Source organism: Conger conger, chromosome 9, assembly GCF_963514075.1.
Source record: "Conger conger chromosome 9, fConCon1.1, whole genome shotgun sequence".
In the NCBI taxonomy this organism is placed as follows: domain Eukaryota; kingdom Metazoa; phylum Chordata; class Actinopteri; order Anguilliformes; family Congridae; genus Conger; species Conger conger.
In genome coordinates, this window is record NC_083768.1 from 36717180 (window position 1) to 36989104 (window position 271925).

Below are 271925 nucleotides of genomic sequence, written 5' to 3' on the forward strand. Positions count from 1 at the left end.
AGGAATATGAATATGAGTGTTAAATACATTTTTGAACATTTCTTTCAATGAACACCATGCACAAAGCAATTCAACTCAATTCAAGATCTTTGTCCAAAGTATAGGATAAAATTCTAAAAATATGGTAATAGCAATTGATATTGTTTTTGAGTGCCATCTCTTCTATTATGTAGTCTGAGAGATTTCAAATGTTAAGCAGATTCAGTGATGCACAAGAATGATGTACACAGCGATTTCTCCTTCCTGGCCAGGAAGGGCAGAAAACCACTCACAGGTCATTGACAAGAGGATCTATGTAATGATGATACGTTCTAAAAACTCTTCAATCGATGCCTGTATGTCCGGTTTAAATAAAATGGAAACATACACGTGGTGTGCATAGGTGGACGAAGTGAGGTTGGCCCAGTTGTTCCTGAGGTCTGATGCAAACAGAAATATCACGTATCGCCTGTCGTCTCCAGGGAGAGGCTATAATTGTCACTGCTCCACAAATGGAAACAGTCACGGAAAGGAATACTGCAAACAGACTTATCAGCTGCAGACCCTGCCTGTCCCTGGGTTCGAACCCGCGTCTGTGTGCCCTCTCACGCTCCTGTGGCAGTCAGGCGAAGGACCTACAGGTCTGCGCGTTGGGGTTTACAGGATTTGGTAAAGATTAAGGATGGGTCCCGTGGTTGTACTAGATAGTAGCATGTGCATAGCACTTTTATCACACTCAAAGCGCTTTACAGTGATGAGGAGGAACCCTCCTCAACCACCACCAATGTGCAGCACCCATCAGGGTGATGGGGCGGCATGTAGCGTAGGGGTTAAGGTAAATGACAGGGACCCACAAGGCTGGTGGATTGATCCCCGATCCCCGGACTGCGCAGCCATTGGGCCCTTGAGCAAGACCCTTAACCCTGCATTGCTCCAGGGGAGGATTGTCTCCTGCGTAGTCTAATCAACATTACGTCTGCCAAAATGCCATTAATGGAGTGGAACGGCAGCCATTTTGCGCCAGACCGCTCACCACACATCAGCTAGGGTGGAGAGGGAGTAAACAAACTTTTTTTGCCAATGAAATCAGTAGTTGGTAGCCAGTACACCACAGGTAGCTAATGATGAAACCAACCAAATAATATGAACAAGACTTCCGTCAGGCCTGACAGTGTACATGAGGATTTTCATGGGTTGCACGGTAGACACGATGGGGGGAGGAGAGATGGGGAGTATGAGGCTCTGGGTGTCCGACCTACTGCTCCAAGTGCGGGAGGTTCCCATTTAAATTGATGTAAAACACAGGTTTTCAAGGTTGGTGTAGAAAAGCTCTAGGCATGGCCCTGCCTCACAGCATGCCAGGTTGAATGCTGTAACACGTGGAATACAGTTTCCCATCTGTTCTGATCATACGTGCTCTTGTGGACAATACTGTGAAGGTCGAATTCAACAGGCAGCAAAATAACTGCATTCAGTTGTGAACCTCTGGTGCTCCGTAAATGAGCATTGACTTGACCATCATTTTCTCCGGTCATTTACCACCTGTTTTAGAGAGCGAGGGATTTATTATGTCAGTTAGCCTGAAGTTAGACTGGGGGAGTCGGATCTAGAATTTAGCAGACGCTATTTCCGAGTTAGTTCCGAGGTCTCCAATCCAAGTAACCAAAACCTAGACAGTTGACATATGCCTTCTTCCTATTGGACAACAGTTATTGGAGATAACATCCATCCATCCATCCAATATCTGAACCCGCTTATCCTGAACAGGGTCGCAGGGGGGCTGGAGCCTATCCCAGCATACATTGGGCGAAAGGCAGGAATACACCCTGGACAGGTCACCAGTCTATCGCAGGGCACACACACCATTCACTCACACACTCATACCTACGGGCAATTTAGACTCTCCAATCAGCCTAACATGCATGTCTTTGGACTGTGGGAGGAAACCGGAGTACCCGGAGGAAACCCACGCCAACACGGGGAGAACATGCAAACTCCAAACTCCGCACAGAGAGGCCCCGGCCGACGGGGATTCGAACCCAGGACCTCCTCCTTGCAGCAGTGCTACCCACTGCACCATCCGTGCCGCCTTGGAGATAACTTGGAGTAGATGTATTATTGAATGTTTTTTACTTTACTGTCTGTCTTAGCTATTTACAATGTCCTAGCCAAGGACTTCTCTCAACGTCTCTCTCAGTTTTGTTGATGTAGGGCAGATAAAGTGCTGCACTCCTCCCAAATGACACTATTGTGCCTCATAAGAGTCTCCAAAATGCCAGGTTGTTTCATAACTCATCCCGGTAAAAAGGTGAGAGCCACTTTCAGCACGGTTTCAAATGTGTCCATTAGATGATACAGTATTGATTCAAGTATTCAGAAAAGCTTCCTACAAATCAAGAGGTGGGAATCTAGCTCACGGCTTCGTGTCTAATCTCATCTAATTCTTCTCAGTTTCTCTCTCAGTGCTTAATGTTTTTCTCCTCCAGCAAATCTGTTAAAGAATGAGGTGCTTTACAGTGAAAAGCCGCTTTTCTAGGGGAAAAGGTCCCCATCTGCTGTACGCCGCTACAAAAGCCAATTCCCTTGCTAATAGGAAAGTACATTGCACTTGAGTTTCTGGAATGCTTCTAACAGAGGAAAACGATGGGCCTGGGGTGATCTGATGCAGGAGCACTTGTAGTGCACTTCTGGAACATTTTTAAAGTAGAAAGTCTGAAGTTTATAAGGACATATTTCTGAAAAGCCTAGAAATTGAAGCTCTTTTAAATCTGAATTGAATATTGGTGTACAGATTTCACAAAAAATGTGCATGCACCCTGTAAGTTCACGTTTTAACCAGTTTTAAGCAGTTTCTCAATAAGCATGAACACACATAATAAAGAATATTTGGTACTTCAGCAGCACAAAATCATGAAGTGTTTCTTCATATAAGTGTAAAAGAAGCATGTTTTATAGTGATATACAGTAGATGTCATTTCTATGTGCGTTACAATAAACATGACACCAAACTGACTTTAATGTACCCAATGCATCAATAAAACAATTAACCATGAGATTTAACATTTAAAAATTACCGTACAATAACTGCAGGAATCACCTTGTCTTGACCATTTCTGAATTAGGTACTGTACTTGGGCTGGGCTTATATAATGACTGTAAGGATCCCCTGGTCCTGTCCATCCCTGAGTTAGATACTGTACCTGGGTTGGGTTTATACAATAACTGTAACAATCCCCTCAAGCTCCCCTGCTGTTGCTGGGTTCCTCAGCCCTTCTCCCTCCTGTTGTCCCTCCTGTTTTTGCTGTGTTGGAGTTTATTGTTTGATTGGATTATTGTTTTTGTTAGTGTCCTTGTGCCTGCTTGTTTGTCAGTGATTTCAGGTTTCCACCCTTGTATATATGTTTCTCAGTTTCCTGATCTGACCTGTGGAGACTTTAAGCCCCCTGTGTTCCGCTGAGTTCCTACATTGCCCCTTGTTTTTTCTCCCTGTGTGTTTTGCTCTTTTGGGTTTTTGCTTCGGCATTAAAAATTCCTGTTTTCTTACCCCTCTACTGACTCTACTGGTTTGTTTGTGCTTGGGTCCACACCTTTGCTCTCACCCTTACAATAACAACATGTTTGCTGGCTGGACTCCTGATGATACTTCTTTTATCTTGAATAAATGCATCTACTAATAAATGGAACCATACACAATATGGATAATCTAATTTGAGAAACAGTATCGAATTGGATTATCAATTTAGGTTATCCAAATACCAGGTCTGCACAATGGCCTATAACACCTTTATTTAAGCTAAGAGGAGAACATTGGAGAAAAAATGAAAAAAATTATAGCAACTAGAAATGAACACTCTGTCATGGCTGAAAATTACAATCCACACTTAAATGTGATTTGCAATTAAAGTTTTTGGTCTACCTTAAACAATTTGTCTGGTTATGTAATTCATGTAATTATCTCTCCATGCCATTAAAATAACAGTAGAAGTGCCTTTTAACAAGTTGGTCTCACAAACAATGAATTACAAAAAGTGCAGCCCAAAGGTCCTGATTTACATTCATTGCAAATTCTCAGACAAGTTGGGTCACTTAAGAGTGACAAAAATAGCTCTTCCAGTGAATAATCTTCTGATAAACTTTTGTGCAATAAAAGAGGGAAATTCAGACAATGAGCAATTACATTTTCTAAAGTGGTTCACTTTCAGAGATGTATTTGAACTTCCAGTTTTTGCAAAATGCTAACTCCAAGAATCACAATTCTGTAAGTATACAGCACATACACTGTATATATGTATATCTGAAGTATGAGGTGCTTCTCCTTGTATGCGTTCCTCTTTTGGCACCAACTATGCTGATGGTGTGTATCGCCAGAACATTCCATGTTGGTCTCATCTGACCATAGCACTCTCTTCCAGGCATACGTTCAATGATGTGTAGCAAACTCCAGACGTGTGCTTTTGTTTATTGTGCTCAGAAAGGGCTGCCTTGCTCCACCCAAAGCATTTGCTAGTATGGAGACGGCATTTTCTGGTTCTTTTTGAGACTTGGTGGCCCCAAGATGCAACCAATCTCTTAAACTGTGATACTTGGGTTCTGTAGGGCCTCCCTCACTATCTTTCTCACTGTCCGTGGGGAAAATGTGCCCTTGTATCCTCTCCCTGGCAAGTTTGCAACCATTCCAAATGTTGTACTTTTTTTTATTTCTGCCCTTACAATTGGTATGTTTAACCACAGTTTATGTTTTTTTTTTGTGATGTAAATTACCATCTGTCTCTTCTGAATGGACAGTTCTTTGGCTTTTCCCATGCTGATGGATGGGATGCATGAGTGCTTCATTTTCATGCTGTAAGGTCCAGTTCTTAGCTGACAGGATCGGACCCTGACATGGTCTTCAGCTCATGAAGCCCATCCAATTGTGACCCCTTATGTGTTCAGAGATGCCCTTCTGCACTCCCCTGTTGTAAACAGCTGTTATGTGAACATTTGTGGTCTTTCTGTTAGCTTGACCTTTCTCATTAACAATGGGGATTTTTTTGTGCACTGGATGTTTTCTGTTTATTGCACCATTCTTTGTATACTCTAACTGCAATGTATGTGAAAATCCCAGTAGGATAGCTGTTTCTGGGATGCTGGAACTACCATCTGGCGCCAAGAATTATACCATGGCCAAAGTCACATGGATCATGCATCTCAATTGGCCATACTAATGTTTGGTCAAACAACAACTATTACCTCTTCACAATGTCTGTATGGTTTATGAGGTATATTGAGTTCAGCCACATGATCCGCACTTTGGAGGAGCAGGCTATTGTGTTATTGCTGGCAAAACTATTTACATTGGCTTTCACTCCTGTGTTCTGAGTGCATCACGTGGAATCTGTCACTGGACGGTAATGACCATTATAACAACCCATGGATACTTAGTTGTCCAATGGAAGTTCATAAATTCATGTTCGAAAACACTTAACTTTTCGGACTTTTAGTCTTGTATAAACACAGCACGGACACGTGGACAGTGCAGCGATTTGATTTGCTTAGAGGAAATCGATTAACCTTGCGCATGGAGAACGTGCTAAAGTTTCTTTGCAATCAGTAGGCTAATGCTAGTTCAAGTGCTGGTTTGCAAGTGAGCTTTTTGGCAACATATGAAGGTACTATTCGAGGACGTACTATAATTTGGACAACTGACTGGACTGACACTGAATTACGACTGAATATAAGTAATGTATCAAGAAAGATTCGGTTGGTAGGGGAAAAAAAATCGAAGAAACCCTACCAGAGATTTATTCCATTGTATTATTATTATTATTATTATTATTATTATTATTATTATTATAATTATATATTTTTTTAATAATATGCAAGAGCACCGCAGATGCAATGTAATTGATCACAGTCGTACGCAAAGGAGAAGTTTCCACCTGGGCTTTGCCAAAAAATTGTCGTCATCAATAAAACATCAAACAAGTACCCTAAGATACACAGGAAAAGCGGATTTTCTCAGGAGACCTTAGCGGTGAAAATACTGTGGTATGTATTGAATCGCTCCGTAATGTTAAAGCAGACGCTCAAGTGCATTACAGCTTGTAAGAAGAACCGCGGGATTTTTTTCTGCTTTTAGGTTTTGAGCAACCATGAACTCCTCGGCGGGAGCAAGTAATAACTACCGTGGATCAACGAAAGGAGATAAGGTACGGATGCTTATATTCTGTAATGCGACTAAAGTTTTAAAAAGTAAAATATTTATTTTAGTTTACTTATAGTTCCAATGATGCTTCGTTTAATTTAATTGTTACATTTGAGTTTCGTTGCGCAATATTATGAAGTAGGCAAGTGTTCGTAGTTCTGCAGTCCTCGAATAGGGTAGGCTAGAGCTGCAGCCACTGATAGCCGCCGATATTATTTTTCGTGTTTTATTGGTTATCAATAAATTGAATTTGGCTGCGTACAGTCGTCAGTCAGTAAATAGAAAGCTAGAGTGGACGTGTACGCATCTATAACTTTAGTATCATTTTGTAAATTAAATAAAGACTTGACAAGCTCCTAAAAATAGTAAACACCCAATTCTGTTTCGTTGTGTAGGCTTCATAGTGTTACTGATACAGTATTTGATTGATGTTTCCAGTGGGGATCCAGAAACTGACGGCGCAAATAAATGTTTATGGTCGGCATTTCCCTGAGAAGAAAAATGAGCCAGAGTGTGAGGTGTTGGTAGACTCATGTTACATACTCTCGTGATGTGTTTCCAGTTAGCTGCCTTTAGCTTAATTAAAGACATTGATACGTTCTGTTGCTGTGAACTGGCTGCCGGGTCGATAAGGGGAAAAAGAGCACGGTATAAGGTGTTGCCGGGATCTTTGCAGGGAAAGTCTTCCAACTGAACAACAGGACACATTTCGACTATTTCAGATATCAGTAGAAATCACTGTCACGATGTTCGTACAATGAAAAATATCAATTATTTGTTTATGATTAACTTTGACGACATGCCATGCCATTGATTGAATTATGCACAAGAAAAGTTTATTCTTCTCTGAAGTGCCACCCCACTCAAGAAGTGGGGTGGCAAATAGAGGAAATTAGTTGCGATGTAACTACGATGTAAGTTAAACCGAAATTTAGCAGTATTCACGCATTGTTTACTTAAAAGTGTTGGGAAGCTGTGCATACCTGGTAGTCTGCTGCTGTCCGAAGTCCTGAAGGCCTTACAAACTTTAGAAAATGACAGCTGCCATTGCGCGGGAGAAGCCCCCCCCCCCCCCCCCCCCCCGCACACAATAACATCTTTTCACAAAAATACATACGCACATTTTCATAACAGGACCAAAATAATACACCGCAGTCTGCCGTCGTCCCAAATTAATAAACATTTCATACCCATGAGCCCAGGGCTTAGACATATGGTAGTAATATCACTGGCAAGGTTGGGTCTATCAGACATTGTGACAGCCTCAGTGGAGTTTGGCATTACCCGTGTATCACAATATAAATGAGTCAGCACTGTTGAATTGCATTAATTAAATCAGATTAGAGAATGCACAGACGTGATTGCCCCTGCCTTTTTTCTGCTGTTGAGAAACAATGTGTGGATCAGGGGAGCATTGCGTACATTTCATAAAACGCAATTTCCCAATGGCAGCCCATTGTCGGGCATTAAATGACAATGATGTTTTTAGCCTTGGGTCCCTTCCACTCCAACTATTCGGTGTATAACTCTGATGAATCAGGACAAAATGTTCTCAGAAATCTTTCTAACTTTGATCTGATAAGTGAATCCCTTTTGATTGTGTTTTGCTTTGATGCCTGGCAGCTTTTTGCAAAAAGCCTGTTGTTTTGTTTCTCTTGTAAGCCATAGGATCTGCATTGAAAGCAGTGAATGGAATGGAAGCTGTAGTCTCTGTCAGGAAATACACATTCTTTATGATGTAAAAAAAAACCCAAATCAGAACTGTATTTTGTATTTTTACCAGTTTGGCTATTCTCTTCTGACCTTTCTCATTAACAATGCGTTTCTGTCTGCAGAACTGCTGCTCATTGGACGTTTTTGGTTATTTGCACCATTCTCTGCAAACTCTAGAGACTAGTGTGCGTGAAAATCCCAGGAGATCAGCAGCTTCTGAGATACTCAAACCACCCTGTCTGCCACCAACAATCATTCCATGGTCAAAGTCACTTAGATCACATTCATCCCCATTCAAATGGTTGATGTGAACACTGAAGATCCTGACCCGTTTCTGCATGATTTTTGCATTGCATTGCTGACACATGATTGGCTGATTAGATAACAGCATGAATAAGTTGGTGTACAGGTGTTCCTAATGAAGTGATCAGTGAGTGTATATCCTGCTCCTACACAGTGTCTGTTTTGAAGTGGCAGTCCACTCATATTTAGCGGTGGTGCTACCAGTTTTAAAATGTCAAAAAATCGCTGTGATGATGGAATCCAATAAGGTTCAATTCATCAGATCATATACTGCAGGACTGTACCTGATGCTTCCTTGAAGTGATGTATGTAATACATTACACACATTACGCTTACAGTTGATTAGACTAAGCAGGGTTAAGGGCGTTGCTCAAGGGCTGTGCGAATCTTATTGTGGCAACACTGGGGATCGAACCGCCGACCTTGCGGGTCCTAGTCATGTACCTTAACCACTACACTACAGGCTGCCGTATGTATCGAATGCAGGTTCACTGATCTCAGGTAGTTCAAGTTACATCAGCTAAACTGCCTCTTAAATTGGAGGCTTTAGTTCAAACTGGTCTGAGAGCACTTTTCGAACACTGACTTTGCAAATAATGAGTCCATCTGCCACCCAGTGTACAAAATCCCAGAGCTGCAGTTGTTTCATTTTGGTAAAATGGCTTGGAGGCAATTACATAATGCCTTCTTTTGATTGCTGGACACAAAGACAGAACCTTACAGTGTTTGGACACTTTTTAATAATTTCCCCATACGTAAGGTAGGAATTAACTGCACACCCCTGGCTCTCTATTCCTGCTTGCACCATGTTTATCCGGTATTGCTGCTCTGTTGTGTGTTTGTGGATGCCTTTTCCCGATCTTTATGTTGTTGTCAGATTTCCCATTTGCACAGTTACACACGGCTCATAAAAATAATTGCATGTGAAGAACAAAGTATTTCACAAATGACACTGTCACAATATTTTTCTGGAAACTTTAAACGTGTGTAAAAATAAACAGATAATGAAGTTGTACCATACTTGGATACTTGGTTTAAAGGACCGCAATAGAACAGAAGTGTGTTTTTACAAATAAGGTTTACTGCTGGATTTACTGGTGCTAAGTTAAGTTTCTTTAAAATATAAATATTTTACAATATTCAGTATGATTTTTGCTCTGTACCTTTTGAGCAGATTTTCTATTTTTTCATAGCTGTACAACAATACAACTCCATTACCCTGTTTGTATATTCTCTGTTTACATTTGGCAATATTTTGTTACTCTTCTTAAAACAATCTTCTGAGATCATGCATGTCAATGTCTACAACCATATTTTGAACATTTCTGACAAACAGCCCCACAGAAATCTCACTGTTGGTTGCAGTTGTGACCACTAGAGGGCCCCACACTGTAAGCTAAATTATGAATGTGATTCCTCTTTCATTTCTTATACATGCTGCAGTTAGGTACATGCTGCATTGTTCAAAGAAAATATATCCATATATAGATTTATACACAGTAATTACATTTGTATAAAGCAGTATTCCATATTCAGACTAATCTTTTAAGAAGTATCTTAGGTCTGAAGGAAATAAATTAAGCTTCATCTGTATAATTTCAAGATACGTGAATTTCTGGTTCCCAATATGGGGGTTGGGTTCTAGGTATTTCTGTACTGTGAGCTACAGAGGGGGCGGCACGGATGGTGCAGTGGGTAGCACTGCCGCCTCGCAGCAAGGAGGTCCTGGGTTTGAATCCCCGTCGGCCGGGGCCTCTCTGTGCGGAGTTTGCATGTTCTCCCCGTGTCTGCGTGGGTTTCCTCCGGGTACTCCGGTTTCCTCCCACAGTCCAAAGACATGCATGTTAGGCTGATTGGAGAGTCTAAATTGCCCATAGGTATGAGTGTGTGAGTGAATGGTGTGTGTGCCCTGAGATAGACTGGCGACCTGTCCAGGGTGTATTCCTGCCTTTCGCCCAATGTATGCTGGGATAGGCTCCAGCCCCCCTGCGACCCTGATCAGGATAAGCGGGTTCAGATAATGGATGGATGGATGGATGTATAATTTCTTTAGTGGATATCAGAATTCCACCAGACCATAAATGAAAAATTCTAGGCCCAGTATTAGCTTTGGTTTTATCTAACAGTGTAATTATTGGCTAAGTTATCTTGAATGGCAATGGAGTTCTTTCTGTTGAAGAGACATGGCTCCTAGTGTGCAATGTTAATGCTGACAAAATATACACTCAGTGAGCACTTTATTAGGTATTTGTATAGGTATAGACTATTGATCTTCTGCTACTGTAGCCTATCAACTTAAGAGGTTTGACGCATTGTGTGTTCCGAGATGCTCTTCTGCATACCACTGTTGTAATATGTGGTTATTTATGTTACTGTCACCTTCCTGTCAGCTTTGATCAGTCTGGCCATTCTCCTCTGATCCTTCACATTTTTGCCCACAGGACTGCTGCTCACTGGATGTTTTTTGTTTTTCGCACCATTCTCTGCAAACTCTAGAGACTGTTTAGTGTGAAAATCCGAAGATCAGCAGTGTCTGTGATACTCAAACCACCCTGTCTGCACGAACAATCATTCTATGGTCAAAGTCACTTAGATCACATTCTAACATTTCGTCTGAAAAAGAGCTGAACCTCTTGACCATGTCTGCATGCTTTTTTGCATTTAGTTGCTGCCACATGTTTGGCTGATGAAATATGCATTAACAAGCTGGTGTACAGGTCTACCTAATAAAGTGCTCACAGAGTGTACATTACTAATGTGCTGTGCTTGCTCATTTAATGCATCTGCTGGCTATTTCATACTGTTTAGGTCCTGAATTGATTGACAGCATAGTAGCAGCTTTCTGTACAGCAGTTATTTGGGACAAGCATGACTATTGTGAAATCAGGGCCAGAGGAAATATAACTGTAAGTGGAAAGATTGATTTTGATTGCATGGCACAGACAGGTGTTGTTGAGGAGTGTACTTGACATACTTATGAAGGCAATGGCATTGGTGAAGCACAATTTGTTTCCGTCCATGAGAGCTAAAGCTTTGAGAGTGTCAGGTGATGTGTTCATGCATAGAACTGTAATGTCATCATTGCTAATGGAATATCGGAAGTACAGTACACGCTCTGATAATTAGGTTGTGTTATTTTGCTTGATTTAATCATTTATCAAATGCATACATATATTTGGACACCATGTATGTGATTGGGGTGAAAAAAGAAAAAGAGAAAGAAAGAAAACGTAGCTAATTGGAGTATTGAACAGATGACAGGTGATGGACATGAAAAAGGAGACGTGAACTCACCGTGTTAGGTCACGATATTCCGAACAGTGCTTTATTCCGAACTTTCATGATGAATAAAAAATACTCAATGATTTTTCTGTGTGAAGTACAATTTCTTCAGTTTTCATAACTTGGTAGGAGTAACGTACACAATCTGTTTCAGCATACAGTGACAAGGTAATGGTGTTCCTCTGTGACAGTGTGGAGGGGAAGCTTTGCTAACGAGAGACTATTAACCAGGCTCTGCCATATAACGCAGTGTAAAACTGTATGAGTTGTGCTTCAGGTGCTGTTCGGAACATCGTGAATAGGTGTTCGGGACATCGAGCTAACATCTTCCGAACAGGGGAGTTCTGTAGTTATTTGTAGTTTTCTGTAGTGGAAGCAGCCTTTGTTCTGTTTGGAACACAGTGAGTCTGCATTCGATGTAAGTGTATGAGCCATTCAGTGTATTCAGTCCTTTCTGCTTCTTTCAGTAAAGCTCTCTCAGTGATGGGCAAAGACCACTGCACTCTGCCCAGAGTAAATAAACATAGACACCAGCAAGACCAACACAAACCACCGGAAATAAACATTGTATCAGAAAGGCAAGAAACTTTCTGTAAGACAGACAACAGTTTACTGTCAAGCAATTGGATTCAGCATTGATGTTTATACATTTATCAATAGAAAATCAATTAAGCATCTACTGTAGAAGAATTCACAAAACCAGAAGTATAGAATTTAAAGGAACAAGAGATTGTTTTTAGATATAATTTTTTTCAATATATGAGCAGAAAATGTTTATATTTTTGTATATAAAATATAAATATATATCACTGAAATATATATATTTTTTAAGTGCAACAACCAGTTGCCTTTGCACACATTACAGTTTGTCCCTGTGTTAAAGCACCCTCTGCTGGATGGAGCTGCAAATAGGCTCTGAAGCGAGAAACAGAGAGAATCTTGTTTTCAATTGGCTTTGGAAACATTATTAGTAACGGTGTTAATGCTGGCACCAATAGTCATTTTCATTTCAGCTCATCACAAAAAATGAATAATTTACTGTTTTAGCCTATGAATGTTGAAATGTTAAGAATGTATACATTTCTGGTATATTGTAAGATCATAAACTATCGTACCACACTGCAGAATAGAGACATAACCGGAATGCAAAGCTTAGACATAGTAACAGCAAAGACTATAAAAGATATTGATATATTGCAACTGGGTCATTTCCAAAAGAGTTTTGCCATCATTTTAAAATGGCACGATGGGGGAGGGGGTGTAAATTACTAACAGTGTCTGCTGAGGCAGATCCGATCACTGTATTCTCTGAATCATTGGATGCAGTGTATCCTGTACTGGAACAGGCTTTTGGAAGAGGCAGTGCAGTGCAGGAAGGAAGTGAACCTGAGGTTTGACTGGCTGGAAAACCAGTGAAGTAATGGGATGAGGAGGGGTTTGTCAGAAGAATGTGTATCAGTGTGTTGTGTGCGCGCTGTGGAGAGGAAGTCAGAGTAATATTGTGGGTGGATCAGAATTACAGATGTGATTGGGGGATGGGAGGCAGAGTGGTGAAGGCTGTCTAGTTTGCATATTGTTGTCTATCACGGTTCGGGCGCAAATCGCTGAGGGCCTTCTGAGTGCTACTAGTGAAGCAATTTTGCGACGTAGAGAAAACACGATCTGATACTAGATATCAGTTGGTGGATGAGTGCGCACATACATACTTGTCCACCAACTCAACTGTACAACTAAGGAGAATGATACAAGTAAAGAGGCACAGAGGTATTCCCTGAGTGATAATGTAAATTCACAAAGAAAAGACAGTTGGCCCTAAGGAGGAGCCATGCAGGACTTTTTTATTGACAGAGCAAAAACTGTAAATGAAGTTAAGGAATGGTTCTGAAATCACTTTGAACCCACACTTGTACAATTGAGAGTCTTCTTGGCAGAATTACACAATCAAAAAAATCAAAAAGCTTCATACAGAGCTTCTGTAATGCCCAACTGAATCAGGGAAGACAATGCAATGCTGGTCTGGAACCGCAGAGCTGACAATACTGGCACACTCCAGGAAAATATGCGCTTTTTTATTGACTAGCTAACTTTGAGTAGTGCAGCGAAGCAAAAGTAACAGTGATGATGTAAGAGACCGTATTGCCTCCATCCTCAAAGGGGTGGAATCAAGAAGTTTCTCAAAAGGCGCAGGAGAAAGAGAGCTGGAGCTTTTGCTCAAGGTTCTCACAGGAAATGCTCTATCTTTGCTTTTACCAGTGTAGTGAGCACACAAAAACAGAATGTTTCTCCCTCTGCAGTAACATTACAGTGCCAGGTGAAGGAAAAACGCCTTCTCCAGCGGAAGCTGAGGGCTGTAGCAGTCTCGTCCCTTGTATGAGTCGGGCCTACGGCCTTAATGGAGGGGCACAATCAGCTGTGTCCTGCTGGGGCGTGCGGGCTTAATCAGAGGGGGCTGCTCTGCTCGCTGCTGCAGCAGCGCTTTCTGGAGTGCTGGGTCTGGACCGCACGCTATACCTGTAATCAACAGCGAGAGATGCACTTCCCTTCCTGTTCTGTATTTAATTGAGAGGTTAGTAGTGCTAAACATACTGTGCCATAGGCAACAGTGTGATTATGGGCATGCATAACTTTCCAAAGGTGTATGATTTGTGTATGAGGGAGTCCAGCACATGATTATAAAATATAAAGGGAGAAATGTTTTAGATGAGTGGTTCCCAACACTTTGGAGATCTGTAGCTTTTCACTGCAACCCTAACAAAGCACAGCTCATTCAACAGCCAGAGACCTCATTGAGTTGCAAATTAGCAGAATCAAGTGTGCCAAATTAGGGGTGAAATTAAAACCTGCAGGACGGTAGATCTCCAGGAACTGGGTTGGGAACCACGGTTTTAGACAGAAAAACATGTGGAACATTGAGACGATGAAAGCACATCAGATCAGACGTGTATCAATCACTACACCTACTGTGTCATATCTTTTGAAGATTCGAACTCAAAGTGGATTACACTCCTCCATCCAGCTGACTAGTTGGAATAAGATGGCTTTGTGCCTGTAGATCATAACATATACAAAAAACAGCCACTCACAACATTCAATAAATGTGGCTTTCAATGTATCAGAATATCCAATTAAATGAAAACATTTTTATTCAATTGTATTCCTATAATGCTGATTTGCAGACACACAGCCGTAAACACGTTTTACAAATGGAGGAAAGAGCAGGACAGAACACCCCCGAAAAGAGCAAGTGGAGTAAAAATAAAGTCCCTGGTGGGAAGAGAAACAGTGGAGCAGTGGTGAGAAAAGGCTCCCTGTGGGAGGAAATCTTGAGAGGAATCAGACGGTAGAACGGGAGCCAATCCTCCGCTGGCAGAGCTCACTGTCTCAGCAGCCATACGGTGTTATTTTACCACCATCCACTACTGACACCCTCACCACTGGTCTGCAGGATTCACCCACAAATCGCTAGTCAGCGTTTTCCTTTTCCAACCTGTGTGTGTGTGTGTGTTTTCATCTACACACGTCTTTTCAGCATAATTAATGTCAGTGTATTGTAACAAAAATGTTTTCATGATAGAAGACAGGCCAAAATACTCACATATACAAATCACATGCGCTCAAAGACATCTGTAGATAAACAGTGGGCCAACCTAGTGAATTATTGAAAACCAGAACCAGAGCCAACACTGTACCTCATACAAATAAAGCGTGACATTTCAGAGCGATGTGAACCTGTTTCTTACACTCAATGCTGTATCACGGGCCTATGTTTTTTCAGTTATCATTTTATCATTTGTCTGAGGTATTCTAATGATATTTATTTGGTATTCACAGGGGTACATCAATTTAGTAAATATCTACAGCTCATACATGTTTTCTGGCTCTTGCAGTATTCAAAACACGATCAGGCAAATTATTTCTCTATTTTAAGTGTCAAAATCACAAGAAACACATGAAAATTGTTAGTGATGCAGAGAATGTCTCCACGTTGTGGACATTTCCATATGCTGATTTGAACAGAACGACAGAATGGTTTATATGACTTAATCTGTACCATTACAGTAAATTACAGTCATTTAGCAGACACTCTTATCCAGAGCGACATACAATAAAGTGCGTTGAAGACCCGAGAGGAAAGTACACTTCCGGGTCCTAGAGTGATCAATTAAATTTACAGCTTTCCCATATAAGTGTTTGTTGATTTCATAAGGACTGCATTGTTGTTACTGTATGTCCCCAACTGAGTAGCCATTGTGCTTGATGGGTCTAGGGGAACACTGTTAATCACAGATTCTCGATGTCTTCTCACAGGGACACCGTAGTACTCCTGCACACACTTAATAGAGCTCTGTATGTTAATGCGAGTTTAGCGTCTGTACTTGGCTCTTTTAATACCTCAAGCAGGTTGCAGTGCTGATAAATCGATGACTGTACTTAAAGACTGGGTGCTTTGCTGGATTGCAGAAAATAAAATCATCATTTAATTCAGCTCTAGAGTTGGCGAGGAATGAGGGTCTATGTGCTTTCAAATAATGTAGCTCTTCTGTCTGCAGTTATATTGGAAGTATTAAAGAAAGGCAAGGACTTAATCAATCTGAGGTCAGTTGCAAAACCAGCCATTTACTGAGAACATTTCTGAGTAAATGACAGCGAATACATTGTCTTCTTTTCCGGTCATTGCATCACCATTAGAACTCATTTGGTCTATATACACTTCCTGTATTGATAGTTAGCTATTGGGGTTGTCTAATTAGATTGCTTTACTATTGTATTTGTAATTGAGCAATCAGCTAATATTGATTGCGATCTGCAAATGGCAGGACCGGCTTTAATGGGATGCTCTCTCTTAGCGGTAATTGTTTTCAGATGAATAAAGAAATCTCCCTTCAGCCATTAATTGGTTTGTTTTGCTGTTGGCCAGGGGTCCGTGCTTTGAGGTAATTTTAGCTTTTGATCATAAAAGATTCTGAAGCTGAGCCTCCTGAGTCCTCTAATTCTCTCCTTCCTCTGATATGTGTCTGTTACCGTGTGTGTGTGTGTGTGTGTGTGTGTGTGTGTGTATTCCACGTATGCAGACCTATCTATGTATGCGTATGTGTTTGTGTATGTATGAATGTTGATGAGAATTTATTCATATCACACACAGCATGTTTGTATGTCAGTAAAATGCAAATGATGTACCCTAAAGGTAAAGATCTGTGGCAGTTGGTGAGCTAAATAAACCTCCCTTTAAACTGATCATTGGTCTCAACCCATTTTATCTTGATGAAGAAGTGTGCCAATGATCTGAATAAGCAATTGGCAGGTAAAGCGACAGCTTTGTTTCTTGCATCGCGTTAGGGAGATTAAACAATAAATTCAATTAAGAAAAATCTGTTTAATCATTAGGTATTCACAAACCAAAAACCTGCATCACTGTGTTAACTACTGTATTAGCTTTGAGCACATCCTGCAATAAAGGCTATCTGACAAAACTGTGCTTTTAGACTCTTTAACTTACACAATATCCACATTGCAGATCATTAGCCTTCAGTGTGGAAGACGTGAAGATCAAAGAGTCCATCCACAATTTTAGATACTGCTAATAAAATGTGCAGTTTTGTAATGCAAAAATACATCGCTAGCCTAAATAGACTAAATTCAGAAGAACTGGCTACATCTGATGATATTGAGTATTTCCTTAATTAATCTTTGTATTGACCATCAAGGAAAATCAAGTTTCACCAGAACTTTTCCACCCCATCTAATTAAACCGGTGCAGATGGCCTTGCTTTAAAACATACACATGCTGGGTGATTGATGGGTTATGTACATACAGTATGTGTATTAATACATGTTGTGGATTCATTTGAGAGCTGGAGGACAGAAGACTTGGTTGCCCTAGAAACCACCTATTGAGCGTGGATAAAAGCAGATAAAACATGTGGCATTTCCCACTAGTGGAAGATAAACATCATATTTCCCTTCATTTCTATGATTGCTTCTAACAGGGTATTAGCTCAAGGCCCCTGTGTTTTAATTATATCAGCTGGACACAGAACGCTTCCAACAGTATACTGCTTCACAGCAGAAAAAAACTAACAAAAAAAAACAAAACAAAAATGAATCCCGCTGTCTTGGGAGGTGTACTGTTATAGCACCAATCTCCCTGCCAGCAAAATCCATATTGTTTTCCTTTTTCCTTCTATGTGCCAATGCATGAAGGGATATTCCAGTATTTTTATCAACACTCACGCCACTCCTTTTAGACGGCAGAGGCTCTTAGCCCAAGAAACCATCAGATATATAAAACACAGTACTGTAAGTGCATGGTTAGTAACACTGGAGCGAATGCACCTCATGACCTTGGGCAGATATCCTACTAAAATGGCAAGTATGTACTCCCAATATGAAATATTAATGTTGAACATACTGTTTGCTGTCTTCCACAGTATTTGATCCAAATCCAATCTATCTTACCAGAAACACATATACAGAGCTCTCATTTTCCACATTCAAAGAGGAACATCATCATTTTATTGTTATGGAGCTATACTGGAGTCTTTACAGTTTGTTTTGAGGAATGGCATTGCTTTGATTTCTGCATTTCCCCACACTGATGAGATGTCTCAGTACATGCTATACATTCATAGTGCCTAAATGTCAAATGTCCTGACTCTAAATCAAGGGAGCTCAGGTTTAGCCTCTGAAGACCAAGCAACAGCACATTGTATGTTCCCTAATGAAACCATGATGGTGTTGTTTTCAGATTACATCCTTAAAATGAAAGTGTTAAAAGTTCCAGTGTAACTCTTAAACAGAAGCTGCTGAAAGTTCTAATGGAACTCTTAACCTGAAGCTGTTGAAAGTAGCAATGGGACCATTAAACTGAAGCTGTTGAAAGTTCTAATGGAACCCTAAAACTGAATCTGTTGAAAATTCTAATGGAACCCTAAAACTGAATCTGTTGAAACTTCTAATGGAACCCTTAGATTAAAGCTGTTGAAAGGTCTAATTGAACCCTTAAACTGAATCTGTTGAAAGTTCTAATGGAACCCTGAAATTGAAGCTGTTGCAAGGTCGACTGGAACCCTTAAATTAAAGCTGTTGAAAGGTCTAATTCAACCCTAAAACTGAATCTGTTGAAATTTTTAATTGAACCCTTAAATTCAAGACATTTCTTTCATACTTTTTGTGCCCGGAAAGAAGCCATGCTTGTTTGTATTTGTGTTCCGTACATATTTTCCCCTGTCTGTGATTATTTATTACTTTGGTTCCTTTTAAAAACTGAATACAATTCAAGAACATAATGTTTTTCATCAGCAGAAATAACTTTTAGCTGCCATTTGGAAAAGCATTATATTGATTCATATGATCTTGTTTACTGAAACCTTTTATGTGAGGCTGTGAAATATTACATAGCCAATAGTTTGCAAATTAAAATGCAAATTGCAAACTACAATGCAATCTTCGATGAGCAAATTTATTATGACAAATAGAAAATGAACAATAAATGACTGTTTCATTAACATATTGCGTGTTGTATGTGTAATTTGAATGAACCATCAATTCAAAAATGTACAGTATCATTATTACACATGGACCAATTAAAAAACATTTAGATAGGAGTGATTATCTCGTGTTTTGTGAGTTTCTGATAATTTAATAGCAGCAAGTGTGTGAATCTGTGTCTCAGAGGTTTTATACTATATTCTGTAAGTAGATGAGAGATCTCAACAATACATCTATGCAGGAAACAGTCACACTTCAATAATGAGGGTGCATGAAGTGAAAAGTAGCCAATGTGTGAAGGATTAGGGCTGCCCACACACTGCAGAACACTGGGCAGACACATGGGGCTTAAAGTATACACTCAGTGAACACTTTATTACGTATACCTGTACATCAGCTTGTTAATGCAAATATTTCATCAGCCAATCATGTGGCTGCAACTAAATGCATAGAAGCATGCAGACACCATGAGGTTAAGCTGTTTTTCAAACCAAATATCAGAATGGGGAAGAAATGTGATCTAAGTGACTTTGACCATGGACTGATTGTTGGGGCCAGACAGGATGGTTTGAGTATCTCAGAATGGGATTTGCTGGGATTTTTATGCATGTCTCTAGTGTTTGCTGAGAATTGTGCAAAAAACTAAAAACATCCAGTGAGCAGCAGTTCTGTGGGCAGAAATGTGTTGTTAATGAGAGAGGTCAGAGGAGAATGGCCAGACTGGTCAAAGCTGACAGGAAGGTGACAGTAATGCAAGTAACCGCACATTACAACAGTGGTTTGCAGAAGAGCATCTCTGAACACACTTAAACCTGCAAGTTTAAGTTTAAAACTTAACAATGAATGAAACAATTTGCACCTTGGAAATCCCTTCACCAGAATGTATGTTAACCAAATGCTCTCATACGTATAATCTTGGTGCACACTGTACTAGTGTCACTCACAGATATGCTCAACATGTACTGTAAAATGGGTGCCCAGGACTGGATACATATGGTCTATTGAATACATTGAATATTTACATAACCTCCTCTGTTTTATATTGTGTAATTTTATATGTGGCCAGGCCAGGTTTGCCTTTATTACTGCTTTGGAACAACATCTAAATCCTTATAGTCCTCTATTACTCCTGAGTCTTCTCCAAAAGGAGGCCATTTTAATATTTTCCCTCTCCAGAAGTACTCATATTTTAAATTATCTTCAGCCTACAAAACAGTACATTGGGCAAGGTTAGCTAATATGTTCTGTATTATTATCGACAACAGCAATGACAACAATACTTTGATGATGACGATAATGACGATGAATGATGGCCAAGCTACTTATTATGTGGTCACAGCCAAACATTCCTACTTTTAATCTTTGTAATCAAAATTTGAATATCTCCTCTGGGATAGGAAAGGCATCTTAAAAGGGTCATATATCATACACACGTTTATTGTGGCACCGGGCCTGCGGTACATCTTTGTAGCAGTGCACTCTGGGGTATGATTAATGGTTTCCTGTGGGAGGGGGTTGAATTAAAAGTCGCACCTCTCACACTACTTATGTTAATGTCCCTGACCCCAATCTTTCAGCCGTTTCATTATTGCATCGCAGGAGAATGAAATTGGTTTTGGTATACCTTCGATAAAGTACTGTACCGCGAAAGGATTAGCATTAATGACCATTACATTGTCCTTATTGGTTTAGGGTCGTTGGGCATAGTTTATTTCCATAAAACACAGCCGAGGGACGCCCCCCCGATTCGAAACTCACCTGCACACAAGGGCGTCTGCATTGATTAAGTTATCTCACTTTAGTTGGACACAGCCACTGAATGCGCCCGTTTTTTAAAATCCATGTAATGTCCACTGTAGCGCCATACCAACTCGCAAGGTTTATCAGTGAGGCGAAATGAATGCATCCATGGAAACGCCATGTGCATTGTCGAAACATTATTTATATTCTGAAAGCAGTGCATGCCCCAGATTTGAGAGTCTGATCGCAGTAATACATTTGGACGGAATCTCGCGTGGTCAGCGCAATAAATAAAATGAGCAATTGGTAGATAGATACGCGAGCGTTGTACGCGAATCATCCAATCTCTAGTCTTTCCACGTCTCCGACATCAAAATGTCAATCTTCCTAAATTTCTGCTAAATTACGTTTCATCTATTTCTGACTGATTTTATTGGACGCGTTAGAACAGGGGACACGCGTCTATTATCAACAGGATGTACTGAAAAACGCAAAAGATCAGCGGTCTATATTGGTTGCTTAACTATACAGGCACATCCAGGACTGGAGGGCGAACTGAGCGAAACCTTCGACAGGAGACTATACTTGCACGGAGACGGTCATCGGCATACTGAAATACTGGCAGCGGATTCTATGAAAAAGGGAAGCAATGAAAGAAAAAAAATTAATCGAAACTGCAAAAATGCAGGGGCACGTGATGGTAAGTGTAAAGTGATTCTTATTCAGGTTGTAATGTTTTCAGTTAATTCGGTGCGTGGACCATCCGGGAGACTGAATCTGTCCAAAGTGAATGTTCCACAGTTCTGTCCGCGATTAAGGAAATGGGCAAAAGAAAGAAAGAGACCGCTAACCGTTTTTTGTGACCAGGAAAGCTCGAGCTTCCAACCTATCAACAGTGATATTAAGATGTCAGTTAGCACAGGCAGATCGCTACGTTGTTTTAATATTTCAGTTTTATAAGATTGCAAAAATATTTTTATGAATTCTTTATTTTTAATTCATGAAGCTAAGTTTATTATGTTGTGCATATCCGATAGATAAAGCAGGCAGGGGTTAACTGTAAGTACATAACTGCAGTTTGAAGTATCTGACAGGTAGTAGCCTACCCACAGGAGCCTACATACAGTATGGGCAAGTGTAGGGTAATATTTGGCTTGTAGTTTCTTATGGCTGCCCTTGAAATTACATTGCAAATTAAATAAATGAAAAACGAGAAAACAAACGGACAAATAAATAAACATAGGTTGCAGTGAAGAAAGGCGTTATTTGTTATACCAATTTCAATACTTTATTTAAGGGAACTCAAATCAGCCAACGACTACAGCTTCATTTTTTATTAGTCTACACCCTGAAACGCAGCTCAAAGCAGTTTCGGTTCTGTCAATAGGCAAATTGTAGTTCATTTGCCCTGGGATAAACTTAGCCTACGTTCTGCATAATTCAATTTTCTATTGTACCAAATTAACGTACAGCAGCTAGCGTGACTGTGGTCTTATAATATTTCACAATTCAGACCTGAAGACTGTCAACGGGATAGCTTCAGTTTATATGTGAAATGTGTCACAGAAATCCTATTTGAGACCCCCCCCCCCCCCATATTTTCCCGATTCAACTGGCAGCTCACAGCACAACTCCCAGGAGTTCTCGAAACGAGGCATAAAAACGAATGGTTTATGGGGATTTTTTTGCGTTTCCATGCATTTTTAACATTACACTCAGTATTACCATTTATTTAATGCTTTTGTGGGATTTATAGTTTAATTCCAGCAAGCTGCTTTTTGTTTCATTTATTCCATTCCTAGTCCTTCGTGAGGAATAATATCCTAATGCATAATGCAAACAGATACAGAACTGATACGGAAGAGTCATATTTTACGAATGTAAAAAGTAGTCTATACACCAGAATATTGATAATATAATGATCTCAGCTTAACGTTTCTTCATAGAGAAATGGGTAAAGTTAATTCAACTCTACCGGTTTTTGTATGAGTCCAACTGGGACAAGTGTTGAATCGACTGATTTAACACTTAATATTTTACTGTGAAAGGATTGACAGCTTTTGTGTATAGTGTGTAATAAGTGCAAGTAGTCATATCTCTAGTGTCTCTGCTCAAAGACTAAACCAACTATTCATTAACGGTTCTAAGGATGCAGATATAATAGAACCCACAATTCTAATAGACATCTTGTCCTCTCTTGACATGCCATATTCCAACCCTTAGAAAGAAAATATACAGAAAAATGCTGAGTGTAGAATGAGCTCAGATAGCAGGACTGCTATCTGTAATAGAGTACATAATTTTCTTACTGTACTCAAATAAAATATGTCAAAGTGTATTTAACACACTGACCTGGCACCCCTCCTCTGTGAACCCTAGGTATGAATGTACAGTTATAACCCTGAGTTTTCACACAGTTATGAATAAAATATGCTTTGGCACAACCCTGCAGGGTTTCCACACTCAAGTCAAAGCCTCAAGCCAATGGAATATGACACGTTCACCAAAGAATCTAAAGGCTGTGACAGTTGCATGGGCATAGTGAAAGCTGACACCTTAAAGAATGCTCAGTTTGCCAAAAGCAAAAACCCCACAGGTCTTTGCAAAAGCATCAACAGTTTAGTTATTTTGACCGTAAAAGCTGGCACTGCTACTAAAAGCTAGTGTTGGCTGATGAGCAGTAAATTGGTAGGCAGAGAATATGCCTTAATTTGATCAGTATCCCAATGTAATGCTAAATGTAACGGTAATGTGTGTGTTTATCATCGTTCTGCAGGACTGTGTTCTTCATTAATGCTGATTTAAATGAGCAAGTGATGCCTTTTTGTCTCACTTAACCTGCCAGTTTTACCTGCTTGCTGTTCACACAAAACCATTAGAATGGAAAAAAATGTAATGCAGTGCTTATTGGCATAATTAAAGTTAGTAAACATGATGAGCTGAAAGGCACTGCAATAGAGCAACATCAAATGCAATAAAAATGAATTACCTGTGGGGGTGATCCTCATCTACTCTAAAATAGCAGGCTTGTTAAATGTGATAAACAAAATGAAAGCAGGTAATGGAGTATTGGGGGCTCAAAGGGGAATTCTCTCCCTCACCATTCTCCTCTCTGCTTCCCAGGATTTACTTTTTGGGTCATGTTGGCTGGATTGCCGCTGATTGCACACACGTCGTCGGATTGAAACCCCAATGGGAATTTTGTCCTTTATTTGCGCTAATCCCTAAAAACATGCATTTTGGAGCTGCTGGCTGGATCATCTGTTGAATTTATGTTACTTTTGGGGTCATATCAGTATCATCCGACAGTAGCTTAGCACTAATCTTCCGGTTTTGGCCGATAAAATAATATTATGGCCAATATGGCAATGCAGCGTGCATGCACTGGAGAGGCGGTGGATTTTATGTGCTGTTAATGCTGTTGTGAAGATTTCTTGCCCACTGTTATTATTTTTACTTCATTGTTTTTACCAACTAAACTCACAGGCAAAGTAACTCTCATGACCAATTCTCTCTGCTTATTAGCTGCTCTACTGGTCCCAGTTCCTGTAAAGAGAATTTGTAACAGTGTCTCTGTAGGCACTATGCAAATAGAGTTTCATTTAATTTTATGAATAATAATGTAATATAGTTGAGGGGGTGCCAAGTGATGCTTTAATTAGGGGTGCCAAACATGTTTGACACCCCTAATTAAAGCACTGATGTTTGCTGTAGTGATGCATGTACAGAGCCATGTACGCAAACTGATTTACACACAAACATGCACACACATGCATGCAGGCATACCTTCTTGGTAACATTGTTTTGTAAGAATAAACTTATTTACAGAATACAATGCACATATCGCTCTGTAACCTTATCATTTTTGGTGGCTCCCGGACACATACTGTGGTGGAAATTAATTTCCAAAATATATGTTTTTGGAAAATAAATGTTAACTGTATCACAATTTCTGTAGCATAGACGCATAGTAAGTCAGTATTAGAGATACTGTATGTAGCAGTGTTTATTTGTGTGTGTGTGTGTGTGTGTGTGTATGTATGTGTGTGTGTGTGTGTGTGTTTCCTCTGCTGCTTATCTGCCATTGTATTGTCAATGGTATATCATGACTCAAATCAAACTCTATATCGCCATCTTCATTTTTAGGATGAATAACTAAAATCTTGGGTCACTGCTAAGTTCAGAAACATATGTTCAGTGAGTCCCAGGCAGTCTCTGTGCTGTTAATGAAACACCCTGCTCTTGTAGTGTGTATGTGTGTGTGTTTATGTGTGTGTTTGTGTGTGTGTGCGTGTGTGTGGGAGGAGGTAGGCACTCATTGCCTGAGCCTGCAGGGCCGTTCTCTTCTGTTGTGCTGTTCAGACCCTCCGTCAATCTGCCAAGACTTACAGGGCCCAAACTGCCTCCACAGAGGAGGGCTACATTTCAGCACTGCACATTTACCTGGGTTAGCACGAGTTCAGCTCACTCCTTTTCACGCGTTTATTCAGACCTGTGGCATCGAGATACCCCATGTATGGTTGGTTTTTGAATCTGCACGTGCGATTCAATGAGATTTATAGTCCTGTTTGGCCTGGCTTGAAGATCAGGTGCATGTGCCTCTTTCACTACGTTAGGTCAGGAGAGAACTACTAAAGTCTAGTAAATTTTACAGGGGGGTTTGAGTGGATTCATCCAATAAACAAGTCTACAGTCTAGAGCCAGAGGGGAACCTCAACATTTTGAAGGTTGACCTTTTCGTTCTTCTTTTTTTAATGTGTGACTGAACGGTGCTTCTGTGCTACTTTATGCATGCTCTTTGATGCTTGGTGACATGTAGATAATTCTGAAGCCTTGCAGTATGTGTCAGAGCTTGAGAAAAAAAAGCATTTCTGTGTAGTCTATTTTTGTTTTCGGTTTCATTAGAGCTTTAAGGTCACCTTGGATTGAAGTCCTGATTAGCAAACTGTGCAAATTACGATTTCAGAAAATATGAGTAATCATGGAGAAATGTGTACAAACACTGGATGCAAAATGTCCCCTTCCTGTGCGTATGTAATTAATGCATTTTAATTCTGTGTCTTTCATATTTCTATGTGACTTTTCGTGCAGCTGCTCTCGAGCATGGAGTCAGCTGTCTTTATAAACAGCTTGCATCTTAAGCATCTGTTTCCAACATGCTTCAGTGGGTTGTGAGTGTTGATATTTACCACTCAAAAATACATACAGTATACCTTATAAAGGCAATGGCAAAAATCAATACGTGCAGCTATTTCATGCCATTCTCAAGTCTATGAAATGAACCTTGACTGTAAATATCTATCCGTAATGCCATGTTCTATTGATGCCTATTGGTAGTTTGTGTTTAATTTTTTATCGGAATGGGCTGTAGCATTCAATTTGTATTTCTTTCTCCACATTTGTACAGATACAAACATATTTTACCTCAGTTTAGGCCTGGCTACTTTTCATGGTGAATTTCTTCAGCTCTGTTCTTAATTCAAGAGTTTTTAGTAAAAAATAAAACAGTATGCCATCCATCTTTGCCTGATGATATTTTATTACTGCATTTGATCAAAAACTGCTCAAGAATTTAGTAATATATTACTATATCTACCACAGATATTTTACCAATAGTAGCTACTTTTATGTGTAATTACTCCAATGTAAAGAAGTGACCATACTAAATAGAAATACCCTTGATGCTCAGCAAGCAGGATTCATGCCAGAAAGTTTAATTCCACAATAGGAAGTTCACTTTTGCAAGGAGGAAGTCAAGGTGATGTATCACTCTTCTATTTAATATGTTTTTTTTTATCCTCCCTAAGGCAAGCCATTGCAAATGGTCTAACCCATGAATCAGTTTTTATTTGCTGTTACTCTGTTACTGACTACACAAACATTCTGTTGCTCACAAACTTATTGTCTCCAAGGTAACCAGCATGTGGCCTCACAAATACTGATCTAATGAAGTACCTTTTCCTCGTTCTTGCCGATACTGCTCATCTCTATGAGCTAAACATTTTCATTTGTCTGAGGTATTCAACTGAGAATTGAAAAAAGTATCTCTGGTAATTTCATAGCCTCATTTAGGCCCCCATGCAGTGTTAATTCACAAGAGGTGTATTAAAGGTACAATCGGTAATTTCGGACTAACGGTCAAGAGAGGGCAGCAACAAACATGCTCAAACCACAACACTGTTTATCCCACCCCTTCTCTGTGAACGCACTGACATTGAAACACCATTGGCTGTGGCAATTAGAACCAATTTTCAACCAAAGCACTTGAATTATTGTATTGCTATACAACGTTTTGTCAGAAGACCATTTACAATGGTCTTGTAAGAATGTTTTAACACACAAATCTTACCTATTGTACCTTTAAGTCAGTTGTTTATTTATATGAGCTTTTCATCAAAGTTAGGCCAGTAGCTTGTGTAACATTCGGTACGAGGCGTGGTCGGGTCAGTGAGGCCATGTAGGCATGAACACGCTCGAAGAAGCGCTTCACTTCCTGTAGTTAAATCCAGCATAAAAAGAAAACAGCAATATGACACCAAATGTAAAATAGATATGGCCCCTTTTCTTGTGAGTGACACTGTTGACTTCACCTTTTAAGTTCAGCAGGTATTTGGTGGTGTCAGCACCAACACATTTTGTGTCCTGTCGGTCCATATTTATGTTAGTGACTGACAGGCATTTAATAAGTCATTCTGGAGGAGGAAGGTTTTTGGCCCTGAAGGAGTCAGGTTGGGTGAAGTGTCAATGTGTCTGGAGGTGATGGAGTGCCCTGTGCCTCCAGCCAGCCACCCAGAGGGCTACAGGAGCACAGAGCGCCAGTGCACCAGCATCTCCAGATCATGTGCCTCCTCGACAGATGCTCACCCGAACTCCCCCATATGCTCGATGCGACAATTAGTCCTGCAGCCCTTAAAAAAAATCTAAAGAACTTCAAAAAACTTTTTGGGGTTTAAGATCCTACAGCTAAAATGAAGGAAAGCTGAGTCATCAATTTTTTTGTTTTTTAAATTTTTATTTAAGCTTTATTTTTCATAAGAACTTTCCAAGTGTGGCCGAAACTGTATCAGCTCATAGGTACTGCAAATACCTGTATAATAAGAACATTCAGTATACTATGGCTGAGTATAGTGAGGGGTCTCACCATACATATCTCATTTAGGGGTTATAGAGATTACTTTGCATATCACCATACAGAAATCTCAATTTGTGTCTTCATATGGGGGTCTTTATGAAATACATATTTTTTTGGGATACATTCTTATTCGTTTTTCAATACAGGAAAGAGATCATGACAAATGACAAAAGCAGGTTAAAAAATTATATAATACATATTCTGATAAAGAGTTCAGGATTCAAAACATATCATGATACAGGACTCATTCCAAAATACTTATGATAAAATGCTTGCAAAACAATGCATATTCCAATACAGAGGTCATGATAACATACATGGAGATGTGGATTATGAATAATGAAACAAAAACACAAGAAATATAATTGAAGTAAATATCACTCACTACAGCAGTTGAAAAAAGTAACTTTAAGAAGCCATTTACCAGTAAAGTACCACAAAAAGCTTTTCGAAATCCAATGATCTCACATTATATTAGAAACAAAGAAAGCATCGTTTGCTATTTCTCCTTTCACACACACACACACACACACACACACACACACACACACACACACACATACACAGTAGGTAAACAGTGCATTACTGTAGGCACATGCTGCGATGGAACATTCAATATATTTGATATTTTTAGTATAGACGGCCTTGTACAGTGTCAAGCAGGGAAAACAGAAATCAGAGCCTTAGCCTTGGCCACAAAACTCCCAGCGGTGTACTACTGTATATGACCACAAAGCGCTGCTGAAGCCAGCTGAAAATGTAGACATCACTCCAAGTCTTTCTTCTTTCCTTGCTCATAAATGTCAAACACTTTTTGATATGGTTCTGCCAGCTTGTCCGACACCTTTTCTCTTTCTTCCTGATTGCTTTGTTCAAGCCACAGTTTTACCTGGAAGCATGCTTGCGGTCAGTATAATATTTGTACTTTCTAAAGCTACTCGCTATATGTATATTTTATACAGTGAGCTCCATAATGTTTGGGACAAAGACATATGTATGTATGTTTTATTTGATTTGGTTCTGTACTCCACAATTTTCTTGCGGTGTAATTGCTGTTTGATGTGCATTTGTACATTTGCCACCAATTATTTGAACTGTGCCTCAGTAACAGTTACTGTTTGTCCTCACCATGCCGGTCATTTGTACTTCAGATTGGTCCGACCTTAAGTGGCTCAAATACCTGTGTATTTAATCTTCAACACAGGAAGGCACAGTGTACAGTGTAATACATTAACTTATCGTACCTTCAGGAGTAAAAGCTATGCTTAAAACGTGTTTAACACTGATTATGATTTCACATTTAATGATGTGTAAACGACTAGAAACAAAGGAGTGAACAGGTTTTACAGTTTCCAGCATACACAAAATAAACACAGATGTATCCTTACTTTGCCAGGCACTTGCCTCTTATTGCCAACGATAAAAAAATGATTAATTTTCTCTCACGTTTGATTGCATGTGGGGTTTAGCTTTGAGAAGACAGAACAAATGAAGCACTTATTATTTTCCCCCAGTGTAATTTTAACATTTGCCTTTTGCCTGCGTCCACAAAATTTGGATTCTCCGGGTAACCGGAGGTCATTTTAATGCTGGTCGGATGTGTGGCCGAGAGACTGAAACATCCCTGGAGTCATAAATCAGAATTCTGGATGGTTCTTTAATGACTGATAAATCTCATTGTCCCTTCTTAGCATACTTATGGCTGTCTGATGTGGAGTGTAACAAGACTTAAGCTGACCACACATCCCCTATGATATCTGCATTAAAGTGTTGGGAAAAAGCACCAGTACATACACTTGTGGGTTTCATCTCCACGGCTGACGTTATTTGGATAGCGATACATGCCTTTCACTCAATATCTGATCTCTGCGTTGTGCATATACCAGCCTTTCAGCTCACTCATGTACATACGTGTTCATACAAATGGTTCAGCACTTAGCCACAGATGAGCTGGGTGACACATTTGAACTGAAATGTTAGTTGCCGTAAACTGTGAATTGTCTATGAAATGCATAGACATTGTCCAACAATTGTTCTGTATTTTATCAGCGAAAAAAGAATCTATGGATTGAAAAGGAAGAGGGAGAGAGCGAGAGAGGGGAGAGAGAACAGGAGCGAGGAGAGAGCAAGAGAGAGAGGGGCCAAAGCAGTTTGAGAGAAAGCGCCCTGCTGTTGAAGAACTCTGGAGTCCAGCCAGTGTAGGACAGAGGACAGGACTGGATGGATGGTTTGATAAATTGGAATGAGCTGGTGAGGGTGACACAGTAGATGGTGAGGGGTAGCAGTGGACAGGGGAGGAGGTGGGGGGGATGGGGTGGTATATTTTTGGGAGACAGGGTAAATATTCACAGAGGACAAGGGGTGCGGAATTCTTCTTCTTGGGGGAAAATTCCTTTTTTATGCCACATACAAGCCTCAAATTCTCGAAATACTATTTATACATGTTCTGCACTCCTGTAAACAAAGCAGATGCCTTCTTAAAATATGCACAGCTGTTAATTATAATTCCCTCACTAATGGGAGATATGCTGAGACGATGCAGACTCCATGATGGATCCGATTCTGATTAACAACATTTTTAATTATCTGAAGGATAAAATGGCCAAAAATATTTCTATGATAGGCCACATTGGAATGGCTCTGGTGCACGGTATACCTTCAGTGGGACAGACGTGTAATAACAATAATAATAATAATAATAATACCAGTAAAACATTATCAAAAACATTTACAGAGAATTTTTAACTCTGAATAGAGCTCATTTACTTTTTTAAAGTTGATTTGTGAGTTTTGCCAAGTAGGTACTAAGGCATTCATTTTTGGTTCTTTTATGTTTACATGGTAGGTATTGTGGAGGATGTGTTACTGTGGAAATATTAAGTTATTTCTGAACGTACTTTCATGTCCTGTACATTTCTACCCTGCACAACATCCAAAGAATGGCACACACACAATACATAATAGCAGCCTATTGGGAACTATGAAAAACAGGTTTGTTACTCTCTGTAGAGCGCCATGCTATGTGTGTTTTACTGTAAAAAAGGAACGTCTGTTTAAGCTGCTGCATCATTCAAATGGAGACATCTTAAAACAGAAGTTATGCAGTCTGACTCAGGCTGTTGTGTGTACAAATATAAAGGCAGGACACAAAATGTAAATTCAAAGTCAAACAGAAGGAGGTGTGTGGCTTCAGTCCAGCATGCACAGTGTTCCCTGCCAGTGATTCTGCCGCTCACTGCGGCTGTGCTGGAGACTGAGGAGCCGGGTGTGGCCTAGCCGCCCTGGCTCTGAACACTGTACCGCTGAAGCCACAACAACAGAGTACACCGTAAGGAATTAGCAAACCATATTACATAATGTTATTAAAAATAAGAGGGGGGGGGGGGGGGGGTGCAGTGTACCGTTTCTTCCTATTAACTCTTTGTGTTTAAGGATTAATCCTTCACATTGTTCTGAATTCCCTGTGCAGGGCTTAGAGCCACGAGAGAAAAGCTGGAATTAGCACGGTTCTGTTAGCAAAGCAATCAGGGACTCATCCAGGAGAGAATGAAGCCATAAAAACCTTCAATGGGCCCGGAAGAAAATGCACTGACGGGCAAATGCAGAAATAAAAATTTGTGAGGGTTTGCCGATAAGACTTTATTATACACACACACAACTTTGTGTGGCGTGTCCGAGCGTGCTTCGTTCCAATCCTATGACTTTACAGCTGATGAATGGCTGTGTTTATAGTGCTACTCCTCCTCCTGTGTGTTGTTGTGGAAAGGCAGCCTTGCTTCAGAAGTTTCCAGAACGTTTCCAAAAAAATGTGCTGACTGAAAGGATATGTCCACAACACATATGGTCAGGTCCGGAATTATTGGCACCCTTGATGAATGTAATGAAGAAAAAGTGCTATACAAAATAACCAAAACAGATAATGTGCTATGTTTTATGCTCAAACATATGGTTTATACTGTATACTCTTATTCTACTACAATTTATTTTATTCTCATGCTCTATAGCAAACTTCAGGAGGCCTTTGAGAACTATAAGTAGATATAAATCGATTGATTTAAAACTACTTTAAAAAACTTGATTAACTCATCTACAGGACATCTGCTAGAAACTGCAGAGGGGAAAAAAATCATTTTAAACCTTAAGAACCAGGCAGGATGCCCCCTTTCCATTAAAATATATTTTGTGGTAAATCCGTTTTTTACCAGAAGCCTCTGTGCATAATAATATTTTCACCGCCTGTTGTATGGAAGAGGAACTGCACCTGATTGGACGATAACATAACCTCTTCATCCGGCAGAGTGCACACTTAAAAGTGATCTGTATCAGTGTTGTCTTAATTAAAGTACAGATATTACAGATGCTGCTTGGTCCCAGTACACTGAAAAAGGTTTTTTGTGCATTGATTAATATTTAAAAATTTCACGAGCACCTTGAAAAACTGGGAACCGGGGAATAACGGACGCGGACGCTTCTTAATCCTGGCACTTTTAACGCGCGCTCCTGATTATAAATGCATAAGGAAGAGAGATGCGGCTCGTTGATGTGAATTAGTCTCATGCTGTGCTAGTCTGGGAGTGTTTATCGTACAGGCTTTCGGTTTCACAAGACCTTCTATTATTCAAATCTGTGTTCAGCATTACTAAGGGGATAATTAAACTCCGCAAGTCTGCTAGATCAGCAACAAAATGCAATAAATGGCAGCTCGTTGTGTAGCAGGCTGTAAATAGTAAATAAATAGGGAAAGTGGAGCTTGAATATTTTTCTCTTAAGCAGAATGTGGACAGTCTGCCTCCTTTTGCGTTTCTTTTGTTTATTTGTTATTTAGACAGGACGGAAGCAGAGAGGGTGGCAGAGATGGAATAGCAAACTCAGAAAGTGCCATGGTGGGGGATTGAACCCCTAACAGCCATTACCTATGGATTCCATAATTATACCATTAGCCTTATCAGTAATTTTGGATAAAACAGTATCATTCAGCAACAGCGCTGAAAATTTACAGGGTGAGATTTCCCAGACGGAATGTCTATCACAGGTTGCCTATGATAGGATTAATTGTGTATTTAATTGGATTAAATGTATAATGTTAAATGTTGCGCATCGAGCAGAGATGTTATTGGTTCTTTATAATGTGCAAGTCTGTGTGTCAAAGCAAACCTGATGTTAAAACCAGGGTGGGAATTCTAATTAATAGGACTGGAGTATTCATGACATCACAAGCGTACTACATGATTCCAAATTGCTCCCAAACCTGTAGCGCTTGGTAGCTGGATTTGGTGTCTTCTCATGATGCTCATGGTATAACCTTATTTAAATTTGAAAACTTATGAGAGAATCAGTTATGGAGCTTGCAGTACATGGAGAAATGTTTCATGATAAAAGTTCACACCAACAAATAGTTATTGCTGTTGCAGTGTAATCAGTTGGTGAATGCTAATAGATTCTTATGAAAATGAGCTGTGTCTGCATTTGAATGATCTCTGTTGGAAAGACTCCGTAGGGAATTGAGAACTCACCACAGCATGTGGGAAATCAAACAGAGAAAAATACAGTGTGCTCCATAAGGCTTGGGACAAAGACATTTTTTATTGATTTGGCTATGTACTCCACAATTTTAGATTTATAATCAATTTGCATGTGATTAAAGAGCAGATTCTCTGCTTTTATTAATGGCTAGTTGTATATTCTCAGCTTTTATTAATATGTATTGTATATTCTGATGTCACCATTTAGAAATTACAACACTTTTATACATGGTCCCCCCATTTCCGGGTGCCATAATATTTGGGACCAATGGCTTCACAGATGTTTCTGATGTGTCAGATGTGTTCAATCGCATCTTTGTCCCAAGACTTCTGGAGCTCACTGTATGTGTAATACAAATGCTTGCAAAGCAAGGCATTTACACCAAGTGTATGGCATATATGAACAGATTTATTGGGAGAATTTGTTTGTGAAGTTTGGGAAGATATACACTGGGGAATGTGGAGTGAATGTATCCTGTGGTTTTAGCACCACTAAAAATATTCACAGGGTCATGGATGACTGCTCTGTTCCACAGAGGAGGTGAAACACATCCCCAAAACCTACCAACAAACGAAAGTGTGTTTTAAAAGCCCACGTTTGGCCTCCCCAGTGCTGTATGAGCCGTTTAAAATCATCTTTATAGAGTCTGATGGGAAAAGAGAAAAGCCAACTTTATGCCCCAGTCTTTATGAGGACCATGAATCTCCAAACCGGTTATTCCTGGATAATGTACAGTTACGAATTGTGATCCGTGAAATAACAGTGTGGGCCTTCTCTCCTTTAAATTCTCTGTGGTAAATTGCAGGACTTTGCTTATTACAATAATACAAGTGCAATATGCTGGCACATTTTATGTTTTTTCCCCCCGCTTCAGATTATTCCCCCATCCATATAGCACACAGGGATTTCTGATTTAACAATTTTATTTATTTATATTAGTCAAATCGATGTGTGCCTTTGGAACTACTCGAGCATCCATATCCAAATGAAAATCATTGACTCAGAAGTAGAGTGTCCAGTGCTCTATAATTTAAATTACGATGCCTTTGAATACTTTGCAATGTGACTGTTTTGTATTTACACCATAAAACTATTTAATACTGAAATATTTATAAGTATTTCATACAGAGAAAATGAACCAACTTATGATATAGTTTACAACATCTAATGCCATAATTACATGCTTGAAAGGCTGAATAAGGGAGATAGAGAGCTGTGAATGTTTTATACTGCAAAAGCATACAGTTGTTTTAATAAAAAGGCGGCCATCTTAAGCAGCCGTGGTTAAGGTGAGCACAGTGTGCTGGATGTGCCATCTGCATTGACGGCAGCAGTGGGCCTGTGCTCTGTAAAACACCCAGACATTTTAATGATTTGTTATGCCTTGCAGCAGGAAAGGGTCTAGCAGTTAAGCATTTATTCATCATGTAGACGCTTTGTAATTGATTGTGTCCCGTCTCATGCGTTGGGTTTAAGCTCTCCACAAATGTACGCCGTACATAAAAGTGCAATGTTCATATATCAGTCCTTTTACCAATATGACATCAGCCCGTTTCTGTGAAAGTACATGCTGGTATTATACTATGCCACCCAGCACTGTGTTATATGACTGCCAGATCCACCTCATGCAAATTCTTTAAGTCTTGATAGATGCATGACATAATCACAAAACATTTAATGGATTATAATATATTAAACCTTGAGCTATTCGTTAAAGTTATTATTTATTTATTTGGCTAATGCTTTTATTCAGACTGACTTACAGGGTAAAAGGCATTAGATGTTCACGGCAGGAGCAGTGGGAACCAAAAGATTATAGGCACAGAACTGGCAACAACACAATGATAATAAAATTATATTAGTGGTCTTAAGACCCAAGAATCCTAAATCATGCTAATGTTAGCAAGGAGTGTAGTGAAGATAAATAAGGGCTGTGCTGTTTTTATAGCATGAATTTGGTGATGAAGAATGAATTGCCAGAGCAATATTGCCTTGTGTTCTACCACACGCTCTGTGGAACAAACATATAACGTGCAAAAGCTGCTGTTTACACTCAATATTTCTGAGTTTGGATTCACAAGGTACCTGCAATGCATAGTAGTGGATATGGGACCTTCCTCTGTTGCTTCTCCAGGCTTGGGCTTATTGGTATTGAGTAAGTGCTCGTATCTGCTTTCCTGATACTTACTTCACAAAATATTTTCCCACTGCTGACTGAAAATGGCACAACACAACCTCGAATAACCGCAAAGATGCTGTAGTGGAAACAATAATGAAGTCAAAGCTAAGGGCAAAAAAGAAACAGGCACAGTTTCAAAGTTTAGTGTTACAAATGTGTGTAAACACCTTAATAAAACTGTTTTCTATGGGCTCATCAGCAGGTCTTCTGCAATGCACTTTCCTGGTTCTGTTCGAGTTCCCACTAAATGGGGTATAAATGCATGCTATATTACCTTGACAGTTAAGGTAGTGCCAAACTACTCCATGGGACTGCAATAAAATTAACAGAGTTTGGGAGTCATTATCTTGAATTAGGCTTTAATTATAAGGCTCAACAGTGCTGACGCGATAGGGAAAGTGTGATGGAAACTGCAATTATGGAAAGCGCTACAGTAAAATTAAACACAAGAGTTGGAGTAATCTGTGTATTAAATTCTGCCGGCCATTGTTAATGGTCAGCTGCCTGGAATGAGCTGTCGGTTTATTTTTCTCATCAAAACGACGATGTGGAGAAGGTTCTCTGACGGGGTGGAGAAACTGAAATGGGCTCGGTAGCCTCCTCGTTGCTTCTAATTTGAGGACGGCAGATAGGATTCATTTGTCAGAGAATGTGGACGTGCCGGGTTCACTCATTGCTGGAGCGATCCTGACTGGTGGAAACTAGATCAGACAATCTGCCCCGGCCTGCTGAGCCAGACTTTTAACTTCTGAATCAGTCAACGAGCTAGAGGGACTTTACCATCGTTCCATCTTCCAAGTTGAAGTTAACAACATACAAAAAAGTACAAGAAAAATGTCCTCCATTCGATGTCAAAACTCAGACATTGCACTTATTTAATTCATGCACATGCGCACAATTTCACCTCACGTCATATAATTCTTTAATTATGGTTTTATTAACATGTTTGAAGAGACTGCTTAGGTTTTCCCCGTGCTAGCGCTATCACACATGCTGCAAACCTGAATGAAACTGACCACTTTTAAAAGCTGCCGCTTACCCTGCGGCCTTGTTCTGCGGCAGAGAAGAAAAGATGTATGATCTCTCCACAAATCCATTTTTCCAGATGATCATAGCTGGCTGAAAGTAGCCACATGTCGCTGCACTCGCTCAGAACAAGCCACCGAAGCCATTGATTGGTTCCTTGGCTGCCTGCTTCCAGTGCTGTTAGCGAAATGTCTCGCTTGGCGCTGTATAATATAAATGTCATTGTATCTTTGAAGATATTCTGTACACCTGCTACAATCAAGACAGGTGAGCAGAGCTGGCTTGACCCAATATGCAGCATACAGTAAGCATCTGTGTAGGGCCCTTCTCCCCCCAGGGGTCCCCTGGGAGACCCCCAAAGGAACCGTGCATCCTGCTGAGGTACCCTCAAAGGCTGGGGCCAGCACTGCGTGTACAGCTATGTTCATAACCGTAGTACATTCTGAACATGGCCTGAGGGTTGAGATTATTTTTTTTTTTTGTGTGCTGCAGGAGAGGTGGGGGGCATATGTATTTTATAAGTCAGAAACGTGTATATCAGGCATCCATGAAAAGAGAGGTGTGGATGGCGGGCTGTGTTATCACATACCAGGGAAAGGAGGTGTGGATGGAGGGCTGTGTTATCACATAACAGGGAAAGGAGGTGAAGATGGAGGTTTGTGTGTTATCCCATAATGGAACGGGAGGTGTGGATGGAGGTCTGTGTGTTATCACATAACAGGGAAATAAGGTGTAGATGGAGGTCTGTGTGTTATCACATAATGGAAATAAGGTGTGGATAGAGGTCTGTGTGTTATCACATAACAGGGAAATAACGTGTGGATGGAGGTCTGTGTGTTGTTACATAACAGGGGAAAAGAGGTATAGATGGAGGTCTGTGTGCTATTACATAACAGGGGAAAGGAGGTATAGATGGAGGTTTGTGTGTTATTACATAACAGGGAAAGGAGGTATAGATGGAGGTCTGTGTGTTATTACATAACAGGGGAAAGGAGGTATAGATGGAGGTCTGTGTGTTATTACATAACAGGGAAAGGATGCATGCACGGCCTGGACATTTTGTTTAAAGGACTTACCCCAGAAAACTGTATAATGAATTTTCATTAAAACAAAATATGATCAAATTCTCCAAGCATGCCCTCCACATCAATATCCCGTTTCACCTGCACATGTTACAAAAGAAAACTACTTTTGGGGCAAGTTATTTATTTGAAATGCCTGATTAATCTAATCTGTTTTATGAAGAAGTACGTATCTACAGAGTATCTAGAGAGTGCACTGTAGACTGTGTAGCTACACAGTATGCAGATGGATTCTGAATGCAGTTTATATAACGAAGCACACAATACTATGCTAATTTGAAATAGAATCTCAAGGCAAAATTTAGTCAGATTTATGCTCTATTAAACATAAAAAAGTAGTGATTCATAATTTGGGTTCGCATTTTTAAGAAATTGCTCTTCCTACTAATGCCCACTTTGTAGTTTTCAGTTGAATTCTGTGGCTTCTGGGTCACTTTTAATTCAATTCCACCCTTTGTATATTGAGTCTGGCGATAGTCCTTAACCTTGTCAAATCAATTTATTTTAATTAAATGCATATTTTTGCCTTGCACAGTAAAACTACAATTGTGAAAATTATATGAACATGAAATTCTCTTTCTCTTTGAGATAAAATCACATGTCAAGAAGTTTTAACTGAACCCAGAGCATCAATTCATACTTGTTCTGTTCCCGCAAAGTTTCATATAACGCTAAAAGTTTGAGATTTTTAAAATGTGAATCCAATGATTCATTCTTGCGAACACAATTAGAGATGAAACCAGACGCATCTTCAATAGAATGTGTGCCCTAAAGACTGAGCTAAATGTCTGGACAGGGGGAGTTCATTATCTCTAAAGGTTATTCTTTGACTTCATTATTTGTAGCAGTAAAAATTTAGGATGTATCATCAATAATATTTTAGGTGCATTATATAATATGGGGTCTGCTCAAACCCAGAATGTCATGCAGAGTCAAACATAGCCTCCATGATAGTCTAAAGCCAGAAAGGTTATACTGTGGCATTCTTTTTTTATGCTGTTTTATGTAGCTTTTGACATGATTTGACAAAGCTATTGTGCCTTTGCAACTCTAACTTCATCAGAACAAACAAAGCTATGTTTCTGTATTGGTGTAAAGCAGAATGGTTTTAAAAGCTGAGCAGTGGATCATTTCTCTGTCCTAGTAAAACACCATTATGCTAGTTTGTCCAGGTAGGATTCCCCAGTTCACTTTCACAGCATACTGTATGTGATGGATGTCCTTGTCATTTATCAGATAGAAGTTATTTCAATCGGATACAGAATGAATTTAACAATATCCACCACTGGAGCACAAGTTATGAGATAAGTCCTTCTGCCGAGGAATTGCCGGGAGCCATCTCCAAACCCGCACAAACGCCACGGTAAAACGGCGGATGACTCGGTGAATAATTCAATTAAAGGAATCTGAAACACTGAACTGTGTGATACGTTTCAGTGCTGGAACTTAGTCACGCACCCACAATTCATTTGGTGGCTGAGCGGAGGCTACTGTGTGCTTTTTATTGTGTGAAGGTAATGCATTCTGCTAGATCCTCCTTTACTGAACCGAGCTCCAAGATAATTCTGGGTGTAATTTAAAAGAGCGGTAATGGGAAAAACTTGTTGCTTCTATTGAAAGCGGCTCGTCTTTTAATGAAACCTAATCTTTGCAAAGCCATTATTCTGCCGGGCTGTAGCCCCTCTTCGCTCTGCTGCAGCCTCCCGCTTTGCCGATCCCCGGATCTTTCCCGGTTTGTTCCGTAGATTGGTTATCCGGGTGGAGCGTGCGGATCCAGGACGCATGTGCAGATGCCACATAAATAAAACACAACCGCAAATTGTGCCAACGGTGTGTCCTCGTAGGAACAGATATAATTTACAACACACCAGGCATGCAGAATAAATATTGCCCCAGCTAAATCACTAGCCAACTGAGGAGCTGATTGAATTGATCCATTCAATCACATATAGGCTCACACACAAACACACACATGTACACAAACGCACACCCTCACACACAGATGCACAATTTTACTCTTATCTATGAAAGAATGCGTTCACAAGCACTCATTTATGACAGTATGTGGATACATGTTCACAGACACAATAACACAGACGAAGATAGCACACACACACAGAAAGATACGGGTGCACACAAGCACATGCCTCTCTGAGGATTCTATGATTTAGTGTGAGTTGCAGGCGGACACACACACACACATACACACACATACACAGAGATGAACAAGCCAATACTGCACATGTACAAGCACCCACCGCACACTCCCATGCACACACACACACACACACACACACACACACACACCCACAGATGAACAAGCCCACACTTCACATGTACATGCATCCACCACGCTCCCATGCACACACACACACACACGCATGGATACGCACTCATATGCAGGTGCAGATGCATACAGCAGACGCACACACACACACACACACACACACGTGCATGTTTCTCTGAGGTGTGCCTCCTCATGAACTTGTGGCGCGCTAGTCTCGCTACAGTGTACTGGAGGTGTTGAGCCTCCGGCATCCTCTGGGAGGAAGCTATAAAAGAGGAGGAGAGGGAGGAGAGATAGCGCAGTTTAAAGGCTCCCGCTCGGACCCACCGCGTTATCCGGGGGAGGGGGACACGCGTGTGGCCGTTCGATTGATTCCCGTCAGATCATGTGGCCGAGCAGCGTTGGTGGGACTGTCACAGCGAGTGGCTGCGCCCGTTAGAGGACTTGTGCCAGACTTTTCCTGCTCAACTTGAGGCTGAAGTCCGTGCGTGCGTATCGGAGCCCGAACAGCTCAGACGATGTCCGTTCTAATCGCCAGCCAGCTGAAGATCGACACCACCACCTCTTCCAGAACGGTAAGGCTCTCATTTAGATGCAGTTTCTGCAGCCTGCCCTGTCCTCATCCCGATTAAAGTGGCTTTTCCGTTTGCTGCAGTACGAGCGAAAGAAGAACAAAAGCCCTTTACGCTGCAGATAAACAGATTTTTTTTCCCCTGAAATGCAGTTTGTGTCTCTTATGTCAGAACATAACAGTGTATTCCATCTTGAACAAACAGGTGTTATTTTGATAATTGTTTTGTCCATAATACAGGAATGACAACAAGCAGACACCTAAAACAATTTGCACTTCAAATTGAAATCGAATTCACTGTTTCAGGTATCTGCATGTAGATAACTGAAATTGACATAAACAGTGTAGGGTCTGTCAGTAACAGGGTGCAGGGCTGAAATTCTGGACAATTCTACTGAAAATACGCTTAGTGATCCTGTTTACATCTCAGAAAAAAATCTCTGGCTCTGCAATAGACTCCTTATTTTAAGCCTTGAGTTTGAGACGTTAAACTTGGACACAACTGTCACTTAAGTGCTTATGCTTTTTCATGTATAAATGCATACAAGCAGTGGTATTTCATGGGCACATTAGTGCTTTATAGTTTCATTTCATCCCAGTGGAGTCTTCTTTACATAATGTGATAATGTGACTCAGAAACATGAGATTGATTTTTGAGATTGAGAGCATTACATTCGATTCAGAAAATGAATGTCATTTTGACCACACTATCTTAGCTGCACGCTTTCATTATTTTTATGTCAGCAGTGCAACAGATGCATTAAATGGGAAAAAGGTTTTAGGATTTTAAATGTTTTCCGTTTTGGCGTAGTCAGAACCCTGTTCATGTACGAAAGGCATCAGGTCAGATAAGATGTGCGGAGTGTAGGAGTTGCTGAACGGTTATGAAACGGGAGTTGAGCAGAACTAGCTTTCCGTGAACAAGCTGAATAACTCCGCATGCCAGCAAATTTCTAACTCTGGACTGATGACTGGTCACCATTCCCCTTTGTAAATTTCAGTTTTTTGTATTGTCCAAATCTGGTCAACACAGTCATGTTTGCAATGCGGCAATGTACTCCGCGAATTTGTAAACATGTCTGTTGTCTGAAGTGCATGTAGCCAGTCGCCGTTCCCTTCCTCTCTGCGGTCCACCTGGCTGAACTGCAGCCACCGCGAGGCAGAAGGGCTCCAGGTGCCTGTATGACCGTGCGCTGTGTGTCTAGAGCAGGGCTACCCAACCCTGTACCTGGAGATCTACCATCCTGTAGGCTTTCACTCAAACCCTAGCAAAGCACTCTGTATTTAACAGCTAGACATCTCGTTGAGCTGCTAATTAGTAGAACGAGGCGTGCCAAATTAAGGCTGAAATGAAATCCAACAGGAGCGGTAGATATACAGGAACGGAGCATCCCAGGTCTACAGTATTTAATGTGAGATTAAGTGAGGGGACATGGTCCCTCTGTGGGCAGTACTATGGTCGATAGAGCACAGTCCTGCAGAAGACCTGACCATAGTGGCCACTGATATGGCCAGGATTTGATTCTGGATGGTCAGGAACATCACTGAACCAGTAGCTGCCTTTAGCACCCCCAGGAGAAGCAATTTACACAAATGGGTGGCTTCTGTAATAGAGTGTGGACCAGCGAATGGTCAAGCTGAAAGGGACATGCCCTGCGGGTATGTGGCAGACAGTGTTAGACTGGAGTTCAGGGTTTGTATGTGTTTAAATGGAGAAGCTTGTAATGCCTTCTGCGTGCATCCGTGAGACAAAGTTCTGAATTGCCAGCTAGTGCTACCTCATAGCCATCCCCCCTCTGAAATCTGGCATGGGTGATGCTCTACAACCACACGGTAAAATTCTCTCTATCAAATCAAGTCTTAGTACACATGTTCCCAAATGGACTTGTGTACTCTGTTAGAGTTGAATTAACACTGGACATTTTACTATGCAGGTAGACCCCCCTCACACACCCAAAGGCATAAGTGTTATTTCAGTCTGGGGCACTGTAGGCTCAAATGCTCTAGCAGCAATAAAGCAATAAAAACTGGCCCTGGATTCAGCATGCAAGACTGCACAGTCGAACAAGTATAAACCGCAGCCCTCTTGAAAAGCAATATTCCCAATCAGTCTCGACGAGTCTACTGTACATTCTCCCTTCAACACTTGAAGTTCAAGGCCACCTGGTCCCTCAGCCCAATCTTTCTTATTTGTGGTAACCGTTTCTACTATATGCCTTGCAGCTTGGAACTTTGTGTGATTTGCATTTATAAGATTTAAAAATCAATATTTAAAGGTACAATAGGTAAGATTTTTGTGTTACAAGACCATTGTAAACCCCTTCCTATTATTGAAAAAGGCTCACTGACACACCCTCTGTCTGTGTTCATGGTCCTTACATTCGGGTTTCAAAATATGCAGTTGACTGCCCGACTCTCTGTACCAAAACATTGTATCAATGTACAATATTTCAAGCCCATTGGTTGAAAATTGCCACAGCCAATGCCATTTCAACATCAGCGTATTTACAGAGAAGGGGGAAGGAGGGGATAAACGGTGTTGTGGCTTGAAGGTGTCCATTGCTGTCCTGTTGTTCCTTTAAGTCATTTTCTTATTATTATATTTGTTTTTGGTCAATTTTTCTGTCTGTGAGAATGCCCTTACTTCTGTCCATACGGAGCATATCCACCCACCACGTCTTACAGAAGGCTGTGCGGATTCTCCTCTGGTGAATAGATTCTCCATTTAGATTCTCCCTCTCTCATATAGTTCCCTCTCTATTTTCACATTCTCTCTCTATGAATAATAATGCTCTATCGACATGAGTGCAAATGACAATATTGGCGAAACAATTGACAGTGAAAAAAGGCACAATACAAACAGTTAATAGAGGCCATACTAAATATTGAAAAATGACACATGGAAAGGAAACACTGGCAACTTACTTACTGTATCTCTCTCTCTTTCCCTCTCCCTCTCTCTCCTTGCCAAACTCATATAAACTTTATATTTATTCTCTGTTCAAAAACTGTTTACTTATTTCCATTACTTTTCCTCAACACTCCTCTTTCTCTATCACTTTATTTTCCCTGCATCCTTGTTTTTTCATAATTCATCCCTTCTTTCCAACTTGCCTCTCTGTCACAACTGCATTCCTCATATACAGTGAGCTCCATCTTGGGACAGACATATATTTTCTAGATTTCACTCTGTACTCCAGAATTGTACTCCAAAAGTATTTGCATGGCTAAAGTGCAGATTTCAATTTTATTAGAGATTATTACTTTATACATTTTGGTTTCACCATGTAGGAATTACACCACTCTGTATACATAGTCCCCCCCTTACAGGGCTTCCTTTGTGCCAGTATAACCAAGCTTTCAATGTCTCGTCATAATTCTTTTGATTGCTTTTTGAGTCTGTTATTGGCATTGCATGAGGAGTTATCAACATGAGGAGTTATGTCAATGAAAGTCAAAGAAGCCATTATGAGGCTGAGAAATTTTAAAAGAATTGTCAGACACATAACCCAAACAATAGGCCTACAAAAAATAAATGGTTTCGAACATCAATTTGTGAGTTCAGGAAGCACAGAAGGACTGCTTGGCCAAGGAAGACCTTGACTGTTGACCAAAGAATTCTCACCATTATAAAGAAAAAAACTGAATCACCTGTCTAACAGATCGGAAACACTCTTCAGGTGGCAGGGGTGGATGTGTCAGTGACTACTGTCTGCAGAACACTTCACAAATGGAACTATAGAGGTTGCAGTTTGCCAAGAAGTACCTAAAAGAACCTGCAGAGTTTTGGAAAAAGTTATTGTCGAGAGATGGGACCAAGACTTGTTTCAGTTACGGCAAGAGCGATATGTGAAGGCTAAAAGGAACCAAAGCACCCCCTCGTCTGTGAAACGTGGTGATTGGGGTGTTAGAGATTGAGAATGTATGGCTGCCCCATGTGCTGACTCAGTTGTCTCCATTGTTAATGTAACTGCTGATAGCAGCAGTAGAATAAATTCTGAAGTCTACAAAAGCATCTTATCTACTCAAGTTCAACTGAATGCCACCAAGCGCATTGGGCAGTGCTTCTTCCCACAGCAAGTCAATGATCCCAAACATACACCAGTGCTTTATTCTTAATTATGTTCCAAACAGTTGATTTTAGTAATGTCATATTGCTGACTGTTACTTTCTTATTTCTCAGCCTCATAATAGCTTCCTTGACTTTCATTGGTACAGCTTCGGTTCATGTTGACAAACACCAATAACAGACTCCAAAGGTAATCAAAAGCCTAGAATCAAGACATGATGCTGAAAGCTTTCTTATACCTGAAGAATTGAACTCGCTGAACTAATCAGAAACATGCAAAGCCATTTGTCCCAAATGTTATTGCTCCCTGAAATGGGGGGCTATGTATAAAAAGTGTTGTGATTTCTACATGGAGAAACAAAAATGTATAAAACAAACTTTTAAAAAAATCAGAGAATCTCAAGTGAATTGTGTGATTTCAAATGTAAAATTGTGGAGTACAGAGCCAAATCGAGAATGAAATGTATTTGTACGAAGACGTATGGAGCTGACTGTATGTAGCCCTGTGTCTGAGACCTTAGCTGCTGAGATTCTAGTCCTGTGGCACAAGTCAGTATTCCCCATTCTTCTCTAAAACTCAATTTTCTCGTGTCCTTATCTTGTGCATTTCCAATTGGATTCAGGGGTAATTTGACCAGGTTCCCGAGAGAGAGTAAACAGATTGCATAGTGCATTTTGTCAACTTCCATCTTGCATAATAGCAAAATAGATTTCTTCTCTCTCCGCAGTTATATGCTTACATCCAAATGTGGACCGAATGAAAATAATGTTGATTTAAATGTTCATATACTCCTAGTGTAAGCATATGCCTGTGAATATACTCTTTCCTTTACATAGAAATAATATTTGTTTGAATATGAAATTAGAATATCTGTACACATTGCACTGCAAATAGCCAGCATTTCCTGTGCCTAGTTCATAAAAATCTAAATTGTATGCATATGTTGAAAACATGATCAGAAATATGATCTTCTGTACAAAAACAAATTCCATCCTTGCTGCTGATTGCTAACATCCAACAGTTAGGAGTTGATTTTTCTTTTTCTTTGTGGATGAAACTATCTTGCTGCTTACGTGGCCTCTGAAATTATCACTATGGCATCAGGTATGATTACAGAAAACAATATGGTGGCCATAAACTGGAGAGTGTAGGAGCCAAAATGGCCCCCGGCTGTAGTAGACTTCTACCACAGTAACTTCTGCCCAGTAACATGCTGATATGCAGAGCCATGAATGTATTTGAGGAATATGGATGCCAGTCACACTCAGAATGCAGCAGAAAGGTGATTCACATGCTGGAGTTTGTGTCTCAGAGAGAGGGAGGATTATTGAAGAGCATCGCTTCAGATTAATTTGGTATTAAAGACTTCACGCTGCTTGTCCGCTGTTGGTCAGGGGGCAGCAATCTGAAATGTCTTGACTAATGACAATATCGATTTCTCCAAAGCAGGGGTGGAGCGTGACATCTGTGATGTCATTCTGCCTGTAGGGTAGTATTTTAAAGGAATATATTTCCTCTAATGAAAAAGGGCGGGGCCTGGTGAGAGTTAAATGTCACCCGAGTCCCTTTATCGCTCATCTGACCCGTCTAACAAGGGCAGCTGCCATTGGCTGCTCCCTCCTTAAGCTGTTGCCGGGCAGTTGTTTTGTTCAAATATGCATCCTAATTGGTCGAGCCACCCCAGGGTGGAGCAGAGGGGAGGGGGTGAGGGGGTTCCCGGTAACTCCTCTATTCTTACCATTTGGAATTGCTTTATTCAGTGTGTCGTTTCTACGCCACACAGAGAGCTCTACAGTCATAGTGTGTGACCATCCCTCACCGATGACACTAGTGACCTGTAGGAACCTGGAAAATAGCTTTAGGCGCTGTGACTCTGGCCAACCTTAGCCCACCTTAGCCATGCAGGACAGCACACTGCTCTCTGCCTCTGTGGTAGCACTGCAAATAACATGTTTTCATTGTAGTTTCCTAGTGAACCGAATGCCAGGTTGTAAAGTGTACATTTCAATAAGTTAGCCATGTATTGCGATTAGTCACACAAAGTAAAGAAATAAAAATGTCAATAATTAGATTGTACTCAGTTCTAACATTAGCTCTAAATCTTAATCTAACCCCAAATGACCGAACAAAATCATTCACATTTTGTATCAAAAAGGCCTACGAACTTTGCAAGGAGTAACTTTACAGTGGATATTTTGTTGTAAAATCTGTCTTAATCTCTATATCTTTAATAGTATCCTACTTGAATACTTCTCTCCATCATGAAATGTACTCATCTGAAAAAGGAGTCACACTCTACAATTTCAAAGTGGGTTTGCTGGTGTAAAAAATATGAAAATGAGCTTGGTTTGTGATTGCTGGATTTTTGAAGCAAAACTGCATGATAAGCAATATGTTTTGCTGCAGAACTTGGATCCCATTAAGTTTTGCCTTTAGTTGCAGGGAATAATTAATTGTCAATGCACATTGGGAGTCGGCATCTGTTTGTAACGCTGCCCTCCAGGAAAAATTAATGTGCAAGAATGCTGACACTGCAAAACCTAGGAGGCAAAGCCCTGGTGGAGCGTGGGCTCTAGATGTAGATTGATACACGGGTGATGGCCAATTGCAGTTCCATTTTTGACGTGGTGTCTTAGATTATTACTTTTTAATCATGATAATGGTGCGATCAAAACATTTCTTGTTTTCCGTTGACTACGCCTACCAATATGGCTAGAACAGAGCTGAGGAGATGTTGGAGGGCTTGAGTTTTAATTAAACACAAGATTATTTGATGAGCAGTATTGATCTGCGTCTTTCGCGTTTCTCAGACATGGTAATGCGGCGCTTTGGAATGAATTCAGATAGGCGGGTGTCCAGAGAGACTCTGGGTGATGAGAATAGATACATTTGAGCTGTGATTACGCTGGGAATCATTCAGCACATGGATTCACTGAACCCTGGGGAAGATAATGCGAACGCACACCGACAGGCGATGGGGAAAACGGGTCCGGGGTGAGCCAGGTTTCATCTTTACTTGCTCGCAGAGTTTGTCCAATCGAAATGTTTTTCAGTGGAGATCAAAGCGTTTTGATTGGTTTGGCTGAGTCAGTGACTGACATTGATTGTCACCCGCCTTCAATGCAGGCCCAACGCTGCCGTGGTAATAACGACAAATATACGTTCAACAGTCACCGCATTGAGCAAGGCCGTCCCTGAAATATCTTTGCAGCTGTGGCCAGAGAAGTTATGAGGTGCAACGTGACATGATGTATCGGTAAATATAATGCCAATATCACACATGGCAGGTTGCAATAGTGGCTCTCCGGCAGGAGCACATCGCTCTAGTCTCTGTAGAGAAGACGAGAGTTTTAATGTAGCGCTGCCTCGATAATCCTCTGGGAGACGTGAAGCAGACCGTACGTGTTGTCTGGATAGAACGCGAGCGGGATGGGAAGACATCCATCACAAATCGAAAAGCACGTCATGCGTGCGGGAAGGAAGCAGCAACGGAAATGGGAGTTCTGGAGACGAGTTGTGAATAAAGACTAAGACACCAGTCTGAATAACTGAATAACTCGTATGGCTAATCGCGTGGTTGTTTGTTCTCCATTACTAATGACAAGACGACATACAGTAGAGCTTCTGAGAAACATTGAGAAGTCAGTACAGAAACCACTTAAGGTAAAGTTTAATGCAGGCAAATCATTTTCGAATTTTTGCATCCACTAGGTGCCACTGTTGCTCTGTTGAAGGGCAATTGCGGCTGCAGTACGTTCTCTTATTTATACGGAGAAATGTGAAAGGTTCTAGTTGTATTTACCCAAGCCCTATAGATGTCCTGCCATAAACTCTATAACACAGGTTGTTTATAGGCTGAATTAAGAACATACAGGTAGATTCAGAGAATAATGCAGGGGCCAAACTGAGCTATGTACAAAGACTTGGATTGTATTTTAAGGGACATGTTGCCTAAGACAATGGATTAACTACTATAATTAATTAAATAGCTTTTTTTGCGAAAAATATGCTCGGGTAAAAGGGCACTGGCTTGTGATAATAGAAATGTCTACCCCTCTCAGTCACCAGATTGCTCACATGGAAGACAGGAGTAAATGATGCCAGAATGCAGCCCACATCTATCAACAGAATGAATCTTCTCTGGGCTCAGTGAGTGAACCTGTGTGCCAGCCAGAACTAATGAACCTTTGAGGCATCCAGTCAGCACGGCGTGATTAAAAGCGCACTGACGACCATTCATCAGCCTTGTGTGTGAGCCTTTGACAAACATACAGGTGTGAATGGAACTGGCGAACTTGCACAGTTTAGACACAAACAGGGCAGTTCCAATTCTAATGACGTGATGCTATATGATAATATATACTATTGGGTGGTGCCCTGACACCTGATTTAGGTTTTACCTTAGGATTCTTCTGTCTCCTCAGGGGAGTTTTTCATTACTACCTCGGCCCTGGTCTGTTCACGGGGACTTGGGCATGGAGTGTCTGTAACGTGCCTTCAGACATTGCCTAAAAGAGATATCTATTTATTATTACACCTTGCCAGCCAGCGAGAATGAGCTCCACCGCTATAGCCAGGTTCCTCCTGAGATCTCTTTCCGTTGGGCAGTCCTGTCACCACTGTTTGAGAATTTTTCTCTCCACTGGGGAGTTTTTTTAATGTATTTTTTTTACCTCATGTCCTTGCTATTTGGGAGTTCAGGCCTGTTTACCCTTCTGCTACTCTGTGAAGCATCTTTGCGCCAGTTCTCCGTACAAAGCGCAGAGCGAATAAAACGGAATTGAATTGGAAAGAGCAGCGTGAATGAAACTGAATTTAATTGAATAAATCTGCGAAGAGATAATCATCCACTTTTGAAAGACATATCAAAGATAAATGTAATTATGCAGCTATTCTCTTGTACTGATACAGGTGTTCTGTGTAGCTTTGTGGGTGTTACATGTGGGGTCATAGCTTTCACTGACATGGTCATTACTCATGTACAGGTACTGTAACTGAATGTGTGACCTGGGAACTCACCACAGTTTCTAGTTCATTATTCCATCTCAGACAGAGTACATAGCACCCCGGACAAGCCTCCATGTTCCTAACCACTGTTTTATCTATCAGAGTTCAGTCCTTACAATGTAAGACTGTCTGATAAGTGGCTACTTTGTAGTTTCTTAAATGTGCAGATTACTTTTCTGTTAATACTTCCACCCGAGAAAGGTCTCCAGAGCTCTTTAGATAAACATGAATGGATGAATAATACAGCAGACACCACTGCACACTCTTGTTCCAGGTCTTTTGTACAAAGCAATTATAGGAAAGCCTCCTGCTCATCTTATCAGAGGTTTTACCTGCATGTGCCTAATGACCTGCTGAGCTTTACTGTGCCCTGCGCATCCTTTGAGTTCTGTAAGATAGATTTTAGTTGCTGCCCTACATAGTATGAGAACTTGGTGCAGAAACAAGCTCATCTTCAATACTTATCTCCTTTGTGTGATTTTAAGAGTTTAGTATAAAGTCATATGACAGAAAAGGTGCTGTTGACCTGAAATATTATCACCTGAAAAATTATCATGACTGATTAATTGCGTGGTTGTTTATGTTGCAAACTCCTGACCAGGGCTTCCATGAAAAATAGATGTTTATCTCAGTCAGACACACCTGGAGAAACAAGGGGATTATGAATGCTTATGTTGTACATAATATGAACAGTTTTTGTAATTTCATCTCCTGTAAGTCTTTTTAGGTGCAATAGTACCTGGAAATGGTTGGTTATGTATGTGTGTGTGTGTGTGTGTGTGTGTGTGTGTGTGTGTGTGCAAGCTTGCAATTGTGAGTGCGTGCCTCCTGTTAGGGAAAATGCCATTTTTACATTATGTTACGCTATGATACATTATTTATTTTTCATTCCTCTATTCATTTATAAAGAGGCCGCCCAAAGTTCTATACCACAAGAACTTTTATCATCTACCATGTCTTGTGTTAAACAGCTCTCAGCCTGATCCCTCACACAATGTCACACAATGAGCACCTTCCAGTCCAGGAGACAGATGTGCACCTTCCCTCTTAACTCGCTACACTGCTAAGCATTCCATTTCACAAAAAGCCCGCTCGCTCCTGTGACTAAGTCACTTATGCTTTATCTGAACGACCTTTCTGCACCTCAAAACAAGGACAAAAGATGATGTGAAACCTGAAATATTTAAATGGCGAAGAGCAGCAGACAAATGCCTAGGACTCAATAGCACTTTATATGGATGTAAACTCAATATGTACATTGAACCAAAGTGCTTTGACGTTTTTATCAATTAGTCACAGATTACAGAACATCCATTCTTGTTTCCTATACTCTTCTATATCAAAATTCATATCTAGATGTCCTTGAATATGTGTTTGAGTTTAGGTCATCTCATGTAAGAAGATTGAAAAGAACAATTATCATATTTGCTGATAGTTTCTATGCAGTAAAATTGCTCAATGCTCATTCAGAATTCAGTGTACAGTGTAGTTCAGTGTGAAGGAAGAGATGAGTGTTTGATGTTTTAATGCTGCTATTGCGTTCAAGTACTTGCTTCTGCCTTATCAAATATATATTTTTATTTCAGGTTAGTGTGGTCTTGGGTATGCTTCTTCATGAAAAAGTTATTGAGTGTGATTTTCTTTTACTGAATTTCAAATTATTTCATGTTTATCTGGAACACATTTCAATTATATGGAAAAGGCTATCATATATATTATGTAGCTCATATTTATATATTTCAGTGTTGCACAGCATGGACTCAGCAGTATATCAAGGCCAGATGTATACAGTAAATGGTTAATCTGTAAAATGTGAACTATGAAAATCCCTCTTTACCAGGACATCTGTTAAATTATGTTCACATATTGTAAGTACTATAAATATTACATTAATACAGCAACCTCTGCATGGAGCATGCTATTAATGAACTTAATGTCACTGCTCAATATGAAAATGTTATGATTGGGGGTTGACCCTTAAGTTTTGAATAAGGGAAATTGTGGTTGATTGGAGACTTAATCTGGTGTATCAAATTGCGCAGTAACACAGTTTTGCAGTTTTCACTTTGGACTGATCAGTTAAAGTGTTTCAAATCAAACAGACAGCTTGTTGAAAACAGACAAATTTAGTCGTGTAGATGTGATTGTGTATTCGGGCGGCATAGGTGAATTTCACCGTGTGGCAGATAGTAGTTCAGATGGTCCTAAATAGAATTTCAAATATCCAGAGTTACGCGATGTTTTGTGGATTCAAAGGGTTAACTTTACGGTGTGCTCTCCGTGGTGCTGAAATGTATTTATCATCGCTACATCTCAATAACAGTGCTTCCTGCTTATGAACAATTGCTTATTAGAGTAGCGCAAGACGACAAATCATCAATTACAGTTCACTTATTGCTCAATCTTGGTTGTATAGAACAGTAAGAATTAAAATGTACTCTTGATCAAAGTGTCCTGATTCAGTACCAGTACTGAAGTCAGTTTATCACGCACAATGTACAGCAATAAAGCATGTTTAAGTCATATATCCATGAATTTCCATGGTGCATGTTGCTGTCAGTGACGATGTGTTCAAATGTGTTTTGCATTCATGTTTTTTCTTTAAATGTGTTTTAGTATCATATTTCAGGTATACAGTCCCCGCCAAAAGTATTGGAACAGCTAGGTCAATTCCTTTGTTTTTGCTATACACTGAAGACAGTTGAGTTTGAGATCAAAAGATGTACATGAGATGACAGATTCAAATTTAAGCTTTCATTTCCTGGCATTTTTATCTTTATTTGATTTGTTAAACGACTTAGGGCAGTGGTTCTTAACCTGGATAAATGGGGGGTTCGATAAAAGCATAGGTATATATTTTATTTTCCAATAAAATATATCCCTATGTTTTGAAGAAATCATATTTTATTTTTCCAATTACGAAGGATTCGGTGAATGCACTGATGAAGCTTGCAGGGTTCAGTACCTCCAATAAGGTTAAGCACCACTGACTTAGGGTATCACCTTTTGTATCAGTCTGCCCAATTTTTAGGTGAGCAAATGTATTGGAACATGTGACTGACAGGTGCTTCTTGTTGTCCAGATGTGTCCTGTAAGATTGATCGGTTAAACAATAAATAGTTCTGACTGTCTACTCTTGGTTATAGCCTTGGGTTTGCCTGTGAAGACTGCATTTGTGTTAGAAAAGATGAAGACCAACATGAAGACCACATAACTGTCTTTGGGAGCAAGCCATTCTGAAGCTTAGAAAAGAGGGGAAATTGCACCAGCATTGGGGATAGCTTGTACAACAACTGGGAATGTCCTGAAAAAAAAAGAAACCGCCGGCATACCGAGAAACAGACATCAAACAGGTCGACCAAGGAAAACAACAGCAGTTGATGACAAACATACTGAGAGCTGTGAAGAAAAACCCAAAGACATCAGTCAGTGGCATCACAAACAACGTCCACAGGGCAGTGCTGAAGGTATCTCAATCAACCGTTTAAAGAAGACTAAGAGAGAAGATATATAGAGGATATACCACAAGAAGCAAACCAGTCATCAGTAGTAAGAATCAGAAGGGGAGATTACAATTCGCAAAGAAGTACAGAGATGAGCCACAAAGTTCTGGAACAAAGTTATATGGTCTGATGAGACCAAGATAAACCCATAGGAAAGGAAAATAGTGTGGAGAAAGAAGGGATCTGCTCATGATCCAAAACATATGAGCTCATCTGTGAAGAATGGAGGAGGAAGTGTCATGGCTTGGACTTGCATGGTTGCTTCTGAGGTTGGCTCACTAATATTTATTGATGATGTAACTCGTGATGGTAGCAGCAGGATGAATTCAGAAGTCTAAAAAGACTTCTGTCCGTCAACTTATGGGGAAATGTGTCCTACTAATTTGGAGGAATTTCATCATGCAGCAAGACAATGACCCAAAACGCACTGCCAACACAACAAAGGACTTTTAGATTTTAGACTGGCGAAGTCAGTCACCAAATATTATGTACTTTCATTTACTTAAATACTCTCTGTGCCAATACTTTTGCGCACCTAAAAATTGGGTGGTCTGATGCCAAAGGTGCTATGTTCTAAGTAAATTAATACATCTAAATAGTAAATTAAATACCAGGAAATAAAAGCTGCAATTCTGAACTCTTGTCTCGTGATCTTTTTATATCAACCACAAATGTATTAAGAGTACTGCAAAAACAGTGGAATTGGCCTTGCTGTTCCAATCATTTTTGAGTGGACTGTATGTGCCAATTGACGTGTCGGTTTGAAAAAAGGCAAACCACGTCGCGGTTCCAGCTCCGCTTACTGTCGTATTTTCTAGAACCACGGAGTGGCACTGGAGTACGCTTTATAACAGATGTAGCTCTGTATAGAAACAGAGGCAAAGATTAGAAACTACGAATACAAATTCCATGGACCGGCTGGCAGAAGTGCCGCGGTAATGCTCATTTCTTTAACATTGTGGTGATTAGATTAAGAGGAGGAGCAACCGGACGTTGTTTACATGTTGATTCGCGAGCGATGCGGATTGCCGATTATACTAACAGTTTACATTCGGGTCACTTCTGCAGAATTTGCGCTTTACCTCCTTCGTCTCGTCAGTTCTTTGTAGGCTACTCTCAGTATAATGGTAGCATATAAAGTCTACAAAGCCGAAGTATTTCTTTATTCAGTTTAATTCGAAGATATTTGGTTGGAAATTTAAAACCATTCGCTGCTACATCGAACGGACGGCAGGATCTATATAGCCCCCAAAGGACCGAGGCGGAGAAACAACGTGCTCGGAATGTAGAACAGACTTTATCGACACCGCTTTGAGAGCTCTCTGCGTTAGTGCAACCTCCGACAAATTGAGCCGACACCTCGCCGTTTGGGACGAATAGATATTTAAAATCTTTGATCTGATTAAACAATCCACTTAACTGAGTTTCTGTGCCGGTTCCTTTTTGGCACCATCTGCTAGTGAGTCTTATGCCAGCCGTTTGCCATTGACACAAACGCCAAAACAATAAGCAGTAAATACCAGACGATTTATGAACAACTTTAATCTTCTGTTGTGACATGCGGTAGACTTTTGGCTTTACATATGGCTTCGCTGTATCAGAGATTTACCGGGAAGATTAACACCAATACATCTTTCCCAAACCCGCCGGAGGCCAGTCACCTTCTTGGTGGACAGAGTGCCGAAGAGGAAAATGCTGGGAAGACCCCGCACCCTCTGCAAGACAAGAGACCCCGTTTCCAGCAACGAAACGGGAGAAGATGTGAAGACGAGGACGTAAGGGAAATCTTACTCTCACCATTTCGTGTGCTGTCGGTTGTGCGCATTCATATCCAGACACTGCTGGCTTTTTAGCTTGTTGACCCCATAGTAAACGAGACTCAAGTTTATGTGATTTAATCTGTTCTGTACCTCAAAGGCGTGGTTTTGGAGCGGATGTATTTATATTCATTGATATTCACAGCAATGACATCATGGGACAGTTGGCAGACGTATGGCAGCCTGTATGATGTGGAGAAAAGTTACTGTTGATATACATGGAATTAAACAAAATATATTTACAGTTTCTCAAGTATTCCTGTACCCGTAATATTATGTATGCAGGCTTTCATAGAAAGTGGTTTTAAATCAAATTTTACATTTTAATCCAATAAAGTCCACTACGCGCATGCAGCTCATTAGCTCAGAGTACCTGCGTAACGGCTGACTCACTGACTCGTCGCCAGTGATGTCCACACAAGGGACAAAATAGTTAAACCGCATCTGGTCGATATTTATCAACTGTTTGTTGGCCTATTTCCAAAACAAACACAGTAAATCAAACACGCCGTATCCCGTCTAGCAGGAGTAATTAATTATTAGATTCGTAATTTTCTGAAGAGATTTTGGGATGCGACTCTTGACTCTTTCTACAACGGTTGCATTATCTTCGTTAGTAATGGGTGGATTCGACGTGTGTGTGGTGCGTGTGTGTATGTGTGTTTGTGTGTTTGTCAGTCTCTATTGGGCGGGTAGGTGGAAGGCTTGTTGTGGGTTGGTCAGTGATCTCAACGGAGTCAATTCTACATCTAACCATTCTGTTAATCCCGCAGCTGTCATTGGTTCTGATAATAAGACTGCCACATTTGGTCACTGAATGTATTCATTATTAATCCATTATTATTTAATCAATCAAACTACATCTTAGTAATCAAACCATGTTTCAGACCATTGATGACTTTGGCATTGACGATTGGAATGATTTAAAACGTCTATCTGTTAAATTTTGTATAGTAATATTTATTTTAGTTACTCTGGCAATACTCGCAGACATATAACAAAGTGATAATAATACAAATGATAATAACTATTTTGTATCCGAAAGCTAATAAACTGTCGGTTTAGGAGAATTATAGAACTAAATAAATTAGTTTTAAAAAATCAGGCTAATGTTACATGTATTTGGATGTAGAAACATAGATGTAGCACCTGATTTCTGTCCATACAGCCATACAATGTATTAATTAGTTCAATATAGTTGGGCTTTTAGACCATTTAAGCAGCAGGTGTCGCTTTACGAGACATAGTTTTTACTATACTTTAACTACTATAACCTACTTTATGGTTGAGGGGTTTTGTGAATTCATGTTACTAGCTATTCTGTTGTGAAATGTTAATCGTTTACTGAGTTGTGAATGTTTAAATCCGACTGTACTCAAGCTTTGGAATAATGCCTACGTATCCCAATACACATGCTTACATGCGTTACTACACGTCTCATGAATAAAAGTAACGCGAAGCCTTTGTCGTCTGGACTTTTGTCGTTTGGACAACTGTAGGCTGCCCAACGTGCTGTAATCGCTGATATTCGCTTTTGGCGAAATTCACGAGTAGGCCTATTTGTGTGGTAGCACACAAATTACTGTACATGTGCAGTCGCGACAGCCATTGCAAAATCACCTAAACTATATAAGTACCCATACCGCATGAACCCTGCCGAATATCCAAAGGACAAATAGTGGCAAGTTCCGCGGTTGAAAAATGATTGCGGCTGCTTGTAAAGAAAGAGCGAAGCAGATTTGCAGGCAAGGTCATAATGGACAGAATAGCCGCTCTACCAGCTGATTGTCAGTGAACTTTCATTTGTATGAACCTGAGCTACCTTTCCCTGTTTATAGCTCTTCTCTCCCCTTGGTCATTTGGCTTTTGCCCAGTTTAGAGTGGGTCATCTGTAACCATGGAAACTTTATATTGACTATCTGGAATTGTCTGCTTATGTATTACCATTAAAATAGCCTCCGCACAGTTAATGTCTCTGGCATTGTTGATCTTTGTGGCTGTTTTTTGCAATGTACAATATGCCATGCCATCCTGTGACTGTCTTTTGCCTGATGGGCAAAGCTAAATGGAGACCAAATTTAGTCAACCCTTACTGTAAATAGTGTTATTATATCGGTAGTGAGTAACCTCTCTAGACAAAAGTGAAAAGCTGAACATGTCACAGTGCAGTGGCAGGGATGCTGCAATGTAGGATGTTCCATCATGTAGATGGGTTGTTTAACACAATTCATGGATTTTATTATTATTGTTATTCTTATTCTTACTACTATTACTGTTATTCTTACAGTAATGTTATTCTTACAGTGATATACGAATAAAGCATTTGATGATAATATACATTTTGGCTATAGTAAATGATAAGGGATAAAGGCACTGAGTAAATCCTGGACCTTGGTTAAATCTAGAACATGGACTGAAGTAAAAAGAGCCGTTGCGGGGCTCACTTTGTGCAGTTATCCAGCTAACACAGTAATTCTGCTTTGTGGAGCAGAGCCCTTGAGGATTTAGCGCCAGTGGTATGGTGCAGTAGTGTAATGTGAGTAGGTATATATCTTACAGAATATCCCACTCCTGATACCTGTTTTCATTCTCATGTGCAGCCATCTGTACGGTAAGGTATTTTTCACACTATTTTCTCAATGACCACTCATGCTGTCTGTAACACGAGTGTGGCTGAATTATTAATGCATGTTTTGTTGATGGTTGGTTGACAAAGAGAAGGTGAGACCTTGGCAAAGGATAATGCTTTTGAGAGCTGCCAGATACAAACCTGTTGACTGTAAGTTTTTAATAGTTTTCCAGGAATAGGTACTGTACGTGTCATATATGGCAGCTGCTCGGGTGCTTTTTATATCCTCATCACATCACAATTTTCACCAGGTGTTACTCACTGTTAAGATATTGCTATTAATGTCAACGTTCAATTACAAGGATATGAAGTCAACAAGTATTCAAAGCTTTTATTTGTTCTGTTTCAAATCAAATGCATGAATTAATTCTGTATTTTCTTTTTGTATATAATGGGAACCATCTTCAGGTTACTTTGTTTCCTCCAGTGCGAGTTAAAGGTGTGCACACACCTTCAGATTACCTTCAGAATGGTGATGACCTCATTTTCTCCAGTCAGCCACAAAAAAAAAGGAAAAAAGGAATGCCTCCAATATGTAAATATATTGAGTGCATTTGTAGTGGTGATTTTTTTTTAAAAACGGTATGAAAATGTACACAAGTAACTAATCATATTTTTAGCTGTATGGTAATTAGTTTGTGTTGATTCAATATTACATTTAAGCATATGTCCTTGCACATTCAAACACAAAGCCTAATTAATGTTCTCAGGCTCTGACTAGCAGCTCTTACATACAGACAGTTATCAGGTTTCCATGTCAACAACCGCCCATGCCTTTAATTGCAAATTATCAGCACAGTCATTCATTAATATTTTTATTTATATATTTATGTATTTATTTTGGACATTTTAATGTCAAGAGCGAATCCAGTAAACTCACCTCACTTAAACATCAGAGGGATTCTGCTGAAGCAGGATGACATTTAAAGGTTAAAGGACACAGGGAAACCAGTCCTGCGGTGATGGAGAGCGTATTGAACTGAAGACAGCGGGGTGTGGTGCTTCCTCCATTTTGACCTGCCGTGCTAACCCTCCCCCACCATCAGGGGCTTTATGGACTCATAAACTGCAGCGCTGAACCATGTGATTTCATTGGTTATGGGTTCAAAATGGCTGCACATCAGAGCAAGAAGAGATAGGAACCTATTGATTAAGCACTAAGGTGTGGTGGTTGAAAGTGTGTGGTAGTGTCTGTGAAAATGAAAGGATTTTCATATCCCTAATTTTGCAAACAACGTGTTCACAACGAGCAGGCTTTATTCTATATTTGCATAAAAACTGACAAAAAAACTGGTGGATCATTTCCATTTTTTACCTAAATATCTATGTTTTTTTAGTAATCAGTATATTTATTGTTTCAAGGAGGGCTGCATTAGAGGAGAAAGTATTTGTGACAGACATTTAAAAAAATCACGCAATGCTAATGAATAATGCAAGGAAAGTTAATAATTAATTAATTGTCTATGCTTCACTTCAGATGGTTATTCAACATATATGAATAGCCATTGAGCCTGCATGAGCAAACTTGATGGTGATTTGCAGGGAATTCTTTGAACTCTATTACAGGTTTTGTTTCTGGCACGTCATTGTATTGCACAGGTCTCCTGAGAAATACTTTATCTCTATACTAATAGTTTGCTTTTTATTGGATACTTCAGCCGGAGTCTTCCCTTTGTCTTGGATGGTGTGTAATCTCTAGAATGGCAGTGTTTGCGCTACACGCTAATTTATGCATTGCCATGTGCCGCCATTTGTGCACAGAATTAACAAAAGCGTATATTTAATTTGGATCCATGCACTTGCGCAACAAACAGTATAGAGAATACAGAGAACTGAACTGTTCAAATCTGAGCCTCACTCTCCGTACAGGTCATCTCTCTTGGCTGGTTCTTGTTATTTTTCAGCTGTTTTTGACAAGCCAATTACTGGTAGAGTCTAAGCTAAGCAGACACCATGTCTTGTAAGATGGGCATAGTCTGATACACTTGCTGTTCCATATCTTCTCAAATGAAAGGAAATACTCTCTTTGTTATTCTTTCTTCCTATAGTATCATCCCTGTTTTTATTGTGTGTTACCAAGTTTGGTCTACCTTCAATTCGCTATACATTCGTATTAAATTCACTGAAATGTACAAGTAACCTTTTTTTTTTGGAGACCAGCTTTAAAGCCTTCAGATCGCTTTCCATGTTTAATACCACAGCGAGGGCCTCTCTAATCCCTGTGACATGTACCCGGTTCTGTTCCTGTCCCAGGAGGAGTGCAGGTCTGTCTAAATTGGCCCACATTTGAATAATGCATTTCCAGACCTTTCTACTGCACTGAATAACATGATTACTTCATTTTAGTCTGGTATAACAAGAACGAGGCACGAGTTTGGATTGCTTAGTATTCAAATAAAAGCTAATTTGCTGTAAAATTTAGTTGGATACTGTGTCCGTGCATGTGTGTGTGTGTATGTGTGTGTGTGTGTGTCTGTGTGTGTGTGTGTGTACAATATGTGATGCAGATAGGACAATACATAGGAATCAGTGATGCGTGTGGTGAGACAATAAGAATCAGATTATATATAGATGCTGCAGTTGTAATTATTTCATAGATTATCTCATTGTCTGCAAGACAATTCAAAAATACTCTTTTCCCTGAAGAAGGGAAAAATGACAGTGCTGTAAAACGAGTGGTTTCTGTGGCATGGATATGTGACTGCTTTCTGAGAAGTGCTAAATACAAAAGTGAAATTTAAAATGCACAATTCTGTCAATTGCCTGATGCTTTTAGCAAAAGCATTTTACAGAAAGCAAATAATTGTTGATGGTGGGATTGTGAAATAAAGTAAGTTTGAGTAAGCTTTGAAGAAACGGATCCAGACATCCTACAGTAACGGATGAGTTTTACAGGTCATTGTGGTCATTGTACGACCTTTGACCTTGGCTGACTCGGGCTTGGTTGACTTAGGTGATAAGGTTTGTCCTCCCATCAGCCCCGCAAAAAATCTTTAATGGCTCTGGTCTGAAAATACTGCGATTGGGATTTTGATAACGTTGTCAAGCTGTCAGCACACAACCCTGTGACTGTTTTCCTCTACACAGGTGCAGTGTCAGAAATCAGTCGACACATGGGATGGGCACAAAATCAGGGTGTCAGGTTGATTTTCATGGTTGTCAACTGTGCTGGTCTAATTTTGAGTCTATTCCAGACAGCAGTCTGCCTAACGCTACACTTACTACAGCAACTGCAGAGTCGGCTATGTTCCCTTTGTCTCTGAAACGTTCACAAGAAGGTAAAAATAGATTAATCCCACTGCATATTTAAGAGGGTATTAATAAACTTGAGTTACTGCTAGGAGAAAAGGAAAAAAAAACATTCCTTTGAACGTTCGACTCGACAACACTTCATTTCTCAATTTTGATGTGGAGGAAGTACGGTACAGCGCGTTAAGTATCCTGTCCCTGCATTCAGAGCACAGTAAACTCCCTCTAGCTGGGGAGATATTTTTCATCAACTAAATTAATGTTTATAAAAGGGTTTATAATAGGAGCGACACATTAAGCTATGCTTCCGCTGGATCTACCCAACACAGCAAATCATTTACTTGGCAGCCATTAAGCTGTGGGTTAGTTCTGATTGACTGAACTACCATCTGCCTCCGATAATTTGAACTAGAACACAATGGTTGTAATGCCTTGTGAAGGCTTGCATGTTTGTTTGTGTTTACTATGATTCTCCAAGTGGAATAAATAAGTTGTCAGGATCCAGCACTATGAGTCTTTGTTTATTGGCGCATGTGTTCGTGGGAGAGAGGAAGAAGAACCAGCAGAACCAGTCCAGATTATGCTGAACTAAAGACTTGAAGGGATGAAATGATAGCATTTTCTGTCATTGGAAGGTGCTGGTCCTGGCCTAAGTCAAATGCAGATTCTGATTGCTGGAGGATGTTAAATAATCAGGTGACTTCATATGTATAGTAGAGTCTGTGCAGACTTGTTGAGGTGCTGCCAATTCCACAACACACCTGGCAGACCACTCTGAAATATCATGCTAATTGAGATTCAAAATAGTTATCTGTCTGGGTCTGTAATCTTTCCATATATATAGGGGGAGGAAAATTAAAAATCCGTGACCAGAAGGCACTCAAGATAATGATGTGAGTGAAGGATGACAGCACGGCTCTCCCCCGCCTCATTTACACTGGTGGTCTCACCCAGGAGTGATCAGACTAATGTGAATTGGCACCAATGACTGACCAGGCAGACCTGCTCTTGCTATCGCTGCTGTCTTTGTTGCCATGGTTTCACAGGTGGAAAGGCTACTGTCGGGTCCTCATTCATCTCAAGAAGGGGCTCCTCCTGTGGCAGCTGTTTACAATAAACGCTTCAAAATTCACTTCGCTTTGCTGGTCTCTAAATAAAATGTGCCACTCCTGTTTGGTGACAGCAATTGAAAAAGCACAATAAAGCAATTATTTAATCACAATCGTAACTGTAATTATAGCATAATCAATCTCTGTGTTTATTATTCCAGAGCCGTACTCTGTCATGGCCTGTTATTTAACTGTAATTCATCACACGGAAGTGCTTCTCCATAATGCATTTAACAGAACATTTTCAAAAGGACTATAATTTGTAGACCATATTTTTTTTAAATAACAGTGAAAATCATCTCTTGAATCAGACTTGAATCCATACAGGATAATGAAATGTGACACTGATGCTTATAATAATGTACACATTTGAGTAAATGTATATAATGTAAGCAGATTAGCTTTTTTCCAAGCCGGCTACAAGACAGGGCACAATCTTTTAAATGCATTTTGTGAATTGAAAGCGACAGTTTCTTTTTCAATACGCATTCGTGGCACATCAGAAAGGCATGTTGAGTGTCCCCTCCAGGGGGTCTTTGTTGTGAGAAGACTGTTTTTTTCCCCCCCACCAGAACATGAGCATGTCTGGGGTTTACAGGGAATTAGCTGGTCCTGGAAGACCATGATGGCTGCAGGGCCACTCAACCCTGTTACTGGAGGACCACAATATCTGCAGGGCTACTCAACCCTGTTACTGGAGGACCACAATATCTGCTGGGCTACTCAACCCTGTTACTGGAGGACCGCAATATCTGCAGGGCTACTCAACCCTGTTACTGGAGGACCACAATATCTGCAGGGCTACTCAACCCTGTTACTGGAGGACCACAATATCTACAGGGCCACTCAACCCTCATACAGGAGGACCAAAATATCTGCAGGGCTACTCAACCCTGTTACTGGAGGACCACAATATCAACTGGGCCACTCAACCCTCATACTGGAGGACCACAATATCGCCAGGGCTACTCAACCCTGTTACTGGAGGACCACAATATCTGCAGGGCTACTCAACCCTGTTACAGGAGGACCACAATATCTGCAGGGCCACTTGACCCTCATACTGGAGGACCACAATATCTGCAGGGCCACTCAACCCCCATAATGGAGGACCACAATATCTGCAGGGCCACTCAACCCTCATACTGGAGGACCACAATATCTGCAGGGCCACTCAACCCTCATACTGGAGGACTACAATATCAACAGGGCCACTCAACCCTCATACTGGAGGACCACAATTCTGCAGGGCCACTCAACCCTGGTACTAGATGACCATAATATCTGCAGAGCTACTCAACCCTCGTACTGGAATACCACAATTTCCATCCTAGTCCTGGAGGGCCACAGTATCTGCTGGCTTTTTTCCAGCCTGATATTAAACTTAATGATTCCCCCAAACCTTTATCCTGAATCAGCCTTTCCTTCACCCTCGGTACTGAGAATGGCTTTAGTTCAGGTCAAAATTCAGGTTATGAGTTTGACACCCCACAAAATCGGAAACCAGCTCTTTCAAGGACCATCAATTTCATACAGCTGACTAAACGCTCCCCGGAGTTTATTTCACACACTTTTGACTTTTCCCAGAAAGCCACAGATTAAATCAAGTTCAATCAGATGTACACATGGAATCATAACTGCAAGGTGAGCCACTGATATTTACCTCCCAGAAACTCTAGATGCATTTCAAAGTGGTGGGAAAATCTGCAGGACTGAAAGCCTCTTTTCGAGTCATCAGGCAGGCAGTCTTTCAACACAAGGCATAGTGCTCCAGTCCTGGAGACACTGACCTTCAACACAGAAGATACACTGATAAAGAGATAGAGCCAAGACCATGGCTCCCAGCTGGACTGCAGCTGCATACGGCCAGAGGGCAGAGATGGCGCTAAGCCATTTCTGTTATGTATTTCATGAAGTACAGTACATTTTATATGTCATTTAAATGTAGGTATGTATAGTAGATATAAGGAACCACTGTCTGGTAATGGAACCAAGACCATAATGCATAATGCGGGCAACATAAGCAGCAGACATCCTCAAAAAACTCAATTTTGGGGTGAAAAAACAAGCTGCCAGCTGGCTTCTTGGAATAAACTAGTCATTACAGAAATTCAAATATGGCTGTTGCAGCTCAGCAAGAAATCGATCTCACAGTGTTCAGGGAAGATGGCGTGTTATTGTTAAGTTGTCATGCTTTTTGGGAAGAAATTCAAACTGCCAGCTGGCTTTTCAGTCGCACAAATGTGAGGCAATTCAGCCAATTTTATGGAAAACGACTAAGCTGGAAATGTTCAAAAGCACTTCTAATTTAGCTGGGGAAATCTGCAAATAGGAGTCAGCGTGTGCACCCCAGTTCCTGGAGAAATGAGGATTCTACATGGCTCTCTAATGAGCATGCTGCTGTGTCACAGGAAGCGCATTACCAGTCAGCATGGAGCCGGCTCTCCTCAGAGGTCCACCCAGCAGCCCAGGGGGAACAGGCCCTGGGCGTGTCACCTACAGTCACTGGCTAACACAGAGGCTCCATGTTCAGTCATCAGCAAACAGACAGGCGCCATGTTCAGTCACTAGCTAACAGACAGAGTTCATGTTCAGTCACTGGCTTACAGACAGAGGTCATGTTCAGTCACCTGCAAACAGGCAGGTTCCATGTTCAGTCACTGGCTAACAAATAGGGGCCATGTTCTGTCACTGGCTAACAGACAGGGGCCATGTTCAGTCACTGGCTAAAAGGCAGAGGTCATGTTCAGTCCCTGGCAAACAGACATAACTCATGTTTAGTCAACTGGCTCTGTTCACAAGCAAACAGATGCCATGTTCAGTCACTGTCTCTTTTCACAGGTAAGACAGGTGGCTGCAAAACAGGCATTAGGCATGTCCTCAAAGTGATATCCAAGTGCTGCAGTGTACCAAGCTTGTATTAGTGTAAGCATGCTTCAAGCTGGTTCATTTTCAATGAAACATAATTTTTATCAACTGTTTGTTGATTAGTTCAATTTACCATCCTTTCATCAGACTCACACTCTCTAACATAGATTGCTTCTGTTAAGTGCACAACCACTCTTACTGTATTATGGGGCAGTTAGTAGCACATTCATGGGTAACGGTTTTTCGCTATTGACCAGTTATGTCTGTTGCCTGCTCGTCATAATTTGTCCCAGTTTGAGAGTTGTCTGGTTGTCAGGACGGGGCACGGCTATTCTTTTTGCCCATTTCTGGCTTTTTTGGTTCTGTTTTTGTAGCAGTAACCCATTTACTCTCAGGCCCAGCCCAAAATCAGTCCCACAGGACTCAAACTCGCTCAGTGCAGTGCTCTTTCTGCCGCATGTTAAATCTCTGTGTCGCTTTAGAAGTTTGCTCTCAATACATCACTGCGCTAAATATAGCTGCCTTTATTTACCACTTCTACTCCCTTTCAAGTTCTGATACTTCAGCCTTCAGCCTCTGAAACTCAGAAGGAGAAAAGCAGGTTGGTTCTTTTTTCTTTTCTTTTTCTTTTTTTTTTGGCCTGTTCTCTTCTTGGGGATTATTTTCTTTTGCAGGCCTGGGTACATTTTAAGACTCAACCTTAACCTATGTGCGCTGAATAAAAAATTCACAAAAGCAAATTGGAAGAATTTTTAAGAAGTACTATTCGTAAGTACAACAATAACAACAATAATGTATAATAATAATAATATACATTTGGAAATGTAGAATAAGAGGAGTTGTATATGTATATATAGGTGAGACTGTTCACCTGGGCTGCCTGCTTCAGCTGTGTGGATTTTAGGTGAGTAGCAGTGGGGCTGACCAGGAGAGAACTGTGCTTGCCAGGACCTTAGAATTTGGGTTTCATACTGAGGTGTAGTACCTACTCTGGGCCACTAGAGGCTGCCTTGCTCCAGCTGTTCTGAAGGTTGTGGGAAAGCAGCAGTGCACAGCCTGCTGGGTGATGTAGTCTGCTGGGATAAACACATTAGAGAACCCTGGGTGAGACTGAGGTTGGCAGGGCCACGGAATCGCCCAAGGTTCATCCAGGAGCCCCAAGATACATCAGCTGGGTGTATGCTGCCAATTTTACTGCCTTTGAGGGATGCGTCTAAGCAGACCTCCACCACCAGAGTCCAGTGCGCCTGGCAAGGTGAGATTGATCATGTCAGATCATTGTGGACACTGCTGCATACAGTCTCTCTCAGTTTCCAGACCTCCCAACCTGCCAGTGTGCATTAAGAGAGCTGACTGATCACACTACCCATGAGTCCCGAGGCCTCTGTGGAAACAGGGCCGCACGGTAATTAAAATGAACAGTCGGGAGGAAGTGTGTTTCTGGGTCCTGCCCTGATAGATCTACTGTCCTCCTGCGATTCACTGACAGGCTAAACCAAAAAAAAGATCTATTGCCCTTTGTGCTGTTAAGAGGTCCGAGTTTCTATCTTTGGTGGGTGAATGCATCATTAAATATCTATAAATATAGTTAAATATCTGATTATAAGATAGTGATTATAATACAATGTAATTGCAAATTGACCATTTATGTTTAGAGAGGTATGATAAACATTGCAGCATTATATTATCTTTCCAATTATCACAATTATAAAGTGGGTTGTCTTGAAACTACATGCTGAAACTGGATAGGAAATCAGCAGAAGTGTTATAACTTTGTATGTCAGGGCAGTTTTGACATAAGTTATTTGGCGCTCGGTAAAGCGAACATGTACTTTGCCCCAAGGCAATAGTTTTAATCTAAATCTTTCTGTAACATATCCCGTTTTCCCCAGAGACAGACTCAAGCTTTCGCATCACCTCCACACCCCCTACTGGTGGCAGATGAAATGACAGGGGTGCAGAGTTATCTCATTGGCTCTCATAACTGCTTGAGGTCTCAGCCTTTTCCCATAATGCATGTCTTCTCGGATTCGGCATTACACCAATCATAAAATCATTGACAGTGACTATAATGTCCAGCTCTATCATTCAGTGTACATTACAACACGAGGACAGTATGATTAATCCAATTATTAGTCTATAGAAATCATGGTGAGTGTTTAATAGTAACTGTAGGCCTCTCAATAATTTTGTAGGATGAGCATGTTGTGAATAATTGAAGTTAAAACCTTTTCCAAGTCTACCCTATCCGTATGAAAATAAAATACTGTCAATAATTATCTATAACTATTGATAATACCTGTAACATTTCGATTAAATACTATGAACTTTATGATTTACATGATGACCTATTACATTTTATTATCTATTATGTGATTCAGCTATATTCAGAACCAGTGAATCGCCACTGGTTCTGAATACAGCTTGCAACAATATTTTGAACATTGCTTTTTAGAAGCTGTATTAAGCCATGTCTGCTTGTTGTACTACAGCGGTAAGAGATGAATAAATGCATGAGTGAGTTGTTTTACCGCAGCCTCTGTTTTATTGACTATGTGATGAAAGTAGACAGCTGTTAAAATGCACCTACACTGAAGATTTAAATGAAGAAATATTTTTTGACACAGCATAATGTTACTGTGGACATTGTGGACGTGCTGTATGTGAAACACGGTGCTCTGCGCCCCCTCCACTAATCACCGGCGGTTTCTGCCCTTTCCCGTATTCTGGCTGGCTGTTCATTCGCAACTTATTTTTTCTTTCTCCCTGCTTCTACTCATGGTCACGAAATGTCAAGCTGCAGATGCACTCATTACTAGATACAGAAACAGGAGAGTAAACTATGGGGCTGCCATCAAGAGCGTCCGTTCCTCTGCCGTTCCTCGCTGTACATTACACATGATCGTCACGCTGCCAACTCGTCCCTTCTCTGCAGCATCCTGCAGTGCTAAGGCAAAGCTGCCTCTCACGCAGCTTTACAACCGCCACGGATTTTTCCAGAATGTTCCATTTCAATTTTTTTCCGTCTGATGCATCGTGAAAGAATCTCAGCACATCACTCGATTAAGCAAAACAATTTAAAATGAAAAATGAAAAAATAATAAAATATTAAATAATTAAAAAAACTCGTCCATTTAAGCTAACCCCTCCATTTTACAGTATATTCGGAACTTGTATTTTTAGACTGCATTTTAGTATTGGTTTATCTTATTGCTATTGTAATATATGTATATTAATGTGCGGATCGTTAATATATTTAATCCGAACTGCCACATACGCAAAGTGCTTTTAGACTCATAAATCATACATTTTAGTCTCTTCATTATTTCATTTCTCTAGACAGGCTTTAAATCAGAAAAGCTAAAAAAGTCAAGTAGTGCCTGCCTTAGGAAGACTTTATGTTGTAACACATCGTGTACTTTCATGCGCATTCCACTACAACCTTGCTGTCTTGCGTTTCTGGGGAAATGCGCACTGATTAAAAAATGAAATAATCCAGATTATGTTTGGCCCTAAATTCTTATTGAAAATCACAGGTGGCTTGAGTGTAAATGCACTGCTCAGGGTTGAGCATGTAAAACAGAATTAGTTTGATTGTACAGCCCTGCGGGTGTGTGCCACTGGGCCCCAGCAGTGTGCTGTCATTCACATGGCAGGGAGATTGCAGGTTCAAATCCTGTGCTGTGCCACGCTCTATGCTGGCAGCCTTGGGAGCCACAAAAAGTGTAGCTTTGTCTAGTGCTGCAGTAGAGTTTTTATTACCTACAATCTTTTTACACAGCTGGATGTATACTAAAGCAATGCAGGATAAGTACCCAGACTGGGGCAGAAGAGCATTGTCTCAATGGGCCTAACAAGCCAATTTCCCTAGCCATGACTACTATTATCACAGTAGTCATGCTACGCGTCCACCCACAGTGTGTAACAGGGCCAAAGCCACAGCCTGGTAGATGCTTCTGCGTGGGCCACGGAAGCTTCTAGAAACCCCTTGGAGGGCTGGACTCCCTTGCGTGCCGTGGTGCTACAGACGGGCTGGGGAAGGAATCAATTCACAGTCTGGGAGAAGTGACACATTCTCAGCTTCACACCCCATCCAAGAGCAGATTACAGCCACTCACTTTACTGGCTCCATGCTCAAATGCATCTAAAAATGTACTGATTTGGCAAATGAAGAAAAGTGATTTTAGATTATAAAAGATTTCCTTGAATGGTGCTACATTTGTAATTACATAAATCAGCCAATGGATCAAAGCTGTGATTGAACGGGTGGCTTTAATATAGATGTCTCAGTGCTCTTGCTTTATACCAGGGAAGGAGCGGAAGGACATGCAATAGCATGTCTGAAATGGTTACAGATTTCACTTTTGAAAGATGGAATAACACTGTTATTAATGAAAAAGCTTGCTAATTCCAAATGATCTCCACTATGTTATCAAGGAAGCTCCAAGACTTCCAGAGTTATATAACTACCATATGTATGGTTTTATATGCACAGATATACGGTAATAGGGTCCAAATCCAATACTCAGTTTAAACCTCAATTTGAGGCACATTTTGATTCGGATTGATTTTGAAAAAAAAAAAAAAACGACTTGATTTCTGTCAGCCATTTCTGTGTTTTATTATATCAGTTTAGAATTTAGATCATTAATAAAACTTACTGACCTGATTTAAGATTAAAATTACCACTTCATATATTCTTTAATTATTTTCACAGCAAGGAGTGCTGTGAAAATACAAAGCTTTATGCAAATTTGTGTTGTTACACTGCATTTAAAGTGATTATTTGAACTGGCTTATGATGCACAACTCCACAGTGCATAGTAGGCTCATTACATACAGCAGTTACTGCATTAAGGCCTCTATTGAAAAAGAAGAGCTATCGGAGCAGGATCCATTTTATTGCAGGATCCCTTTTATTATAGTAGGTAATGCCTATGAACTGCATGGAGGTGTATGCAGTTTGAACAATGCCTCCAGAACAGAACTACATGCAGGTGTATGCAGTTTGAACAATGCCTCCAGAACAGAACTACATGGAGGTGTATGCAGTTTGAACAGTGCCTCCAGAACAGAACTACATGGAACTGTATGCAGTTCGAACAATGCCTCCAGAACAGAACTACATGCAGGTGTATGCAGTTTGAACAATGCCTCCAGAGCAGTGAATTAACCGCCACAGCGGTGTGTGTGTTCCCCAGCACATACCACTGTTAGTAATAATAGGCTGTTGCAGATTCTGTGCGCTGCAGCCCGTGAAAAGCACTGAAAGCCACGAATCCCTCGTGGAGCGCTACAATTGTAGTGAGGTCCGTAACCTAAACAGCACCAGTAAATATCCAGCTGTGTAAACTGCTAATGTGAGAGCAGTCACCCTGAACAAGAGTTTCTGCCAAGAAAATATGTAAATGAGGTAATTAACAGGTAGAGACTGAAAACCCTGTAATTCCCAGCATGATTTTTCACCTGATGTAGGTCCAGCAGGCGTATGGTGAAGGACAGCGTGAGCTCTTGCTAGCCCTTGTTCTGACGGTGCGAAAAGGTGGATCCATGAGTAGAGATGTGGCTCATCTCAGAGTGAGATGAGGCAGCCGTTTTTTGTTTTTGCTATTGGTGATTGGAGGACGGGGCATCATGAACCACAAAATGGGGTGTAGTTATTATGCATTGTACTGTCACTTTCTCATTTGAACCAATCACACTGCAAAGATGAAAGGACACTAACCCAGTGGCTGTGGTCATTTGAGCTTCACTCAATGTTCTCAGTGAAAATCAGCAGATTTTATGCTAATTTGGAAAATTAAATGTAAGATACAATAAAAAGGTTGCAAAATAAGCAAATGTGACCAATTATGATGGAAGTTCTAAAGCACTCTGCTCAGATTAAATCTTAAATAAATGTGAAAAATGTCCTTACAACAAGCAAAACCATCTGGAAGTGGGATAAGAATTTAATTCTTGTTTCAAGAAATCCTAAGTTAAATAGCCCTTCTAGTTTGGAAAATTAGTTTCACAACACATTGATATGGAAATAAAGGTGAATAAAATAGGTTTCATATGGTTTCCCATATGAACACCATATGCTACTCTAAATAAAATGCACTTTGATTCCCGAATTGTACTGTAGACATTTCTTTGACAAGCAAACCCCCTCCCTACTATACTGTGGCTGAGTCAGACCTGCCTCTTCAATCTTTCCCTTTTCCATTGTTCCCCTGGTACAGACTGATGTTGCCTTTTCTCTGCTCCCCTGTCTGTGGCTTGCGTTTCACCCCTCCCATGGCTTAATTTAGCCCCGGGTCCCAGGAAATGCAGTTGGTTTGGTGGAGCAGAACATTGTGCAGAAGCCTTTGTTTCTCTTTGGTCTTAGATTTCAGGTCAGAGTGGCCAACTTCTCCATGGCAACTGGGCAGTACGATTTGAAAAACTGCAGGATGTTTCTTCAGAACTTTGTGATCACACACTGCTCTTGAAGACATTGTAGACTTTCCAGGTTTCTCCCAGTTGAGTTCAATCAAGCACCTGCCACCCTTCCAGAACAGGCTGGTGAATGAACAGATTTTTGTAGGTATTGCTATGTTGCTCCACAACGTCAGGAAAAGGAAAAAGTAATCATATTGAAGAAAGAAGCTTCTCAAGGCTGTTACATGGGAGTTAAGGTGTTGAGTAGATCATCAGATTGAGTAGATTTATTGTCTGTCTTAACTAAGTCTCCTCTCATGCAGATCTCTGCATTTCTGACAGTATATCAAGTTCTATATGGTTGAATGCCAAACACGTTTGTGGGAATTTTAAAGTCGGTAGTTTTAAAGCACAGATATGTCCATCTGATCAGCAAGGGATGGGAACTGATGAGACAGGAGGGTCTATTTCTGGTGATTGATAAGACACTAGGCTAAGTGGGTGAGTGATTATCGGATGTGACCACCTTGTGTCACCTGAATGAGCACCTATCAAATATTCTATTTTCACCAGTGTCAAGGGCAGTGCCTTAAATGTTGCTTCATAACACTGGCGAGTTGTGGATAGCAGTCCCAGTAAACCTTTGCAGTCAATTGATCTTTCTTCCCCAGTTGCTCCATGTGCAAAATGTTTGTACTACAATTCAGTTTCATTTACACTTTCATTGCATTCTGAGTTCGTTCACGAGCGTGAAGTTAAGCCCTCGCAATTCCCCGAGCTGTCAATCGCAGAACATGGCCATCGGAGGCTTTTCCGTGATTGGCCCATTTCCCCCCTTTCTTTCATACAGCGGTATTCTGCAGTTTTATATTTCACGCTGAAGCGACTTGTGCTGTGAACCAATATTAAAATGTGCTTTTATTTTGACAGTGCAGGAGATTGCTTTCATGTGTCTGCGCCAGGTAGGTGGAGCAGTGTGTGAGTATTCTCAGACGTAGATGGAGGATGAAGAAGATAATGACTCCCCGTGTCTTTGGGGAGGCGTGGAACTCCAGACTGTGATTTTCCGTCCTCCAGCCAGTCCCTGTGACTGATCCCACGAAAGAGCCAAATGTACTTTCAGTTCAGAGAAATGTAATATTTCTCCTGAATGCCAAATAGCAAAAACATATACATACACAAATAAACATGAAGGATGCTGTGGAGATATTCGTAAAACTCCTTCACTGCGTAGTCAGCCTGAAATATATTCTATTATTTTAATATGAACACACATTCAAATTGCAAATTGCTTCATAAATTATCTCTGTTTTCATTCGTTTAGTTTTATTGCTTACTGAATCAAATTGAAGCGGCACTTTGAGGAGTTACTTGTTAGGAAGGCTGAGCTGACTGATTGAGCTGACTGCAGTAGCATGCGAGGGTTCTGCTTTGTATGATTTGACAAGGTGGTGCAGAGGACGTGACAGATTGCTCGTGGTTATAGTATAGTCTGGGGATGTGGTAATCCTGTCTGCTGAGAACCAACGGGACAATAAATGAGTAAGTAAAGGCGAAGTGTTAATGATTTAGCTTGCTCACTTAACGCTGAAGTGCACCATTTCAGACACATAAAAAAAAAGACACAAATACAAAACAAACACACACATAAAGCATTTATAGGAAAATGGGCACTGGTCTCTCTAGACACTGCTATGCTCTAATAAAATTTGTCTTTCTAGTATCTCATCCAATGCTCAGATTTACTTTTAATGGCTTAAACTTGATGGAGAAAGACATTTTCTCTTGCCATTTACAGGCAGATGGCCTTCCGTGTGTGCGATTGTCCGTGTGCGGTTTGTCCAAGTTGGCTTTTGTAATTCACAAGGCCACTTTCCCTAAGTGGCTTTTTATGTTTGGCCATTGAAAATTTTGCAAGAAGTGCATTGTCATCCAGCGCCTAAATGTCTGTGCTGTGGCCTCTGAAATGGCTGGCGTGCGTCTGTCCTGAGCATACGGGGTATGGCAGAAGAGCCCAAGGAGCCTAGTACAGGTACATCATTGGATTAGCATCTTTGCGTTCACTTCAGTTTCTAGGCAGCTATAGACACCTTCAGAGAAGGGCTAGTACCATCTGCTCATTTGTTTAAACTACTTGTTTTCCCATGTTGTTCCCCAATTTATAATGGACCTTCTCGAGTAACTAATCTGTCACCTACACCAGAAACACTGCACCTGGAATGAGTGAATGTCTTAATGATTTAATGAATTGTCTTAAGGGCAAACCAGTGGACGATTTCCCCTCTGTGGGCCAGTTGGAAGACCATCCCCCCAAAACGATTATGTTATGCAGTATATTCTCCCCAACAGGCCTGCAACTGTAATTCCAGCATAAAGTTACCGTACAGCCCCTTATATGACAGCGCTCCAGTCTTGTGTAACACTGAAGGACCTGTGAAAGTTGTGGGTTGAGGGCAAGTTTGGTGCTGAATGCTATGACACCATGTGCTAAGACACCCAGCTACTGTATAAGGTTACAGTGGACATTTCAAGTCTTCAAACACCCTGGCCCTGCTGACCTAGTGTCTGGGTGCTGAAGTGATACTGGAGTTTAGATTACTACTGTAGTCCTGTTGGTGTGTGTGTGTGTGGAGGTTTCTTACAGTGTAACGACAGAGGGGTGTGGGGGAGGGTTTGTTAATGGCGGGGGGGTGGAATACTTTATGCTGAGCTTTGAGTTGCTTGGTGGTTATAAGCAACTTCAGCAGTAATGGCCAGTGTTTGCCAGCTCCATTAAAGCTTCCATGGCTCATAGTCGAGCCACGCACACACACACATACACACACACACACGCTCATTCAGCTGTCTGCCCAAAGATGAACACCCGCAAGCTATCCCGAGTGTTAACGTGGAGAGCCCTGTGGAAGGTAAGTCTTCCTCCTTATTCTGTGTGTTTGTGTGTGTGTGTGTGTGTATGTATATAGTAAAAGTCAGGAAGTGCTCATTTTAAATGGTATCATTAGGGTATTATATTGTATATTTTTTCATCAAACTAGGAAGTTGTTGAAAATATTTAGGTTCATGGCTTTATGGTCTATTTGATAGCATACACAAATAGGCAGTATAACCTGACCAATATAGCAGAGTATAGTATTCTTTTTTTCTTTATGAATTGTGAGGCATATATCAGTCGCTGATGCTTGGTTTTTACAGTAATGTGCCCTGTGTCCTTTCCCTACCTTTACAGCACTTTGCTGCTAAATATGAACAAATGACATTTCGAATGTCAATCGCTGATGACATTAGCTTCCTCACAGCCATATACATGATGTTATTTCATTTTTAATAAGAGTACATAAGGGGTGTGAGGAGGGCCATTTTGTACATTACGGCATTTCGCTGATGCGCTAATTCTGAGCAACACAAATTATAATTTTACATACAGTCTGTTGATGCAGCTGGAAGGGATTCAGATTAGGTACCTTGCTCAAGGGTACAATGAACCCACAACCTCTGAGTTAAAGCTGGTTCTGCAAAGGGAGTAGCAGCTGTGTAGTATAACAGGAAGGGAACAGAGCTTGTAAAGACTGGTTTATATGCCACTGGTCGTCCGATAGAGTATAAACCAGCGTTTACAAGCCGGGTTCCCTTACCGTTATACTACCCTGTAGAACAAGGCCAGTATTTCCAGCTGGTCAGAGAAGAAGCAGAGCAGCACATATTGTGTACAGACTGCATGCAGATCCCTTGCAGCTTGTCCTCCTAACAGCAGGATGAAAGGGTGCATGCGATTGTTCTGGGCTCTGTGGGCTGTCTGATATTGGGATTGGATGATATGATTTGTGTGGACAGTGCCCAGACCAGTCACAGGAATGCGTCTGGCCCTCAGAGTCACTGGCCCTCACCCCCCCAACTCCCCCCGCAAAGCGGGGCTCTGGTTCCCCTCTCTCTTCCCTTTCTGTTACAATGACAAGCCCACTGAATCCTCTGTCAGCTGTCCGATTCTCTCTTCTCTGTCCAATTGTACCAGTCTGCCTAACTCTCCCCGTCTCCCTAATGATGCTTGGTTTTCATGGAAACCGACAGTGTTAAAGGCAACTAAGGCCAAACATCTTCTTCTGCAAGTGGACATTGGCGATGCAATTTCCTGTTGCAGTGAATGACTCATTGCGCTCACTTACCTGGATCGGGGTTGGCAATTTATCGATCAAGCTGAGCTTTGCCATTTTGAGTTTTTACGATAATGGTATCGTTAATCATTGCATATGTCAATGGTACATTTGATCTGATTTCCTGGTCTATAAACAGATTAGTCTGTCAGTCATAGCATTTAGGGTTGCATGTGGAATATTGCACGGGTAAGGAAAATTTCACACAAAAGCGCTGACGTGCTTATTTCCCCCCACACTCAACAAGCATGCCATGAATCTCAGTGCACTTTTGTGATCAAAATTGCCCTCTGACCTTTGCAACGTGATACACATCATTACTAGCACGTTGCCTCACTGGCCTGACACATTTCGCCATTGTGTCGGACGTGACAATGTCCCCTTGTGCGAACACCGCTTTTCATACCACTTGGCAGCCTCTGTTTGGCCTTCAGAGTGTCTGAATACATTGAGTACGTGTTGATTTGAACACAGGTGAGAGTGAAGGCATACAGGGCTACATGTAAGCAAACTGCAGGAGAAAAGGGAGAGGCTGAACACTCTGACAGTGCTGCTATTTGTTCAGCGCATTTTTAATCATTTATTTTTCTTTTTGTTATGATGCTGACCATTGTATTACTGGCATGGGGCTTTGAAAAATACTGCCTATTGTGCTGGTCATCTTTATGGCTGTACTGAATGCTTGAAAGGAGATGTTTTGTTCAGCTGCTGTTGTGCAGTCAGGATTTCATTTGAGCATGAGAACGCATATCGGCAATAACAGCTGTGTCCTATGTGTGAAGGTAGGAGTAATTAGTTTAGCTGGACCACTTTCTATTCACTGCACTGTGCGGGGTTAGAGCAACATCAACCCTTCTGCCCCTGAGTAAAACCAAAGCCTGTAATTAAATGCTCTGTTTAGTGTGTTAAAATGAGTGCACTGGAATGGAGATGTTGTGGTTAAGAAGCCCAGCTTGTTGTCCAAAGTTTGCAGGTTCAAACTCCAGGCTCTGTACAGTATCTATACCAGTGGTGTCCATTCTTACCCAAACAGGTTTTTGTTTTAGCTCAGCACAATGACACCTTATAATTCTGTTAATAATCTCTGAAACGTTTGGCCAATGTGCTGAACTTTATTTGAGCCAGATGATAGAATGGCCACTGGAGAGCGCGTCTTCCCTGTCTGCGGGTATGTTTAATGGATGTGATGGCAAATAACATTTCTTCTCACACATTTCTTATCAACGTACTGTATCAAATGCTACCTCTTGGGATGGCAGTCAGAAGGGATAACCTGATAAAAGGTAACAGATCAATGTTGAAATATAAACATTAGTAACCACCAAAATATATATTTGTTGAACAGTTCTTTTGTAATACTGAAGGTAAGAAAACCACACTTAGTTTAGTTTTGTCCACTCTTTAAGATCATGAAGTATTTTTTCAATATGAAAATGCCATTTAAGTTAGTTAGCTTTCCTTCTTGTCCCTCTCAAACAGGCCATTATCAGGTCTGCTGAGATGCACAGTGAAATCAATTAGCTGGCAAAAACATAGAAAACAAAACTTCAGCCATGCAGACATCTGAGAGAAGTGCTGTTATGGCTCTAGCGTTTGGCTGACAGCTTGCGTCTTGACATTAAAACAGCTCCCGCAGGATTTGGACAAGGCCTATTGTTTTCCCTGGCACCTTCACTCTCAATATTTAGTTTTGAAAAGGATATGCATTAATACACTCAGTAATAAAACACAACTCAATATTTCAAAATATTTTTAGGCTGTGCGTCAAAGGCTTTCAGCCGAGTGAAACTGCTCTCATTTTTTATTTTTATACTTTCAGCTTGGGCCGACTATGTAGTTAATTAAACTGGGCCCCCTTCCCCCTCCATAAAAGAGCGACCTTGAGCAGATGCCCGCAGGCCCTGGTGACCCAGTGGGACTTCACCTCCAGACCTGGCCGGTAATGCCTGGTCAGGTGGAATGTGAATACATATTGTCCATAGAGGCTGTCTGCATCGTGACAAAATGCAGTTCACCTTTGCTTTTTTGCGGCGGCACTGATCATTGATCTGCAAGTTGTTTATTGTTGTCTGTTTGTATTATTGTGGCCCTCCCTTTAGAGCACGTACATTTTGCATAAGGGTCTCCTCGAAAAAGATAACTGTCTGACATAAGTGAGTGTGTTTGTGTGATGTGGTTGTGTGTGTGTGTGTGTTTGCATACAGTCTGTGCATGTGTGTATGCAATCCTAATGCTAATGCATTTACAAGCATAACGGTCACATTATGAATATATTGCTCTTGATTTATTTTGCGTGAGAATGTCTGTTGTGGTTCTAAGATCGCTAAATGTTTGCTGATGCACAACGCGCACGAATGGGGTCATGTCCATTTGGATTAAATTGCACTCAGCCTGTGACTGCTTATCCGTTTTGAACATTATTCTTTTAAGTGGAAAAATATGTGGTCTGTCATTTACAGGACTCCTAATGCATATGAAATACAAATTGACAGTTATATATGTATTTAACTTTCTCTTAATATCCTTTTACAAATGTTGCTGTTGCTCTGTTCTTTTCAATGGGAAAATAAAATACAGATTTTATTGGGACCGTAGGGTAATATTTTTGCATTTCCATGTGTAATAAAGACTTATTGCCTCTGTAAATGATTTTCAATCCAGTGTGTCCCACCACTATCTGAATTATCAGCCATTACACAGAGACTATTTATGATTCACTGGAGATAGTAGATGAAGAGTATAATGATTCAGCTAAGTTCAAGAAAAACAAAATACTTGAAAAAGTGAAATGACCGAGATATAATGCATTTTTTGTTTAGTTATTTCTATGCTTATTCAAAAAATATGCTTCAGATGTGTGCAGTGGAAGATACCCTCTATTCATTAACCACCACAAAGGCTGTTATCTGTTTGACAGAAATGTACAAATTACCTGCCATTATGATTTTTAAATATTATGATTTATGACTTATGATATACAGTAAGGTGATTATTCTTACTAGAATCATCATCAATCATTCCTCATTCCATTTAAAGTGATTTAAGGACAAGAGAAAATCATATTTTTTAATATTAGTTGTGAATAGTATTTGCATAACTTCGATAGAGTACATTTTTAAGCACATTTGATCCCTATGGACTCAAACTCTTGCATTAACACTTTACTACGGTGTGAGTTTGAATTGAGACTGCTAATTCAAGAGGTGAAACTGAATCATGTATTTCAAATGTATATTTTTTATCTTAACCTCGTGGGTGTAATTTGAAAGACATTCAAAGAGAGAAGAAAAAACATCACTCAATAAGCAAAATAGTGCCACTTACTTAGAAATTCAGCACTTTAATCCCAGTGCCATAATTTTGTTGTTGACCTCATTTTCATATCTTCTCCCCCCGTTCTGTTGTCACTCCACTACAGAGTGTGTCACTTCTCCTCAGTAATGTGATATCTGTCACAGATCTGCGCCTCTGGGCATGGCTATGTATGGTGTGAAACCTGGATAACAGCAGTAGAGAGGAGCACCCTTCACTTCCCTCCCACCGGGACTGTGAAAGGGAGTGTTTTGGGCAGTAAACGTGGCCCTCATTGAAACTCCCCCCCCCCCTTTCGGCAACAAGGGAGAGGACTGAATAAACATCTGTCCTTCACTTTGATCCACAATTACCATGCAAATGTTTGACAAGTTTCACGATCACTAAAACTAAGTTTGTGAAGAAAACATGTCATGATTTTTGTTTACTTTCAAGTCAAAGCTAAGAATGACTGTTCATAGAATACAGGCCTCTGACAGAAGAACATCAAGTCTGCTGATAAGAACTGGTCAGTTAGGCCATGTGATCTCATACTTTAGCCTCCAGCACTGAGTCAGCCTGGTCTTCTCTCCTAGGGTCTCTGTTTCCATTATCAGCCATGGACAGGGAGTCTGTGCAATCACAGCACTCCATGTAAAATGAACAAATCAATAAAAATCTAATAAAAATACTAGGGCAAAATGTGATTTCACCCAGATCCCACCCGTGCCTTCTTGTCAGCCTCCTTCGGGTGGATTGCAGGGAATTCAGTGTTTAAAAAAAAAAAAAACATTCAACATTTTCTACCATTCTTCTCGATAATTATGTCGGAAAAAAGCAATAACATAAATTCTGGGAAAAATCAGAAAATGAAGTATGATGATACGGCATCATAACTCTGCGGCAGTTATGAATATGAGAGTGCTTCCCCGTGAACCCGGCAGCGGTGACGGCCACGCCAGGCTATCAGCCCAGACGATCCCGCCTTCTCACACGGCGGCCTGGCCATTACCATCAGTGCTGATGCCTTGTTTTCCGCCACATCCATTACCTCCTTATCGCCCCCTCTTTACCGGCCAACAGGAACTCTCCTTTTATCTGCTGCCCAGTCAGCAGCCTTCTCCAAGCACGAAGCCTTCTGGACATGGACCGCCTGTAGGGGCATTTCTGGAAGACTGCCTGCTTCCAGCCCAGGCTGTTTAAAGCCTGGCAGTGCTTCTAAATGAACAGTATTCCGTAGAGCAGAACTGAATCCCGAAGTGGGGTATTTCTGGTGTATTATGTAAATATAAGATGTGGACTGGAAAAGAAATCGGAAGTTTAGAGGCTTCAGTACTGCTGTTTTTATCTCAGCGGTATAAAAAGACAACATGTGAGGTGTGTGTTCACCCTGGGTGAAGGTGGCTGCCCTGCTCACATTCTGTATCCTGTAATTGGATGACGAAGAGTACAAGAGCTGTGGATTCTGGTGAAATGCAATTAAATGTTCCTTTTGCAGATTTTTAAGGCCTGCTATTCTGGACTTCTGCTAAACTGCCAGCCCTTAAATTTCATTATCACGACTGGCTCTTTCCCCTCACTCTCCTCATTTTTAACCACAAGCTCGTCGTAGGGCACAAACACCTTTTCTTATTTTCTTTCTCTCTTTCACTCCCTTTTCCTTTATACACCTTCCCCCCATCTCTTCCAGCCCCTTGCCCACTGAATCATGAGACAGCCTCGCTTTTTTTGGAGTTCACACCAACCACATGGAGCCACATGGCTCCTGTCTGCTAATGAGAACTTTCACAAGCTCTGCTTTTGCAGCTATTAAGAGAACATGACAAGCCAGAGAAGCTGTCAAGAATAAACAGTCAGTTTCTTTGCTGCTATGCACCATGCCAGTAGTCCTCATTTCACATATGTTCTTAAAATGGCTCATTTTTATATATTTGCTGTTAGGATTAGACTATTATACTGACACAAAGGTAACGAGGATTTTCAATGAACAGAATAAAATTTGTTCTGAGACTCCCAAGTGGCAAAACCAATGACCGCTGACGTTGACGTCAGAAGTGTGGGTGATGTCATTCCCTCCAGTTGTGTAATTCTCATGACATCATCCAGCAGCATCCAGCAGCAGACTCTGCTTTATGATGTTCCATCTCCCCTCTGTAACCACTGCTTCTTCCAAAAGCCTGGAAGGTGACCCCTCTATGCTTACAGGTCATGCTGTTTTTGTTTTTGTTTTTGTTTTTTTGTTTTGTCTTGCCTTTTAGCAGACAATCTCACCCTTAGTGACCTACACAGTTTTCAGTAGTTTTTTTTTTTACATTCAGTCCATTTATCCAGCTGGATATGTTGACTGAAGTAATTGGGGTTAAGTACCTCACACAAGGGTGCCACGACACTCCCCTGGCTTGGAATCAAACCCACAAACCTAAGAGTTACTAGCCCAGCTCTCTAACCATTATGCTACGCTAATGATCGGTTTGTGCCCACATTCAGTCTGACCACAATTTATTCCATCAAACAAGTTTCTTTTTCATTATTTTCCACAGCATCATTTATACACACCCATATAAGTTTAGTGGTCGCTGAAATTCATGTTGTGGCTCGCGTTAGATGTAATCATGGCCTTTGTTGGGCTTTGAAAGGCATGTGCTTTATCTCAGATAGCATTAACTGCTGGAGCACATTAATCCAACTCAACAGCTGAAAAGCAAGCTAGCGCTAGCCATCACCGTAGCGTGTTTGATAAGGACACTTACAATGCGGACAGGGCGGCTGCCACTATATATTTTTCACTCCTAATAGATTTAACCTTCACTTTGTGAAGTAGCAACTGCCAGAGCAATCGTTGTTATGGGTCACATTTACTCACTAATTCCTTTTAATTAAATTAGTCTGGCAGGTGCTCGGCAGTTGAAAGTCTTCTAAGGTTACCTTTTGTGCACACACAGACAACGAGGTGAAGCGCACCGACCAAGTGGAAACGAAGCTGGCCCAAAGCCAGAGAGAGTCTGAAAGACAAATGGAGTTCATCTATGCTGTGTGTAGCTGTCTTGTAGCCCGTCTATCTCAGTCTTCCCTGTAAAAAATATGTCTGCGCCTGCCAAGCTCAGAAGCAAAGTCTTCTGATCTATGTTTTTTCTGTTGTGTACCACTGTGAAACGGAATTGGAAAAGTGACAGCAACTCAAAAAACACGCCACCACAATGCCCTGGGTTCAATTGTTGTGAGTGCTAACAAAGTCTCAAAGTGGCAAAAAGTGTGTCAAATGGAATGCGCAGAATGGCCCGAAGGTGTTAGGACCAATCAGGTCTTTTCGTGAGACCAGTCTCACTGTGTAACCAGGCAACTGCTGAAATTCTCCATAAAAGTAGCAACAAAACTTTCCCATTGTGTTTTGGCTGTGTCCTTTGTTGTGTGCAGACCATATAAAACAATATAAGGTCTTTGTTTTCTCCAAGACTGGTTAAGTGCACTTTGCATTGCTTTGTCTGAAGTGGTCGTCCATCAATGATGAATTATTCATACTGTAGCCATTCTTAGGAAGACTGTCAGATTGAAGTTGAATCTTTGTGCTTCTGCACTTTGTAACAGTGCGTGTTTTTGCTAAAACATTTCCGATTGAAATGACAATGCTCTGAAGAAGGTTAAAAGTCAATGTGTGATGCAGGCAGTGAAACTTCCTTTGAGAGGCTCACAGTCATTAACCAAAGCTTTCCTATTGCATTCCAATGTAACATACTGTTGTCCATTGAACTTTTAAGGACACAGGTTTTGCCAGCATTTGCATACAGAGACTGTGGAGACAAATTGTTTTAGTGAAGTGTTTTGTTGCCAATACTTTACTCGGCTCCCCTGTCAGGAAATTCCCCTAAGACCGCCTGCTTCAATTATAGGCCCACTTATTTGGAATGGGGAAAAGCAATGTCAGACTCATTCTGGTACAGAAAGCAGCATACAATATTTAAATGTGATTTAATCGCATGTAAAAGTTGCAAATCATCCTGTCAAGTAGCACTGAATGCTAAGCTACTTTTCAAAGCTTAAAGTCTATGTTTCTCTCAGATTTGGAAGCATGCGTGGATGCTATTCTAAGGACTTTCCACAGTATGTTCTTCACATTATAATTCCATTGGAAGTTTAGAAAATGGCTGCCATTGCCATTTTTCAGTCAGGGTTGAGAAAACAGGATCTGTGGCATTTTCAAGCACTGTATATGTAAGGGTGTGGCTTGTAGCTTGTAGTTCACTAGGTGGCAGTAATGTGCAGCAATCCACGGTACAGTAACTAATACTTGATACAGATAAGACAGTATTAATTTCATAGAACAGTATCAATTTCTAATTGCTCTAATCGATTTGTTTAATACAAAATGATTAAACGTGCATCTATAAAGGTTGATGCATGATGATGATTATGATAGAATGCTCTCTCTCTTTATGTTAATATTCTTATGATTTGTTTTATTGTCTTTCAACACATGTGAAAATGGGTTTATTATACTTCGTAACATTCATGTGTGCTACGTGCTGAGATTGAACTGATTTTGCACAGCCAGGTTCCCTTAGCTGCTGATATAATTGTCTCCAGTGTTTATGTTGATAATGCCATTGTCCTCAGTCACCTTGTAGCAGAGCTCCTCTGCATCTGTGCCATTAAGTGGGGAATCATGGGGGATGCCTTCAAACAGAAAAACACATCCCTCATTCCATGAAGTCCCTGAGCTGAAGAGCTGCTGGTTCGAAGCTGGAAGATCTACTATGGTGTAATGTGCAGTAATATACGGCCAGTGCTGGCCCGGCCCAGGGCGAACATGTCCTCATGGGTACAGTATGTGTGAAATGTGGCATTGGCGGTTTTCTCCCCAAGCTGAGGGCTTGCTCAGATGGGCCCATCCTGCTTTTTTTCTATAGGCCTGGCAAGACAAGCCCAGATTTGCACACAGGGAAAAGATCAATATTGATTTGACAGGCAGGAATAATAACCATTCTTCTTTGGAAGAAGACATATTCGATTGAAGAATAAATAGGTCATCTAGACAGATTAAACAGAAAATAGAAACCGTCTAGGTTTGCTAGAATAAAGAAGAATAGCGATTGGAAATGTTGCAGCTCTTGAAGAAACGGGCTGCGCAGTCCCTGGTTCAAACGATTATGAATGGATATTGCTCGGTGGCAGATTCTGCACATGATACATAGAGTAAGACCCCACATCACCTTCTGTGTGTGTAACTGAGTGTGTGTGTGTGTGTGTGTGTGTGACTGTGAGTGTGCCTTTGAATGCATGTGTATAAGAGTGAGAGTGGGAGTGAGAGGGTAGTGGTTGAAAATGGCTGTGAGGTTCAATACCTATGTCCGGTCCTCCGAGGTGTTGTTTTCACTGAGATGGCAGGAGTAGCATCTCTCTTTAACGCCGCTTGTCGTGGCATTTCTGGCAGACACTCATATTTTACTAAGATAAAATAATACTTGTATGTTATTTGCATAATGCTGCTTCCGTCTGGGTATTGAGACCTTCGTCGACTTTGGCGTTAAATGGATGGACTGGTCTCAGGACGGAATGACCCCCACCTGTGCTCAAACAGTTGGAGGTGTCCCCAAGGTTTTGGCCTGTCCGTCACCATCTGTTTAATCAGCTTCTGTGAAATTTGAATAACGGTGCTGTGAGCTGCACCGCGGCATGTTGATAGATGTCAGGAGGCACTGTTAGAGCAATAATCAATTCCCACATCCCTTGCTGTGTTTGGACCTCTGCCATCATTTGCTTTTGTCTCATCTGAACTCCCTTTCCCCTTCTGAAGCTTTCGCCGAAATTCCAGGAGTTGACAACAACAGTCTTAAATTGCGTTTGATCAGCTAAGGATATTGTCCAGTTTGGTCTTCTTTGTGTGAACAAGAAGGATAGGCCAAAATGCGGAGACCAATAAGTAAAAAAAAAAAGTCTAATACATACCTAATTAAGTATGTGCATGTTACACACACTAATGTACATGTTAACTGAGGCAATAATTCACACATTACTTCATATGGTAATTAATTTAAATGAAGTACACATTTAAATTCAAGGACATTTATTTTGCATAAATGCTACATAAATGCTACATGTCTCACGCATAAATGGCTCAGTTTCTGTTAAGCAATACCATGTGGTGCAGCTTCAGCCAGTTATTGGGCTACTTGGTGGCTAATCATGTTAAGGCACTATTCCAGTGAGTGGATGGGGCCAGTGGTCTGGGATCAAATCCTGACTGTGACTGATGCCCTGGAGGGCTAATGTTTTATTAGCCGTAGCATTGCCTAGTGAAGAAGGATTCAGTCTGCGCAGATACAACATGTCTCATTGCTCATGAGTGACATCTACTGGTCAATCTGGCACCTACCTGATTTCATAGGCTGCAAATACCCTCCTTTTACTCATGTCTGTGTGAGTTGTGGGGAGGAGAGAAGCTGATATACATGTGTTGTAGGAGAACATATGCTGTCCTTTATAGATAACAGAAGCTGTAGTGATGAGTGCGGCTTGTGATACAAATGTCCTTTTGAACAGTATGTCCTTCATAATCTAAATAGACAAACAGATATTTGATATTATGTTGTTCTCATTTCAGTTATCAAATGCTTTCCTATGGCCTTTACAGAAGGACACATTTTTATTATCAATCAGTAAGGGATTCTTTATACTAGCAATTCATATCACTGACTGCACCATTCTAGCACAACCCCTTAAGTTCTTTACGCAGACCATCCACAGTACCACTGTCTCTGATCATGCCCCAGTAAAACACCTTTGTATTGAAGGACAGAAGATCAATGCCTACCTCCAGATGGAATAGACATATTTCATTGAAGCCACTGACTTGCAGGTGTAAAAAGATCACATCAAAAAAGACTTTTATGTGCAGGAATGTTAGGTTTTTATCTCTGGAAGTCTGCACAGTGGCGAGCAGGACTGAGGCTTAATGAAATATGGTGCTAAATGATGTCTACTATTCAGAACTGGTCAGCGATATTGTGAATTTTTAGGTGGCGCTATCTACTCCCATTGTATTTCACTAAAAGCTCTTTGTCTGCAGTGATATTGTAGAATAAACGACGTGCTCTATGGTGTAAGGATATTGCTGCTTAATAACATCATATTGGCTGGCTGATTATGGTAGAGGCTGTCCATTAAGTTAAGTTGCCTTATTGGTGCTGAAATGCAACATGGGAGCTGTTCATTGGCTAACCTGCTTTGTTAGTTCTGAAATGCAACTTGGGAGCTGTCTATTGGCTGACCTGCTTTGTTAGTGCTGAAATCCAACATGGGAGCTGTCCATTGGTTAGCCTACTTTGTTAGTGCTGAAATCCAACATGGGAGCTGTGCATTGGTTACCTGCTTTGGTACTGCTGAAATGCAACATGGGAGCTGTCTATTGACTGGTTAACTCGAATGGTTCTGAAATGCCTAATGGGAACTGTTCATTGGCTGGCTATCTGTTTGTTCTTAAGTGCAGAGGGGAGTTGGCCTCGGCTAACCTGCTTTGCCTTTGCTGATATCTCTCAGATGAACGATTCAGTTTTGACATGGCTTTGTGGTGTGGTCGGGTCCTTTGGAGCTGGCACTTTGTTCTTGTTTAAACCTGCCTTAAATTTAGTATCTCCCTTGAAGTGTCTGCCTTGATATTTATACTGTGAAAGCTTCAGTGTGTTGTAAATAGGTGTCTTCCATTTAGGATTTGGAGGTATCTTTTGTAAGGTGATACTGTGTAGCAGTGCCCTAATTGAGCCGTTGTAGCAGCCATCCTTTCCCATAGTCGATGAGCTGATATCTTGTGTGACACTTGCTACACGTTTTGGCAGAAATCAGTCTCAGAGGGAATGTTCAAAGCATTGACCAATGGCCACTGCTCACTTTGCATGTAAAATATGTCATTCCACCATGTTGGGATGGGCTGAGATGACCAAGAGAATTTACTTTTCTTATTTATTGAATCAACTTTCATTGAATTTGACAGTTATTCTCCCCTTTTCAGATTCTGTGGTCTCTGACTCTGTTCATATTACAATACTATGCTGGAGGCAGAATACACTCAAACCTGTGCAATTGCAATAGATTGAATCATACAGCATGTTTCACTGTGTCTGAATCACATGGGCATATTTTTTTGAAGCTAGAGAAGCTTTGGTTTGGCTTGGAGGCCATTTTATTTTTGATTTCTAATGGACTTTATTTCCTCCTTCCTCCCTACCCCGTTTCCTCTGCCCTCCAACCCATCCACTTTGAGAACCACTGGCATAGGCAACAATATGGTTCCCACTGGAGTATGGAACAAGGCAACAATATTTAATTCCTGGCAATTATGTTTAAAACAAGAAAGTAAAGTACATTGCTCATTGGGGTTTAGCAGCGGAGTCATTGCCTGCTGGCACCACTGATAGCATTACTTGGCTGCCTGCAAAGTGATATTGTGCTACTTTGGGCACCTGCCTCAGCCCTGGCTCATCCAGCATGTGCCATCACATCTCCTGGAGATTTGGGATGGCTTTCTCCGCGAGGGGATTAAGGTAGGGAAGGAGATCTTCTGAGATTACAGCAAACCCAGGGGAACGCCCTTGGCCTTGCCGTACCGCATTCCAGCTCATTTTAATGCATGCTGGAGCAGTGGGTGGAGAGGGTCAAACTGCAAGGTCCTGCCTTTCCAGCACATGTAGGCTGCAGAGCATGACAAGGTGTGAAAACAATTGTGGTACAAATAAGCTTTATGGAGGCTCTGCGCAAATCCTGAGCTGACTGTAATACCGATGGGATTTTCTTGCCTAGTTTCTTTGTCTTCCGACAGTGTGGTAATGTATTCTCTCGGCTCTCCTTGGACCTGGGCACAGGTGGACATTGCGGCTCAATTTTCTCTTCTAGAGTAAATTGTAAAATGGCGAGTGAGCTGTCCCCGCGAATAGTGTACTTTTTTGACGTTCGCAGCTACAGAATGAATGCTGCTGTTAAATTATCAACCAAAGAGACCACCTTTAATGTTGATAGAATTGTAATAAGTTGATGGCTATGATTAAAATTTTCAGACCTTTCTTCTGAAAAATGGGCTCATCAGAATCTGTAAATTGCTTATGCTATTTTATTGTCTTTTTGGACTTATTTGTGCTCAGTGCGGTTTACTCTGACTAATTCTGCCGAATAATTCATTCATCGTGCCAGTAAAAGGTCTGCTCTGAGGTTGCTATTGGGAGGTTAGAGGGGATTTTTCAAACGCTGCTCTTTGAATCTCAATTAAGCAGGTGTATTTCACATCCGTCTGAAGTGCCCACAATGCATCAGTGCATGGCCTGGATAAGGTGGGCCCGGCTCTTCAAAGGAAAGATAAAGGAAGACAATGCCTGTGACTGAATTTAATGTGATCTCTTCTCTTTACTCCTGTTCTGCAGACCAATTAGATGGCTCTTTGGAACACTAAACTTTTATTATTCGGCTCCACTTAGCGACTTGACCTTGCTGTCGTTGAAGGTGTTGTCACCACTATTCTGTGAACAAGAACGCATTCTGACACATAAAACAGTGCATACAGTGTACTGATACCTAGATTACTTACCAAGAGCAGGGCAATGACTACAGTAAGACTCTGATCAACATTTGTCCTCAACTTTGAAGAAAGTTGAGCGATCACAAAAACACCTTGCCAGACTGAGATAGAAGAAGCAGTGTAATATTTGCATTTGTAAGTCAAAGCTAACGATAATGTGCTCCATGGGGGACATTAATCTTGCTGGTATAACTGCGATTGGTTGCTGCAATCACTACAGCTGCCACTGCTGCAATTATCACACTGTGAATCCTTTCTGAAATCATGTTCAACAGATGCTAATCAACCAGAGTACTATATGTTGCGATATATATAATTATAATTAATTTGTTTGGCAGAAACCCCTACACTGTTGACATGTTTTGCATTTGTGCAGCTGTTTATCTTGCTTAAGCAATTCAGGTCAACTACTGGGTACAATGACTGCTGCTCTCCTGAAGAGCCATATGCGCTCTGCCACACTGCTGTGCAGAAGAAGAAATATTACCCCTTTCATTGCACTTTAAACACTTAAGCACACTGAAAATCTTAGCAAGCATGCGTATGCTTCTGCACACCAGCATTGTGCTGGTTTTGGTGGAACAAATTAGAAGGAATTAGGAAGAGCAGCAGAGGCTTCCTGAAGGAACTATCGTTTTTCACACTTTCAGTCAGCACTGCAATGAAAGCTAACACAATTTGTAGCAGTACGGCTGGTAAAGGATCCAAATAAAAAATAAAAATTGTATATATATATATATATATATATATATATATTGCGATCACTGTTTATATTCTGACCAGAGAATTATATGGCATTAATATGACATTTTTGTCTCACGACACAACAAATAATGAAAAAGTTCAGAGGATTTAATTTAATGCATTTTAATACATGTCCAGATATGTATTAAAATATGTAGAAAAGGAATTAATCATTCTCTTTAGAGAACTCTCTTTAAACAGTTTGCCTTAACAATCCATGCCATCATGAATGGCATTATGATTGTGTATCTTTAAACACTGAATGAGTCTGGATTACCCACGTTTTTCTCAATTATATTTAATATACACACAGCCATTAATGATTCATGTAGCCCTGAATACATTTGTTCTATGTCTCAAATGACCAGCTAACCTTTTCTATAAACTCAAAGTCATTATAAGCAGGCTATCTATCTCCTTGATAGAAAATGATGACTGTGTGAGAGTTCCTAAATGAGTGCCATATAGTAAAGACAAATGCATGAGATTTACCATGCATGGTCATTTGAAGCAATATCTATGAGATTAATACTGCAGGTCTGTTTCTCAAATATATTATTTATTACAAGAAGGATTGTCATGGGAACCATACGCATTACATTTATGTGAATGTGTAATGTTATATCACATATCATCTGTGAGATCGGACCCCATTTTATTTACGTAGGAGTTCCTCTCCCTTAATGCCTGCCAGCTGGTTATTTTCATGTGACTGAGGAAACCAGAGGGGTTGAATTATTGCCTCATGGGCTGTGATCATTAACGGTTTCTCTAGACTTTGATGGTCGCGAGTGTTCCCTCCATTAGTTTGTTTTTCGTCGCCTTACCCCATTAAATGGTGTCTTGTACACAAACGCATTTTCTCTTGTGTGTGGAGTAGTCGAGCGGATTCTTGGCGTGAAGGAAATGCAGAAAGCTGAATCTTGTCCCAATAGGATGAGACATTCTGAAGAGAAGGCAGTGAAGACTGCAGTCTAAATGTAGATTTGTACATACCTCACAATATTAGCATATGGTTATGTGTGTATTGTATGACAAATAGGCAGCAAAATGCCTGCAGCATTTTAGTCTATTAGAAGTCTGTATTATAGGCTTACAACTGTGTTATGTCCTTCATCATTGGTCGAGGTCGTTCATGTTGAAATAAGAGCAGGTCTGCTGCTGGAAGGAACTTGATACATTAGGATAACTATTAATATTTAGAACAGTGTTAATAGTCAGTATATTCCCAATGTCAAATAACATATTCTCAGACAGAAAAGACGTATTGTTGAAAACAAATTAGGCCTACTTAAGGTTTTTTCAAAAGGACGACAACCACTTATCAATGTGGTCAACTGAAGTTTTGTTGATGAACTGACCCTAAAGATATTTGAGGATTTTTTTCTGAATTCAAAGGGAACTGAATCCATCCAGCCATTAGAAAACAAAAAAAGTACAACATTTTATTGTGGTAATTGTATAGTCCTGAATGGCATGCTTAACAAATGACAAAAAATACCATTAACCATTTATCAAGTACAAACAGGCACTGGCAAATATTAACGACTGTACTGTGTAGCCTACCTTCCAAATTAAGCTAAGCAGCCTTACGTAGCCTTAGCCTTATTTAGGCTAGAGTATGGACTTGGAGATGTTTTGCCTTCTCTCAATTGTTCCGAGGAGCAGTCCAAAGGCACTTGTGGTTTGTTCCTTGTGCATTTCTAGAGTTAAAATAATTTTATTTTACTGACTAGCACCAATAATGCCTTATGCCTTTTTCCATATTGAGATTGGAATGTCAAACAGTCTATTTTAGTTGTCTTGTAGATATTATTACACATGTACCGATGAAAACACGGTAAATGGTATCCAGTTTTGGGGATGTGTTGCGTTGCTATACGGTAGGGAATGCAGTGGGAGTGAATGGGAAGGCGCATCAGCCGTCCGTTTCCCATCTCAGTTTCCTGAGGTGGTTGGTTGCCAGGCAGCATCACAGCGCTCGTGACGATTCCAGTGACTGTGGCTCGCGCTACTTCTCTGCGATCTAGAGGCAGAGCATCAGTATCTCCTTCCCAGCACGTCTTCGCAGATTAACACCCAAATCATTAAGTGCTCGTCTTTTCCTGGGGGGTCTCTCGTTGCACTCTGAATCGTTTGCAATTGAGATTGAATTCCAAGTCTTGTTCGCGGTACTTTGGTGGCTCCATTCAGTTTTTTTTGTGGTTGACAGCTGTGTGATCACAGCGATAGGTTATAATGACTTCGGCCAAGGAGACGAATGCACCAGCGAAACCAGCTCAACAGCAAGATCAGGTACTACTGTCTTCTGTGTTTTAGTGCTTTATTTGTTTTCTAAACGTTTTACTGTTCGTGTTCCCTTCGTTAAGGGATGCAACCAGCACTGTTCACATGTACGATGTATCTACACATAAAAAAACGCTGAAAAGAAAGTTGTAGACATTAAACGCCGCGTTTCCAGTAATTGCGTAATTTAGGCAAGTCATCTTTTGGAGCATTGCAACTTGCGGAATGTATTAATGTCAACGCAGTGCTATGAAAGCAGTCGTTGACTGGCATCACGGCAGCGAAACGAAACCAGCTGTTTCTGGTAGACTATTCTGCACGTTCGACTATGCATCATAGATATGATGAATTTCGCTACGACTAACCAAGTTCAGTATCTTCTCAGGTAACTTGGACAACTATAGGCTATAGTTTGGAAATCCATCGATCTCCACATTTGATCAAACCTGGAAAGTAACCCACTGTGAATTGTTTTTAATTACAGAAAGCATGCGTTTTATTGCCGATTGGCGCGCAATGACAGAATTACCTGCAACCAACAATGCTCAAATCGTTTTTCGAGGCAATGGGTTCTATATCGCATTAAATTGCCCAGAGGAAATTCAATTAATTGCTACTCATATACATTCATGCACATACCACAACTACCATTTCACATTTGTTAGTAAGCTTTGAAAGAGACACCCAGAGTTCTGAAGCATTGACCTGAGTGCACTTGACTGGCAACATGGAACTTGTTGAAGACTTTTTGCCCGTGTCTCAAACTTAAAACAGTCAGAATAAATTTTCTAACATATAGCAAATCTATAGAAGGCTATTTTAACATTTGGGCACTTGAAGCACCCAATAATCATTGATGTAACACATACAAACACACGCTGTGTACAAAATCAAATATGCACACACTGGTAGACGCACAGAAACACACTCGATAAAGCATGTATTGCTTTTTCTTTTTTGTGATCTGATGCATGCTGTGCAGCCTTTCTCTAGTGGCCTGGCTGTGTGAGTGGTAATGACTGTGCGCGGTGGGAGGAGTGCTGTGTGACAGTGCGTTCCCTTTGCCAAAAGACATGGCTGATTACCTGCTGTAAACTGCTTTGCATTGGTCTGCCTGCTGTGCTGGCTTGTTCCATTGCAGTGGGCTTGTCAAAAGTGAACCAACCAGTTCTTGCCATGCCACTGTCTGGCAGAATTAATCATTTTTTGTTTCTCTGTTTTCTGTCCATATTCAAATGCGGATTACCTCTGGTGCATGGTCACTTGCTGAAATTTTTATGAAAAATTATTACCTAATTTAGTCAAGGCAAGGGACAGAGAAAAAACCGGCAAATAAGGCAAGATGAGTGACAGACGAATGTGTTGACAGTTTGTTTCATAATCAGCTACTTGTTCATTACATAATCAGATTTGTATGTAGCCAATTAGTCTCCTATAGCCTGCTAAATGAATGCACACGCTAGTGTCAGTGCCTGTGCTGCTGGCAGAATAAAAGTGGAATCAATAACAACTGCCTTTAACACCGACAATGCTTGACTTGATTGCCAGTCACCTGAGCCTCGATGAGTTTAAGCGCTCATGTGTAGGCTACACCATGCCTGGACCCAATAACATACTCTTACTGGCCAGCATCTTCAAAGTTGCAACATAATTATCCTGTGTTTTTTTTCCTGTACACTCTTTTTTCCATTAATGTTGATGCCAAAATATAACTTGGACCGGCTGAAAAAAACAACTTACTTTTGGAGTGAAAGTATTAATTTTTGCACTTGTAAGAAACCATTGAGAAAGTTCAGAACTGAAAGAATGGGTTTTACATGCCCTACTGTTACAGCTGAAGAGATATGCTCATGATTACTGCATGGGAAATTGTCCATTAAAACATAATGTGGAAAAAAGGACAGCCTTAATGCCATACTTTGGGGAACATGCACTGTGTTTGTCCTGCTAAAGCACATTTGCTTCTCGCACACATTTCTATGGCAGCTGTCCCATGTTCACTGTGTGTAAATCCATTTTTAGGCAATGTGTGCACTCATGAAAAGCACATATTAGCCTGTTCTCGAAGAGGCACCAATCTGAGCCATGAATGCTTTTGCCTTTTTTAGTATGAACCATTTCAGATTTTTAGCATGAATGAATGTGGTCCCAATGCTGTACATTATTCATTTCAATGTTGTGTTTTTTTAAAGCTCGTAATTTCTCATTAAATGTTAACATCATCATGTAAGGAATGTAACATGAGATTTAGCTTGGACAGACAGCAGCCAGTCAGTTTGAGATGTAACCAGAAATGCAGCGCTATTCTAGAAACATGGCAGGGTACATCCATTTCCTCTGAGAATAATAATAATACATTTATATAGCAAATTCTGTGCCATTCAATGGAAAAGTAAAAAGTGGACAAAAACAGTATATATATACAGTCACTGGGCACTTTATTAGATAGACCTGTACACCAGCTTGTTAATGCAAGCAGATATTTAATCAGCCAAATATGTAGCAGCACAACTAAATGCATAAAAGTGTAATCTAAGTGGCTTTGACCATGGAATGATTGTTGGTGCCAGACAGGGTGGTTTGACTATCTCAGAAACTGCCGATCTCCTTGGATTTTCACACACCACAGTCTCTAGAGTTTGCATAGAATGGTGCAAAAAACATCCAGTGAGCAGCAGTTCTATAGGCAAAAACGCCCTGTTAATGAGAGAGGTCAGTGGAGAAGGGCCAGACAGGTGAAATCTGACAGGAAGGTGACAGTAACGCAAATAAGCACACATTACAACGGTGGTATGCAGAAGAGCATCTCTGAACACACAACTCATCAAACCTGAAAAACAGCAATAAAATACATTGATGAAAAATACTGGAAAATGGCATGGAAAATTAATATAATTGGCCTGAGAAGTATCATTTAAAACCCTAGTTCTAAAATGAGATACAAACATTCCCCTCTTGGGCTTATCACCAATCACCTCTGTTTTATCTTGGTTCAAATGTAGGAAGTTATGAGCCATCCACATATTTATTTCTGTGATCCAATTTAGTGTCAACAAGACAAGGACCATTAGGTTTTATATATTAGTGAAATACCTGGGTATCATCTGCATAACAGTGGACATTTATGCTGTGTTTGGGGATAATGTTCCCCAATCGGAGCATGTAGACTAAACAGGGTAGGTCCAAGGATTTAGCCCTGGGGCACACCACAGGTAATGCTGACTCTCTTTGAAGAGAAATCAAAGCATGGCTGTCAGCATTCTGTAGTCCATCATACCCTTACCCCATCATTGTGTTAAGGCTTACTCAAGATTCAAGGGCTCTGGTTCAGGTGATTAAACAGACTTTAATCCCATTGGCAATAAGAACACAATCTATACTTTCAGAATGGCCGCAGACGGGTGGGGCGGGGATGGGCTGAACAATCAAACTGTGATCCGGGGGCTATTGTTTTGGAATAGTTTGGAGCCTATACTGTAATGCACTATGGTGTTTGTGTCTCAACACATGTTTTTCAAGGAACTGATGGAAGGAATGTAATATATAAACACTCGGTGAGCACTTTATTAGGTATTTATTATAATTATTTGTTTGATTTCAACTGTGCCTATCCTCTTAGAGTTATGATGAGTTGTGTGTTCAGAAATGCTCTTCTGCATACCACTGTTGTAATGTGTGCTTATTTGCATTCCTGTCAGCTTTGACCTGTCTGGCATTTCTGTCTGCATAACTGCTGCTCACTGGATTATTATAATTTGTTTGCACCATTCTTTTAAATTCTAGAGAATTTGAAAATCCCAGGAGATCAGCAGTTTCTGAGATACTCAAACCACCCTCTCTGCTCTCTGCCACCAACAATCATTCCATGGTCATTGTCACTTAGATCACATTTTTCCCAATTCTGATGGTTGATGTGAACAGTAAGTGTAATAAACTAAGAATGTTCCTATTAAAGTGCTCGGTGAGTGTATATTATAAGCATATATTTCATAAGTTTAAAAATATTTGTTTTGCCATTTCTGTGGGTTACTGGTAGATAGCATTAGTTTTTTGCTAAATATTACAATATTATATTCGATTCAATTATTCAGTATTTGATATCCACATATGTTATAATTGCAAAATAAATTAATTGTTCCTGGCAGTTCCACGCAAATGCTTTTCACTTTTTTGGGAAAGTTTAAAGCTCTGATTACAAAAATATGCAAAAACAATGGCTGCCTAACACTGTTCCTGTAGGTTTTCATTTCTAGCTGTTGAATGAGGTGTGCTTTGTTGGGGCTGGTGTGAACCAGCAGGATGGTAGATCTCCAGCAATAAATGAATACCTTTTTACTGATAATTGTGAGGTGCCTTAGGCTCTTCATAAAACCTGACAGTAAAGGACCTCAGGCATTTTTCAGCCTCTGGTCACTAATTATTTAGGGAAATAACTGGATTTGATTTCAAAAGTCGCTGGGTTAATATCCCCGAGGCAGTAAAATAAGCTAATTGAATGGTAGTGTACCATAGACAAAGAACTGGTCAGCTGGTCAACGGGTCAACATTCTGTAAGTTCTCTCTTGCTTTAATTGATATCTGGAGATTAAAAATTGTGTGAACCTGGCTTCAAAACCTTTCCGTCCATGATGTTCCCACATTTGGAATGCATCTTTTTCACAACCCTGAAAGATTTTTATATTTACCTGTTCTGCATGGAAATTCTCCCCTCTTCATCTCTTATTATTGAAGATTATTGATTCTTCAACACATCTTAAGCTCTGTGCTTTACATGCAGTTGACTCAGAGAAGACACAGTGCCTGGCATTTCTTAGCTGTAAGGAAGCCACCCAATAAGCAGGAGGACAAATACAACCCACAGTCAAGGTCACAACCAAGGCATTAAAAATCGATATAGAACACTGCAGCGATCCAACTAATGAGCCACTGATTGCAGAAAATGGCATTTGTCATGCACATCCATTTCCTGATTTAGACTTCCTCCCTGCAAATAAGTGACCACAGAGCTTCCATTTTTCATGATTTGTGCATGGTACCCATCTTGGGCAGAATTTCAAAGCTCATTTATAAGGAGAGAGAGCAGAATGGTTAACAGAGCAGGTGCACAGAGAGGCACCGGGGGTGCCACTGCATGCGGTTGCTTTCTGGAATCCAGGTCTGGCATGGCGTTCCCATTTCTGGAATACCAGTCTGACATGGCATTCCCATTTCTGGAATACCAGTCTGGCATAGCATTCCCATTTCTGGAATAACAGTCTGCCATGGTATTCCCATTCCCCAGCCATCAACATGTCATTTTTCCCTCCAGCAGGAATGGCATCGGAAAGATTATGTCTTCATGGCTGCTCGTAGACAGAGATCGCTTATTGCCGGGGTGCAAATTGGCCTGTGAAAGTATAAATGCCTTCGCAGTGGCATAAATGATGTTAATGATTTGGCCCCTGTGTGGTGCTGACTGCCATTTGGATCAAACATGAGGATGTTTTGTTCGGCCTGGAAGGTCATATTGCCTACAGCGAGGACACACATGGAGTGAGAATTGGGATTCATGACTAAAGCCAATACAGAGATGTTAGGGGTGGAAAAAGGAGCAAAGCTCAGTCAAAAACAGACTTTTAGAAATAATTATGACCATTTTTGGTAATCAGTTCTCAATTTATCACCATCATAATTGTATCCTGATGACATAATGGTCCAGGGATAATGAAGAGATTACAATAATAAAGAAGCCATTATCTGTTCGACATCTGTCCTTCATGAAAATATGAGACACACTCACCTGCCATGTCTTCCAGTCTAATGTCCTTCATGAGAATGTGAGACACACTAACCTGCCATATCTTCCAGTCCAATGTCCTTCATGAGAATGTGAGACACACTAACCTGCCAATGTCTTTCCTGAGAATGTGAGACACACTCTCCTGCCATGTCTTCCATTCCAGTGCAGCTGAGTAGCTGGCTTCCCCCTGACTTCTCTGCAACACATCTGAAGGAGCCTGATAGTGCTCTGTCTGCAGAAACAGAACAGCGTCATTGTTTAATTGTTTTAAATGTATTTATTTCTTGTTCAGGAAATATTGTCTGCTGCCATATTACAGAGAGCATCTCTGCAATCCGACTGTCATAATGGCATTGCCTGGAAGAAATCCAAACTCTGGTTTCTATGGTGATATTCAATAACCCCGCAGTGAGACCGTTCTCTCATAATTTGAGCTCTTGCTCAAGGTTCTGTTTCAATTGTTTTATTTATTTTTGCTGATTGTAATATTAAACGAAAGCCTGTCTCAAGGTTAGCTCATTTTCATGTATTTTTGCAAGCAATTATGGCAAGCTGAGTTAAGCGTGCTTAATTCTGACCTCCCTAACCCTGGGAGTGGAAAAAAAAGGTTTGGAACAGAAGTCAGTTTTTACCTCTTTCTTCTTCGTGATTCTCTCATTTTTAATTCCACATTCTGCAGTATTGATAAGTCCATTAAATCACCTGAACAATTGGTTTGTTTGTTTACACTCAACTAACAATTTTGATCAGGTGGTGAACAAGTGTTCATAGTGATTTATTGCTGTCATTTTCTACTCTGTTCACTAATATTATCATCACACTTTCAATAACCCTGTTGTATTAGAAAATAATCACATATACACTATGATTGTGTCTCATCAGATGTATGTATACAGACTGATGAACAGGCTATTGAGTATGGTTTGCTTGTCTCCTTACAAGTGATTGTAAATCAGGTAAACCCCCAAAAATAACAAAATAATAGTGTCACCTCAATGGATACTACAGCAGCCATTTCATATTATACTGTATGAGAGCGGCCATCTGATGGAGTTTGTTGCACAAATTTAAAAGTAATTCTGTTTGTTATGTTGAAGGTGGACCAGCAGGCCAGTGAGATGGCTCCTTTTGTTCGTGAGATAAGGGAAGTTTGTGGAGATCCTGCCATTTCTCAGCATGGACATCTGCAGAGCTACAGGATCAAACAAATAACATAAAACTTAAAAAGAGAGACGGAATACATCATAGTGCAGTACAAATGAACGCTCACTAAATAGAGACAACTAGCCTTTGAACCAGTGTATAAACCTTAGAGCTGCTTTGGTTTTTAACTACATGATGCTGACTATTTGTATTCGGAATGATATTGCCAACTGCTTGGAGGAAAGGTAATGAATATGAATCATGTGCATATACTTTAAGAGGGAAAGAGACCGCCTTATAGTTGCAGCATTGCAGTAGATCACACAGAGGGTGCAGAAACAAACTGCACATCCTAACTGAACTGCAGTTTTATCTGCTCCTATTTAAAGAAAGTCCATATTTAGTGTTGTATCACTGCCTTTCCATTGTCTACCATAATGATTCCTGGCAAGCGAGAAGCGACATTCATCCAGCGCTTTCCCCCCGGGCAGCTTTTCTACCAGGGATGTGCTTGGATTCCGCCCGCTTTCTTACCCGTGTACCGTTCGCCTGCGAGTTTGATGTCAACGGATAAAACCCCCCGGTCCACATCCATAGCATCGCAATTAGGAAGCGTGTAAGCAGCACGCAAACGTGGAGAAGGGAGGGGCTGGCTCTGGGCCAGCCATTTTACCGGCGCTGTGTTGATGCGATTACTCCGACAGACGGAGGGAATGAGTGCAGCAAATGGCTTACTGCAGGAAGCTGCCTCACGCGGCTCTACAGTGTGAGAGAGCAGCAGAGGTTGACAGTAGGAGGGCCAGGGCTGCATGTCGGAGCCGCGCCGCAAAGCATTACGAGTCAGCTGTCTGCATAAAGCCTTTTACAAATGACGTCTGCGTGCTGTTTTATTAATAAGGACCATTTAACGAAGCCTCTAGTACTCTTTTATGGATGCCGTACGAGTAAGTGCGCCGATTCTTCGCGGCAAACCGCAATCACGCAACAACACTGTGGTGCTTCAGGAGGGCTTTGCTCTGGTGTTCGGTTCTGCGAGAACTACTTTCCAGTAGAGCTCAAGTGAAAAGTGATTGGAGACTGAAGCTTCCGGAAATGCATAATGGGTTGAGTCAATCCACTGGTATTGATGTTGGATAGTCTTCACTCCATATCTCTTGTTCATTATGTACCTCAGTTCATCATCTTTAAGCAACATTTTACCACCACCATGATTGAGTAGATTTTGCTTCTCTGCTTGTCGGTGCAATATGCCAGGGTCTGAAGCATTATCTGTATTTTTTTTGGTAAGAACTTGATTGATGTTTTTGTTACTCAGAAGCACTGTGTTACAAAAGGTAGTTGACGGAAACAAAACAATACATTTCAGAGGCTCATTGGTCATTGAAAAGAGTGAAACGGAATCAAAATGGGACTCTAAATGCAATGTCCACTTGTTTCCGTGGCTTCAAATTAGTATTTATTTATTCATTTTTTAAAGTCACTCTGACTGTTTTAATGGCTGTCTCCAACTCTCTCTTGATATGCTCTTTGATGAGTGAATGTGGGATCATAGGAGGGCATACACCTTCAGAGGTGTGCTCTCATGTAGGCTTGTACATTGAAGAACATTCTAGAAAGATAAGAAATAGACAGGTGTTAATCGTGTCATGCTTGAACTGTGAAAACATGTACATATGCACAAATATACAGACTACTCCCATAAACACATGCACACACACAACCCTGCCCCTGACACACACATACATGCACAGACACAATGCCCTCACAATGACCACCAACTGTGGAAAAAACCCTGTATGCACAGTATTTCTTTAAATATGAGATTAATTTAACCTAAACGATACGTGATCTGCCATAACCTCCCCGGCAGAAACCCGTGATCCTGAAATGATGTGAATGATATCTCCACCAGAACCTGGCTTCGGCCCCTTAATACAGTACTTCATTTTTAAGGTCATCAGAAATCAATGCCCTTTCAATTACACCCATATTCCTCTGGCACATATTAGGTAGCAGAGCTATATTTTGGTTTAAGGAGGTGTAAGGGAAGATTGGATTTTGAGACATGATCACTCCGGGGTTTTCACATCACTTCAGTTCAAAAGGAGGAGATTTGCAAAGGAGATTCGGTTCGGTCTTAAATCTGGCCCTGGCATTTTCTATTGTGTCAAGAGAAGCCGTTTGAAGCCTGATAGCATTGACAGACAGTACTGTGTCAACAGAATTTTCAATGCAGCCTGGAACAAAACCAGCCCTTTCTCATCAGAAAAGTAATGTTAGCAGTTTTTCTACCATTGACATTCAGTCAAATCTCCTATATACGTACATTAAGGAAGCTTAAGGAAGCCTGTTTCTTCCACACACAGGTTGTTCAAATCCATTTTCTTTTTCTGTATAGAGAGGGTAAGGTTGAGCCGTCTTATACTGGGCGCTGTGAAAGAGAAGGTTGTATTAGGTTTCAGCAGGGTCTTCGTTACCAGTAATCTGAGTGGAGATTCTTCCTCCTTGAGGCACAGGCCTGTACGGCCAGTGCACCTAAACCCATAGAGTCTTCATCGTCTGAAGGTCAAATATCACTTTACTGACCACTGACATGTATACATGGTCAAATAGACCAGCCGTGTAAGCAGAACCTCTCTGTTCCCCCTCTGTTTTTCTATCTGTCTTTCACAAAATGGCCGGTGATTGGCTTTCATTTCTCATATGGAAACACGGAACAGGTAGTAGGTGCTTTTGTACAGTGGTTCCCTGCTGCATGTAAATGTGGTATGAAATGAATATCAACAACAAATATGATTGTGTTGCATACTATCCCAAGTGCATTACTGCTGTTCCTTTTTGCCTTCAATCATCACCAATCATATTTGACTGCTGATACCATGGCATTTTGAAATGACCACATTGGGGATTCTATGAAATATTAAGAGCTCAAAGACAACAGTGGTGTTGTATCCATGTGTAGCGTAATTGCCATATTCATTTTACTTGGCCAAGACACCCAAAGGCACCTGAATCAACAAGTGAGGCCATTATCCTAAGAAGCAATTGCAAGAATTTGATGGAAAACAGGATTCATGTTCATTCTCATGTCACTAAAGTAGTATCTCTCTCTTGAATTCTCTACACGGTCTTGGCAGCTGTGAATTGAATTCTCTGTTCATGTCAAAGCAGATTCTCATCAGCTATGCAAGGCTTATGTCATGACCCATGGATATACGTGCACATGTGTACATATTTGTAGTTTGGCCCTATCGCTTTGGAATAAACACTTTACAAGCCACCTGTGAGTTGAGGAGTGTCTCATCTATTTAGCTTCAGCCTGTCCTTGCATGCTTCACTGGTCCAATGAAAACAGAGGTTCATGCTTCACTTGGATCTGAAGGAAAAAGGAACTGACAGCTTGGCCTGTCTAAGTCTTGACAACCCAAGCCAATGATTAAGTGTAATTTTATCCAGCCCAGATTCTAACCCTAATTTTCTGCTGAACAACAACAGAACCCAACAGATTTGACTCAGAGTCCCTTCTAATCTGTACACACTGACATGCATCAGAAATCTTCCACAGGGTTTATCTTTTGATTTAGAGGTCAGACAAGTAACCACACATTATCGTCTAGCTTGCTACGTGACAGCCCCTGCCCCTGGAAACCTCAATTCTCCATCTAAATTAAAAGCGAGGGGAAAAGATAACAACCCAACCAGCGGCATTCTGTCTCTCTGCATTCTTTCTTTTCTGGCCATGTCTTCTCAGAGAGACGAGCCTCCATGTGCTCCGCGTGTCCTAGCCCCTCAGCGTCCTTTCAAAGTACGCTCTGCGATGATGTCTCGTGTGCCGTCGGGGGGCTAAACAACCTATTCCAAACTAATCCAAACTAATCCACACTTAATTATGGGGTGAGTCAGAGCAGGAGGGAGGCACCTCCCAGGGAACCTGTCATTTCGACTGGAGCTAACGGGGTCTGAACACCTCGCCATCGGCAGCACCACCAGTAGACACCTGCGTCCGGAGAGCAGGACTCAAACAGACGCCTGGACTCAGGCTAGCGCGCGTTAAAAGAGTGCCTGTCCAGCCTTCTGTGGGGATGGCCTGTTCGCTGAAGCATTGCTGAAAATGACTATTCATTTATTTTGCTTAATTTGCTTCCTTATTTACTACTGGGGATTTGGTCCAGCAGTTCAGCTCCAGCACCTTGCCCAAGCGTGCAAAGAGCAATGTCTCAGCCAGGAAATGAAGCTGATAATATATTAGCTCACTTTGCTATCTGTTATATTACCCTGACTACTACTTCTACTGCCAAATGACAGGGAACTGAATGAGTTTTCCTAAAATGGGGCAGAAAAAAATTTTTTTCTGCCATTTGCATGCATGCACTGCAGTGGGGGAAGCTACCATTAGCAGCCGCAGTGGCTGTTGTGGATGGTTGTGTTGAGGGGGCCTTTACTGGAGAATGCACGCTATCTGCAGATCTGGAGATAGTAGTTCACATACCATCCAGTTAGATAGCCGTATGGCACGCTCTCATGTTGTTCATTTCATTTAATTTTTAATTTGTTTATTTTTTACACTTTGGTTCAGACTCTAACTGGGAATGTCATTCTCCGGAGAATGAAGCCAAAAGTCCCTTTTCAAATCTTTATTTCATCAAAGTCTTCATGTGAGGAAACTTGCAAATGCAGTAGCACCAGGCCATCCTTAAACTCGATCTGTCTCCAGCATACATTCTTAATTCCACTGCGTTATGGTCATTATTTATTAACGGGGGAGGAGTTGAAGGGGAAAGTTATCTGCCTTGTCAAAAAGCTCAAGGTGCATTGCATTACAGTTCAAGCCTTTCCTCAGATCATCATAGTGTTGCAGACCGTAGACTGCAGAAGTAAGATTTAATGGCCAATATTGTGGATTTACTGTATTTTTCGCTTCGGTCCAAGGTGCATTCCCGGATGGCCAGCTTCTTTCTGTATCGATTAGACCACAATATTTTGTTGGCATTACAGTTAAGGACCTTTCCCTTGCTGTAATTACATATCTAAAAAGTGACTGTTGTGTAAGTGCACTCAGGACAATGGTGTAGCATCTACTGTGGTCTCAATGACTGGCAAGCTCTTCAGAGCCCTTTCTGGATCCTTTACCTTCCTGCAAGAGTGTTTTCCAAGATAATGTGGGTGACCTGCAAAGTGAATTACTTTAAACGACTGAGATGTGTGTGTGTTTCACCTCAGCCATCTCGTTCAGCCCCTTACTGCAGTAAATACGATGAATATGCAGATAGATAAGGTAAATATGGGCATACAATATACAGTATATGTAATTATGTCACTGTGTGGCAATGGTGCATCACATATTCTTAACACAAAGCAGACACACTCAGGTCAGCATTTATAACACCGGACCATTGAAACTGAAATATTCCAATGCGAGTCTTCTGAAAAGGAACATGACATCGTACATAAAGCAGTACCAGGAGGATCTAAGTAATCTGCTGTGATATCATTGCTGTGATTCACAAAGCTCTGACTGTAATCTGGTGCATTCTGGCACTAGATGAGATCCATGGAGGAATAAATGTCTGAAAAGTGGATGCGCAATGGTTGAACAAGGGTTCATTTTTTAAATGTTGACAGAAGCGTATTTCAGTTTATCTGACCGAATCCACTAGCGCTAGGCTCTGCCTGCTTCTCTGGAGTAATTGCATGTGGCAGGTATCAGATATCCACCAAACTGACAAACTGCGAGTGAGCTTTTGTCAAAAACTTTGTGCAGCTAAGGCGCGCTCTAATTGAAAGCGCCCACTGTTGGTTTTCATCAGACCGTTACACGTGAGACGGCTCCCCCGCGAACGCCCCCCCCTCCCCTCCCACCCCCGGTCTCACCGTCTGCTGGTTCCCCTGGAAACAGAGTGTTCAGAGATCGGGAAATATCCATTTCGTACTTAGCGGCGTTCGTGCGGGAGAGGACCGTGGCATGAAGAGAGGCCTGGGCCCTGTCCGGGGGGCTGCTGATGCGTCTGATGTTACAGGACCCCTCCGTGCCCTTTGTTTGGGGGGTCCCAGCTCAGAGAAAGCGGACTGAAATAGCCGCTTTCTTCATTTATTGATGGTGCTGTTAGATGGCACACGGGCAGGGTCTGCTTCTCACACTGGCTAATGCGAGGAGACGGCCTAATGCACAAACATCTCCCCACACCAGAGCGCCGTCTCCGCCACGCTTGACGGAAAGTGGAGAAAGAAGTGCTTACGGAGACTCTTATTTATTTATTTACAAGTGGGGAGCGCGGAGTGGGGTGGAGATTGGGGGATTACACTTGAGGCAAGTGGCAGGGAGTCTGTCTTCGATCGAAAGGTCAAGAACGTTCTAAAGTGCTATGCCCTGGAATTCACTTTTCTCACCGCCCCTCACCCTCACTCAATGTGGCTCTCTCTCCTACTCAATCTTTTTATCTACAACTCATGCACCCTCCCTCTCTCCCTTTCTCCCTCTGTCTCTGTCTCCCTCCCTCAAGTGGAGAAGGCCCTTGAAGCAGGGCTCTTCTGTAAATTCTACTTTATTTCTAATTACCCAGAAGACCAAAATGCTTGAGGAGAGGAACACTTAAGTGAGTGACTGTGTTTTTGCCTGATGAACGCAGATAAAATGTCTCCTGGCAGTGATATTAATATGAATACCTGCATATGCGAGGGTCCAATAGCATCTATCCATCCATCCAAACATTATCTGAACCCGCTTATCCTGAACAGGGTCGCAGGGGGGCTGGAGCCTATCCCAGCATACATTGGGCGAAAGGCAGGAATACACCCTGGACAGGTCGCCAGTCCATCGCAGGGCACACACACACCATTCACTCATACCTATGGGCAATTTAGACTCTCCAATCAGCCTAATCTGCATGTCTTTGGACTGTGGGAGGAAACCGGAGTACCCGGAGGAAACCCACGCAGACACGGGGAGAACATGCAAACTCCGCACAGAGAGGCCCCGACGGGGATTCAAACCCAGGACCTCCTTGCTGTGAGGCGGCAGTGCAACCCACTGCACCATCTGTGCCGCCCTCCAATAGCATCTAATGTTTAGAAAATATTTAGAAATAAGTAGTGTTCACCCATTTTCACAAGAAGCATTGCCATTAAAATCACCCAAGGACATTTAGCCTTTCAGTTTCTACTAGGAACTCCCAGCCCACCCCCACATTACTGAACCTTTAGAATGCAACCTTCCATTATGCTGGCAGTAATAGGTTTACACCACGCTCTGAAAATGGATGCACTTGCAATACAGGGTTCAGTGGAATTCTGCAAAATACAGATAATTCTCTCACAGCTGAAATTACCGTGCCAAATGAAGCAGCCATTCAGGAAGTAACTGGAGATTTGTTCCGTACCGCAATTTTGAGAATTGGCTTAGTTCTATGAAAATGGAACTTAGCCGTGCATTTAAAAAAATAAATAATTCAATAACAAATCTCAGTGGAACCTTGACAAAAAACAAACCCAAATTCCTCCAAACTGACCATTATAATCCAAAATTGAAATGGTCAGAAAAGAGACTTCTTTCTGAGCATTTCAACTTTGGATTATAATGGTCAGTTTGGAGGAATTTGGGTTTGTTTTTTGTCAAGGTTCCGCTGAGATTTGTTATTGAATTATTTATTTTTCTAAATGCACGGCTAAGTTCAAACGGACACACAAACTGGCAAATCACACTCTTTTGGATCTTATGAAGAAGGTAAAGAGGCTGATTACCTCCATATTATTTCACACTTTCTTTAGGCCAGGGTCAGATATGGATTTGAAATGTTGCAACTTTAAATTTTTAAAACACTCCTGCGAATCCCCGAGAATCAACAAAATGAGTAACCTCGACAGTCAGTTCATAACTTCTGAGAACAGTACTTCCATGAATACATTACATTTCTTAAATTAGAGCACAGAGCCATAGCTACCATATACAGTAATAACCGCTATTTGCAGCAGGCATACAATGATTCTTTTTTTTGCCTTGTTTACTAGTACTCATGTAAGGCTTTCTGATAATTCAGGTACACTAAATACAGACCTGCACAGGGGTACTGTACATGATAAAATAAATTAATATATTAAATTCAATGAAATGCAATGCACTTAACAAACGTAATGCAGTTCAAGAACCTCATCAGGGCTGGAAACACTGATTAATATTCCTGATAAATCACCCATTTCATCTGCAATGTAGTTAAAACAGGATTTTGACTGTGCCGTATGTGTGGCAGGTATTATATCCATAAAAAAATGAACAAAGAAAAATGGGTATCATACTCACAGTATGTAATTAACAGTATATACAACAATGTCTCCAAACGACATTGTTAGGAGTGGTAGGAAGATAGTGGTTAGTAGAGTAGCTGAATATAAACTTGTATAAAGGCCCTACGTATGAACGGGGTGTATCTGAATACACTGCACACTGCCTTTGTTCCCTGCTACGCTATAGAGATAATTTCAAAGGAATTATTTGTGAAGTATCGTGTATGGTCCCACATGTGAAAAGCTAGAATATCTGTATTTTTCAAAGACCCTATTCTGAAGTCACGAAAAGTTCTTATCCTCATTTCTATCTCCATCAAACATAAATTGCTCACAAAATCATTCATTTAAGCTGATACATTTCACTTTTTATTGTCATAAGCTTAGCATGCAAATAGAGGAACAGTTCTTTCAGAGTTCTTTGTCACAGTGACCTTTTACATAGAACATGTACAGAGCAAAGTGTCTGGCTAATAACAAACTCTCACTGCTCGTTTCACGCTAACAATTTGAATGCTAATCTATACGGCTGTGTTCTGAGGCACACGTAGGCTAGTTCTCATCACATGTCACTCTAAAATTACTCTTTGTGTAAAATGACATGCTGATTAAATGATTGAAGCCGGCTGCTTTTGCTGTTCTTTCCATGTAACCTGCGTCACATGCCCTAAACCCACAGCTTATTAGTGGTCTGTTGCCTTTACATTGTGGGGCTGTCGTGTGTGTGTGTGTGTATGTGTGTGTGTGTGTGGTGAGTGAAAGGGGTCTGGCCACAGCAGCTGGCATACAGAGAAGTATTCACGTGGCTGCTACATCAACATGGTTGCCACAGCAACCATTGGCTATTTCAACAGACGCGTTTTTAAGAAAAGAAAAAGCGTCATTGTTAATTGTTGGATGATGGGAAGATGGAATACCATGGAGTGGGTGGCACACTCTTTATCGCTGACCGCAGTCTTCATCGATCTGTTGGGTTCACCAAGAGAATGGCCTTCGATTTTGTTGCCAAGCATAGTTGCCATGCAAGCTGGGTCTTTTTTTTCCCTTTTTCTTCATAAATATCACCAAGACTGCTGCTAGTATGGATGCCGAGTCCCGGTTAAAATTACCTGGAAAATGGGCCTGGGTAATGCACTTGAAATGCTTTCAATCTGACCCCTGACTGCGCACTGTGGGCGTTATGTCTGGAACAAATGTACGGTAAATCTTAGGAATAAAGAGTCATATAAACCAAGAGCATACAGATGAACACCTTCTCAGCGTTAGTTCACACAGCTTTGCCTTGGAATGTCAGAGTTGGGTGTTCAGTGCGAGGATAGTTCCGCCCAACACACCTACCCTCATATTTTATTTCCAAAATGGATTCCTTCAGACATGATAGATGCTCAGTGGAGCAATAGAGGGTGAAGGATAACAATCAGAAGAGGAGGTCTTATCAGTGGGTAATGGTCCTCGAAAGTTCGGTTCGCCAAAGTTACAATTCCTGTCATAAATAACAGCTGTCAGGGCTCCAGTGTGGGTTTTGCTTGCTGCTGTATTTAAGCACACCCTATTTCTGGCAGCACTTCTGCAGTACAATGTGGATTTGCCATTAAGACTATTAAAACATAATAATACAAACATATTATCCCCAGCTGACATAGTTAAGAAAGGAGTACATTCAGACCCAGAGTTGTATGAAAACTAGCCCATCGGCTGATGAGCCGTGCGAGATATCTGTGGTGCAGAGTGCTGACAAATGAAAACTCTCAGACAGAAATACAAAAGCAGTTTGTTTTTGGATCGCCGTGCTTTAGGCACGGTGCGACTGTGCCACTTTGCAGACGTACTGCAGCGCAGTGTTGTAATGGTCTTGAGAGTAATTAGTTTACATCTGGAGAAAAGATTTTATCAAACAAAATAAACAGCCGAGCGCCTCGATGATTGTTCCATATGCACGCTCAGCACTGCAGGCTTATGTTTCAGAGATGCACTTAGTGGAACCTGCCGTCTACTGCACCAATCCGGCTAAGCTGACGATTGTGGCGGGGCTTCGGAAAAATCAAAGAGTCTGAGGTCTGGACTCAACCGGTTCTCTTTCAAAAAGATTCAGAATTTTCATTTGCAAACACATTTGCATCATGTAAAAAATGGCTTTGTGAAGAGAGAAAAAAAAACCCAGGCTCACATTTAAAAGGCAGAGCTGATGACATAGGTTGATTGACAGCAGGGCGTGATCTCCACGAGCGTTGGTCACTAAATGGGACGGCTACTTCAAGACACTACCACTGAGCCTGTACAAGCAGCTACATTGCCTCCTATCCCGGTCGCGTGGCCTAATTTTCTCCCAAAAGAGCGTTGGGACTTGTATAAATTATTCAGTAGCACTGTAGAATTGTTACAGTTCTCTCTCTCGCTCTTTTTTTAATATTCCCTGGTTTTCAGCTATTTTTCCCAGCTCGTGTCAGATATCACCCCCAGCTAATTGAATGGTGAGGAGGATAGAGGAGATGGAGGGATATTTATACCAGGTTTCTGGAGACGTGCCAGTGCCCTTGGGCTGGGAAAACTGGAGGAGAAGCCAAACTTTTCCTGCTTATGGTCCCTTTCCAAACTTTTCCTGCACATGATCCCTTTCCAAACTATGCCTACTCATGGCCCTTTTCCAAACTATGCCTGCTCATGGTTCCAACATTTCATCGGCTGTGATGATTTTCACTAGCTGAGGCTAGCCTTGAAGGCAAAATGTGTCGAAGAAGATCCGTCAAAAAATATACAAAGTTTGCCTGCTGTTCTCAGCCTGATAAGTTAATGTGTGGGGCCAGGCTACAGTCATACATCCCTATTAAAAGAAGGTATGTCAGGTTAGGTATACTCCTGCCTCTGTCTTTGACTAAGGCACTAGCCTCTAGAACTGGAGTTGGCCCCCTGCTCTGTAGTCTGGCTGTGCACAGCTCCTGACTAACTTGGATGGGTCAAATGCAGAGGACAAATTACCCCACAGGCTCAATAAAGTGTAACAACTTATGACGATAATGGCGCACAGACTGTTAGACAGTTAAAAGTTAATGTCACAGAACTTAAATGTAGTGGAAATTGCTACCGCAACACCTTGCGGCATACAATCTTCCTGAGGCAATCAATGCTTGCATGAAAAAATACGGTCATTTATGAAGTTTTTGAATAACACTTTTTTCTTTTAGTTTACTCAATTGTGTTACAGTACCTAACATTCTGATGAGCCAACTTGAATTCTGTTCGACACCTTGCAAAGGCAGTGTGAACCACATTACTGATTTAAGAAAAAGATCTGCTAGAGGCAACATTAATGACTTTGTGCTAGTATTTACAGTTGTGTAAATACATGGTCTGTGTTGAAGCGGTTATGCTTAAATGAAAGTAATGCTTTCTGACTGCAAGAGTACTTACATTTATGCGTCATTTATTAACTTTGAGGTCCGTGAGCAAGAGATGTATTTAATAGTGCACACACAGAGGGACCGCATAAGTGCCTCCCCATCAATGTTGCATGAGATGAGCACGTTAATGTATTTATGCCTTTGATGAATCGTCGCGTCTGAATATTGGGCTGCATGTCTTTATGGCTTTAACTGATTATTTAGGATCATTTTAATAGCACCTACAGTGTGCTGGCGCACGCACGCAGGCACACGCACAGGCACAATAATTGCACAGACCCTGATTTTTGATTTTGCCTCTGGGGGAAATAGATGTTTTTTTTTCCCCATTCATTTTGAAAAGTACAGTGCAATTTATGATAAATTAACAGCAAGTCCTTATTAAAATGCATGTCGTGCTCCTCTAATACTGATTCACAGAGGTCCATTGTGATTGCTATTCTTTTCTCTGAAAGGGGAAAAAGATTATTCCAGATTTCATTGTCACACTGAAAGTCACAAAAGGAGATGTATTCAGGGAAAAGGCTTTTGACCTGAACTTAAAGGAAGCATGGAGCTGCTTGACATCATTGTCATTCTTTGTGGAATAGTACATGTGGAAACTGTTATCAATTCCTTTCCACCTGGGTGATGCAACGCAACATCAGAACAGGGTGCGGACCCAGCGGGAGTGAATAGCAGCTGGTTATCCGAGGGGCGTTAATTACAAATGCCTCTGTACCGGTCCAGTAAACAGCACCCCCCCGGCAGACAGCACTCAGCCTCCGCCCATCTCTCCCGTTTTCCGGGCTGTGTGGCGTCCGAAGTGGGCATCGTTTACGCCCGTAATGAGATCTCCAGCATCTCTGCTGCAACCCGACTCACAGCAGACGGCCTGCCTCAGACCCACTGCTGTGTACACGGAATACTCATGTCTGCGTTTCAACTTGAATCCCAGCATTAAAAGGGCCTGGTAGGTATGGATTACACTCATTAAGCGCATTAGAATGTGTGTGGAAGCTCTTTAAGACGGAGGCCCAGCCCCCGCGCGTCTGCCCCTGCCGGTGGAACGTGCCGGTTTCCGGGGCAAGCGGCCTGTGATCGGGGGAGACTGCTGCCCCTGCCTGCGGCACGTTGGCGGCTGACCAGAGAGAAGGGACCAGAGAGAAGGGCACAGCCTGGGGGTAGAGCTGGGCCTCTACAGGAGGCAGCGTACCTGGCACAGGGGACCCTGGTACAGCAGGTTTCCTGCTGAGAGTGGGGCTGACTGGCAGGGGTTAGAGAGGATGGGAAGGGCATCTCATGAGCTGTCCAACAGGAACATGGCCTTGCTCAACTGATCCAGGATCAGCAGTGAGAGTAAGAGAAACATGCAGGTCTATGCCCAGCTGATCCTGTTATGATGCATTATGTGTTCAGAGATGCTCTTCTGCATACCACTGTTGTAACGTGTGGTTATTTGTGTGACTGTCACCTTCCTGTCAGCTTTGACCAGTCTGGCCATTCTCCTCTGACGTCTCTCATTAACAACGCGTTTCTGTCTGCATAACTGCTGCTCACTGGATTTTTGCACCATTCTTTGCAAACTCTAGAGACTAGTGTGTGTGAAAATCCCAGGAGATCAGCAGTTTCTGAGATACTCAAACCACCAACAATCTCTGCCACCAACAATCATTCCACGGTCAAAGTCACTTTAATCTAATTTTTCCCCATTCTGATGGCTGATGTGAAGCTCCTGACCCGTATCTACATGATTGTATGCATTGCACTGCTGCCACACAATTGGCTGATTAGATAATCGCAGGAATAAGTAGGTGTAATAAAGTAAAAATGTTTATACAGGGGAATATGGGGCTTCCATTACTTAAACTCTAAATGAACTCAAACAAAACAACTGAGCATGGCTGTCATTATGGATAGCCAATAGGCTTTGCAGTGATAGGCCCTAAAGCCCTGATGCAGGCAAAATTGTGACACAAAATATGCCTCAAATTAGTCAGCAACTAGAGCGAATAATTCTCAAAATAGGGCCTAAAGGATCAGCATTTTTAGCTGTAATGGTTTTTCTGCCATGAGGTCTAACTGCAAGGAGGATCAGACAGATCAAGTGCAGGTTCCCAAAAGAAAGGGCGTCGTCACACCCTGATTGGCCAAGAGGATTACCAATTAAAAGCCAGTTCCCACACCCTGAGCTGCAGGTGAAACAAATCACCCTCCAATCAACCCAGTGGGAATCTGCTTTGCTGCAAACCAAAAGCGAGGAAGAAATCCCGAAATAAGCGAAAAACTGAAATACGTAACTCACTAAAGGAACTACAAGCCAGCGTCAGAGAATGGGCGACTGCTACAGTAAAGAGCATGTTGTATTTACTGTTTATTTGGGTTCAGTTGGGATCGTATATACTCCATCACAGTAAAATGTACTCCAAAGTAAATGTAGACCAGCAATGAGCAGCCTACAATCTGTCATAAAAGCAATCTCTGCTGTGAGTGTGAAAGTCTGCCAGTGTGGAGCACAACAGTATAATAGAAAGGCGATCTTTTGGGTAGACGGTAAAGTAATTCTATTCTATTCTAATGTACCATGCCTACAGACAGGCACGCTTAGCACTGGGTCTTACGGACACATTATTCCTTTAAGGCCTTGTCGGTCTGTAAGCAAAACCAGAGCACCAGATTGTCCCGCCTGCTTGTCTAGTTCTGCGAGCATTAGTTCAGCTTTCAGCGGAATACAAGGTTAGCCGCCCCCAGGGAAGGAAACGGAGGCAGACTAGCCGTTTGGCCCCCTGTGGCTTCGCTAATACAGACTAGCGCTAGCCTCACCAACGATTGAGGAGGCGGTTCAGCTTTAATGCCAAACCGCAGAGGAGTCCCCTGATGCTCGCTCTCTGTTCAGGTTCTCAAACAGGGAGAGCAGGAAGCAGCCATCGCTACATTGCTGAGATTAGCGTGCCCCGCTCACACTGCATGCTGAGTGCATATGGCAATGGCAGCCATGCAGGGATCTTGCATCAGGCAATGCAAATGCTCATATTCACAACAGGGGCTCTTCTCCGTTTGATCCCGCCAGTCAACCTCTAAACCCTTCTTGTGTCTGTTTACAAGTGTGATACACTATTTCCACTGTACACTGTAGCTGCAATATGTTCCCACCAACCAAACCTTGTGTGTGTGGGTGCGGCCATGTACACGTATACATAGCACAGGACAATGCCCATATAAGGAATTCAATTAAGCAATTAAAGGCAGACTCTGGGAGGACAAAATAGCAGGTGACACTACAGCCATGGTGGAAAGACTTAATCCCGTAAATAGATACTTCGCAGCTCCTGATTCTTTCCAGTGCCTCTTGAACCCAACACCTCAGGAAGCGTAATCACCACCTCAATCCACCGGAAAGCAAAGTGTGTTATTAGGCCCCATTGAACCAGCAGATATTTGTTCTTTAGCGTCACCAAGTAGTTTCATTTGCGGGTTAGATGCTGGTGATAATAGACAACCACGTGAGGTGCTCTGTGGAGTGGCTCTAATGTGCATGTTTGTCCATGAGTCGCTGCCTGTGCGTGTGTCATTCTCTCTTCATTCATGAAGAGACGGTTACATGATCCTTCCAGAGGCTCCACGGCTATTCCAGAGACGTTATTGATCATTAACTCAGCAGCCTGTCTTTAGCGCCACGCGGCCCTGGTTTAATAGGATGACCCTCTCTGTGTTGTATGGTAATCATTTCCACACAAAGACGTGTGGAAGCAGGGGAGCCGTGGGTTTCTGCTGGAGGCTTTCATCTTATCGTGGTCCCTGGGCGAACATTCGGCGGTTTCAAAGGTAACGGGGTGACGCGAGGTGCCAGAGACGGACTGAAAAGGCTTCAAAGCAGATCAGTGTGTGCCAAAAAGGGGCTTCTTTTCAACATCATCCTCCGCTGATGTGCACAATGTGGAATGGTGAAGGTAGATGGGTTCAAAAACAAGGTCATATTCCAGATCTTGAGACAGCCCGGCTGCCATAAGAAACTAGGCTTCCGCGTGTTTATAACACATTTGCTGTATTATTGACCCGTTTTTCTCATTTAAAATGGTGAATTATGAGAGTTATGATCTGGGGACACAGCGGTGGTAACGCCCATCTTTTTCCATCGACGTCTGACAGTTTTCACAACGTTGTCAGAAATGGATTGGCCACCAGTGTCTTCAGGCTTTTGTCTGACACTGTGAATAATGAACTCTGAATAAGGTTTTCTGAAACTGGAGAGTTCATTAAGAGGCAGACACAGCCTCGCCATGTCATAAGGCTCTGTCGCTTATCCCAAATACAGTACATGTGTAGCCCATTAAATCTGTATATGCCAGCCAGCTCTATATCAATACATCTATCAACATCTATTCACGACAGTGTGCTTGATCACTCTATCACTTGGAACAGTACTTCCCCCTCAGGTTTTCAGCACATTTGTCCCTGGCTATGATTTGCACTTTATTGTACGTCGCTCTGGATAAGAGCGTCTGCCAAATGACTGTAATATAATGTAACACATATCAACCAGTGGTAGCTTATCTTGCCATTAAAATGTGTGTTATTTTTCAAAGGCAAAGCGGTGAATCTCTATGCCTGGAGGAAACTTTTTTAACTGAGAGTATGGCGTTTTCTATTTTCCATGCGACAGGCAACAGTAACACACACTCACTCTGGAAACTGAACACTGGTAGAGTACACATATTGCCGTACATATTGTGTTGCATTTTTCACAAGCATGTCCTAACAGCAAGGTGTCTTAGTTAAATGAATGCAGAACAACCATACAACAACATACAAAAAAAATTTGTACATTGAATTAATCAGGCTGGGAATTAAAGTATCGATGCTGTGGAGTGGAAGCTGAATTATACATTTTTATGAAAGGAGAGGCTCTTATGAACACAACAGGCTACACTTGACACTTACTGTAACCCCTTGTTATGTTGGAAGTGTGCCGCAGCAGTGAAGCTTACAGTGAAGTGGTGCTCACAGTGTTGTGTGTGCAGTCTCGGAGATTACCATAGTAATATGTGTATATGGGACTCTTTGGATTGTTGGTTGGAGCTACAGTGCTGGAGTTTGTCTCCTCGATATTTGCACAGCTACACGCACAGCTTGCATTTAATTACCTTATAGGCCAACCAAGCAGGAAATCGCCATTTTTTTCACTCTACAGTAAAGAGGTCACGGTTTAATCAAATCTGTATCTTGGATTTTAAAAGCACGCCCCACGCTCGGAATGTGAGACTTGAATATTTTTCACTAGCTTTTTTCACTAGATGAAAACCACACAAGTAGTAAATTGCTCCTGTACATCAGTATCTTTAAATCTTTGCATTTACTGTAGACCTTTGCTTTTGTGTGTCTGAAGGTTGAGAACTGAATGCTTGTGAAGAAAATCTTAGTATCTGCAGCCTTCGGATAAAACGAATGATGAAAAGAGATGCCATAATGAGTTAAATAACCTGCTGCGTAAACATGTCTAATTGTTTTATTTTCAGTGTTAACACTTCATAGGCTGTAGTACTGTATGTAGTATCCTGGACACTACTGATATTAATGTGAGCTTAGCCAATTAGATCAGCAGCCTCAGGGGTCAAATGTCCACTGTGTCTCCTCGGGCATTGGTGTTGATGCCGGCTGGGGTCCAGTGTACAGTAGGTTAATAGGTTATTGTTAATGGAAGCTGTAGCAGGTACAGCCGCCAGGAAAATATCTCTCATATGGTGAACACATTATACTGCAGATGGGGTGATATACCCAAGACCTTTTCTGCCTTTTGGCACTATTGTGATTGATTGTGTGTGTGTGTGTGTGTGTGTGTGTGTGTGCGTGTGTGTGAGTGTGTGCATATGCGTGCATACATGTCTGTATGAGGTTTTGAGGTAGACGGTTATTCACAATGGTACTCTGTGTACGCAAGCTTTCGCTCCAACTATTTAAATTAATTAGGTTTGATTGAGCCCTTAATTAAATACGAGACCTGTATTTAACATCCGATTGTTCATCTGCTGTGAATCCCTTGCGAAATAACAATGCAGTTGGAGGACCCTATTTAATACTGGTCAAATCTGGCCCTTAAACACATTAAAGTACTCAGTTTAAATTAATTTTTTCTTCCCCGTTATATCAAACACTTACTTTTCCTACAATGTGCTTCTTCCCAGTGGTGCAAAGGCATAGCCTGTTCTACCATTTTGACAGTATTTTGGGCATTTTCAAACAATGGAAAGTGCTACTTGTTTTAATTTAAAGGTGACCTTTTTCTATAAGGCATAAGGAGTCTGATATTAGGAAAAATGTCTGTAGTCACTTCCGAGTTCAGTTGCCTGATTGGCCAACTCAGAGTCTTGTATTGCTAATGTTCACTGACATGTAGCAGTTGATTGAGGTGGTAAAAGATTGGTTGGGTGAGAAAAACACTTCACTCACTCTGCACAAACACCTTCCAACAAGCAGTTTAGAAACAAAAAATCCGCAACAAAGGCTGAATCTGTCAAGTGATGTCAAACTCCTACCAGCCTTCATCTTACAGCTCAATAAACCGGCGAGGTGAGGAAACATAAACAGTGTTCAGAGTGCTTCAGGAGAGAGATCACGCATTCTCCTCAACTGCACAAAGCCCATATCACTGATGTACACTAATTCACAGGTTCCAATATCACTGCTACTGTACATGTCGATTTAAAGGTTCCAATTCAGCTGATACACATTGATTCAAGGGTTCTGATACCACTGTTAGACATTGATTCAAGGGTTCTGATATCACTGATACACATTGATTCAAGGGTTCTGATATCACTGTTAGACATTGATTCAAGGGTTCTGATATCACTGATAAACATTGATTCAGAGGTTCTGATATCAGTGGTGCACATTAATTCAAGGTTTAAGGTATGGCCCATTGAATGGGAGTATGCTGTGTATGTGGGTAGTTTTACATAAATAAAGTTAATAAAGTCAAATTAGATAATGTCTCAAATTAAGTTCCTCTATGGTTGGATCTGCTGTTCCTAAATATTTACCGGTCATGCATTATTTTAAAGTTGGAAATCTGATAAAACATGGCTATTGCTGAGGGAAGCAAGCATGAAGTAAATTAACACTTCCAGTTTAAGAGCATGATATTTATAGATGTACCTCTCTTGAATACACATTGGCTGCATTTCAGTTCATGGCAATTAAAGGTTTGTTGTGTAATCAATAAACTCCTCTGTTTGCATAACAAAGCACTACATAATTGAGTCTGTGACATTTTATGCTTCAATGCCATGTCATGTAATTTACATAAAAGCAGGTTATAATGTGTGCTTTTTTATTGGTTGTAGTTCCAATGGACATTTTGTTTGTCATATGTTATGGGTAGTTGTCAGGTGACTTCCCTAAATGATTACAACTGGTGCTTTCCGTACCTACAGTAAATGTCTCTAAAATAGCCATGACTGGCACAGATCTGAGCCCCCTGTGTGTGCACTGGTCTCTGGAGGTCTCCTCTAACAGGGCTTCTCCAGGCTGTGTTTAAAGTAGCTGGGGTCCCCTGTGGACCATGTCAGCTGGTCAGGTCCCAGCAGTGCTGCCTGATTCTGCTCTCCACAGTCCCATTTCAACAGAAATGTCATATTTTTTTATTTAAAAGCTTTCTTGTCCTGTGTCTGATTGCATTACCTTTAATGCTTCATGACAGACTGCTCCTTGGTTTGGAGATGAGTATGAGTCCAATATAACACGTAACCTGTAGTTCCTACTTCCTAGTACAACAAGGCCAATGTGTGCCAACACTGCATCACAGCCTTTGATAATATAATTGGTTGAATATGTGTCAATGTGTCTGATAATATACAGTATATCCTGAGATGTGCGTACCTGTAGTGAATGGAGGATGAATTGGTGTAGCACTTGTCACAGGCCTCTCAATTGACTGTCATTTTTTGGGGCCAAGCTATAATGTACATGGCCCTCCACCTCCAGGGGAGCATGTTGTGGAACTTGACATTTCCCTTGCTATGCGGAAAAGGAGTTGAAGGTGTTATAAAAAGACTGTGGAGGTATCAAAACAAACAGTCCCCATAAATAAAGAAATAAATAAATCCACAATATCGTATTAAGAAAATGTTCATTTAAATGAGCCGTTTGGAATCCCGTGTAGTACTGACATCAGCCAAGCGCTCGTTTGCTTCAGGACAGCCCACCTTGTAGCCAGAGCAAATCCAAGCGCTCGGCACAGACAGCGTTCAGTTATATTAGAGCTAGCCAGCCAATCAGAACAGAGGTTCCTTGATGTCAGTGAGCCAGATTGTTCTTGGTAAAGCTCATGAGAGGCTTTGGAGACAATTAAAACTGGAAACAGATTGTTTTTGGTACTTAGAAAACCAAACAAACGCCTTCTTATGGCTACCAGGACCTGAAATAAAACACTGGAAAATACACAATATGGGACCTTTAAGAACTTAAGCATCTGCATATAAATTGGCAAACAAAACTCATTTAAACCCAAAAGGCCTTAGCAACTGCAACATGCATACACAAAGTACACATACATATGTATGCATGTGCATGAACATTTGTAACGATACGCTTTTTTCTCAAACATAACCGTTATTGGACCCTGGCCCCTGCCTCTTAGGATTACAGTTACAGCAAAGTGTTTTTGCACTAATATAGCTATAAATGTGCTACTGCACATATGCTGACAATTTATCTCAAATAGGTCTCGCTGACCTCTTGTATTTGGTCTCACCGGTGGAAAATAACAGTTTGTAGCAACAGCCTACGGAAAAGAATTCACAATACGAGGCCTCAGTGAGTGTTATGCCTTTGAAATCAGAGAGTTCAGCTGTTTCTCTTGAAGTACAAGGAACTAAAATATCAGTTTTAATGAGCTTTTAAATGAGAGGCAAGGTCTTCCCTCCTGCCCACAAACAGTTTATGATGTTAGCATTTCCATTCAATTAGGAAGCAATGGGCTCATAACTCTGTTTTCTGTATGCAATGGATCACATCTTACAGTGTCATAAAATGGTTCACCTATGTTTTACTAATTAAGATCTAGGCTGTAGTCATCTTACAATGTGTCTTATGGTCGGTTTGTGTTATGAAAAGCTGTTCTCTCATATTAAAGGCTGTGTTTCAGTGATTAGCACCTCCAAGCACTCCTTTGTGGTCTGTATTTTTTCTAAGCTTCAGTTAAGCAAGCATTTTTTCTCTGAGTAATGGAATATAGCTGGCACTTTAATTACATTTTTCATTTTTTATGTCTAAAGATTGTCTGCATACTGTTTGGATTCTTCTGGTTTGTGCTAGTGGATCTTAGTGTACTGCCACTGTATTTAAACTACAGGTTCAATGAATAAGAAAAAGTGGAATTTACTGACCTTGCACAAGACATATTGTCCCCAGTCTTTTAACAGCAAGCTCTGCCACTGTCACAGATAGGGGTAACACATTTTCAGCCGTCATGTTGTCATGCCCAGAAATCGCAGATTTAAAGTGCCCTGCTCCTGCTTTGCGGAAGCAGCTGTCCTTGAGAAGAGAATCAGTGGCGAGCTGTCCTTCATAACGCTCTTTTGTGCCCTCTCGCAGGAGCTGGTGGGCAGCAACCCTCCGCAGAGGAACTGGAAAGGAATCGCAATCGCCCTGCTTGTCATTCTGGTCATCTGTTCACTGATCGTCACCTCTGTCATCGTCCTGACTCCAGGTAGCGTAATAAAGATCCTGCACCTTTCTGACACGCTCCCGTTTAGCTCAAACACGTGCGCCTACGGTGTGATAAAAAACCCTGACTGGATAATGATGTGCCCAGGCCGTTCTCACACATTCCCCTTTAGCTGTCACACCTGGATACATACCACCGCAAACAGCCAGCTGGTGTGATGGTGTACCCACATCAAGGCACTGTTTAGCTCTCTCACATATAGAAGTAGTTTACCTAATAAAGTACCAATGTAAAAACACTCCTCTATAGGCCATTTCTGATCCTGTTCACTGGTTGGGCCCAGTAACAGGAAATATGTGCCTTCAAATAAACTACCGAAGGAGGTAGCAATTTGGACATCAAGGTCAAACAGAACCACATATTTTCTGTTCCGCAATGTTTTAAATCCGGTTGCTCAAAGTGCTCTTATTTTTGGCCTGGAGAATATTCATGGCAGAGGGGTGGTGAAACACAGAACTTCCGTAGCTAGTAGTTATAGGATCCCTGGAAGCACTTTATCCTCTGGTTATTGACCAGTGCCTCCTAGGCACGTAATGGCAGAGAATGGATAGAAAGCCTGTCTAAATGGCCTCCATTTTAACTGCCTCTGATACAGGCCCCTGTGAAATGTGAGTGTGACCACAAGTCTGGGAGACTGGAAAAATCATCTTTCAAATTGCTTTACCTGGAGGCCAAATGTGTGTTCCCTATGTGTAGGAGAGTGCTTATTTCCACACAGTACGGATGCAGCGTTTTAAACTCCCTGGTGCCAGCTTCTGGCTTTCTGCTCATCCTGAAGCTTCAGTGTTGATTATTATCAAGTGATATCGCCAGCCATTTTGAAAACTGGCAGTGCTTTAGAAGTGAGTCTAGCCTCTTGTTGAATGTAATCATTTCACTCCACATTTTTATATCTTATCATTTTCCCTGAAAGTCTTTCCACCCTGCACTGTTCTGGTATTTGCATATTTATTTGTCCTCTATGTGTTGCTGTTTTTCCCTCTCTTCCTGTGTAGTTCCCATAGCACAAGTTCCTGTCCGCATTGCGCTCCACAGTACCTTCACTTTGATAGTTTTTATTAGCCATCCTGCTGTACATACTGTAACTGCATGAAGAAGACCAACACTATCCTATGTACTCAGAATTGACTTGCGTTTCTTTCTTATGTTGAAATGCATTCCCTGCAGTTTTTAGATGAATTAATTTATCAGATAACATAACTTCTTTTCTCCATGCTTCAGTCAAGCTGTGTGCTGTTCTGAGCATAATAGAACAAGAAAACAGCTCTGTTAGCCATTTTCAAAAGACACACTGAAGAGATGCAGGTTCATCAAATCTAGTGACCACTGTACTGGCAAATACGTATTATGAATGCAGATAGGCAAGGTGATGATCTTTACCATGAACACCTCCTTTTGCCCTTCCAGAGCACTTTGAGATAAGATTTAAATGAAGATGGTTGTGGTGGTGATGGCTATAATAATAATAATAATAATAATAATAATAATAATAATGATCATAATCATAATCATAATCATAATCATAATAATAATAATATCATTTATTTTCTAGCCCACTTTGGAAGTCGAAACTGTAATACAGCCATCATGAAATCTGGACCTCAAATTCACACACACACATGCGCACACACACACACACACACACACACACACACACACACACACACACACACCATCGTCTCATCATCCCACAGTCTCATCATCCCGCAAGACTCCTGCCCACAGTCAGCACTGCATTGCCAGAAGTCAGACCCAGATCAGTCTTAATAGCAGTGGCCTCAGCTAGACACACCCTAACATCAGCCATTATTGGCCTTAGTAATGTGGAGTTATTACCATCAATTCAATAAAGCTTTATTGGTACAACAAAATACAATTGCTTTGCCAAAGCTTGTTGGAAGAGAGAAATAAACACATCAACGTGTACCAACGTGGACTCATGTACTTCACACATGCAGAACAGACACACTGTCAGACATGCACACACATGCAGCATGCACGCAATGGTAAATATCAAACGGAAATAAATTACTCATATTCTCATCCCAGTGAGACGTTAAGTACTATGTCCATTCAGTGCAATAATATTGTCAGATGAAAAACAGACTGAAAGCCCTAAAGAAAAAGCTTAAAATTGTGAATCGATATGTCTGAATCACCAAGCTGCTAACACAACATTGAACAAGATAGGAGCTCTCCCTCTCCCTCTCCGCCTCTCTCCCTCTCTTCCTCCCTCCCTCTCATTGCTCAGAGAGTGCTCCTGGATTAGATAGGTTCAACCCCTGCATACAGCATCTCCGCAGGGAGTGGGGTCATCACTTTTTGGCAGGTGCACTGAGGAATACCAGTCTTGTAAGCCTTCAAAAGATCCTTTCTCTCAGAGTAGAAATCCCATTGACAGAAAGTGCCCTGTTATCTGAACAGGAGAGTACCTTCTCTAGACGAACAGTTGATCAATGTTGCTCTTTGTCGTGCATGTGTGTGCTTTATATTGATTCAATGGCGGACACTCATTTCTCTTGCCTTAAGTGGGTCAAGTATTTGAAAAGAAATGACAGCCTATGTCAGTTGATAACACACTCCCTTGAACATCTCAAACAAACCATCAAACAGCGACACTGTCACTAAATTCACACTGGTTCATTTTAACAGCATTGAGTCAGCAGCCCTTTTTCTGACCTGAAATGATTTTTGCAGCCCTACCTCAGTATGAACTCAATGTTGTCATGCTGACAAGATCCAATTATGGGTTATGAAATATTACGAATGCTGCAAAACACACCCTGTTTTCCTGTTGCCCTCAAGATGCTTTCAGGCTTTTATGGTTCGATGGGAGGTTTGGAGCACAGGCTTTTAGAACTGTAGGACACAGGATGCCAAAGCTGCCTAAGACCCTCTGCAGTTGGCAAAGAAGCCAAGACCAACCCAGCTAGATTGATTTAGCCGTCTGGAGCACAGTTTAGACTGATCTCAATCATCTTATTTTAGCATGAAACAGCCCACCCTCCACCATGAACATCTTTGACATAGGAGTGGAAAAACTGTATTTCCAGGTTTGTGCATCAGGTCCCAACACACTGGAATGAATTCAGTCTCCTCTTCAAGCATAACTATAAATAAGTATGCCATATGAAAGAGCAATTACTCCTGTGTGTCATATCGTAAACAAACTTGAATTTTCCACAAATGTGTGAAGGCCAGAAACTGCTCAAACAATTTGATATGGAAGATAAATATTAAGACCTGAGCATCATCAAGATTCCAGACTTACTATATTTCTACTATTTTCTATATTTCTAATTGTATAATCTATTATTTTACAATCTTGACATGTTATGCATCTTTTATCCATAAAAAACATTATTACTTAAAATAATGACAGTTTATAATTTTTTTTGTAACAAGGGAGGGAACGTGTTTGTGATTTAATTCCTGCTCACTCCCCATGTATTTTTAATAGAAAACAAGGCAAAGAGAGTACACACCCTGCTACTCTACTTTCATCACATTATGGACATAAGACTTTGTGAGTCCAACCTTGCGTTGGGTATTGGAGGATTAATCCAGCTGGAGCTGTGTTCTCCTTTGCAAAAACCCTGTGTGAGCTGAACATGAGGTGTGTGAGGTTCAACTCCTCTCCCTCTGTCTCTCCCTCCTTCCTCTCTGCCCTGCCAACTAACTCATCCTGCAACCTTTGCGCCAGGACTCTTTTGATTTGTGTTCTTAATCTCAGTGGGACTCACCTGGATAAATAAAATGCATAAAACAAACATGTAACATGTATGTGTGTTACTTTCCCAAGGGGATAGTTAAATGAATTAGGCACAGGTAGTGAGCTAATGAAACCTGGTAAAGTGAGCTTGGGAAAGCCATGGCCTCCAACACAAGCATGTACACTTTCAGAAAAGACTCTCATGGTCTTTTGGCTTGTCTCCATAGTGGAATCCTTTGTAGTTATTTCCAGAACTCTCTATCATTGGTGTATCTAAGGTGAGGACTGGAACCGTGAGTCACTCCTGCAAAGCTAACCCTCCTCACAGCACCGCATGCTGCTCTGTCTCCAGCTCTGGGTTCTGATACAGTCCTCTCTCTCTGTCTTTCCGCAGTGGAGGATGACAGCCTGGCACTGAAGGGGAAAGTGACCGTAGATAACCTTTTCAGCAAAGACTTCAAAGTCAACGACCCGGGCGCCAGATGGATCAGCAGTGAGTAGAGCCCGTTTTACTCTTTAAACAGGCCGCTGATCTTCTCTACGCGTACAGCCCGGATTGTCTGTAAGAAGAAATGGTGCAATGGTTTCATGGTTTGGTGTCATGCTTCCTCTCTGATGTTCTCTGTGTGATAAGAAGACAGAAATGGCACAAGGTAGGGGGATACGTTCACTGTATGCATGAGGTAAAGCTGGAACCGGGGCCCACAAGGTTATGAACTCAACTGTGACTAGCCATTGAGGCCCAATACATGCAATGGGGTACCTACACATCTGTTTGTGTAGACCATGCCATCCAGTCCCTGCAACAGGGCCAGTAACAAGCAGGTCCTTCAAATTGTGCAGAGCCAGCTGTTCTATTGACATGCACTCTTCCAGCCAGACTCACGCAGTTGATACAACTTCCGAAGGGGGATCGCAGGTAGCCTGGTCGACCAGCTGACACTACTGTGCAGGTTTAGCCCTGCACATTGATTTTCTTCTTTCCTGCGGCTTTAACAATCACTGTCACGCCGATATTACATTTGTTAACACCTTGCCCTTACATTAAGCACAGCCATTAGCGAGGTAAGTGTCCACTTGAAAACGTAATAAAAAATTCACAACTCAGAAGGGCTGCAACAAAAGCCTGAATGGGCCGGTAATTTGCCGGCCTCTGCACTGAGGGAGCGGAGCCAGGCTCGGGCTGAACGGCCGTGAGACAGGAGCACGCACACACCGCACCGAGCGGGAAGACTGCGAACCCTGGCTGTGGGCGCTTCGGAGCGACCTCAGGACTCCCCGCCGTCGTTGCTCGTCGTTTACAATAACGAATGCCTTTCCCTACCCGCCGCCTCTCTGCAACGCCACCCCCGTCTCTCCGACGCCACTCAGAAGCAGCCCAGAGGATTTCTCTCCCCTCCGCAGATTGGTTATTACCGTTCCCCGAGTGTGTATCACTGTACGCCGGGAAGCGGGAACCCGCTGCGCAGACCCAATTAGCCGCGACGAATCCCGGCTTATATCGAACGCTCCCAGATGGCACTGCCCTCCAGACCGAAAGATGCGTGGCATAATGGCTGCCTGCCAATAGGCGAACGCGAGTGTGCGCGCGGAGTGCGTGATGTTACTGCAAAAACGTCAAAAACCGCAATCGTACCTGCCAGGGCGTACGCACCCCAGATGTAGGAAGCTGTCCTCTGACACACCAGTCCAGTCTTTTCTTCATTTCATTTTGGATCAGTTCGTGTAGCTTATCCTAGTCTGGTTATTAGGGCAGACTCAGAGAAAAAACAGTGCAGTTCTGAAAACATCAAAATGGGCTGAAAAATAAGGGGTGACAGAAGTATGGATGACTGAATGGCGATGAGTCATTCCTGGGCCACTGGGCCTCTATCGGACTGCAGTCTCACAGAAGCAGTTTTATTCACAGAAGAAGTTTGGCTTCTACCAAAAAGGACTTATTATAATGGAGCAGCAATCTGGCTGGCTGGATAACTATTTATCTCTCATCAAAACATCACTCCAGATGCATTACAGTTATTTATTTTGTATGAATGTGCCTGAATTAAATGAATGAATGATATTTTGCTAAAAAAATAAATGTCTGCAAGGGCGCAGACTTCAAACCTCACTCGTTGCCATGGATACAACCATCTATTCAAATACAAAAAATGAATAGACCAATGTCTGCAAGTAAGTATGCATATAGACTATATTAATTATGTTCTTTGGTTCTTTGGTTCTTTGGTTGTTTATCTGCCATGCGTTTCTCTTTTTATTTTTTTAAGGACATTTCAACCTGTTAAATATTAGAGTTAGGAACTCCCAATCTTTACTTTGAGCAAGAAAACAGCAAATCCTTTGCAGAAGTAATTTTTTGGAAAGCCTGATGTTTAAATGATCGACCTGTGGATTCACCTCTCCCATCGGCAACGTCTGTAACTGACGTGGCTTTGAACCACTTTTCCTAGCCTCTTCCAATGGGTGGAGCTAGGAGTTGGAAAAATAGCAAGAAAAGGGTAGAAGAGTACAATAAGCTATTGGAGTGAGCCCTATGTGTCACGGTGTAGAGAGCTCCATGCTGTGGTGTACTCAGGCATATATCTGGCTGCCTTATCCTTAGCCTGAGACCAACTGGACTGAAAACATTTTTATCACAATGACAGAACAGACCGAACTAATGGAGCGCCTATGCTGGCTTGTCGTCAGCATGTGTAGCTTCACAATGTTAATGCTAAAACACCTGCAGTAGATTTACAACACGCCATAAAACGGCCTGATACTGTAGGTGATTGGTGGATTGCATGTCTTAACCTTCATAAATAAATAAGTAAATACATAAATAAAATTGTGACAGACAGGCATTGTGTGATAATTCTGAAGAGATAAGCATGCCGGTTTAGGCTGAAGGGCCCCCCCTGCAGGCTAAAGATGGAATCAGCCTAATCTTAACTGCAGCTGCTATCATTACGTAACAACCTACAACACACAGTTCAGATCACCTCATTTTTCTTCCGCCATTGAATTTTCATTATCGGCATAATTATAATTAGCCTGCTTCATCTACCTGTTTTAATACGAGCAATTATAAACAGTGGCGATGTATTTCATAAGGTTGCTGTGCATCAGCTGAAATAAGCTTATAAGCGTGTTGATTGACTTTGTTGTCATAAGAATATTCAAACACGTGTGAGAGGGGACTTGGCAAGGTCAGGCTCTGCATTAGAAGCAGAAAAACCTGCCTGTTGCAGCAGAGTGCTCAGGTGTTTTATAGCAAGCACACAAGGTCACACTTCCACGTAGCTAAGGATTCGCCAAGGAGCTCCGTACATCCTTGCTAGCACACTGACTGCATTCTCACTCACTCTATCATTCACTCACTCACTCGTTTGTATACTCACTCACTCACATGGGGATGGAAACACAAACACACACACACACACACACACACACATTATTCACTACTCATTACCATGGAATGCCACCAGGACTGCGGTCTCATGCTAATGTCTTACTGATGCATGCAGTGGCTCTTTCCTTTACAGCTGACTGGAGCAGGTTCCATCTGGAGTTATTATAATCACAAAATCCCCAGCACTGCATCGCATACATATTAGGAAACCTCAACAGCAATGGAGAAAATGCAACACATCGAGCACTAAAGAAATTAGACTACTGAAAGAACTTCTGCTCTAAGTTTTAATTGTTCTGTCTTGCAGTTAACAGTTGCATAATTGTGTTACTTGAATTTAAGGGTATTGTGCATTTCGACTGACAACAAATCATTCTAAAAGATTGAAGCAAAATTACATAAATATGATAACACATTCAGGAGAATGGGACACAAATTAGGAATTGAAATGTGAAACTCTACCCTCCTAAAAAGACAAACAATCATTATGAATGTTTTGTGCAGTTAAGAGCGATGCATAATTGATGCCTGCTATTTCACAATCCTTGGTTTGTCAAAGCCACATCTGAGCTCTCTTTTGAAATGAGTCATCGTGGCTGCAAATGAGTGCCATGTATATTTCATGTAGCTACCTTGGCTGAAAGTGATGGTGTGACACACGGACATTTTCACTGGAACAGACCCACACACAGGCAGATGCGTACAGCATAAAGACAGGAACTACATCGCCCATGAGGATAGGAAACTACAGATCCCTGTGGCCCTAACTACTATGTCCTCAATATACAGGACATTAGTAGTAGTTAGTTGTTGCTATCTACCAAGCATGCTGCGTAGGTTTTAGAACATGATGGGCCATTTGCAAAAAAACTACTACGGTACAACTATACCCAACAGTAGGCAAGTGCACTCCCTCACAGCCCAGCCTTTTCATCCTCCTCTTCCTCCTGCCACCAGTGCCTGAACTGCCCCAGGCACAGTCAGAATCAGTGTGCCTTCATCCCTACCACTTCAGTTTCTGTGCTTGGTGAATCCTGTAAGGCAGGGGTGTCAAACTCAATTCCTAGGGGGCCACAGTGTCTGCAGGATTTTGGAGTTTCCTTCCAATCAGCTGTCAATGAAGGCCGTGAGAACAAGGTGTGTGGACTCTTTAGCCAATCAATGACTTGAATGAACCACAGCTGCCGAGAACATCCTAAAAAGCAGCAGACACTGCGGCCCTCCAGGACTGGAGTTTGACACCTGTGCTCGCAGGTGTCTTTGTGACAGTGTCACTGTGAAAGGGATGATGAGGATGAGACTGAACTGAAATGAAAGATGCACATGCATGCTCGAGAGCATTTGCAGGGGACTGGTTGATGCTCTCGGTTTCTGTGATTAGCCTGGCTCTCAACAGAGCTGAAAACTGGATCTGCGAGAGGCTCCATGGCGCCTGACAAACACAAGCAGACACACAGGGACAAGCACACAGCCTGAGCCAGTAACATTTGCGCCTGCAGCCCCACTGAGACTAACAAACAGCAGGAACTTTATTTCGAGTGGTGAGGAGGGACTGCCGATAGCAGTGATCCGTGTGCCGGTGGTTTGACTGCGCACTGTCTGTCAAAGCACGCCTATGGCAGGGGTAACATGAGGACAGATCCTGGGAACGTGTTCGATTGGACATTCCAATTATTAAAACTGCCGCAACAAGATCTATTTTCTCCAGAGATGTTTGCACTTATCCCGCGTGGCAATTGGCGACACATCCTAAATGAACATTGGCATTGATGTTATCAGGCTTTTACCACCTGCCGAGGGCAGGCCAGTGGAGTGATACTGCAGACATAGGCTGTTTGCGCTCAGCACCCAAATTAGCTGATTCAATTCATTCTTCCCTCAGTAAACAACACCTGTTTAATTGATTTCTCATGTTACTGTGCTTAACGCTTGCCAGGAATAGTAGCTTGCTTTTTCACATAATTGAAAATTAAAATAGGAAATGCTCTATTGATTCTATTGACCCGGGGCTCCACAATTGCTCAGATTGATAACAGTTATAAAAGATTGTGTGATATCTTGATAAGTATAATGTTTTTCTAAAACATTAATAAAACAATAATATCATATTTATTTAAAGGAAGCAAGGCAGTGCTGAACCAACATTGAGACTAGATCACAGATGGGGGGAATTGCATCATTATCATTTAGTAGCTTATTTGAAGGAGGTGGTACTCGCATTGGGGGATGATGGCATGAAGGATTGGAGATTATACACTCAGTGATCACTTTATTAGGTAGACATGTACACCAGATTGTTAATGCAAATATTTAATCTGCCAATCATGTAGCATAAAAGCATGCAGATGTGTCAAGAGGTTCAGCTGTTTTTCTGACCATATGTCAGAATGGGGAAGAAATGTGATCTAAGTGACTTTGACCGTGGAATGATTTTTGTGCCAGACAGGGTGTTTTGAGTATCACAAGTGCTGATCTCCTGGGATTTACACACACAACAGTCTTCAGAGTTTGCAAAGAGTGGTGCAAAAAACAAACATCCAGTGAGCAGCAGTTCTATGGGCAGAAATGCCTTCTTAATGAGAGAGGTCAGTGGACAATGGCCAGATTGGTCAAAGCTGACAGGAAGGTGACAGTAACGTAAATAACCGCACGTTACAACAGTGGTATGCAGAAGAGCATCTCGAAACACACAATGCTTGAAACCTTTAAGTGGATAGGCTACAGCAGCATAAGACTTAAAATCTAAAATCCAAAAATAAGTCTATCCATCCATCCATCCATCGTCACCCGCTTATCCGGAGTCGGGTCGCGGGGGCAGTAGGCAAAGCCGGGTATTCCAGGCGTCCCTCTCCCCAGCAACGCATTCTAGCTCCTCCTGGGGGATCCCGAGGCGTTCCCTGGCCAGGAGAGATATATAATCTCTCCAGCGGGCTCTGGGTCTCCCTCGGGGTCTCCGCCCAGTTGGACGAGCCCGGAAAACCTCCAAAGGGAGGCGCCCGGGAGGCATCCTGATGAGATGCCCGAACCACCTCAATTGGCTCCTTTCGATGCGAAGGAGCAGCGGCTCTACTCCGAGCTCCCTCCGGATGTCCGAGCTCCTCACCCTATCTCTAAGGCTGAGCCCGGCCACCCTACGGAGGAAGCTCATTTCGGCCGCTTGTATACGCGATCTCGTTCTTTCGGTCACTACCCAAAGCTCGTGACCATAGGTGAGGGTTGGGACGTAGATCGACCAGTAAATCGAGAGCTTCGCCTTCCGGCTCAGCTCCTTCTTCACCACAACGGTCCGGTGCAACGCCCGCATTACTGCTGACGCTGCACCGATCCGCCTGTCGATCTCACGCTCCCTTCTACCCTCACTTGTGAACAAGACCCCGAGATACTTGAACTCCTTCACTTGGGGCAAAGACTCGTTCCCAACCCGGAGGGAGCAATCCACCGTTTTCCGGCAGAGAACCATGGCCTCGGACTTGGAGGTGCTGACTCTCATCCCGGCCGCTTCACACTCGGCTGCAAACCGCTCCAGTGCGTGCTGAAGGTCACGGTCCGATGAAGCCAGCAGAACCACATCATCCGCAAAAAGCAGAGATGCGATTCTGAGGTCACCAAACCGGACACTCTCCTCACCTCGGCTGCGCCTTGAGATCCTGTCCATGAATACCACAAACAGGACCGGTGACAAGGGGCAACCTTGGCGGAGTCCAACACCCACCGGAAACGTGCTTGACTTTGTGCCGAGAATGCGGACACAGCTCTCACTTTGGTTATACAGGGACCTGATGGCTCGTAACAACGGCCCCGGTACCCCATACTCCCGCAGTACACCCCACAGGGTTCCCCGGGGGACACGGTCGAAAGCCTTCTCCAAGTCCACAAAGCACATGTGGACTGGATGGGCAAACTCCCATGACCCCGCCAGCAACCCTGCCAAGGTAAAGAGCTGGTCCACTGTTCCACGGCCAGGACGGAAGCCACATTGCTCCTCCTGAATCCGAGGTTCGACCGTCGGTCGGAGCCTCCTTTCCAGTACCCTAGAGTAAGCTTTCCCAGGGAGGCTGAGGAGTGTGATACCCCGGTAATTGGAGCACACCCTCCGGTCCCCCTTCTTGAAAATGGGGACCACCACCCCGGTCTGCCACTCTACAGGTACTGTCCCCGATCTCCACGCGACACTGAAGAGGCGTGTCAGCCAAGACAGCCCAACAATGTCCAGAGCCTTCAGCATCTCAGGGCGAATCTCATCTACACCCGGCGACTTGCCACTGAGGAGCTTTTTGACTACCTCAGCAACTTCCGCCAGGGATATAGGTGCAGATTCCCCCGAGTCTTCAGGCTCTGCCTCTTCCACAGAGGACGTGTTGTTCGGGTTCAGGAGCTCCTCGAAGTGCTCTTTCCACCGCCCGACAATATCCCCAGTCCGGGTCAGCAGTTCTCCTCCCCTGCTGAAAACAGCCTGAGACAAGCCCTGCTTTCCCTTTCTGAGTCGTCGGATGGTTTGCCAGAACTTCCTCGAGGCCAACCGAAAGTCCTTCTCCATAGCCTCCCCGAACTCCTCCCATACCCGGGTTTTTGCTTCAGCGACTGCCGAAGCTGCAGCCCTTCTGGCCACCCGGTACCTGTCTGCTGCTTCAGGGGACCCCCGGGCCAGCCAAGCCCGAAAGGCCTCCTTCTTCAGCTTGACGGCCTCCCTCACCGCTGGTGTCCACCAGCGGGTTCTTGGGTTGCCGCCCCGACAGGCACCAATGACCTTCTGGCCACAGCTCCTGCTTGCCGCCTCTGCAATGGAGGCTTTGAACATGGCCCACTCGGACTCCATGTCCCCAGCTTCCCCCGGGATGCGTGAGAAGTTCTTCCGGAGGTGTGAGTTGAAGACCTCGCGAACAGGGGCCTCCGCCAGACGTTCCCAGTTCACCCTCACTACACGTTTGGGTTTACCGGGTCTGTCAGGCAGCCTCCCCGGCCACTTGATCCAACTCACCACCAGGTGGTGATCAGTTGACAGCTCTGCTCCTCTCTTCACCCGAGTGTCCAAGACATACGGCCGCAGGTCTGATGATACGACCACAAAGTCGATCATCGATCTTTGGCCTAAGGTGCTCTGGTACCAAGTACACTTATGAGCTACCCTATGCTCGAACATGGTGTTTGTTATCGACAATCCATGGCCAGCACAGAAGTCCAATAACAAAACACCGCTTGGGTTCAGATCAGGCAGGCCGTTCCTCCCAATCACCCCCCTCCAGGTTTCTCCGTCATTGCCCACGTGAGCGTTGAAGTCGCCCAGCAGAACTATGGAGTCTCCGGGTGGCACCCTTTCCAGGATGCCACCCAGTGACTCCAAGAAGGCCGGATACTCTGAACTGCCATTTGGTGCATACGCACAAATGACAGTCAGAGCCTTCCCCCCAGCGACACGTAGTCGCAGAGAAGCGACCCTCTCGTTCCCCGGGTGGAACTCCAACACAGTGGCGCTCAGCCGGTGGCTTGTGAGTATCCCCACACCCGCCCGGCGCCTCTCACCTTGAGCAACTCCAGAAAAGAACAGAGTCCAGCCCCTCTCCAGGAGTTTGGTTCCAGAACCAGTACTGTGCGTGGAGGTGAGCCCAACTATATCTAGTTGGTACCGCTCTGCCTCCCGCACTAGCTCCGGTTCCTTCCCCACCAGAGAGGTGACGTTCCATGTCCCCAGAACCAGTCTGCGACGCCGAGGATCAGCACGCCCGGATCCCCGCCTTTGCCTACTGCCCGTTGGGCAAAGCACCCGACTCCGATGCCGACCCCTGCAGGTGGTGAGCCCACAGGGTGGCGACCCCACGTGACCAGTTCGGGCTGTGCCCGGCCGGGCCCCATGGGATAAGGCCCGGCCACCAGACGCTCGCCGACGAGCTCCCCTCCCGGGTCTGGCTCCAGCAGGGGGCCCCGGTTTCCCTTTTCCGGGCGAGGTAACTGGGTCTTTGTGTGGCCGTGTCATGGGAGTCTTTGAATCGCTCTTAGTCCGGCCCCTCCCCCGGGACCAATTTGCCTTGGGAGACCCTACTGGGGGCTAACAGTGCCCCCGACAACCTAGCTCCCAGGATCACCGGGACACACAAACCCCTCCACCACGTTAAGGTGGCGATTCCTCGGAGGGGAATAAGTCTAATAAATGCCTAATAAAGTGCGCACTGAACATACATTATTTGATGTAGTATAGCTGAACTGAAGATTATTCAACTGAGGCTGGCCTGGCACGACATCCCCAGTTTATTTTGATAGAATACTGTATCAAGAAATAAATAATATAAAAATTTCCAATGCATATCTGCATATACAGGGTATAATAATGAGCAACCTGCTTGACATGAGCAATTCTTTTCTCCAAATATAATTCACAAAGATTGCATTAATGCAATTCATTCTTTAGAATATGATGCATTACGTTTGCAGATAATTAACATGTAAATCTATAGTGCTTGTCTCAACTTTGGCAGTAACTTGAAATATAGTTTGAGCAAATTAGCTTTAAGATGCCTTTAGTGTAGCCTGTAAATCTATCATTACAATACACAGTAGCCAAACTGCATAGAAGTATTAGCGTCCTTTCACAGCACATTTTCATTTATGTTCAGAAAGCTTTGTAGCCCCATCATTAAACAGCCACCTTGATTTTTTTAAAATGTTTTATTATTTTTTCTATTTTATGGCTTCTTCCTTGCGATGGTTGCATGCATATCATTAGTAAACACCATACTTCAGAAAACTCTATTACAGAATGTAAGAGCAATAATAAAAAAAGATTTATGCCCTAATGTTACCATTCTCAGCTTCATTTACAGTGAGCGGTAGATACGTGGAGCAATACCACGGTGACAAATGAGACTCCCCAGTGACCTTGATGGGCACTGCTGACAGCCATAAATCAGAGTGAAGTCCCAGCGCCCTTTAGATAGGGCTCACTGTCAGCAAAAGCTACTGCCTTCTCTCAGCTCTGAGTCTGGGGCGTGGGTTAGAAGGCATGCCTGTGCCAGCATCAGCCTAATCCTAATTCTTATCATCATCATGCCAACTCTTGTGAAACGCTGTATTTGCTTTATGGCAGATACACAGTAATGAGACCAACTGTATGCCATCCAAAAAGTTGAATAAGAAGTTGATATATTTTGACTTTCTTTCCTCATCTCTTTTGGATCCTGGGTTCGAATCCCCGGCGGCCAGGGCCTCTCTGTGCGGAGTTTGCATGTTCTCCCCGTGTCTGCGTGGGTTTCCTCCGGGTACTCCGGTTTCCTCCCACAGTCCAAAGACATGCACGTTAGGCTGATTGGAGAGTCTAAATTGCCCGTAGGTATGAGTGTATGAGTGTGTGAGTGAATGGTGTGTGTGCCCTGTGATAGACTGGCGACCTGTCCAGGGTGTATTCCTGCCTTTCGCCCAATGTATGCTGGGATAGGCTCCAGCCCCCCTGCGACCCTGTTCAGGATAAGCAGGTTCAGATAATGGATGGATGGATGGATCTCTTTTGGAATTTCCCTTGATCGTGGCATAGTGTGCTCGTCAAAACATTGATGCTAACCTTGGTGAGGTTCGGTAAGAGTGAGCTTTGAGTTCAACAGGGCTGGCTGCAATCAAGCCTGAGTGTGTTCAATCCCCTGAATTTAATTATCAATTACATTTGATTAATTGGTTGATTGTGTAACTAAGGGAACAATTACTTTTCCACATAGGTGATATGGGTGTTTTTATATATATATATATATATGTGTGTGTGTGTGTGTGTGTGTTCTTAATATGCCTAGTTAGCCAGCAAATCCAACAGAAACCCAACAGAAAGCAGATATGCACTGGAATAAATAACATGTAGCCTAAGTAGGCTTTTAGTAAATGGCCAGCCGGTCAAAAATGACAGAAGCAAATATTCAAACATGACACAACTGGAAGGTTCCCTCCCTGTGTCTTTGTCTTTTTGCCAGGATTTATACCCCATGCAGTTACATTTGAGGGAGAGAGACGTACCCAGCATTGACAGATGCAGAATATTAAATTATTGTATCTATAGGGGGTTCTTAAAATGACGATCGATTTTTACATAGATTATACATAGTCAAATGAAGAGACCAGACACGTGTAAGGCAAGTTACTTTTGAATGTAATCAACTGAATGAGATTTCATATTAACTATTCAATGTCGTTTTACAATGGAATAGCAATCGCTGGTTTAACTCATGCTCAGCCGACGTTATGTTCTTTATTGTAACGACCATTGAGATGCTCATTGAGTGCGCAATCTAGCATTTGGCTGGAAAGTTAATACATTTTTAAAGATGACTTTGCTTGTGCCGTGATACACAGCTCCACGGTGAAGTTTCCCTTTCTTGCAGTTCAGATTTCCCAACCCAAATTTAACCATTCAACCTATAATCAAATGTGAAACTTATCTTTAACATTAGTTCTTCACAGTGGAAATATTTATGTGGTAGTCACGATGATGAAGAGAATTAGGCTCTTTGAGAGAAAGTTAGAGTATTCTGCCGTCGGCCCAGTGGTGAATATAATATGTATAGACATATACAGTGGTGTGAAAAAGTGTTTGCCCCCTTCCTGATTTCTTATTTTTTTGCATGTTTGTCACACTTAAATGTTTCAGATCATCAAACAAATTTAAATATTAGTCAAAGACAGCACAAGTAAACACAAAATGCAGTTTTTAAATGAAGGTTTTTATTATTAAGGGAGAAAAAAAATCCAAACCTACATGGCCCTGTGTGAAAAAGTTATTGCCCCCTAAACCTAATAACTGGTTGGGCCACCCTCAGCAGCAACAACTGCAATCAAGCGTTTAACTTGCGATAACTTGCAATGAGTCTCTTACAGCGCTGTGGAGGAATTTTGGCCCACTCATCTTTGCAGAATTGTTGTAATTCAGCCACATTGGAGGGTTTTCGAGCATGAACTGCCTTTTTAAGGTCATGCCACAGCATCTCAATAGGAATCAGGTCAGGACTTTGACAAGGCCACTCCAAAGTCTTCATTTTGTTTGTCTTCAGCCATTCAGAGGTGGACTTGCTGGTGTGTTTTGGATCATTGTCCTGCTGCAGAACCCAAGTTCGTTTCAGCTTGAGGTCACGAACAGATGGCCGGACATTCTCCTTCAGGATTTTTTGGTAGACAGCAGAATTCATGGTTCATGGTCGCATTTATCACAGCAAGTCTTCCAGGTCCTGAAGCAGCAAAACAGCCCCAGACCATCACACTACCACTACCATATTTTACTGTTGGTATGATGTTCTTTTTCTGAAATGCGGTGTTACTTTTACGCCAGATGTAATGGGACACACACCTTCCAAAAAGTTCAACTTTTGTCTCGTCAGACTACAGAGTATTTTCCCAAAAGTCTTGGGGAACATCAAGATGTTTTCTGGCAAAATTGAGACGAGCCTTAATGTTCTTTTTGCTCAGCAGTGGTTTTCGTCTTGGAACTCTGCCATGCAGGCCATTTTTGCCCAGTCTCTTTCTTATGGTGGAGTCATGAACACTGACCTTAACTGAGGCAAGTGCCTGCAGTTCTTTGGATGTTGTTGTGGGGTCTTTTGTGACCTCTTGGATGAGTCGTCGCTGCGCTCTTGGGGTAATTTTGGTCGGCCGGCCACTCCTGGGAAGGTTCACCACTGTTCCATGTTTTCGCCATTTGTGGATAATGGCTCTCACTGTGGTTCGCTGGAGTCCCAAAGCTTTAGAAATGGCTTTATAACCTTTTCCAGACTGATAGATCTCAATTACTTTCTTTCTCATTTGTTCCTGAATTTCTTTAGATCTCGGCATGATGTCTAGCTTTTGAGGATCATTTGGTCTACTTCACTTTGTCAGGCAGGTCCTATTTAAGTGATTTCTTGATTGAGAACAGGTGTGGCAGTAATCAGGCCTGGGTGTGGCTAGGGAAATTGAACTCAGGTTTGATAAACCACAGTTAAGTGATGTTTTAACAGGGGGGGGCAATCACTTTTTCACACCGGGCCATGTAGGTTTGGATTTTTTTTCTCCCTTAATAATAAAAACCTTCATTTAAAAACTGCATTTTGTGTTTACTTGTGTTGTCTTTGACTAATATTTCAATTTGTTTGATGATCTGAAACATTTAAGTGTGACAAACATGCAACAAAAAATTCAGGAAGGGGGCAAACACTTTTTCACACCACTGTACATGGCTGAAGCAGATCTGTGCTGATACCTTGATGGAGAGCAGACTGATGTTAGCAGTAGGGCAGATCAATTTAATTTCCTTTCTTTTGGCAACTGCAACATTTCACTTAAACCACTTTATTATGATTCATTTAATATGTATGATGTGAAATGATGTAATAAATCTTGATTGTGCAGAAGGATTCATTAAAATCTCAATTAATTTTTACTGGCCTAATTTTTCTTTACAGCTCACCTGTGTTTTAGGACAGGGTAGCTACTGAAAAGAGAGGTAGCTGCAGGCCATTTCATGTTCTTGATTACGAGAGCAATAATTCCCTTGGAACTGCATTTTAAAATTGGTGTTTATCTGTTTCATTTAGCCTTCTAGTCAGTAGTAACCAGGAATGCAATGTTTAACACTGTGCTACTGTTTGGGCAGCAGGGGAGATGGGACAAGGCACAGAGATCTGTGTGCTTACACATGCACAAGCACATGCACACACACACACACACACACACACACACAAAGGCTGGAATTACAAAGCAACAGAATAGAGATTTACATAGATAAGAGACTGAATTACAGAGTTGAGAGAGGAACAGGTAGATCATGATGCTGACATTTTCCTATGCAGTTACACTTTTGGTGTTCAGAAACCCAAACTACAAAACCATTATTCTGTTTGTTACCCTATGTGTAACAATTATGTAACAATGCTGTAACATACAAATGTAAAGTTTCTAAAGTTGTTACAACATTCCTGGTAGGTCCTACCATTGTGTGACATGGCATAACAATCAATGAAATGAATGCAAAGCTACCAGTGAACTGTGGTGAGAATATAGTGAGCCAACAAGGTACAGGGGACTTCAATTATGGGTCTCAAGCAGAGGGGACTGTCCACAGAGGAGAAGAAAAGGATGCTGGGAAATTAGTAAATGCCAGGTCTAATCTGTTATCAAGGACTGTACATTGGTGAAAAGAGGAAAGGAGAAGAAAGAGAATGATGTACAGTGGATGAGGGAGAGTGCGGTATGAGGAACGGAGGAACAGAAAATTCCGGAAGCGTCCTTTCAGAGAAAATAATAAAACGAGGCTCTGTCGCTTGAGATTCTGTAGCTTGCCATTAATATGTTGTAAAAAGCTGACTTAACAACTAGAGTGAGAGTAACAGCCTTGCAAGAGCTGACATTTTAATTTGCTCTTTAAAAAATGAGTGTTATTGGCGCTGCAAGGCTTCAGAATAGCTTGTTATATGGCTGGATGTGTTAAAAGGCTTAAACACGGAGGCCCTACTTTAAGCTTGCCATTCCGCATGGCAAAGCCATCACCTGGATATCAGTTGGCCATTAGCATTTGTCCAAGTACACAGCGGGTCTTTACACTCAATTAAAATGCACTATTTAAAGAAATGCAAGCAGTCAGCAGGAATCAGATATTTACAGGTGTGCTGGGGAGAGATTCAATGGGAGTGCTGTTTTATAAAGGTCAAAGCTCACTTAGCCTCTCTGTTGCAGCTAACCTTTGGAGAAAGGGTCTCTGTGAAATATAGTTTGAAATTCTGTTTTTTTGCACTCTCAGCGTCCTATGATATGTATACTGAATGCATGTATATCGGTTTTTCATTAGACAAACACATTTTTTACATTAATTTTCAACAAGCATGCCCACACATACACCCATAGACACACGTGGACACACACACACACGCACACACGTACACACCTGGACTCTGGAGGTGTCCTGAGCTGTATGAGATGTTTGGGATGATTTTGGGATTGATCTTTCTCTCTTTTTTTGTGCAGGCAAGGAGCTGCTCCTCCAGACACGTGAGGGGGATGTGGTGCGCTTCAATGTCAAGACCCAAGAGAAGGCCGTTTTGGTTGAAAGAAAAAAGTTTGTGAGTACTGGGACACAAAAAGGAAATTTAACGAAGTATTCTTTTTATCCATCAGTCTGTTCCCATTTGAAGGTTATTCACTCTAAGGTACAGAGAAAATCACTTTTGATTCTTCAGCCGTTGAACCCGAAAGCCCAGACAAGGTGTGGTTGGCAGTTCTCAGATGATTCAGCATATTTCTGGGAAAGATGATATCAGCATCTTTCCGTGTAGTCCTGTGAGTGCTTTGTAAACAACGATGTTAAGTCTGGAACTGGGGTGATGTGGTGTCCATGTCCTGTGTGGGGAGTCCTGTCAGGCCGGGTAAGTCACAGTAATGAAAAGTGCGTGTGGCTAATGGTCTTCCCCGCTCTTCCCTTGTAGGAAATGTACCAGGCCAGCAAGTATGAAGTGTCCCCTGACATGAGACATGTGCTGCTGGCCTACAACGTTGCCCCAGTAAGTCATTCGAGTAGTCGCTCCCCATTTGGGTCATGACATGGATAACAGGGAAAATGCAGCTTAAGTTGGACAATGGAAGCAGGCCTTGGATCCATCCTGCGTGGACGAACAGCCACAAATCTTATAACATGGTGTCGGCCCTCCTGATGAAACATTAATTTGGGCTCTTGATTAATTTCATACTTATCCAATACACACTCTGTCACATGAGCTGCCGTTATTTGTTGCATGCTAAAACCTCTGATGTGCTTACCTCTTCTTGCATGTTGCCAGTCTGTCCTGCGAGCTCCCAGAATGCAGCAGGGCTCTTCTGACCCAGGGCCTCAGGTTGATGTGATGTCATTATGTGCTGAATCTTTCAGATGCAGTTAATGTGTTCCCTCTTAGCATGTCATGAGCAAGTAACCTTCCACAAATATTTTTGTATTGGTGCATATTTACGTCACTGTAAAAGACAAGTAAATTATTGGCTAATAAGTGCCATACTTTTACACTAAGCTTCACAGTAATTTATTGTTAATCTATTCACAGTAATCTACTATAACATTCACAGCGAATTGCAATGAAATGACAGCTATATACTGTCTCTCAGTATATACTATGTACTATGGATTACTGAGATATAGCTTTATGCTATTATACATTCCACTGTTAGTAAACATACAGTATCTGAATGCTAAAATACTTAATACTGCTTAATACGTACTATATTTGTCTGATACTCAACTCCGTTGGTGCTGCTGGCCTGCTTCACTTTCAACCACAAACACCATATCCCATGTTGCTGTGCGGTCCAGTTCAATTCTAATTTCACAGTATTTTCCTTCAATATTGGCTAGCCTGCATTGATTGCACTGTAATATTCTGATTACATTGTGAAATATTACAGGTAAGTCTTGTAAAATTCAGGTAACCATTGATTTCACAGTAAAATTCTGATTGCAGTTTTTATGGTCCAATATTCATGTTTGTAAAATCCTGGTAATTTATTTCACAGGAAAATGCTGATTACAGTATTTTACTGTGTAATATTACTATTAAATCCTGCACTGGTAATGTTTTAGTGTAGGCAGTGCTTTAGCTGGATTTCTCAATGAGGAAAATTGCCTGCTTGAGTGGCATTGTATGCATTACATTCTTACTGGGGGTGGATGCCCCTACTGTATATCAGCTTGCAGGAGGACTGGATTTTCTCTTCATTATGGTAAATGGTAAATGGTTGGCATTTATATAGCGCCTTTATCCAAAGCGCTGTACAATTGATGCTTCTCATTCACCCATTCATACACACACTCACACACCGACGGCGATTGGCTGCCATGCAAGGCACCGACCAGCTCGTCAGGAGCATTTAGGTGTTAGGTGTCTTGCTCATGGACACTTCGACACAGCCCGGGCGGGGCATCGAACCTGCAACCCTCCAACTGCCAGACGAATTCTCTTACTGCCTGAGGCATGTCGCCCCCATTATGTGTTCATTTGTCCTTATGTCCTACATAAAATGACAACCTGATTTGAAGTCGGAACTGCTGCCACGGCCAAGAACAGCCAATTAACATGCCTGATGTAAAACAGCGAAATAGCTCCCAGCATGCAGATACATACATTTTCATCCACAGTAGCAGATTCCCAGAAAAATTATATTGAACAGCCTCTAATATTTGAAACAGCATTGCTTATTGGAATGATTACCAATATATGATTAGCATACTGAGTTAAAGACCAAGGTCTCTAAGGTCAGTAGCCAAGAGAGCGAATTGCACATTAATTGATTGGGGGTGGGGCGGGAGAGACATCACGTTCTGTAGCGCAGGTGTTCACATGCTCAGCAATTAAATGCAGGGATCTAAAAATGACCCCCCGAAGGACAGAGTTACATGTGAAAGTGATAATGCAGCCAGATGCAGGGAGTGTTAATGTGGCCAGATGCAGGGAGTGTTAATGTGGCCAGATGCAGGGAGTGTTAATGCGGCCAGATGCAGGGAGTGTTAATGCAGCCAGATGCAGAGAGTGTTAATGCAGCCAGATGCAGGGAGTGTTAATGCAGCCAGATGCAGGGAGTGTTAATGCGGCCAGATGCAGGGAGTGTTAATGCAGCCAGATGCAGAGAGTGTTAATGCAGCCAGATGCAGGGAGTGTTAATGCGACCAGATGCAGGGAGTGTTAATGCAGCCAGATGCAGGGAGTGTTAATGCAGCCAGATGCAGGGAGTATTAATGCAGCCAGATGCAGGGAGTGTTAATGCGACCAGATGCAGGGAGTGTTAATGCAGCCAGATGCAGGGAGTGTTTATGCAGCCAGATGCAGGGAGTGTTAATGCGACCAGATGCAGGGAGTGTTAATGCAGCCAGAAGCAGAGAGTGTTAATGCAGCCAGATGCAGTGAGTATTAATGCAGCCAGATGCAGTGAGTATTAATGCAGCCAGATGTAGGGCCATGGACTTCAGGCCAGATTGCTGAGGTGGTGCAGATGTGCCATGCTGATCCAGGTGACCTGTTGATTCTCTCAACACATCGAGGCGCTCCTTTGAGTTTGCACAACGCACCGCAGTCCTCCTAACCCAGGGTCTGTGTGTTTGCTGAGTAATTCTATTAACAGCCATTTCCACACCCACATTACAGACCTCTCATCATCCTCATTTCTGTCTCATTAACGGCGCACTCCATGAGCAAGCCTCTCGATTAAGACATTTCTTTCTTTCTTCTTTCAACAATGTTTTATCATAACTGATTCAAAAATTAGAATCAACTCAATTAAAAACTTCATTTTTAGTTTTGTTATCATTTCCTCATCACTTCAAGATTTCTTAGTCGGCTTCCATCCTGAAAATGAAATGGGTTCAGCCAATCTGGCACCAGTCAATCAGAGGTGTTAGGCTGCAAACTGCAGATTTAGCACTAGCATGCTGATCTGCCCTGGTGTACCTGGTGTGATGATGACGCCCCGTCATGACCGTATAATTCTGCTTATTTACGCAGGTGTACCAGCACTCCTACAATGCCCACTACATCATCTGCAGCCTGGATACTCCGTAAGTACACATCCTCTGCCATATTACTGTTACTGTATTACTGCATGGGACAGAGCACATTAACCTGGTCAAAAGAAGTCCATTCATTATTATTGAAGTTACATGCCGATATACAGTATACACTGTGCAGTGCGTAAATATTTGGACAGTAAGACCATTTTAATTGTTTTGGCTCTGTGTTCCAGCACATTTGGTTTGAAATAAAGCAAGGGAAATTAAGTTAAAGTGCAGACTGTCAGATTGAATTTAAGGGTATTATATACTCTTATCCAGTGATCCATTTAGGAATTACAGCCTTTTTTATACTTACACATTGTAGAGAAGCAAAAGTAATTGGACAGTTGCTCAGGTGTCTCTTGGCCAACAAAAGGTCTAGAGTTTAGATTTGATTCTCGGTCTGGATTTGCATTCTGAAGTCTGTTGCTGTTGTCTCTGAACATGATGCCAGAGCGAAAACAATAATAACTTGCGTCACTGTCCAAAAAAACTTACGTCACTGCACTCTATAACAGCTATCCGTCTATGCTGCCACCTAGTGGACACACAATATTGCAGTTCAATGACATGATAAAAATGTTTTGGAGGTGATGTGAATTAGAGCAGGATGTTACCCAAGTCCAGACCACTCTGGAGACTGACGCTGTTTGACATTTCGTGTTTTCTCATTATCTCATGAAGACTACATCTCTGTACACTTTAATATCTCTGCCATTATACTCTTCTCACTGCCTATCCCCTGGAGCAGAGTAGAGTTGTCAGAGTACTGTACACTGAGCCCACTCACATCATCACCATCTCTCTCACACTGATCCTGGATCAGAATGGAGTTCTCAGAGTACTGTACACTGAGCCCACTCATATCATCACCATCTCTCTCACACTGATCCTGGATCAGAGTGGAGTTCTCAGAGTACTGTGCACTGAGCCCATTCACATCATCACCATCTCTCTCACACTGATCCTGGTGCTTTTGTGAAAACCACTAAGTACACCATGTGCTTCTTTCCACTGCTGAAAAAGAGGGAAATGTACTTACATACATTAAATGCCCCATTAGCATGCAACCTTAAGTGGTTCTCAGCAGGCAAAGTGCCAATGGTTTAGCTACCCATAGTACAAGCAGATGACAGTATTCGGCCCAGGGTATTTCTGGCGCTAACAGTGCACTGTAGACTGCACTTTGATCAGACGTGACGTCTGCCTGGTCGATCTGTCTGAATGAAGCCTGCTGTTTCTCCTCCGCAGGGAGACCTGGAACCTGAGCCCTCCGGAGGTGCGGAACGTGCCCCTGCAGTATGCCGGCTGGGGGCCGCACGAGCAGCAGCTGGTGAGCTCACTCTCCCGGGTCCTCGCAGAGACACAGTCAGAGACCCTCGGGGCGTTGGGTCCGGGCTTAGCGCTGTGCTGGATACTGTCTATTCTCCATGGGCTGAATGACCTTTTCCCGCTACATGCTGTATGTTTCTTTATGTCCATGTGTTCTTATACACCCAGCAGCTGAGCACACACCTTTCTATGCAGTAAGCAAGGTTGGTGGTTCGATCCCTGGTGTAGCCACAATAAGATCCACACAGCCGTTGGGCCCTTGAACAAGGCCCTTAACCCTGCATTGCTCCACGGGAGGTGTCTGCCAAATGACATGTAATGTAATACAAGCTTTCTCACATGTAAATATGCCAGAGGAGCATGGTGCTGAACCACATCAGGTCATATAGAGTAACTCTGTGTAAGGGTCACACTATATGATGTTTGCCTTGTTTCTTTTATTGATTTGAAGTGAGTTTATTTTTTAGTTTTTTGACAAACTAAACTCTAGACCTACAGTAGCATCAAAAGGGAAAATGCTATACAAAACAAATCAAATGAATAATAATTACAAGTAAAAATGCCACTGTAATACAATAAAATTATCTTAAATACAGATTTTTGCTGTCATGGCACTGTCCCTGAAATAATTTGGTGGTTTTCATTCAATCCAAGGCACTTTTTCTCACCTCCGTGTGGCTGTTGATATTCTCACGCCGGTGTTTATAATGAGAGTGAGTAGTTCCAGGCTGTGCTGGGCGTTGCTCACACACTGTGCCGCCGTGCTGCTTGTTGGCTGCGGCTAGCGGCCCTCCTGTAGGGAGCGGATTAAGACTCACGCACAGGTGCCATGCAGCGGCCTGCTGCTACATGGCTAGGGCTGCGAGCTCAGAGAGACAGGCCTTACGCCCGCTTCCTCCCTCAGACACGTCCCATGCACAGTAAATACTGTCAGATCTATGTGTCACTGTGACTGACTGTCGTTCAGGAAGCTGAGGCTTTGCCATAGGTGATGGCTGGTAACAGTTCCTCCCAGGCTGGATGAGTATTGTGTCTTTACTCACGTTCTACTGTAATAATAGAGTGTAATAATGTAATTTTGTGACATTGTGTAATGCATAATGCATGTGATGAAATATTTTATTAATTTGCTGTTTAACCAGATGTGAATAATTACATCCTGTAAAATGTTTACCAGAAATTTAATGGAAATGGAAACACACACACACACACACACACACGCACACATACACTCACACACACACACACACACGCACACACGCACACATACACACACACACCCACACACGCACACATACACACACACACGCACACATACACACACACACACACGCACCCATACACACACACACATGCACATGCACACCTACACATACACATACACATACACACACACACAAACATGCACACATTCTGTATGCATACACACACACACACACATACAAACATGCACACATTCTGTATGCATGAACACACACACACACACACACACAAACATGCCCAGCATACACACACACGCACTAGCAGCTGGTGTGTCAGTGTCAGGCTGTGTGGGGCACAGTAGTCAGGAAGACACAGTTCTGGTCCAGACCTGGCGGGCCTGGAGTGGCTCCAGAAGCTGCTGGAGGCTGTGAGTTTGAGTGAGAGTGGAACTAAGGACAGATATCTGCATGCTGTCTGCCCTCATCACCCCTGCACAGTATACAGCGCTGATACACCACCGCAAGCTGCACATAATCTCATAATGACACCGCGAGGTTTAAACTATGGTCCTCACTAGACACTCTCCTGCTGGCTGCAGGTTCAGTGCAGAGCCTGGGCTTGAATCTGAAAGTGATGCCATTGTCATTCATTCCATTCTGTGCCGCATGAAGGAGGCCTTTGAGGATAGACAGATGGATAGACAGACAGATAGATTACGAATGATTATATACCCATATGCATCCCAAATGAACAGAAAATAAACCTAGCAGTGCCGTATTAAATATTTTACTGTCATGATCACAGGATAACGCTGATTGCATAGTGGTTTTTAATTTACGTTAGTAATCAGTTCCCTAATATGACATAGTAATACTTCATCAGTAATAATTTCAGTATTGCAGTGTTAGTTTCAATAAACCATTTCTAAACCTTGCCTTGTGCTCATTACAATACAGAGCAATTATTTTTAATGAACTCTCCTGCTTCATCGTTATTCATTAGCTCAGATACATGTGCATTTCCCCACATTTTGTGCATCTTATTGAAAATCAGTTTGTGTTCTCACAGGCTAATTATACATTTGTCTTTTTGAGGAAATTACAAATGAGACAAAAGAGTTATTCATTTTTAACAGGTGTTGCATTCGCAAGGTGGATTTAAAAACTCAAAGCTGTCTGTGATTATTGACTGTTAATGTTCACAGTCTGCTTGATAGCTAGATCTTTCAAAATAATACATCCTAGTACTTTGAATAGAAGATACATTTTATTTAATCGTTCAAATATTTTACTATAACAGTTCACTGTGCCTTCAAATTCTTCAGCTTAGAGTCCTCATTCTGCCATCGACTACATGAATAATGATTTATATTTGACATGAGCGGCGATTAGACTATTTTAGAATACTAAAATACTCATATTCAGTTATCAGAGAAGCACATTTTTTTCAAACACATAGCTATGTTCTATTTTTCATCAGAAATGTGTTTGACCAAAGAAAGTATTCTGTGTTTTGGTGTGTTTGTGTGAGCCCACCTGCATGTGCAATTTAGCTAGTTATTTGACATGAAATTTCAACAAGCATGCACACACATGCACACATGAATACACACACACACACAAAATATACCCACACACACTAATATACAAACATGCACACACACACACACACCCACAAATATGTACATACACACTAATATGCACTCACACAGACACATGTACTCACACACACACACACACATAAAAATATACCAACATGTGCAAATACACACAGGTGCACACACACGCACTCACACGCACTCACGCACACACACACAGAAAAAAGAGAGGGTCACAGAGAATAGAGAACAGGAAAAGGGAGGGAGGTGGGAGCAGCTAGCCGAGGGGATGAGAGGAGGGAGGTCACAGTCGCCGTCACCTTCGACGCCCGTTCCCAGGCACACAGCTCGCCTGAGCCAATGGTGTCACACCTCGCTTTGATGCCCCGGTCCTTTCATCTTCTGCCTCCCAGGCCTGCGGGCCTCCCCTCTCTCCCCCAGGAGCGTCCGCCAGCGGGCACTGCCCTGCCAGACCCAGCCGCTGCCAGGGAAATACATCCTCCTCAGCTCCGCCGTGCCACCAGAGCTTTTCTGATTTCACAGACACCCATAACCAACCTGCTTTTGTCCCTTTAGGCCCGGCAGTACTGACTCAGCTCTAGTGTACATGCACGTTCCCCACAACCAAACTCTGACACTTATCCTTCAATGTGGCTTTGTGTGTTTTTCAGTTTCAGTTTCAGTGTTTTTCAGATGCTGTTAAATGAATCAGATGTTTTCTTCAATAGCCTACCTCTGGACCTAGGAAGCCTGCAGATAAAACTCCACATATGCTGTATCTGAAATGGATCCTCCTCCATTCCATGCATTTTAAATACACTTTTACTGATGGGAGATTTGACACTCAGTAAAGCATTTCTGCCCAAGAAACCAGGCAGAGAAATGTGGAGTTGGCCTGGGGTTTGAGCGTCACAGTGGGCTGGATGCAGAAAGGGAGTTTGCCACCCTTTGGGGAGCCAATGCTCCCAGCAGAGGATAAACAGAGTCCATACTGCTGGACAGTGCCTGCCCAGCTAACACAAAACGTTCTCACAACGTTGCTGCCACGTCGTTGCAGTGTAATAACATTGACAGAATATTTCATAACATTGTAAGAACATTATTGTTAGCTGCAAGGGCACACAAAACTGGTATTACATTACCGTGAGCTGTTGTCAGAGGTACAGTACTTTCTCAGACCCTGAACTTCAATGCACCTTTTTAAATTAAATATGTAATATTCATCCGATTGCTGTGCATGAATGCTGTATTGGCTGTTGCCAGCTTGGCGCGTCCTTGCGGAAGTGAGGCTATGAGGGCTTTGAATGAAAAGGGTTGAATACATGGAGCATACAGGACGGTATTTCTATGTGAAACTATGTAGCAATGTGTGGAATATTCACTTGGTGAGGGGCTAGGGTGTTAAAATCTATCTGGTTTTCATTTCAGCTGAATTAACTGTCCTGTGAGTGACTCACAAAAGATTCCCCCCAGAGAAGAGCTTGATTATTGCAGGCAGCTACACTGAAGCTTGCGTCAGACTTTTAAGCTCGATTCAGGATCTTAACCTGCCACCAGCAGGATCCTGGCTGCCGCACTTCACAAACTGCGATGAACAGAAATATTCATTTTTCATGTTTCTTTGTGTCCTCAGATCTTCATATTTGAGAATAACATCTACTACCGAGCCACTGTGGAAAGCCGGTCCATACGCCTGGTGTCATCAGGAAAGGAACGTGTCATCTTTAATGGCCTGAGTGACTGGCTGTATGAGGGTGAGCTCCATGATCACCCATGTAGAGCAGCAATTCACAGTTACAATTACAGCAAGAATCTGGGGATTTTTAGCAGTGTTTCAAATGTTGTATTTTCCAATAACTTTGGAAGACACATATTCACTGTGATTGACCAATTTGTAAGGATTGTAAGATTTACAAATAACAGTAAATAGTTACGGGTTGAAGCAAATATGTTCATGTCCTCTCCTGGCTATGTAGCTCTAAAGTGTTCCAAGTTTTTCCTGTAAAATTAATTTATAAACACAAAAAACAGTTTTACTATAGAGATGCCTGGAGCACACCTGTCTGTTTTTTGTGTGTTCACTTCCCCAAAATTGAAAATTGCTTCTCTTAGTTAAATGATGCAATCTCCTACTTGACTGTAATCATTCTGTGTGTATGTTGACTAATAATACGATTCCACTGCAGATGGGAGGAATAAGACTGTGTGTGTAGGTGTGCATGCGCTTGTGCGTGCGCACGTGTGTGTGTGTGTGAATGCTTGTGTGTGCATGTGCGTGTGTATGCACATGTCTGTGTGTGCATGCTTTTGTGTGTGGATGCATGTGTGTGTGTGTGTGCATGCTTGTGCGTGCATGTGTGTGTCTGCGCGTGCGTGCATACGTGTGTGTGTGTGCACGTGTGTGCATGTGCATGTGTGGATGCATGTGTGTGTGTGTGTGTGTGTGTGTGTGTGTGTGTGTGCATGGGTGCGAGTGTGTATGCATGTGTGCGTGCATGCACATGTGTGTGTGTGTGTGTGTGTGTGTGTGTGTGGATGTATGTGTGTGTTTGTGTGTGTGTGTGTGCACGCGTGCGTGTGTGTATGCGTCCATGCGTGTGTGCGCGTGTGTGTGCATATTCCCATTTATTCTGCCAGTAAATCTATCGTAGGATTTGGTGTGGAGGGACATTTCCAGGCTAGCTACAGTATTGAACTTTAATCACGGGGGATATTGCACAGTCCTGACACATCCCTCTCCAACCTCCTGTCATTATTTATTGAAACTCATAAATGTGTTAAAGGAAGGTAATGGATACTGAGATAAATTCTTGCTCCTTCTTGATCTATTTCATTTCAAGATGACTCTAATCGATTCCATACGCATCACTGTTTATTGTTAATGATTAAGAAAAAAACACCTTTAATTTTGCCACAATGCAGTCTGGTTCAAAACCACTGATTGCTTTCCAGAGGATTTCATAATCCACAAGACAGAGCTGAATAGCAGTCTTACAGCAGTGTACTGCAGATCCCCTGAGTTCCTATGTTACACAGAGATGGGCTGCCACACTTTCAGTCACTATCAGGAATAATGTGAAGTTATGTGACGCAGCAGGAAAAGAGCTCTTACTATAGAAATGGATTTAGAGCTGTCGGATATCTTGTGCTTGATGATTTGTGTCCCTGTGAATGAAATAGCTTGCAGAGTGCAATTCATTTAAGGATAACTCCCAGATAATCCTGTTTATCTTCTAATACCCGTACCCCAACACCTAAAATCTGTTAACTCAATTTCAAATAATTCCCTCGAGGAAATGACAGCTGTCTGCTTTTTCACAGCAGAAACCTGCATCAAGGGCACAGACAGCCATCCCTGTTCTATCTCAGCATCTTCTTTTTAATACAGCTGGAAATGTTGCAGCTACTGAAGTAATTCAGTATGTACACAGCTCAGTGCAACAGCAGTAGTCCTGCCCCTGGGATTTGAACCCACAGTTGCCTGGTTACATGTTCGGCTTTTTGATCACCGTGCCACATACTGCGCACAAGGCATTGTCAAAGTGTCTACATTTCATAAGTGATCCAATGACAAAATCAAAGTCATAAATTCTCAAAACCGAGGAACAAAGTGGCTTCCCGGTATCCTCTACCCCGTTTCATTACAGGCAGAGAGAGCGATGGCCTTTGAAATGGCTGACGGTGTTTGGCAATCACACCACGGCTCCTGCGAGGAGGGAAATGTTGTTATGATATTAAAATGAAGTCATCATAATCAGCACAGCTTCTGGCGGCGCGAGCCGGGCTGGCCACCGAGCTGGCGTCGGAACGCCGCCGTCCTGATTTCTCTTCAAACGCCGCGGCGGGATAACGATCGCCAGGATTCTGTGATGATGCCGACCTGTCACTCATCCAGACTCAGGCTCCAGACTAGCGTGCTGGAGTCGTGAAGAGCCCGGCGCTGTGCTGGATTCAGAGGAAGTCTCTCAGAATCAAAGAGGCTTGCGCTGGCGTCTTGAGGGATCACACTGTGCATTTGCTGGTGTTAAAATCCTGATGTTGAGGGTTTTAGAGTGAAAGTGTTATGGTTATGGTGTTAAAATCCTGATGTTGAGGGTTTTAGAGTGAACGTGTTATGGTTCTGGTGTTAAAATCCTGGTGTTGAGGGTTTTAGAGTGAAAGTGTTATGCTTCTGGTGTTAAAATCCTGATATTGAGGGTTTTAGAGTGAAAGTGTTATGGTTCTGGTGTTCAAATCCTGATGTTGAGGGTTTTAGAGTGAAAAGTTATGGTTCTGGTGTTAAAATCCTGGCTTTGAGGGTTTCAGAGTAAAGGTGTTATGGTTCTGGTGTTACAATCCTGGTGTTGAGGGTTTTAGAGTGAAAGTGTTATGGTTCTGGTGTTAAAATCCTGATGTTGAGGGTTTTAGAGTGACAAGTTATGGTTCTGGTGTTAAAATCCTGGCTTTGAGGGTTTCAGAGTAAAGCTGTTATGGTTCTGGTGTTAAAATCCTGGTGTTGAGGGTTTTAGAGTGAAAGTGTTATGGTTCTGGTGTTAAAATCCTGGTGTTGAGGATTTTAGAGTGAAAGTGTTATGGTTTTGGTGTTCAAATCCTGGTGTTGAGGGTGTTAGACTAAAAGTGTTATGGTTCTAGTGTTAAAATCCTGGTGTTGAGGGTTTTAGAGTGAAATTGTTATGGTTCTGGTGTTAAATTTCATATGATAGACACAACCTGGGCCCTGTTCCACAAAGAAAGATTTCTGAGCCGGATAACTGCATTTAGTAAAACCCGGAACAATTATCTATCTATCTATCTTTACTTCAGTCCATGTTCAAAATGTAAGCATGGTAGTTATCTGGCTAACTCTGTAATCCTGCTTTGTGGAATAGGCCCATTTGGCCAGGAGTTGGGTTGATGTGATGGCAGGTAATATCTTCAAAACCACAAGCAGCACTAGTTATGAAAGCAGGTTCTTCTGGCAAAGGCTGATAATGTTTGGTGCTGTTTGGAAATAGACGATTGCAGTCAAGTACATGGGTATAAATGGAAAACGCATGTTTGTGTCAATGTGCTAGTAGCAGGAATGGAGTAATAATTCAAAAGCTTGAATTTAATCCATTAAATAAATAAAAATGTGCGCTCATAAATTGTTAAAAGAATACCTTGATTCTGTTTTGGTGAGTGCATACACTCCTTTTGGTGATTATCTGTGCAGTACATTTTGGAGGAGTCATCTTCAGTTTTTTATCCCTATCCTTGATGAGACTGGAAGCCAATGGAGGTTCTAAACCATTTGATGATGTGAGAGTAAGTTGGACGGGGCACATATCAGCAGACTAGCTTCTCTGCATCGAAGAGGGACAGAAATGGGTGGATACAAGCAATGTTATGGAGGTGGAGGCAGCTTTGTTGATAATTAAAATCAGATTCAATTTTTAGGTCTATGATATACAGTATCTGTATGTCACCAGCGTAAAAGTGGTAACCAAGCCTATATGTGTGAATAATGTGGCCATATGATAATGTGCAGAACAGCAGTGGACCTAGCACAGATCCTTGAGGCACACCCTGATTGACTGGTGCAGGGCTTGACTGACAGGGGGCCATGCTAACTCAAGTCAAACCACTGCAGGGCTACACCAGTGATCCCACAAATGCTCTCCATCCTGCTCAAGAGGAGGCTGTGATTAACCATCTCAAAGTGGCACTAAGGTCCAACAGGAGCAGTATGCATAAATAAATCATTAGTAACTCTGACCAGGGTAGTTTTACATCTATGCTGTGCTTGGAAACCGGACTAAAATGGTTCTAGCAAGTCACTGGTTACAAGATAGCTGAGAAGCTTTTAATGTGGGTATAACAGAAGCAGATTTTAAAGCTACAGGTAAAATGCCAGATCAAGGGACTTGTTGAAAATAGTACAATTAGCAAAAGACTCAGCAGGAAGGCAGTTTAATCAGTGCAGTTGGGATGGGGTCTAGCTGGCAAGTAGTAATCTCATTTTGGCAATCAGCTTACTAATGGCCTGAGGAGAAGTAGCATAAAAGCTAGGAAAAGAACTGCTGGTGGAGGAAGTAAAGGCACAAAGGCACAGATAGAAAGTTGTCCTTAATGTTGAGTTTCTGGAAAAAGAAATGAGGAATTCATGAGATTGCTCAACTTAAGAACAAAATGTTGGAGGGATGCAGGAGTTTGTTGACCACTGAGAAAATAACCTTTGGCTTACCCTGGCCAAGCTCAATGACACACCTGTAGTGGGCATTCTTTGCCACAGTAAGTGCAGCTCTGCATGCTTTTAAATGATCAAATTGGTTAAATGAGCCTTGGAGTGCACATTGAGACCCACATTGAGATCAATTCTGCAATTGATTTGTTGGTGGTTTTTGGGGTTGGAGCAGATTTCATCTGCATTACATCTGAGGTAGAAGAAGCGTTCCTGAATCAGGGGTGTGTGCAGAGATGATGAGTCTGTACATAATTACATCACCGTTAGCCAATCAGCAGAGAGGACAGAGCCAGGAGTCCAGTTCTCTGGTTCCCCAGTTGCAGCTGCAGCTGTCTTAGCTGCCTGTGGTGCCAGTGTGAATGAAAGTGGTCCACAGTTAAAGCTGCTGTGGGTGGCTTCTGCTCTCTGCGATAGACCAGGGCTGGTCAGGACTGCTTCTGAGATCAAACACACTGGGGACTGGGGACATGGGGAGGCAGAAGGCAATGGGGGGGGGGGCTGTCTCTCAGTTTTACAAGTTAAATTATTTTAATTGTGGAGGATCGCTCATTGCACATTCAGTCTATTTGGAAATACATTATAGTCAACAAGTTTGTAATGTCAGTCCTTGCATTTGGAATAATCTTAAAATGTTATTGACAATAACAGTGACTTGTATGCACCATGCCTTGAATTTTATGTGATTTTCACAAACAATTGGGCATTGTTCCCAAGTTTTCTGGGATTCAAATTCAATTCGAAACAGCGCACTGCACTGTGCTTCAGGTCTTATTTTGAGCACCAGATTGATGGCAGCCTATCGGGTCAGGGGTGTGGGAGGGGTTAAACACTTCGATGCGGTGACGCGTCATTGGAGAATTCAGCCCAGGCTCAGCCCAAAATGAGCAGCAGACACCCACACCCACAATCCCTCTGGACATCAGCTGTGCTCTCTTCTGCGCTGTTTTTTTCCCTTCTCTTGCGGGGATGAGTGTTTCTCATCGCTGTTCCCAGGGCTGCAGGGAAGTGCGAACTGGCAGGCTGTCAAGGTTAATTCACGACATGCCATCTCATTTCAGAGCACCCGTGTTTACATGCAGACTGAGGTATCACTGAGGGCTTCTGGTGCCACCCTGTGGCTGTTTAAAGAACTCTGGTGTTTGTCTGAGTTTAAGCTAGTTCAAACATGAGTTCATTTGAGTCGCTTCTTCATTTTTGAGCACATTAAATTACACTCCATAGTTGAGGGAAAACTGTCATGATTTCAACTGTATATTATTAGTAGGCTACCTTTGAAGTTCTCTGTCTGAAATACAGATACTTTACCCACCTTTAGGCATCTGGCTGTGGATTTGGCAAGCCTCAGACTCCACTGTGCATGAATCACCAAAGTGTTGTTTCTAATGAGCAATGAGCAGGAACAAGCCTTAAAGTGTATAATTTATAACCCGTCATTATTTCTCCTTGTCACACTATTAATGGTGAGTAAGCGAAATTAGCAGTTGCTGTCTGACAAGTCACCTAGGTGTTATTTATTTTTGATCATTTTGCGGACACACTTTATATAGTGTGGCAGACGGAGTGAACATTTCTCAGGGCTGTCCATTTGTACCCCTGGTTGGTCATTGTACATTACTCCACATTATCACAGGGTAATAGATACACCAGAATTTTGATAAGAGAGAGAGACAACATGCTGTGCAATGCGCTCCACTGACAGAAAGCACTCATGAAACGACATGAAACCTTAAAACTGTCTCTTTAATTGTGCAAATACAGCGAGGCGGGAGTCCCGGCAGTAATATAGAGATGGCACTGAGGGAGGTCAGTGGGATACATCATTGTGAAATGTGGAGGGGTCTTCATAGTGAAGTGTATCACCTACTGGCAGAGGTCGTAATAATTGCCACCGGGCAATCATTTTAATATCTGGAGCCATTTCACAGGCAATAAGAGAACGACAGGGATGCAATAAAATTTAATTCTGTGATTATTTATGTAAGTGGAGGAGGGCTGTGGATTTGAGTCGATGAAACCCTCAATGAATGCAAATATAAACTGTGTCTGACAGACTGAGAAGAACATCAACGCTGCCATTTTGTGTGTCCATTTTTTAGGAGAGCCCATGTCAGAGCACGTAGGAATGAAACATTCTTAATGAGTAAGGGTTTAGCGAGCAGGGTTTAGCGAGTCATTCAGATGTTCAACGTTGCAAACTGCTGGATGGCTTTGCATCAAATGAACGTATATTCACTGTACATCCCTCATAATCATACTGTGACCACCTTGCTCTAAAACACATCAAAAGCTCCCCCCCCTTTCCTCGTTCGCAGAACTTCCGTCCGGCTACAGTTTTGTTCTGGAATGACTCAAGCTTACATCACAGCTGCCATGTTATATCTCATTTATCTGCGGATGAAACCTCTCTCCTGCTGGAAGGTGTAATCGCAGGCCCCCGGTCTCATTTGGCCTCAGCGTGTGATTAAAGATGTGCAGGGAATAATCACATTACGCAGGCTAAAGGCCCAGCAGAGACACTGCCGGCCTTCGGGAGGTAATTAGGGCCGACTCCTCTCACCGGCGCTGTAATCAGCCGTTCAGTTCAGCCCGGGGTCACGCGCTCCTTAACGAATCGCTCCCTCCCATTTAATTATTCAAGGCCGCGCATTAGTCCCAGAGCTTGGAGGCGTTTTTTTTTCTGAAGCGTCTCCGGACCGCAGCGCTGAAACAGGGACGCACCTGCTGCTCCGATCTCCGGCCCGCGGCGCAGGTTTTATTTTAGCACAGGGGCGGAGGCCGGCGCTGAAACGGCGGTGGAGTAGGACCGAGAACTGAGCGGTCGCAGCGGGGTTTGACAGTTATGAGATGGTAATCAGCGGCGCTTCAAGACTGTTGAAATTACACGGGGGAGGGGGGCGGATGCGTGGAGTGCTTTTATCCTCGACGCCACGCTGAGGAGATGCAGACAGACGGCTTTTTGGGAACATTTCAGGGCCATTCTTATTAGAGCATGGCTGTATTCTTCACTGCCTTCAGTGAGACTGTATAATGTGTCCACTTTGGACTATCTAGACTCTGTTGCCTCATATATACCATATCTCTGCATAACTCATTTACTCTAGTCATAATATTGATGAAGCATCCTTGTAAATGTTACTGACTGTTATGGTCTTTCATTTGGTCTGATATTGTATCACGGGAAGTAGTAATTGCGCTGTTAATTTGTTCAGATCTTGCAAATACACACAGTACACATACGGACACTCAGTGAGCACTTTATTAGGTAGATCTGTACACCAGTTTGTTAATGCAAATATTTAATCAGCCAATCATGTGGCAGCAACTAAATAAATAAAAGCATGCAGACATGGTCAAGAGTTCAACTGTATTTCACACCAAATGTCAGAATGGGGAAGAAATGTGATTTAAGTTACTTTGACTGAGGAATGATTGTTGGTGCCAGACAGGGTGGTTTGAGTATCTCAGAAACTGCTGTTCTCCTGGGATTTTCACACACTGCACTTTGCAGAGAATGGTGCAAAAAAGAAAAAACATCCAGTTGAGCAGCTGTTCAGTGGGCAGAATGAGAGTAAAGTGCTCACTGAGTGTGCATACATATTCACGGTTATGAAGGATTAATAAGCTATTAATAACTGATTTATACATAATGAAATGTATACCGTAGAGATAGCTATGCTGCACATGCATCATACCAGGAGTATATATTGCATTATCATGGTTTTTTACCTGTACAGTATAACTGGTCTTTTTTAAGTATTAGAAGGTTCACTCGTCTTAAATGTTTGGATGTATTTTTTTATCAACTTGTACATTATTGTGCTGTCGATGAATGCAATAACCTATACTTATCTCTGTATATTGCTGTTACTTCCCTTGAGAGATCTTAGCCTTCAGCAGTGTTTATCCGGTTCATAACTGCCTGATTAGAGGTATTGTATAATGTGTTCTGCTCCACAAAGTGTTGGTTTAATATGTTATTTTCAAAGGCGTCCTCAAGGCTATCATTGTACAATAATGATTTCACATCGTATTCAATAATTCTACATTTTGTTCTGAACATATTCAGTATGTGAATGTGAAATTCTAGTAAATGATATACAAGCCTGTATATATAAAAGTTTATACCACGGCATTGAAAAATAACCAACCACCTAGGGCAAATACGGCATTCTGATTGGCCAAGACGTGTCACGTGGGTGTGCATTCATTCTGCATAACCTTGCTCACGAGAACAGATTGTTAGCAAAAATATGACATATGACAATATGACATAGGCTACATTGCATTGAGTTACACTCTACATTATCTGAAAGATAACCATGGGAGATGTTTCAAGCATGATGTGACCGAGCGTTTTAACTTCGTAAAACACCAGACAGTGGCGCAATCATAGAGTAATATACTTAGACACGGAACGCCCTGAGATGCTAAACTATATTCAGTACACTGATATTCTCTGTACACTACATATAGCGTGAAGTATAATTCATAATTGAATATGTTGTTCTGCAGGACTGGCTGTAAGAATGAGACATGCCAGCTGACTTTGACAGCTGTGCTGTAAAACACAGCAAAATATTGAGGTCTTTATATACTCAAAATGGGAAGGGCTCTGTTCAGTTGCATTCGGTCTGGAATACAGCATCAAATGTCTATAAATTGCTTACTATTATCTTGTGAGCTAATATTAGTTAATCGCCTGTAACATTGCTTACTATTATTTTGTAAGCTAACATTAATTAATAGCCCATTTTCTTTTGGCGATGGTGAGCTAGCAAACTTTTATTAGATGATGATGCAGTTGGCTTTTAGTTGCAGCAGGCAATTTTAGGCTGCATGAAGTATTTATTTCTCAGCAACAGGGACTATTTTTTCTCCCGTTCCCCTTGCATTTCAATGAATCAATTTATTTCTGAACTAAAAATAAATTGACCATAGCTACATTACTTTGGCAAGTTAGCCATCGTGTAAGCAGGATAATAGCCTATGAACCAGTCAGTCCTGAGGAAATAACTGCCCTTCAGGGTGGGAAACAGCACTGTCGGGTTGTAGCACCACCCTGTTGGACAATTGTTTTGTCATAACTAACTCCTTCATATGGTATTATCCCTTACTTATTTCTCATTTGCTTCAGGTTCACACTGTGTCTATGGCCTTATTTTGCAGAGGAGATTTTCCAAACCCACATTGCCCACTGGTGGTCTCCAGATGGTGCCAGGTTGGCATACACTACCATTGATGACACCCTGGTCCCCAAAATGGAAATCCCAATCTTTACTGGCTCACCTTATCCAATCGGGCTAGAGTACCACTACCCAAAAGTAAGTGCCAAAAAAGCCTACTTCTGTTTGGCTAGTGCACACTAGCAGGAATGGAGTGAAATTAGTCTCTCTCTCTCTCTCTCTCTCTGTCTCTCTCTCTCTCTCTCTCTCCCCACACTGCCCCCTGTAGGCAGGGGAGGAGAACCCCATGATCCAGCTGTTTGTGGTGAACCTGAACGGGCCCCTTCACACCATGGAGATGCGGCGGCCAGAGAACCAGCGGATAGGGTGTGTCTCGCCCTGCTCCAACACTTCCCACAACGACATTACATTTAGTCACATAGTAAACCCTTTTATTATGCACATTACATTCTTTACATGCAGCCCGTTTACAGCTGGATATTAACTGAAGCAGTTTAGATTAAGTACCTTACTCAAGGGTTTTTCTTTCTCTTTTATGCTTTAGCAAAGATGGCATATGGTTGAGCCAGATGGTTTGGTGACAGGCTGGAATTAAAAACACAGTGGCTCATCGGGGCCAGGGTTGAATTTCTCTGATGTACATGGATCTGTTTCTTCCTCACCAGAGAGTACTACATAACGATGGTAAAATGGGCCACAAATACGAAGCTGGCTGTAAACTGGCTAAACAGGGCGCAGAACATCTCTCTACTAACCCTCTGTGAGGCCACCACTGGAGTCTGCACTAAGGTACAATACGTCTCATTCCAAGCGGTGAAATTTAGATTGTTGAACCACTATAAGAAACCGCCTGCGACCATTTATCTGGGACAGTGCCTGATTCCCATACGGAACTTGTTCCACTTGCTATAAAAGTTTCTAAGGAGTTCAATCATTATAGTGTTGAGAATCTGTTTTGAAAAAAAAAGCTTTTTAAATGGTAACCAAGAAGCTGTAAGGATTACATTAACATAACTGCAGTCAGTGAGACCGATTGGAGCTCAGTTAATGGCTATAATGTGCTGACTGATTTGGGCTGTAATTCAATGGGACGGCTGAGTAATTGGCAGCAGCTGAAGATTAAAAGATTATTCTTTTACTGTAAATTCAATGACATGTCTATTTAGGAAAAATGTGTGAGCCTTTATTATGTAGCTTTTCCCCCCCGTGGAAATACAGCATTTTAGCATACTGTATGTGGAATGATTTGGCAGGCTTTGATGAATTATCTTCTCTCTTTTCAGAAACATGAAGATGAGAGTGAAGGCTGGCTGCACAGACAGGTACGGGTTTTCCTAAAGAAAGAGCGCCTTCCCAAGGTCTGGGTAAAGGCCAAGAACTGCCCATCATTGCTGGTCTACCTGTGACCAACCTGTCAATCAAACTGTCCAGTTCAGGCACATTCATATTCTGTTAATTGACTTTGCAACAACAAACTTTAAGACATGAAAACAGAAATGGTTATGTTTGAATACTATTGAATGAGTTGATGTCACTGACTAGCTTTGCTAGCTGCCCATGCTATCTTATTAGCCGAGCTAGTAATCATTTCCTTTAGATGTAGGCAGTGTTCATTCCATTTGGTCAACGATAAGCATGTGACAACGTTTTGAGAATGATCATTTCAATACCAGGCAATCTTAATTTTGACTGTGGAAGTTTCATGGTGGAGGAACCAAGGCTATAACATTTCCAAATTGTACGATGATGTGGATGATTGTACAGTGAAATGACATTCACATGTATTTGGTCGCACAGAACGAAGCACCATTATTCTCCAAAGATGGGCACAAGTTCTTCTTCACCAGAGCCATCCCACAGGGCGGGAGAGGGAAGTTCTTCCATATCTCTATGCTGTCCTCACCGGTATGATCTCATGTTCTCTCTCTCTCTTTCTCTCACTCTCTTTCTCTCTCACTCATTATCTCTCTCTCTCACACACTCATTATCTCTCTCTTTCTCTCACTCCCTCTCTGCCATACCAGTGTCTCAAATTATGAAGGATGTAGAAATTAAACAATGTGTTTTATAAAAAAGATACAGGCACTCCAATCAGCTACCAATCACAGCTTTGATATGACAGGATAAACAATTGCATCGTCGGGAAGATGTTCATAGACAGCTGCAGGCCAGAAATGTTCTACTTGATGTCCATTGTTTACGTGATCAAAACACATACATGGTGTTATTGCTGTGTAATAACATACAATAACAGTAACAAAAGAGCTATTTTGTGAAATTGTACCTCTTATAAACTTGCAGAATGTCTTCATTACGCATTCAAATGCCATTCTAATGGCGTTTACATTAGTCCAAAAGTCGTCTATCAGAGAAAAATGTGAGTACTGGAATAGGGACTGATCGCTGATCGTCTGTGTCTGTTCTTCTCCATCAAGCCCAACGCAAGCAGCGACAGCCTCCAGTCCCTCACCTCTGGTGACTGGGACGTCACTGAGGTCCTGGCCTACGACGAGCGCAGCCAGCTGATGTGAGTCAGCCCCGCGGTGTGTCTGCAGCCAGCCTCGCTGAGCCACCATCTATTTCTGAACAAAACCATGACTTCATATCACATGCGTTATATTTAATTCATAATTCCATTAGCCGGATAGCCCGACCCAAGCCTCATTACGAATGGTGAATTAAGGAAGGTCCGGCATCCAGTTCTGCACTGACATCATTCTCAGCGCATATTGACCCAAGTAGATTTGCTTTTGGCTTCAAAAAGCATTCTTTTCAGATGTTAGCATTGGGGTTGATATGTGTACATGCATTCATGTATTGCAGCACACATGCAGTGCTTATTACTGGCCACATACACTGTCATGTTTTTAGCTCTGAGGTAATGATGTAAATGTGTTGTTTTATAGATACTTCTTGAGCACAGAAGATGACCCAAAACGAAGACATCTCTACAGGTATCACTTCTATATTTACAACTGGATGGAAAGATACTGTATACATATGTGGCGGTGTAATATAACGGTTAGGGAAAGGTTTTAAGGTTTTAGGTTGTAGTCTCAGGCAAGGCACTGTGTTCAATAACAAATTAACTTTGTGCTATTATGAAATGGCAGGCCTGTGTGGCTTTCAGAATGCTTTGTTATTTTTTCAACAGGTTGAAATATGATTGTTTTCATTTTTATTTCTGTGTTTAACTGCCTCAGTGCGGACACCGTAGGACCCTTCAACAGGCGCTGCATCTCCTGCGATTTCAGCTGTGGTTACGTGAGTGGCTCCTTCAGCCATGACATGCAGTACTTCCTCCTCAACTGTAAAGGTGAGTGACATCATTTCCTCTCCAGTTCAAAGGAGCAAAAGGGTAGCACATTGGTTAGGGGTTTGTGTTTCTAACCCATAGATTGTGGGTTTGACTGCTGTTGTGCCCTTGGATCAAGATTCAGTATACATGTATAGAATTGGTTCAGTATACAGTATAGCCAGCTGTTTAAATATATGGTATGTAAAATAATATAAGCTGTCTTATGCAGTCTCTCTGGAGTGTCTCCTAGTGCCTAAAATGTAAATGCAACAAGTGTTGTCTTTTCATCTTGCATTGTAAAGGAGAATGTTGTAGAAATGTTAAAATGTAAAAGAGTAGACCGTAATAAGAGGCATATATCCTGTGTAAGGCAAAACGGGTACACTGTGTGTTTACTGTAGTGTGGCACTGCGCATGACAAGCTACTGTGCGTTATTTTCTAATTATATGCTTTATACCTTTGTGCCTTTTTGCTAATCAAAACCACAACTCAAATCACAGTTTAATAGCATGATAGGGTGTTGAGATTTCTTCTGGTGTTGCAGAGTAAGGTGTTACTCTGGCTTCTGTAGTTGCAGTAGAGGCAGGTCAGTTTCACAGAGGCTTTTCAGGTAACTTGACCCACTTAGCAGTCTCTGGAGAGTCTGTTTGCCTGTTGTCCTACTTTCACCCTTCCCCTTGGAAATAAATGATTTTGTATGGAAGTTGCATGTAAATACAGCATAGTGGCAGTATGTGTTGGGAATGGCATGGGAAAGATGACTCAATCATAATGTGGCTAAGGTACATGACTGGGAACCGCAAGATCAGTGGTTAGATCCCCGGTGTAGCCACGATAAGATCCGCAAAGCTGTTGGGCCCTTGAGCAAGGCACTTGACCTCACATTGCTCCAGGGAGGATTGTCTCCTGCTTTGTCTAATCAACTGTAAGTCACTTTGGATAAAAGCTGTAACTGCAATGTAATCTAACACAACTACCATAAATGAAACCACCTTTAAATGCCTTCTGGGATTCATTCATTTCTGTTTCCTCTTTTCCCCGCCAAGGCCCTGGAGTGCCGACTGTGTCCGTGTACAGTACGAGAGACAAACAGAGTGAGTACACCTCACAGAGAGCAGGCATGTCTGGTGTCTTTATTCATAGGACATGTAAGGTTCTTTTACTACCTGACCAAATACACTAGACTGGATGTCATCTCAGCACACAGAATTGATCTCAGTTGCATTTGCTTGAGTAGTTCATGTACCTTTCTGTCCAGTAATGGTGAGCATGTTTTGAAAGTTTCAAAGTGTCCCTGTAATGACAGGATAACGTCACATTCTGCTGGGTAATATAACCCAGTTAATAAGTTCTGACTGTGATGTTTCAGTGTAATGCAGAACAATTATCATTCTCAATTGAACGACACAGGCATTTAAAGACACATGCACACAGACATGCGCACATGCAGGCATTCTATCTCTTGCTCTCTCTCTCTCTCTCTCTCTCTCTCTCTCTCTCTCACACACACACACACACGCACACAAATTCCCTAAATTAAAAACTGAACGATGCAGCCAGTCGTTAGTTTGATTTTGGAAAAGTCACAGATGATTAATCAAACTGAGATACAGTGTGCAGGAGTAATATACATATAAATACATTTCATGCGCAGCAACGACTTAATTATCAGTTATCTTGCAAAAGATGCACAGTGAGCAGTCAGATTTTCAGAGATGAGAGATTCATAAATGTATTTTTTTCCTTCATTAAGCATGGTTGTGGGGGTAACGGATTGAACTGGTGGATTAATCAAGTCAACGTTTAATTAGTGATGACCGAGATTACATGGTTTTGAAAAACTAAGTGTATGAAAGTTCACAATATGTTCTTGCACATGCATGTGCATCTCTATATAAATAGAGAAAGAGAAATAAGAAAATGTATCTGCACTTGTGACACAAGTTCTTATAACTAAATCAAGGACAGGGCCTGCAGATAGACCACTACAGCCGAATCATTGAAAATTGAAAATGCATTTATAAATGTCTCTACCATTGCTGTGCCAAATTCAATTACCTGAAGAGACTGTCCAGAAAATGTACAGGATATTCTACCATTGAAAAGGGTGAAAGCGCACACCTATTTCTGATGGACCTACTGTTATTTTTCTGGGAGTGTTAGAATTATTTCCTTTGGAATGAAGTTTTGCTATCTGACTGTGGCCAGATTTCCGATTGCATGATGGGTAGATTGATGGGGCGATGTACTGTAAGAGCGCGTGTGGACCCAGAAGGGCTCGTCTGCCGTGGCCCGAGAGCGGGGCGTTATTGGCTGAGGGAGAGGCGGCCGTGGTCCGCTTCGCGTACAGAGAACCGTGCGGAATCCATGAATAATTGAGCAGCAGCGGGGAAAGCGCAGCCATCCGTCTGTGAGACAGCTCGGTTAATACCGTTTTCACACATTCCCCGCGCGCTGTGGCCAAAACCCTGCCACATATACATGAGCTTTACCCACAATGCCACAGCAATAGTCTTTCACTGACAGCAGAGCAACATTCCATTGGTCTATTTCTTTGCTTTTTCTTTGTTCACATCGGGGCCAGCTTGCAGCTGTATTTATCACACTGGTCTATTCTCTTCACCTTGAGGTGATTTGATGCGGCTGCTAAGATCTCGGGGATGTGTTTATACTGCCTGCAGCTATCCCCCCATCCTTCCTAAGACCATGTCCAGTATAAAGTACATACGCATAAAGAGTAAAGAATGAGAGGACAAAGAAGAATTAAAATAATATTGAGCCAAACTGCTCTCAGCACTGCGGATTATTCATAAACCCGGTCTGAGAGAGACGTATGGATGTAGTATGTACATGAAATCAAAGTTTGATTGTGTATAGGTTTTGTCTTTGATTTTGAAAAGGGGCAATGCATTGTGGGATTCATTTCATGGATTTGTATGGATTTGCATTGATTGGCTCCAGGAATGTGTGTCTTTCTGAACTATGGCAAAGATTGACTGACAGAGAACATGAACACTAAATGCATGATATACTTGTGAGATTACTGTATGTCAGGTTTAGAGGGGTTTCAGAGGTACTTATATAATACTTAGTGTTTACATACTGTACATAATTACCCTGGTGAAGGATGAGTTAATGTACGGATGCAAAAACTAATGGCCCAACACGGCTGTCATAATGAATCATAATTCATATTTGTACAGGAAGTCTGCCCTTGTTAATTAAGGTCTGCTTCACACAAAAATCAAAGTGTGCTATTATACGTGCATGTACCCATTAACCAAGCTCATTTTCTCAGAGCTAACAGCCATTCCACGTTATTACACCTCAGTGTACTCTGGGAGCTCACACTCCAACAGTGCAAGGCCTATTCTGTTTCACACAACCATTATGCTGTACAACATAGAATTGAACATGCACTCTCTCATCAATGACACTAATGCTTAAACCATGCACACACACACACACACACACACATACACATGCACACCAATACACTGACAAACACATACACACACACACACACACAAATACACCCACACATACACGCACACCAATACATACACGCACACCAATACACTGACAAACACACACACATACACACACGAACACACACGCACACATACACACACGAACACACACACACACATACACACGCACACCAATACACTCACAAACACACATGCACACACATGGGCAGTCAGGTCAGATCCTAAAAGGAGGGACACTTAACTGCAGAGCTCTTGTTTATTCATATACTTTTTGACTTTTTGTTTTATCAGTTTTATTCATTATACATGAGATGTGCTTCAGTATTTCATGTACATATGCCCCTGTAATTACAGAGCTTGTGGATCTGGAGACCAACGAGGATGTAAACAGCACACTCGCCTCCGTGCAGATGCCAAAAGTGGAATATAAACAGATATACATAGAGGATTACAGTGAGTATCCATGCGCATGATTCCATTCACAGACACTTCTTTTGTTATGCCTTTTAATTTCTCTGTGGATTCAGATCTGGCCATTTCTCCTTGAATTATGATTAAATGCAATGGTTCAATTCATCTGCAAATTAATTTTGCTGATTACTGAACTCACCAAACTGTGTCTGCAAATGATTCAAAGGCCTTTTGAGTGCAAACAGGCTTCAGTTGACAGTGAAACTCCTCTGGTCAATGGCACCTGACACAGCTGATGGACTGCAGAGTCACCAAAGGCTGCCTTTATTTCATCTTGCTCTTTTGTGTGTTGCTTTGGTTGCATCTGACTACATTGTAAACTGTTTGGATTAACAGAGGATGTTGCAGTGAAAAGAAAGGTTATTTAGATTAGGATTCAGATTCAGAATATGTGACTAATAGAAAAGAGCAGATAGAAGTTGCTAAAAAAGAAAAAGTTGAAGGAGGTTGTGGTCTGATGTTGTGTTTTTTTGCAGCTCTGACGATGCAGATTATGAAACCTGCTGGATTCCAGGACACAGCACATTACCCCTTACTGCTGCTAGTGTGAGTGTCTCACACACAGACACACAGACACACACACACACACACTCACACACATGCACACTCACACACACACACACACACGCACACACTCACAACAATACATATACACAGTACACACCCACAGAAACACACAGTACATATACACAGTACACACCCACACACACCGACTCACACGCGCGCACACACACACTCACAACAATACATATACAAAGTACACACACACATGCACACACATGCATACACACACACTCACAAAAATACAGTACATATATACAGTATCCACACACATTCACAACAATACATATACACAGTACACACACTCACACACAGGCTCACATACACATGCACACACATACACACACACACAACACATGCACACACATGCACATACCCAAGCACACACACACACACACACACACACACACACACACAAAAATACATATACACAGTATCCACACACATAAACACACAATAAATATACAGTGCACAAGCATGCACGCACATACATGGACGCACATTATTTTACTCTCTTTAATCTATTTTTAAATTTATGGGCATGTAGATATGGTGCTTTTTTTACGCACTTCCCATTTCTGAAAATATACTGAAGACAGTTCATTACAACAACTGCGTTAATTACACTCAGCCACAGTCACTGTCAAGTTATTCATCAAGTCACTGACACCTTGTTCTTGGTTTGCCAGCAGGCTGTTAATAATTCAGCCAAAGTAATTATGCTGCAAATTAAAATGTCTCCAGCTCCTGCTGAATTAACCCAGTCCTAATCTCCCATCACACCTGCTTCATTAAAGAGACAGTGTATTGAGTCCAGGCCAGCCTAGATCAACATGGCTGAATGATGTGTTAACTTTGAAGCATCCAGTGTGCTTTCCATCTGAAATAAGTGTTAATTTACCCATTTTGGAGGAGCTGTTTTGAAAAAAGAAAATGGTTTGAAGTTAAATGTATCGTATCAAACAGCCTGAAAGCTAAGCCCTCATAGGGGAGTGGTTTAGAGGCTGTGGTTACAAAAAGCGAAATGACGTAGATACACGTGTGACACTGATCTTCCAGGGGAGTTTTTGAAGGGCGAGTAGTCCATTTGTCTGACGTCCTATCAGAACGGGGACATCAAATGAGGATGCGCACAGCAGCTTGAAAAGTATATTGATTCGAGGGAAACTGAAAATTGACATTTGATCGACATACACACCCACTGGTATGGCAAGAGGTAAAATCTAAATTAAAATAGTTTTCCAGGAAGTGGATAGAAAAATGCTGCTCTACCGTACGCTTGGCTTTAAAAGGACAGCCGTAGGGGAGAGGAGGATGTCGTCCGTCTTGTTGGCTCTGAGTGACTGACGGCGGTCCGCTTTCAGGGACGGGACGCCGGGCGGTCAGATGGTCAGCGAGAGGTTCGAGTTGGACTGGGCCACAGTTCTGGTCAGCAGCTTTGGCGTGATCACCGTGCGGTTGGACGGTCGGGGGAGCGGCTTCCAGGGAACCAACTTCCTGCACCAAGTGAAGCGCAGACTGGGCGTGTTCGAGGAGAGAGACCAGATGGAGGCGCTGAAGTACGGCACTGAGCACTCACGCTATCCTGAGAGATTAGGGTCACACTTTAGGGTCTGCTTATTGACCATAAATAAACCATTATAACCGGTTAATGTTAACAAATGCATTGCCTATTGTAGTTACTGTCTTACAAACAGTTTACCAATTGTTAAAATACTATGTAATTGTTTATTTATAGTTCATAAGCAGCCCAGTGTTACTGAGGTTAGTAACATTAACACTGTAACACTGCAGTGTTACAAATGTTATTAATTAGCAATGCTTAAAATTTATACTGTAACTGCCAACTGGTGGTATGCATGTTAAGATGACACTTTCACTGTAAGTGATAACTCTCTCGCTGTAGCACTTGTGTGTGTTTCCGAGAGCAGAAGTCTGAACAGAAGGCACCGCATGCATCTGAGTCCTGCTAGCCTGCCATTTTACTGTCCAAAGTTGGCAGGTGATCAACAAGACACACCTTAACATGTTCAAAACAGTTGGCCCAGGATGGTTTTAAAGAGCTAGACCACTAATATATCTGTGGACTGAGACTTAACTACGTGATTCTCAATTTCAGTGTCATCTCAAAGGAACCTTATATTGACAAAATGCGCATTGGAGCTTATGGAAAGGTAATGTCATTTCATTATGTCTATTGTCTGAATAGATGGCTTCTCCTGTGATGTGCAGGTCTTTTAGCTCACAATTCTTCCAGTAAGGAGAAAATAAATAAAAATAAATAAGCGCTGTGTTCTGGGCTAGGCTATTTTGGCTGCAGCACTGCACTGCACCGTTTTGGCTGTCATTTGTCTAAGGCTGAGTCTTTGTTTATTTTCCTCTGCAAGCTGCTCTTGTTTAATGGGCAATGGGTAGCTTTATTACCCATACTCAGGCCTCTCCATGTAACACTAACGCATCCCCACAAGAGAAATGGCCTCGCACCAGCCGAACAAGGGACACTGCGCTTATTTCTGATAACACAACAGAAAATTACTAATCCATGCAGATGAGGGCCAGGAGAGGGTCAAACTCTCTTTATCCGCGGTTTTAACGGTATAATTACAGCACAGAATTACAAGCACATACAGTTGCCATTCCAGGTTTTAAGGACAGCTGGTGGATTTCTGGAAGAACAGAAATGGGGGCAGTGATGCCGTTGCCCAGACTCGTATTAGGAATGGAAAGCCAGAAGAAGCTGTGGTCCAGCTGTAATGCCGGAGAAAGGACCGGAACACATGAATTATTCACCGAGTCCAAACCAGCGGGCTGTAAAGCAGCCATAAAGAGAGGAGAGTGCAGCGATGAGAGTCTGAGCCCCATTTTTAGTTTTACTCAGTCAGCCACTGAGGCTTATTTCAAGTGCCCTTATCACAGCGCCGTTTCCCTACTCCAACACCGGAGTTTACCCAGCAGCTTTAAACGAGACGGCCTCCACTGAATATGCTTCTGTGGGCCGTCAGTTTGGAGAAATGATCAAAGGAGTCTTTTTCAATACTTTTATTATTTAGCGAACAAATATGCAGGGTTAGGTACGGTTAATTAACTTCTCTTCTCTTAACAACTTATGTTCCCATGCAGGTCTATGGGGGATATTTGGCCAGCCGTCTCCTAAATGTTGAGGGTTCTTTATTAAAATGTGGAGCAGCTCTTTCACCAATCACAGACTTTGAATTATACGGTGGGTGGAGACTTCTGATTCAGGACCATGATAATAATCCTTGTAACGGGATTGCCTGACTGAGAGCAAAACCTTGTATCGGATCGTGTTAAAGCTGAAATTAGTTCATTATAATCCCATTAAAAACCTCAGGCAACATGTGTATGAAATTTCATAATCAGTTATGTCAAAGTCTTTGCTAGGCTGCTACTGAAATTCACAGTTTTAAAAATCATTTCTAAATATAGTGTAATTAAATAGTGATAAATAATTAAACAGTGGCGATGAAACTGATAAAAACTGTTTGAACGCAATAATTATACTTCACATTTCTTGTTTAGACTTTGACAGTCGTTAATTATTGTTAATACTCCTTATTCCTGTGTCAAAACACATAGTTGCATTTACAAGTGTGATTAATTAAATGAGACATAATTCATTTTACAAAGTGCAACAGGTTTTGATTAGAATATCACATGCGGTTATAACCATCATATTTGCACCTCTTTTGAATGTTATATTTGCCTGAATATTATCTCTGTATCTTCTCTCTCTCAGCTTCAGCATTTTCCGAAAGGTACTTAGGATCACCAAAGACAAACTTGAATGCTTACCGGGTACGTTTTGTAAACTATTGCCTGAATTTAAGTTGATTATGCTTGTGAATGCAATTCCGGTCAGATTTATTCAGGGCTATCTTTGTTGCAACAGCTGGCGAATTTAACACATTATGCTTCTCTACTGGAGGATAAAAAGTACCTGATCATTCATCCAACAGCTGATGGTAATGTTATTTCATTTCAACTTCAAACTTATTCAGTGCCTGTAAGATGAAATAGGACCATGTTTACTGTGAAAAATAGATTAATTCTTCTAAAGTTGGTTGTCTCTATGGTAATCAAATAAGTATGCAAATCCTCTGCAAACTGTTTTATTGAAATTATTTTTCTAATCATTTTACTGCTAGTGTTCTTACCAGTTCCTATTGTTCCTGCTATTCCCTCACAGAGAAAGTTCATTTTCAGCACACGGCAAGGTTTATTAACCAGTTAATCAATGAAAAAGCAAATTATTCTCTCCAGGTAAGCATGATCTTTCTGTTGAAATACGTAAATGGTTTTCGTGTGTGTGGTCATTGCACATATACAGTGGGAGCAATAATTATTTGATCCCTTGCTGATTTTGTAGGTTTGCACACTTACAAAGAATGGAACTGTGTAGAATTTTAATCATAGGTACATTTTAACATTGAAAGACAGAATATCACAAAATAATCCACAATAACAACATCATATGAATTTAATCAATTTATTATCGTATTTTTGCATGAAATAAGTATTTGATCCCTTACCAATCAGCAATGATTCTGGCTCCCACAGACCAGTTCGTTTTCCATTAGGAAGCACTCCTAATCTCAACTCATTACCCAAAACACCTGTGTCAACTTGTTACATCGTTATGTAGCTGTATAAAAGACACCTGTCCACACAATCAATCAGATTCCAACGTTTCCACCATGGCCAAGACAAAGTAGCTGTCTAATGACATCAGGGACAAAATTGTAATCCACAATAACATCATATAAATTTTATAAATGTAATATCATATTTTCACATGAAATAAGTATTTGATCCATAGAACAATAGGACTTCATACTTGGTGGAGAAACCTTTGTTGGCAAGCACAGAGGTCAGACGTTTGTTGTAGTTTTTCACCAGGTTTGCACAGATCTTGGGAGGGATTTTGGTCCACTCCTCTTTGCAGATTGGACCAGGAGCTGGGTTGAGTAGGGGGTGAGAAAGGGGCGGATTCTCCGTATGTTGTATAGGAAGAACCTGCAAGACCGGGTCACCGCCGCAATGTTATCGGAAAGGGACAGTCTGCTGTCCATCACCACGCCGAGGTTTCTTGCACTGGGTGATGGCGTGAGTGTGGTATCCCCGAGGGAAATGGAGAGATCCAGATGAGGAGAGGTATTAGCAGGGATGAGTATCATTTCAGTCTTGCCTGGGTTGAGCTTTAGATGGTGGTTGTCCATCCAGCTCTGGATGTCCCTCAGGCAAGCAGAGATACGGGCTGAAACCTGCGTATCAGACGGCGGGAACGAGACCATGAGTTGGGTATCGTCCGCGTAGCAGTGGTAGGATAGCCCATGTGCAGTGAGCACAGGGCCAAGGGAGCGAGTGTAAAGAGAAAAAAGAAGCGGGCCTAGGACTGAGCCCTGGGGAACTCCTGTGGCAAGGGGCCGAGGTGTCAATACCGAACCAGCCCAGGAAGGAGCGACCAGAGAGGTAGGACTCAATCCAGTCCAGGGCTGTGCCACAGATGCCCGTTGCTGACAGGGCAGACAGGAGGATGGAGTGATCCACAGTGTCGAAGGCAGCAGAGAGATCTAGAAGAATGAGGACAGAGGAGAGGGAGGCTGCTCGTGCAGCATGGAGTGACTCACTGACGGAGAGGAGCACAGTCTTTTTCTTGTGTTGGCATGATGCATGCCAAGCATGGTCGCAACAGTAATGTATTGTGTGATTTTATAAATGGAAATTGGAACCATTGTGTCCAAAATTATCTGATACTGTAAGTCAGAACTTTCCATCAACAGATTGTTGACAAAATATTTCAAAATATCATCATGTTTTACCAGTGTTTATGAATACACTGACATTAAAATCTTTTTTTGTCTTAATTTATCACTATGAGCTCCCTGAATGACTAGTGACAGGGCCCTGACCTCGTGCAGTCCCAAATATACTAATGGCAAGAAGGCTGTAGGGTCTTTAAGTCCCTGTTTGCCTTTCTTAATTTCCATCAATCCCGGCATTTACCTTCACCAAACGCACCTGTCCCAGAGCAAAGTAGACTTCATACAGTCAGTCCAATGTACAACTGTCAGTCACGGGTGATCCATTACTCAAATTTGTGGCAAAAAATTTAGATGGCATCTGCATATGCTACTATACTGCTTGCATATTCTTTTGAAAAGACAGTTTCACGTTGAGCACAGTAAAGTTGGGTACAGTGAAGCCCGTTTTCTCCTCAGATATACCCCGACGAGGGACACTTCCTCCACCGCGCCCCCACGAGGCAGCACCTGAGCCAGTCGCTGGTGAACTTTTTCGAGGAGTGCTTCAGACTGCCCGAGCGGGTGACAGAGGAGAGGGAACCAGAAGACGACAGCGAGGGCTAGCACGCCCCTCCGCCCGGCGTGAGCCGCGGGTTTGGGACACCATATGCAACTGACGGCTTTCTTCCCCCCCCCCCCCCACCTTCAGCACGTCCCCGGGCTGCGTGAGCAGTGCTCTCTCCTCCTCTTCCTCACCTCTAATCCGCTCACCGGAAGCCCATCCGCCACGACGTAGGCGCGTCGTGTAATTCGGTCCAAACGGCAAGGACGTACAGATGCCATCTCGTTTGTTTGACTAAACCGAGTGTACAGGGGACCCCGAAGGACGCTGTGCTGGCTCCCCCCCCCCATTGCTCCCTTCCTCTCATCTCCGTTAGCTTCGCAGTCGAGTCATCGAAATTAAAGGTTTCATAGCACAAACATTTCTTACCGATGCCCTGACTCTCTGCCGAGTTATCTGGGCTGGAGTGATTGTCAGTGTACCGTGGGCTGGAGTTACAGAGGTCGCCTTGTGTCGCGGGAAGCGTCTTTTCAAGAAGCGGCATCCTCTTTTTCCCCTGGAATTGTATTTGTGTCCTTTGTTCTCGAGTAAAGCAGCACATAGAATATTATTGGTTACTGGGAATGTCTACTGTTGGTTTTTTCAGTGTTTGACATTATCCTAATCTTGGAATCTGTGTAACATATTACAATAGCTTTGAATTGACATCTGCTTAAAATGGGCCCATGTGATTCTTCAGAGTAAGGGTGTAAAAAATAAAATTGTTTGTTTTGAATTGGGACCATGTAGACAGATTATTATAATGGTTTGTGAGTCTTCTATCATACTGTATATGTCGAGTACGCTGTCCTTGCATACTTACTGAAATACAAGTCTCAAAAATTATTAGTCACTGTGCCTTACTTTTGGAGTAAACGGTCCTTTCTGAGAACTGTCCTAGCATGGACTCTCCTTGAAACACAAGGCTTATTTTCAATGACAAGACAAGACAGGAAGACAAAATCAGAACATGTTTTTTGTTTTTCCAGATAAAGTAATGATCACAGAACACTTAAAGCTAACCACAGTCATGGAATATTGCTTTTCCGCATCATGTTAATATTACACCATGGCCAGGCCATGAGCTGGTCTGCAGTGCCATTGTGAAAATATGAGTTATCACATTTCCAAATATGTATCATAAACCTGTGCTTGTATATTATTAAGACATACTTCTGAAAAAGTATGGTCAGTCTTTTTCCATTTTGGAGTTTGGAGTTTCTGGATTTCCTTACATGTTTTGTGATGGGGTTTTCCTTTGAATATTTTTGTATCTAATTTGGCATGTTGGCAAATTAGCATTTTTCAGTAGTTCAGCCTAAGCATTGTATATTTGACAGCTTGAATGTTCCTTAGCAGAGCTACATTTCATTTTCCTGTCGTGAGTGAACTATCTTTCTCCATATACCGTTGTATCAGTGTTCTTTCACATCAATTTGGTCATATTAATATTACTATTTCAGTGTTACTTGTACATAAAACATTTTGAAAGTTACAGTTTTCTGTTCTTGCATTTTGTTCTTTGTTTAAAATAATGCCACAGTGCTGTGTATGCATACTCACATATATATGTACACACACATATACACACACACAGGGAAGCACACATACACACACACATATACACACAGACCCTAGAGGTTGTATTTTCCATCAGTCTGAAAGGTGACTTCGTGACAATACATTTCACTTTGTCTAGCAACTTGTAGTAAAAAAAGCAAAAACAAAAAAAACAGACTGTGGCATGAAACTATGTGTTGTCCGAATAAAGTTTTACCATCATGATCCTTGTTCTTATTTACACGGTATTACTGCACACAATGGCATTGTAACTGTTGCTTTATTCTAGGCAGATACATTATTCAACCTCACAATTGCAATATGGTGTCGAGACCATCCTGGGTAATCTGTGAACAATCTTGCTTTCTCCGTTTTGGCTGGCATCATGGGAATGTGTCTCTTCCACAGGTAGGCTATGCATTATGCAGTGAACACAGAACCAAGGCCAGTTGTGGAAGGCTGGTGTGGTCGAAACATTATCGCTTTGTTCCTGCACAATAAACCGTGACATCTGGCAGTGACAGCAGTGTGTGGGTACTGTTTCTACTCAGTATATGCAACACTCTGACTGAAGACAACTGGAACAAACACATTTGTCCTGCAACCTGGGTGGCCATGAGCCACCCAGGCCTGATTTCAACTATTACATTACATTTAAAGCGCATCAGCGGTGGACTGTTTTAGAGGGAATGGCCCATATGAAGTTGAAAAATGCCTTACCCACCGGTTCCCATGGTAACCCCGGAACGAGTGAGGTTTCATGAGCCCCAGTCGTCAAGAGTCAGTTACTGGCTTGACAAACTGGCAGTGTTCAATTCCTCAACTTTTCCAGCATTCTGTCTTACGCTTGCAGACACATGCGCGCACACACACACACACACACACACACACACAGTAGAACTCCCTGGGGCTATTCCTGCTTTTCTAATTCGCAGGTTTTAGATTAATGACTATTTTCACGAGTCATTTTTCTTTGCAATCCACACCATTTGCTCATTGTAGACCACTTGGAATAGAGTGTACAGAGGCTTGGAGGGGGGTGGCGGATATCACTTTAGATATAAAGGCCTGGGCTTGCCTTAACTACCCACGCTTCTGCCTGAATGTGGCAGGGCTCAATTTATAATCAAAACAGCTCTGAACAGGTCTTATGTGAACAACAGTGACACGCTCCATTAAGGGTGTGTCAGTTCATCCACTAAAATGCAGAGACAGGCTTTTTTCTGAGCAACTGCCACTTCCTACTACTCTACATAGCATATGATTAGCAGAACTTCAACATAATGACATGGCAACTACTGTATAACATGTTACTTACATGTCACCTATTTAGCAAAAAACACAGATAATATGTGATGAATACTACAAGTTAATCAACACGTTCTTTGTGTTACCTGTAGTGTAAATAATGATCCAGATTGTTCCGTGGTTGTATACCCAAGTGAAAGGAAAGGTGAAAGGGTATATTATGTCTCAATTTGGTTATTCCCTGAATAGTCACCTAAAGAAAATTGTGTAGCATTCACGCATCATCCAATTTCCAATTATACAGAGTAATTTTCCACTTGAGTGATTTATTGGAAAAGCTGGCGAAATGTAGGGGAGATCCCGTTCTTCAGCCTGACTCAAAATGAGTACCGGCGAGATTAGTTTAGTCATACACTGCCCTCTAGTGTTCAATCGGAAAAAATGAAGTCTTTGAATATTTCACAGCAGCAGAATATTTACTTAATTTCCAGAAGTTTTTCTCCGACAATACCGCTAAATTAGTTCAAACAGAACAGGATTTAAATACATCTTTTCTCAAGATGTCTAATTATGATTTACATGTTTTAGATAGAACAATACAATTACTTGTTATTTTGTTTTAAGTTTTAGATCTCACTATTATGTCATTTTCTAGCAGGCTTAACAAGTTTACTGTCGATCCAAGGTATCTACCTCCTACTATGGCTACTGATTTTCCCATCCCCATTTTGTGTAATGTACTTCATGGGTTTTCTCTCCATACATGCCATTTGAAGAACTAGGTAGATTAAAAAGTACAGTTTTCATAGTTATAACCAGGGGTGGAAATGTCATTTTTTCATGGCTGGAGCTGCCAAGAAAATTTTGAATGAATGCAATGTGTATCCTGGACAATTTTCAAAATATCAGTCTTGCATTTTGTAATAATGTCCTGGTCATATTAGACAGCACAGGGATTAACCACTTTGATGGGATCCTTCATATATGGTACCAAGTTAGCGTGTGAGTGTGTGTGTGTGTATGTGCACAAGTAATTGTCAAATATGTCCCACCCAATACTAGAATCAACACCCTACAACAGGGGTGTCAAACTCCACTCCTGGAGGGCAGCAGTGTCTACAGGTGTTTGTGGTTTCCTCTCAATCAGCAGTCAATTAAGGCCTTGAGAACAAGGTATGTGCCAATGAAAGACTTTGAAATGTATCTCTCATGCTGAAGCATACAAAAAGCAAGCAGACACTGTGGCCCTCCAGAACTGGAGTTTGACACCCCTGCCCTACAAGCTTGTACACTATAAATCCTACTTGCATGCAGGTTTATAAAGTTCACCTTAAAAGTAATGTAACATTCCTCCTCTCTACACTTCACCACTCCCCTCCTCTTTTCTCTCTGCTCATTTTCCCCTTCCCTTCTTCCACTTGGGAGCATTAACCACAGGGTCTGAAAGGCTGTAGGGAATGGCAGTGTGCCTGTTCAGATGGTGTGTGTTTGTGGCCCTGATACACTAGTCTATCTGAACTTGGCGAGAATAGAAACCAGTGGAAGAAGATGAGGAAAGGAGTAGCCAATGAGGTAGAAGGGGACATAATGGACCAATCAGGACACAGAGCTCTGAAGGAGTGGGAGTGGTCAGATGGATTTGCCAGAAATGCCTCTAGATGGTAGCTGCAGTAGTCCAGGCAAATATTCAGGCCACAATTGATACATCCCCCACACAATGGTGACACGCCCGACAGAATAGTGACACATACCAGTGACCAGTGGCATGGTAGGGGAGACAGGGCATTGAGCTCTCACACGCAGCTGGCCCAAAATTTCATCCACATTTTCCTCTCATTGGCCACCCTCCCCCAGTGCCACTCCCATGACAGGTGCCAGACCTAGTTCCACCTCTGTCCTTTAAAAACAACACTATATCAGCACAGAGAGAGAGGCCATGCAAAACAGTATCTCACACTGTGCAGCGGTAATCTGTTTAATTCATGCATGACTGGTGTGTTGCAGCAGATATGTATAAAATAGGATTCACAAATGAACCTATTAAGATAAGGCACAGCTCCATGCAATGGCATCGGGATATCCAATGAACAGACATAAATAGAGGTTAGCATGAATTTATTTGCCATGTTTACTTGTTTCCTAAATGTTTTATTCCTAAATCAGACAAAATATGAAGAAAATAACAAACTACCTTGGATTACACCCAGAAGCCACAACTCTGTTTCCTTCTTTTTCTTTAGAGGCTTATCCTTAAAACAATCTTTAACCGTTTTGTGGTGAAAAAAAAACAGTGCGCAGTGAAAACAATGTAAATGGGTTCTCAGTTCCTGAGGCATATTACATGGTTTCTGAAAGCACAAAGGCCAGCCTCGGCTTTAAAAGCTGGAATTACCCGGTGAGTGATGCCCTGAGAAGGCAGCGTTAGCTGTCACAGTGCGGGGGCGTGGATCCCACGTTGCTTCATGGACCAGCGGAAGGCCAAGTGCGAGATCTGATTTCTATCGAGAGGCTTATGCCTCAGCCACCTCCACACTGAATATACCACTGTCCCTCACAATTACAATGGCAAAAGGCTTTGGTCACATGGTTCTAAAAAAATCACCGGCTATGTAGAATGTGTTTTGCAGAGTACAGTTGCATTTCTGCAGCCCGGATACCAGTGAGATCAAGAGGAGTGTGCTTTGTAAATATCGTAGTATAATGCTTAGGGAAGTTAACTTAGGATTGATTATCTGGTGGGGCACTGCTGCTATACCTTTCAGTGAGGTCCTTGAATTGCCTCCCTAAATATCCAGCTGTATAAAAGGGTTATATGTAAAGTTAAGCTGTGTGAATCCCTCTGGATAACAGGGTCTGCTGGATGTATGATAGAGGTATGAAAATGTGCAAACGGTTGTCATTGGGGTGGTACCCTATAGGTACATAAATTGTACCCTGAGCCAGCTATACAAAATTCATTTGTACCTTTTTTTTGCTTGTAAAAGGTAGTTATTAATACCCAGATTGAACATTGTTGTACATTCAGGGTACATTTGGCAGATTTGTTACTTCTTTGTTATTTTTTATTTCTCTGGTCGTACCTAGTCAAGTTCAGGCATTAAATGTGGCCAGAACTCTTTGTGGTGGGAAACAAGCATTGTATTGCAGCGCTACTCAACTCTGCGCCCTGTGGGCCGCATTGTCTGCAGGTATTTGCTCCTAACGTGCGCTATAACACCTGATTTCACAAATTATTATACCTGCTTGGTTCAGATAATAAGCCAATTAGTGAAATCACATGGTGTAGCGCACGGTTGGCGCAAACATCTGCAGACACTGCGGCCCGCAGGATGTGGAGTTGAGTAACGCTGTTGCATTGTAATCTACACGGCATTTAATGTGCTCAGTGCGGCACACAGGTATTGTATCTGTACTATAAAATACCTGTGTGCCACACTGACCACATTAAATACCATGTAGATTACAAAATATTGTATTACATGGTATGTTTATGGATTACTCCCAGTAACATTGTACTTCAGACCCCAGCTGTTAGCGATTGCAATGAGGAGAGTGCTATACCGTGGGTGTTGCACAATGTCTGCTGGATTTTTTTCCCTGATAAATACCAAAATCTTTTATCTAGCAATCCCAATACACAAACCAGTGGCATGCTAGACGCTAAAACTCCATCTTGTTATGTTGTGAATGCTAACACAAGCAGATCAAAGACTCACGTGCAACAGGTTGAGGAAGAACTCTGCTGTTGTACAGTTAGCTATCAGACCAGCAGAGGGCACAATATTCAGCAACTCTGATAATAGAGGACAGAACAGATTTCATTTTTACAGAGAGGTCCTGGGACAGGGGGGAGTATGTTCATAAACTGCACAGAAATTGAGGGTTTAATGTATGGGTAACAAGTAGCCATTTAACTTCACTATTAACAAAGTGCTGCAGATGAGCAGTGTGTTACAGTCAGGCAGGGAGCATAGTTGGTTTTATTAATAATGTACAGGCTGGAAGGACAGTGAAGTGTTTGTTGTATGAGTGATGGGAGCCTGTATAATGCTCAGTGTGGTAAGTGTGCACTTCTCTGTATCAGTAATGAAGACGGAAGTAGAGGTCTTGCACTGCCTCTGGCAGTCAGACCCAAGTGTAAGAGTACAAGATTCAACAAACAACTGCAAGGTGTGGCAAGACGGGGAATATATTTCAGGGTTGGGTTTGCCTTTGAACATCTGACACGCACATTCCAGGTCTGTTTTCCGTGTGTCAGCACCAGCGCATATATCATCATTTATTAAACAGTTTTCATTAACTTTCTCTAAAATGTTCTCCCCATCTTTGTTAAGTATTGGATACACATGTGTTTAGTTTATATTGTGTTTACTGATTGGGGTGTCTTGGTGGAACTGCTATTCTTTCAAGAAAATAAAAAATAAAAAATAAAAAATAAATTTGAGTTAGACTGAAGTCTTGTGAACCCCAGGATGGGTGCTGGTAACATGCAATCTCAATGACTTTGAACCGATCTGCTGTGGAGAACCTGACCATTTATGTCTGAATCTGCCTTTACTTGAGGTACATCGAGTAAAACTGGCGTTACGACTGTAAATTTTCTTTGACGCAATCTCAGTGTTAAACTCTAAAAACCTGTGAAGCGATTAAATATGCACATTCGTTAGGTGCTAGTCAGCGAATAGCCTACTGAATCTCGCATCCTTTCGAACGTTTGAAGCGTCTGCTCAGTGTTGCATAGTGAGAGCAACTCTAGGTCCAGCCTCTGCGTTCATTCGTGGATTGTCTTTTGATACCGGATCCTCCCAGTAGTGACAGCAGTAAGGTGGAAGACATACGAGAGCAAACTTAATTTGCGGCTGAAAACCATGCGATCGCAACCGAAGTCAGATGCGATAACTGATAGCTTGCTGAAATCTCTATACCAACGGACTTGAGCTTTACGCTGCCGGTGGAATTTTGTCTTTTGAGGGGTGTATGTGGTGCATTACTTATGGAGTTCTAGTATGTACCGCGGGTTGGTTTCAGCACTGATAAGGATTATTCATGTCGAACATGGCGAGAAACACGAAGGAAGCACTTGCCCTTCTGTTGTCGGTAGCGCTCGTTTTACTTGACACTGTGAGTGCCCAGCTCCCCGTCAATGAAATTACTGGATTTAGTCTTAGCCCACCGTATTTCAACCTGGCTGAAGGGGCTCAGATTTCTGCTACAGCAACGTGCGGAGAAGATGACACTGGGATACCTAGATCGGACCTGTACTGCAAACTTGTTGGGGGACCAACTACTGAGCTTCCAAGTCAGACTATACAGGTAACCCAAATTCACATAGACTGCATGCCCATACCTGTTTAGTTCTTTCAAGGAACCTATCGCTTGTGTTGAGGTTGTACTTTGCCCTTTCCGTGTTTGTCGCTTGGACAGCCTTTCCCTTGGGATATTCAGGCAGTATCGTGCCAGTTGGCTAACCATAGTGGTGTGCGTGCGTAAAGACCAGGCTGCAAGTAGCCGACCAAGCTGTAATATACTGCATCTATGGATATGCAGGTACTCAATAACAAGTAGACCTGTATTTCGTCATTAAGGTCTGTATGAAGTAAACGTACGATATACAAACTGATGTAGCCTAGAGTGTACATGTGTTTAAATAGTGCCCTGCAAGTATGTTTGTAAACCTCATGTTTCAAGATCTTATCAAACACCAGTACATTTTACCAAGCCCCCCTCCCAACCCTTGGCATTCGTGCACTAAAATGAGTCACTTTTTACCATTGTATGAAACACAAACAATGCAGTAATCCCTAAATAAATCGTTCACATGCCAAGAAACTCTAGCGTAGTTACAAAATTGGATTGTCTATACCTGTTTTTGATGCCGCAGGGCGTTATTTTGCAGTTACCTTGGTGCATATATTTTAGGCTATACATGCACTTGGGGCTGTTTCGATTGTCTGTAATATTATGTGTAACTGTGTGCCCAGCTAGTTCTTTTTTATCATCCACTTACATACTATAGCTAATCTACTGAGTTTCGAACCGAATCTAAATGAATGAACTCTGAACTCACTGCGGCGCTTAGTGTTAATTATTAACTAATCGAGAATCTTCAATCTTCAATTCGGAAATGACAGACTGTTGATTAGCAGTCACGTATGCTGACTTTCGTCTTTTGTGTTGCAGCCATATTGCAGTTCTTAGCAAACGCTCTCTCTTGTTTTCAGGGCCAGTTCTGCGAATACTGTAACTCCAACGACCCAAACACAGCGCACCCTGCCAGCAACGCCGTAGACGGTACCGAACGCTGGTGGCAAAGCCCGCCTCTTTCGCGGAGTCTGAGGTACAACGAGGTCAACGTCACATTGGAGTTGGGGCAGGTGAGTTTACCATCCAAAGCTATTGGTCACTCAGCTTGAGTGGCAGGTCGCTATTAAAACAGGAAGAAATCTAAGCTTTTATCTAGCATTATGACGTCGTGTGCAGAAAACACTGAGGCATTGTGGTTTCTCCAGAATGTAATCAGTGACTAAAGTAGGTCACGTGATCAGCAATAAACCGAAGCCCAGGAGGAGATTAACAATGTATTTCTTATTTGACCCGCTGGTGAAAATTGTGCCTGAGCAGAGTATAATGTATAATTATATAATGTGTACAGTTAATATAATGCTTGTCAATTCTAATTCAAACAAGAGTATCAATCAGCTAACAAGGCAAGTGGAAGTCAGTGTCAGAGACAGTGATCATGTGAGCTATATCTTTCAGCTGGCAGGGGGCCAGGAATTAACAGTCATGCCCCATGTGGCCAGGAACAAGCAGCCATTACGGCCCCCTATCCAGCTGAGGAATGGGCACACGGTTCGCGGAGTTGCACCTCACGCTCAATTATCCACTGGGAAAAGGAATCCAGACAGGAATTAAGGATCAGAGGAGGGGCATACGCATATGGGTTTCCATTCAGGAGGCAAAGGGAGAGGTGTGGGCTAGAGGGGCTGAACCTATTTATCAATACACCTGCACCCCATGAACAGAGCCCCCGGCATTAACTTCCCAGAAGGGCAATCCGGCGCTATGTGCTTGGCACGAGTGCTGTGCATGAACCGGCAGAGGGACTCCTCCGAAAATATCCGCACGTGCTGGGCTGGGGGAGAGGCCGGGTTTCAGATGTGGTAATACCCAGTTTATTCGGGCTTGCGAAAGCGGCATTAGGGCATTATGGTGTGCTATAATGGGCGGGGTTTTGGCGAGCACCGAGCCTTGCCTAAGTCCCTCCGCTGCCGTCTGAGCCCCCCAGACAGGGGTACCTGCGCCTCTCGCTGCGGTCATGCACTCGTTTTAGCGCGGCCAAATCTCATCGCAATGCACCGCCTGCATTCCTGTGGGGGATTAGTGGAGATACTGTATTGGCACTTCATTATGTAGTATTGCACATTGTTTTGCTTGCATAGTGTGACTTATATAGAATATAAGCTTGTTTTATAGACTATGGTTAGTGAGGGATTTTTGAAGTGAAGTGAATGACAACTGCCATGTTGGGGAGGGAAGGGAAGATCGGCTGCTGTCATTCCTCCATAAGGGTGCTGTCTTAAATGGAAATAACCAAAATAGCAGGATTTTGGTTTTCCCATGAAATGTGAACTTGTGTACATTGTTGTGTGTGATTATAATTGCATTGTATCATATTTCACTGTATTGGTGACTGAAAATGAAGTTTTTGAAGTGTGAGTGAGTTTACTGTAGATGGCATGCAACCAAATGAACACAACGTTTACACCACATGTATAACATAATTAAAAGATATTGTATGTATTTCGCCTCACTGCAAGGAGTTTGCTTGTTCTCCCCGTGTTTGCGTGGGTTTCCTCCGGGTTTCCTCCCACAGTCCAAAGACATGCAGGTTAGGCTGACTGGAGAGTCTAAATTGCCCGTGGGTATGAGTGTGTGAGTGAATGGTGTGTGTGCCCTGTGATGGACTGGTGACCTGTCCAGGGTGTATTCCTGCCTTTCGCCCCATGTATGCTGGGATAGGCTCCAGCCCCCCTGCAACCCTGTTCAGGATAAGTAGGTTAGGATAATGAATGAATGAATGAATGTATGGATTCTGACAAGCTGTTGCTAATTTAATTGCCTGTCCAGGTGACTGTTACTGAACCATCTTCTGCTGTCTTGATGGAGGTACTCCTTGTCCTATTGGTTCATTGTGGTCCGCTCAGTTGCGGTGTGTGGATGCTGATGTGTGGGGAAACTGATTTACTTTTATTGAAAGGATTTTGTGTTACTGATGAAGATGCTACAACCATGCATGTCTGGATAGGAGACCATTGGTCTATAAACATGTTTTGGCAAGATTAAATGTAAAGATATGTCCATGTGTAATTTCACTGTGATTCAGTATGATTATCAAACACAATCTGCTGTACTGTTAGAGCAATCACCTGGCAATGGCCCAGTATAATTTTATTTGATCCATTGTCATGAGTTGATATCAACAATGAAAATGAAATGAAAATCCTGTAAATGACATGGTCATTCTAAACGAAATATCAATCAGACAGTCAGTAGTGTTTTCCCTTGTTGTGTCTCAAGACAGAACTGCAGGTTTCCTTGTATTGATAAGCTCCAGATTTATTTTGTTTATTAGCTTTGATGGGCTTGCTCTTTCTTTCTTTGTAATTGGTCATGCGATAGAGAAGAAAAGGGCTGTCTTTAATGCCACCAGAGACTAAATCAGAAAGAATGGGCTTTATACATTTGTGAAAGGACACAGGTGTTGGATCCCCCGCCTCTGTTATCTGAACCCTTGATGTTGGATATATTTCATAACGGTGCGGTTTATGTTTATGTAAACTAGAACATCAAAAGTTGAACAGCTTTTTATTATGCTACGCCATTATGAAAGCTAACGCCCCTTGAAGCTCTGTGCTTGACTTCTAGTCCTTACTCCAATGTTACAAAGCCCTGGGATTAATGACAACATAGTAACACAGTTCATCTCTAAACACATGGATACAGCAAATATTGACTAACAGAGGACATATTGTCTTTTAGAGTGTATTTAAGCAGTAATTTTGTTGTGCTGCTTTGAGATGACTGTTGAACAGAGAAGCGTTATCTTGTACATCAGTGACTTAACTTCTGTATTTAAAGGCAAGTATAAGTGCAGGAGTACAAATGTTCTCAAACAGAAACTGCAGTCTGTCCCGAATGAATGTGTTTCTTCGACTTCAAAGCAAAGGGAAAACTCATACTTCATACATTAGGACTGCTATATGGGTTTATATTCACTGAATAAACGAATAAAACCGTATTTGTTTTCCTTTTTTTCTAAAGTGCTTGGCTTATGAGTGAGGTTTGGGTTTATTCAATTTGACCACAGTGTACTTTATCCTAATCTTAATAAATACACAATAATCATAATTTAAATAGATTCTGTCGCAGTCGAGGTGTAATTAATAAAAGGTGAAATTAATAAAACATGTAATGTACATGTAAGTACTGATGAATGACAACAGTTTTATTTTGTTGCTAAAAAAAGGACCTTGTCCAATACAGTACTTAGAATTAAAAGAAGGTTTGAACTTACCGGAATGGCCACACACACACCACACTCATACTTTGTTTAAAAATAATTTGGATGGTGATCTGGCGACAACCTTCCCTGGCGCTTAGGACACAGCAAGGGTCCCCGGCCCCCGGGTTGTGTAGACGTGTATTTTGGGACTCCATGTCAACGGCACGCTGGGTGAGATCAGCGCACTCTGACACCCGCGTGTTGTAGTGCATCGCTGCCTCTCACACATCATGGGTAGACAGGAGCCTGATTGCTGTTGAAACGGCTAAGTGACTTCTTCATACCAGGCTACAGCTGTGTAGCAGAAATGCCAAGCAGAAGTTGTTGGGTATTTAAAAAGCCAGTCTAACGACCCGGTCCCAAGATTGTGAATTGGCTGCTGTTCTGGTCTGAACTGCCAATGGCTCTCACTGAGAATTAGTTGTGTAAGCCACGCTCTATAGCAGGAGCCTGGGCTGTAAAGAAAAGACTGCAGAGATTCCGGAGTGTCCTTCTTTCAGCCTAAGAATTCCCTGCAACTCAATCCCCCTCTTGGCTCTCCTTCTTCTGTTTCCCACTTTAGTTTGTTGGAATATTTAATGTGAGGTTTGGCCTCCCTTTTCTTAGAGTCGTGATGTAGGCCTCGTGTTTTCAAATCTTTCTGTAGCGGGCAACGTGAACAAAGGGTGGGTTCTTTCATGCCTTTTTAAAGAGATCATGTTTGTTTTGGGGGGGTTAGCTTGAATTAAGCCAGGCTGTGTAGGCAGGGGGCAGGACAGAGGGAGAGCCTTCTGATGCAGGGGTTTGATGGATGCTGACAGATCGGTCAGGATATGGGGTGGTCAGAAGAACGGCACGTGGAGTGGCAGTGGAGCATAAATGGTTTGGTGATATTGGCTTGTCACTCAGCTTGTTTGATTCCCAGATGTGTCACTGCAGTTGAGGTTTTGAGTGAGATGCTTAGCTTGAATTGCCTCAGTAAAACGCTCAGCTGTTTAAATGAACAGTGTGGAAAGAATTTATGTGGTATAATTCACTGTGGACCAAAAAACATGGAAGTGTAGAAGCACGTCTGTGCTAAGGAACACACGTACTAATGTGCATGTCTGGTCAAGTGCATTGGTGTATCTGCACCTGTGTATGTATGCATGCTTTTGTGTTATACATTTGCTTGCACTCTGTGTGTATGTCTGTGTGTGCATGTGAGTTTGGGTGACTGTGTGTGTATTTGTGTGCGTGCGTGCCTGTGTGTTTGTGAGTGTGAGTGAAAGTGTATCCGTATCTCTGAGAGGGCCAGCAGAGAGGTTACCTGAGATGAGAACACGTGTTCTAATGAGCGCACTGAGCTCTGCTGTGACCTGCATCTCACTCTCCCTCCCTCATTCCTCTCTCCTCCTCCAATCAGGGAAAGACGCTGGGTGGAGTTGTCTGTTCTTTTTCATGCAGGTAATTCCAGACTTGATAGCACAGTGCATTCTTTACCTTTCTCTCATTTGGCAGCACAGTACTGTGATGCACAATTCTACAGACCAATAAAAAACTTTAGACTTCCTTTAGTTATACCTTTAACACAACTTTAACAGTTATATTAAGTCAGTTTTTGTAAAGGCAGCAAAATGCTCTTTCTCAATAAACCAGTACAGTTTTTTTTTTTTTTTTACCACTGACCATCTGTCCATACCCAGATTCAGCATTCCTTTTTCCCTTTTGTTGATCTGCTGATCCCAAATGATCACTGTTGGAGATCACTGAATGGGACCATAGAATAGAATCTATAGAGGATTTCCATCATGGATGGTTGAAAACAATATATTTTTGATTGCTGTAAAGGATCGTAGTAGAGAATTGTTCAATTGAAAACACAGGATGACTACTGACAACTTATGAAGTAGATCATTGTGGAGGATCACTGCAGAGGATACCCATTTAGAATAGAATCACTGTGGAATAGATTTCTGTGCTGTTGTGAATCAAATTGTAAATGGTAAATGGTTGGCATTCATATAGCGCCTTTATCCAAAGCGCTGTACAATTGATGCTTCTCATTCACCCGTTCATACACACACTCACACACCAACGGCAATTGGCTGCCATGCAAGGCACCGACCAGCTCATCAGGAGCATTTGGGGGTTAGGTGTCTTGCTCAGGGACACTTCGACACAGCCTGGGCGGGGGATCGAACCGGCAACCCTCCGACTGCCAGACGACTGCTCTTACTGCCTGAGCAGTAGAGGATCACTGTAGTGGACCATTTATTGATTGCTATTGTGGATCATTGTTCAGTTTGTGATTTCTGTGAAGGTCTACTGTTATAAATTACTATAGAAGATCACCGATGTGGATCACTCTTGTGGATCGCGAGTCACTGTTCTGGATCTCTGTTGTGGTTCACTAACATGGATCTCTGTAAACGATCTCTGTAGGTTATCCCTGTTTTTCAAGGCACTTGTCCCTGCTCATGACTTGCACTTTATTGTATGTCACTCTGGGTAAGCGTGTGTGCCAAATGACTGTAATGTAATGTAATCACGAAAGAGGATCGCTGTAGAAGATCAGTGCTGAGCAGGGGTGTCAAATCTTATCCTTGTTTGTGCAGGTTTTTGTTTTAACCCAACACTACGATTCATCTACTAAACTTATATCGGTGTTCAATCGAGACCTTGAGAAGTAGAATGAAGTGTGTTCGCTAGTGCTGGGATAAAACAGAAACCTGCACCCACACCGGCTCTTAGGATCAGACTGGACCCCTCTGCTGTTGAGGATCACTGTAGCATGGGTGCAGCCGGAGGGAGGGTGGGAGAGAAGCAGCTGTCTGAACAGCAGATGGAGGTATGGAGGGCAGGGGGTGGATGACCTCCTTCTCCTCACAGGCCTGGGAGGTCTCTGCCAGGCTCCAGGCTCCAGGCTCCATTCGTCATCGGTGAAGTCCACTCAGGAAATGAAGGGGCTTTGTGTGTCATTCCTCTTCCAGTGATGTCAGTTTCAGAACCTGGACTGTCTCGATTTGTTTCACAGCTAATAATATGTGAGATATGAGGCAACATACCTAAATATATACACGGCACATGACTCTCGGTATGTCTGTGATCTTTCAATGGTCTTTAAATGTTTTTTTCCAAAATGTCTTCCAGAGTATTGTGGTAGGTACGTGGTTTATTGTTGTATACGCTCATATCCTGACACTTATTCTCGGCATGGTCAGGAGTGTGTTGTAAACTGTTGCCATGGTGAAGCAGCCATTTACGGCCACAGGTGCGCCGTAACCATAGCGGCCTATAGATCCCCGCCTCGTTTCGCAGTAAAACGGTTTGCCTTCAGATTAGTGGATCACGCTGGGCGACAGTTGTGGCGGGCGCCAGCTGGGTGCAAAACTCAGGCAAAAAGGGGGCCTTGGCGGATGACAGCGGCACAGGCCGAGAGAGAATTCCTTTCAAAGATCCCACCTGTTCCCTCGGACAGACTGCGGGAGCCGGCGTTGTTTAAAACGGGCTTTCTGTTGCTCTGTTTTTCACGTGTTGGGTGCTCTGTTGATTCCATAGCAGAGGAGTTCTTCATGTGCTGCGCATTCCCCTCCAGTTAGATAATCATCTCTACAGAAGATCTTGGTTGTGTGGCCTGGCGCTGTTCAGTTTATTTACTAGGTCTGATTAAGAATCACTTCAAGCTTAGTAAAAGGAGACTTAGGTGTGATTTGATTGAGGCTTTCAGGGATAAAAGGTGAACTACATTCTTCTGGTTGAGTGCTAGCAGAGAGAGGGACATATATTTAAGTTGGCAAAAAATGTTCTGCACAGACATTAGGAAGTGTTTTTTCACAGAGAGAGTGGTCACTGTGTGAAGCCATTTGCCAGGTTGCAGTGGAGGCAGAAACTATGGGGGGCTTCAAGTTTTCAAGACCACACACACACGTGTTTTGGGGTAATGAAACTCTTTAACAGTGCCCAGAATATATCAAATATATGCACAGCTCTTATCTGAAAATAATATTTTGCTGCATCATTTCAGCACTGGGGCTGGGGGAAGCTTGATGTCAGTCACACAGCCTGAAATGTATCACCATTACATTGGATGTGTGCCATTACTGCAGAAAATAGCAGGGCTCTGGACCTCTTCATTGAAGTGGTACTCAGACTGTGGTGTTGCATAACCATAAAGCCTCATTGGTCTGAAAGGTCAGGGGGCTTCCCTGTGAAACCGGAGGAAATGTCCATTCCGGAATGTCTTCATTCAAATCAGCTCAAGTGTAGGTAGGGTAGACCCCTTTCAGTGGCTGTATCAGAATAATTATGTGTGCCCCATCTCATTGAGTCAGTCAGCATTGTTCACTGAAAGCCAGCAGGGAAGAGGGGTGGTTTTGGGGGGGGCAGGGGGGATTTGTTCTGACACAGTTCTGAAGCTGCCTAGCAGAGGCCTGGTCAGGAGATTATGGCTTTTTCGGGGGGTAAATAACACCAGTGCCCACTGCAGGAGGCACCAGGGTGCGTGAAGTTCGCAGAGGAATTCTGAACCAAGTTTAAGCAGCCATTCCCGGTCGAAGGTGTGCATCAATCACCCGCTCTGTTGGTGGGCTCTGTATTTCTGAGCAGGAAGGCGGATGTCTTCATTTTCACAGGGCTCGACTGGTACACTCATCGGGCGGTGCACTGTGAATGATTGGGGATAAGAACATCTGTGTAGGCACAGTGGCTGGTGCTCAAGGCTATGATTGGTGAACTGTGATTCTTCATATTGCTCATTCTCTGGAATGCTTTAATTGTTGTGCTGATACAGGTAACATGTCATTAATTGAGATTTGTATTACTGTGCCTGATGCTTGCTGGCATGGAACCAATTTTGCATACATTCCACTGCTCCATTCTTCTAGAAACCTTCACTTTTGACAACACTATCTGTCTCTGGTCAGTAGACTAGAGTACCAAATTGTTCACCCTGGGGCAGATAGGAGATGAAGTCCTTGCCTCGTTCAGTTCAGTCCACCACCGCAGGCTTTGGACTTCATCTCCCATCAGCCCTTCTGTGAATTATTTCATGCTATACCTAAGACAGACTGGTACAAGTTCAATGAAGTTTCCAGAAGAATGGGGCAGTGGAATGTCTCCAACATTTGTTCCATGATGGTAAACATCAAGCACAATATCATGTGCAGTGATTCAGCAAATTAAATGCTATAACAATGATATACTGTATCTGCACTGTGGTGAAGATGAAATCCTGGAATCCTGAAATCCATTATGTTTCGCTGTCACTGGGGCTCATAAAGAAATTGTATAAATGTCAGTATGTGACTAAAAAGAACGACAGCTGTGGTTTCATGTGGTTTTCTCATCAGCCTTTTCTTCATTTCATTGAGGTATAAACCAAAATTGGCAACCAGGATAAAATTAAGTTTAGTATTTCCTAAACAAGCATTCTATAATCCTGGAGAAACCCCTTTCACAAGTCAGACAAGAACAGTGGCATGTTGAACAAGTTGAAACAACTTGAGAGCAGTGCTGCTATTTTCACTGTGGAAGTGGTGGTCGTTCCTGTTGAAACTCTTTCCCTGGGCGTGCCCCGTCCTCCCTGATTACTGTTTCACTGCTTCTCTCTGACTCTTGAGTTTGTCTGAAAAACTATCCACAGGAGATTACTGTATATCAAGGATACTGCTCATTACTTCTTTCAGACAGAGCAAAACAAGTGTGGGTATCTACAGATATGCCAGCTTGTGAACGGTTTAGATAGACAATGTGTATGTGTTGTGTGGGTGATATGTTGATATAGTTCAGACCTTTAAGGTAGGTTGTGGGTTAAAGTTCTTCCGGTGCATCATGGGACTTAAAACACTTAAAGCAGCTACTAAGCCTATCTAGTCTCCTGTTCAGTGTAGTGTAAGCAGAGAACTGCTCCTTCCATTAGAGGAATGTGTTACAATAGGAAAGCCAAGCTTACTCTCAGAGTACAGACTTTCATTCCAGCCAGGCTGGAATTGGACATTAGCTTGACTGAACCGGTTCAGAAAGATTATCAGTGTTTGGGCTGTACAGGGAGTACAGTAATCTGCCAGGCCACATTTGGACCCAGCAGTCTTCCCTGTGAATAATGGTTGGCATCAAATAGTGCCGTTTGTAACCATTAGGTTGCATGTTCACATGCCAAAATCATTTTATTTCTGTTGTGCCCTTGTACTTGTAGTTGTATTTGAGTAAAATATCCATCCATATGAATGGACACTGGCTGGGATTCAAGCAAGATTTGTCCTAACATTTGCCTAACATTTGAAAGCTGGAATTTTGCACATTTAGTTTCTCATACACCAAACCAATGACTGGGATTCCACCATTGGCAAGTATTGAATCGACAATTGTCCTTAACTTTGGTTACTGTTCAACAATCATTGTAAATTATTCTCATCCAGTCTTAATTAGGCTCAGTTAATGCAAAGACACGTGCTGCTAAGGAGGCCTTGCTGCTTCTCTGGGTCGCGCCTGGCAGTTGCTGGATTTGTAAGCATTTCTGGCCAGAGGGGGCAGGGCACCATGACTGAAATGTACGTCTGCCAACTCCCCATGCCTGCCCTGACATCACCAGCAGGCTGAAACAGCCCCACAGCTACCCAGCAGGCTGAAACAGCCCCAGAGCTGCCCAGCAGGCTGAAACAGCCCCAGCTCTACCCATCAGGCTGAAACAGCCCCACAGCTATCCAGCAGGCCGAAACAACCCCAGCCCTACCTAGCAGGCTGAAACCGCCCCACCGCTGTGTCAGTCAAAGAGCTGCTGGCGAAGGCCCTGCTCTGACCCCGGCCGAAGAGAACTCACTTAGTGTGCAATCACACATCCGCGTCTCGAGTGTGAAAGTTCTATCAGATTGTCAGCGTGCTTATCTGGGCTCTGTCTTTTAAAGGCTAGAGGGCTTTATCGCTGATTTGCTTCTTGTTATTCTTTACCCACGCCCTTATCTTTGCATCATTGACATCGTGCTGTACACAGCATGTATATCTCCATGGGAGCCTTTTAAGGCACCCTACAGTCTCCAGATAAATCAGAGGTCATGTCACAATCAGTTTGTTTGAAGGCAGGAACGCTGACAGAAGCAATGATTTGTCTCAGAATGCTGTAATTAAGGAAAGTGAAAGTCTCTTCTTGCTAATCCTGTAGTTCTGGTGAAATTGGACTCTGGACTGGTGTGTTTGGGTTTAAGGCTGTGTTTTGGCCTTAGGGATGGAGGAACAGGGTGGTTAAATTTGGGATGGCTCTCACTGTGTCACAGCCAGCTCCTGTCTTGTCTTGTGCATGTCCTTTTCCCACACAAGGCTATCCAAATCCTTGCTAATACAGGAAGCCTCTACCGCCTCCTCCTCTTCCTCGTCAGTTATGGCCCTCCCGTGACTGAGGCTATTGATAGCGCACGTAGCGTCTTGGGCAGAGACCTTGGGCCCATTTTTAGGGATGTTGGCAGACATTGTGTTTACGCAGAGAGATTTTTTTTTTTTTTTTTTGTGTGTCCGGCAGCCTACTGGTGGAAGCCACCCTGATTAGCTTCTGGGAACTCCCACAGTAGTGTAACAGGTAGATGTGAAGGCGGTGTTCCTGGAAATTCCCTGTAAAGTCTCCTTCTTGTGCTGGCATTTTTCCTCCTCATTATCCCATACATCAGCTAAAATGTTAGGAAAGGACTCTGAGTAATTCTGCAGATCCCTGGGGTCCAGGGCCATGGCCAGCATTGTTGTACAGTAACTGACATAATAATTCTAGGAGCCCAATAATTACAGTAGTATCATGTTCAGTATAGCTTCATTCAGCTGCAGTGGAGGCCAATGTGAGATCTTTTCATGGAGCCCAAAATCACTGGTGACACCCCAGGCCACAGATTTTTTTTCTGCACTCAGGAACAAGCCACTACCGAGCTCATTGAGTGCATAGTCATTATAGCTGTGCTTCCCAAACTGCATTGGGACACACTGGCCGGTTGTTCCAGGCATTGAGGTCAGTCATGAGATGAAACATGAAAAAGTATGCCTTTCATGCACATTAACATCAATTCAATTAAACCCTGCGCCTAGCGTACCCTTTGCATGCTCTGAACTAGATATAGTGAACATATCGTTGTTTTGGAATTTTTATCTCTTATGAAATTCCGAATCTAAACATGCTAGATATCTGGTTATATTTTAATCAGGGGAGGCTCTGGCTGAAAGTACATTTGCTCATTAGCCAGCTGTGGAGTCAGAAAGTTTTGGAGCCTTCACTTTAGACCCTTAAAGGTGAGGGGAGGAATTTTTGCTGACATCCAGAGAGCACCTCGGCATTCTGGTGCCAGTGCGGTGAAGGTCTGCTTCTCCTGGAGATGAATAGCCTTATGCACAAACACTCACGGGCAAGTCAGAAATTCCCTAAGATCCCTGACTTGTAAAAACCCGCCTTTATATTCTTCACTGCTAAGGAAAGAGGAGTGCTGCCTTTGACCAAACCCAGATTTTGCCAGTGATTTATGCTGCTGAACACAAGATATAAACAAGTGGCCAAAGTGCAATATAAATAAACAAGATATATTTAGCTCAGTTCAGTCAGCTTGGAATTGTTAAACATTATATCATTAGTACTGGAAGTAGCCAAATTTCTTTATGCATGCCATTTCATTGCCAACTTATAGTTAATATCAAATAGTGACTCTCCAAATCCTGTGGTAATATAGCATGAGCATTAGCCTACAGGAGTAAAACATGGCACCATTATCTGTGATATTAATCTTCACAAACCATGGAAAAAAACTCTGCAGTTGTAGCCTGAGTTTTCTGTTCTGTTTGATCAAAATATAAAATGCTGCTCTTGTCCCTTGATTACATTTAGTCGTTGAAGCAGAAAAAGAAACAGATTTTTTGGAGTTGGGCCCAGATGCCCTAGGAAAGTAAAAGAATGAGGCGGAATGCGCTGGCATGTTTTGGCACCCGACACAGCGTTTCCTGATGGCCTGAGATAGTGTTTGTGTTAGGAGCTCATTGCGTTTGGAGAGCTGACCTGTAAGATAACATCATCACCTCGTCGGGAGATCAAACTGAAATGGCCACTGTGCTTTTAAGGCCGGTTGTATCTCACTCTATGGTAAAAAAGGACATGGGTCTCGTGGAATACATGGAGATGCATGGTTAGCTGTGCTACATTCAACCCCAGTAAGCAGCATTGATTTTCAACAGAGGAACTCCCTTTGGACTGAAGCAGCAAGGTTTTTTTTTCCCGTCTATTTAGCCTGGCTCCTGTTTTCTTAGTAAGGAAGAGAAGCATTGTTAAGAGTGACGGCCAAGATCAGGGCCTTGTATTGTGGTATCTGATTATGGTGCTGTACTACAGGAAGCTGCCATCCTTGGGGTGAATGGGGCGGGGGGAAGGAAAAAAAAGCAGAATCCATTATAAATGCATTTGTTTGTGCCAGTGATTTCTTTTCAGGGTGCACACAAAAGCCTGCTGGAGGGGCGCACGGTGGGCCGGGGGTGGCTCGAATGACCGCTTCTGTGTCTTCGGGAAGGCACGGCGTTTGCTCCGCCCACGCCGTTCTCAGTGGAGAGCTTTTTCAGAGAGGCCTACTGACAGAGCTTACAGGGCCCTGCCAGTTTAACATCACACTCCGCTGTTTACAGGACATAATCCACCCACTCAGCACTGCAGTGCTTTCTCTCAATTGACCTTTCAGACCCAAATAATAATTATCAATATGTGAATGTTACAGTATGTACTAACTTCATTTTGTTTGTTTGGATTTGTTTGGTCACCTTATTTTACAGGCTATTTTGTACTGTTAAGAAGCATTTAGCGCATATCTTACTACTTATTGAACATTTTCAACTACTAGTAAACGGACACCCCTACTGTGATATATTCAATCACCTGGATGTACCACATATAATATTTGGTTGATCGGCTTCCATAAAATTCCATCAGTTATACAATGCTAAGAGTCTGACATATTGAGATATCTGAATATACCACTGTGATTTTTTGCACTGTATGCCAACAAATAGCACCTTGCATCAGTATTTAACTAATTGTTTAAAGAACAGTACTTATCCAGTTTTTTATCAATATTGATGTACCTTAAGTACACTGCATATACTGAACAGGTTACACTTTATATAAGGGACACCCTGTACATAATAACTAATACATACAAAAGCATAATGTAATTTCTGCAAACTAAAATAACTATCACAAATAATGAATCCCCACATCTAATAAAGGCTATTATTATAACATAAGACAAGCTATTATTATGACACAGATTCCCAAATAGAATAGCCATAGTAGTTTTGCAAATGTTAGAATTTTTAGGTAGAGCTCATGTAGCACCATTCATATGGAGAATAACTGATAAATATTTATGTAGTCCAATCTACTGTGTATATCTAATGTGTATGGAGTGCAGTTTCTATATTAGAATATCCAATCTTGATACTCATATAATTTTAGTATGAAAGTGTGAGAAAAAATGTACACTGTCGCTGATATTGTAGCTAAAGGCTAAAAAGACTGCTCTCCTCTGTCTTCTGTAGCTTTTTCATGTGGCCTACGTCCTCATTAAGTTTGCCAACTCCCCCCGCCCTGACCTCTGGGTTCTGGAGCGATCCATCGACTTCGGTAAAACCTATGTCCCCTGGCAGTACTTTGCACGTAAGTACAAATATCTTAATTCTTCCTAATCAATGTGGTTACATAAATGGCTTTACTCTTGATGTTTAAGGAAGCCTTTGCAATAAAATTAGTTGCAGTTAAGTGGCTCTCATGTACACTTTGAATGAGCTTGAAGCATTTAACAACATGCCCCACATTGTTGTATAATAAGTTTCTCTTGCATTGAGGTACTTGACATCCAGGTGTGTAGTGAGAGATTTTGAGTAATTACACTCAGTGAGTATTTTATTAGATATTTATATACTTATGTTTTAGTCTTCTGTTGCTGTAGCCTATCCACTTAGAGGTTTGATGTGTTGTGTGTTCAAAGATGCTCTTCTGCATGCCACTGTTGTAATGTGTGGTTATTTGTGTTACTGAAAATCCCAGTAGATCAGCAGTTTCTGTGACACTTGAACCACCCTGTCTGGGACCAGCAACCATTCCACAGTCAAATTAACTTAGATCACATTGTGATGTTTGGTCTGAAAAACAGCTGAACCTCTTGATCATGTCTGCATTTATGTATTTTGTTGCTGCCACATGATTGGCTGATTTAGATATTTGCATTAACAAGCTGGTGTATAGGTATAACTAATAAAGTGCTCACTGAGTGTACTTTATTTTCTATCAAATTCCCATGAATTGGGCAGGCGGGATTATATGAGCTATTCCTAAATTGCAGTGATATTGGACTTAATTAATGGTTATTCATATTTGCAAACCTAACTTTAAGGCTTAATGCTCAGTCAAAAGCCCAGATGATGCAAACTGAGAAAGTGTAGTATATCATGATGAGATTGTTTCTATGAGCATTTTGATTTGTACTGTTGGAAGGAGTAAGATGACGGTATGCTGCTGTTAAATATGAACAGGTTCATCTAGCAGTTCTTTTTAAAGATGATCTTTTTGCAGGGATGTAAGGCTGGGGTCTTGTGTGCTGCCCAGGTATATATTTTCTGGATTGTGTAGTAGTATATGCTGAAGTTAGCTTTGCTTTACCAAATGTTGTGTAGATTACTACTTTCAGGTGTAAGCCACCAAATATTATAAAGCCAAGGTTTGCTTTGATGCCATGTTTGATGCCATGTCTCTAAATGTGACGTGGGTTTGCTGTTGTTGAATTAATTAATTAACCGATTTGCCTCATTAGGAACAGGCAGATAAATTGTCAAGAATTGTTGTCTTACTATGGTAACAAGCATCTGATTTATTGATAAGGGAACATATATTTATCTGGGTGCAGGTGTGTTTGTACACACAGTGAAATTTGAAAGCTTGAGTTTGAATGATGCCCAACATGCTGTTTCACAGTTCCATGATGGGTGGCGGTTTTGAGTCACTTCAGGTGAAGGGAGGTGGGTTTGGCTGAACCCCTGTGGTGCTGGAGCCAGGAGACTCAGCCGCGTCTGGGCACATTCTGTTCTGGCTGCTCTGTATTTCTCCATTCCTGTCCCTCATTCTCCTTTTTTATATCTGCAGTTATCTTCTTGTCCCAAGAATCTCCACATAATCAGAATTGTGATGTTATTTTTCGATTTTCAAATTGCAGTACCTGCCTTACTTGGTATTTCCTTCTAAGAAAGTAACCAATGTCTCATAATATCTATGGTGGGGGGGTATGTTTAGCCAATCCTCTTAATGAGTGATTTATGCGACTGCTTGATCAGTACTGTCAGATGATGTTGAAATAGAAATGGGTGGATCCTGTCATCTTGGTTCTGCTTGAGGGACTCTCTGACCAAGCTAATAGCAGAGAAAATAGTATCTGAATGGTTAATTCATGGAAAGATCAGGGTACATGGGAAGGGTGCTCATCGTTCACTGTTGGAAGACAGCCCAATACAGGAAGTGATATCACCCCAGTGGCCACCACCAGTTTCAATATTCTAGGCCAGGGTACAAGTATAATATAATGTAATGTATTTCTGGTGGCGATATAATTTCTTTAGTCACATAATTTGTTTTGGAAATAAATTGCTTGAGAAGTCAGAAGGAGGGAAGGAAACAAAGACCATGTACTTTGGCCATACACAGAGAAAATCTGAGAAAACTGGTGGAAACATTGTGGTTAAATTAAAGACAGAAATACAATTCAAGTACGAATAAAATGTTCATGAATTCATTTGACTGCCTTAAGTACCGGTAATTATGAATGTGCTTGAAGCTCTGCCTTGTCGTTTAACAGCTTGTGGGGTTCGTTCAATATGCATGTCGTCATGCAATCTTTTTTTTTGTAAATGCTTGGCATTATCCCAACATCTGGTGGGGGGATAGTCTCTTATCGAGCATTTAAAATGTCTTATCTATGAACAGCGGAATTGGGTGTATTATGTTAGCCTTCAACATGCAGGAGCCAGAGGCAGGGCTTCACAGGCCCACCTGTGACACACTGAGTGATTCTTTGGAACATGTCTGACATTGACGGACTCCAGTTCCACCCTTTTTCAGATCACTTTGGCTCCACCTTAAATACAAGCCGTTTCCTGCTCACGCACATCCTTTACCTCTTCAGTTATGCCCGTGACTGAAAAAATAAACTGACAGAAAAAAATCCTGACTTGGGTTTGGCAGCACAGATGTATGACAGGGTAACCAAATAACTCACAAATGCAGTAAACATGCCATTTGCTTCCCTTGTGCTTTAACAAAATCCATGATAACCATGAAAACATGGTAAAAACATTTTACAACTATATAATGCTATGTCATAATTGCTTGTAGTTGGAAGAGTTTAAATTGTAATTTTTGTCTTACATAATAGACTGAATGCTTGTTTACATCAAGTGAAAACTGCCTCAACCTTAATGTCCAGTAAAATATTTTTCACTTCATCGACTGAACATCTGTGTCTATAGAATGGATGGTCATAACTCAGATCAGAGAATACCTAATGGAAAATATTTGCTCAAGTCAAAGGGCAGGAGGTTAGTTGGTGATTTATATCAAGTGTACTGTTTTGAATTGTCCATACAAGTTTCCCCTAAGATATGCAGGGAAAACAAAGTTTTTTTTCTGCCTGCTGCCAGCTTCACTGCTGACCAGTAGCTGAGCTGCACAGTCACTGTGTTGGCAGAGTACACTCAATACATGGTTGGCACATGTAGACTACAGGGCACCGATCAAGCAGAAGAGTTGTTCATGTGCAATGGGACAGGAACAGCCCTGACAAATTAAAGTCTCTCTCCCTGGGTGACTTTAATACAGCTCTATCAATCAATGGTTTCTGGCTGCAGCAGGTATGGCATGGCCAGGCAGTAGGGCTACTAGCAATAATTAAACAGTATTTGTTACAAAACTTGTCAAATGTTCAGGTTCTTTTTTTTTGTAACTTCAAGTTTAAGAGCAGTAACATTGTATCTACAGTGGGATTTGTGACTGTGTTCTGAGCATCTGTACTTCTGTGTCCTGATGTGAAACTGAAGCCTTTGTATGACATTACTGACTGGTTTATTGTATATGCTAGGGAATTGAAAACAAATGTCAAATGACATTTCTGCATTCTCGGTTTGGTATTATCAGATTTGAAAAGAGACTGCCTCGAGTTCTTCGGTAAGCAGCCCAATGCGCGCATTTCCCGTGATGATGACCAGATCTGCACGACTGAGTACTCTCGGATAGTACCCCTGGAGAACGGTGAGGTGAGACTGGCTTGTTGTTTTATGTTGAACTGTAGAATCTCTCCCCACCTTCAAGCGCAAGCTGAAGACACACCTCTTCAAGCAGCACCTCTCCCGATCCCTCCCTACCTCCCTGTGAACCTCAATTGTTGTCTCTGTGACTTGCGTTGTGTATCGGTATTTTTAGTTGGCTAGGTAAGCAGTGTTTGGATAATTAACTTTGGTCACTTTTGCTCTGTTGTTTGTTTGTTTCTTTGTTCAAAAAAAAATTGTACTTCCCTCTAGGGTTTTTCAGCGAACTTATCCCTGGTTATGGGTAAGCACTTTGTTGTACGTCGCTCTGGATAAGAGCGTCTGCCAGATGCCATTAATGTAATGTAATGTTGTGATGTGAAGGTTGCATTGGGCTTTGTGGGCAGTGGGGAGTAAGCTTGCGCTATGCTGTTTCTCCAGATTGTAGTGTCACTCGTGAATGGCCGTCCCGGAGCGAAGAACTTCACCTATTCACCTGTCTTGAGGGACTTCACCAAGGCAACGAACATCCGCCTGCGCTTCCTTCGTACCAGCACCCTACTGGGACACCTCATCTTCAAGGCCCTGCGTGACCCTACCGTTACCCGCAGAGTGAGTCTTAACTGGAGACGCATATCTCTAATTTACACTGCCTGGAGGATTTCTGCATTATGAGTCACTATACAAGTGTGGACGGGAAGGTGGAATCCTATGGTCCCCGCAGTGGGTAGGGCAATCATAAAATGTCCATCTATTCATTAGTTTGACCATATAAGGAATTTGCTGTGGAGATAAAGGGGCTAGATTAGATCATCCTTTTTGGTGAATGATATTGTTTAGCAGCTGCTTACATTTAGACAGACAATGTATTTATACAGGATGATGCGTATGTGCCCTGTAATGAAGGTTTACTAGATGTCTCTGGTATGTTCATCTAATCATCCTCTCTGGGGTTCATGCTTCTTAACATTTTCCTGAAAATTCATTTAAAGCCTCAATAAAGGTTAACGTGGGAAATGATCATTGCTGTCTAAATGTTTTTCAAAGAACCCTGCCAAGTGCTATTTAGATTGTTTGATTAAAGCTTCAATTTGGCATACAGCTTGTCCTGCGATAAGGGAAAGTACCTGGTCTTGCATAGCATTTGCCAGCTTTTCGGAGTATACATTTTCTCAAGGAGAAAATTAGATTTTCTTTCCCATTCTTGACACTTTGTAATCAAATCGCACTTTATTTAATTGTGTGTGACGTGTGTGTGAAAAAACGCGAAGCTTTCTCCATTTCCCTGACACGCTCCTGGTAAAGGCTCGTGTCCCTATATTCTTTGCTCCTTGTATGACTCATTCCCCAGTAAGTTGACACCCTTGCTGTGTAATTTCTTTTGACGATCTTGTTGGAAGTCCAGCGATCAGTCTGTCAGTGCAGATCTCCTGGAGCTTGTGACTTCACAGAAAAAGCACTGTGCAGGATCCCAGGGGAGCACTGAGATTCACCGCTTCCAGAGACTCATGGAGAAAGGGCCATTAGCTAAGGTCTTTACCAGCTTGCTCTTTGGCTGCTGATGACATTTGAATGGTTTTCCCAAGCCATTATTGGACAGTGGTGGTTATAGAGAAAAAGAGGAGGCTTACTCAGTGCTGGTCATAGAGAAAAAGGGGAGCATTACCTAGTGGTGGCCACAGGGAGAAAGAAGATGATTACCCAGTTGTGTTCATAGAGAAAAAACGGAGTATTACCTAGCCTCCATAGTTTTAGGGATACGAAGACCTGCCATTTTGGTGATGTTCACGTTCTGCATTCAGAAGCCACTGGGCCATTTTAATTGGTGGGAGTTAACAAGCCTTAATCTGCAATTCTAAATGGGAGCGAACTAAATGGGTTATTGTGCGTGTGTGTTATCCCACTGTTTGCTGACACCACACTCCTCTCTCCTGGGCTTCTTCCCTGTAAATTCCTCGGTGTCAGGCTGGGTGCCAAGGTAACTATCCTGCCAAGAATGCCAGGAAGGTCAGTCACGTAATGGGCTCAGGGAATGCAGAAGGAGCCCAGATAATGCCACGCAGAGTTGGTGACAAACTGTCATCCCTACCCACTGCCCAGAATTGACATACTGTATGTCAACATGTGATATATAACATATAACAATATACATTGTATATTTTACACGAGTATTTCAAGTCTTAAAAGTGATTCAGGGGGAATACATGCTGCCATTTGGATAAGAAGGTAAACCAAGACTCCCATAAAGACTGTATGGTGCTTGTTGAAAGAGGTGGTGTGGAAGCAGCGAAGTACAAAGACAAATCCTACACTGTCTTTTAGATTTGGTCAGCAAGTCATCCTTGCATTTCCTACCCTCTTCCCTCTTCCTCTAATTTCTCAGATTGTCAATTTGAGTGCACACTGCGTCCTCAGTAGGTCTGAGTGGTTACTGTACATAATATAGTAATGAAGCCCTTCCTCTCTCTCTGATAGTATTACTACAGTATCAAGGACATCAGTGTCGGGGGCCGATGTGTGTGTCACGGCCATGCTCAGGTGTGTGGAGCACGCTTTCCCAATGACGCCACCAGGTGTGTACTGTTCAGTCTGCCGAATGCTCTCATAAGATTACTCTTATTTAGTAGCTTGTGAAACTTAGATTGCTTATATTTTCCTCTTTAAAATGCTTACATATATGGCCGTATTTTGGAATAATTGTTTTTCACGACTCACGATCATTGTCTCACGATTAAAAACTGCAGTCTTTCAGACAACAGTTCAACCTCCTCAGGCTAAAAGATTAAAGTGATAACTGAAACTAAATTCAAGATTCTAAAAAAGCTATATATAATTTTGCTATGATCTATATCCTGACACGTTATCTCATGTTTTCTTTTACATTTAATTTACTACCCAGTTTCCCCTGTCCAATAGATGTGATTGATTGTGGTAATTGGTGCAAACCATAGATGAATTCAGAGAGATGTTGAACTTCAGCTTCATAAGCAAGAACATTTCTGCAGAAAAGTCAGTTTTGTGTGAATTCAGCTCTGCTTTATATTCTTTCTTAAAAATCCTAAAAAGCAATTGACAGGCCAGCTAGCTATCTAATCATGTGATATCTGTTGTTCTCATTTGTACTTTCCTTTCATGATTGAATGCATCTTTCTGGATATGTCATGGATTACGTGAAAACTTGGCAGCTAAAAATGAAAATGCCAAAGAAAGCCAAATGATACCATCTGAAATTGAGATGCTTAAGATAGCTGTGTGTTATGAAGAGGAAATGACAACATATGTTTTCTTTTCAGGAAGTTTCCTTTGTCATGGCCACAGCGTTGTTTTAGAAAGCCTAATTCGTTATGTTTGTAATAGACAATGCGGGAAAAGTAGCAAGACACAAGAGCTGTGTCATCTTTGACTGTGTAGCCCTTGTTTTTCATGGCATTTATGTATACAGTCATGTCACAGAGCAGGAGAAAAAGACACCAGGGATCACTGGGTTCAGATAGAGCAGAAAGGTTCTAGGAATATTGCATTCATTGGTTAGAAATGTATTTATGAGACTACACCGGATATATCTGCTATATCAACAGATTTACAGACTTACTTTGTGTTTTTTAGTCACTTCATGGATTAAGAGTGTTTATTTTAAATCCATTTGCAGGCTTCAGTGTGAGTGTCTGCACAATACCTGTGGGGTGTCATGTGACCGCTGTTGCCCAGGGTTCAACCAGAAGCCTTGGCGAGCGGCGACAGCCGACAGTGCCAACGAATGCCAGCGTAAGTGCCGTAGTCACAGATACCCCCAGAGCGCCCCATCTGCAGCCGCTAGTATTTTTGTGCCATATTCATGTCTTACATTGCAATAGACCTGTCCTGACAAAGACCAGCGTGGGTCAAAAATAGATTTTTAGATGCGGAGTACTTTTATAGGTCAGTCCTGCTGATATCATTCACAATGCACATTCCAGGTTTATTACGCATGGTGTAAATAGGTAAGTCATTCTTGATAAGAGACATTTTTCATTTTTACATGTTTAGTGCGAGGTCCTGTATCCTGTTGAATCTGTATAGGTTTGTAGTTGTAAAGCTTGACGTCCACCATTATTCAAAGGCAGTCAGAAATCTTTTTCTTGTACTTTGCATTTTGCCTATCTAGCAGAAAATCCCATTCTCACTTTAGAGTCCAGACTTGTTTTAGCATGTTTAATTCCCAAGCTTGTCTGACTGTATTTCAAAGTCCTCCCCATCACTGTCATATCATGAGCTTGGGAGATTGCAGACAAGTGTTTCTCCTCTGAAGTACATGGTGCCAGCCACCATTTTGCACTCAGTCCACCAGCTGAGCTGTGACTGCAGGTGCCTGGTTTATCAGAGGAGTTGGCCGGCCAGTATAAGACATGGACACCATTCATTGCGTGACACTATGGCTAATCACGTGCCAGTTTGGAGGACTGTTGTCCAGGGTTGGTACTAGCATGGTCTCATTACATATGAGCCTGTTGAGTTATCTTGACAGTCATAGTGGACATTACTGCAAGGCTCATATGGTCTTATACTCAGTATTAAAGTGCACAATGTTCTCCTACATAAAATCAAGTCACAAGACAGTCCTTTTAAGATATGTTTTTAGAAGGTTGTTAACATAAGCAAAGGCTAATTTAATTTTAGGTGCTTTTCTCAACCAAAAGACGGAGAACACTATAAATAAATTTGTCTCAGATACTACATGTTTTTCTAGTCTTCTGTTTTTGTACTTGCCAAAAATAATGTTCTCAGGAAACTTTTGTTTTTTGTTTTCATAATATATAGATAGATTAAACTAAAATACAATGAAAATATGAACATAGTTTATCATACTGCATTGTCTCCCAATGCCACCCCTTGGATAAGTGTAGCCAGATATTCTCTGTATTTACAATGATTAGTCGATTACAATTTGCATTTGGTTTTCTGGTGTATTATTTTTTAATAATTCTGAAATAAAACTAAAATGGCGTCATTAGTTGCGGTGCATTGTCTTAAATTGCCTCATGGCAGATATGTATAGTGGGTAGGGGGATTAATCTTTGTTTATCGTGATTATTGTGTGTTTGTGTTTTGGTTTCCGGAATCATCCCTCAGCCTGTCAGTGTCATTCGCACGCCACCGACTGCAGGTACGACCCTGAGGTGGATCGCAGGAGGGAAAGTCTCAACGTTTATGGCCAATACGACGGAGGAGGAGTTTGCATTAACTGCCAGGTATGTGGTTGTACTTCCAGTCGGGACCAAGTTCTCTGCTTCAAGGTTTACACAGTGATTGGATTTCCCCAGAGATTTGCACTGTAATCTCACCTTTCTTTGTTTGTCAAGACACAACACAATTAAGCACGATTTAAATTTTGCATGCCAGGATTAGTCCTCCTTGGATGCCTACTGCACTGCTGTAAAGTTTTTCCTGTCTTTTAGCTCATAAGGATTTTCTATAATCATTTTTGTTGTTTTGTAAACACTGTTGTAAGTGGATGGCATGTTAGAGACATGTGGAGACAAAAAACTGGCTTTACGTCTGTGACAGTTCTTTGGATCCAGCCTTATGGATCATAAGGCTGAATAAAATGGATTTTAGAATTTTAGAGTTTCTCGTCATAGGAAGTCAGCAATTAAACATACAGTAATTGTGATTTCCTATAATAAGAAAAGGTGCAAATAATCCCTCTCATCTAATAAGTGGCTAATAATATTTAGTGCAGCAAGAAACCAAATCCACACCTGTGACATGTAGAATGTATTTTCTCAGTTTACCCATTTCTCCATTCATTCGCGCAAGTCGAAACAAGCCTGTGCTGGGAGCATCGTTTGAAATGACTCGCCAGTGACTGACGATGCCAGAGAAACATCTGCACATGTTCAGACACAAAAGGCCGTCTCTGAGGGGGGGGGGGAAAGAGAAGAGCAGGTGGCTAGGCCCTGGTTGGCGGAGTGAAAGTTTGAGCCCTCTGGCCTTTTTCTCAGCACAACACGGCCGGGGTGAACTGTGAGCGGTGTGCAGAGGGCTTCTACAGGCCTTACGGAGTGCAGCCCGACTCGCCCCACGCGTGTGCACGTAAGCCCCTCCCCGCTCCCTCTTCTGGGCCTCTGATTGACTCTTCTCAACATTGTTTGGGGTAGTACCTTACTGAGGTACTTACTGAGGCCTTACTGAGATGAGGTAGCCTGGGTTATATATCCACATTTTTCTCAATCCTGGTCTGAAGAACTGTTGAGTTGAATACTTCTAATCTATAATGGTTATAGATTAGAAGTATTCAACTCTATTAGTGATAAACATACATGTTGACTCTACTGTACCGTTGTTATAATTATATTATGCAGTACATATTTATTTCCTAGACAGGTGTATGATTAGAGATAATTTGCCATCAAATCACCATCTAGATAGTTTGCACCCTGTCCAGGGTTTAATTACTGGCACAGCGGACTTCACTGTGCATTAGTGTTCTCCCACCTCAACCTTGACTTTCTTGCTTTAACCGAAAACATGGCTCTCACGAGCTGCCCTTTCCTCTGCCTATTCTTTTTCTCACACACCCTGACCCACTAGGAGGAGGAGGCACAGGTCTCCTAATCTCATCCTCATGGAATGGACATCCTCCTTAGCTCCTCACCAGACAATGGCACTCCCCTGATCCTCATGGGTGAATTCAACCTGAACTTAGAGTTCACCCAGTCCACCGTTCTCTCCCTCCTTTCCTCTTTTGACCTTACCCTCACATTCCCCTCCCACCCAAAAAGCAGGCAACCTTCTTGACTTGGTCTTCACAAGGAGCTGCACAACAACCAACCTCTCTGTAACACCACTCCATATATCTGACCACTCCTTCATCTCTTTTTCTCTTCCACTATCCTCTAACACTAATCCATCCCTCCCACCATCCACTGTCATCTTTCAGCGCAACCTACACCACCTGTCTACCTCCACCCTCGTCTGCAATCCTCTCGTCCCTACCATCTGTGAAGTCTTTCTCTCGACTGTCCCGAAAAGGTCCTGTCTTCCCAGTGTTATGGCTTCCTTCCATGCCCTCCTAGAATCTGCCTATTCCTCTGTCTCTTGCTAAATCTTCCTTCTTTCACTCTAAAATTAACACAGCCGCCTCTAACCCTCACAAACTGTTTTCAACCTTTTCCTTTCTTATCACCCCCCTTCCCCCCCACCTCCCTCATCACTCACAGCTGATGATGTTGTCTCCTTCTTTGAAAAGAAGGTAGATGACATCCGCAATTCCTTGTCCCCACCGTCTCCCCCCGCTGTACCTCCTACCTTCCCAAACTCCCTATCCTCCTTTTCTCCCCTCTCTGACTCTGACACTTTGAAACTCCTCACATCCCTCTACCCAACCACCTATCCTTTTGACCCCATCCCTTCTCCCCTTCTACAATCCATCTATCATTCTCCCTTTTCTGTCCTCTCTAATCAACAACTCCCTTTCATCCACCACTATGCCCTCTTCCCTTAAGAAGGCCAGTTAGTCACTCCCCTGCTCAAAAAACCTACTCTTGACCCTTCTGCTCTGAACAACTACCGGCATGTCTCTCTTCTTCCCTTTCTATCTAAAACTCTGGAACGCGCGGTCTGCTTCCAACTGTCAACTTATCTTCTCCAGAACAATCTTCACGATCCCAACCAGTCTGGCTTCAAGAGTGGCCATTCCACTGAGACCGCCCTACTCGCAGTCACCAAGGCACTCCACTCTGCTAGAGCCAAATCCCTCTCCTCTGCCCTCATCTTCCTTGCACGCCTTCGATACAGTCAACCATGAGATTCTGATTTCATCGCTGATTGGGATGGGTGTCACAGGATCTGCACTCGCATGGTTTTCTTCCTACCTCTCTGGTCGTTCCTACCAAGTGACTTTGAGGGGCTCAGTCTCTGACCCACACCCCCTACAAACTGGAGTCCAGCAGGGCTCAGTTCTTGGTCCTCTCCTCTTCTCTCTATACACTATGTCTCTTGGTTCTATTATCTTTTCCCATGGCTTTTCTTATTCTTATGCCGATCACACTCAACTCTTTCTTCCCTTCCCCCCCAATACCCAGGTCACCACACAGATCTCTGCCTGCCTGGCTGATATCTCTGCGTGGATGACTTCCCATCACCTGATGCTTAACCTCAGCAAGACTGAGCTTCTTGGGGTGACTCTTGATAACCACCTCACCCTTGCTGCACATGTATCCTCCACTGCCAGAACCTGCAGGTTCTTCATCCACAATATACGCCGTATCCGTCATCTCCTGACGGAGAAAGCCACCCAGCTACTAGTCCAGGCGCTCGTCATTTCCTGTCTGGATTACTCCCTCCTGGCCGGTCTCCCAGTTTGTGCCATCAAGCCCCTCCAGCTGGTCCAGAATGCTGCAGCCCGCCTGACCACCAGTCACCCCAGGTCGGCTCATGTCACCCTACTCCTCATTGGCCTCCACTGGCTTCCTTTTTCCGCACACATCCTTGTGAAAGGTGCTAGTGTTAGCATTTCAGGCTGCTAAGGGGACTGCCGCACTTTACATATCATCTTTAATTGCTCCCTACTCCCCAGCAAGACCAATCCGGTCTGCCAGCTCTGGTTGCCTTGTGGTTCCCTCACTACGAGCACCTGGTGGTCGAGCTGTTCTGTTTTACATTCTGGTTCCTCAGCAGAATCCCTCCCCATATTTTGATGCAGACTAAACCCCCCCCCCCCCAAATGTAAAAATGTTTAATAATGGACATTTACAGTAGAATCTTTCGACGATCTACCTCAAGGTCATAATAGATGCTTAGTGTCCACTCAAATTCCCTTGGGTTTATATTACTCTTTCTGGACCTTATTAAGAGCATTTCAAGGGACATCTATCAACAAAATAATTGTGCTTCTAATTTTACAATTATTAATCAACTGCCTACAAAATGTGGACAGGTTAGTTGTGGACTATCAGCTCACAAGTAATCATAAATAATCATCTTATTCGAATGCAAAGCAGGTTTGCTTACTGGGATTTCTTGACATTGGTAGAGAGAGACTAAAGAGGATTTATAGAATTTATAGATTAATTGGAATCTGCCATAGAAACCTGATCAACTTTGAACTCCGTCGTGTAAGGAGCATATTTGCTGCATAACCAATTGGATCATACACTGACAAAACAACACTGACAACAGCTAGATCTAATAATGTCGGATGTATTTAAGATGCCTCACTGTTGGGTTACAGCTTTGAAACATCTCAGCTTTTGAAATGCATTAGCATCTTGAATGAATTTCTTATCTCCCCCGCATTGCATTGAAGCAAGCATGCACAAACACATGCACACTCTCTCACACACACACAGACACACACACACACACACACACCGAAACCGTAAACAAACACAGCCCCAGTCCAGTCACAAAAATAAAGCATTTCCTCATTTCTCTGCTGACAGAATTAGTAGTGTCACTTATAGTCCACAGACGCCCGTCCTTTTTCATATACTGCTAAATTGGGCGCAGCATTGTTTGCATTGCAGACATGCCCAGTGAAGTATGTAGGAGTTGGCCTGTGCATCAGTAGGGTCCAGCTGTGTTTAGGCTTTGGAAGGTGGTGGGATTAAAAAAGGCTGGGGCCTGGGTTTACAGGACTGTGAAGCCGCTAACACAATTAAACTGGATTAGCCGCAAAAGGTGTTGACTTGTTAAAACGAGGACATGGAGCAGTGTGTGTTTTTATTGCATCGCTGCTTGTGAATCATCAACAGGCTTCACATCTCTGAGAAAGCTCGCTTTGCTTTTCAACTTCCTTACACTCCAGCTGTGTCTGTCTGTCTCAATTGCTATCACTATCACTGTTGGTTGTTTTAATAGAACACATTGAAGTTGAGATTCATATGTGTTCGTTTTATATGAAGCTTGTTTGTGTTAACTATCATCTATGTGTATGTGTGTGTGTGTGTGTGTGTGTGTGTGCCCTTGCCTGGGTGAATGTGTGTGTGCATGTGTATATGTGTATGTGTTTGTTTGTGGGTGTGTATGTGTGTGTGCTTGTATGTGTATGTGTGTGTGTGGGCGTGAATGTGTGTATGTATGTATGAATGTGTGTGTGCTTGTATGTGTGTGTGTGTGTGTGTGGGCGTGAATGTGTGTATGTGTGTATGTATGTATGTGTGTGTGTGTGTGTGCTTGTATGTGTGTGTGTGTGTGTGTGTGTGTGTGTGTGTGGGCGTGAATGTGTGTTTGTATGTATGTATGTGTGTGTGTGCTTGTATGTGTGTGTGTGTGGGCGTGAATGTGTATATGTGTGTATGTATGTGTGTGTGTGTGTGTGTGTGCTTGTATGTGCGTGTGTGTGTGTGTGTGTACACAGCCTGCAGGTGTGATCCCAGGACCACGGCTGGTTGTGAGGATGGATCAGGACGCTGCCGCTGCAGGCCCAACTTGAGTGGGGACCACTGCGAGCGCTGCGCGGATGGATACTATGGGTTTCCACAGTGCGTCCGTACGTATACCACTGCGATTGGGTAGCTGGTGTGCAGCGTGGACATCAGCACATCTATGATTGGGTGGCTAGTGCACAGGAAAGGCATCAGCACCTCTATGATTGGGTGGCTAGTGCACAGGAAAGGCATCAGCACCTCTATGATTAGCTGGCTAGTATGTGTGAAAGCCATTGGTGGAATCTCATTGATTCATCATGGTGCTCCCTGATCAGAGGTAAAGACAGGCCTGTTCCAGCAGAGAATGCAGGGCTGGGAATGGCTGAGAATGGAATTGGCTGAAAGTAAAGCAGACTGTGGGACTCTTTAACACTCACCTTGCCCTGAATGTTTGTTCCTCCAGTAAACAGCCCATCTCTGTTCGTCTGCTGGTGCTCTAAAATCCCCACGCAGTCCTTCTGTCTTAAAGGCCAGCTTAAGCTAACATTAAACAAACGGTTTGCCCTGAACAGTGTGTTTGTGTTTTTCTTCCATGCTCAGAAAGTGTTGTCTTTGTTTTTATGTTGTGAGAAGGAAGCTCTAGAGAATCATCATCGGTTTTCTTGACTGCAGTGGTCACCACCCAGGCTGAAAGGTCATTTAGAGGCAGTGTATTGGAAAATTATACCCGGGAAGTGTTTGGTTGGACATTCTATGTAACAAGTCAGTAATGTGTGCTTGTATGTCCAAAAAAAACGTTTTTTTCCTGGGATTAACTTCTGTTGTGCTTGTATAGTGATTTATAATTTAGGGAACCTAGCATAATTTTCTTATCAAAGAAAGGAAAATGTGTCTGCCAGGGTAGAGTTTGATGTCAGTTCCAATAATCCCTTTGACAAATCCAAATGATTGTATGGGCTTTATACTTCCATTGACCAATGACGAGAAGCGGTAACTACAGGGATGAGGAGATGTTTATGAAAACATGCTTACCTGTACATCATAGCACTTCGTAATGTAACAGAGCTGTAAAGCACACAATCCTTCTTAAAGCGCTGTCTACTGTACGCTTATCTAAGCATGAGGCCGGTCTGTTATTCTCCGGGATCAAAATATCACAGGGGCTGTGATGTCATATTTTCCCTGCCTTATTTGGCCTGTAGCCCCTGCAGAGTGCTGTTCTCATGGCTGGCTGTCGCTGGAAACTGAAAGGGTCTGGCACAGTGGGGTGCTCTGTGTCTTTCCTGTACACGCAGAACCAAACACTGTTAACATACTGGCAAAATATGTGCCCAGACATCCCCCGGGTTCCCTCTAATCTCTCTGTCATCTTTCTCTTATGAGTGGGCTATTCTGCATGCGTCTCCCTGCCCTTGCACCTCTGACCTGAACCATAGGCCAACGTGGTTCTAAGAATGATCTTGTGCTCCTCTTGGTAGGGTACCCCATCTATCCGGCAACTACCAAGTCCCCTGCAGGCCATATTGTAGGTAAGTGAAAACCAAAGTACTTTCCTACATTTCTCCTCCATGCTCTGCAGCAGACGCACAGAAAATGCAGCACAAGCAGAGTACTACAGCCCATTTAATTTTCCATATCCGTTCGTCAAACACCTCACCAGACAGATGGAAGACAGAAACGATGACTATTCCAAATACTGGGTGGTAAGATGGGAATAAAGCAGGGAATGTGTCTGCTCTGCATCAACACATGAATCCCAGGATTAGTGCGTGTTTGAGCACATCCAAAGAAACACACACTCTGGGGTTCATCTTAAAATACTTATGAACTCCTTCCAAAAGGGTTCCGTTTAATCGCAATTTGATATACATGTTAAGGAGGGATTCTTGGATAAACTGAAAATAACATTGTCTGGAGCCTATTAAACTGTTGTAACCTCTAAAAAGGTTGTGAAGAAAGCTAGCCATCATGTATGCCTTTGCATGGGGTGGTAACTGAGAACGATATGAATGTCTGATGATTCTCATGTATGGACTTCCCCAATGGCATTATGAGTCACCCTTTCTTTGTCCTACTCCTCCTACAGGGGGCTGATAAAGGCATATATTGCTGGGGGATTTTGCTGACTGCTCTTGTCTCTATCTTGTAGACCCTGTTACCTGCCCTCAAGGGTATTTTGGACCACCCAACTGCCAGCGTAAGTCTGTGCCAGTGGTTGCTTGTTCAAAATGTGTCCACGCTTGTCAATTAGAACATATGCTCTCTAGTGGAATATAGTTTTAATTGTGAGGATTTTAACCATTCTGTTCTTTTTGTACTGGGTCCTCGTAATACTGTAGTTGTTTGTTCTCTGCTACTCTGGCCAGATGAAATGATTAAGTCTTGATAGCTATGTTTACTGGTACATATTAACCAATGAGCTGTTTTAAAGCCAGGAGTGATTAATCCATATTGCTTCCAGATGAGTGGGATTTTAATCCCAATTTATATGGTAAAAACAATTGCCAAGATAATGGGAAAATTCCTGTGAAAAGATTTAAACTAGTAGATGATTGAACACGGACCAGTTCTAAAGAGCTGTTTTCAGTTTGTGGGCAGCTGAGTTGGCACCGTTTCATTTTGGATCTTATTTTTGGTACATACTTTCATGCTCTCTTGGATGGATAGAGAAAGGGCATTGAATGTAAGTTTGTGAATTCATTCGCATTGCGAAAGTTGGATGAACAAATTGTTTCTGCAGTCATGTCATCCATTTTGTTTTTGCCTGCCTTGTACTGTATGTGTAGTGTGCTACTTGCCTACATTACTCACATATCCTGTATATGTTTCCTTATCACTACCTGCTTGCTCACCACTATTGTCCGACAGCCTAAGGCCGTTGCCCTGGAAATGGTAGCTGTGTGTTGTGTAACGTACGTCTGCATCTCCCTCTGTCCAGCCTGCAGCTGTAACGGCCCGGGTGTGGCCACGCGGAGGTGCGACGGACAGACGGGCGGGTGCCAGTGTCGGCCCGGGTACGAGGGCAGGTTGTGTGACCGCTGCGAACGAGGACGATTCAATTTCCCCTACTGTCAAGGTAAAGAGGAGTGGTCACAACGTGCTCTGTCCCTGCTATTGGCTGTGCAGTTTTGTTCCTGTGAAGTCATTGGTCAGCTAACTGGAATGGAATAACCGCTCTCTCAGTTGCACTGGTGAAGTGAAAAACAGGATTCTATTATTAGGTGTCCATCCCCCAACTCTGAAAATTCCAATCTGGTCTGAATTTTCTGCTCAATGCACAATGATAAAATCCCCCAAAACACAGCCAAGCTGACCTTTGTATTTCTTAGGAAATGAAGGTTTCTCAGCCCACGTCGGACAACATCACTTTTTTTTGTTTTTTTATTGTTTGTCCGGGAATGTGGGATGAACAGGGGGGGGCATTGAGCGCAGATGTGAGATGATCGAAGAAGAATGTAATAAATGCCCTTTGAGGCTGTGTCCGACGGCTAAGCAAACAATGAGAGCATTCTGCCGCTCCATGCAAGCGTGTGCCCGTTTGGCTCGTGGCTGCTGTCACAGGAAGCTGGGCCTGATGAGACGCAGGGGTGCGACACGTCCCAGCGTCGTGGATAAAAACATTATGCCGCAGTCAGGGAAGAGGACGCAGCCATTAGTGTTCCGCATAGCTTCCTGCCATCTGATGAATCCGGGTCTCTGTTTTTGCGGAAACGTTCCGGACTCAAAAGCTTGCTCCCAAAAATAGCCACGGCTTTCCTGGAGGGGGGGAGGTCACGCAAGTGCACCGCATCTTGATGCGTGTACGTTTCCTGCGTGCACGTTGGGTTTCTGGACTTATGATGTCACGTCTGTCCTGCCGAGGGTGTGTGTGTAATCCCGTTTCATTGAAATGTACAGTACTGTGCAAAAGTCACCTGTATAACATTCTGTACAGATAAGATTTTTTCAAAAATAATTAAATGAAAGGTCCTACATAAACATACTATACATTTGACATTATATTTTAGTAATTTGGCAGAATAGTTAAAAACTGAATCAAATCGATATTTTTTGTGACCACCCTTCGGCGTTAAAACTGCATCACTTGACTGAGATAGCCAACGCTGTCCTGCAGTTCTATAAGACAATCAGTAGGGTTGTTCCAAGCATGTTGGAGAACTTGCCACAGTTCTTCTGCAGACTTTGGTTGGCTCCTTGCTTCTGATGTCAGACAGCCTTGATCAAGTTTTTATGTAAAAAGTAGTCAATTTCTTACATTAATATGTTACTTTTTAAAATTAAATACAAATTGTTTCTATAAAATTACATCTTTTGGAAAATGAATATTTGAAAATGTCAAAAGTGTTCTTTTTTATACTAACACACACAAAAAAATAAGCATATAGAGTCTAGGGTGCCTAAGACTTCTGCACAGTAGTGTATATTTGCGTATCTTGTGCACACAAATGCAGTGAAACCCTATAACATGCGCCCAAATAATATTGGCAAGGGGTAGCATATGTAATGAGAAATGTACTGGTCCTAGCACTGAGCCTTGTGGAATACCATATCATCACTGAGTAGCTGGAATCTTCTCATTTTACCATGCAAGTGCCTGTCCTTGGAGTCAGAAGAAAGACATGTGAGTGAATACAGTGAATGGCTGAAGCAATGAAAGACTCTTGGAACCATGTCTGCAACCATTAGTCAAACATGGTGGTGGATCTGAACTTTGGAGGTGTTCGCCAGAAGTATGGAAAAATAATCCCTGGATTTATTTGAAAAACTCAAAGCGAGTTTCCCAAAATGAATGGAGTATGTGATATTGTATAGTTGTGGAGGAATTTATGTCATTTTGTGTTGAATTTAGTTTGCCAGTGCTCGGAGGATGGTTCGTCCGAGGAGTCATGTGACCCGGCGTCAGGACAGTGCCGCTGCCGTCCTGGAGTGACGGGTCAGCGATGTGACCGATGTGTGGATGAAAGCCGCAGGTTCCCCCAGTGTGACACGCCCACAGGTACACTGCAGCAAACACATGTATTAATTAATTAATTAATTCATTCATTCATTCATGACAGACCTCATCTTAACATGCCACATTAGACTCATTTTAAAGGAGAGATGGGAACAGACACTCAAGTATTATGATGGTTAGGAACCTCAGCTTGCCCCTCCAAGGTTGTAGGTGTGATTACCTAGTGCTGTACCTGTGCCCTTAAGTTAGGAACTTAACCTGAATCAGTATATTTCCACCTCTGTAAATGTATTGCATTTGAAAATAATGTGAACTCTGTCACTTTAGATAAATGTGTCTGCTAAATATAACACTTCAGCAAAAGCAGATACCCGCACAGATTACAGAACCCGTCCGGTCTCACAAGGGTGCTCCCAAAAATAGCTGTGGCTTTCCTGTAGGGGGAGTTAATCCGAATGCAATCGATGTGCGTACGTTTCCTGTGTGTGAGCTGGATTTCCGGACTCACGCCATCCTGTCTGTCCTGCCCAGGGTGTGTGTGTAACCAGGAGGGGACCCTTCCGGAGCGGTGCGATATGTACGGGCGGTGTCTGTGCCGTCCGGAGGTGGATGGGGAGCAGTGCGATCGCTGTCACCAAGGATTCCACTCATTCCCAAACTGCCACGGTGAGCCCCTTCAGTCTGCCCACTTCCTGTTTGCTACTGGTGTGGACTTTACCTGCTCAAGCATGGAACGTGTCTGAAATGTTCACTTAATTCAGTGTTCCATGTGTTGAGACATAGTCATCACTCCACTGTGTGGATTGCTGTCCGCTCTCTGTCCCCAGCATGCCACTGCTCGCGGGAAGGTTCGTACGAGGCGTCATGTGACCTGTCGTCAGGGCAGTGTCGCTGTCGTCCTGGAGTGACGGGTCAGAGTTGCGACCGCTGTGTGGAGGATAGACGCAGGTTCCCTGATTGTGGAGCGCCCACAGGTACACTGCTGCACGCTAATTCATTCATTCATTTGACGGAACTCACCTTCGTTGGACACATTAAACTCATATTAACCCCCTCGAGCACGCCCTAGAGGCCATGACACCTGTCCTGAGACTGCTTAATTCAGACATCCAGTGTTTCTGCAACCAAACTATGAGTGGATGCAACAAACTCTGTGCTCTAGCTTTATTAGTGGACGATACACAACAACTAAGTCAAATACAGAGTTTCTAAATACCACCAATTATTGGTTGAGTAGTTTAATCAGTGAAAAAACACCAGTTATCTGCAACTAGCCTGACACATTGGGCAATAGGCTCTATCTAGGAGTGAAAATATTCTTTCAAGACCAAACATTTGTATTCCTTCATACAGTAACATCAAGACAAAGCCAAAAATAGCTGAAAGGTATTCCAGGACTGTGGTGAAAACGCTGCTTGTTGAATAGCAAAGAGGAATTCTTCTGTAATTATTCAATGTCACTCTACTATCAGTATCTGTGACTAAATATGGAATAAACATACAATCTTACCATTGGTTTTACATGTACAGACATTCCTTTCAAGATTTGGTCATCTTCTATCATCTTCATTAATCTGTTTGAGAAATAAACATGCAAGAAGGGAACGTGGGATAGGCAGTTACACCAACTAGATATAGCACCCCAGTTGCTATTTACACCATGGTAAAATATTCATTTCATTCTGGTTTAACTGGTATCTGTTTTGCCCTATAGTCGACAGTGTAACCTTCCCAATGCCGTATGCCATTTACAATTGTAAAATCACAACAGTGATTGAGGGCTGAGTAACGGCTAGAATATTTTCTTCAGCACAGTTTTGCACAGTCATTCATAACTTTACACAGTAATAAGCTGGCACCTTTTCCTCTGGTTTTTGGGAGCTTTTACAATTAATTCCAACTCATTCGCACAGCTAAAGCAAATTATAATCATGCTAACATGGAATTGGGGAGTAATTCTGAAGGAGGAAGCATGTACTCTAGGATACATCCATGTATGACCATGACGATGATGATGCATTTCAATTATTTACATTGTGTTGTGTTTGTGATAATTATATTTGTAATAGATAACTGTTAGCCTTCGGTAAAAATGCAAGACAAGTTTTTGTTTTGGGCTTTGTAGCTGTTTGTGTCGGACCACTTTAGCGTACCCTGGCCAGTGTTAACAAGCATGCGGCCTCAAGTTGGCATGCTTTCATATCACTCACAAGGAAATGAGTGTTGAAATTCACTTGTGACAAAAGATGACATACTTTTAAGTACAGGAAACTTACACAAGTGAATGGTTGCATACGTATTTGGATATGTGTACCACAGTTTGCCACAATTCCTTTACATTCTTTTTAAATGTGATGTCAATGTACCATCTTAAGCCACCAGAAGGAGTACATGTATATGCTTTGTAACAGACAAAAAGACAAAAATAATTAATTTAAGAGTGGCTTTGGATAGGTTTTTGGACCCCTATATATCTTATTGTGGTGTCTGTCCTGCCCAGGGTGTGTGTGTAACCAGGAGGGGACCCTTCCGGAGCGGTGCGATATGTACGGGCGGTGTCTGTGCCGTCCGGAGGTGGATGGGGAGCAGTGCGATCGCTGTCACCAAGGATTCCACTCATTCCCAAACTGCCACGGTGAGCCCCTTCAGTCTGCCCACTTCCTGTTTGCTACTGGTGTGGACTTTACCTGCTCAAGCATGGAACGTGTCTGAAATGTTCACTTAATTCAGTGTTCCATGTGTTGAGACATAGTCATCACTCCACTGTGTGGATTGCTGTCCGCTCTCTGTCCCCAGCATGCCACTGCTCGCGGGAAGGTTCGTACGAGGTGTCATGTGACCTGTCGTCAGGACAGTGCCGCTGTCGCCCCGGAGTGACGGGTCAGCGGTGTGACCGCTGTGTGGACAATAGACGCAGGTTCCCCCAGTGTGACGCGCCCACAGGTACAGTGCAGTAAACACATTTATACATTCATATGAGACCTCATCTTAGCAGGACAAAAATAACTGTGTCTTTACTATAGGGGCAGGTTCATGGGGGTGCCCCGCATGTTGATGTGAAAATGTTTTCTGCCTGCGCACTGGGTTTCCAGACTCATGCTGTCAGTGTCTGTCCTGCCCAGGGTGTGTGTGTAACCAGGACGGGACCCTGCCAGAGAAGTGCGATACTTCCGGGCGGTGTCTGTGCCGGCCGAATGTGGAAGGGGTGCAGTGCAACCACTGTCGCCAGGGATACCACTCATTCCCAAACTGCCAGGGTCAGTCCATCCACTTCCTGTTTATTAGTGCCATAGACTTGAACTGTGCCAGCGCGGAACGTGTGTGCAATCTGCTGTCTGCTCTCCGTCCCCAGCTTGCCAGTGTTCGCGGAACGGTTCGTACGAGGCGTCATGTGACCAAGCGTCAGGGCAGTGTCGCTGCCGTCCCGGTATTACGGGTCAGCGTTGCGACCGCTGTGTGGACGATAGACGCAGGTTCCCTCAGTGTGACGCGCCTACAGGTACACTGCACCGTGTAAACGCATGCATGTTCTGGTCTCAGAAAGCGTACTCCCAAAAATACAGTAGTCGTGGCTTTACTGTAGGGGGAAGTTCATGCGAATGTACCGCGTATTCATGCATGTATGTTTCCTGCATTTGAGTTGGGTTTCTGGACTCTGTCTCTGAATGCTGTCTGTCTGTCCTGCCCAGGGTGTGTGTGTAACCAGGAGGGGACCCTTCCGGAGAGGTGCGATGCTTCCGGACGCTGTCTGTGCCGGCCGGAGGTGGAAGGGGTGCAGTGTGAACGCTGTCGCCAAGGTTACCACTCATTCCCAAACTGCCACGGTGAGCCCCTTCAGTCTGCCCACTTCCTGTCAGCTGTGTAAATCTGAACTGTGCAAGCATGGTATGTCTGAAATGTACACTAAATGTAGGGTTCCATGTATTTAACATAATCATCTCTTCACTGTATATAATTGGAGATTAAATATTAACATACCATTTAAAAATAAACCCCTGAGGACATTTATTGGAAAACCAAACTTGCAAATTAATTAGGCAATGTCTGTATGATTCTGTGTCCAATCAAACACTTGGGTTTTTACCTTTTTGGGATTGCCCAAAGGGCTTATTAAAATAAGGCTTAAGAATTGGAAAGTAAAATCTTTTTGCCCCAGGTATGTTCAGGCTTCAGAGTTATCACATGAATCATTATCTCAGTACTACATTAGGGAACCACTAACAAAATCATTAACGATTAGCATTTCACCCCATGTATACCTACCCATTTATATAAATGTATGGTATGTAACAATGTACAAACAGTTCAAGTGTGTGCATTTACAAGCTTAACATTGAGGTATATTTTGTTTATTTACTCAAAAGTTCTGCTCAGTTTATTCCTATGTGAGGGTAAAGCTAATATTGCATGAGTTTGATCACCTCAGAGTTGTCCCTTGTGTCATTTAAATTACACTAAAGGTCATAGGTTATGGAGGACATAAGAAGTAAAAACAAACAGATGCTAAACCCTTAGTTACTGGATTTGTGCCAGGCCAGTTTTGGCTTTGCTCATGTTAGTTGCACATTTATCAGATCCAGAGCCCAAATCTGCTCAAAGCTTATTCCATGGAAAATTTACAGTATATGACGAAATTAATGACTCATAAATGTGCTGGGAACCTGGCCATCAGTCCAGATCCATCAACGTCACATTTAGTTTGCAGCAGATGCCCGAGGTAATGACTACCCACATGTACACAGATTGTTGGCTCAATTTTGGTTCATAATTGTGCCATCATTCAGCTCTTAATTTGACTTGTTTTTAAATTAGGAGATGTACTTACAGATTTGCTGCCAGGATGACTTCCAAATGTGCCAATATCTGACTCATTTTTCTGAAGGGGTCAGGGAGCAAGATCTTTTAAAATTTTTAATCTATTTTGTTTTGCAGACAAGTTGGCTTCTTGGAAGTCCATTTTCCAGTTATCAAGCACAATGCCATTCATGAGTAACTCTCCGGAAGGGCCCGGTTTTCCTGGTTTTTAATGCGTTCATGTTAACCTTGGCATTGCTGTTGTGCATTTGTTGGATAGAAGCTAAAACCCACACTTTGAAAAGGCATCATGCCCATGATGCTCTGGTCTCTCCTCACGCTCAGCCTGTGGTTGCGATGGTGCGGGAGTGGCCAACAGGGCCTGTGGCCCCGCGGGAGAGTGCAGCTGCCGCCCGAACTTCGCGGGACGCCGGTGTGAACAGTGCGCCCTGGGTTACTATGGCTACCCCAACTGTAGCGGTGAGCCTCTCCCTCTCCCGTAGAGTTAGAATCCCCTTACTAAGAAGAGATATATGCTGAAAAATCAAAGGAACACATTTTAAACTTACACCATTGATTCATATACTTTTAAAAATATGTTGGTAGACAATGATGAGAACTAATATTAGTTCAAAACAATGTATTTTGTACAGCGTGTAATGCATATATTTCGCAGCAGTTTCATATTTAGCTAATCTGAAAGCAGCTATATTTATTTGTCCAAATTGTGGATTGAAGCAAATATATTGATAATGTTATTTAAATATATTTTCATATATTGTGGTAAATATGAATATTTTAGCGTGACCGGTGGCATCCGCTCTCTGTCCCCAGCTTGCCAGTGTTCGCGGAACGGGTCGTACGTGGAGTCATGTGACCCGTCGTCAGGACAGTGCCGTTGTCGTCCCGGAGTGACGGGTCTGGGATGTGACCGATGTGTGGATGATAGACGCAGGTTCCCCCAGTGTGACGCGCCCGCAGGTACACTGCAGCAAGCACATTCATTCATTAATTCATTCATATGACAGACCTCATCTTAGCAGGACGCATTCAACTCATATTAAATTACACATAGGAACTGACACTCAGTAACTCTGTAGTATAGTAGTTAGGGACCTGGGTTTGTGCCTCCGAGGTTGTAGTCATTTGTGTGATTACCTGGTGTGGTGCTGCAACTGTGCCCTTTAGTGAGGAACTTAACCTGAATCGCTTCAGTAAATTTCCAGCTAGATAAATGTTTTTAATTTGAAAACAATGTGGGCTGTATTAGCCACTTTAAACATTTTCATAACTATTCCATATGTGTACATTCTTTCCAGAATTGCCCTTCATTTGTTCTCCTTGTCCCTTTCAGAGCCTGTTGGACGGTGTAATCCAGTGGGCACAGATGTGAACAGAGTGGTCCCAAACTCAGTAAGCAGTGCCCGGGCTCTTTTGCTGTGTTCTGTAGTGCAGGGGACGCCAAACACAAGGAAACAGGGTTATGTGTCGATAACAGTGCGATACAACACATATTCCTTTACATTCACAAGGAAGCAGGGGTTTTTCCTGTTGGAAGTGATATGGAGCGTTAGCAAAAGGAGAAAGAGAGTTCCTTCCTTTCTAAAAAAAACCCCTCAGCTTCCCATTCTCAACCTCAGAATTGCTTTTCAGCAGATTTATGCCATTCCCCCCCTCGGGTTATTGAGCTGTGTGTGATACTGTATTTAGTTGAAAGAGTTCCCACACTATTGCCTGCAGTTGTCCAGAAGAAGAATGTACAATGTTCACACAATACGACAAGACGGCGAATGGCACAATGGAGTTATGAATGTGAGAAGGCTTTTATTGTACCTTGGTAGTTTATGGTGGCTTTTCCTTTCATGGAAGAAATAGAGAAGTACTCCCTGGTGTAAAATCCAGCTTGGAATTGCCAGCTACCAGCTGGTTCAAAACATAGCTTGAGCTGGCCAAACCATGCTATGAGTATGGAGCTAGTCTGAACTGGTCAACCAGCTACCAGCTATTTAAAACCAATCTTGAGCAGTCTTTTCGGCAGGGCTGTAGGCCTTTCTCTAACTGTGAACATGCTGGCGGGTGTAATGTGGTTCTGGCTCTCTGTTGTTCTGGCGCAGGGTCAGTGTCCCTGCCTGTCGGATGTGGAGGGCCTGCTGTGTGACAGATGTAAGGCTCTCTTCTGGAATCTGGCCCCTGAGAACCTCAATGGATGCATTGGTAAGGCCGCCTATCTGGGCCACGGAACCGCAGTTCTTGGAATCTAAGAGCTGGCATGTTTTAAAGATGACGGCTGTTCGCAGCCGACTAAGTTTCTTTGTAGCACTTACTGCTGATCAGGGCCAATTGAAGGTTGTATTCTGTTCACGTTGATTTAAGATTGAATCTACCATGTAGGGAGTGATTTTCACTGGGGTGAAATGGAGTATACCAGCCATTGGATCCGGAAATTTGGGTCTTTAAAACCCCGGTGGTTGCATGCATAAGCTCTTTCCTCTCGACTGTGGAGCTAAAGGGAGCTGTGACAACCCTTATGTGGTTTGATTTTCAACACTTTGTTATTCTCACTTATCCGTCAATGCATCACAAAGGGAGAATTCATTATGAAAGACAAACAAACACGTCTTTATTGTGAGACCTTGAGCCGTGAATATAAAGCGCCGGCTTGGCATAAATCACAAACTGCAGTTTTCAGCAGAATCCAATCATTGCCTGGCAAGCCATGGTGCTCCTGGCAGTGCAAACAGCCCCAAACTTCACACTAATCCGCCTCTGTCTACATTCGCTGGGCCGTTTGTGCCTATCCCTCCTTATCTGAGCGCTGGTTTTCCCTCAAACATACACACCTTGTGTGTGCTCACCCTGCATCTCTGAGTGTGCGGGCGACATCGAAGAAACGTTTTGATAAGGGTTTTGTTGTTTACGAGCCGGATTGGTAAATCAGCGCAGATCTGGGCTCTTCTCCGTCAGGGCAGGGGCAGGAGCCCGCAGGCCCGGAATGTGGTGACCGGGTGCAAAGTTCAGGGCTGTCCGTCTTGCCAGGCCGAAGCCCCGGGCCTCGTATTTCCTTCAGACGCGGACCTGGCTTCCCTCAGTGCCCGGGCCGCTAACAGCACAGGCCTTTGTGTAAATATCTGTCTTAGGTTACAGGATTCCTGCAAGAATGTTATCAGTGTGTGGCTGTCAGGAGAATATATGTGGGTGGGAGGGAGAAAAAAGGGCGTTTTTAATATTGTGAGAATGCGTTTCTGGCTGGATTGAAAGGTTGACAAAGTCACTTGAGACTTTGATCTAGATGCCTGTAAATCGGTGCTGATACATACGGGATTTCACCCATGAAAACATCTCTCTCTCTCTTTCTCTCTCTCTCCCTGTCCCTCTTTCTCTCTATCCCTCTCTCTCCCTCTCTCTCTATCCCTATCTCTCTCCCTCTCTCACACTCTCTCCCTCTCTCACACGCTCTCTCTTACCCTCTCTCACCCTCTCTCTCCCTCTCTATCTATCCATATCTCTCTCCCTCTCTCACCCTCTCTCTCTCTCACCCTCTCTCACCCTCTCTCTCACCCTCTGTAGAGTGCCAGTGTGATGTTAAAGGTACGCTGAGTGGTGTTGGGGAGTGTGAACAGGTAAGGGTTTTTCAGCACAAATAAAACCCTTCATGGTGTATTGACATTCACCACATATGAAAAAATAATACAACATCAATAAATAACAGTATGCCCTGTTACTTCTGCAGTCACTTTCATGCTCCTTTGTCTTTTTCCAAGCAATATTAAATATTTGCAGGTTTTATTTGGCATTACGTATATATTTGATTGCCCATTTCCCTTACCCTAGGTGTTTTACAGTACATCATTCTCACGTTGTCATGTAGTTTTCGACACTGTGTGTTTACCCAAAAGGTTCAGGTTCGAGAATTTAGCTTGAGGCCAGAAAAACACATCCTAACTTGCAGCCTTCAAACTACAATGAAGGTTTCTCATTGCAACACCGTGCTGTCTTTTTTTCAGAAAAGTGGAAAGTGTTTTTGCAAGCCCAACACCTGTGGCCACACTTGCAATGTGTGCAAGGAGGGCTTCTTCCTACACCAGAAGAAGAACTATTTTGGTTGCCAAGGTAAATCCTTTTAGAAGAAATTAGTATTGCGGTTCCCAGTCTACTCTTGACCAGACACTTGAGACCAGACACTTTCCAGTGACTGTTTTGCAGCCTGTTTTGTAATTATTGTGTAAGTACCGTTGGTTTATGTTAGTGTACTTATGAAAAAGAGTGCGAGTTTATCCAAAATGTGTTAATGACCCTTTTTCCTTTTAAGCAATGGTTATTCTTTTAAGACATCAATTAAGCAAATCCTTTCTCTTCATGAATGGAAAATCTCACAATTTCTGAATACATTTATCTCATCTAGTTCCTTGAAAGTTACTGCAGTTTTGGGATAGGAATGAATGTGTAGGGCTTCACAGTGATGGCGCTACACTCTTGCTGATAGGCTGCCAGTGTGACGTGGGCGGGGCTGTGGGCATGGTCTGCGCAGAGCCATCGGGACAGTGCCGATGCAGGAAGCACGTGGTGGGGCGCACTTGCAACCAGTAAGAACAGATGAGGGGACTTTTGCCTTTTCCTTCAGTTTGCCATCGGCATTATCTGCAATCGTATTCACTTTCTTACTCTCCCTCTCTCTCCAAGGCCAGAGAAAAACTTCTACTTCCCAGACCTCCATCATATGAAATATGAGGTGGAAGACGGGATTACTCCGAACGGCAGGCCTGCACGCTTTGGATACAGCCCACAACAGTTCCCAGAGTTCAGCTGGAGGGGGTATGCAACTATGTCCCGTGGTCAGGTACGTCTTTATACCTGTTTGATTACACCCCCCACACACGCACACACACACACACACACACACACACACACACACACACTCACACGCACGCGCACGCACAAGCGCACACGCACACGCACACACGCACACATATGCTTGCACAAGCACACTCTTCAGTCATTGGTCTTTTCAGTTTTTCCTTTACTTTCTGCTTTTCTGGCTTTGGATCCAGTTCGAGCAGAGCATCATGGGACCTTCTTTCAGGCAGTGTTATTGGACAGAGTGTAGTGTGTATAAGTATAGAGTTCAACATGAACTAGCAGTTATTGTGGAAATGCATGCTGTATTCAGCATATTTATAATATTGGATTGCTGGGTGGGTCTACTGGGGGTGGGGATGCTAGCCCTATTATTGTGAAAAAATCTGCAGAGCCAAACATGAAATTAAAAATAGGATAATTCATCATTTAAGACATACGAATATCCTTGAATGCATTTAAGGATACATAATCCATACTCTACAATACATAAATGAAATTGTATGCAAGAAATTTTCAACCACTGGTAATTGAAAGAGATTGCAATAAAAGTAAATAATCACAGATCATTAGAAAATTGAACTGGCGAAGATTAAAACATACCTAAATTAATGTTTTGGTCCAGGAAAGGTGAGATTGAAGGTCTGTTCTCAGATATACTGTATAGTGCAGTATTTTGTAATGGGGGTGGTGCCAGCTTCTTTATTCGGTCTTATTGCTGTCTGTTCTCAGCCAGAGGTGGTCCTGTCACTCACTGTGGCCCCGCCCAGCTCCTACCGCATTGTCTTGCGTTACTCCACCCCTTCCCGCCCCCACGGGCCAATCAAAGGCAGGATTTTGCTCATTGATGAGGCTCACTTTTCCTCTTGCTGTGACTGTAAGTGATGGTGACACGTCCTGCCCTATCCGTCTCTTCCACCTCCGACGCCTGCCCACCCCTGTACCCCACACCCCCCCTTGCGTGGTCCCCCCTCCTCTAAACACGCCTAACCACCGCCCCCCCGCTGTAAGTGTGTGTGTCCGCTTGCGCCCCCCGCAGGGTGAAGTGAGAGTAACAGTGCATGTGGACGGGGCGGAGTCCTCCCCGTTCCGGTTCATTCTGAGGTTCGTTAACCGCGGCAACTCCAGCGTGACCGGTCGAGTCATCGCCGCCCACGTCCGGGGCAGTGAGGGTAAGGCTCTAACCTCCAGCCAGCACCGGGGCAGATCACGACCCTCTGAGATGTTTACTTCTGATTAATAACTTACCGTATATGTTGTTTGGCTTTTTCACCAAATGCTTGATATATGTATTCATATTAATGCTCATTTCCCCAGGACTAACAATGTCTGGTATATGCTCCTGTGTCTTATATGGAAAAACTGGCACAGCTGCCAGTGCATAGATGGTTTAACATGCGCACCTGTCTTTGTTACATTGTTTTACACCTTGGTGTTTTGGGGATTTTACCAGGGCCAGAGCAGAGTAAAGAGGTGGTGTTCCCCCCCAGTAGCAAACCGGCTTTCGTCACGGTCCCTGGGGGCGGGTTTCCCGAGCCATTCCAGCTGTCTCCTGGGAAATGGATCATTCACATCCGAGCTGAGGACGTGCTCCTGGTGAGTCCCTCTCCAGCCAACAGAGGCTGAACATTACTGATCCTGGATCAGTACCAATATGTTATCATGAGTAGTTGGGCTTAGGATTCAGGATGGGACAACTGATCTGAAATCTGTAAATCTGAGGAGGAAATGTAAAGAGGATGAATGAAGATCAAACACGGGAAGAGGTGAGGACAGAGGAATTAAGGTTGATCAGGTTCACTTCGCTCCAGTTCACCCAGGAATGTGTAACGGCAGAAACCCAGGGGATTATTTCAGATGAAAAAGTGCTGAGATTCAATAACGTAAAGGGACAAGACAAAGTGGGACATTGAAGCAGTGGGGGCACAAACACTTGCTGAAACGGTTCCTATGTAATCTCCTAGCCTTACGTAAACCAATGCAAATGTGCTTATGCCATGTGCATCTACTCTCTGCAGGACTACCTCGTGCTGCTACCCAGCTTGTACTACGAAGCTCCTATTTTGCAGTCCAAGACAACAGATCCCTGCACCTATGAGATTGCCGCAGATAACAAGGGCAAGAAGTGAGTATGTCTCCTGTGCCCCTGCATTGGCTTGCGCTAGCGGATTAGCTGCCCTGTTCCGCTGCGTTAGCCTGCGCCACCAGATTATCCTCCCTGTTCCACTGCGTTAGCCTGCGCTATTGGATTAGCCTCCCAATCCCTCTGTGTTAGCCTGCGCTAGCGCATTAGCCTCCCTGTGCCTCTGTGTTAGTCTTTGCTAGCGCATTAGCCTCCCTGTGCCTCTGTGTTAGGGCTAGGTTGTGGCTGTGGCGCATTAACATGGCTGTTATTTCCGTCCCGGCTGCAGCTGTCTGCTGTACAGACACGTTCCTATGGACAGGTTCCCCTCCGCGCTGGCGTCCCAGGGCGTTTACTCGTCCCGCGGGCGAAGGAAGAGGCAGGCTCGCGTGCACCAGCCCACCCCCGAGCACCCAGAGATGGCATCCGTCAGCGGGCGACAGGTGGGGCGCGACCTGCTGACCCCTGTCTCAGACGGCACGCTTGCACACGCTCAGTGGCATGCGTGCAGACAGGCATGCATACACACATATTAGGAGCACACAGTCACAAGCATGCATGCATTACATTACATTATTGGCATTTGGCAGACGCTCCTATCAAGAACGACGTACAACAAAGTGCATACCCATAACCAGGGGTAAGTGCACTGAAAGACCCTAGAGGGAAGTACAATTTCAATTGCTACCCGTACAACAAAGATAAGGACCAGGGCCTATCTTTTTTTTTTTTTTTTTTTTTTAAACAAACAAATAAACAAACAAACAACAAAGCAAAAGTGACCAAACTTAACAATCCAAATACTGCTTACCTAGCCAACTAAAAATACCGAAACACAAAGTAAATCACAAAGACAACAATTAAGGTTCACAGGGAGGTAGGGAGGGATGGGGAGAGGTGCTGCTTGAAGAGGTGCATCTTCAGTCTGCACTTGAAGGTGGGGAGAGATTCTACAGTTCTGACCTCAACAGGGAGTTCATTCCACCAGAACAGACAGTAGTCATGAGCATGCCCATTTAGAGGACACACACTGCGTGGACACACACTCACATACATACATACATACGCACGCACACTCACGTACACTTATGCACACTCACGCACTCACACACTCACACACATACACACACACAATAACACACACATGCACACGTATTTAGACACACGTATACACACATGCATACACACACACACATGCATCTTAAACAGACACTTACACATGCTGACACACATACCCACTTGAATACATACAGATACATGGACTCAGCATGCCTGCATGCACACAGGCATATACGCATGCAGTCTGAAACAGGCACATACTCATGTTTGCATACACACTGTTTAAAACTGTCATTTGTTTTCCAGCACCTCATGTGGCTTATGGAGATATTTACCACTGTAAATATTCCCTACTGTTTTTTTCTGATAGTCCTAATATTTTACAGCCAGGATGTGGCCTTCTTCTAATCTTCCTCTTTCATATTATTAAAATATGCCAAAGCACCTGAAAGTAGAGTCAGGTCCACTCAATGCAAACGTATCAGTTATTTGGCAGACACGAGTCAGTTTCTAGCGCTGATTGTTTTTAGCGCTGACTCTATTGCTCAATGCTACGTTTGTGTGATAATGTGACTGCGTGTGTCTAGGCCCAGCTGTTGCTGACGGTCAGAGTGCCCTCTCCGGGTCCATACGTGCTGGTTCTGGAGTACGCCAGCGAGGTGGACACGGTGCAGAACGTCAACGTGCTGTTAAGCAGCCAGCCCAACACCCTGGCACCGGCGAGGGTCAACATCGACAGCTGCACCTACAGGTACATCTGCGCGTCTGTATGTCTGTATGTCAGGATGTGCATTCATACAGGTCTGACTATCTGTCTGGGCATCTGGGACTGTATCTAGGCAGACTCTAGTTTCAAAGGTTTCACAGGTTTAGTTTCTGTCACTTGGTCACATGTTCAGCTTATTTCCATTGTCAGTCTACCTACAGTGCTGATGATGCTCATCACACAAAATTAACGCATGAGCTGTCTGAGAGCCGAAATGGCGGACCTCTTGGGACTTGACTGTAGGACATTCATACTTCATACCATATGTAGCTATTTGTGACATGATGTCAGAGTAAGCCATCACTCAGTAGACATTATGCATGTTTACTTAAGAACTATTAGCAGCTTGCTAAAGTTCAGAAGTCGCAATTACGGTTGAAAGGACAACAAGCAAGCGCCAGGGGAGGTGTCATGTGCTACATGACCTAATTCACTGCCTTATCCAAGCAGTCTGACTTAAGCGGGTGACATCAGAGGGGTCGGAGCATGTTTGCTCTGTAATGGCTGTGGTAATGGTTTTGGTAACGGCGCTAACGGCCCCTGCAGCTTCCTGTGTCGCGGTGTGGTGGTGGACGGTAGCAGTCGCGTAGCCATGCTCCAGATGGACCATAAGACCGACGTCATGCTGCAGAGCTCCACAGCTTCCTTCCTGCTGGTGAGTGCTGATGGCCACGGGAACCACACTGCCATTGTCAACAACCACTGTAACTGTAGTGTCCTTAAAATACATTCCCCCCCACATCCATTCTGATTTCATCTTTCAAACGGGGCATTCAGTCTAATGACTATGGGGCTTTGTCCTTAACTTGTGTCTTGCGTGTGTTTTTCTGTATATATTGTGTATATTCAGCCTTAATGGGAAGGTAAGTTCATTAGTTTAACAATTTTTACACAAAATGCTAATGATGAGATGAAAGAAACAAAATCAGGATGTGATTATTGTTTTTTTAGTTCTTAATTTGCTTAGAACAAGGGTCAACTGTCATTCCTGGTGGGCTATGGTATCTGCAGGTTTTAGCGGTTCCCATTAAATAAACTGTGAATTGAGGCCTCTACACTGTGGTCCTCTTGAGTCTAGCCTGGAGACACCCATGCATAATAAGACAACCTAGTTCAGAGCATATTTACACCTGGAATCCATGTGCACCACCTGTTCAACCTGGAACATCTCTGTGACAATGCCCATTTCCTCAATTAAGAGAAGTATTACCTTCTTCCTTAATACCTAACAGCATGTGCTACAAAATGAGACCTTGTGTGAAAAGTATGGTTGAAGATGATGGCCAGTAATGGGTCTCTCTGGAGAAAGAGGACTTGTTTACAGGAGCTACAGCCCTTCCTCTGACTGCAGGATTGTGAGTCGCGTGACAGATCTGCTGTAAGGATAAATGCTGCCAGGAGTAAGCACTCCGCAGACTTCAGTGCCAGCACCGGCAGCGGGATTGTTCCAGAGATAAGCCGTGTTTCAGCTCCAGCACGCCCTCTCATGTCATCACGCTTCATGATGAGAGGGTTCACGTTTATCATGCGGGTGTCTCGTTTATGGGAGAATTGTGAAACTGGTCAGTGAACCTATTTGGATGTGTTGAAGTTTCCATGCCCAGAGGGGTCTGATTTTAACATTGTCATGTTCCATCCCCCTTTTCCTTGTTTTCTATATGCTTTCTCTGCTCTTGCTTTTTCCTTGTTGTCCCTTCCTCCCTATTACGTATCTCCGCCCTCCACACCATATACGTATTTTGTTCCTGCCAAACAATGTTGCTTGAATGCCTGCCTGTTTCTGTCTGTCTTTGCTTTGTTTGTTTTGTTTTCTCGCTTCTATGGTTGTTGTCTGTAATTGTAGTCTGTTTCCCTGCACTTATTGTCTGTCTGTTTCTCATTCTGCCTGCTGGGTTCGATTCCCTTTGTGTATCCAAACCGCTGTCTTTTTGGTTTGCTGTCTTGGATTTCCTGTTACCGAAATTTGCTTGGATTTCAACGCTTGGATTACGTTCTGCACCACTGCCTGTGTGGACTGCCTACCTGTGTTTGGACGTTGCCTGTTATAATGACTATCCTCACTGTACCTGTTCTGCCTGCTCTCGACCCCTGCCTGCCCTGTCTTACTGTGCTGCATTAAAGCATGCCATTTTACTTCATCATCGAGTCCGCTATTGGTTCCTCTGTCTGCGTCCCTGACAAACATAGACACAACTATTTGTCTTGTCTTTTATATGGGCAGATCCCCTGATCCAGCGCTAAACTTGTGTGCACCAATCGTAAACATTTTCAAATCAGCCTGTGATTGACTGCCTTTTCAGCTGTTTGATACACATAGACATCCAGTTAAACACATTGCATACATCCCTGGATTTGTTTATATTAGAGATATATCACTGCATCGTCTACATGTTGATTCGCTGCCACGGAGATGTGACATGTTTTGCTTTATCTTGTGGGCTTTCATGCCGCAGTTTTTCAATAGAGGACACCTTGTGGCTCCTCGCAGACGTGTGGCGAACACATAAACATTCTGACAGGCAGTGCAGTGACCCCACATAGCAGCTCGCCTGTCAAGCGTGTTTTATGAAGGTCTTATCAGAATTAGTTGCTTACAAAAACAATGTCACGATAAAATAACAGCTCACAGCTGACCTACGGACTGCAGTTAAGCTGCTAAGTGTGAAATCTGTGATTTCAGCTCTCTAATTAACCACTATATGAACATAAAATATAAACACTGCTGCCAGGTTCTGTATCTCAGTGTTTGTTTTATTATTTTTTTTAATGAAGAAGGAAACCACTTCCATAATTCAGTCTATGTCTGTGTGTGTGTGTGTGTGTGTATGTGTATTTGAGTGTGGACACACTGACCAGTCCTTACCCTGGTCACCGGGTCACTGTTAATTAGCCTTGATCCTTAGACTTCAATCCTTCTCTGACTGTGCTAGTGGCAAAAAGTGATGTTTCAAAAGAATGTATCTTCTGATTTTGTATCAGGCATGATTTATACAACAAATAACAAATCCAACGAAACACAAAGGTGTTCAACCTTGGTTGGAGAGGTCGAGGAACTTCGAGGATCGAGGATGCAAGAGAACCGACTTTTGTCAGAACTGCTCTTTCCTAATGTTGAAAGGAGTTTGTGTGTTCCCTCTCCCCAGTATAAAGTGTATGCAGTCCCTGCAGATGCCTTTTCCATGGAATATGTGCATCCCAAAGAGCTGTGTGTCTCTGTCCATGGTCGCTTTACTGAAGACAGGTAATTACACCGTGGATATCCTATTCTATCGAACAGCGTTTATTTATTTTAGGTACATACTTAATGTTTTACCTTGCATTTTATACGCTGTCCATGAGCGCAACTGGATACTTATCAAAACACCCTTGCTACTTGCACAGGGGGAGAATATCAGTCAGTTTCCTGGGATTTGAACTTATAAACCTCTGATCTCTGATCTCAAATCCAGCTAATTTATTGCTGCATCAGGCTGACTCCCTGAAATTGAAGGTTTTATGCTGGTGATAAATAGATTTTCTTAGTTCAACCTTTATACCGGATTACTTAGCGAACAGGTCGTGAATGCATAAAAAAACAGGCTGGCGACAGTAGCTCTCCTTGAAGTGAACATCTGGAGAGCAGGTGAGATTCCATACATTCTTCAGGTCTTGGCAGGTCTCTCACCTGAGGCTGTTGGAAGTACACGGTTGCACATCTGGTTAAGAAAGCAAAGAAAGTCCACTGCTTGCTGATCTGTTCCCCTGAACCAGAGAACCTGCTGTGGCCTAATTGTTGGGTCTCTGAGTGGTGATTAACGGATGATTAGATGGTAATGCGCTAACATTGACATGGTGCTAAACAGAGGGGGACAGTCTAGGGGTCAGAAAGTAAAAGTCCTGCCATGTGTTTCTTCCACCCATGAACTCAGCCAGCTGTTTTCACTAATTCGTTCTACCTCCTGGCTCAATTGTGGTAATTAGCAAACCAAGGTGATTAGAACAAACTACTGGGGTGGACTTTTACTGACACGTCATGTGCTATAGACATAATAAGTCTCCCCTTATTCTGCATAATTATGAAGTGATGTTGTAATGTTAGACACTAATGACGGCTTCAGTCAGTGCCTTAGCATTTGTCCTTGTTTTTCTAGTTTTTTTCCCTGTATATAAAAATGAAAAGCAAAGCATTTTTGACAAATTGAAAAGACTTCTTTGAAATGCAAATTACATATCACATCCTACCACTTTCTGTGCTAAATTGCTGCTAATCTGTAGCACTTAAATTTGGATCCCAGTGTGGACTGGGGGTGTCAGATGAGGACTGCAGCTTTAAAGAGTCATGCTGTGCTGTGTTTGGGTGCTGACGACGGAAAGGGCAGACTCTGTTTTACCCCCCCCTGCTCCACCTTTGCAGTCGCTTCTGTGTCCCGTCCCAGTACGAGCTCCCCCCTTCAGCGCTGGTTTTGGACGCGGCTGGAGAGGGCCGCCTTTCCGTTCCATCCGGCGGGAGGCAGAGCCGACAGGCGGGACCCGCCCCCCTCATCTCCCCCCCACGAGATGGGGTCCTGCTCAAGTCCCCTCAGGTACACTGCAGAAGCACTGCCGCCATTTTGATTCACATTCAGTCTCTTCTCCGTACCCCTCTTCTGGGGCTGCTGTAATGGTCTCCCCAGTATTACTGGCCTCCCCTGTTTCAAACTGGACATGGTCAGAGCTGGAGACACAAGCAATGAGTGACAGATGATAAGGCCAGGTGATTGGTTGGTTGGTCAGTTGCTTTGGTTGATTGATAATTGGTTGTCTTGACAGACGGAGATCAGTTTCAGCACTCGGGTTCCGGCTCCAGGGAGGTACATATTCGTGGTGCACTTCCGTCAGCCAGAGCTCCCTTTCTTCCCCGTGGAGGTGCTGGTGGACGGAGGCCGACCCTGGAAAGGTGAGAGTTGGGGTATAATCCTGGTGGGATTATTTTAGGATAATCCCCGGTGACATGAGAGATGGAGTATAATCCTGGTGAGATTATTTCAGGATAAACCCTGGAGAGGTGAGAGGTGGGGTATAATCCTTGTAGGATTATTTTAGGATAATCCTGTGTGAGGTGGGGTATAATCCTGGTGGGATTATTTTAGGATAATCCCTGGTGAGGTGAGGGGTGGGGTATGATCCTGGTGAGATTATTTTAGGATAATCCATGGTGAGGTGAGTGGTGGGGTATAATCCTGGTGGGATTGGAAGGACAAGGTTATTGTCCTAGGGGGTTTGGGTTATGGCCTTGTACTGTGCACCCCCAGGTGGGAAGTTAGTTGTTGTAATCCCTTTTGAAAACTGGTTCAGAAATCCTCAGGGTTAGGTGTAGAACAAATATGTGCTACTCATTAAAATACACATGAATAGTGTATTTCTATGAAGTCACACCCACAATATTTCAAGGGACCTCATTTTCAGAAGTGAGAAATATGCTTTTACTATTTTCCTGTTTTCCCAATATTGCATTTTATATATTTGTATTTAAGTATCTCTTTCTCTGTCCTTGCAATGGATTTTAGTCAGCCTTTAGTTATCCTCTTGACCAGGGGTGTCCTATCTTATCCTGAAAGGGCCGGTGTGTGTGCAGGTTGTTGTTTTAGCACAGGACTAAGACAGCTGATTCTACTCATCAAGGTCTTGATTAAAGACCACGTTTAGTTCATTAGTATAATCAGGTGTGTTACTGCTGGGCTAAAACAAATACCTGCACCCACGCCGGCCCTTTTAGGATAAGATTGGACACCTCTGCTCTAGACCAGGGGCGTCTAACTCCAGTCCTGGAGGGCTGGACTGTGTACAGGTATTTGTGGTTTCTTTTCAATAAGCAGCCAATTAAGGCCTTGAGAACAATGTGTGTGGACTCTGTAGCCAATCAAACATTGTGCTGAAAAAAAAACACCCCAGCTCTACATGTGTTCTCAGGGGCCAGGTCTTACGAAAAGTCCCACATTCCTGTGGATTTTACCCTGACATGCTGAGGGTAAGGGCACTTATAGTGTATTGAGTAATGCAGTGATCCCCTTTAACAGGGGGATTAGCCTCCAGGAGAATGCTTTTAGGAGTACGATGATCAAAGCCGGGGCGCGCGCTGAGGAAACGTGTCCTCTGGGGGATTAAGCAGGTCGCACCGCAGTGATGTTTCTTCTTCTCCACGCCCTGTCCTGCCCCTTTCCTACCCTCCTACCCTGCCTAACAACCCCCCAGGATCTGTCAACGCCTCTTTCTGCCCCCGTGTCTCCGGCTGCCGGGACCAGGTCATCGCAGAGCAGCGCATCGCCTTAGACATTCCCCAGCAGGAACTGAGCGTCACAGTCAGAGTTCCCCCTGGGAAAACCCTCATGCTGGTTAGTCAGTTCCTCTATCTTCACAGCCATGGGATCAGAAGTGTACATCCTACCCTTTACTGTAAAACAATCTACCTTTTAGATTTTGCCACAGATTTTGGTTTTTGGTCACACTGCATTACATTTACCTAAAGCCGTAAGGAATATGTTCGGAAAGGTGATGAAGAGGAATAGATGCTTTCTGTGGCACCTATACTTGTCAAATTCATACAGGCGTTATGCATGACAAATGAAAGGTTCATGACATTGAAATTGATGTAATGTGCAGCCATTAGTACTTTCTTTAAAGGCATCCATCTTTTTTTACAAACTTTAACCCTTTAAAATTTGCACTCCTGCAGGTGCACACACAGTGAACAGAGATCTCTCCTTTCTAGTTATATTGTCAGAGATTGAGAGGGATTTCTGTGTGCACTGGGTTGGATTACCTTTCTTTATGACGGTGCTGTCCAAATGAAATACCCAAGAAATACCAAACCCCATAATATACCACGCCAGGCTTTGCAGGCCAATCATTTCCACACAGGAATGCATGAAGTAGCTCAGAACTTAATCGGTAACAGTGTGCCTATCCTTGTATGTTTTATTGATAGGTAAGTCATCGAGTTGTGTTGCATTTGCTTTTCGTGGAGATGTTAATGTTGTTTTGTTTTGCTACAGGACTATGTCTTGGTGATTCCGGATGATCGCTACAGCCCGGAACTGCTTAAGGTTAAGCCGTTGGGGAGATCATCAGATTTCATCAACCAGTGCGGAGGGAACAGTTTCCAAATAGAGTGTGTATTTAACCTGCATTGACCACATTCAATTTCCTCTTGCAATTCCTGGGACTGTATGCGAAAGCTGTTAGTTACCATTATGTTTTTAAGTTTGTTTTTCTGTTACATGTATGGGAAAGAGAGTTTATGGCAAGTCAATGAATTCAACAAATACTAATACGAGAAAACAGAAATAGTGTCAAACCACTTTACACATGTCACTGTCACATCAAGTTGGGCAAATATTACATTGTGTTTTAGGAGTCCGTAATAAAATTGTGGGGCAGAACATGTTTTACAAGCATTTGAAAAAGATGTCAGGAAATATGGAAGCCTTTGTGTGATAATCTGGCGAACAGCACCATCTAGTTGCAAGGCGCAGTCACTGAAAAGCAGGTCTGTAGACTGGGATCGCTCACTACACCATGACAATTCCGGAGAGTGTTATTACACTGTGCCTGTTTTGCCACGTAGTCTATTTTGGTCAACAACGTATCTACACATACATATGTATTCGCGGAGCTTTAGATTGAGTGCAGACAGAATCTAAAGTCACACCACACGCAGGAAGATATACATATATTTTGGATTCACCGTGTATGATGGGTTTATGCTTTTTTGTGTGTTTGGGTTGGTTTTGTGCAGCGTTTCTAGCGTGGTTCGTTGGCAAATAAAACCTATGGCGATGTCTGGTCTGGAAACACACAGCATGTTAAATGGAAAGTGTAAAAAAATCTCTCTCTCTCTCTCTCTCTCTCTCTTTCTCTGTCTTCCCGTGCTGTAGGCCGAGCTCCTCTCAGTTCTGCAGAGACTCCGCCCGGTCCCTGGTGGCGTTCTTTAACGACGGGGCCCTGCCCTGTGGCTGTGACCCGACCGGAGCCTCGGGGACCACCTGCGACCCCGTGGGCGGGCAGTGCCCCTGCAAGCCCAACATCACTGGCCGACAGTGCAGCCGCTGTGCCACGGGACACTACGGCTTCCCCTACTGCAGACGTGAGTACGCCCCCTACACTACAGCTTCCCCTACTGCAGACGTGAGTACGCCCCCTACACTAACGCTTCCCCTACTGCAGACGTGAGTACACCCCCTACACTACAGCTTCCCCTACTGCAGACGTGAGTACGCCCCCTACACTACAGCTTCCCCTACTGCAGACGTGAGTATTCCCCCTACACTAACGCTTCCCCTACTGCAGACGTGAGTACGCCCCCTACACTACAGCTTCCCCTACTGCAGACGTGAGTACACCCCCTACACTACAGCTTCCCCTACTGCAGACGTGAGTATGCCCCCTACACTAACGCTTCCCCTACTGCAGACGTGAGTACGCCCCCTACACTAACGCTTCCCCTACTGCAGACGTGAGTACGCCCCCTACACTACAGCTTCCCCTACTGCAGACGTGAGTATACCCCCTACACTAACGCTTCCCCTACTGCAGACGTGAGTATACCCCCAACACTAACACTTCCCCTACTGCAGACGTGAGTACGCCCCCTACACTAACGCTTCCCCTACTGCAGATATGAGCATGCCTCCTCCTCTGCCTTCGATCATCAGTCCACCGTTATAGTATTGTGTCTGTCCAGATGGGGTTGGTATCTGAAGACATTTCACCAGCTCAGACTGTACTGTTTTTATTGCTGCCACTCTTAGTTACTGTTCTCACCCCCTACTCGACCCAGCTCCTGGTCCAAGCGATGGTTCTGTCCCGCCTGGACTACTGCAATTCCCTCTTGGCTGGCCTCCCAGCGTCCGCCATCAGACCCCTCCAACTTATCCAGAATGCAGCAGCTCGTCTGGTCTTCAACCTTCCCAAATACTCACACGTCACCCCCCTGCTTACTTCCCTCCACTGGCTGCCTGTCATGGCTCGCATCAAATTCAAAACATTGGTGCTAGCCTTCCAAGCAGTTAAGGGGTCTTCCCCAGCTTACCTACAAAAAATCATCAGACACTACACCCCTGCTAGACCTCTTCGTTCAGCCTCCACAGGCCGCTTGGCACCTCCCCCTCTCCGAACCTCCACCTCATGCTCACGACTACTGTCTGTTCTGGCTCCACGGTGGTGGAACGAACTCCCCGTTGAGGTCAGAACTGTAGAATTTCTCCCCACCTTCAAGCGCAAACTGAAGCTCTTCAAGCAGCACCTCTCCCCGTCCCTCCCTACCTCCCTGTGAACCTTAATTGTTGTCTTTGTGATTTACTTTGTGTTTTGGTATTTTTAGTTGGCTAGGTAAGCAGTATTTGGATAGTTAAGTTTGGTCACTTTTGCTTTGTTGTTTGTTTATTTGTTGAAAAGAAAATTAGGCCCTGGTCCTTATCTTTGTTGTACGGGTAGCAATTGAAATTGTACTTCCCTCTAGGGTCTTTCAGCGCACTTAGCCCTGGTTATGGGTATGCACTTTGTTGTACGTCGCTCTGGATAAGAGCGTCTGCCAAATGCCAATAATGTAATGTAATGTCATGTACTATAGTTGGTTAACAGCTGTTAATGTCACAGCTGTTACTATCGGTCAGCTGTTTGTTAGGCTGGTGGCCCTTTGCCTGCAATAATGTGGTGACATCGGACAGACGTGTTGCTGACATGCCAGTCTGTGTTGTGACATCAGAGCAGACGTGTTGGTGACATACCAGTCAGTGTTGTGACATCAGAGAAAACTTGTTGGTGACATGCCAGTCCGTATAGTGACATCAAATCACATGTGTTGGTGACATGCCAGTCTGTGTTGTGACATCGGAGAAGACGTGTTGCTGACATGCCAGTCTGTGTTGTGACATCAGAGAAGACGTGTTGCTGACATGCCAGTCTGTGTTGTGACATCAAATCAGATGGGTTGGTGACATGCCAGTCTGTGTTGTGACATCAGAGCAGACATGTTTGTGACGTGCGGGCCTGTCTCTGTCCCCAGCATGCCAGTGTGGCAGGCGTCTGTGTGACGAGGTGACGGGGCAGTGCATCTGCCCCCCGCAGACGGTCCGGCCCGCCTGTGACGTGTGTGAGAGCGAGACCTTCAGCTACCACCCCCTGCTGGGCTGTGAGGGCTGTGAGTGCTCGCCCACCGGCATCAACGGCACCGCAGAGTCCTGCAACGAGACCACCGGCCAGTGCACGTCAGTCCTGCCCCTGCCCTGCTGTTCCAACCTGCCCCCTCCTGGTTTCCCCCGCGCCCTGCTGTTCCAACCTGCCCCTTCCTGGTTTCCCCCACACCCTCCTGTTCCAACCTGCCCCTTTCTGTTTCACGCTGCTGCTTCTTCATGTTATCCATCTCTTCCTGTTTCACTCCATCTCTTCCTGTTCCAACCTGCCTCTTCCTGGTTTCCCCTACGCCCTCCTGTTCCAACCTGCCCCTTCCTGGTTTCCCCCGCACCCTCCTGTTCCCGCCTGCTCCTTCCTGCCCTTCATGTTCCACACTGCCCATTCTTGTTCTGCCCCACTTCTTCCTGTTCCGCCCTACTTCTTCCTGTTCCGCCTCACCACTCCCAAGCCCCCCCCCCCCCCCTTGCTTCGTCCTCTCCCTCCCCACCACTTCCTGTTTCCCCCTGCCCCTTCCAGTTCCACCCTGCTCTTCCCTGTTCAGTCCTGTTTGTAAAGGAAATTTTACACTGGCAACAATAATGCGTAATAAAATGATAAATTGTTTGTTGCTGTCTACACCAGAGAAAGGTTTATTGTGCACTGCTGTTAATCAACACACGCACACACACACTTCCTGAGGATGCAGTCAGTGTACCTGTGTTGCATTAGTTTCTCTCATTTTAGGTAAAGCACATTGAGCAATTGCTGAATGTAATGTGCTTCACAAATAAAACTTGATAGATTGAATAGTATAGGACAAAGGTATACTGTATGCATCTCCCTACTGCATAGAGGTGATGCATCTGTACATGTATAATATGGGCATTATCTCTCTCTGTGCAGGTGTAAGGATCATATTGACGGGCGTCAGTGTGACCGGTGCACTGAAGGGTATTATGGCTTCCCTGAGTGCCGGTCATGTGACTGCAACATTGGGGGCGTGGTGCCCGAGGTGTGCCACCCGCAGACCGGAAAGTGTCTCTGCAAGGTGACTCTCCATTACATCATATTACATTACATCACATCACATCACAATGCATCACATCACATCACATCACATCACATCACATCACATCACAATGCATGACATTACATTATTGGCATTTGGCAGATGCTCTTATCCAGAGCGACGGACAGTTGATTACACTAAGCAGGAGACAATCCTCCCCTGGAGCAATGCAAGGTTAAGGGCTTTGCTCAAGGGCCCAACGGCTGTGCGGATCATATTGTGGCTACACCAGGACCAGGACCACAAACCTTGTGTGTCCCAGTCATTTACCTTAACCACTACGCTACAGGCCGCCCCACACATCACATCCCAATGCAGTACATCACATCACATCACATCACATCCCAATGCAGTACATCAGATCAGATCACATCACAATGCAGTACATCACATCAGATCACATCACATCCCAATGCAGTACATCACATCAGATCACATCACAATGCAGTACATCACATCACATTATATTACATCACAATGCATTACATCACATCAGATCACATCACAATGCAGTACATCACATCAGATCACATCACAATGCAGTACATCACATCAGATCACATCACAATGCAGTACATCACATCAGATCACATCACAATGCAGTACATCACATCACATCACAATGCAGTACATCACATCACATCACAATGCAGTACAACACATCACATCACATCACAATGCAGTACAACACATCACATCACAATGCAGTACATCACATCAGATTACATTACATCACATCACATCACAATGCAGTACATCACATCACATCACATTACATCAGTGTACATTCACTGAGCAGATGCTCTCATCCAGAGCAGCGTGCTTTAATGGAGAACATCGCTTAAATCACAGACTGTAGACTCCATCTCTGTTCACTTAGCAGCTATCCTGATGCCACACTGTCCCATGTGAAACACAGGGAACAATCACTGCGATGTGCATCTCTGATAGAGCCCAACACTAACCCTACTCCAACACTACACTCCTACAACATTCCCAAACTACTACAGTATATGTACTTTATTGCTGTATGAAGCATTCTTTGTCACAATATTACATAATGTCATAAAACTGTGCTTGTGATGAACACATGGGCATGTCCTGAACACTTTTTTGGGGGCTTTTTCCCAGAAAAACGTGGTGGGGGTGCGGTGCGACTCCTGCCGCGAGGGTTCTTTCCACTTCGACGAATCGAATCCCAGCGGCTGCCTGTCCTGCTTCTGTTTCGGAGCCACGGACCAGTGCCTGAGCTCAGACAAGCGCCGGGGAAAGGTCTGTCATTCTGTCAGCGCCCTTCATAACAGGAAGTGAGCTCATACCCTGCATATACATATCATACCCACAGCACAGTCTCAGCAGTAAATACATTCCCTCAGTTTGATTTTTGCGTGAAACAGCCGCGGCTGATTTCCCATTGAATCGTATTGCCATATTCAATTTTAAAAGCCAAGTCTACTGCACAACTGCCAGCCTTTCCTCTGACCGTAGCTTTTTGCGGCGTATTTAATACCGTAGCATGTTTCCAGTGTGTTCTGTCACTATAAGGCAGGCCTGCCCAATCCTATTCCTGGAAACCTACCATCCTGTTGGTTTCCACTCCAACACTAACAAAGCACACCGCATTTAGCTGCTAGATCTTGTTAAACTGCTAATTAGTAGAATCAAGTGTGTCAAATAGGGTTGAAATGAAAGACTGCAGGATGGTAGGTCTCCAGGAACAGGGTCGGGCAGTCCTGGTCTAAAGTGTAAGCAGGGTGGGGTGGCAGTCATGGGGCATTGGGGTCTGACTCCTCTCCTCTCTGGCCAGTTTGTGGACATGAAGGGCTGGCGTTTGGAGAAACTGGATCAGGAAGTGGTGCCCTCCGTTTTCAACACAGCCAGCAATACAGTGGTGGCAGATGTGCAGGAGCTGCCTGCAACTGTGAAAGACCTCCACTGGGTGGCGCCAAAAACTTACCTGGGGGACAGGGTGAGCGCAGAGGGAATCCTTGTTATGGGCAAAGCAATACTGTCATTGTGTGGTGCCAATTAAGTTAATTTCAATTGCATTCTGCTAAAATTATATCTAAAGGAAAGTGGTTTTCTTATATTTTAGTGTTGTTATAATGGATTGTGTTCCCTTCATTATACAGCTCAATGAAGACAGTTTGGGCTTAGTTACATTGTGTGAGGTCTTGCATAGTAATATAGCATAAATTAGGTAAAGAGGACCTCACTAGGAGCCTTTCCTGAGTTGCACTGGATTCAACTGAGGGAGAGCAGCTCTGTGGTATACACTCTCAGAAAAAAAGGGTTCTTTATGGAAACCTCTAAATTTAGTGTGAAAAATATTGAACCATTTTGCCCAAAAGAACTCTTTCAGTAGATAGAGGTCCTCTATGGAGACACAGAGGAGTGTTTTGCAGCCCTTCTGATAGTGTCACCCTGAAGTCTGTCGCTAGCAGCGACTGGGTTCATGTTGTAACTCTATTTCCTCATTGCAGGTGTCCTCGTACGGAGGGTACTTGACCTATCAGCTGAAGTCGTTTGGGATCCCCAGCGAGGGCATGGTCCCGCTGGACAGGGGGCCGGACGTCATTCTCAGCGTACGTTTCACGTTTCTCCTGTCAGTCAAACCAAAATCTGCTGTGATTGGCCGTGATAGCTCAAAGCTCCCGCCTTAGAATAGAGCAGAATAAACTGAACCTCAGCTAATTAAGTTGTTTCTTTGTATGTAAAAAGAGGAGCAAATCGTTTTCCTCACATTGGGATTGATTCAGGTAAGGGAGTGAGATTTCTTGATGAAGCAATAGATTTGATTTACTCAAATGGAATTTTTGACTTACTTCAATCTGTGTGTTTTTGTTGCCCCTTGCTTCTCTTGATGAGGCGTTGAGAGAGGGAACAGTCGATCTAAGGTTTTTATGATGTTTCTATCCTCTCTTATCAGCGGAAGGAAGTGACACTGGTCCACAAGGCCCCCCTCGCCCCCTCTCCAGACCGTCTCCATGAGGGACGAGTGCAGCTGATTGAGGTATGGGGCATTCCCGATGGACCCTTTCCCTTCCATTTTGTGGGACATGCAGGTCCACTGTAGAGAGAGAGGAACAGGACATGCAGGTCCACTGTAGAGAGAGAGGAACAGGACATGCAGGTCCACTGTAGAGAGAGAGGACAAGACCAGACTAGCTTATGATTAAGCAAGTCTATCTCCATGTTTAATGCTTTAAAGCACTTTGCGATGATGAGAAGACAACTAATATGATATAATGAAATTTTCCATCGGGCCTGGGCTAACACTGATCATTATCTCCTTGACCAAGATTGCAGTCAGTGTTTTAAAAGAATCAGCTTTTCAGGAAAATAAAACTTGCATGTCTTTTAACACCGTTTTTCAAATTTTGAATACTTTACAAGCTTTTGTTCTGTGAATCAGTGTGTTGTAAGGTTGTATAGCTCTTGGGTCCTCCAGTCTTGTTGAAACCACTTAACAGCACATTAACTTTTATTTTTGCTTTGGCGTTTATATGCAGGCTTGGGGACATATCAAGAGTTATGTCTGCTTAGAGAGGGAGATTCCACAGCAGGGAGACAGTCAGCATTACTCTACGTTACCTCATAGAGGAAGATTTACTCTGAATGTGTAACACCACTTTTCCTCTACAGCCTCCTGAGACCTGGAAGGAAAAACATATTACTAGCTTTCTCACATTTTTAATTCTCTTATGAATGTGTCCCTTAGAAAAAACAAAAAAACAATGAGATCAATGCCATTCCAGACACCGTTCTTTTGAAATCTGACACATATTACAACATTTTATCATAAACTTTGTATTTTACGTACATGATATTGTATGAAGGCGGCACGGATGGTGCAGTGGGTAGCACTGCCGCCTCACAGCAAGGAGGTCCTGAGTTCGGATCCCCGTCGGCCGGGGCCTCTCTGTGTGGAGTTTGCATGTTCTCCCCGTGTCTGCGTGGGTTTCCTCCGGGTACTCCGGTTTCCTCCCACAGTCCAAAGACATGCAGGTTAGGCTGATTGGAGAGTCAAAATTTCTAAAGGTATGAGTGTGTGAGTGAATGGTGTGTGTGCCCTGCGATGGACTGGTGACCCGTCCAGGGTGTATTCCTGCCTTTCGCCCAATGTATGCTGGGATAGGCTCCAGCCCCCCTGCGACCCTGTTCAGGATAATCGGGTTAGGATAATGAATGAATGAATGAGTGATATTGTATGAAGTGAGTTAAGTTTGCGTTCCGCGTGTGACTCCCTGTCTTGTTTGGGGCAGAGTAACTTCCGGCACCAGGCGACGGACCGGCCCGTGTTACGGGAGGAGCTGCTGGTGGTTCTGGCGGGACTGGACGCCCTGCACATCCGCGGCCTGTTCTTCTCCCAGACCCAGCGCCTCAGCCTGGGAGCCGTGGGCCTGGAGGAGGCCACGTCCACCGGCACCGGAGTGCCCAGCAGTGTGGTGGAGGTGTGCGCCTGTCCCCCCGGTCACCATGGAGACTCCTGTCAGGTGAGAGGGGGGGTGGGGCTTGCGCAATCTTTCGCTGGCAAGCGACCGGATGTTAGTAGAGGCTGCCATCGCCGGACACGCCCTGGAATCCCAAAGTTCATTTGAGGAAAAGTACAAGAATAGAAGAAAGTACAAGAGGCGTGGCTTTTCTCTTCCCGTAAATTACATAAAACACAAAATCTGTAGCCCAAGGGTAAGGGTTTTTACATTCTTGGGTAATTCATTCAATGATAAATGCTGCTTCGTCATGGAAACAGCCAAGTGGATCAACACATCTCTTAATACATCGCATTCTTATACATATTTTAAAATTTATTTTATTTTGACAGTGTGGTGAAGGTGTTGAATGGACTGATGAATGGACGACAGGGTTACCAGATTTGAATGCTTTCTGGACATTGTTACATTACCCTTAAGAAATATATATTTCCACCCAGGGCTGAAATACAGTGAAAAAGCACATGAATTCCCCTATCAAACAGCTCATGACAAGTTAATTGTATAGGACTGCACTGGGAACTGGCACTGTCATTGTACTTATACGTGCCAGTGCGATTGATTTATATGGACTGCGGGCCTGGATTTCTGCAGTGTTACAGAAGAGCATAACCCAGACGGTAACGCGGTCGTTAAGGGCGTGTCGCGCCTCACACCTGAGCTATCTGTTGCCGCGGGCGCTAAGGCGGGGAGAGGTTGGGAGGGGCTCTGACAGATTTCGCCGTGTGACGGGCTTGCTCAGCGGAGCGTCAGACTGCTCGCGCGGGCTGAGCCGCTCCCCTGCTTTTCCTGCGCCCCGGGCAGGTCGGCCGCTGTGATTCAGGCTGACTGCTGCTGCGTTATCGTCTGGAAGTGTGTGACTGTGCTCACATTCAGACAGGGCTAATTTCAGGGGGGCGAAGGCCCCGCCCAGGCTGTTGGTGCTGGTTCTGTGGGGTGCATGAGTGCGTGTGTACAGTATGCATGTACCTGTGTGTTTGTGCTCTTGTGTGTATGTGCCTGAGAGTGTGTGTGAGAGAGAGAGAAAGAGTTGTGTGAGTGTGCTATCTATCTGTTTATCTGCCATCTGTCTATCTGTTTGTGTGTGTGTGTGTGAGTCAGTCTGTCTGCATTCATTTGTGTGTATGCGTGTGTGTGTGTGTGTGTGTGTATGTAAGTTTGGGTGTGTCTGAATCTGACTGCAGGCGTTAGTGTGTGCGTCTGCCTGCGTGCGTGCGTGTGTGTGTGAGTTTGGGTGTGTCTTTGGGTGTGTGCGTCTTAGCTAGTGCGTTCCTGCAACAGACCTGACTCAGACAGCGGTGTGGGCGGGGCCTGCCCTCTTCCGCTCCCCGGTGTCTTTAAGAGAGCGGGGCTGGCTGGCAGGGCTTATTTTACTTTGAGAAAGGTGTGGAATGTTAGTCATGTACAGAGGAAACTACTGGACGACGGTTGTGAGGTGGGCCCTGATCTGGGGCTCTTTCAGTGTCTGCTGGGCCGGACACAGGCCCTATCAACACGCCTTTTTACACCACCGCAATACGCAGAGGGTTCAATACCCATCGCTAAATGACCAGGATACACAGAGGGTTCAATACCCATCGCTAAATGACCAGGATACACAGAGGGTTCAATACCCATCGCTAAATGACCAGGATACGCAGAGGGTTCGATACCCATCGCTAAATGACCAGGATACGCAGAGGGTTCAATACCCATCGCTAAATGACCAGGATACGCAGAGGGTTCAATACCCATCGCTAAACGACCAGGATACGCAGAGGGTTCAATACCCATCACTACAGGGCCGGGAAGGACAGAGGGTCCTGACCCCTCAGACGAACGGATGCTCTGGACAAAACATTCGTCTCCCTTCTTTAGACGACAGTTCTGCAATTCAGGTAACAGAGAGGAGTATCGCTGGAGTCCATACGTGCTTTTTTTCATCAGGAATATAGTTCTAGAAATTGTCATACACATGGTTTTGGAATTGGTTAAATGGGTTAAATAGCATGGTTATCCTGGCTTCATTTCTGTAATGTTGTGGGCGGACAACATCCCAGCGTTATTGCCTTTGTTTATGTGGTATGAGTTTATGTTCCCATGAAGACTGTGGTTTTCAGGTGTGTCTATCAGACCAAATGAGAGATTTATGGGTAGGGTAATTCTTTCACTGAATACACCTGTGTTTTGCACTAGTTAATTATTGTTAGCCGTAGTCCTCATTGTCTGACCAGCCAAGACTGAGGTTGTAACAGACCATTAGCCAAATTCTACACATTGACCATGTGGAAACGCCCTACTTCTCCGTGGCCTGAAAATGCATACCATACAGCTTACACTAAATCACTCTTACTGGGCAGGGCAGTGAGGGACTGTTTGGCTTCCTCAAACAGCAGCACCAAACCTGTTGTCATGCTGTAGTATTATTAATGTTATTTGCAAGGGGTGGATGAAATGCTAACCTGTAGCAGCCAAACAGCCAAACCTGGCCACAGTGTTTGCATTGGGATACTGTATTTTTTATGCTTATTTTTTATACCAGATTATCCTCGTAGACTTACATATATTGTGCATTTGTAGAGACTGTAACACAATTGAAGGTAAGTGGCTTGTTGAAGAGTGCGACATCGTTTGCTTAGCCGGTTTAAAAAACGTCCACTTTGTGGCCGGCCCCTGGCCACAGTGGCAGGCTTTACGCTATGTGGTGTCAGTGACACTTTTCCTCTCCTCCCTGACAGAAATGTGCTGCTGGGTACTACAGAGACAGGAGCCGGCTGGGGAAGGACCGCTGTGTCCCCTGCAACTGTAACGACCTCTCCAGTGGGTGTGACGAAGCCACCGGGCGGTGTCTGGTGAGTGTGGCTCTCTTCCTCCCTCTCCCCCTCTCCCCTTCTCTCCTTCTCTCCTTCTCTTCTCTTCTCTCCCTCTCTCATTTCAGCACAGTTCCTCTATATCTGCTCTTTTTTACACACTTGAGCATGTGTGCACACACACCCATACACATGCACGTACACACCTACCCTGAAACACATACATACACACACACACAGACACACACTCATATACACATACACTCATATACTCATATACACAGCTACCACATACACATACACATACACACACTCATACACACACACCCACATATAACGGTGCAAATATCCAAGCATGAATGCATATATAATTTAGTAAGAAAAATGAAAACACATTTTATATAGACATACAGTAGTACTGGACTAGTTTGAGATGTATACTGAATTGGCACTGTTCTGTGAGCCAATAGCCTGAATCAGTGTCTAGACCTCTCTCCAGCAGCTATTTCTGTGTGGGGGGGTCGGCGGGATTGGGGGGTTAGTCAACCATAGAGCACACTCTGTGGGGAACTGCATGTGAATGGAGTGGAATGTTCATCATGGGAGTGTTGCATTTGGATATTTGATCTTCAAGATAAATATCATATTGAGTTGCCTAGAGTGTCGGGCGGGGGTCGGTTACACGTGACTGTATCCCATTGGTGCGGTTGTAGCTGTTGAGTGCTTTAACCCCTCAGCACTGCTGTTATCAATAGCAGTTCATCTGCCTTAGTCTCCACTGCACTCCACTGGAGCTGTGAAATCCACAGGGCACACGGAATGGGTACATTCAGCTCCAATCATGCGCTACACCACCTGATTTCACTCTTATTTTATTCCATTGGTCGAGGAAGTAAGCTTATTTGTGAACTCTGGTGGTGTGGTGTGTGATTGGTGCAAATACCTGCAGACAGGACTTGGAGTTGAGTAGCCCTGTCTTTACATTATTCACACCCCCTTAAAAGACCTGTTTTCAACAACTGACTGATTCATTTGATACATTTGGGTCAAATTATGGATTGCCCTTTTAAATTGTCTCATTGTGAATGGGGAGGGGGTACTTACTGTACCTCAGGCACCACCAATGTGTCTCTCTGCCTTGGTAATGGCTGTAACCCACCTGGTCAGTGGTGGGGAGAAGGATATGGGGATATTTTTTGGAGAGCCTGTAATCATGTCCTGTGTTCTGTTTTCATCCCATAGAACTGCCAGAACAACACTGCTGGAGAACGATGTGAGCAGTGCAAGGAAGGTTACTACGGCAACCCCGCCTACGAGACCTGCCAGGTCTGCCCCTGTCCCTTCAACGTGGAGGTCAATAGGTCAGTGCGTCAGCAAGGGGCAGGACTTCCAGTTCATCCTGTTCAATTTAGCTCAGCATAAATTTGGCTTGAATTGAATTTACAGTGTCTCAAGTGCTTCAAAAATGTTCAAAAAGTGCTTGTTTTGTCCCCCCAGCTTTGCCACTAGCTGTAAGAAGGTTGCTGGAGGATTTACATGCGTCTGTAAGCAGGGATATACAGGACCCAGATGTGAAAGGTGGGTGTGTTCTGCTCTACAGTGCTGGGTTTTTTAAAAAGAGCCAAAAAGGTTTCAGGTAACTAACCAAATATGCGATAAGCTTCAAATTTGAGCTCTTGTAAATGGAATCATTGAACTGCTTACTGATCCTTTATGTTGGTGTATGGTAACAAATGTGGTGAATTTTGAAATTAAAAGGATGATTATAGATGGACGGCATGGGTGAACATGGTTACATGTTTTGGGACGTTTTTTTTTGTTTATTTGATTTTGATGACTCTTAACCTGTCACTTCCTCGTGTCTGCCAGGTGTGCCTCTGGTTACTATGGTGACCCTATGGCTCTCAGTGGGAGCTGCAAACCCTGCAACTGCAATGGTAACGGCGGAAACTGCGACTCTAAGACAGGGGGTGAGTACAAAACACAAATTTACTCTCGCTGACAACATTTCTACCTCACTGACAACATTTCACACATTTGTACCAACATTTTGCACTCACTAACAACATTTCACCCACAGCGGCAACATGTCACCCTCACTGACAACCATTTACCCTCAGTAACAACATTTCATGCCGAGTGGAAATATTTATTGTGCATTAGCGACGCCAATATATTTTGCCCATCCCAGGATACGACGATGTTCACTCTCTCGCTAGTTTCGGTTGCTGTTAAGTTGTTAACACTGCAGGATGTTATTGTGAAAAGCTGTGCTCAGCCTTGCCATGTCATGGTGTTTGTATTCATGTGAGTAATATGTGTGTGTGTTCTCATTGCAGTGTGCAAGAACACTCTCGAGCCTAAGGACACCACAGAAGAGCAGTGCCAAGGTGAGTTAAGTCCTGGATGAGGTGATACATTTAAAACCCCACAACTACTCACCTATAATCAATTGTGAACTGTTAAATAAGAATCCATAGCACCTCTTTATGGAAAGCTAGTTAAAAAGTATTTAATTACAGGCATTTACCAGACACACTTTCAGAGCAACTTATGCAAATGCTTACATACAACCCACTTATGCAGCTAGATACTGTATGTTCAGGAATAATGTTAAGTTAAATCCCTTGCTGGAGGGTCCAGTGTGTATTGACATTGCTCTGGCTCTTAGAGTGCGACAGCTGTGTGGAGACCCTGCTGAAGGACTTGGAGAGCTTGGACGACATGCTCAGCAAGCTCAAGTCCCAGCTGGACAACGCCAACGCCAGCTCGGCCGTCCAGGAGCGTCTGAAGAAGCTGGAGGACGCCATCACTGCTGCCAAGGTAGAGTGGCCTCTGTTCTCTCCTCCTCAACCTGAACCAGGCATGTTCTAAAAGTATCACGATAGTGTGAGGCACCTGAAAGTTTTAGGCAGGGTTACACAATGTGCTGGTTTCCATCTATAAGGTATATAACACAGGAAGCAGATGTGTAACAGGAATTAGATGTTACACAGGAAGTAGCTATGTAACATGAATTATATGTATAACACGGATGTGTAACACAGATGTGTAACAGGAAGTAAGATGTGTAACACAGGAAGCAGGTATGTACCACATAAACAGCTGTGTAGCCCATCTGTGAGAGATTGAGTTTTGAAACAGGTTCCTTTCTCTTTTCAGACTCTAGTTGACATATACGGAGCAAACATCGCAAGCCAGCTACCAAAGGTCAAACAGCTGGAAGATGATGCCAAAAATCTGAGCGAGGACATCGGACTGATCAAGAAGAAGGTACCAGAGCACCCCCAACTTACCTTTGCTAGCTGGCCTTGAACTCAAATTTCTTTAAAAACTTTCATTACTCTTAAGGACAGTCCATTCGCTTTTGTTGGATCATTGTGAAAATGGCCGCTCTCACCTCGGATCCTCTCCTTTTTTGTCCAGGCTAGTGAGAACTCTGAAAAGGCTCAGAAAGCAGTCGACACTGCGGAGAAGACGCACGACCGAGCAGCAGACCTTGCCGCTGGAGCGCAGAGCATTTTCAACAAAATCAAGGGTAAGGCACACACTCGGACAGACAGTATCTCACATACAGTATCTCACATGCAAACATGAGATACATATAATATGTTACACTGCTCTCCTGTACAATTTGCATTATTCAGTTTTCGCATTCAGTAGCTTACCTGTATAGCTGGAGTGTGTTTTGTGTTATTGAGATTGAGTACTTTGTTCAAGGGGATAATTGGCCCGGGTGGGATTCATGGGGTTAAGTGGGTTAACTTCTTCCTGCAGCTACACAACACATTCACTTGCTTGAGTCGTCATGGATTGCGGTGATTTTCTGTCTTTCTGTCTCTTTCTCTCTCATTGTGGTCTCACCTCCTGACTTAAAAAGAAAAAGCAAAGCCAACCATAACCTTGTCTCTTACATTCTGACCATGACTACCTTTACAAACCGCAATCTTCGACCGTCTTTATAAGCAGTAGCTCTCACCAAAACCTTTTCTTTATAAATCATGTATTTAAAAATGGCCGCTCTAACCTCGGTCGTCTGTTTGAGGAGAGCAGCTCTGACCTTGACCCCGCATTTGTCCACAGATCTGCTGAAGGAGTTGAAAAATTTAACTAGTGGTGGCGGCAGCCTGCCCACAGACGACCTGGCCAAGATCCTGAGCGAGGCGGAGCGCATGGTGAAGGAAATGAAGGACAGAGACTTCAACAGCCCCAAGACGGCGGCCGAGAAGGAGAGAGAGGAGGCCAAAAAGCGTAGGTTCATCCCCCCACCCCCTGGAGCAAGTCTCTGCTTGTCCCTCACACACCTTGCTTCTCTCACAAACTCACTTCCCTTCTGGCTAACATTCGCTAATCTCAACCAAAGAAAAATCTGTCATTTAACATGCTATTGGAGTTTAACTGAATGGATTTCTAAATTGAATAGTCTTGAGTATGTACACAGGACGTTTTCCTGCAAACAATCCCAAATCTGTTTCAGTGTACGGTGGGTGAGAAGCTGCCTTGTGTATGCACTCAGTGAGCAATTTAATAGGTAGACCTGTACATCAGCTTGTTAATGCAAATATTTAATCAGCCAATCATGTCGCAGCAACTAAATGCATAAAAGCATACTGACGTGGTCAAGAGGTCCAGCTGTTGTTCAGACCAAATGTCAGAATGGACTCTGACCATGGAATGATTGTTGGTGCCAGGCAGGGTTGTTTGAATATCTCAGAAACTGCTGATCTCCTGGGATTTTCTCGCACAACAGTCTCCAGAGTTTGCAGAGAATGGTGTGAGAAAACATCCAGTCAGCAGCAGTTCTGTGGGCAGAAATACGTTGTTAATGAGAGAGGTCAGAGGAGAAGGGACAAACTGGTCAAAGCTGACAGGAAGGTGACAGTAACACAAATATTCACGCATTACAACAGTGGTATGCAGAAGAGCATCTCTGAACACACAACGCATCAAACCTCAAAGTGGATAGGCTACAGCAGCAGAAGACCAATAAGTCTACAAAATAAGTTGAATAAATACCTAATAAAGTGCTCTCTGAGTGTATAACGCATATTCACTTATGTTTTAGTGCTGGACCATGTCAAGAATGATGTGACCAAGCAACAGGAGCTGAACAAGGAAGCTGCCAGACGTATCGGAGGGTTGCTGACGGAGCACGAAGCCAAGCTCAAAGACCTGGAGGAGGCGCTGAAAGAGGCCGATGACACTGTGAAGAAAGCCAACCAGCAGAACGGAGCCAATGCCAAAACTCTGGAGGACCTACTGGTAAGGCCAAATAACAACAAGTGTCACATCTTTTGGTTTGTGTAGAACTTCATGTTTACTCACTGGTGTTCCTGACAGTTTCATTGAAATAAAATATATTATCAAGATATTGCTATGTAATAGTACATAATACGCGGATAACATTGTCGTCATTTTCATATTTTAAATCCATTGCTGTGAATATAATGTATTTACAGTATTGCAATATATTCTGTGACCAGCCTCAGTTTTGTTTTGTGATGTAGTATTGCAGGGAAATGGTAAATTATTGGTAAATTATTATTTTCTAATCACCAGAAAAAGAAAAAGGAGCTGGAGAAAGAACGAGATAAGGTTCTTGACCAAATCAGAATGGCCAAAGACCAACTTAAAGGCGTTAAAGACCTTCTCGACATGCTGAGCGACAGCAAAAAGGTAAGCACGATGTGGGACTGTGCTGCCCCCCACTCCAAGAAAACAAAAATCGTACTGGTTTACTCTGAGAATGCTTTATAAAAAGCAAAACATTTTTTTTTGTGTACAGGTACGGACAACAAACATTATGGTTCGCTGGGTGGTTTGCAGAGGTCTGGTGTAATAGCTATTAAAATGAACTTGTGGCCAGTTAATCCCCAATGTAAGCCTTTTAAACCACACTGGATAAAGCCACCTGCCAAACAAATAACTAAAAAATATCCAGAGTAACCAGCAGGGTTGGTTTAATTACTATGCTGAGCAGTGGAAATGGTGATTCACTGGGATATTCTGCAGCTGTGGTTGTTTTGCTTCTCAGAAATGAAAAGGAGTCAAGTATTAACTTGCTCAGATGGTAATCAGTGGGGGCAGTCCATGAAACGTCATCACCAGCAGACTTGCGGTTTCTCCTGCATGCTATGACAACAGAAGGGTCTTTTGTGTTTTGTTTTTCTTCAAACAGGAATACGAGGAATTGGCTGCAGAGCTGGACGGCGCCAAAAACCCCCTCACCAAAAAAGTCAATGACATTGCCAAGGCGGCGGCCAAGGAAGACATCGTGAAGAAAGCAGAGAAGCACGCCGAGACCCTCGACCAGCTGGCTAAGGAGCTGCAAGAGTAGGCATATTCAGATTGGCTGATTCTCAGATAACATGCAGCACTTAAGGCTTTGACACCTTCCATAAATCGCACTTACCAGCTTGTTTGTCCTTCAGCTACTCTGTAATCGCGTGTGTTTTATTGAAGCATTGGGATTCTGTATTGCCATTTGCTTGGTCTGTCTCTTTTCCAAACGAAACACAAACCTACATCATTGCATTGTATGTAGTTACACTATAGCCTTTCATCCTAGGAATTGTGCACACCTACCTTTTAATATCGTATTTACTTGCATACTAAATTTTTCACACATGGTCTTCTCAGAAGGGGGTAGTGGGGAAGTTGGAGAAGTTGGGATAGGCTACTCCCGCTAAAATCCCGCTAATGTTATTTTGTGCATCCGCAGTGCTGTGAGGAACGCCAGCGACAGCTCAGACGTGCGCTGCGCCGTGGACGCGATCGAGGCCTACAAGAACATCACCGAGGCCATCAAAGCAGCCGAGGAGGCCGCCAAAGAGGCCAAGAGGGCGGCGGACAAAGCCCTGAAAGTACGTCAACCCGCCTCGACCGCCACTTTCAGAAATAGCCTTGATCAGGGAGTTCCCTTTCCGCAATAGAAGCTCTGGGGTTCCGTCTCCAGCAGACACACACAAGAGCTCACCTGGCTCAGTTTTAATGAGACGATGGCTGTGTGCTAATCTGGCCTCTTCATTGTCATGGAAACAAGTATCCAGTTCCATTGAATTCTGCTGCATCTAGAAAAGTGCCTGTTACCATAAAGGCCATTATTATGGAGCATAATAATATGAAAGCTTATGAATTTTCTGTTATTTTGGCAGTTTTACATGTGGTATTCTGTATTCCCATGCTTTTATTTGTATTGTTTTTAATTAGGACGTGCAACAGCAGGATCTGACAAAGAAAGCCAAGGACCTGAAGGATAATGGGGATGCATTGCTGAGAGATGCGGAGGATACAAAGAATGACCTTGAAAGTAGGCTTTTTCACATACAGTTGAACTGTACTGTGCAGAAGTCTTAGGCACCCTAGACTTTATTATGGGCACCCTAGACTTATGTATATATACATTTGACATTTCCAACTATTGATTTTCCAAAATATTTAATTTTACAGATACATTTTTGTATTTCATGAAAAAAATATTACTATCATATTACTGTAAACAATTGCCTACTTTTTACACAAAAACTTGATCAAGGCTGTCTGAGATCAGAAGCAAGGATCCAAGCAAAGTCTGCAGAAGAACTGTGGAAAGTTCTCCAACATGCTTGGAACAACCTCTCTGCTGATTGTCTTATGGAACTGTAGGACAGTGTTGGCTATCTCAGAGAAGTGATGCAGTTTTAACGCCGAAGGGTGGTCAGTTTTTAACTATTCTGCCAAATTACTCAAATGTAATGTAAAATGTATTGTACGTTTATTTAAGATCTTTCATTGCATTATTTTTGAAAGAATCTTATCTGTACAGAATGTTATACAGGTGCCTACGACTTTTACACAGTACTGTACACTGCTAACACCATATGTCGTATGGTCCTGAATTTTTAATGGCTGTCATAGCATCACTGCCAGTATTGGTGGGTCAAGTTGGTCATTACATTCAGTTGTCTTTGGAATGTGTGGCATAGACATTAGGGAATGTGGCCTCTCACCAGTGGTCTGTTTCACAGAAGCCAAAGAAGTGCTGGAGGACCAACTGAAGCGTTTGAGAAAGGCAGAGAAGAAGAAGGACGACCTGAAGAATGACCTCCTCACGGCCCAAGCTGAGCTGGACAGGATCAAGAGAGGTGCGTCGTTAGCACTGACCATCTCAACAGGGCTGCTGCTTCAGACACACAGAGCACAGAGACAGAGAAAGCCTCTGAGAGACAGAGGGAGTGTGGACGAGTGACAGAGAGAGAGAAGAGGTTCGGGAGTAGCTCCAGAATAGGTTAGGGAATAAGGAAATGAGGACGCTATACAAACTGCTGGTTATGGAGAGAGGGCAGTGAGAGGGAATACAAATGAGAGAGTGAAGGAGTGCGAGAGACAAGAGAGGAGTGAGATATTGAGGGAGCGGGAGAATGAGTGATTCAGATGAGCCCTTTCTACATACTTCCCGGCCCTGTCTCACAAAGAAGGATGACTGAGTCGGCTGGATAACTGCACTAAGTAAAGCCCAGAACCCTCCTAAAACTCAAACATGGACTGAAATAATGGTTTTACTCTGCGCAATTATCCAGCTAACTCAGTAATCCTGCTTGGTGAAATATCCCCTTGGTCTGCTCTTTCATCTGAACCTCAACCTTCACCCTTCTTGTTTCCAGATGATGTCGCTGCCATCATAGACGCAGCCAAGAGGACGGCGGCTAACGCTAACGACACCGCTGAGGACGCGATGAACCGAATCAACGACATTAAGGACGAGCTGAAAAAGATAAATGTCCTCCCCACAGATCCTAACCTGGACAATGTCCTGAACGAAGTCGATAAATCAGGTAAGCACCCAAAAACCTGTAGCATTCCATGTATCCCAGTTCCAGATTAGGAAATCCAGCAGCACTATGTTTACTTGTTAACTACAGCATTTCCCTACATGCCTACACCAATGGAAAAATTGTCAATTTATGGTCAAATATGAAACTCAAAATATAATGTATGTTTGGATGCTAGTGTTGGTGTAATATATTAACTGTATAATATTGCAGTATCGTATTGTGTGCATAAAAACTCTTCATTACTGTCATTGTTTTCCGTGTATATACACTCACTTAGCACTTTATTAGGTATTTATTAGACTTATTTTTTTACACTTGAAATGTACATGTTGGGTAATATATGCAGTATATATTTCACAGAGTATGTTCGTTTTTTATTAATATTCACTATTAAAGTACTTCTTCTCAGAGCAAAATCTAACATTCAGTAATTTTGTTTTATATAGTGAAAAACCTCACAAACACTATCCCAAACCTCCTGGATAAGATCCGCAAAATCGACGATCTGAGCGCCCAGTTAACCCCCACAGGCAACGTGTCCGAAAATATCAAGAGGATCAAGGAGCTGATTGAGCTGGCCCGGGATGCTGCCAACAGGGTGCGCCCCACACCCCTCCTCCTTCCCCCCGAAACTATCTCTTTTCATTCCTGTTTCTCATTCTCATATACATATACATTCAAATATGTGATTAGAATGCTCTTTAATGGACAATCGAATGCTGATGTAACAAAGCAATCAAGTTCTCGAACACTGAGTAAAAAGTAAACTCATCAAAGAGTTAATGGGCTGACAGGCCTGTTCTCTGAAATAATCAGTCAAGCACTCTTCTGTGTATTCAGTCATGACCATTTAGTCCTTTGCAAGTGTTGTATCGAAGGTCAGTAAACTGATTTATTGTTCAAAAAAAAACTCTTGACAAAGTGTTTGTTGTGGGTGGCAACGTCCAGGTGAAGCGTCTTTGCTCGTCAATCAAACTGGTTCTATGGGTCTTATTTCTTGTCTTCTGGAGCTCCATGTCTCTGTGGGGACGGTGCTAACTGGCTGCCTGCCTGGCCTGTGTTCCCAGGTCGTGGTCCCTATGAAATTTGCTGGCGACGGACACGTGGAGTTGCGTGCCCCGAAGGACCTGGATGACCTGAAGGCCTACACCACCCTCAGCCTGTCTCTGCAGCGGCCCGAGACTGAAAGCAGAGGGGACGGGTCCCGCTCTCGCAGACAGACCTCCGACAACCTGTTCGTGCTTTACCTCGGAAAGAGAGACGTGAGTACCATCGCTAACACTCCTTTATCAAAGCGGACATGCTGTACGGGCCAGTGATACAGGGAAATGGGCTGTTTGATGTGGTGCCATTGCACATAACAGGAGGGTATGCGCTAGAACTTAGCACAAATATGTTTCATATGTTTGAACACATGGATAATTTACACATGCTCAGTGCATAAATGTATTTATTAACTTCTTATTTGTCTTTATCATTGATTCTGTTGTTCCTTACTGAGCCATATATAATATGGTGATGGTGATACCCATAGATCAGAATAGATAGTGCCAGTAACATTAATGGGTAAAAATGTAAGTGAGCTGACTGGCTGCCTTGTCTATGCCCGTAGGCATCCTCAGACTACATAGGCATGGTCCTGGAAAACAATGAGCTCTTCTGCATCTACAAGCTCAACGGCAAGGAATACAAGGTCAAGACAAGCAGCATCAATATGTCCCCGTCTGAACAATCCTACTTCGACAAGGTGGACTTCAGAAGGTATTCCGCACCGACAGTCTTCCTCACACACTGGCGGCAGTTGGCCTCCAGTTCGAAACCAGCACTAACCACATCTCTCCTTTGTCTTGTTCTCTCAGAATCTATGAGGACGCCGAAATCGTCCTGACACAGTTGTTCACATCCAATAATCCCTTACCGGCCGTAACCTACACCAACCAGGGAGACTTCACCCAGAACCTGCTCAACCTGGATCCTGAAGATGTAGTCTTTTATGTTGGCGGATACCCTGACACTTTCACTGTAAGCACATGTTTGATTCTGTGAGCAGAACAACATATTTTGCATAAATAATATTTCATAATAGTAATGTTTCTTAATAGCCTTTTAATGTTTCATTTTCGTGTAGATCCTATAGTATAGAACAAAAAACTAATTTGTTTGACGTTCATAATTACGTTATTTCTTCAAACAGCCTCCGCAATCATTGAGGTACACCAAATATAAAGGATGCATTGAAATGTCCACCTTCAATGAGAAATTCATCAGCCTGTACAACTTCAAAGAAGCTGTCAACGTAAACCCAGAGGTGCCTTGCAAGAGGTACAGTGCTAACAGACCCATACGAAGTTATGCAGAACCTTTGGAGTTGCTTGTTGATGAAGTCAGTTAACTGTGAGCCTCTTCTTTCCCTTAGGTACATCCCCTCTGAAGTAGACATGTACTTTCAAGGCACCGGATACGGCAAGCTGGCTTTTCCGAAACAGTGGGGTGTGCTCATACTTTCGCAGGTTCTTTATACCCGATCAGAAAACGCAATCCTTATGTACATTGGAAATGAGGTACGTCTTGCACAAGTTTTATTTACGTGTGTGTGCTGATGCCTTCTATCACAAATATTGCTGATATTGTTACATTGTGCTGAGTTGCTTTTTTTGCCTTTTATACAGGACTCCTATTACATTGTCACTGTGGAAGGAGGGTACATTGTATTTCGGGGGAGAGAGGGTGAAAAGATGTTGGAAGAGAAGAAGAGTGCCAATAAGCTATTTCCTCTGGTAAGAGAGCTATTTGATGACATCATCCCTAAGCAAAAACAGGGCCATCACTACAGAAAGCCATGGGTCGAATAGAAACGACTGAATAAAGTGTTTTTCTCTGTTCCTGTGTGCCCCTGCAGAAGACTCACCAGGAGATTCAGGTGATCCTCAGGAAAACCACTTTCCTGGTTCGTTTGGGAAGCAAGACTGCCATCTCAGCACCTATCACCCCAGGAACATTCGAGGGCTATTACATTGGAGGCTTACCGCTACCGTTGAGAGAAAGGTACAGTAGCCATTTTAGTGCACAAAACAATAGCTATAGTGCATACATTCATTGTCAAAGAATCCAGGTTCAGAAGGGAAAAATCTGTCCTCAGTATTTGATTTCAATTACCTGCATTTGCTAATTAGCAAGATTATTCAGCCAGGAGGTATTGAAATCAGCTGGCTGACTTCATGGGTGGGAGAAACTCATGACAAGACTTTGACTGTCTGACACCTGGACATTCCACCTATGGTTGGCTCTCTGAAATAAATGCCAAATTAAGTTGCATTTCGACCCATCCTTGTTGACCCATTGCTACAGTGTAGAAGACGGCATGCTATCTGCCTAGACGTCTTTCAAAAATAACAGCAGCGTAGGGGAATGGTTAGGGAATTGGGCTCGTTACTCAAAGGTTGCAGGCCTAATTTTCAGTTGGGACACTGTCTTTGAATAAGGTAGATAACCTGAACTAATTCATAAAAAAACATCCAGCTGTATAGACAGATTAAATGTCATATTTTTAAGGCACTTCAGATGAGTGTGTCAACTAAACACCGTAATGTTTTGTGAAGTTGAATGCAATCACTGTGTATGCAGTGCATCAGGACCCATTTTTCTTACTTCCTCCACTACTTTTTACATGGTATTATCATGGAGCTGACTTCTGGGTGTGACAGAGGTGATTTTCATTGTCTGTGTGCAATGTCTGTGTGCTTATTCAGAGACAGCATTACCACCCCATCACTGAAGGGATGTGTGAGGAACATCAAAACAGGTGGCAGCCACGGCGACGTTAAGGAGCGAGTTGGCATGGGCAAAGGATGTCCAGCGGACTACCTGGTGAGCCTTAACCTTCCAGACCCTTCTGCAAATTTCAGTCGTTCAAGGCCTCTTGCAATGCAGACAGTGTCGAACGGTATTTCAGTGTTAAAGGTGCTCTCATTGATAAGTGCACCGGGTGGGATTAGGTGATCACTCTCCTCTCAGTAAACCTGCATTCCAGCATTACCGAGTCTGTAATTCTACAATTTACAATAATCCTCTTTGTCTTCGAACTTTGATCTCAGGGCTCTCGGAAAGCTGAGTTCAGCCTGGGAAGCTCGCTTTCTAGAGCCCCCAAGGGCTTCACACTGTCCAGTGATGTGTACGTCTCCTTGGGCTTCAAGAGCACTGAGAGCAATGGCCTCCTCTTCAGAAACACCCAAGCGGTAAGCATTCTCCAGCAAGTCAGGAAGTCCAGGCCTGGCTTTGACAAATGTGTCTTTCTCTCTGAAGAGCAGCAGAAGGCAACACTTTACTGAATGGTTAGATCATGAAAGCAGGGCCTTTCGTGTGATCAATATTTGACCCAACTATTTAAATGAAGCTTTTGAATTGCACACAATGTAACTGCTTTGAATGGAACCCTCTGACTCATGCTTTCTTCTCCAATAGGCCACTGGGATGGAGCTGACCATGGTTGATGGCTTTGTTTCATTCATATTCAATGGCCAAGTGTGGAAGTCAAATAAAACATACAAAGACGGCGAATGGCACTATTTGACGGCTACCAAAAAAGGGTCAAGGTAAAAGGAAGGAGATATGTTCATTATTGTCAGCTTTGAATATAAATGTAATATTATACTTATTGTGTAAATTAAAATAATAACATGAATAAAACGTGGAAAGAAACACACTGTCCATTGTTAAGTTTCCTCACATGTCCATAAACCAAACAAATTACCCCATGGGCACTCTTTTAACCCTTTAACGTGTAAGAGCACACAAATGTGATTAGAACTTTCTATTGGGAATGTGACTATCACTATTTGTATTTGAAAGCAATTTTCTAAGAACACCAACTTTGAACATTGGAGAAAAAAAAAAGACTTCTTAAAGGCTAACCTCTCCTCTTACCATCACCCATCTCAGGTTTGTGCTGTTGATTGACGAGGAAGATGAGGGAAAACTGCAGAGTTCTTCCTCCCCTGTGGCCGCTAATGGAGAGGACATCTTCCTGGGGAAAGACACCTTCAAGGGCTGCCTCAGCAACCTTTACATGAAGAGGTCAGTATCCCCTTCCTGTGTTTTGAAAATGTATTTCCACTACCTCTCTGTGTCCAGTAGTTAAACACTCAACCGCTTTTAATTATAAAGTCCTGTTTGGACCAAATGCCACTGCACAGGGCATAATATCAGGTTTTCCCTACCTCCAGAAGATTCTTTGCATGTTCATCTGTCCAGGGTTGTTTTTTTATGAGCATATATATCACTTTTGGTTTTGTCTTCACAGTTGTGATCATTATATGGTGCAGGACTAAGGGTTCTGACATGCTTTGTTTCCTGTTTGTCTTCGTCTCAGGCCCGGTGCTTTGTATAAGCCAGAGGACCTGAGTGGGTTCACCTCCAGTGGGAAAGTCCTGCTTGATGTCTGCAGCACAGACCCACCCCCTCAACTGATGATGGACAAACGCAACCGCAGCAAATCCAGGATGGTGGGTGTCACTTCCGCCCGGCAACACAATCAGTGAGGCTGACCAATCAGTCTGCAAAGTCAGTTGAAAGAGTGGCATTTCATGTTACAGGATTGTGGCTTGTGCACTCATTAACCAGTCTGAATAGAAAAAAAACATTCTTGTGTATTTCTGCTTACATTTATAGAAATTGAATACATTACATGATATTATATTGTCAATATGTGACATTTTGGAAAATACAGGTATGGATAAATGTACTGATAATGTGCTTCACAGAAGTGTAACAATGGTGCAATACTAATAATGAAATAAAGTGGTAAAGCTTAGGCATTTGCCAATATACTGTGAAGTGTTCTAATATACACATTATCTTCCATTTCTGTAAAGGAACTGTACCTTTACAGAAATGGAAGTTAATCCCTAAATCAAAGATGCTTTCAAAACATTATAAAATGAGCCGTTTTAAATATTGAAATATTTACTATAAAGTGCAGTGAATACTTAAAAACAAAATCAAATGTAGTTTTATAAGAAAGTAGGTTGTCCCCGACATTGCCTCAGTTCTTCTGCAGACATTGGCTATCTCACTTGCTTCTGGCTATCCAGGTAATTCCAGACAGCCTTGATCAAATTTGTATCTGAAAAGTAGTCTGTTATTTAATCTGTTGCTTTATTTAATGAAATGCAAAATGTTCACACTAACATTCATCTTTTTGGAAAATTAATGTTTGGAACTCTCAAATTTGCCATTTTCTTATACTGACACACAGCAATTAAATTAATATAAAAATGTCTACCACATTTCCATTTTAAATAGCCCAGGGTGCCTACGACTTTTGCACAGTACAGTATTCTGTGAGATACACTAGTATGTCTTTTCAGTTATGCCAGACCTTTTTCTGACAGAAAATGGCATTATTGATCTTCTTGGTGCTTTTCCAGTTGGAGAGTGGGTTACAGAGTGGGTCTGTGTTAAGATAAGTCTGGGACTTTTCAGCTGCTCATTGCTTTTGGGTTGACGGTAGTTAGTTGCGATGTGAATGTGATGGTTCTATGCTGCTCTCCTTTCAGGTTTGAAGAGGAGAAAAGGATTTTCTGTGCCTTGAAAAGTGGACATTTTCCCTTTGCATTCGTCAGTTTTATAAAGCTTTATTATTTTCTTTTTTAAAACACGAATACGATTTACTATTTATGTATTTATAAGCATGTCCCCTGTAAAAGTGCTGCTGTTGTTTGTGTTGGTTGCTGCTGTCGGCTGATTGCAGGTTGTGCCTGAAAAGGCATATGAACAGGAAATATCCAACTGTGGGATGAATTGTACTTTTTGAGCATTAGCTTCTGACATAAATAAACACAACAGGTTCCCTGTTATAACCATTCCATCTTTCAGACCATGGACTTATTCAGCCAACTGAGTCAACATTCCGTATTCAAAATGGCCTGTGTGTTCTCTATTTCAATAAATAGTCATACAAACAAATGTTTGTCCATTGTCTGTAAATAGAACAAACAGCCAATGGACAAACATTCTAATACAGTACTTTGATGTTTATTTAACATTTTCCATAGTTGCTGTTCATAAATTAAGCAAATTAATCTTGTCATTCAAACAGCAAACACAATGGCAATGGTTCATTATTGTTGTACTTCATTTAACCATTGGCCTGATAGAAAATCATCGTAACTTTTCCACGTTATATCATGAATTTCTACCCTTTGTCTGGTACATGTAAGGAAATGATCAAACCTGTATACTCCAATGTACTCCAAGAGCATAGCAACATATGCCCTTTGGATCAGCTCCCAAACCACACCCCACGATCCCTCCCATTTAACATGCAGATCTCCATTTTGCACTTGTGGTTCATTTAATTCTTAACACCATGTTTCATTTTGGTCATTATTTATGTTTCTTTATAGCAAGAGTGCACTGCCATTGGGTGTTTTCCAGTTATAAAAATAGAGCAGAAGACAGCTAACTAGAGCACATAATCACATCTGCCTACAGCACATTGCTTTGAACAGTGTAGATCCAGTTGAAACACTGCATCCATTTCCCCAAAAAATATATTGTGTTCAGCTTCATACTCACAATGACTGCTTGTGTGTCTGGTGTGCATGGTAATTTGTATCTCCATACTCCATAAGGACAAATGCCAAAAAGGACATTACTGAAATACTAGAGGCAACATTGTAGAATGTTCCTTTGCGATTATCTTGGGAGAAACGCAAACATTCCCCTGAATAAAAGCCAAGGCTCAATGTACTGGCAAGCATCAAAAACCCAAATGAATTTGTGCATTTCTATGCCAGTGTGAAGAAGCAGAAGATTATGCACAAGATTCAACACACATTGAGTCAGCTGCCCGAGCAAGTAGTGGCTAAGTTAAGGCACATTTGCAATGTAACATGCATGCTTCACCTGCACCATTCTCTCAGTCCTGTGTGAAATGAGTAACCACACTGATCACACCTATACTGCTAACCTCGCAGGATGGAAAGAAATGGAGATTCCATCCCATAATTAACTAAACATGTGCTGTAATCAGTGTAATTCAGAATCGGCCTGCAGTAAGAAAGGGCTCCACAACCCTACACCTGGTCTCATTGTTAACTCAAACTGAATTGATTATTTAAAGCAGTTGATTACACAGTTACACAAAACACTTACACAATTCACCTCATCTTGTCTCCTGGGTGTACATTAATAGCCAGTTGGACACCATGTGGCTTAAATGGCTTCTTCCAGGGAATGCTACTAACATTGATGGAGACACACACCCCAAATAAAATGTTTAGTGTAGTGCCTGTGTCCGTAATGGCTTGATATTAGAAATAATATTGTCTATTTGATTCATGTGTTCAGGGGAATAGCCTTAAAATTACAGATATGTTACTCACGGGTTAAAAGGCAAACACAGAATAGACCCTGCTGTAGCACCCTGTTCCAGCACGATCAGCGTTAGAATCACATATGGAGGTTATCATAGCAAATTTAAAAAACAACAGAATTCCCTGAAGAAAATTTCAACTCTGTGCTTCCATTTTGCAGGCCAGATACTGATAAACACATATTATTCATTTACTGTAAAAGCACTGTTGTTTAGTTGCAGGTTAAAGTGTATGAAAACCCAAGTCATGTATCAGGATGTTTGTTACAGGCTTTTATCTGAATGTGAACTGAATTTGTGGGCATGTTGTAACAAATCTAAACACTGCCCTGCCCCTTTGCACCATATTACTGTGAACTTATGGGACATTCTGACATGCCCAGACTTGCCCCTCTTCTGATGATGGATTCTCCCAGAATCCCTTGTAGTCATGCTCCCCAGAGTGCAATGCCTGCTGCTCTACCAGGCGTTGCGTACTGAACCATCAAACAGAGCTGCAATTAAATGAAAACCCTTCGTAAACAAGTGAAAGGGCTTTGCACCTAGCCAGGTGTGGTTTGAAACATTATGAGGCAATCTGTTTAGATACAGTATCAGTTTGTACCATTTGCATGCTAAATTAGAATCTTTATTATGTTTCAAAGCATCTGTACAAGAAATACAAATTATGATCAAATACATCAGAAATTGCACTTGCACAGAGGAGGCATACCAATACCATCTGCTATTCTGTTAGTTGTAGTGCTAACAGGTTTTGTGAACAACTTCTTCATAGACAGTGCACATATGTAAAGAATATCACTGAGGCAAATCTCCAGTCTTGATAAAAGGTTTGCCTGCACCCAGGGGCATACACTCATATGGAAAAATTCTCACTTTGTCCAATGCTGTCACCTACATATAAAGGCCACTAAAATAGATATAATCTATTTACATAATCTTTATTTAACAATATAGATAAACTGAGAACTCAATTCTATTTGACAATCATGCCTTATGTTCTTCTTATGTTTGTATGTTGTAATGACCTGAGGAATCAAAATAGGAAGGGAAAGCAAACACCCAATCAGATGTAGAGATGGTTATGTGGCCAGAAATGGAGGGCCAGCTTTGTGGGGATGCTAGGTTCCACCACCTTTTGAAAAGGGCCATGGGATCTTCAGTAATTAGAGTGTCTGTTATCTTTTCTCTGAAGACCCTGGGCACAATGGCCTTTGGGGCTGAATGCGGTGTGTGATGCGTTCTTCTCTGTGTTGAACAGGAAGGAGAGGCTCGTGATGACAGCCTCGCTATGTGCAGCCTGCCCTCTATGGTAACACACAGTTACCGGCTCGGAGGACCTTTCAGCTCACTGACCTACAACATCACTCCACAGGCTCTGCGTAGCAGGTGAGCCCCCCCCCGCATCTCACTCTCCTGTCGCATGTTGATGATGTCACACCACCTGCCTCTTCATGAACTAGTGTACAAGGTGAATTTTGCCTACGGTGGCTGTCCAGAGAGAGTTGCTCTGGTACATGCAGTGTGGAAAGGTAGTCTAGAAACAACCAAAAAAACTGCAAGTAAAAACTGAGACACTAGGGCAGCTTCTGCGTTAACCTTTTGAGCTAACCTTTTGAAATGTGTTTATCCTGAATTGCTGTTTCCAAGGGTGTGAATGTTAGCTTGTTACATGATGAAGTTTGGCAGTTCTGCTACGCTGCACATACTGTATCTAGCACCAAAATGGCAGGTGAGAAGCGACAGAAACGCGGACACGTGTGTTTTTGTGTTCCAGGCCTCACTTCTCTCTGGACGTAAGGACAGAGTCGGCCGATGGCCTGCTGCTCTACATGGCCGGCAGGCGGGAAGGCTCCCACCTGGTCCTGTACATGTCCAAAGGCCGGATCCGACTGTCCATCGGGAGGAAGAGGCACATCTTCAACAGGGAGAAGTACAGCGATGGCAAGTGGCATACGGTACGGCTCAAGCAGCTACACGCTTCACAGCCCAGCCATTCAAATTGAAATCAAAGTGCATTTTTAAAAACATTTAACACAATACAGATATAGAAAACATTAAACACTATATACATCTACATAACATTTAACACAATATACATTTACAAAATATTTAACACAATACAAATAAATGCAAAATATTTAACACAATACAAATAAATGCAAAACATTTTACACAATACAAATTCACAACATATTTTACACAATGCAACATTCATTTCTTCCACAGCATATCCCAGCTTAAAGCCTCCATAAAAATAAGCCTAGTTGGCAAGAATGGCAAGGAAAAAGTTGTTGGATGGGAAGAAATGACTTGCCTTGATTATGACTCACATTTATATTTGGCTTTGTGGAAGGCCTCATGGTTTTTCAGATAATTACTGTTGTCTGTAGATATTTGGGGACTGTAAATGATCCACAGATATGTTTGTATATAAATGACAAAGCCACTTTTGTTCAGGTGAGTCTTTCCACAGTGTTGCTTAGTTACAGGTGTGGAGTGCTAATACTTTCCTCAACAGGTGATGTTCAGCTGGGAGAGGCGAAAGTTTCGCCTGGTGGTGGACGGCCTCCAGGCCCATGATGGCCAGCTGCCCCCTGAAGAGGGAGTCTCACTGGACCTCCAGTCGCCTGTCTACCTGGGCAGTGTCCCAGCATCGGTGCGCACGGAACAGCAGGTAACCATGCACCTGCATCAACTCACACACACACACACACGGCTCTGAAATCACAGGCTACTGCCATCCCCTCTGAGGCACAATGGTGAGTTTTCAGCCAGACAAGCAGGGGTATCAATTTAAACCCGCACACAAACACAAATGGACACTTACACACACTACAGCCAAGCCTTTTCAGAGTATGCTTAATTTGGAAATTGACTGTATTTGGCATTATGAGGGCAATTACTGGATAATGTTTCTTGTGTTTCTTCTCAGTGGAAGGACCTCCCAGGGGAAAGCATAATTGGATGTGTTCGTAATTTCAAGATGAACAGCCAGCCAATGACAGAGCCCGCAGCCAATCATGGGGCGGCACCCTGCTTTGACGGGCACACTGTGGGCGGAGCCTATTTTTCAGGAAATGGTTATGCTGTCATAGGTGACGTAACCTTCTCATCTGCCGAATCATAACTTGAGTGCAGCAGAGTGTTATTGGTTTTTAATATTTTTAAGCATAACATCCACTATCTAAGTCATAAGGGAGGATCAGAGAGGCTCTGGTGCTTGCTGAACTATATGTGATTTGTTTTGGCTTGCAGAGGACTACTTTGTTGTGGGAGTCAGCTTTGAGCTGGTGTTTGAGGTTCGTCCCAGAACCCTAACAGGAGTTATTTTCCATGTTGGGGGCAACAGAGGACACCACCTGAGTCTGCTCCTGAGGAGAGGGCAGGTGAGCTCACAGATTTTGCACACCATATCCCCTGTTTTTAATGTCTCCAGGTGTCTAGTCTTTATGATCTGGTGAGAACATAAATACTCCTCCTTTGAGAACCATCTTCTGAGATGAGGATTTCAAACTTCTGACCTTAAATATGATCTCAAAAGACACAGAGCTGGACTGTAGGTGTGGGATTGTGTCTTTCAGGTGGTTGTGGAGGTGGACAACGGAGCAGGAGAGTTCAACGTGTCTGTGACTCCCCAGAAAGCACTCTGTGATGGCATGTTCCACCGAGTGGCAGGTAAGACACACACACACACACACACGCAAATACACGTGTACATACACATGTAAACACATGCACACACACACACACACATACATATACACACACACAGACCCACACACACACAAATACACGTGTACATACACATGTAAACACACGCACACACACACACACATACACACACACACACACACACACACAAATACATGTGTACATACACACGTAAACACACGCACACACATACACTCATATGTACACACACATGTATACACCCACCCACACACACACATACGCAAACACACACCCACGCACACACGCATGCACATAGATACACACATGCATTCAGCGAGTTCACAGTTGGACGAACAGAAGGTCTGTTTTGGGGGAAAGACAGATGGAGGCTCTCACTACTAGCTCTGCAAATGATTGAGAGTTGACAGATACTTAACTTGCTCTGGGAAAGTTGGCAGCAAAGATGGCTTAGATTCAATGAGCATGTTGTCCTTAACTACCCTTATTAATAATGATTAGCATTACCTTTTATTTCACAAAACAGTTTGACAAGTCATGTGATTTATTTATTTCGTAGCATGGATAACTACGCTTGTGAAAACAAATGTAACGTACACAATTTCACATAGTCTAGACAAACGTTAAGAACAAATATTAACTGATAAGATTAAGGTGTGTTTATGAAAGACAGACACTTCCTTTTCCCTGTTTATGCAATACCTCAGTTCCAAAGTGTCCAGAGTCACTGAGTTTGTACATAATAGAGTGATGGTGTTGTTTAAACCTTCTTTATTCGCAGTTATCAAGCGGAACAACGTAATCCAGCTGGATGTGGACACAGACGGCCGGTACACAGTGGGACCTTCCTCCTCTGTCTCCACCAGGACCCGAGACCCACTTTATGTGGGCGGCATTCCAGGTGACACACATTTCACACCTGGTAACAGGACATTATTGGGATTTTAAAGCAATACGGAAATACAATGTATGCACGATTTAAGTATTTTATATAATATCTCTATCTTAATTCGAAACAGTATAAACAATGTGCAGTATATGGTTCATTGATGGCATTTACCTGCATCAGAATTTTTTAGGTATTTATTACGCTTATTTTCTAGACTTCTACTGCTGTAGCCTATCCACTTAGAGGTTTGACACATTGTGTGTTCAGAGATGCTCTTCTGCATACCGCTGTTGTAATGTGTAGTTTATTGCATTACTGTCACTTTCCCATCAACTTTCACCAGTCTGGCCCTTCTCCTCTGACCTCCCACAAGGTGTTTTGGCCCGCAGAACAGCTGCTCACTGGATGTTTTTGTTTTTCACACCATTCTCTGGAAACTAGAGACTGTTGTGCATGAAAATCCCAGGAGATCAGCAGTTTCAAGGATAGCCAAACCACCCTGTCTGGCACCAACAATCATTCCATGGTCACTTAGATCACTTTTCTTCTTTTTAAGTCATTTGGTCTTAAAAACAGTTGAACCTCTTGACCAGGCCTGCATGCTTGTATGCATTTAGTTGCTGCCACATGATTGGCTGATTAAATATTTGCATCAACAAACTGTACAGGTCTACCTAAAAAGTGCTTACTGAGTGTATATAAATCCACTTTAGTGAAGGCATGAGGGGATAAATCACAATATGAACATTTTAAACATTTTTTGCAGTAGATTATTCTAAATATTTTTTTCATGTTTATGTTTTATTCAAAGAAAATATACAGGCAAAAACAAGAACCAAATTTACACTGGCTTAGTCATTGATTATAAAATACGTCATTCATCATTGACTCAAAGTTCAAAATTGGTAAATTTGACCCAAAACAAACACAAGTGGTCCGCATCCCCGTTCCTGGAGATTTACCGTCCTGTAGGTTTTCACTCCAACCCTAAAAAAAAGCACACTGCATTCTACAGGTGAAGATCTCCTTCTGCTGATAATTAGTAGAATCAGGTGTGCCAAATTAGGATTGAAATGAAAACCTACAGGGTGGTACAGCTCTAGGAACAGGGTTGGGAACAACTGGCTAATAGGGTTTTGAGCTGAGTTGAAAAAACTGGGTTCAGAAAGTCCTCATCAGTATTTTGTTCCAATCGCCTGGATTTTCTCATTACCATAATTATTCAGTCAAGAGGTAGAATTAATTAGTGAAAACAGCCAGCTGAGTTGATGGGCAAAATTCTAGAATTCAGCTGGAGGAATATGACACTGCTCTTCCATTAGGAAAGTCTGATTTTAGTCAGAATTGAACTTTGACTTCCAAGACAATGCAAGCCTTTCACTTCTACTCTTTGTGACTGCTGAACTTGACAAACTTTGCTATACAAAGAAAAAAAAAAGAATTATTGCTTTTAATTGTTAGAGTCACAATTACAGTGATTGAATGCAGGCAAAATCTAGTTTGAAGCCTAGTTCTCTCATTGTGGATGAAAAAATGCGCATGGTAGTCATCATTGCATTACATTACATTATTGGTATTTGGCAGACGCTCTTATCCAGAGCGATGTACAACAAAGTGCAAAGTGCATACCCATAACCAGGGATAAGTGCACTGAAAGACCCTAGAGCAGGGGTCGGCAACCCTGGTCCTGGAGAGCTGCAGGGTGTGCTGGTTTTTGTTTTCGCCTTAATACCAGCAACTGATTCATACCCAAGAAACCAGGTGAGGCGAGTTAACTGTGTAATCCACTGCTTTAATCGATCAGTTGCAGACCCCTGCCCTAGAGGGAAGTACAATTTTGACTGCTACCTGCACAACAGATAAGGACCAGTGCCTATTTGATCATCGATTTTTTTTTTATTTGTAGTAATACCGCAAGATGCAAATGTATGAATAAACCACTTACCTAGCCAAACAAAACTAGCAAAGGTATGATCCTAATACACAAGCAAAAAAACAGGTAAGGTGTGTCTTCAGTCTGCGCTTATCATATCATTTCATATCTCTGTCCTCTCCTCGCAGATTCCACGTGGCCTGTTCATCTCCCGAAGGCCTCGTTCGTCGGCTGCCTGCAGAACGTGCAGATCAACGGGAACATCGTTTCCTTCGACAAAATCGCTCGAGTGTTCGGGCCTGTGAACCTCAGAGAGTGTCCCACCAGCTGAGATCACATCTCCGCCGACGGAAGACTCGCCACTATTGTATGTGCAATCAGTCAAACGGATCTCAGTTAAGGGCTACCCCAATTACAACGTGTATCTCTGTTTGTATGGACATCGCAATGTAAAGAACTGTCAGACAATGTTATTTCAACATCTCTTTTTTTATTTATTTTTAAATGAATCGTCCTCACAGTGGATATATTCTGTTGTTACATGAGATGTATTTTTATAATTTCCATTTTATTTTTACCCGTTTTATCGCACTTCATAACTGTGTGGATCAAGCCCCTCTCATATGAGAGGACATGTGTCTCTAGTTAGTGATTCACTGGGGTCTATGGAGCAAGAAAACTGTGCACTTTGTTTAATACCATTAAATACCAGCTCATGTAAATACTGTCAAAATGATGAATAAAACCTTTTCTCTTAACATGTCCTCCTGTTTCATTTGCATTAGGGATTCTGCACCTCTGTCCAATACCTCTGTATATCTGGATATACAGTCCTGTCCAAAAGTATTGGAACAACAAGATCAATTGTTATACAATTGAGTTTGAGGTCAAAGAGATGACAGATCCAAATTTCTGACAAATTTTTAGGTGAGCAAAAGCATTGGAACATGTGACTGACGTGTTTTTGGTTGTCCAGATGTGACCTGTTGGATTGATTAGTTAAAAGTAAATAGTTCTGAATGTCTACTCTTGGTTTTAGCCTGGGGTCTTGCCCTTAATTTTGGTTAGAAAAGATAAACCACCATGAAGACCAGTTTTAAGCTTACAAAAGAGGGGAAATTGCACAAGCATTGGAGATACAACAACTTGTAATGTGAAAAAGAAAGAAACCACTGCCATACTGAGCAACAGACCATGAAAAGGTTGACCAAGGAAAACAACAGCAGTTAATCACAGAAACGTTGTGAGAGCTGTGAAGAAAAACCCAAAAATATCAGTCAGCGACAACACAAACAATCTCCACAGAACACGGTCAATCATTCAAAGAAGGCATAGAGAGCAGCAATATACAGCAGAAGCTATACCATAAGATGCAAACCACTCATCAGTAGCAAGAATCGTAGTCAACAATTTGCCGTGGTCTGCAGTTTGTTTGTTTGGTCTGGAACCATATAAAAACAACAACATACACAAACACAGTCTGGCAGCTGGCCGATAGCCGAGGGTGGGGGAGAGGGAGAGCGGGAAAGAGAGTGATCAATCAATCATGGGGGGGGGGGGGGGTTTACCTTTAAATGCCATCCATTCAACACACTGTAATAAAAGCTTTGTATATATACTATATATTTATGAAATCCTTTTCTGAGTGAGATATTTGGGGGTGGTGAACAGCTGGAGTCCTCCTGGTGGCCAAAGGCACTCTTCACTGATTTATTTATGATTTAGAGTTCTACGAGCAGAGATGTATAAAGTATACAGTGCCCTCTTAGGCAGGATGTTACCAGCATGGGGTGAAATTTGCAGGTGCTTGCACTTTATCTGTCTGTGTGTGTCTTGACTTTGATGAAAACACTTCTGGTCATGGTTTGCGTCATTGGACAGGGCCCACTGGATTTCCAGGTGGAAAAACTGCCTCACAAAGAGCCCAGACTACAACTACAATACTACAACTACAATATTACAATAAATGTAATAAGGAAATTTTAATTAACCTTGTCCTCAAAGGACACTTTTTCACAGAAACCAACACTAAGCCAGAGTATCAAGAGAAACTGACATTTTTTCAGATAAAGTGCTTTGGCTTTGTACTATAGCAAAGCCATTTATGTTTGCAAACGTTGTTGTTGTTGTTGTGTGTGCATGCGTGCATGCATGCTTGATCAAAATCTTTGTAAGAGTACTGTTCATTCTTAGGAATGGGGGTTAAGAAATGGTTAATTGGCTTGATTCCATAGAGGGACCCTTTTTAGTTATTTATGGAACCGTTTCATATACGTGACATATTTCCCACACAAAGTTATTTAAACTTATTTAAATAAGGTTCTTCTATGGAATCAAATGGTTCCTATTGAGACAAGTTTTAGTGCATAGTATAACAGAGCACATTACAATCTGTGGGTTGAGGTTTAAATCTCATCGGGACTCATTTCCTTTGAAGTCAATCAGCTATATCCCTTTTTTCAATTAGTGTTGCTA

General features: G+C 42.7%; 2 protein-coding genes across 4 annotated transcripts; both read left to right on the plus strand.

Moving 5' to 3' along the window:
* Nucleotides 1–21287: 21287 nt before the first annotated feature.
* On the plus strand, nt 21288–173590 carry LOC133136557 (dipeptidyl aminopeptidase-like protein 6). 3 transcript variants are annotated; one of them, XM_061254171.1, is made up of 26 exons: nt 21288–21389; nt 119342–119456; nt 123581–123679; nt 138539–138633; nt 138997–139071; nt 142054–142106; nt 143352–143433; nt 147866–147986; nt 157604–157758; nt 157889–157986; nt 158286–158409; nt 158904–158942; nt 159418–159525; nt 160056–160147; nt 160527–160574; nt 160824–160936; nt 161966–162013; nt 164765–164863; nt 165358–165427; nt 166807–167001; nt 167562–167616; nt 168563–168662; nt 169200–169258; nt 169353–169425; nt 169650–169723; nt 171682–173590. In XM_061254171.1, the coding sequence occupies exons 1-26, from the start codon at nt 21339–21341 to the stop codon at nt 171826–171828; spliced, it is 2388 nt and encodes a 795-aa protein (XP_061110155.1). In that variant the 5' UTR covers nt 21288–21338; the 3' UTR covers nt 171829–173590. The 3 variants fall into 3 exon arrangements, with proteins under 3 accessions (XP_061110155.1, XP_061110153.1, XP_061110154.1); XM_061254169.1 differs by lacking the exon at nt 21288–21389 and adding an exon at nt 54300–54844; XM_061254170.1 differs by lacking the exon at nt 21288–21389 and adding an exon at nt 90921–91180.
* Nucleotides 173591–179494: 5904 nt separating this feature from the next.
* Nucleotides 179495–270208, plus strand: LOC133136475 (laminin subunit alpha-3-like). Its single transcript, XM_061253986.1, has 85 exons — nt 179495–179926; nt 180835–180987; nt 194682–194799; nt 198322–198440; nt 198873–199043; nt 200907–201004; nt 202081–202196; nt 203541–203659; nt 204413–204503; nt 208771–208902; nt 210259–210309; nt 210930–210977; nt 211719–211856; nt 213630–213776; nt 214266–214400; nt 214562–214708; nt 216235–216369; nt 216531–216677; nt 216857–216991; nt 217087–217233; nt 217424–217558; nt 218874–219008; nt 219363–219509; nt 219883–219941; nt 220643–220742; nt 222096–222148; nt 222533–222638; nt 223012–223111; nt 223209–223365; nt 224422–224554; nt 224836–224978; nt 225401–225507; nt 225794–225947; nt 227151–227314; nt 227876–227984; nt 230473–230570; nt 231723–231891; nt 232118–232244; nt 233540–233679; nt 234340–234455; nt 235222–235430; nt 237351–237552; nt 238361–238505; nt 239658–239798; nt 240334–240495; nt 241010–241111; nt 241456–241539; nt 242792–243022; nt 245737–245850; nt 247051–247169; nt 247306–247386; nt 247678–247778; nt 248148–248198; nt 248480–248631; nt 248971–249081; nt 249235–249346; nt 249892–250059; nt 250874–251070; nt 251368–251484; nt 251987–252141; nt 252530–252671; nt 253018–253117; nt 253815–253931; nt 254451–254621; nt 255068–255219; nt 255689–255883; nt 256234–256382; nt 256481–256643; nt 256816–256943; nt 257038–257182; nt 257291–257398; nt 257521–257666; nt 258371–258488; nt 258716–258856; nt 259083–259213; nt 259560–259694; nt 259990–260122; nt 264257–264384; nt 264773–264953; nt 265517–265672; nt 265931–266093; nt 266254–266384; nt 266580–266673; nt 267470–267589; nt 269639–270208. Exons 1-85 carry the CDS (start codon nt 179660–179662, stop codon nt 269779–269781), a joined length of 11310 nt encoding a protein of 3769 aa, XP_061109970.1. The 5' UTR covers nt 179495–179659; the 3' UTR covers nt 269782–270208.
* Nucleotides 270209–271925: the final 1717 nt, after the last annotated feature.

What these genes read in the sequence shown, in the direction of transcription:
- LOC133136557 (XM_061254169.1), top strand. Translation starts at nt 54,653, where the DNA reads ATGGCTTCGCTGTATCAGAGATTTACCGGGAAGATTAACACCAATACA. An exon ending in GACGAGCGCAGCCAGCTGAT is followed by an intron (nt 160,148 to 160,526) that starts GTGAGTCAGCCC and finishes GTTGTTTTATAG; the next exon opens with ATACTTCTTGAGCACAGAAG. An exon ending in CAGTACGAGAGACAAACAGA is followed by an intron (nt 162,014 to 164,764) that starts GTGAGTACACCT and finishes CTGTAATTACAG; the next exon opens with AGCTTGTGGATCTGGAGACC.
- LOC133136475 (XM_061253986.1), top strand. Translation starts at nt 179,660, where the DNA reads ATGTCGAACATGGCGAGAAACACGAAGGAAGCACTTGCCCTTCTGTTG. An exon ending in CCACAGCTTCCTTCCTGCTG is followed by an intron (nt 227,985 to 230,472) that starts GTGAGTGCTGAT and finishes CCCTCTCCCCAG; the next exon opens with TATAAAGTGTATGCAGTCCC. An exon ending in TCGGACTGATCAAGAAGAAG is followed by an intron (nt 249,082 to 249,234) that starts GTACCAGAGCAC and finishes TTTTTTGTCCAG; the next exon opens with GCTAGTGAGAACTCTGAAAA.